General features: G+C 40.3%; 20 protein-coding genes and 2 non-coding genes across 34 annotated transcripts; 9 read left to right on the plus strand and 13 right to left on the minus strand.

The window, feature by feature from the left end:
* Positions 1–685: 685 nt before the first annotated feature.
* LOC102216469 (homeobox protein SIX6-like) lies at positions 686–4,558 on the minus strand. The gene is made up of 3 exons (XM_005816873.2): positions 3,973–4,558; positions 2,499–2,662; positions 686–2,362 (listed from the first exon to the last, which is right to left on the minus strand). The coding sequence occupies exons 1-3, from the start codon at positions 4,378–4,380 to the stop codon at positions 2,152–2,154; spliced, it is 783 nt and encodes a 260-aa protein (XP_005816930.1). The 5' UTR covers positions 4,381–4,558; the 3' UTR covers positions 686–2,151.
* A 12,227-nt stretch (positions 4,559–16,785) lies between these two features.
* On the minus strand, positions 16,786–20,237 carry b4gat1 (beta-1,4-glucuronyltransferase 1). The gene is made up of 2 exons (XM_005815455.2): positions 18,770–20,237; positions 16,786–17,541 (listed from the first exon to the last, which is right to left on the minus strand). The coding sequence occupies exons 1-2, from the start codon at positions 19,871–19,873 to the stop codon at positions 17,350–17,352; spliced, it is 1,296 nt and encodes a 431-aa protein (XP_005815512.1). The 5' UTR covers positions 19,874–20,237; the 3' UTR covers positions 16,786–17,349.
* Positions 20,238–20,400: 163 nt separating this feature from the next.
* Positions 20,401–20,482, plus strand: trnas-gcu. The gene has a single exon. It is a non-coding gene; the product is annotated as a tRNA-Ser (tRNA).
* A 1,263-nt stretch (positions 20,483–21,745) lies between these two features.
* On the minus strand, positions 21,746–24,295 carry pfdn2 (prefoldin subunit 2). The gene is made up of 4 exons (XM_014475097.2): positions 24,168–24,295; positions 23,108–23,196; positions 22,774–22,897; positions 21,746–22,590 (listed from the first exon to the last, which is right to left on the minus strand). Exons 1-4 carry the CDS (start codon positions 24,249–24,251, stop codon positions 22,399–22,401), a joined length of 489 nt encoding a protein of 162 aa, XP_014330583.1. The 5' UTR covers positions 24,252–24,295; the 3' UTR covers positions 21,746–22,398.
* Positions 24,296–25,828: 1,533 nt separating this feature from the next.
* nit1 (nitrilase 1) lies at positions 25,829–28,092 on the plus strand. 2 transcript variants are annotated; one of them, XM_023345893.1, is made up of 7 exons: positions 25,938–26,027; positions 26,228–26,294; positions 26,379–26,612; positions 26,794–26,897; positions 27,002–27,138; positions 27,323–27,448; positions 27,736–28,092. In XM_023345893.1, exons 3-7 carry the CDS (start codon positions 26,380–26,382, stop codon positions 28,006–28,008), a joined length of 873 nt encoding a protein of 290 aa, XP_023201661.1. In that variant the 5' UTR covers positions 25,938–26,027; positions 26,228–26,294; position 26,379; the 3' UTR covers positions 28,009–28,092. The 2 variants fall into 2 exon arrangements, with proteins under 2 accessions (XP_023201660.1, XP_023201661.1); XM_023345892.1 differs by lacking the exon at positions 26,228–26,294 and having other exon boundaries at positions 25,829–26,027.
* An 864-nt stretch (positions 28,093–28,956) lies between these two features.
* Positions 28,957–71,696, plus strand: clcn3 (chloride voltage-gated channel 3). 5 transcript variants are annotated; one of them, XM_023345863.1, is made up of 16 exons: positions 28,957–29,222; positions 36,821–37,002; positions 53,694–53,854; positions 54,833–54,932; positions 55,662–55,849; positions 56,230–56,352; positions 57,228–57,434; positions 57,761–57,841; positions 57,925–58,177; positions 58,859–59,151; positions 59,250–59,436; positions 60,293–60,691; positions 61,512–61,728; positions 63,131–63,206; positions 65,221–65,258; positions 68,871–68,951. In XM_023345863.1, exons 2-15 carry the CDS (start codon positions 36,840–36,842, stop codon positions 65,233–65,235), a joined length of 2,463 nt encoding a protein of 820 aa, XP_023201631.1. In that variant the 5' UTR covers positions 28,957–29,222; positions 36,821–36,839; the 3' UTR covers positions 65,236–65,258; positions 68,871–68,951. The 5 variants fall into 5 exon arrangements, with proteins under 5 accessions (XP_023201631.1, XP_023201628.1, XP_023201630.1 ...); XM_023345860.1 differs by lacking the exon at positions 65,221–65,258 and having other exon boundaries at positions 68,871–71,696; XM_023345862.1 differs by lacking the exons at positions 63,131–63,206; positions 65,221–65,258 and having other exon boundaries at positions 28,959–29,222; positions 68,871–69,047.
* Positions 71,697–76,445: 4,749 nt separating this feature from the next.
* Positions 76,446–86,554, minus strand: LOC102234030 (microfibril associated protein 3 like). Of its 2 annotated transcripts, none has more exons than XM_005807239.3 (3): positions 83,337–86,554; positions 81,475–81,886; positions 76,446–78,214 (listed from the first exon to the last, which is right to left on the minus strand). In XM_005807239.3, exons 2-3 carry the CDS (start codon positions 81,866–81,868, stop codon positions 77,304–77,306), a joined length of 1,305 nt encoding a protein of 434 aa, XP_005807296.1. In that variant the 5' UTR covers positions 81,869–81,886; positions 83,337–86,554; the 3' UTR covers positions 76,446–77,303. The 2 variants fall into 2 exon arrangements, with proteins under 2 accessions (XP_005807296.1, XP_023201633.1); XM_023345865.1 differs by having other exon boundaries at positions 83,274–86,554.
* Positions 86,555–86,638: 84 nt separating this feature from the next.
* On the minus strand, positions 86,639–95,700 carry aadat (aminoadipate aminotransferase). The gene is made up of 15 exons (XM_005807238.3): positions 95,608–95,700; positions 95,422–95,515; positions 95,004–95,075; positions 94,539–94,707; positions 94,278–94,410; positions 93,797–93,871; positions 92,708–92,917; positions 92,535–92,600; positions 92,346–92,428; positions 91,309–91,405; positions 90,368–90,429; positions 90,190–90,254; positions 89,232–89,338; positions 87,197–87,298; positions 86,639–87,109 (listed from the first exon to the last, which is right to left on the minus strand). Exons 3-15 carry the CDS (start codon positions 95,068–95,070, stop codon positions 87,068–87,070), a joined length of 1,278 nt encoding a protein of 425 aa, XP_005807295.1. The 5' UTR covers positions 95,071–95,075; positions 95,422–95,515; positions 95,608–95,700; the 3' UTR covers positions 86,639–87,067.
* A 325-nt stretch (positions 95,701–96,025) lies between these two features.
* Positions 96,026–99,752, plus strand: ino80b (INO80 complex subunit B). 2 transcript variants are annotated; one of them, XM_005807237.3, is made up of 5 exons: positions 96,026–96,114; positions 97,172–97,370; positions 97,458–97,600; positions 97,962–98,134; positions 98,629–99,752. In XM_005807237.3, exons 1-5 carry the CDS (start codon positions 96,075–96,077, stop codon positions 99,091–99,093), a joined length of 1,020 nt encoding a protein of 339 aa, XP_005807294.1. In that variant the 5' UTR covers positions 96,026–96,074; the 3' UTR covers positions 99,094–99,752. The 2 variants fall into 2 exon arrangements, with proteins under 2 accessions (XP_005807294.1, XP_023201634.1); XM_023345866.1 differs by having other exon boundaries at positions 97,998–98,134.
* Positions 99,753–99,839: 87 nt separating this feature from the next.
* On the minus strand, positions 99,840–121,369 carry intu (inturned planar cell polarity protein). Of its 2 annotated transcripts, XM_014471830.2 has the most exons (18): positions 120,160–120,218; positions 119,304–119,494; positions 117,811–118,409; positions 116,362–116,447; positions 112,332–112,547; positions 108,375–108,493; positions 106,812–106,901; positions 105,070–105,147; positions 104,775–104,955; positions 104,581–104,634; positions 104,244–104,306; positions 103,472–103,684; positions 103,278–103,370; positions 102,782–103,198; positions 101,539–101,633; positions 101,263–101,452; positions 100,310–100,452; positions 99,840–100,046 (listed from the first exon to the last, which is right to left on the minus strand). In XM_014471830.2, exons 2-18 carry the CDS (start codon positions 119,441–119,443, stop codon positions 99,935–99,937), a joined length of 2,889 nt encoding a protein of 962 aa, XP_014327316.1. In that variant the 5' UTR covers positions 119,444–119,494; positions 120,160–120,218; the 3' UTR covers positions 99,840–99,934. The 2 variants fall into 2 exon arrangements, with proteins under 2 accessions (XP_014327316.1, XP_023201627.1); XM_023345859.1 differs by lacking the exon at positions 119,304–119,494 and having other exon boundaries at positions 120,160–121,369.
* On the minus strand, positions 121,175–121,390 carry LOC111611264. The gene has a single exon (XR_002753965.1). It is a non-coding gene; the product is annotated as a small nucleolar RNA U3 (small nucleolar RNA).
* A 1,910-nt stretch (positions 121,391–123,300) lies between these two features.
* On the plus strand, positions 123,301–127,985 carry trmt10b (tRNA methyltransferase 10B). Of its 2 annotated transcripts, none has more exons than XM_014471823.2 (8): positions 123,301–123,756; positions 124,070–124,181; positions 124,266–124,399; positions 124,700–124,852; positions 124,947–125,025; positions 126,129–126,196; positions 126,336–126,459; positions 126,552–127,985. In XM_014471823.2, exons 1-8 carry the CDS (start codon positions 123,556–123,558, stop codon positions 126,680–126,682), a joined length of 1,002 nt encoding a protein of 333 aa, XP_014327309.2. In that variant the 5' UTR covers positions 123,301–123,555; the 3' UTR covers positions 126,683–127,985. The 2 variants fall into 2 exon arrangements, with proteins under 2 accessions (XP_014327309.2, XP_023201607.1); XM_023345839.1 differs by having other exon boundaries at positions 124,073–124,181.
* Positions 127,986–128,672: 687 nt separating this feature from the next.
* Positions 128,673–131,763, minus strand: LOC102233259 (permeability factor 2-like). Its single transcript, XM_005807236.2, has 3 exons — positions 131,629–131,763; positions 130,000–130,135; positions 128,673–129,101 (listed from the first exon to the last, which is right to left on the minus strand). The coding sequence occupies exons 1-3, from the start codon at positions 131,678–131,680 to the stop codon at positions 128,975–128,977; spliced, it is 315 nt and encodes a 104-aa protein (XP_005807293.1). The 5' UTR covers positions 131,681–131,763; the 3' UTR covers positions 128,673–128,974.
* A 3,529-nt stretch (positions 131,764–135,292) lies between these two features.
* Positions 135,293–139,561, minus strand: LOC111611059 (interleukin-8-like). Its single transcript, XM_023346679.1, has 5 exons — positions 139,339–139,561; positions 139,133–139,241; positions 138,952–139,041; positions 138,583–138,739; positions 135,293–135,385 (listed from the first exon to the last, which is right to left on the minus strand). Exons 1-5 carry the CDS (start codon positions 139,397–139,399, stop codon positions 135,293–135,295), a joined length of 510 nt encoding a protein of 169 aa, XP_023202447.1. The 5' UTR covers positions 139,400–139,561.
* A 3,341-nt stretch (positions 139,562–142,902) lies between these two features.
* LOC106699870 (growth-regulated protein homolog gamma-like) lies at positions 142,903–144,215 on the minus strand. Its single transcript, XM_023346669.1, has 4 exons — positions 143,911–144,215; positions 143,715–143,823; positions 143,549–143,629; positions 142,903–143,201 (listed from the first exon to the last, which is right to left on the minus strand). Exons 1-4 carry the CDS (start codon positions 143,972–143,974, stop codon positions 143,105–143,107), a joined length of 351 nt encoding a protein of 116 aa, XP_023202437.1. The 5' UTR covers positions 143,975–144,215; the 3' UTR covers positions 142,903–143,104.
* Positions 144,216–148,170: 3,955 nt separating this feature from the next.
* LOC111610822 (growth-regulated alpha protein-like) lies at positions 148,171–152,061 on the minus strand. The gene is made up of 4 exons (XM_023345782.1): positions 151,906–152,061; positions 151,476–151,584; positions 151,312–151,392; positions 148,171–148,609 (listed from the first exon to the last, which is right to left on the minus strand). The coding sequence occupies exons 1-4, from the start codon at positions 151,964–151,966 to the stop codon at positions 148,585–148,587; spliced, it is 276 nt and encodes a 91-aa protein (XP_023201550.1). The 5' UTR covers positions 151,967–152,061; the 3' UTR covers positions 148,171–148,584.
* Positions 152,062–152,983: 922 nt separating this feature from the next.
* LOC106699869 (growth-regulated protein homolog gamma-like) lies at positions 152,984–154,222 on the minus strand. Its single transcript, XM_014471821.2, has 4 exons — positions 154,060–154,222; positions 153,869–153,977; positions 153,714–153,794; positions 152,984–153,464 (listed from the first exon to the last, which is right to left on the minus strand). Exons 1-4 carry the CDS (start codon positions 154,121–154,123, stop codon positions 153,329–153,331), a joined length of 390 nt encoding a protein of 129 aa, XP_014327307.2. The 5' UTR covers positions 154,124–154,222; the 3' UTR covers positions 152,984–153,328.
* An 8,680-nt stretch (positions 154,223–162,902) lies between these two features.
* LOC102218630 (poly [ADP-ribose] polymerase 14-like) lies at positions 162,903–169,455 on the plus strand. 2 transcript variants are annotated; one of them, XM_023345853.1, is made up of 7 exons: positions 162,903–163,054; positions 163,454–163,494; positions 164,254–165,151; positions 165,232–165,822; positions 167,186–167,322; positions 167,559–167,739; positions 167,873–169,455. In XM_023345853.1, exons 3-7 carry the CDS (start codon positions 164,290–164,292, stop codon positions 168,151–168,153), a joined length of 2,052 nt encoding a protein of 683 aa, XP_023201621.1. In that variant the 5' UTR covers positions 162,903–163,054; positions 163,454–163,494; positions 164,254–164,289; the 3' UTR covers positions 168,154–169,455. The 2 variants fall into 2 exon arrangements, with proteins under 2 accessions (XP_023201621.1, XP_023201623.1); XM_023345855.1 differs by having other exon boundaries at positions 164,257–165,151.
* Positions 169,456–169,998: 543 nt separating this feature from the next.
* On the plus strand, positions 169,999–175,684 carry LOC111611013. Of its 2 annotated transcripts, XM_023346553.1 has the most exons (6): positions 169,999–170,278; positions 170,361–170,485; positions 171,986–173,474; positions 173,847–173,983; positions 174,356–174,536; positions 174,938–175,684. In XM_023346553.1, exons 1-6 carry the CDS (start codon positions 170,107–170,109, stop codon positions 175,225–175,227), a joined length of 2,394 nt encoding a protein of 797 aa, XP_023202321.1. In that variant the 5' UTR covers positions 169,999–170,106; the 3' UTR covers positions 175,228–175,684. The 2 variants fall into 2 exon arrangements, with proteins under 2 accessions (XP_023202321.1, XP_023202322.1); XM_023346554.1 differs by lacking the exon at positions 170,361–170,485 and having other exon boundaries at positions 170,189–170,278.
* A 149-nt stretch (positions 175,685–175,833) lies between these two features.
* On the plus strand, positions 175,834–185,643 carry LOC111611012 (poly [ADP-ribose] polymerase 14-like). Its single transcript, XM_023346552.1, has 14 exons — positions 175,834–176,089; positions 176,172–176,296; positions 177,715–179,232; positions 179,400–179,636; positions 179,968–180,192; positions 180,268–180,322; positions 180,412–180,558; positions 181,873–181,935; positions 182,027–182,203; positions 182,290–182,469; positions 182,577–183,188; positions 183,559–183,695; positions 184,227–184,407; positions 184,583–185,643. Exons 1-14 carry the CDS (start codon positions 175,918–175,920, stop codon positions 184,870–184,872), a joined length of 4,119 nt encoding a protein of 1,372 aa, XP_023202320.1. The 5' UTR covers positions 175,834–175,917; the 3' UTR covers positions 184,873–185,643.
* Positions 185,644–188,916: 3,273 nt separating this feature from the next.
* LOC102218382 (coagulation factor XIII A chain) lies at positions 188,917–201,098 on the minus strand. Its single transcript, XM_005807263.3, has 15 exons — positions 201,016–201,098; positions 197,116–197,330; positions 196,217–196,405; positions 195,230–195,478; positions 195,037–195,155; positions 194,851–194,958; positions 194,568–194,742; positions 193,977–194,115; positions 193,118–193,221; positions 192,655–192,743; positions 192,327–192,480; positions 191,614–191,889; positions 190,696–190,856; positions 190,189–190,325; positions 188,917–189,308 (listed from the first exon to the last, which is right to left on the minus strand). Exons 2-15 carry the CDS (start codon positions 197,300–197,302, stop codon positions 189,167–189,169), a joined length of 2,229 nt encoding a protein of 742 aa, XP_005807320.1. The 5' UTR covers positions 197,303–197,330; positions 201,016–201,098; the 3' UTR covers positions 188,917–189,166.
* Positions 201,099–206,914: 5,816 nt separating this feature from the next.
* On the plus strand, positions 206,915–215,445 carry LOC111611161 (trichohyalin-like). 2 transcript variants are annotated; one of them, XM_023346882.1, is made up of 3 exons: positions 206,915–207,111; positions 207,314–208,138; positions 209,968–215,445. In XM_023346882.1, the coding sequence occupies exons 1-3, from the start codon at positions 207,063–207,065 to the stop codon at positions 215,361–215,363; spliced, it is 6,270 nt and encodes a 2,089-aa protein (XP_023202650.1). In that variant the 5' UTR covers positions 206,915–207,062; the 3' UTR covers positions 215,364–215,445. The 2 variants fall into 2 exon arrangements, with proteins under 2 accessions (XP_023202650.1, XP_023202651.1); XM_023346883.1 differs by having other exon boundaries at positions 207,362–208,138.
* The last annotated feature ends 21,859 nt before the right edge of the window (positions 215,446–237,304 follow it).

The raw sequence follows: 237,304 nt of genomic DNA on the forward strand, positions 1-237,304 counted from the left end.
ATTATTTTACTTTTATTGAAACAATTCTTAGTTTGGTATAGTCATTTAAGATTAGCAAAACAATTGTGCATCCAAATGATTTTGAATTCTGATTCAATTTTAGTTCAGTTCAAAAATACTTTATTGATTCCAAAGAGAAATGAATGTTATTGAACAAATTTACCAATATTTAGTTGAAATAATACAAAACAAATTTCAGTCAGGCTAAATAAAAAAAATGTATGTCATGCTGTTAAAATTTTTTGTATTTATTATAGTTATGCTGTCAAAAACATAACCACAGATTTTATGGGTAAGGTTAAAACTTCAAAGAAAGGTTCTTATATAAAATGTTTTTATATAAAAAAAGCAATTTGTGATCATTTATATTAAAAAATTCCTAAAAATTTAGAGTTGTGACTTGAATTCACACAAAATATTTAAATACTTAGAATATTCTGGCTCAATACGATATTCTTTTGAAAAAAACGTATATATTTTATAATTATACATTTTCAGGTTGCATTGTTTTTAACTTCAACAAATTTTATTAAAATAAATTTTGCTAACACGTGTTTAGATCCATAATGATGTTACGTTATATTTTACGTTACGCTACGTTACACTTCCAACATACTGCTGGCAGCTTTTTACGTACAAAAACTCATGACCACGTTGGATAAAAATAGTTTTACTTATTCGCACAAAACATTTACAAAATACACATTTTCACTGAATTACAGAAACGTTGTGAGAAATGATAGTTGTAAGAAAGTTTTGTCAGACAGCAGGCCTGCGAGAGTGTTATTGAAGACACATTTGATTAGCTTTTACTGTTCTGAAATGCATTAGGCACATAGAGAAAAGAACCAGTGTGTGTAGCCCAAACTTTGAACTCGAAGCAGCTTGGAAACCTCTGACAGCATCTTCCATTGAGGGACAGCAGGAAAGGTGAACAGGTAAAATGGCTGTAGTTGAAATAGTTTGTGCTCTAACAGGCGTGTTGTAGTCACAGACAGTTTGCATAGACTCACAACCTGTGTTATAAGAATGCCCTTAGCTCCATTTAAGGCAGTGAAAAGAGTCGAATGACGATGTTTGCACTCACATTTTAACCAGTGCAGTAGAAGACAACAATGAGACACACATAAACATTAGTGTACCGCTGACAATGTATGGTTTTACACCACTTTAAATCTGTAAGGGCACATAAGTATTAATTCATTATTGTCCATGGTGACGTACAGCTAAAGCCTACACAAGGCATTGTTCTTATAGTTTTTTTCACAATTTCCACACAAATGCATGCAGATTCCCTTCAAACTATTACAAGATCATTTATATTTACAGATTTATTTGAAACAGTAAAAAAACCAACATGACAATACTAATATTCACATGAGCTAACGAACATTAGGATTAGCTCTAAAATCTGTACCCGAGACTTAATCACACTGTTCATCATCAGCCAGTAGTTGTTTATCATTCTACACAACAACAACCAAGCTTATGGGTTTCATTGGGCTCCAGGTTCAGTTTGCCCCTTTGCCAGCTTACATGTAAACAATCTATTTTAGAAGACATAATTTCAACCATTGCTTATCTGTTTATTCCACTTGGTAATAATCTATCAGATAAATAGGTATTCATTTTAAAAATGTAAAATTTACACCTTGTCCTGAATGCCATGTGGTCTTTTTGACTCTTACAAAAGCAGCTGAATTATCACCTCAAACCGTAATAAATGTGAACAAACGTCTGCTGGTAAATAATATCCACAGTGCCACATAACCTCATTTCCATATATTTGCCTCTAAGTAAATTGTAGTACATTTCTTTTAATCATTTAGTTGTGAAAGTGGGTTTAAAATGTCCCCGGAACCGGTATAAATGAATTCCATCGGCACGAAGCGTCCCGTGGCAGACGGCTTGTTTTCCTGCCAGAAAAAGACCAAAACTGAAAAAGTACAACATAGTAAAGGGGCGAAATGACCAGCGCCCTTCTCAGTGCTTTTCTTAAGTGCATAATTCCTTGTACAAAGTTTGTTCAGAGGCAGAAGTTCCCCCGCCGCTTTTCTTCTCTGTTTAAGCAGTTGTAGTATGTCCATCGCCTCACCGTCTATAATGTTCTGTTTTTGTACCCGTATAAAAAAAAAAAAAAAAATTGTCATCTCAAGACTCAAACTCGCCGTCGCTGCTGACGGAGATCTCTGGTGTAGACGCCCCCGTCCCTCTGCGCTCAGTCTCTGTGCTGCAGTCGCTTGCCTCTGGGCTGCCGAGGTGGCGAGGGGAAGTAGGCAGCAGGTGGGGGTGGGGGTGGCGCTCTTGCAGGGCGCCGTCAGTGGAGCCTTCCGACGGCAGGACGGACGGATCCTGTTGAAGTCTGAGGTGGGGGACAGAAATTAGTTAAAGTACCTCTCCTCAGTTTAAATGGAAGCACCCTCTTCCCCCCTCAAAATTTAGTATTTAGGAAATTACCACTCTAGTGTTCCTCTCTTTAAAATGATGTGGGAACCTGCCTGTTTTTTGCCGATGCGGCGCGGTCTCTTTGGCGGCGGTTCTTGAACCAGTTACCGACTTGTGTAGGCGTGAGACCCGTGGCCTGGGCCAAGTGGCGTTTCCTGGACGGGTTGGGGTAGGGATCTTGGAGATACCACTCTCTCAACAAGCTCCGAGTCCGTTCCTGGAGAAAAATGGGAGACATTTCATCTTCAATCCTTACTTTTTAGTCTCTAATAAAACTGGCTTGTCCCTCTTGGTTGATGCGGTCTTTGAACAGATTAGACTGGACTTATAAACAGATAAACACTGTTTACAGTTGACGTATACATGACCATGTATATCTACTAAATTGGATCATGCTAAGGGGCTTAATAAGAGGACAGACTGGTCATCCCCACGGAGGTTTGGAATTAAAGATTATACGATTATGAGCACTGGCCACAAGAGGGAGCTCATGCACACAAATATGGAGTCAAAGTTCATGCTCTCTTTCCTCTAACATGCTGGTGAAGCAATTTATTTTAATCTGATATTTTTTGTAATTAGCATAAAATATACCCAAAGGCTTTAGTAGTTTAAAAGAATATTTTAATTTTATATTATATCTAGAATTATTGAGAATATTTTAGGAAATGTGAAAAAGATTCTAGTGACAGAGAATGTTTTAAGAAGACGTTTGTACAGAAGAATACAAACGTGATCAAAATTGCAATCTGAAAAGTTGAATTCCTTTATGGAAGAAAGATGAATGAGATTTATTTAGTTTTTTCAACAAATTAAAATAAATTCCACTGTATAGTTTTTTTTATATGTCAAAGACAAGTTTAATGCACAAAAAGCAATGATAAAAGCTTGGCTTCTGAGTTCATCTGACATTATACAAAGTACTTTAAAATATGAAGATGTTAGATAAAGTAACTTTCGTTTTTCCGTCACACAAAATAACCGGAGCCATTGCTAGAATGTGAAACCGTTGCTAGTAAGTTAAACAAACAGTTAAAATGACCACAGAAACAACTAAAACATATTTTTTCTCTGTTTGTCAGTTTTGTTTTTATTTCTTGCAACATCTACAACATAGTTGCTATTTTACCGTTTTGATTCTGCTAAACTCTTGATATTTAGCAGTATTTCCAAGAAGGATTTCCAAGATCTCACAGTTGATGGTTGATTTGCAACTCCAGCTTAGGGAACCACTGAGATGGAGCATACTTATGCAACAGTACTTTAGACGTGCAGGCCGAAGGATGAGGGTGGCTCTGACCATCTTAAGAGCTCAAAGTCAAGCCTGTTTGATCTCAAAGTCAGAGAAAAAATTATCTGCACTGGTGTCCAAGAAAAACTTTGTTTTTAAAATATCCGCTTAATGTTTGTGCTCTCTACATGCCCATTGTTTTCTTCTAATTTTGTGGAGAGACAAGAGGTTGATGAGTTGAACATCTTTATCGTAAGTCTAAAATACAAGTTTACAATGTCAGTGTAAGTTTTTACCTTAAAGCAGTGCGTCTTTTGCTCGCCATCCCAAATGGTGCGGGGCAACGGAAACTTCTTCCTGATCCGATACTTCTCCACCGGACCCAGCGGCCGCCCTCTCAGCCTTTCCGCCTCTCTGTAGTGCGCATCCAGCCAGAGGTCTTGCAGCTTGGCATGCGACTCGCGGGTAAACCTGTGGCTCTGGAGGATCTGATAAAGCGCCTCGAAGTTCCCGGTGTGGAAGGCGACCAGCGCTCTCGCTCGCATCACAGACTCGTGCCGGTTGAGCGCCTCCCCCGCAGAGCCGGGCACGGCGGCAGGCAGCGACCAGAGGAACCGACCCAGGCGCTCGATGTCCCCGGTCTCCTCCAGGTTCTCGCACACCCGGGCGACCTGGTCGGGCGTGAACATCGGCAGTGGGAACATCTCACCTCGTCGCTTCGCGGTAGCTCAGCTGAGATGTGTTCACAACCCACATGGGATGGTATATCCGTGTGTGAAGCTCCTCGGACCTGTTGGAAAGGTTTCGCCACAACTTCAGCAGCCTCTCCTGGTATTTAGGTGCGAGTACTTCTGGGAAGACACTGTTGGCTCCACCATTACAGGCAAGAGTAGAGACAAATGAAGAAAGAGGACAAGCAGTTGCTCTTATTTATAGCCAGATACAATTAGCATCTCTGTGGTTGTTTTGAGAAGGATTATACATCCTGGCCATTAGCCTCTTAGTGGGGGGTAGTGTGTACAGAGGTGCCTGGCTGATCAGCTTGTTTGGCTTAGCCTGAGGATACACTGACTGCCAGGATGACTGCAGTGAGCAAACAAGTGAGGAAAGATTATTTAAAAGGTCTGATCTTTAGGAGATAAATGTCCATCTTAGGAACAGATGATGGAGGGAAGAAAATGTGTGAAGAAAGAGGGAAAAACTCTAAAAAGAACAAGAGGCAGAAAGTTTAGAGGCAGCTGATTTCTTAAAAAGTTGAGAACTTAAAAGAATCCTGTTAAATAATATTTTGCATAATTGACTAAGTATGTTTTCTTGACATTTGCCCAAGGGTAAATGTTGGGATATAAAGCCCCTCCTGCCAGCTAACACCCATGTAATTAAAGCAGACATGGGCTACAGATAGGCTATCCCCTGTGACCCCTCATCACACCAGTTCAAACTGGGAACGCCTCTGGACGTCCATACAGAGCAAGTCAGGACACCATGTTATTAATCTGCAAACTGGTTCAGTCCTTCTTATCTCAGTAGCTCATTAATCAGTCTAAGGACAATTTTCCCATTAATCAGACAACAGATCCTGTAAGCATCTGTTGGCTAATGCACAAACAGGCTACAGTTCATTTACCCAAAGTAGCCTAAAGGGAACCAAATGTGCTCCCAACAACATCAGTGTGGAGGTGACATTTATTTTGCAACAGGCAACCCTGAAGCCAGATATAGATTATTTCCAGAGTGATTAAGGCTTTGAGCAAAGGTTGCAGTCAGGTGAAGGTTTGTCTGGTTTAAAACGAAGTAAAAAAAAAGACCTGATGTAGAAATCTGTCGAGAATTCAGGTATTATGAGCATTGTTATTGTTTTGTAAATGCAGTTGATTGTGTTGATGACAAATTATAATCAGAGTTTCAAGTAGGAGGCATAGAAACCTAACGGGTTATTGTTCAAACAGTTGGGAATCAATTGATGCCTGTTGGATCCTAAGACTAGATTAAATTCACCAGTGGGGCAGTGGGTTAACAAAACGAAGGGGACAAGCTGTGTCGCGTGTGTGTGTGTGTGTGTGTTAGTAACACTGTTTGGCACAGAAGAGGAGAAATGAGCTCAGTGAAGATCATGCTGCCTTTTAATCTAACTCTTCCAAGTTTTAGACACTTTGCACCTCCACCGCCAAGCAGACTTGCTCTCGCCTAGACAAACATTTACCTTCATTAGAAGGAGTCCACCCCCCGCCGCCCCACCTCCCAATCTGTTTAACATTTTTAAGAGCAGACTGAATCAAAATCTGCTTAAGCACACTCAAGCCGTTAGAATAAGACGAATAATAAGATGGTTGATGAACAGATGATGTGTTTGTAGAAGTTTAGGGGGGCAAAGGGTGAGACAAAAAGCTTGATTCTACTTATTTTTAAAAAATTAGATAGCAAATATACACCACAAATAAACCTGTTTTGATTTTCAGCATTAATTATTTTTTCACAATGTGATCACACGTTGAATACTTCCAACCTGATTAAATCGTCGGTCTTTTGAGTACAGATAGCAAGTATCCCTCAGTTCTACTGTCTACAGCAGATAAACAATATTTGACAATCATTTTCTTTCTGAATATACAGAAATCCAGTTTAGTCTTAAAACAAGACCTCTCAGATTGTTCATAGAAAAAAAATAAAATCTCTTTGGCAAGCTGCTAATGAGAAAAAAACTTTGTTTTTTAACATAAACAACAACAAAACCAGCTAATTATACTTGCATGACTTGGATATATCCCTACTTGGCATAATATTCTCTTTCTTAAAAAAAAATAAAAGCACTCGATGATTTTGTCAGCAGACAAAGCAGGGGTCATGCACTGTGGTGTGCTACGCAGGAACTGGGGGTATTACCCTGCTGTATAAATCCACACCAAGCACAATTAACAAGCAATTGGGGAGGAGAAGTAATTAGTATTATCTGCTTATCATCGTTACCCCTATTTGAAGGAAAAGGGGTTACAAAACCCACAATGACACACACACACACACACACACACCCTCTTAATTCCCTCATGGCTAATGTGTAAGAGCTAATTACAAGCTCATTTACAACTCAATGGGAGCATCCTCTCAGACAGGTCTATCCCCCTGCATCATCCCCTCCCCTCGTCTCCACAATGCGGTTAGCTGTACCGCACAGGCCAAACCAGGAGGACTCAGAAAATGACTCCTAAGGTTAAAATGTGTGTTTCCAGAACAAAAGCCTGTTCCAACCAGGGTAGTGTTCTGTGTCCAGCATTGTCCCAATGTCTTTTGACTGTATTTACCAGAATAGCAATGCTCCACAGTAAGACAAGGCCCCTGATTTGGAGGTTTAGTTTTGCAAAGGGAGAGTCTTAATAAGCCCTTTGAATTTTAAACATTGTAATTCAGTCATATCAGGTTAAAATAGTTTGCCTAAAATTTACTGTAACCTAAAACTTTAATATATTTTAGTTAAATTACATTTCTTTATTACTGTCTCTGGCAAAAGAAAAAATATATCTTTAATTCAAAGTAATAATTTAGGGGTTTAAACAGTTTAACATTCTGTGACATAAACAACCACAAACCCAGCAGATCAATAACAAAATCAACTAATTTTCTGTTAATTTTTTGTGCCTAATGCCTCTTAGGGACACTTCTGTCTGGGTTTTGTTTATTGAATCTTTATGAATGTTTAAAACTCCGTCTGACTTTCAGGTGATTGTAATTTGGTTTCACAGTGTAAGCGCTGTGAATGATTGTGAGTTTATCAGGAGTTGTTGCTGGAGTTTATTGAAAGCATCCTGAGTGAAGGCTGGAAAACAGAGAGATTAACTCTTTCTTTTGGCATTAAGTACAGCTAGCCGAGAATATACTTTTCTCCATTTTATGTGCTCAAATAACAAAGAAACATCCCTATAAATGAGCATTTTACTCACTATGTGTACTACTGCATTAATAAGAAGAAAACTGGCTGGAATAACTAATGCAAGTTCTTCTTCCTGTGGACTTTAAAGTCTGATATCTTCTCTAACATTGAAGGAAAGAATCACTTTTCATAAATTCATTTGTTGAAGTCCATTGCAGTGTGATAAATAATTAAATATAATTCTTTACAGTAGTTTTTGTTTTTCTTCATTTTGAGTTCTGAAACAGAAGCCTTTGATATGTGCGTCAGAGCCGTGTTTGCGTCAGTGTTATAGTTCACCCTCCAGACGGTATCATGTTCACTGTTTGAAGGATCGGCTTAACCACAAGCTCACAGTTATCTGGCAAGCTCCAGTTTAAGCCTTTAAAAAATAGAACAGCAAATCACTGCCTGCGCAGGACTGGGTGTTTTCTGGTGTGTGGATCTGCTGCTTCCAAAGCTTACGAGTCTTTTTTTGTTCCTTATTGCAAAAACACAGAACAAGCAGGAAAAATACTCACCGAGTTTACTTTTAGTTTATAAAAACATTGGTGTTAATAAAGTGGAGAGTATTAAGGAAAATGTAGGTTTTTCACAATCCTCAGCATCATCGCAGTCATCAACATCAGTGTTGTTTTCAATTTCAGCCTGATTTCAGAAGAATAGGAATGTATAGAGAGAGGTGACATAATGATGCAGATGATTGCATCAACCTCTAACTCTCAGAAAAAAATTCATTTATTTCTGCTTGAATACACTGCAATGCAGGTTTTGTGTGATTTTAAAAAATCTTTAATGACAGCATGGATCTTGTCCAGGCACTGATTTATTGACAACTACCAGAAAACAAGAGCTTTTTTATTATTATTCATTTTTAAATCTATAACCTAAAGTGTTATGTGACAAAAACATATTTTTATCGACATCATTAAAGATTTATTGAAGTTCTTTTCAGATTTACAAGTGTCTGTATCCTAATGTAATGAAAAAATGAATGTTTTTTCATTCATTACCTTACATTTAAGCTACATTTTATTTTAAACAAGCAGACAATCTCAGAACTTCTACTAAATATTTATAAGCCGTATTTATAAAATATTGTCATTGCTACAGATATTTCTGTTGCACTGTTTATCAGGACAATTTGTTTAATATTCACATAGTCTGTCTTGCTTTATCATCTGACAGGTGTTACTGGAATTGTTAAGAGATCCACAGGGATTTAATCTGGGTCTTATTTTTGCCTAATACCATAATGCTCATTAATTCCTGCTTTGGTGTCTTACCTCCCCTGATCTCTGGATTTCCCAGTCCAGCTCCTCCAAACACTCCACTGAAACGTACACAGCCCTGAGGAGACGACCACTCAGCTGTTTGGTGCTTTTGTCTTTTAAAAGTTGTGTTGAAGGAGGACAGTGTGGCAGAGATGCGCTCCGATGGCTCACACACCATCAGCTATCAATGCTGAATTTCCATTTAAATTGTTGTCTAACATTATGAAAAAATTTAAAATGGGATTTTTGGATTTAGTCACAGTTGTATAGTTAGAAGCTTCTCGGTGATCCACTGATTTTAACTTTTCACAGCAAATTGTCCTAAGCGGTCCTCCTAATGTTTTAAAAATACACAGTGCTGTGAAAAAGTGCACATAAAGGTATTTACCTCCTACTTTTGCCTTTCTGTGACACTTAAAAGATCATTTCAGATCATCGATCTAATGTTAATATCAAACCTCAGGAAATATAAAAAGCAGTTTCCAAATTAATAAACATATATACAAAAAATGAAATAAATACCCCCAGTGGCCCTTGTGAACCGATGATTAATTAACTTTATCTGGAAAGAAGTTCACTGTCCCTATGCAAACTTGATTGCTACATAACCTGTACAACCAAGAAATCACTTAAACAAAACTTGTCTCACAACATAAAATAGGCTAAAAGCTCTCTATACTTCAATCTAAATGAATCAAGAACAAATGAGAACAGATGTAATTGACATGTATCAGTCTAGGAATAATAAGGAAACCATTTCTAAGACTTTGACTCTCTCCAGAGCAACAGCCACTGGAGAATCCTTCAGGAGTGGCCGGTCTCCAAATTTACTTGATTCACAGTTCATCCTGTTAAATTCATATTTCATAGTTCAGCAAGAACTATGAAATATTTTCATAGTTCTTGCTATGAACATATTTCATAGCAAGAAATATGCTATTTCTTGCATATTGCATGGTTTCCATGGTAGAGTCCAAGGCTAAAGCCACTGCTAACCAAAAACGTTGCAAAGGCCCGCCTCACATTTACCAAAACAAACCTTGATGATCCCCAAAACATTTGAGAATATTCAGTAAAAATTAGAGTCTCTGGAAGGTGTGTGTCTTCATATCTGTTGTACGACAAACAGCATGTAAGAAAAACAACATCAGTTAAACATGGTGGTGGTAGTGTGATGATCTGGGATCAGGAATATCGACGTCTTTCTGGGACTGTGAATGCTAAAGTTCAATTCTACAAAGTGTTCTGGACCTTAAGGTCATAAAAACCTTGGTTCTGATCCAAAGCTCACCAAGAAGTCCGTAAGATGAACATTTTTGGAGTGGCCAGTTGAAATCCAAGTATTAGATCCGATTATGATGCTGCGATGAGACCTTAAATAAGTCATTCATGCAGGAAAACCATCCAACACAGCTAATTAACACAATTCTTCAAATCAGAGTAGCTAAAATGAGTCCGTACTGATTTAAAGATTCATTGCTAGTTGTTTCTGCCAAGAGTTTAACAGAAACATTAAATGTAGAGGATAATTATTTTTTCACTTTGGAGTTTGTTGGGCTGAATAGCTTTAGTCCCTTAAATAAATTATCATTTAAAAGCACTTTAATTATCTGAAACATTCAACATAGAAAAGCTAAAACAGAAGAAGGTTTTAAGGGTTAAATAGTTTTTCAGGGCTCTGTATTCTTGTCTTTAGCTTTTGACAGCCAGTTTTCCTGAGCCCAAGTGAACATTTCACAAAAACCGACGCCATACGTGCATAAGGTTTACAAATTTAGTGAAAACAAATGCTATCACCCTCACTCGTGGCTTATATTGATTTTGATTCAAGTCGTATTGTGTGATCCTTTTGTGGCAGCTCAACCCAAGTTTAATCTGTCATACAAATCCGAGCTAATCTCCTGTCTAACAACGGCTGCAAAGGCCCGCGCGCTGAAATCGACAGAGCTGCTCCTGCCCAGTTACTTTAATGCAGAAAATTTTAAGTAACGTTACAGGTATAAAAATAAGAACAGAACATTTGTTTTGTTCTTTCTCCTGCAACGGCTGTAAAAAAGAAAGAAAACTGCGACTCCGTTAGAGAAATGTTAGACTTTCGTCCAGTTGTGTTTTGCAGACATGGTGACTCTAGCATCATGGCTGCTGTCGTCTGTTCCTGAAGAACTGTGATTACTGAGCTCCAGTGGAAGTTAAAGCTCAGTGTGTGAGAGCATACGGTTACTCTTCGCTTCAGCATGCGTCATTTGAACTTACACCTGTTGAAAGACATTGATACGGATGGAATCATGATGACTTTTATCGATCACTCTGTTTTCATTGTGTGTGTGTGTCTGTAGCTTTGTTTCCTGCTGGGTTCCTGGGACAGCAGGGGTGGGAGGTGTTAGTTTGGTGAGAGGGATTACCGATATCTGTTAGGCCTCCTTTTCTCTCCCTCAGTCAGTGTCATGTCTCATTACTTCTGTCCTCCAGGCCGGATAGTCTGGCTTTATCTGGGATACATTTAAAATGTCAGGTAACCTGGCGCTCCAAGAACTCCAGGTTTAGAGCAGAGTGATATGTCTGTACTGTGCCTGAGAGGCTTTTATTCAGTAAGCGCACATGTAAACTTGCCCCAAAGCTGGCACTGATGGCCGATAAGCCCTCATTTGTTTAAGTGAAATGGATCCCGCCATCTCTGGGAGGAGGGCAAGGCTAGCACGTATTTGGTCTCTTATTCTGATTATCTTGTGACTAAATAGTTACATTTTTAGGTTAACAAATATGCACCCATATGCGTCTGATTGTGCATTTGTGAATAGAAAAAGAGATAATGAAGGCAAAGCAGGAAACTGTGGGAAGCAGAGCAGGCCTCAAAAAAGGGAACAGTTATTTTTTCCAACAGTAAACTACAGAGTTTTAATAAAATAAACAAAGACATCGAAATGTTGTGGGAGAGGCACCAGAAAATATAGATTAGAAAGATATAAAAGGTTTCATGTTTTCATAATTAAGAGTTAATCCATTTTTGACATTTCTTGAGTGTTACCTGTTTTCTACGTCAAGAAAAAATGTTAAAAATGTTCTGCAAAAACAGCTGGATATTAACTTCTTATATATAAAAAACATATTTAGCAAGGTATAAGAATAAGCTGGAAATTTGAGCTCCACATTACTTTGGTATTAAAATTACCAAAATTACGGTTAATAAAACATGAGCATTTTGTGTTTGATACATTTTATATTAAAAATAAACGTTTAAGGTTTTTTCTTTGTCCTTTTTGAAAGGGGATCGGAGTCGAAGCAAAGCATCATCAGTCATCGGACACGTTGCCGTCTAAAGTTTTTAATTAAAAAAACTTTAATTTTTAGAAATTGCTTTGTCTCCATTGATTGAATTTATTTTCGTAATTCCATTTTGCACAATTCTATGGTCAATTTTAAATGCAGCTACTGATACTGGAAATTAGCTAATAGACTCTTCTTCCTCCAAAAGTTGTTTTTGTTTGTTCAACCTCCTAACACTTCAAGCGATGCATTCACAATCAGAGAGACTTTTCTTTGGTTTATGTTCAGCCAGCCACTGGGAAGGCCATTTCTCTGGTTCTCTTAGTGTTTCAAATAAAAATAACTCAGAAAAATTTGTTATTTTTATTTGAACTCATTTTTATGAGAACAAATTCTGACTTCACATTCTCAGATCTTCCTTTTTTTTTTCTTTAACTTTTACGATATTTGTGACATTTATTACAAATACACTGCTCAGTTGTGGCAACACAAAGACTCGGCTTGTTAACAAGCTGTTCACTTTGTAAGAAGAAGAAAAAAAAGCGTTTTTTGTGAACCAAGTAGCGTAACAACTGGTAAATCCTTCCAGTTAAGTGTCTGATGAACAGAAACCACAGACGTTAAGTGACATAGATGGCCTTTATTGTCTATTTTTGTAATAATGATGCCCCGGTGCAAAAACTTTCACCTCGTTTTGGCCCAAAGGTTCATAGAACAAATTCTTTCAATCAGTTTGGGTCACTGACTCTTTGTTTTCTCATCCGTCCAGTGAGCCACACAGAAAAGCCTGGGTCTCTACATTGCAAGTTGGCTGACCTCTCGCTCTCATCCTTCCCCTCCTTTTCTCTTAAAAAATAAATAAATAAAAAAGTACGCCCCCACCTCACCGCCTGCTCATCTCACCCTCCAGCTGGTTCCCTCCCCTCCCTCTGTCCAGAAGCTGCCAAGCTCCCCGAGCCTTAGTATGGCTAATCTAGGTGGTGGGAGGCCTCCCTCCTGCTAGCATACACAAGAGAGGGCAACCCTAATTGCTTATGTCACAAAGATCTCTGACCCAGATAAGCCTTCACTCCCCAAAGCTGCTGGGATAAACCCCACTTTACCTCACCAAACCTGCCTCTCCTGATCCACCGCCCCCTCCTAACATTTCTGCACCTTCTGCCACATTATTAGCCCCCCGAGCGGGGGCGGCGGGGACGAGACGAATGAACTACATTTACTCATAAAACCTGATCTCGTACATGGAAAAGATGAAAAAAGAAAACAAGTTACTGCTATACTTTTACACTTTCCAAGTAAAACGGCTTCTTGTATACTAGCTTCATTGAAATGTAAACTTAAGCTAGAGAACCGAAGGGAAATCTTCAGGCGCGTGAATACTCTCCCTTATTGTGTTGGGAATAGCATAGACTTCCCTTACAGACCGAGTAATAACCGATTTTAGAAGGCGAGGGTGAGATAAATTAATCAGAAGTTAAAACAACACAGGACTTTATAAGATTGACGATGATTAGATGTGCCCAGCAAAGCCGATCCAGAGCTGAGGCACAGCGTTGCGTGCTTGTGGCTCTCGTGCGCCCAGGCTCATTATCCAGCCCGGTAATGCAGGCTTAGCCACAAAACGCCACAGCGCCTCGGACGGTCGTCAAGTGCCGAATGTCACACGTGCTCTACTTTACCAGCAGATGGCCCCGTCGCCGCTGGAGCCGCGGCACTCCATCGGGTCTTATTTGGTCACTGGAGGAGTGGAAACTTCAACTGCGCCTCCAGAAATAATTCAGTCCCTATCAAAGCCGGCCTTTACTGAGAACTTACTGGACTCTGCTTTAAAACAGATCTTAATCACTAAGTAGGGCCTTTTAATTGGATGCTGGCCCTGCTTACCATGTAATCGTCCATCACCTGATGCAGAGATGCCTTTAAACTTCAGCTCTAAGTCTAGTTACAGCACAGCATCAATGAATAGCAGCACCAGTTATCCTTGGGTGCGGTAACACTGGAAAGATCTCGTTCTTGTGTAACCCGTGGTGCCGTTTGAGTCTAAAAGCTGCATTATGTTTCTCTGAGTTAAAGTATTCCTTATCCTCGCCTTAGGTTCTTGCCCTCCTATTTAAGTGATACTTCCAGAAACACCCTTGGCATTACTTGCCAATACAAATCCCTCTGGTGAAGTTAATTGATTGGATTTGTCCATTTCCAAGCGCTCGCAGGGCTTTCCGATGAGCGGACCTGTCACGACGAACTCTTCCTTGCGTAACAGCTAAAACGAGAATGAATCAAACTCGTAGGAGTCAAGTTAACAAACGTTGTCCAAGAGGGATTTAATAGCAAGTTCAACACAAATCAGGCATTTTATCTGATAAAGAAAAGCAAGGAGAAAAAAAATACAGCATCATTTTTTTAAATAAGTGAACAAATGAGAAAAATACCTAGATAATACATAACCACAGTAGATAATGATTTCATATAAATTTCCCCACCTGTAAATATCTGATAAATTAATTTTTAGAGATGAAAAAAAATCTAAGTCTAACGCAAATTCATGCTACAGTGTTCTTGCTTTGGGTTTTAAAAAAAGGTTCAAACAATTTTTATATTAGGAAAAGATCACAATAAATATACCAAACTGCACTACAAGAAAGACGGGGGGGGGGAAACAATCCCTTCAAAAATAAGTACTACAGAACATATTCAACATTATCAGTAATCAAACAGCACCTTTATTTATCCACACACTAAAAATAAAGGTGTGTTTAATACCGTAGATCATAGCAACACAATGATTAAGCCTGGTTTACACCTTGATAATGCATTATATTCACACACAATGCATTTTCAAGGGTTAAAGCGATAAATTAATAAATAAAACAAAGTAAAAAGTAAACATTTCGGTTTCTAATCCTTGGTGTCAGAATACAGCAGTTTTAAAGTTTTTGTACAATGTCAGTGTTGTGTATATTGTAAAGTTTTCAGTGCTTATTGTTAAAAGTCATTTCTATTTATAGTAGAGATTAAACTGTCACAAAGAGGTGTACACGGTCGAGGTGTGGAGTGAATCGTCATGCTTCAGAGCACCAAACTTGTGCGTATATTTACCGCTCTCACTAAATAAAACAGCTTACAGTGGAGATGCAATGACTACTGCCCTCTAGTGGCCAGAGAACAAGTTGATGGCTTGATCTGTTGATTTTTAATCAGGCTTGTGTGGATATCCTACATAGATATTAAAGCCATGTACAAGCATTTCAGAAATTCTTATTTAAATAGGAAATATAGCTTTTCTTTCCTTGTTTTGGCCCACAGCTTAGCCAAGACAAACCAAGTTAATAGTTTTCAGTTTCAGTCTATCAGTAAGGGGGACACCACTACCCTCACTAGCAGATTATATTAAAAAATATTAATAATAATAGCTTATTCAGTTTAGATGTAAGAATTTATTCTGTTTTTGCTCATTTGTCACATTTAAAAGTTTCAGAGTCTGAAACAAATTTTAATAATAAAGAAAAAACCTGCTTTGGATTGTAATCCTGCTACTTTATATTGTCAGACAATTTCTATTTAGTAAAACTGAACCAAAAAAGTTTCATAATCACAGTTAATTCTCAATTTAAAATTAGTGCAGCTTTATTTTCACCTAGTAGGCTTGAATGGCTAACAAAATCATTATTTAAAACAATATTTTGTATTTAATCAGGTTGTTGTTACCTGATATTAAACCTTAATAATCATTTAAGTGTGACAAAATTCAAAAGCAGATAAAAGCTGTAAGGGACAAATGTCTTTTTATAGCATTGCGTTGCCAAGCAACAGCCTGTAATGGCTATAAAAATATAAAAAGTTAAAAAAGAAGGAAGGACTACAAATTTCCCGTCGTACCGTCTCTACTGTTTAAAATGCCTTTAAGGAGATACTAAAGAAACATTTTTGAATAATTACTCTATTGTAATCATAGAGGAGCCACAGTGCCACTTCTCTAACTGTTGCAGTGCACTGCATGTCAGCTGGCTGAAATTAGGTTACGACATAATTCTGCTCCTTACAAAACAAAGTTGGCTTTTTCAAAACATTTTCGGTCATAAAAAAAGAGAACCCCCCCGCCTAGAAAGTCAAGATATAGAAACTGACTCTCATTACGAAAACACTTTTCTAAAACTAAACTAAGCAAGCTAAGAGCAGTGTGTCTGTCAAGAAGTTTTAATATTCTGAAGACATTATGCACAATAAAAACTAAAACCAAATTTAGCATGTGCTTATTGTATTTTTTTTTTTACTATGTTTAAGTCTATGTATGATTAAAAAATGAATAAATAAATGATACAAGTAACATTTTAAGGTAACACTTTATTTGATGGTTGTGAATAAGACTGTCATGACACCATCATAAACATAACACCTGTCATGAACATGAGTGAGTCTCCATGAATATTTATGACTGTTGTCATAAAGTGTCATTTGGTAAATTATGACACTTTTAATACAAAATTGACATTATTCAAAATGTCTTTGTTATGACAACTTGACATTAACAAAGAAATCATGACCTAAATTTGACCTAAAAGTATGACTGATTAAACTGTAGCTTTATGTTATTAAAGCTAAAGTTTAATCAGTCATACTTTTATAACAACTTTAGGTCAGATCATGATTTCTTGGTTCACAACCCGTCAAATAAAGTGTTACCCATTTTAAATATAAAAAACTGATATAAAGAGGGAATAGTTGTTGCTTTTCTGTTTTAGGGGAACGTAATGAGATCATGTTATGCTTCTTTTAATGTTGGTGTAAATACTGGGACTCTGTCACATTTTTATGACAGGTAATACTGCGAGAATTTCATGCATGGCTGTTGCTTTTTGTGTTTAAACTCTTTGGGCCAAGGCTTCTAAAGTAGATATTTGACTAGAAATGTCATTTCAATGTGATTTAAGGCCATTTTTTTCTACTTTTGTATCTGGATATCAACATAACGTATAAAGTAAGACCTCATATGTTTAGATTTTACCTAATAAAATTCAATCTGTAGTCGTGTTTGAACCAGAATGCAATAAACTGAAGGATTATTGACCCATTTTCTGAAATCCCATCATAAACCTTCTGTGCAGTCTATCTTTGAGATAGACTTTAAATATTATATAATATATGAAGTAAGAGAACCAGCTGAAACTCCTCCCCCATACATCTATGTTATAACTTTAAAAGTTGGCTTAGGTCAGTCATCTTTTTTCCCCCCCTCAGCATCGTCGGGTAGAGGATGGGTATTTGGTTTTCAGGCCCTCTTTGAAGCTGCGAAACAAAACCCGGTTCTGTTTGTTCTCCTCCTCTTTCTTAGCGTGGAACTCCCCCTGGATCTTGAAGCCGCGGTGCACGACGAAGGCCGAGCTCAGCACAGAGAACCTGAATCCAGCCACATGCAGCTCGCACGCCTGGACAACAAAACAGAAACATTACCACCAGAAGGCAGGTGTTGGTGTGTGTTTCTGTAAAATCTACAGGTGCGCCTTAAAAAAAATTAGACTATGATTCAAAACGTTTATTTATGTCAGTAATTCAGTTCAAAAAGTGAAACTCATGAATTAAACTTAGTTTCTAGTTTATACCTGTAATGTTCACTGCATTGCATAAACATGTCGCTCGGCCTCTGAGGAGGCACCATAGCAACCTGGGCCTGCTTATCATGATTAGCTCCATGCTACACTGCATTCATGTAGTAATTCATGCAAAAGGAGGCCAAAACAGGTGTTGAGCACATTTACTGCACAATACATGGACATGCCTTTCAGTCCGTCCACATTTTTATAAGAAACATCCTTTTTATTGGCTTTGTGTTGTATTTTTACTTTCTGAAAAAGTACATTTGGGGGTTTTGTTAGCTTTAAAGTAATCGAAACATACAGAAACACTCTAAATATGCCAGTAGTAATAACCGTACACGAGTTTCCCTTTTTTAATTTATCAAAATAAATTAGCATTTTTATTATACTCCAAAATAGTAAGATGAACCTAAGGGTTTAAACCTAGAGTATACAATTTTTATTTTAAAAAATATTGTTTGTTACACATTTGTTAAAACTTTCATGTCCCGACAGTAAAATGTGAAACAGATAATCTGTGAAAAAACAAACAAAAAATATTAATAAAATAAAAATAAAAATCCAGCTCCTCCACCAAATCCTCCATTCCCAGTCAGAAACCACCAACCGGAGCCAGGAGGAAGGTCTTAGTGCTGTCAATCAACCTCGTGTATGCTGCTCCATGGGCTCATGGTGGAGAAACAATTACCCATCTAGGAAAACTTTTCATCCGCCGTCATTGGTGGTTATGCTAACTAGGCTTAGCATTTATGGCAGGCTCTGCTAGCAGGGAGAAACTGTAGCATAGCAGAGAACAAAGGGTAGAGCATGAACAGCACTTACACCAGAGTTATTGACAGCGCTAAGACCCTCCTCCTGGCTCTGACTGGTTGTTTCTGACCAAGCTGTGTGTTTCAGTAGTAAGCACTGGAACCACTGGGAGAAGGCAGAGGAGCTTGATTTTTTTTTATACATTACCTGTCTTGTACTATTCTGTCACAACATAGTGACAGTTTTAACAAACTTATTAAAATCTTTTTGTTTTAAATTAAGGAACATTTTAAGTTAAGATTCTACCAACCTGGCTGATTCGATTGAAGCCATACTGCTTGAAGTTCTCGTCATATAAGGGGACAGTTCGAGGCCCGATGTAGAAGGGCTCCCAGGGGTCCACCCAGTTGAGTGTGTAAGCAACTTCCAGGGTGCCCGTCTCTCTAACATGGCTGTTGACCCACTGGGAGTAGTTGGTGGGAGCCTGACAGCGTGGGCACAACTCCTCATAAAACGGCCGGACTTCTCCCACCTGGTAAAGCTGTACCAACTCTGCCTTCGTCGAGGGAATCTTCCTGGCATGACGGATCTCAAAAGCAGGGAGGACAAACACCTCGTCGGCCGCCGGTGGCCGTCTCAGGATCATGGCGAGGAACTGCTGGTGGAGGTCAGCGCTCGGCATCATGTCGATGTCAATGACCAGGATGTAGGAGGACTCTGTGCCACCACGGGCAACGTTACGGAGAAGGTTGTTTGGGTAGGAGACGTTTCCGCTCATGGCGTAGTTTTGGTATTTATCCCTGTGGGTTTCCAGTCTGGAGAACACAGAAGCGCAGTCTTCCAGGCCAGCAAAGTGTTCCCGGTCCTGTTCAGGGAAACTGGCCGTCTCTCCTGACAGGCAGACCAAGTGGAAGTCCACAAGGGCTTGGATTTGAGGGCAGAAGAAGCTGAGTGCATAAACCAAAGCTGTGGCAAATTTAACGTCTTCCCCATGTGCAAATATCGCCACAGAGAGAGGATTCTTCCATCTTTCCAGCAGAGATTCCAGGTGGTGCAGGTTGTTGATGGTAGTATGAGTGGCCAGAATCAGGATGTCAGAGTTTGAGTGGGAACCTGGTTTCTGATTGGTAGTGAAATCACTCTTTATCAAGTTTTTGTATACTCTGTACTGGCCGCTGTTGTCAAAGATCCCACCACTGGACAGGGAGTACCTCAGCCGCTCCTTCCGCGTGTTTTTCTCGGGATGCGCATTCTTCTTGGCCGCGGAGCTTCCAAACAGCTCCGAGTAGCGGTAGCGCTGCTGCTTCCCGTGGAACCTGGACAGGAAGGACAGGTAAATGAGCTGCAGCAGCGCCACGATCAGAAGGGCACTCAGCACCACTCTGAACACGGAACATTTCTTGGAGAGATGCATTCCAGAGAAAGCTGGATCCGGCCAATCGCTGTTAACAAAGCAGGTCCGAAAACACAGGAGCTGGTTCCGTCCAGTCGCTCCAGCTAGCGTTGACTACATCCCAGCCGCAGAGCCAACACCACAGCCTGAAGGGGCTGTGTCGGGATGAACACTTGACCGGATGTTGTATTGCGTTAAAGGAGCACCAAACAGGACTTTAGTATGATTTAAAACAGCACAGAAAATCGGCGAAAAGCTGCCAAGCTGCGGTGATCCATTAAATCACAACACAGCACTGGTTGGCTGAGCGGCGGCTGCGACAGCGGCGCATGTCGATGTGTAACTGCCGTAAAGTCTGGAGGAAAGGCGCCGCTGGGTTTAGTGTTACAGTTAAGCAGTGCAGTCTGCGCTTTGACAAATAACGAAAGGGTTCTTAATGATAATATATATAGGTAATATAATCCTATAAAAATAACAATTACATTGTAAGTATTTCGTCATACACGGCATCGGTAAATTTTACTGCGTAAGTGAGACATAGGCATCCTGACGAGGTGGCCGAGTGGTTAAGGCGATGGACTGCTAATCCATTGTGCTCTGCACGCGTGGGTTCGAATCCCATCCTCGTCGAAATTTATGTTTTGTTTTATTTTCCTCGACCGTTCCGGACTCACTAAACATATGCAACAAAAACACATCAGATGTGACTACAATTAAAGACAGGGTGGCTAACTCTCTAAGTCTTTGGGGCGCCATGTCATTAAGTGTCAACTGTGGCTGTTACCTGGTTTTCCTTTTTGCTGCTTTCCTACGGGGGTCCTGAGGTGCAAACCACTTCAGCAAATTGAAAGCACAATTACAAATTACGAAAGCACTACAACATTAACGAAATGGAAAAGGTATGTCCCAGTGGGAGTAGACCTAAGAAATCGCTGATTGGACTACAGCTCATTTTAATTTTGAGCCGGAAGTTACTCTGGTGTGCTTCGTTTTAATGAGAATACGGTCACGTCGCCATGTATTGCCCAAACTGTGAAAAAGAGCTGGTTGAGCCAAACTTTTGTAGCAGTTGTGGCAAGAGGCTTTGGATCACCGAGAACATTCGTGTTTTTAAAAAAAAAACATGTTAAAGCCAGAATAACTTCCGGTTCAAAAGTAAAAACGAGCTGTAGTCCAATCAGCGATTTCTTAGGTCTCCCACTGGGACATACCTTTTCCGTTTCGTTAATGTTGTAGTGCTTTTGTAATTTGTAATTGTACTTTCGATTTGCTGAAGTGGTTTGCACCGCAGGGCCACCGTAGATTTCTTTGGAAAACCAACTAAATTTACTCTGCTAAGCTCCCATGAATAGTCTTAACAAATATAAGGTATTATTTAAAATTAGACATGTCAAGTTTGTAAAAGCTGAAGAAAGAAAACAAGGTTTCCTGATTGCTGTGGCTTCGTTCAAAGGAATAAATTGTTCTGCAACAATGCAAAAATGGTTTAGGAATAGTTCAGCATAGATATAGATGAGGTAGAAAAACTATCTGTAGCAATAGGTTTGCCAGGAACAATATGCCTGAAGTATTTAAAATTTAAAAATGGAAGTAATTTATAGTGTGACTTGTCAGAATAATTTTAAACCAACAAATCAGAAGATTTTTTTATTTCATGCACCAAATAAAATCTGTTGGCACTACTACATACACCTTGGTACCAGTATACATCAGGCTCTAGTAAGTAATTTTACATTTAAACCTTAAATGAGGCAGTAACTGAGTCTCTGGGGAAATCATGTCTCGTTACTTCTCAACAGACTGAAAAAGGCCTTAGTAATAGTAAAACCTACAGCTACACAAAGCCTCTCCAATAGATTTCGAAATAGTGAAACAGAAATAAAAATCGGAAGCCACATTAGACAGATTTGTTTTATTAATGATTCTGAAGCCACTTTGCTAGTTTCTGCTCAATACATGGCGTCAAATTGCCTGACGGGGGGGGGCGCTTCCTTCATTGCACAACTGACACTTTGTACAACTGAAAAACTACTGTAGACTCCCACACATTCAACTCTTCTCCATCTGTTTAAGGTAATAGTGCAAAAGTTGAAGTGTTGGAAATACCAACGTATACAAATATCAATGGCAAAAGACACTTAGATGTTCAAGGTATTTTGGGTTATTTTCAACTCCGCACTACAGAACTCTAACATTTAAGTGTTTTTCCTAATCCTAAAAAAGAAAATTATGTCAAACTGCCTGTAAGAAAATTAAAATAAAAAAGGGTATGCATTTAATTGGTAGTTGCTTAAGAAAGTATTTCGGGGGGTGAGATACATTTAAGACAAATATTACTAATAACCAAACATACGGACTTGGAATACAGTTGCTTGAATCGGATGTGAAAAACTAAGTGTATTACATTTTGTAGAAATTACAGTAAATCCCCCAGTCCAAACGTTTTCTGTGAAGAGTTCAGATTTTTTTTTTGTCAAGGTTTAAATTTTCTTTGTTTGGTGATGCAGTAATCAGAAGGCCCTTCCGTTACTGTCCATTCTCACAAGCTACGACACTAAAACTCCAGCTCCGCTTTTAGATCCGCCTCCCTCGCTGTTGCCGGACGGCGCCGCAGACTGGCCCTGGCCCTCTCCTTCGCCCTCTCCGACCAGACGGATGTTGTATCGTTCTCTGTACTCCGTTAGCTCCCGACCTTTCGCTTGCATCTGCGTGTTGATGGTCTCGATTACTTTAGAAATCTGAAAAGAGAAAAATTGAATTAGTCATTTACCATATCTAAAATTTTGAGTGACAGAAAAAAAAATAGTAAAATCCTCTTTGGGAATTTAAAGGAAACAAAAGTGTCCTTTTAACCATTAAATTACATTTTCTGTTCTGTATCCTTAAAACTATCAAGAATGTATTTATATAAACAAGATTACCTGTTCTTTGTTGTTTTCCAGTGCAGGTAGAACTTCTTTCACTGTTCTCTCCACCAACACTCCTCCTACCAGACGAAAGCATTTCCTCGAAGAGTCCACTTCCTTTAGAGTGTCAATTACTAAACTGAACAGAAAAGAAGGAAGTCAAACACGAGTTAAAACAATACCACTGAAATTAAGCTCTGAAAAAGGAACTATAACTAATATTCTGGGATTCTTCACAGAAAATCTTCATGCAAAAATCTATTACTGCCCAAGTCAACTGTTGCTATATAGACTATTATAACATGAGAAAGCAGAAAATGCTGCAGAGGAGGAGACCTCAGTGACAAACCTGTGCTCATTGATGTCCATCTCCAGCTCTGCCGCTTTAGACGCCATGTTGCGCTGTTCCTGGCGCATTCTCTGAAATGTTGCCACCACCTGTAAAACAGATAAATTCATCAGAACTAAACAAATAAATGAATAATCTTCTGTATTACATCACTTTTATTAGTCTAGCATTCACAGTTATAAGGAAATACATATTTTAGGAGTTGTTTTTATTATTTAACTACAGCTCTCCCAGTCAATTTAAAATCCTAGTCAAATGTTAACAGGTTAGTTTTTTTTAATAAGACAAAGAAAAAAAAAGTGTTTCGTTTTTCTTACTGGATTTAGCTGAAAATTATATTTGAGACTGCAATGTTGGATAAAAATTTGGATGTTATTGTAAAATGTCTTAAATATTTTCTGACTATATGCTTCATCTTATCTAGATGCATATTAGAGGCATAAAAAATAATTTAACAAATAATTTCATTGTGTGTGAAGAAGAGAGCAACAGAATTGAGCAATAGTTTCATAAAAAAAATTTTTTCCAATATCTGTTCACTTTTTATACATTTTTAAGGTTTTATTTTCAGTTTTCTGTGCTTTCGCCACTAACCCATTTTAGTTACATTTCAACCAAAATGAAAAAGTCCTGTAACACCAAGTTCTAAACTTTTATGACGACAGTGTCATCGCGCAGCATATTAATGATAACTGAAGCTCGTGAAAGATTGGAGACACTGCAAGAATCTCACATTTGGGTTTAAAAATAGACTTTCGCCTCGTCATACCAAACAGCACCGGCAGCTTAAAGTAATGTTAAAGTTTAAAGAAAAATAACCAGAACAATAAGCCCGAGGTGAATTGGTTTAAAAGATTGAATGCACCAACTTCTCTGAGAAAATCGCTATTGAGAGGTTTTATGAAGCAGACTGATGCTCAGATGATGGCGATAGAGAGGGAAGCTAACGCTAGCTTAAGCTAACTGGCCGTCCAATTGACGGCTTTTCCTCCGCCAGGCTCAGATGGGCAACAACAGTGTCTACACCGACAAAATGCAATCTGCGTGCAGGTGAGAGTACCTGTTCAGCCGACGGGCCGGACTGTTTTCCTCCGCCGCCACTGCTGCTGGTCTTGCTACCCGTGTTGCTACTGTTGGCTGCCATCTTGGAAGGGTGTTCCCGAGTAGGACCCCCAGCTAGATGTTCAAAGGGGGCTCATGAGGTTGCCTGTGCGCAAAATGCAGTTGAGAACAGAAAACTTTTAACGTTTGACACCCCCGGCCATTAAAGTAATGTAAGAATGTAATGCAATGTAATCTTAGCTGCTCCATGAAGATACAACTTTTTTTTATTACCATTTCAAATAAGACCATAAACAAACGTACGCTCTTATTAACTCGGAAAGCCTTGTATAATTTTACTACATTGATATTTACTAGTGATGTTACGTGATGTGCCGAGGCTTCGAGGCGTGTGTCGAGTAATGGAGGGGGCGTTTCCGTAAAGCGCGTATCGAGGCTTGCTTCATTTAGGGGAGGAGCCGAAAACGATGACGTCCGAAGCCTCGCTGCCTGGCTGTACCACGTGACTGCTTCGGGAAGTGGCTCAGATGTTGGCGCGGGGTTTGACAGCTTTAGAAACCCCACAGGATCCATTCAAAATGTGGGTTGTTGTAGGCGAGTTGCGGTCAGTTGAGAGAGTGGATAGAGTTTTGATAGTTTGGACAGCAGAGTTTGGATAGTGGTTATTTAGTTTGAGACAGTTAGTTTGGTGTTTGGAGAGTTTAAGAGAGAGAGAGAAAGAGATAGGAGATTTAGGAGCGCGAGGACAGGATAGGAGAAGGATGGAGCCGGCGAGAAAGAGGAGGATTTCCCCTATGTGGGAACATTTCGATTTGATAAGCCCTAACAAGGTAAGGTGAACTGAACATTTGCAGATGCATTAGGTTTGCTTATGAGGAACTGTATTTTTCACTGTTTCTTATTTTCTGTAAAGGTGAGGTGTTTATTGTGCTCCAAGGAGTTGGGGTACAATAATAACACCTCATCCATGTAGTGTCAAAAAAGAGAAATCGTTTGAAACCAAAAACTGTGGAGAAATTGTTGTTTCTTAATAAAAATGCATGAAATCATCCAAGTTACACAAGCATTAGCCTATTCACTACCCCCTCCCTATTTCACAAGCACTTTAACTGTCCTCTGCCTGATTAAGCCCAGGCCATTTTTCTAGAGTCACAGAAAAACTTTACTGTGCCAACTTTACTGTGATATGGCATGCCAACATGCCATATCACATGACACTACTATTTTGGGAATAATTACACACAGAGAATGCATTCAAACAATATTTTATTATACACATATGTGTATACATAATTTATGTAGACAAATTATTCCGTCCTACATCTTTTGTGAAGTCATTCCCAAGAGCCATAATAGACAAAAATTCAATGCATCGCACGTGTTAAGATACAGCTGGCTGTGATTATACACCTGGCCAGTAGGTGGTTTCGTGTGCACATGAAGCCTCAAGAAATGAACCCTTTCTCGAACCAGTTGGCTCAAGTGGTTCAATGCCTCATGAGGCTTCATCTCACCATCACTAATATTTACTCTTTGTATTTTAATCTGAGTTGCTATGATCTGCAAAGCCTTATTCGTTTCCTTCTGGAGTAGTCAATTTTTTTTTTTATAGTGGCAAAGAGTCCCCAGTAGATGGCGACAGAACGCACCGCGCTTGATGAATAGCAGAGAAGAAGATTAAACCACCTTTTCACAGCAGAGGACCGAGGTGAAAACTAAACGTTAATAAAACACCAAGATAATGTAAACAGCGGAGGTTAACCTGTGTGGGGTCAATGTTCAGGTGCAACTTAGGATCATCTGTGAAGTACGTGGCCTTTCTATCAGCTCTGGGACGCCATCACATCCTGCAAAACAGGTGTGTTTATTATTATCGTTAAGATGTGTACTCTCAACTCGTGAGTTTGACAAAAATTAGAACTTTTTTGTTATTTCCAAATAAAAGCACTGGTATGGAAATTTGAGCATTACGGCGGTTGTTTTAATGCTTCATTGATGTAAATTAAAACACAATTTACTTTTACAAGGGTATCCAATTTAAATGTTTCTGTTTCCCAGCTGTACTTGCCATGAAAGTGAAGCTGTACAGAGTTAAACAATAAGTGTGCAATAGAAAAAAAGCCCAGTAAGTTGCACAGTTAATCATCAGCCATTGTTGACTTGACATGTTTTCTGGCCCTCCTCCTTATAGTCGTTCCTTTTTGTGCAGGATGTCCACTTCGCCGAACCCAGTAGCTGCAGTCTGTCAAGTTACGGCAACCCCAGACAAGGAGTCCAACTTCTCTGCCTGTAAACAGCTGCTGGAGGAAGCCAGGCAGCGAGGGGCCTGCATGGTGTTCCTGCCAGAGGGATTTGACTACATTGGATCCAGCAGAGAGGAGACACTGTCAATGTCAGAGCCTCTGGGAGGGGACATAATCTCCCGATACACTCAACTTGCCAGGTGGGGCAACACAACTTCCAGTCTGTTGAGCAATTATGATATGGCGTTAAAATATGTTTATATGTTTGTCCACAGCAGCGAAGATATAAATATTTTCTCGCTACATATTAGGAGTATCTGAAATATATTAACCTTAATATTTTATTTTTATATAATTGTTATTTTAAACTCTTTGTTTCAGGAAGTTGGATGTGTGGCTGTCTCTAGGAGGATTTCATGAACGAGGACACGACTGGGAGAACGACAGACGTATTTATAACAGCCATGTTATCATTAATAACAAAGGTGCAGTGCATCTAATAACACAAACGCACACCTTACTCTGAGATCCAGACCAAGCCAGTCAATCGTGCAACATTTACACTTGTGAATTGTCATTAAATCAACAGGTGACGTCCTGTCAGTCTACAGAAAGTCCCATTTGTTTGATGTGGAGCTGCCGGAAAAAGGTGTGTCACTCAAAGAGAGTGCCTTCACCATACCCGGAGCCTCCCTGGTTCCTCCAGTCCAGACTCCAATTGGCAAGGTGGGCATTTTATTGAAACAGTAGCCATCTCATCGTAACCCTACAGAAGCACTATAAGTCCTTGCGTTAACAGGTTGGGTTTGTAAGCCAGAAACGATGAGAGTTTTCAGGATTGAATGAGACAAAGCGCTGACAGGTTATACTTTTAGTGTATCTTGGCATCGTTTTTGTTTGTGTGCCGTAGGTCGGACTCGGCGTCTGCTATGATTTGAGGTTCCCTGAGTTATCGCTTGCTTTGCAAAGACATGGTGCAGATATCCTTACGTATCCATCTGCTTTCACGGTAGTAACAGGAGCTGCTCACTGGGAGGTAGGATCAAAATGCAATGACTGCTTATCGGTAACAAGGCTTCCATCATACTGTTCCTCTCATTTGAAGTACTTTGATTAGACGCGAGAGGGATGAAATGGGAAACCTACTTTATTTGTTTTATATCATATTTTACCATTACATTTTAAATCTTTGTGTGAAAACCATGAAAATGTGATATTTTAAGCTGTAGGAATAACTTACCTGTCCATGCAAAAACCAATATCTAAACACAATTTCAGAGTAATAAGTAAAGTTTGACTGATCGTTCTGTGATGTGTTACTAGGTGTTACTCCGTGCCCGGGCAATAGAAACGCAGTGCTTTGTCCTGGCAGCTGCGCAGGTTGGCCGGCACCACGAAACGCGTTCGTCCTACGGCCACGCCTTGGCCGTCGACCCCTGGGGGGAAGTGGTGGGTGACTGTGGAGGGGAGAAGCCAGGCATGGTGCTGGTGGAGGTCAACCTGGACAAAGTCAATAGGACCAGGAAGAACATGCCTGTCCAACAGCACCGCAGGGACTCTGCTTTTTACCACAGTTTGAGTCAAACCTGTTTGTGATAAAAAATGGGAAGATAAAATTGTCTATTTCGGCAGGAGTGAATGTCAGAATTTCACTGATAAATAAATAAGAATAAAAGCTGTTCCACTTCCTACATTGTGTTGAAAAGTTAGGTTAAGTAATTGTTGTAAATTCATAGGAAATATTTGTATTTATATGATGATTTATAAACCTGATGTTATATGTTTGAATTTGGAGTCCCACTGTAATTATTTTAAATTTTTCTTGTATTTCTAGACTTTATTCTTTGACAAAGTGAATCAGATCACTGTTTCCAATCTGTAAATAATGTTACACATAATGATCACTAGATGGCACTTTTGGACAACAAGATCTAGTTCTAAAAAGGTAATGAGAGACTGAAACCAGGGAAAACAAGTCATCGTTCTTTTATCAAAGATTGCAAATGCAGTTTTTAATTCCAATTAAAAATGGTTGAATTTAACCACAAAAACCATATTTTCCACAGTGTTTTTTTTTTTAACAAAAACTATTTTACTTCTTTAAATGAAACAGTGTGGTTCACAACTTAATTCACAGACGCCATTATTATGTATTGAAAGTTTTGGTCCCAACTCTCAGCCTTGATGAACTCCGCAATTGATTCCTCGGAGAACCTTTAGTTATACAAACTGGTTTCTGTTTGTCAAATGATTACACAACCATACATAAAATCGTATGTTTTGGAAATACATTATGACTTTTTATCAGCCATCTTTTTGTTTGAAACTTTATGTGTTGATTTTTTTGCTTTGTAGACAAATCTTTTTGTCGTTGTTCTCTCCCTTGTGTAAGGTGCTCCACATCTTCATAGTTCCTCTTTGACTATAACACCAGTTTTCATTTCATTTCAACATGGCAGAGGTGTGTATGAGTAGCTATCTCGCTGCTCATCTTAGACCCGCCCTTCCTGAGACTGAAAACCTCAAAGGACCTTGTTTTCCTTCTTCCTGGGTGAATTATTGATCAGAAGTCCTCCTTCCAGCCGCCGCTGCTGGGATGATCGCTGGAATGGGAACAGGAAGTTAACGTCACGCACAGAGAAATGAGACTGACGAAAGAAAACACCACCATGATGATAATGATGTTGAGGGAGAGAATGTCAAGCCAGTTAGTTTAGAAAAGGAAAAAGAAGAGAAATCCTGCCTGCCTAGCTTAATCTGAGGAAAAAGATGAGTTGCCATGTCGGGGCTGGAACTGCGGCATCAGGAAGGTACGCTGTTTGTTGCTTGTTTTAGTCTGTCGCAGCTGTAGAGGTGAAGGTTCCCTGACTTGCCCTGAGGCTTTAACACCCAAGACCAGTCGTCCACCCTTCACCTTCAAGCTGCAAATGGTGTGAACTCTGATTTATTTCTTCCCCCCCCCCTGTTTGCAGCCGAACAGGTGTTCGGTAGTTAGCCAACTAGCCGTGGAGGCTACCTCCGTTAGCATGAGCTCCTGGTTGCAGTTGATGTGAAACTGAGTGGAAATTCACCAGCTTGGGTGAACGTCTGAACTCATGTTGAGGATATTGTCATGGAAGAGGGCCTTCGGCTGCAGACAGAGCCCACTTTTAAGCTCTGTTGCATGCGAATGGCTCCCTGTTGCTGTGTCTTTTTGTCCTGCTCATTTCCATCTGGGGAATACAGATGTAACAGATGCTAACGACACTTAGCGGCGGAGTGCTAAAGGGACTGAGTAACTGACCTCGGTGTTGCAGATACCGTTTTTTTTTTATAATTTACTCTGAAAAATCCGAAATGTACATTTACTATTTATACACGTCTCTCTCATATTACAGCTTAAGCTCGCTGTATCCTATGGAAACCCACAATTTAACCATTGGGGCTGGTTACCACGGTGGTGTTTTGGGTTGAATCCGATTAGTTTGAAATTCAGTCAGTTCCTAATCTCAAATTACATGAACTTTTAAGTGGGTGTCACTTTCCCCACACTTACTTGTATGTTCAATGACTGCTATGTAAATAAAACACTTCTCAAGTTGATTCGAGTGTTCAGTGATATTTAATTAGCAGTCCGTCACGCCCCTAGTTTCCCTTGGGGTATATGGAGGAGATGCAAGCTCATTTACTGGAGCTGCTCTTCAAAATGGGGAAAAATAAGTGAGAATCTTATTCAAGTAAGGCAGATGCGTGTTGATTGTTCATGAGTCAGGAAATAACTTTAAGAAAACAGTTGCTTCAGTCAATATATTAATTAAAAAATGCAACACTCTTGCTGTTACTAGCAAGACTTCACAAGCACACCACTTTATTTTATCACTACTCCGGGTGCACCGATTGTAGTTTTCTGGCCGATCACTGAGCCTGCCGATTCCGATTTTGACCAATACTTGTGGGTTTTTTTGTTTTTTTTTTGTTTTAACTATCAGTGTCAGGTGTTATAAAGTTAAATTATGCCTTTAAAACATGGAAGTATGCATGTGAAACAATAAGTTTGCACCCTTGTGTAACTCATGAGGGGGTGTTCTCAAACATAAATGAAAAGTGTAGAGGATTGCTGTCCAAACTAAATTAATTTTAAAAAAAAATCTGCCCCTTTAGTTTTCCATTTTTCACATTTTCAAAACAAACAAAACTTGCACAACAGGGTAGACTACAATAGGCTCAACTCTTTTGAGCCTCTTACCAAAGTGAAAGTGCACATCAGTATTTTGCTTTTCACAAAATCACAAGGCTTGCGTGGCTTGAGGTCAGTTGAGAACAGAATAACAAAGAAACTTAAAAACCACCAATAAGGTGTCTTGAGTTCTAGCTTTGTTTCGAATATTGATTGAGGAGAAGTTCCACGAGATCGCCAACACACCTTTAATCTGCTGCTCCACTGAAAACCAGCCCAGTGTAAACAGAGCCGTAGGTTTCCTTTAATGTAAAAAGAAAGTAACCGATTGCTCATGTATGTATCTGCCAATTAACGTTAACCCAAAATTAAGTCGATCAGAAGCGATCGATCGGTACACCCCCATGTATTATCCACACGCAGTGGTAAGATGAGTCTTTTCCCATCTGATCTTTTTAATTTACTGCCAGTGGGCCAAGAAAAGCAGTTTTGTTCTCCATTGCTTTGTTTTCTGATGTCGCTTGTGCGTCAGATTTACAAATGTACCACAAACACAACACAAAGGTTCCAGGCTTGGAACTTTATGTTACAAGAAATAATAATAAGAAAACAAGAAATGTAATTAATTGAGATAAAATTGATGTATTTATTTTAAATTAACAAGTTAAATTCCCGGTCTTGGCATGTTTTTAACTTGGTGTTTAGCTGAGTAAATGTGTTTCTTTCAAATATGGCGTAAATGAAAAGGAAGTGTGGGGGTGAAAACAATCTTGATCAGTTTGTATTCATTTTTAAAGAAAATCTGCGCTAGATGAAGGTAGTGTTTATAGGTGAAAAATTTGATTTTTCTAACTAAAACAACATTAAAAATGTAAATGACAAACAGCAGAACGTTAGAGGTCAAACAAGATCACATGACACGATTAAAATTACATAAATTACCAGCTGAAGTGGTGAAAAAGTGTGTTTGTATCTTCCGAATAGCTTTTATTTTTTTTTTACAAACTATATTTGTCTTGCTGTTTCTTTTTCTTTCTTTTTTTTCAAATTATTTCAACTTTTAAAAAGGTATTATTAAATCTGTTGTCTCTTAGCCATTTATCATTGAGATTAGGAGCAGTGATGAATGGTAAGCATGAACTGAGGTTAATGTTTATTTGCCGGTGTGTGTGTGTTTGACTTTTACGGTTGGCTGACGGTGTTGTGCTAAGTTTAACCTTTTCTACCCAGCAGTAACAGACGGGTCAAACCAAAGGTACCGCAGAGCTCCTCTTTTGATTTGCCTTTGCTATTGAGTTAATCTGCCCTCCTGATTCTGTTTGGTCTGCTGTCGGTGCTCTCCTTGTTTTTCTACAAACAAGGTTTTCTAATTCAGTTCCATCTGCCAGCTTCGATTTATTATTTGATTGTTCATAACCCTTCTCATGTGCTATTCTGTTTATCAGGAAGAAAATCTAATTAAATTAGACAAACCAAATGGTTGCGAGCCGTTTCTATTAGGTTGAGATTCAGTCTAGTCAAGTTTCTTTTCTCTTTTTTTTTTTAGGAATGTCTTTCTTTTAATAACATTTGTGACATATCTTTTCTGTGAAAGATCAATATAATACTGTATTTATAGAACAACTTAATACGGAAGCCATACAAAAAGTTATAATGGTAATCCTTGAAAATCCATAGCTGAAAAAAAAATCCACCTTCTCTGTGATCATTTGAAAAATTAATCTTTTTTCTGTGTGTGTGTGTGTGTGTGTGCGTGTGTGTGTGTGTGCGTGTGTGTGTGTGTGTGTGTGCGCAAGGTTTCCCCCAGAAAACTTGCTAAGCCCAGTGGTTGGGTGTTAGGGCAGTCATTCATCCAGCAGCCTGCTGGGTATTTGAGTAAAAAAAAAATTAAAAGTTGACAGGAAATTTGAAAATATCACTCAATAATTATGTGTTATTGAAAGATTGAAAAATTAATACCTGAACACCAGCTGTATAGTCTTAAAAAGACTTAAATATATAAGCAATGATTAGCCTGGTGGGGGCTCAAGTAAAGTCTGGTGGCCCGCCAGGCTTATAATACCCTGAGGGAAACCCTTTGTGTGTATTTGTCTTTTATAAATAAGTTACATCAGGTGTTCAAACTTGATAAAACTATTAAATTGTTGAATATTTTTTACTTTTTTTATTTGTAGAGACTTGGAAGTGAATATTTTTTAAAATCTTTTATAGATACTAATATGGTAGCAAAACCCATGGGTCAGTGATGGCATACAAAGGATTAAATTAAATTGTTAAAATCTTGGAAGGCTTGGAATGCGATTATATTACCCAGCCATAAAAAAAAAAAAAATCTGTAAAGAGAAAAAGAAACTATTTCTACTGCTGCTGAGCTATTGATTATAACACTACAATATGGCTATTTTCTTATTGTGCAGAATTTCATTATTTTTAGGGGGAGGAAAGTGCAGCAAACTTCTCTTAGCCAGCTTCCCAGCAGTGTGCAGCAACAGATGCTGGATCTTTCTTGTGTAGTAATGACAGAAGTGATGTTTACTACGAGTAAAAGCTCTTTTCTGCATGCGCTGGAGCTGATGTTGCTTATGTGCGCGTCGAAGTATCGACCCTGTGTGTGGAGGAGGCGTAAGGCTGTCGGTTGGAGTAAACGCTGAGTCACGTCTCGGCAACAATCGTCTGGGCAGCACCTCCATGGCGACCGGCTGGAGAGAGATAAGCTCGCTCACTGCTCAACTAGTCGTTCAGCGTTTGCTCCTTCGCTGCTGATTGTTGCGCCATTATCGACTGATTTATTTATTTGTTTCAAAAATGTTTCTCTCTTCTCACCCACGTTCCGAAATCCTGATTTGTGATCTATCCGCCCGAGTACTTCTTTCTACGTTATCAACGCGCTGAAGTCCTTCTTTTAGTTACAAAATATCAGGCGAAGCAGCAGCCAGAAGCTTGTATAACTTTAACCATGAAAGGTCAAGCGTTCATTAACAAACAAAGCAGCAATTTCATAATAAAGTTGTGTAGCTGAAAAGAAAATGTGCGCCTGTTTGTTTCCCACGGCTAATAATGTCGCACGAATCAACGCCCCTGGTGTGTTAAGTGTGTACCAGATTTAAATGTCAGCTCAATTGAGTTTCAGACAAAGAAGCTGTTTGTGCCGTGAGGCGGTCTGAGAAATGCAACCAATCACAACCATTAGCAAACCCACAAACACGTTATCAGTAGACAAACGGCACTGATCTTATTGTGAATTTGAGTAGAGTTTTCTATTTGGACAATAATTTTTATTAAATATTAGTCAAAGGTTTTGGAGTAGGAATGGTTTTTCACTGAGCTGCGATCAGTGTTGGTGTAGTTGGTGCCACACTTCGGAGCAGAAAAAATATTTACTTACTGGGTTTAAAATTAGCAGACAGAATGAGTTTTTCTCAACAGCAGCCTGACCTTTTCCCATTTAACGTGAGGTAATAAAACGGTGTCACATGGGCTAACCCAGAAGATCGGTGGCTTCAGGGTTGGCTCTCCGAAGGAGCTGACTTGAATTTCCTGGCCTCTCTGATTTGATAAAGCTCAGGCGGAGTTTCCGACTCATGGCGAATCGATTTGAATGTTGGCTCTGAAAAAGTTTTTCTTTCCCGTTTTTCTTGCGTTATTCAGGTGATTCCCACCAATTTGTTCGGGCAGGAAGACATTTTTTGCCACTACTTGGCTTAAAAGAGGATGAAAAAATATTTTTCAGGCTAGTTTGACCAATCATAGCCACTCAAAGGAAAATCAGGCGGTCCTGATCTCAGACACATTGATTATGACGGTTGCTGGTAATTTAGCCTCTTCACTGTTTTGTACTTTGCTAATTTATATGTTTTTATGCTGAAAGAAAATATGGTAATGGAGCCATCTTCCATAGAATATTTTGGGCATGTATGCATCAATTTGGAGATGTTTCATATATGCTTTGACAGTCGATGATTAGAAGTCATTACCTTATAGTATGTGGTAACCACATGGGTCATAAAGGCTTGATAATCTCTCCATTATATTAATAAGAGCTGCCTGGCCCGTAATTACGCTCATAATTACACATTTATGTAGATGAATGATTTAAAGAAGAAAAGGCATCTTAAAAGGGAGAAGGTTTTCAGAGGAACCTCTGAACTGGTTTAATTTAAAGACGGGAATATTAGCTGCTCGTCTTTGCAGAAGGTTTAAACAGTAGATATGTCTTGTATTGCGACATGTAAATGTAAAAAAATATGAATCCGAGCTGACTTAGGATGTCCTACATTTTCACAGACTTCCGTTTGCGATGGTCAGACCCACAGGAAACAGACACGTGATCTGAGAAAAGATCAGTTTGCTGTTTTAGCACTTTTTTCAGTTCTGGAGAAGTAAATTTCCCTAAGAAACCAAAACTATAAATGTGCACTTCTATATCTTCATCTGCCTTAAGCTTTGTCTTGATTTATTATTTTAAAGTCCAAAACACACACACACACACACACACACACACAAAAAAACATACTCTTGGATAATGAATGTGCTTACATTTGCCTGTTGAACTCTCTCTCCTTTTCCATTATTGCTCTGACTCCATGTGTCTCCAAGCTAAAATTTCCTTTAATATCTTCAGCTTATCTCTGGTTCTCAGGTGACATTGGACTGGAACTTCACTGCAGGCAGAGGATCGTTTTAGGTCACCTCGTCTGAGTCTTGTAGTTCCCAGCTTGTCCATAGGGTAGAGATGTTTGAAAGAAAATGGTGGTTCATTCTAGATTCAGGAGCAGCATTTTTATCCGTAATCAACTCTCCTAAACATCTGAGAAATTAATCTTATTAATACCTATATTTACCCAGGTGTGTAAGGTTGGTGTGTATTTTGATGTAGAAATTTAGCTGTTTATACATGAAGGTGAAATAATATCTCTAGGTCAACAAGGCAGAGGATGAGTGCTTAAAATGTAGAGGAAAGGTCAAATTCTTTGTCACATGTAGGAAAAGGCCTCACGCCTAGGTTAACCTTTTCTGCTACATTCGCTTCATCCTGGAAGAAACTAAAGGGAGCTTTAGCTAACTAGGGGTGCACCAGTTGGAGTTTTTTGGAAAATCACCAATATTTAAAAAGCCTGAGAATACCGTTTTAATGACTGACACTACAAGGTCACAATACGCCTTCAATATTCCAAACTTATTGTATTAAAATACATTTAAAAATACCCATTAAACAATACAAACTTGTTTCAGCTGCACATAAAGTGTTGCTCGTAAATATATATGAAAAGTTTAGCTCATTATTGCCCAAACTACTAAATTAACCAAACTAAAAAAAAACATTTCACCTTTTAAAAACAAACAAAACTTGCGAAACAAGCTATACTACAGATTATGAATTTTTGTTGTTTTTTTTAAAGGATTTTTTTGGCTTTACTGGAGAAGAAATGCGGTAAAGGTCAATGGGCCGAGACTTGAACCCATGACAGCCGCATAGAGGACTGAGGCCTCTGTACATGGGTTGCACGCTCACCAAAATTGCATTTCAAATAATAATTATTCAGGTTAGATAGGGATCACAGGCAAAAGTGGGAGGTAGTGCAAACTAACTACTTTGTATTGGGTGCTAAATGTTTGCAGCATTTCTGAAAATGCTGGCTTTTCAACCATATTAAAGAGGGGCATCTCTTTGATGACTGTTGTCCAAATGGAAATTAACACGCTCTTTTTAATTTATCGTGCAATGAATTGATTTATTCCTTATTGTGACAGACTTTCTGAATCCCGCTTTAGGCTTCTGCAAATCTCCTGACCAATCTGCTGGGTTCCTTGGTCTTCGTAATGCTGTTGGTTCACCAATGTTCACTAATAAACCTTTGAATTCTTCACAGAGCAGATAGATTTAGATACACTTGTTTTATTATTTTCCCAATTAGGAAAATTGTAAAGGTAATTAGTAGCACTGGATTTTATTCAGGGGTATCAGTTATTGGGGCTGAAATTAAAAGCGCATAACTCTTTTCAGATGTTTATTTGTAAGAAAATGTTGAAAGCCATATACATGGCCAAATCAATGAATACCCAGTATTTCGATGCAACTTTACAAAATGCGATAAGTTTTATTAGTACTTTTGTAAGTCACTCTACATACCTGTCGGTGTGTAGCAGCTTAGACCCACCCCACCTCCGTAGACTCTGCGATGTAGACTCCTCGCAGCGCAGCCTGTCTGTATCTTCACCACTCCCCTCCTCACTCCCTCCTGTATCATTCAGGGTAACGGCGTGTTGCTAAATGGAGTCGGAGCAGCTCTACCACAGAGGCTACTGCAGGAACAGCTACAACAGCATCGCCAGCGCCAGCAGTGACGAGGAGCTGCTGGATGGAGCCGGCATCATCATGGACTTCCACACCACCGAGGATGACAACCTGCTCGATGGGGACGCTGCCTCCCCAGGTAGGGAAGATATCCCCAAGCTCCTCCCCCAAAGTATTTGATAAATCTTTGTCTGGGAACGCTAAGCTTCCCCCTGTCACAATTCAACCTTGACGAATCATGTTTTGATCAAACTTTGAGCGATCAATTTTTGCCTTCTTGTGAGAGTGTAACCAAAATGGACGTCTTCAGTTCATTCTTCTGGTTGTGAATCGCCTCATTGCTGAAGTCGAGATGTTACACGACATCCGTATGTGTGTGTTCACCTGTCTTGTGTCTTTTTCATCCAGATCCTTAGAAAGCCTTCTGCCCATTCTTCCAAACTGCATCACAATCCTTCTGTCATTATCATGTAGAAACCCTTGCAAATGGTTGTACTTTCGTTGAGGTCAATCTTCAACTGGAGACGAGTCCAAGGCTGCCAATCCACAGTCCTTAGTGCTGGGTTTTGGTTGATTTTTACTCTGGAAGTTTAGCTTTGCCTTCTTTGCAACATTAGTCAAGTCTCGCTCTAGCTGATTAATGTTTGATAGGTGTGTCATCATTGACGGTGTGTTCCTCAATATGTGGGTGTGGATATGGTGAAGAATGGGAGTCCACAGGAGGTTTGGTCGATGTTCCGATGATGTTGTTTTGTGTGTGTAAGCTTGGATGACCAGTCTCTCCGGAATCTCTTGGTGTATTTCTTTGTTGATGGCTGTGATGTCCAGATGACACTGATGCGCTCTTCAACAAGTACCGGCATTGCTAATCCAATGATGTAAATCCATGGGCCAATCTATGAATGCAGTCATTTGCCAATCAAACCGCTTGATTAGCCAGTTTTTACCACTCCTAAGGTGGCCCCAGAAATGGGCAAGAAGTGTGCAGGATCTGAAAATGGAGACAAATCTGACTGGGGAAGAACTGGTTAAAGACACGTGGGTGAAGAAGGGGCTTTTGCTGTCCGCTAATATTTGGACCAGAAAAGTTGGTGGATAGAGTAACAATCTAAGATTTGTGATTGGTGAAATCTTGATATTTGGTAAATAGAAACAGGATGATAATAAAGCGGTTTTGGCATCTTTACCACCTTAGGTAGGGTCCATGTTAAACAGGACGTTATATAAAATACAGGGTCTTTTTTTTTTTTTGCATAAGAGGGTTTTATTAAAGTTTTTTTTTTTTTACTACGTCTTCACCCTATTGATATCCTACTTAAAGACTACACTGGTGAAACTTTGAAACAGTTTGTAAAATTTGAAAATAAAGTTGTTTTTTAAAATGTATTGTATTGACGACATTTTAACAAAGTCTTCAAGTCGTCCACATTTCAAATTAAATATGGCGTTGGCAAATCATGAACTGTTTTGTAGAACCGGTCATTGGTGTAAAGTAAGTAAAACAGGTTTGACCAGTTTAGGTAGCAGTACAATCTAAATCTGATTTGGTAATTGTAAATTCATTAGACTTGGAGGCTAGAGCAGATTAGAAGTAGCCCAGCGTCGTTAATAGCAGTAAAAAAAATCCCTTTAAGTCATGGGTAGAACAGATTGAGGGTTTTTTACGCTTCTTCTATGTCACATGCAAAGGATTCATAACCTTTTGTTAGATAAAACTATTGCTGAGTAATTTTAACACTTACTGTAAGACTTTTACCAACTTTTTCCCTTCATAAATTCCACATCACTAGTGTTCAAATAAGATCTGCTCCCCCCTCTCTCTCTCTCTCCATCTCCTGTTCAGATGAAGCAGTTCTATATCTGAATGTGAATCTGGACACGAAAGGATGATTCTAACGCATCTTATGTAATTATGCTTTATATAGGCGGAAACATGGCAACAGTGTAATTGTTTGTGTTGGCTTATACAACACCTTACAGTGACGACATTATTTAGGTAGGATGATCTATGTTAATGTCAGGATCTAATTGGAGTGTGAAAGAAGTCAATCATCTATTTTTGTGGAATTAAATATTTCAGTTCTTTTGTAGTTCTGTTTGTTTGGATCCGGATCTTCTGCTCTAACTTTAGCGCTTTAGAGTCCCAGTTTCGTGCAGTCTGCACGGTGACGTCACAACTAGTCTTACCTGTTTAAGTTGTTTTAATATTGCTTACATAAACTGAATTCCTAGTGCTGGACGTAAACCGGTTCATACCTCCGCCTGCCTTCACGTTTCTGAATTTTCTATTCATCTCCGTTTTATTTTTTGTTTTAGTCACGTGTTTGTATTCAACAACTCAATGACCCTGACAGACTTATTAGTTATTTCCACACGCAGGCTGGTGGATCCTGTTCCTCTTCCTTCCTGGAGTCTGCCTCCCTCACATTTCCTCACACATGAAGCTGATCAAGCAGAAAACACACTCGCTTTTTACAGCGCCACAGGAGCTCGATTTGGTGCGGCAAATACAAAAAGTGTGCTTTATATTTGAACATCTTTACAACTTAAATTGGCTTCTCTTTAAACTAAACACTTTTTTTTTTAAACAAGATTCCTAAAAAGTAAAAATCACAGTAACAAAATGAGCTAATGAATCCTGGTCCTAGAGAGTGAATATAAAAGTAGATTTCATCACCAGGATGTTTTATGGGGATTATACTTTGCTCTATGTAGTTGTTTAGTCATCTTTGTGAAACAGAGAAAAGACTAAAGCTCAGTCGTCTCCCCGCCCAGCCTTGAGGTCATGCCTTTTTCATTAATGTTAAGGTTGGCTACTTCTTGACGTCAGCTTCTAATACGTTGTAGTTCTAAAAATAAGTACAATGTATTTACTTACAATCTTACTTTATTTATGGAAACTGTATTGATCCTCAACTCACCGATCTGAACCTGTTGGCTTTTATGATCTGATTGTTCCACCATGACCCAAAAACTCATAAATCAAGCTATGCTCGTTACGTGAAACCAAAATGCAATCACAAAGTGTAGCTGTGAGCATTTGCTACTAAAATTAGTTGCCCAAACTAATATTGATGAAGAAAGTCCGTCTTACCTCACTAACTTGAACGATATTACTCCCAGTATGCCAGAAAACGGGTTTGGCAGGAATTTAATTTTGACATTCTCACCATCAATTTCACTTCTTTTTTTTTTTCTTTCTTTGTTTCAAGTCAAGCTTAGAGTCCAACACAGTGAAACTGTCTCCCTATGTTGCTTTGCTGTATTTGTTGGTTCTTCTAGATATGTTAGAAATAACCAGCAAATGAAGTTGAGTCATTGCATCTTAAGGCTAAAATACTTTAAACACCGGATGAGCAAGTTTGGGCCGACGCAAAACAATGCAGCAATAAATGACAGAGTTGCTCCTTTGTCTGTAGTGGCGTCAGAAAGCATGTCTTCTATGGTGAAGCTGGATGCCAACATTTTTGGCGCGTCATTCTGCAAGGTTGTACTCACAGCATGAAATACTTTTGTGTGGTTTTCATATTAATGTGTTTGCAAAATTTAAGCATTTTAAAATCTTAACATTAACACTAAGCAGTGTCAGTTTTGTCGAGTCATGTTATAGCATGGTGTTAAACTTTTTACATCTTTATTACATTATATTTAACATCTTTGCGTCACGTTTTGCATGTTGGCATCTTTGTGGAGAGTTTAAGATTGTGGTAGTCCGCACATTACCTTTTTGTAGCCTCCATTACCTTATGTTAATTTCTTAGTGCTGGATTCGGCCTTTTAATATTTTTGTATCACATTTTCTAGCATTTGACGACCTGTTTCAACATATCGTGTTGCATCGCGTTAACCTCTTAAATACATTAGTATTGTTCATCTTTTTAGCCTCTGATTGGAGTTACTGCAGCATTGTGTAAAGGCTTTAAACATTGTTGTGTTAAGGCTCTGAATATCACAGTTGGTTCACAAAGTATATCCACACTAAATAGTAAAAAAAATAAAATAACATCTTTCTTTAATGTGAACCTTCATGCTGCTAACATCGCTGAACTCCTTAAGGAATATTAATGTTGTTCAGGTCAATACGCATTATAAACGTAAAGACAGAAGCTTGACTTCTTTATTGATCTTTATAATTTTCTATACTGAAATATGCACTAATGTACGTTAATTAGTGGCCTGGGGTGGATCTACGTGTCGGGCTAGTCAGGATCTCAATGACAGATGAGTAACTTCATTCCTTTGAACCTGTTCGACAGCCAGCCGGTGCAAGCGTGTCTGTCAGTCTGGATTAAAGTGCTTCTTTTGCGTTAGTTTGCAGCCTATTCTCTACCGCCTCGTGGTATTCGCGAGGGGTGTGTTCACAGAAAACTTTGCGAAGTCCTCCTCAGGTCCAGTGCTGCCAGGCGCTCCGTCATCCATCACATGGAGTTCAGCACCGAAGGGCTTCGTTGGCTCAGCAAGAAGCAAGAGAACAAAAAAGAAGATCAAACGTTCTCTTCGAGCTGAAGCTGGTTTTATGGGAGACATTGTAGGTTTTATTTGATGATCTCACTAATATTCCTTGAGGAAGGAGAGGAAAAGCTGTGGCTGAAATCACCTGATTTAGCGGCCACCAACAATGCGGTACCTGAAGGTAAGAACCATGGAGGTCTAAAGCATGACAAGCCGATATTTATTGTCTAGTTTTACCTATTAGTAAGCTAAGATCACACTTTAAGTCTAGGGAATTGCAGAGGATTATTTTGTTTTATGTAGTAACGTGCTATTAAATTGAGTTGCCTCAACGCCTCTGAAATGTAGTGGTTGGGAACTACGTTGGATTTTAAATCTTTTCAAGCTTCTGCGTGGTAGGATAAGTTTACAACGTGTAGCAACAAACCAAATTTTAAAGAATCTAAGGCAGAAAACAGCAGACTCTAATAATAATAGTAATTTACATGCGGTTTTATTGTTGTCATTCTGACTTGGAGAACGCCTATAAAACCTTTTGTAGATCTCTTCTGTGGTTTCGTTAAGCGTTTATTTGACTGTAAGCAGTTTGCAGGTATTCCAAGTCAAATTGTTGCAACAGCACATTAATGTTTGTTTCATAATAGTTTGGTGCAGGTGAGAAAAGGACCACGCTAACTGTGTTTTGCGCCCCATTATCCCAAGGTTTTTGTTTGTTCATGATTATGCTGATGCCAAAGTGAAAATCTGCATTCAGCTCATTAGAGTCAAAAACTTATTATTTATAGTAAATAACTGTAAGACTGCACTGTCGGTTCAATTCAGGCTCCCATTTCATACCGGTGAAACCATTTATCAGTTGTAAAGCTATAAACAAACTTGTTTCATACCAATGTACAATAATGCCAAACGTCATATTAATTTCTTTCTATATGTTGTGTAGATATTCATAAAATTCACCAAATCCCATATTTAATTGCCTTTTATGTTCCATTGCATTTTTATTAGAACCATCTTGTTTAGCTGAGTCGACTCAGAAATGGATCATGATCCGTGATCACACCAAAGCACACTTTATTTTCTAAATGATTGGGACACCAATTCAAATGATGAAATTCAGGTGTTCCTAAGCCTTTCATGGCCTCAAGTGTATACAGCTCAGCACCGAGGCATGCAGGCTGCTACTGCAAACATCTGTCAAAGAGTGGGTCGCTCTCAGGGGCTCAGTGTGGTACCATGATCAGATGCCATCTGTGCAGCAAGGTTTGATGTGAAATGTCCTTGTGGTTAATGGCACGTCCACTGTGATGGAACACAGTGGACGTGCCATTAACCAGATTGCAACTTAATCAGAGGTCACCAGTTGTCTGTATAGTCCAGGGGTGCCCAAAGTCGGTCCTCGAGGGCCGGCGTCCTGGTTTAACGCACCTGTATCAAATTATGTCACGTTAGAAGGCATGACTGATTTGGATAAAGTCTCTTTAATCAATGTCTCCAGCCCTGAATCCAACAATGTCATTCAGCTGGATTTTTAAAATGTATTTTTTCTGAGAAAAGCTAAAACAAAAAAGGCAGAGCAGCCCATTTCCTCCAGCAAAAACTGAGGGGGATAAACATTATTCATCTTCAAAAAAAAAAAAAATCTGAGTCTGTTATTTAAAACCTGCAGCTTTAGGAGTCTATAAATGACCTATTTTAGTCATGAAGTATGTGCTAATCTTACAGGGATTCCTCTACATGTAACTGACCGTGGCACACCATGACACCAAACTAAAAGTAACCACAACTTCAGAATTATGTGTTTTTTATTAATATGTGATAAAACGATGTCAAATATGTGCATTTATACTAACCAAAATTACCATGAAACGTTAAAATTTACTGACTGCTGCCTGACCGGCTGCAAAAGAGGGAACTGTGCCCTGCGCTGTTCTCAGGAGTGAAGCAAAACTGAAGACAACAGTTCAAAGGGAGAGAAAAGGCTAACGTTAAGGTACCTAAGTTGAATGCATTTTTAGTTCAAGCTTGTGAAAACGACTAATCTTAACGTGTGTCGCATTCGAACAACAGTAACATAGTTAATGGATATAGTTTGACCTTCATGCCTAATGTCTCGAATACGTTTTGAACAGCATCTTGTAGCTTAATGTCAGGCAATTTTTTTTTGTTGACTCGTTTCTGGTTGCATTTTCAGATGAGCGTCTGAAAATATTTTCAGAATAGGATGAAGACGTAGAGGAGATGCTCAGGGTTCAGTATTGTGAGGCGGTTCTCTCAAGTGCTGATGAATATAGAAGTGATAGTAATCTGTACCGCGACGCTTGTAATATTTAAATATTCCTGACGCCTCATCCCACCCTCCAACTACCACCATGGTTTTTAAAAAATCCTGCCTTTAAATATTTTTATTTATTTATTTTGAACATGATAGAAGTTTAAAATCACACACATGAACAAAGACTGCAAAAGACACATATTTTTTTACCACAGTAATCTTGAAAAGGAGTAATAAGAAGTAAGAAACTTATGAACTCCTACCCCATAAACTCATACAATACTTTCCGATGGACCCTCATTAATAAATCAGATCTAAAAAATTAACATAGTTAAATTAATTTTCCATTTTATCTGGGTTTACATATGTCTAATGTACATCCATACCCACACACTCATATGCGTTAGCCTCACTTTACATACACACATTAGTGCTAACTCACACATATTCATATATCTTGTGAAAATGACCTCCTTATATTTCCTTTTAAATTAGTATTACATTTTTTAACTGCTCATTTGACTTCCTTTATAATTTTACACCATGAATTGGGACACAATTGGTGGTGTATTGATTTGAAATATAACTTGTTTAAGCACATTTTTTAACAAGAAGTAATGTCAAAATATATATCATTTTATATAAAAAGTAAGATCAAGATATTCTTATGTAATATGGTAAACTAGTTTTTGTTACCAATCTACTTTTTTCCTTTCACTCAGTACTTTATTTTTTTATTAGCAGGAGGTTAATTATTATTATTATTATTATTATTATTTTAATTTTCAGATCATTTAATGAGGATAAACTGTCATTTGGCTCAGCGCTGAGAATGAGCCGGTCCATTTTAAATGCCGTCAGCGTATCTAAACCCCCCTGTGACCCGACACCTTGGTCTCTCCCGTTCAGCCTCAGGACTCTCAGATCTCCCATAGCAACCAAAGCAGGCAGGGCTGACCGGCTCTGCGTGATCGGCTTTCTGCGCGTGTGTGTGTGTGTGAGGGAGGGAGATGACATCATCAGCCCTCACAGTCAGCTGCTGCAGTGGAGAGCGAGATAGAAAGAAAAGGGAGGGGAGGGAAGGACAGGACTGTGCGTCGTCACACACATTTCTCTCCCCTCTCTATCGCTCACACACACACATGCGCTCTCGGCGTCACACAGCCCTGCTTGTCTTTCCCTTGGTAAACATGGCAGCAGCAGCAGCGAGAGGAGTCCCAGTGAAGCCCAGCTCGGTTTTAGTCTAGCTTCTTTCTGAGTGTCGTTATGGAGGAGGAGGACGCGGCGGCCGACCCCTATCTGCCCTACGACGGGGGAGGGGACACCATTCCCCTGCAGGAGATCCCTAGAAGAGGTACGCCACGTCTTCTCCGATTCCCTCGTTTCCTCACGCCTCTGCCACAACAGAGGCCGACATCCTCCGCCTTCCTCTCAGGGAATGCGTGGATCCGTACGGGAGGCGGACGCAGGGCAGGATCAGCGGCCGCAAACGTTAGGGCGTAAAAACCGAACGTTGTTTTTATGAATACAGCTCCTGTCAACGTCCAGGACTCTGTTGATCATTGACCAGCGGTGTGTGTGTGTGTGTGTGTGCAAAAGATGACAAGTTAATGGAGGAGCTGATTTCGCATGAGAGCTTCAGCCTGCTAGCAGAACACCTTACAGACATTTATCTTCCCAACCGAAGGAAGGACATGTTGAACCTCAATATGTGGATTTAATGTTGGCATATGAAAACATGCAGTACGTAGGGAACACCTGTTGGCTGGTTTCTGTGTGTTACCGCGTGGAACTGGTTCTGCTGGATCAGGTTGTCGGTTTTTTAATTGGTGTTGTGACATTTTCAGTCCTGGAGCCTTATCTTGGTCTTCATACGTGGCCTTCAGGGAGATTTTGTTCCTGTGAGCACTGGTAGATTATCACAGTGAGCGAGCAAAGACAAAACACTCCTAGAGTTAAGGACACAATAACATATCTCTGTTTTATTTCTCTATTAACTTAGATAAATTGTCTATTTCCTACTGCCCTTTTTGTGAAATCACCAGAGACTACAGTGCAAGTAAATCAATTTCAGCACTGGTTTTGCCAAACAGAACTGTAGTAATTTAGTCATTCTGGGGTTGTTGGCCTCTAAGTTTTTGGCCTTTTCTTGATTTGTGGACAGTACATCATTAGTAAACACCAAATGTAGTTCCTCAAATTAATGCTCAGTAATATTTCTTGATTACAAAAAAACCCTCTCAGATCTGTTTCACCCCATCTCCATGTGGTAAATCCACAGGAAAAGACGGTTAAGGATGGATATGTACCAATCAATCGGCCAAAGATCAAAATCAGTGTTTCCTTTACCGTCTCCAATCAGTGAGCAGCAGGTCAAATACTCAAAATCTTATAACTTTTTTGTACCCAGTCACTAATTGCATCAAACTTGCTGGCTTAAATCATTTATCTTGTATTGATTTAAAAATCCCTGTATTGGTTAGGGATATTTGTTTAGACCATCAGTTTGGACTGAACCAGCTGGTGATTTATTTGCACTGATAAGAGGCAGGATGGCTTTCTGACTCCTGGTAGATTTCAGTTGGTTTCTTGGCTTTCCATGCCTTTTTCCCACCTCCCTTTCCGCTTGTGTTCAGTACTTTTCCCCGTCGTTTCACATTATTACACGTAACTTAATTTCTGAATTTATTTGATTTGGGGTTTTTTTTCTCTGCTGCTGCCAAAACCTGGTTGAAACTTTCATGTCAATTGCGCCTTTAGAAATATGGTTACCATGAAAAATTGTGATGTATTCAATACTTATTTTACCTGTTACAATCTGATTTGATAGGTTTGAAAGCAAACTGGTAATATCCGTCAGTCAGAAAAGACTGATTATTAAGTATCTGGTTAAAGATACAGTAGAATTTAGTACCTTTGAGGAGATGGAGGCAGAACCTCCAGCGACTGTCCCGGCCTCCTCTGTAGAGCCGGCGCCGGTCGGCAGCGGGGGCTCAGTCGGGTTGTCGGGGTCAGTCCGTGATCGCATGACGGCTGAGCAGGCCAGCTCTGCTTCAGTCCTGCTGATACAGAGCGTCTTAACCAGCTGCCTGCAAAACCTCCCTGAGCTGATTTACTCCACGGCGGTGGAGTAAACAAGACAAGGAGCAGCCTCCACAATTTAGCTACAGAAACGTTATGAGCGATTATTAGACGTTAGTGATCCAGTTAGCATTCAACATTCACTTAGTCATTTCGAGACGTGGCTTTGACAGTGGGCGAACCTCTGCGTTCACTGACGCGGCGTATTAGTCGTTAGGCAGAATCTGCAGCGTCACTCGGCTGCTGCTGCACACGGGGAAGAAACAGAAACCTTATTTTGTGTGTGTGAGTGTGCCTTTTGTCTGGATGTTTGCTGGAGCGTATAAAGCATACGACATGCAAATGCGGTCCCCTTCAATCTCTGTTTTCCATGTCGTCACCACTACTTTCCTCGTTCGGCCTTACTTTAGTCCAGCGTCATCAGGAGCAGCTTGTCTGATTTATCTCAACACTTCGATGGCTTTTCTTTGACTAGAAAAGGTCATTTTTGCTTTAAAATGGTTTTTCAAATCGTGAAAGTGTTGTTTGCTCACGGTCATTAAACGTTAGTTTGTCGTGCCAAATTGTTATATTGAATCACCAAACTGCTTGTATTTTTTGGTCATTTTTTATTGTTTAGATGGCTGTGATTTGCCATCGTGGTGCAGCCACAGTGAAGAAAAATATGGAGTTTTACACAGACATCATTTCAAGGCATCACAGTTACAATCTGATAATACAGAATCCAATGGAAATCAGTTCATTCTTGTCGTCTTTTTATTAAGTGATGCTCACATATTCCAGGATAAACAGAAATTTGTGAAGATCCAATAGAGTGGACATGAATATGAATTGTTATTGCAGCGGTTTCAACAGGATTGCTGACAAACACTGTAAGATGACTCCTGCTCAGTGCTATTTATTTTATTGTTTCTCATTGTTTTTACTTGTTGGAAATTTTACAAAACAGGTTGACCTTTTATTAAAATCATAAAATATTCTGCTTAATCCTTATTCATATGTAATTTGTGTAAATCAGTGACACCCATCAGATCATTTTAACAAGTAAAACAACAACATAATGTTATATGAACAAACTTGGGAATATTCTCCTTATATACATAAACATTTATAGACTTCTGGAATACAACACAGATTATAATTTAGTTCTGTTATTAAGTCTGAGAGCTAATGTTGGGCAAGAGATAAGTGTTTTTGTTCAGATTAATAACTTTAAATTGCACTCGGCTCCAGAATAAGAACTCGATAGTGTCTGTTTTTTTTTTTTTTAAACTTGTGATATTTTGAGTCATTCCTGTAAAAACACTCTCCTGTACGTTGAATCTGATGATTCAAAGGAAATCTGATCATCACTGCGTAGTAGCACTAGCTTATATCTGCTGATATAAGCCACTTTCTTGCTTGTTTTGAGTACAGAAGGTTTGTTTACAGGTACAGGTTCCTAGAGAAAAGTCTAAACTCCATATAATTTCACTGTTGTTAAATTATATGGTGCTAATTATATGATGCTAATTGTCTCCGCTCTCCTTTCCTCTCCCACACACAGGTGGGAGAGGAAAGGAGTCAACGACCAAGTCCTAAGAAATAATACTCTTCCTTATCTGGTCCCAGGTTTTACTCCCACACCTTCCTCAAGAAATATTTTATAGAAAATAACACACAATCCAATTTTATGCTCACATTTTAAAGTTAAAATTCAGAAAATCCTAATTTCACTCTTGGTTTTCTCCTCCTTTTTTTAAACAGAAATGCAGCTCAGGACACTTCCATGCATTTTCTCCCCAATAAATGTTCATTTCTGGTCTCAGGATACAAATCAGGGATGATATTGTAGCGGAAGAATTTCCTGCCACTAGTCGAGCAGGAAGGTGTGGGAGTAAAACCTGGGACCATGTCTTGGACACTCGGGTGAAGAGAGGTGCGGAGCTGTCCACTGACCACTACCTGGTGGTGAGTTGGCTCCGGTGGTGGGGGCGAAAGCCGGTCAGACCTGGCAGGCCCAAACGTGTTGTGAGGGTCTGCTGGGAACGTCTGGCGGAATCCCCTGTGAGACGGAGCTTTAACTCCCATCTCCGGCAAAACTTCGAACACGTCCCGGGGGAGGTGGGGGACATGGAGTCCGAGTGGACCGTGTTCCGTGCCTCCATCGTCGAGGCGGCCGATCGGAGCTGTGGCCGCAAGGTTGTCGGTGCCTGTCGCGGCGGCAACCCTCGAACCCGCTGGTGGACACCTTCGGTGAGGGATGCCGTCAGGCTGAAGAAGGAGTCCTATCGGGCCTTTTTGGCCTGTGGGACTCCGGAAGCAGCTGATGGGTACCGGCGGGCGAAGCGGCATGCGGCTCGGGCGGTTGCTGAGGCAAAAACTCGGGCGTGGGAGGAGTTTGGAGAGGCCATGGAGAAAGACTTCCATACGGCTTCGAGGCGATTCTGGTCCACCATCCGGCGTCTCAGGGGGGGGAAGCGGTGCAGCACCAACACTGTTTATAGTGGGGATGGTGTGCTGCTGACCTCTACTCGGGACGTTGTGGGCCGGTGGGCGGAGTACTTCGAAGACCTCCTCAATCCCACCAACATGCCTTCCACTGAGGAAGCGGAGCCTGGGGACTCTGGGTTGGGCTCTCCAATCTCTGGGGACGAGGTCACCGAGGTGGTTAAAAAGCTCCTCGGTGGCAGGGCCCCGGGGGTGGATGAGATCCGCCCGGAGTTCCTTAAGGCTCTGGATGTTGTGGGGTTGTGTTGGTTGACGCGACTCTGCAATGTCGCATGGACATCGGGGGCAGTTCCCCTGGATTGGCAGACTGGGGTGGTGGTCCCCCTGTTCAAAAAGGGGGACCGGAGGGTGTGCTCCAATTATAGAGGGGTCACACTCTTAAGCCTCCCTGGCAAGGTCTATTCAGGGGTCCTGGAGAGGAGGGTCCGTCGGATAGTCGAACCTCGGATCCAGGAAGAGCAGTGTGGTTTTCGTCCTGGTCGTGGAACACTGGACCAGCTCTACACCCTCGGCAGGGTCCTGGAGGGTGCATGGGAGTTCGCCCAACCAGTCTACATGTGTTTTGTGGACTTGGAGAAGGCGTTCGACCGTGTCCCTCGGGGAGCCCTGTGGGGGGTTCTCCGGGAGTATGGGGTACCGGGCCCTTTGATACGGGCTGTCAGGTCCCTGTATGACCGGTGTCAGAGTCTGGTCCGCATTGCCGGCAGTAAGTCGGGCTCGTTTCCGGTGAGAGTTGGACTCCGCCAGGGCTGCCCTTTGTCACCGATTCTGTTCATCACTTTCATGGACAGAATTTCTAGGCGCAGCCAAGGTGTTGAGGGGGTCCGATTTGGTGGCCTTAGGATCTCATCTCTGCTTTTCGCAGACGATGTGGTCCTTTTGGCTTCATCAGATCGTGATCTGCAGCTCTCGCTGGAGCGGTTCGCAGCCGAGTGTGAAGCGGCCGGGATGGGGATCAGTGCCTCCAAATCCGAGGCCATGGTCTTGAGCCGGAAAAGGGTAGAGTGCCTTCTCCGGGTCAGGGGGGGTGTCCTGCCCCAAGTGGAGGAGTTTAAGTATCTCGGGATCTTGTTCACGAATGGGGGAAGAAGGGAGCGGGAGATCGACAGGCGGATTGGCGCAGCGTCTGCTGTCAAGCGGGCGCTGTACCGGTCCGTCGTGGTGAAGAGAGAGCTGAGCCAAAAAGCGAAGCTCTCGATTTACCGGTCGATCTACGTTCCCACCCTCATCTATGGTCATGAGCTTTGGGTCATGACCGAAAGAACGAGATCGCGGATACAAGCGGCCGAAATGGGTTTTCTCCGTAGGGTGGCTGGGCTCTCCCTTAGAGATAGGGTGAGAAGCTCAGTCATCCGGGAGGGACTCAGAGTAGAGCCGCTGCTCCTTCACATCGAGAGGAGCCAGTTGAGGTGGCTCGGGCATCTGGTCAGGATGCCTCCTGGACGCCTCCCTGGTGAGGTGTTCCGGGCACGTCCCACCGGGAGGAGGCCCCGGGGAAGACCCAGGACACGCTGGAGGGACTATGTCTCTCGGCTGGCCTGGGAACGCCTCGGGATTCCCCCGGAGGAGCTAGAAGAAGTGGCTGGGGAGAGGGAAGTCTGGGCCTCCCTTCTGAAGCTGCTACCCCCGCGACCCGACCTCGGATAAGCGGAAGAAGATGGATGGATGGATGGATGGATAGTCGAGCATTGTTGGTGGTGTGTCGATATCAGCCTATTACCATGAATCATGTTGCTCTGATGCTGCTTTATGGCCACGTTTATGACTCTTGTTCAAATCGCTTATGTTTGTTTTTAAGTTTAGTGCGGATTGGGGGGGATTAATAGCTATGAACAAACATATCTCTGATGGTAATTACCCTGATAAAACTGCAGGAATGCCTAATAAAAGGAATATCCCTTCTACTTGTTCGCCCTTTCTCACAATACAGCCACAATGACTAATGTTTTTTTCTAACTGGGGTTTGATGAGATAAAGCAGCACAAAGTAGAGCGTAGCTGTGAAGCAAAAAATCAGAGATACATGGTTTACACACTTGAAAAAAATCCGTGGCATGTTTTCCAGTTCAGTCGCCCAATTCCAAGTCTCATTGGGTTTTGCTGCACATCTAGAGATTCGTTTTCTTAAGAAAGCGCTTCAAGCTCACTCAGATTTGGATGGAGACTGTCTCTGAACACAGCTGTGCAGCAGATTCTCAATAAGATTTAGGTCTGGACTTTGACTGGGCCACTCCAACACACAAATATGCTTTGATCTAAACTGTTCCACTGCAGTTTTTTCTATCAGCTTCTGTAGCAATGCTTAAGATTTGCGAAGTCGACTCATAGTTGTCCTGTAGAAAGATCTTCATGTTTGTTCACTGATGTTCTCCTATAACACTTTTAGGTATTCATAGCACAGCTGCCTTTATGCTCAGATTAAATCACACACAGCTCAACTCAGTTTGCTAATTGAGTGACTTCTAAGGGTAATTGATTGCATTGGATTTTATTTTGAGTGAAGACGTTTTATTTGTAAAAAGAAATCATTAATTATATTCCTGGACTGATTTGTGTTTGGTTCTGTTAAAACGTAATAAAATGTTGCATGAAAAAGAGACATTAAAACCACAGCAAGGTGCTGTAGCTGCACCTGTGGAAAATCCAACGTCTTCACAGCTATAAAATCAGATTTTTGCACCAACAAGGAGATTCTCAAAGATCCTCTAGCCTTTAGATGTCTCACTCATCTTGCCGTCCAGTGGGTTTTAATAAACGGAGCAAGAGAAGAAGAAGCACGGCCTTCAGACATTTGCCTGAACATGAACTATCTCTGAGGTATTCCAACGGAAAGGACGGTTTTAGTAAATAAAGAAGAAACCTTGCATCTGTGTTTGGCCTAAAATCAACACATTTCATTCTAATTTTACAGTCAGAGAATCTAAACATATTGCGGTGAGTCTAACAGTGTTTGTACTTTTATAAAAAATACTAATGGCTTTTTTTATTTCACTACATGGTGAAATAAATTATTTGAAGCTTATTTGAAGCGTTCTTGCTCAGCTCTAGCTTTAGTGCAAAGGATTCTGCGCTGAACTTTGAGTTTACGCGGCACACAGTGAGTTTTGTAGCAGCTGACAAACCCTCAGTAGCATCCTCTGCTTCCAACTGGCGGCTCAGCGCAGGACGTCGAAAAAATGCAACAACAACCTTCACTCATGTAGGACACACCTGTCTGAATAAACCAGTGATTTATCACAACGGGTCACATTAAGGATATAGAACAAGAATCTCATTAAAGACACAGCTGCAATAGAAGGTTTTGAATGAATCGGTTCATTTCAGATTTATTGGCTCTCGCACCTCAAAGATCATGTTACTCCGTGTTCTTTATAGTCTCCTGTAAATTAGGGTTTCTGTAGGTTTCACCAACAACTCAGATTTAAGGCTTTTAAAAGCAATTATGAATGACATTTAAGACCTGTATCACAACAGAAATGTACAAAAGAAAATCATGTTCTATATATTAGTAGTACCAAGCTTTTTTTTGTACATGATGAACCTAACCTTGGGTGGGTGAGTCAATGTCAACCAGCCAAAATGTAAATTGTAAATTTCTGGTACAAGTGCAAATTTACACTTGTACCAGATGGATGCAAAAGGCTTGCTAGCTAGCTAGCAAGGGTATGTTAACAGCTAGTTAGCGGTAGCCTGAACCGTCGTGAGTCACAGAACTCAGTGAAGATGTGTGCGGGTGACTCAGATATTTGCCTGATAGAAAAAATCTCACCAGAAAATGTAACTACATAGAATATATGAGATCAAATGGTCTCACCGTGTCAAAATTTAAGATATGGTTGACTTATTTAAAGCCGCCGTACTTTTCTTTTCCTTCATAAATTTAAGGCCTTAATTTTAGATGCATGGATTTAAGACCTTTTAAGAATGGGCAGACATCCTGTAAATAGCACTGTTAATCTCAACGTGATTGAGCCAGTAGGTGTGTGCGTTTGTTTAGTGCGGCCCGGCTGTGAGTTCTGTTTTTAAAAGTCACGGATCAGAACTTGGACACCCATATTTATGCGAATCAGGCTGATATCGCTGAAAGCAGGACAAACGAGTTGAATCCCTGCTACATGCCTCACTTTGTCTTTGTTGTCTCCCTTCAGTAAAACACACAACAGTGTCTTTGTGTGGCTCATGAATACTTGGTGTCTTCAGAACTAGGCGGTCTTACAGTCTCAAATGCCACAAGAAGGCTTTTCAGTCAGGATTTATGAAAGTTATGTCTGATTCTCTGTGACGTAAAGACATAAAACTGAAATAATTTAATTCTCTAGGGGTGGACATTTAATGTAGGGTTTTTATCGTTGACGCAATAAATTGCAATTGTTCATTAAAAGCCTTAAAACTCTGTGTTTTTTGTGTGTTTTTTTACGATTTTTTTCCACAGGTTTTTTTTCAATTAATGTGTTAATGTTTCCCACTGAACCGAACAGAAACTGTCATGTGGATTAGTACAAACTCTTACTGTTTGTTTGTTTTTTTGTTCTCCAGGCTCTAACTACGCCATGTCTAATGGCGGCGGGGCAGCCAGTAGTACCACCCATCTGTTGGACTTCCTGGAGGAGCCCATTCCAGGAGTGGGAACGTATGACGACTTCCACACCATCGACTGGGTTCGCGAGAAGTGCAAGGATCGCGAGAGACACAGGAAGGTGAGGACACCGAGAGGAACTTGTAAAAAAAAAAAAAAAAAGACGTTTTCATAATGACAGAAAATATTCAAGAAGATCCAACCAGTTCTGTACAAAGCGAAAAACATGAGAGATGTTTTATTTCCACTTTACAAAGCCTGGATCAAAATGAGGACATAAAATTGTGGGTTAAAATGTCAAAGGAAGTTACTTTTTAAACATTACCAAACTGTTAAAAAAAATGGAAATACAACATCGTAAAACATTTAAAATGTTTTGTGTAAAGGACAGGTGAGCTAAGACTGTGGCTTCATATTCAAAAAGATTTGATGCTGTAATTGCTGCCAAGGTTTGTTTGTTTGTTTGTTTTTGAGGGGCTTCTATCTTCAATAAATTTTGCAAACACTCCCAAACAAATTCCAAATGATCATAATGACATATTTGTCTGTAGAATAACAAAATGTGGAAAAAATGTAACGTACTGTATGTCATAATAAAAGTCTCAAATTCTACTAAAACTTGCAAACAAAAAAACAAACGCATTCGCTTCATTGTCTGGATTTTATGTGGGGATTTTTTTTGATATCTCTTTCATCCCAGTTTAAATCAACATATTTTACTCTAAACTCTCATGAACACACCGTTCTTCCCCCCTGCCTCTTTGTTTCAACACCTTGCTCAAATATTGACTCATTGTCTTGGCAATCTTTCCACGCATGTTTCAGTGCAGGACGTTTGGATGCTGATAAGACTTTAAATGATATTTGAATACTTTGTTTTTATGACCCGGTCGTGCCTGGCGTACAGGAAGTGCTGTAGTAAACCGCTTCATTAAATCAACAGTGGAAATCAGGCCAGAAAACCTGCAGCGGATTACAGAGCTGCTTCTAACCGGAGTCGTTTCCCAACCTTTGACCTACTTTCATATCAGTCTGGGTTTTTTTTGTTGTTTTTTATGCCTTTTAATTAGTTTCAATTTGCCTCATCGTGTCTGCACAGATCAACAGCAAGAAGAAAGAGTCGGCATGGGAGTTCACCAAGAGCCTGTACGACGCCTGGTCTGGGTGGCTGGTCGTGACGCTCACCGGCTTGGCATCAGGTAACAAACTCGCCCAACGAAGAAACGGACGGCCCGTATCTCCTGTGCTGGTGACTCTCACGTGCTCCGTCCGAGGCATCCTCTGCTGTTTCCCCTCCTTATCTCCTGATCTCACTTCTTACCAGCGCATCGTTCTGCAGAGCATCGCCAGACACAGTCCAGTCGTCACGGCTGTAAAAATCCAGCCACGTACTGTTTGCAAAAAATAGAGCGGGCAACCTTCCCGCCAGTCTTTGCTTTAAAATACAATCCAGCTGCTGAAAAAATAAAAATGTGTTGGCTTTATTTGTGTTTGTTTATTTTTAAATTTGGTGTTGGATAGCGTTTCATATAATCCCTTTCAAAAATATAAATTACATTTTGTCACTGCAGGTAGTTTATTCCTCAAGATCGAATTTTAAAGACTGTAGAATAACGTAATTTTAAAGTCGAAAGAAAGGATTAGTGGTAGTATTCATCTTACATGAGGCTTTAACAGTTAAAACTACGGAACAGTTTCAGAAAATCACTGACTCTAATGCAACGTCATGTTAAACCAAAGACTGTCTGCTGTAAACGTCAGGAGGATTTTGAGTCGCCGATCGTTTTTGTAGCTTGTGTCTGGATTAAAAACAGGCAAACTAACTTTCACATCATTCTTCTTTTTATTTTTTTCCCCCTCTTCCCGCTTTCTGTCTCCTCCCTGCCTCTGTCTTCTCTCCCTACTTCCTGTTTCTGTCCCTCCGTCAGGTGCTTTGGCTGGCCTGATTGACATTGCTGCTGATTGGATGAATGACCTGAAGGAAGGTGTTTGTCTGAGCGCCATGTGGTTCAACCACGAGCAGTGCTGCTGGACGTCCAATGAGACCACCTTCGCTGAGAGGGACAAATGTCCTCAGTGGAAGAGCTGGGCCGAACTAATATTGGGACAGGCCGAGGTAGACTGATAGACCAGTCTTCTTTTATACCTAAAATGTATAATTTATGTGTCTTAAAGGGCATATATTGTTTAAATATCGTTCCATTTTTACAAGTAGTGAATGGAAGCAGCTGAAAGTCTCATCATTTGCTTAGTTGAACTTTGCTATGATTACAAGCCTTTCAAAATGTGAAGATGCATTAAAACTTCATCACAATGGAGTTTTAAAATTGACTACCTGCTTTAGATTTTTGGGATATTTAACTATTAAAAAGCTTCTCATGTTGACACTGACTACCAGTCGGTTCATGATTTGAACCCAGCAGTGGAGATTATTTTTGTATATAATTGTGTGCATATGGTGAAAGAGTTTTCAGGTCATGACCCCTCTCTCTGCAGGGCCCCGGCTCTTACATCATGAACTACTTCATGTACATCTACTGGGCTCTGTCCTTCGCCTTCCTGGCCGTCTGTCTGGTCAAGGTTTTTGCTCCATATGCCTGCGGCTCAGGAATCCCAGAGGTGAGGAGAACAGTGTAAATCTCTTTACAAAAACACAGTTCAGACTTTCCCCTGCTGTATTTCAGTTACCTTTTTTTTTTTTTTTTAAGTTGAAGCAAGTTGGGGAGGTTTTTATGAGCACATCTCTTAGTGTTTCCCACATTAGGTTATTTTATGTGGGTGCTAATTCAGGGTCCTTAAAAAGTCATAAATTTGGTGTCTAAAATAAGGCCTTAACGCATTTTTTTTTAAAGTGAGTTGGCCTTAAATATCTAAATCACAAGTCTTAAGTTTGTCGTGGCAGAATCTTTTACTAGGTTTCTTTTTTTTCTTGAGGGATTTCTCTGTCAGGCAGAAGTTTGAGTCCCACACAAACGTCTGTTCTATTACTTGAGGTAGTTGCGGCTATCTGTAACTAGCTGCTAGTTTACCCTGGCTGGCTAGCTGGCTTTTGGTCGCATGTCATGGGTAACTGAAAATTTATCACCAGTTGGCTGGACGATGTTTGTGTTCGCCAACCCCATACAAGACTGGGTTCAAAAGAACTTTTAAGCTTGGAACCACGGGGCTCAAAGCTGTAGAGTGCTGTATGCAGTGTGAGAAGCACAAAGCAGCAAGGCCTCCCATCCATCCCTTATATTTATTGTCTTATGGGGTCTTAAATTTCATTGAAGATGGCATTAAAAAAGGTCTTAAAGTCTTAAATTTGACTTACTGAAACCTGCAGAAAACCCTGAAATAACACAGTTTTCTTTTACTAGTTCATGTTTGTTTTTCTTTTGAGTTTGTATTTTAAGTAAGTTTACCACAGTGGTAACAGAGAAATGTAAAACCAAAGTGTTTAGCATGGTAAAGATCAGCTTCACCTCTCCCACTCTGCTCTTCTCTGCACACAGATCAAGACAATCCTGAGTGGGTTCATCATCCGGGGCTACTTGGGTAAGTGGACCCTGATGATTAAGACCATCACTCTGGTGCTGGCGGTGGCGTCGGGGCTCAGCCTGGGGAAGGAGGGGCCCCTGGTCCACGTGGCCTGCTGCTGCGGGAACATCTTCTCCTACCTCTTCCCAAAGTACAGCAAGAACGAGGCCAAGAAGCGAGAGGTGAGGGAGCAGACGTTTGGTGTTTGAGCTGTTGGGTTTTAAGTCTAGTTTGTTTCTATTACACATTCCAGCAACAAGCTCAAAGTGGTTTACAACATAAACGTTATTAATTCAGCAACAAAACAGAAGATTTTGTCAGTCAAGTGCCATCATCAAGCAAACATACATCAAATATGTTGAGCAATGTTTCATTTACTGCTGATCAAAGACAACTCCAAAATGGTGGCTTCGGTTTTAAGGAACTCAGTGTTTCAGCATCTTTGCAGTTTTCTGGTAGTTTGTTCCAGATTTGTGGTGCGTGGAAACTTAGAGTTTAACTCTCTCAGGTTCTGTCGGCCGCATCGGCTGCTGGGGTCTCTGTAGCTTTTGGAGCACCGATTGGAGGAGTTCTGTTCAGCTTGGAAGAGGTAGGTCCGGTCTTCAGTGTCATTTTTTTTACTTTTGAATCACGTCAAACTTGATCCCTCCAAACTGGGCTCTCTTCCTGCAGGTGAGCTACTACTTCCCTCTGAAGACCCTTTGGCGCTCCTTCTTTGCCGCACTGGTGGCTGCCTTCGTGCTGCGCTCCATCAACCCCTTCGGTAACAGCCGCCTGGTGCTGTTCTACGTGGAGTACCACACTCCCTGGTACCTCTTTGAGCTCATCCCCTTCATCCTTCTGGGGGTGTTCGGAGGACTCTGGGGCGCCTTCTTTATCCGAGCCAACATCGCCTGGTGCCGGAGACGCAAGTCCACACGCTTTGGTAAGCATAGCTGGATTCTGAATACAAACACCAGTGTTTACATGATATCTATGCATCCTTCAATAGTCTTAAGGCCATTTTTTTAATTAAGGCCTTAAAATGCCTTAAAGTTGTTAAAGAACATGTAAATTGGCCCTAAATACATTAATCAGGGGTCTTATGTTTTGTCATAGCAGGACCATTTAATTTATTCTATGTTGGGTTTTTTTCACGTGGGACTTTTCTATCAGATAAACGTTTGAGTCAGATAAACGTTTGAGTCAACGTCTTTGCTCACTGTGTTCTGTGACTCAAAGCAGTTAAGGCTACTGCTAACAAGCTGCTAATGCTTGGTAGCTAGCAAGAAAACAAGCAAGCAAACCATTAGTGACTAGCATATGGCCCTTCTATTATGTGAGAAGAACAAAGCTGCTGCCACAACAAGCAGCTTGAAATTTCACGTTTTTGGTCCCCTGCATTTCTTTCGTACATCTCTGTTGAGTTATAGGTCTTACATTTTATTCATAGTGATCTTAATAGGTCTTAAATTTGAGTCGATGGAGCCTGCATAAACCCTGGTTTTTATTAATGGGTCACCTCAAACCAGTTTTTCTCTGAACCCAGAAGGTTTAGGTCAGACTTCAGGCTATGTGAAGAGTTTTTATATATTTTCTACTCTGACGCTGTTGTCTCTCTCTTTAGGGAAGTACCCTGTGTTGGAGGTGATCCTGGTGGCTGCCATCACAGCGGTGGTCGCTTTCCCTAACCCCTACACCCGTCAGAACACCAGTGAGCTGATCAAAGAGCTGTTCACCGACTGCGGCCCGCTGGAATCCTCCCAGCTGTGCCAGTACCGCAGCCAGATGAACGGCAGCACCGCTTACACGGACAACCCCAACCAGCCGGCGGAGCCGGGCCTCTACTCAGCCATGTGGCAGCTCTGCCTGGCGCTCATCTTTAAAATCATCATGACTATATTCACATTTGGACTGAAGGTGATCCGCTGCAGGATGTTTTCCCTGGAGGAGGTTGATGTTTTTCCTGCCTTATCTGTAACGCCACCTGAAAACCCTCACTGCGTCTCGTCCTTTAGGTACCGTCAGGCTTGTTCATCCCCAGCATGGCCATTGGAGCAATCGCAGGGCGAATTGTCGGCATCGCCATGGAGCAGCTGGCGTATTACCACCACGACTGGTTCCTGTTCAAAGAGTGGTGCGAGGTCGGAGCCGACTGCATCACTCCGGGCCTCTACGCCATGGTGGGGGCCGCAGCGTGTTTGGGTGGGTAACCCAAGAGTAATACGTTGTACGTCCGTGTATGCTGCCAGATTTAGACCGCCTTTTTTTTAAGTTAATGTTACTAAGGAAAGACTCCTGTAAGTTTTATGTATCAGAGATGGTTTAAGTTATCTAAGGCTACATTCACACAGCAGGTGAATGCCAATTGGACATTTTTGCCCATATGTGTCCCATATCCGACTCTGAAGTCTGAACGACCCAATTCCAATATTTTCAACCTCAAAGAAATCAGATATGTGCCACTTCCATAATTGGAACTAAATTGGATACATATCCAATTTTTTATAAAGTGTTTGCAGTAGGTACAGTCGTGTCCCATTTACTCTGACTTTTACGTCATTGATATGCATTATAATTTTGCGGCAGAAGGAGCCATACCAGACGTAAATAATGGCTGGGAAAAAAATCTGAATTATGAAATGATGAATGAAATGTGTTCCTATCATCATGAAATCACGGCTGGTTCTGACTTATATTGGCACCCGTTGCTGAATAAACTTTAAAGTCGCCCAGCATCCGTTATCATAACGCTGTGGGACGTGGCTTTGGGGTCGAAAACCGTTCACACAGAAATCTAAAAGCTGTCACACGAGTCAGTAGTATGAACAACGATGCAAACTCCACTCTTGTGCTGCTGTGCATAATTACATAGTGTTAAAAATATTAATAAAACTTGAACTTCTTTATGTTTGCCACATTATAAACTCAATCTAAAAGCAGCAAAATGAGAGTTTAAGTCCTAGTCATAAAGTTATATTCTCTTCGTATGTAAAGGTCGTATTCCGATTAGATTTGACTGTTCTTCCTGCGTTTTAAATGTGTGTCCTCTGTGCCGTAGGTGGCGTGACCCGTATGACTGTCTCACTGGTGGTCATCGTGTTCGAACTGACCGGCGGCCTGGAATACATCGTCCCCCTCATGGCCGCCGTCATGACCAGCAAATGGGTGGGCGACGCGTTCGGCCGCGAGGGAATCTACGAGGCTCATATCCGTCTGAACGGATACCCCTTCCTGGACGCCAAGGAGGAGTTCACGCACACCACGCTGGCCAGAGACGTGATGAGGCCCCGGAGCAGCGACCCGCCGCTGGCGGTGCTGACGCAGGACGACCTGACGGTCGAGGAGCTGCAGGGCATCATCAATGAAACCAGTTGTAATGGTTTCCCAGTCATCGTGTCCAAGGAGTCGCAGAGACTGGTGGGCTTTGCTCTGCGCAGGGACATCACTATTGCTATAGGTAAAACTGCAAAAGAAGATCATAAGTTAAAGAAAATGTTGTTAAAATATTAAAATAACAGGGTGTTTGTGCATCCTTAAAAAGTCTTAAATTGACATATATAAATTAACGCATCAAAATGTCCTAAATTCATTTTTTTAAAAATGTAAGTTGGTCTTAAATACCTTACATCCAGGTCTTGAATTTTGCTGCAGCAGGACTATTTAAGGATTTAATTTTTTTTGTCTCAAGACTTTTCTGTCAGGCAACAGATATCTTCATGACATTCTGTTCATGCTATCGCTAACTAGCTGCTAATATAGTCATACTAGCTAGCCAGCTTGGGTCTATCATGGTTTAAGTCCAAATTGCCAGTTGGCCGGACGACATTCGTCTTTGCCATCAGCTCACTTGCTGACCCATACGTTGCTATGTGCATTCTCTGCAAGAAACAAAAGAAAGCTTGGCACAGAAAATGGTTGGTGATGCTTCTGCTAGCATTGATCTAAGAGCAGCATTTGGTGCGACAAAAACACTGAAGTTGGAGGATTAGTGGATCTTAAACACAGTGGGTAGGCACCAGACTTGCCTATTGAAGATTTCTTTTTAACAAAGTTGAAATACTATTTGTTACCTTTGAGGGAAATACAGTTGAGAATATATACAAGTACTGAAATATGAGATTTTCTTTTATACTTTTCTGTCGTGGTCCAGGTCTTTAACTTAAATTCAAAAAGGTCTTTAAAAGTCTTAAATTTAACTAGACTTGCAGAAACCCTGAATAACCAAATTGGGACAAAACATGAAGCTCTAAATGTATACATTTTTTTCATCCCAACAGAAAACGCTCGCCGCAAGCAGGAGGGCATCATGTTGAACTCGAGGGTGTACTTCACCCAGCATGCACCCACCCTGCCAGCCGACAGCCCCCGGCCCCTCAAGCTGCGCTCCATCCTGGACATGAGCCCCTTCACCGTCACCGACCACACCCCGATGGAGATCGTGGTGGACATTTTCAGAAAGCTGGGGCTCAGGCAGTGTCTGGTCACTCACAACGGGTAAGTAGGACACCGCTGGCAAAGAGCAGTGGGGTGTCTCCCTGCCCCGCGCTCCCTCCCACTTCCTGGAGGATTGCTTAACCAGTCAGGGTTTGGCGCTGTGTACCATGAAGCACATGTACCCACTGCCTGGTGCTGCATGGCCTCTCAGGTTCTGCATGGCTCGGCATAACTGCTGTGCTGCACTCTCTTAATCCCCTCACTGAGCAGTAACAGGCAGAATCCTCGAGCTGCTGACTAAAAACTAACTACACAAACACAACAGGTGACGTTTTGGGACAAAAGAGTTGGTGAAACTTGTTGCTGTGTGACATGAATAAAAGAAACAAAAAAAACAACGTGGTCGAGATGTAAGAATGTTCTGGCTGTTCTTTCAACAACTGGATCCACCAGCGTTTTATTTATTATCGTCCACGCTTTTAAGGAGTTGGTTTTGCAGAGCGCTCTCTGCTGGTGGGAAGGAGAAGTTGTGCTTGATTATAGTTAATTTATCAGATGAGCTCTCAGGAACAGAGCAGCAGTGTTTTTTTTCTGTTCATATTTTTTTTATCATTTTATTTCAGTTTTCAATCACAAGTTGGTGATATTTTGTACTTTTATTGTCAATAAAACTTTAGAAAAAGACCAAAACAAACATGTCTTTCAATAGTTACAATGACAAAGTATCCATACCCTTTTGTGAAATTGTAATATCAAAGTTCAAAGGGTTTTAATTTGATAAATCAAAACAAAGTAGTGCGGTTAGGTCGGAGTTAATGTGTGGATTTTATGTTTTATGAATAAAAATGTAAAAAATGTATGAAATGCATTTTTGCTGAGCCTTGTTACGCTATTCATTTTAGGTAGATCAAAGAAGCAAAACTGAATTGCATGTAAATAGAAATGAATTGGCTCCATTTACCATTATCTCAAATTACAAGGAGGACTTTGGTTTGTTTATTTAATTCTTTTAAGAGGAAAAGATTCCAAAAAATCAAGATAGTTCAAAAGAAAATGGCATACTTGCTGTTTTACAGCAGGCTTCTGTTGTGAACTGGTTCAATAAATAGTAGAAATAACTCTTATTGTCCATTCATTGGTTTACATCAGTCTGCTGATTTTGGTCTTCTTATTGGTTTTATTGACAGAAAAATCTAAAATATCACCGTGATTCATCATGATTTATTTATACTTCATTATCACAAGTGAAAAGTCACTTTTTTGTGGTTCATTGTTTAAATTCAGTTGTGTAATTTTCAGTTTGCATTTTACTTTTAACCTCAGATTGTCCATTTTGTTTCTGTTATTTATTTGTTGTGTATGATTTGTGCTGCTGCCGTTTGTTCTCTTTGTGTCTCTGCTGTTTTCTTTTTGTTTATTTGTTGTTGTGGGCAGTGTACCGAGTAACAGGTGTGTGTTTCAGGAATGTGTTGGGCATCATCACAAAGAAGAATATATTAGAGCATCTGGAGGAGCTCAAGCAGCAGACGCAGCCCCTGGTGACTAGCCCCGCCCCTTTACCTCCCCCCCACACTGTCACACCTGTCTCTTGGGCCACGACTGTTAGAAGGAGATGCATGGAAAGTGCTGTGGAAAACTGTTGACAGTTCCCGACTTAACATTAACGTCTCTTTCCTCTTGATTTCACACACTCTGTTGTTGGTGGGTTGGTTTGTTGTGGATTTCAAGCTCATGAAGAAACATCTCCCAGTAGTGGGCCTCTGGCTTCCATCTTCATTGCTTGTAGCTGTTTCCGTTTTGGAGCCCATCAGGCGTTAAAGCCTCTGTGGAGTTTTGTTGGTCCTGTAATGGCGGACCTGAGTGGGAACTGTCGCCGTCATCACACAGGAGCCCCTTTCAGACATGAGCTCAGTAACTTCCTGTAGGTGTGCCGCCACCTATTCAGCCCCCTCTCACGTTTGTTCGAACCGCGCTGCGTACTTTGTCAGAAATTAAACAAACTTTTATGGCTGCAACGGATTATATTAGTAATTGATTATTCTGCCCATTTATTTTTTGTGATTTATCGATTAATCGTACAAGAAAAATTAGCACATTCGGCAGATTTTTCTTTTAACTACTTCAGCTTGTTTTATATAATATTAGAAATGCGTAAAAAATAAGAATCTTATGTTTTAAGTAAAAACATTCCAACATTTTAACTTAATTTTTTTATTAAATAGCAAAACCGCAATGGCAAAATTGTGTTGGCAGGATACAGATAAATTTGTAATGGAAGCACAGCTACTGTCTTCAGTATACTCTTTTTTTTTTTTTTTTTTTTTTTTACAATGTTTTTTGACAGTGCTAGGCTAATGTTAGCGTGTTTTCTCTCTGTGTTGATAATTTATCTTGCATCATATTTCTGTGCCGTTTCAGTCAGTTGTATGAGGAGAAACCTCTTGTGGTCTGCCTCATAAACTGATCAGTGCTTTGATTGTTTTAAAACTTAATGACTGCTGTTTCAGCTGCTCTCAGCGTCTTGTTGTAGCCAATCAGTCTCTCTCTTTCACTAGGGACACCAGGGTGAAAGATGAAAAGTGTTCTGGAAAAATCCAGACTTTTTACATGTTCAGCACATAATATAGTTTTGCGAGCTGCACACAACCTTGATTTTACAATATTTGAATCCTACTTAATATGCAATCATGAGCTTAGCTTTGACGAAGAGACAACAAATGTAGGTCTTGAATAGATTGTTCTGCTGAAATCAGAGATCTAGAACCTTAACATTGAACTTTTTAAAGATATTTGAGGTCTTAAATGAAGGCACTACCACAGAGGTTCGCATGTCTGAAAGGGGTTCTGTTCAGTCCCATAGTGCAGCTCATCCCATTAAACTGCATTTGCACCAGCTGTAGTTCTGCTTAGTGCTCTCTCAACCGCTTCATGCCAGCACCTCAACAAATCCTTCATCATTCTGCATTTTCACAGACATTCAGTCATTTCGTCCAAAATTATTCACACTAAAACTGAAGTGGATTTTTATTTGGCAAACTGGTTTTATCTGGCTGGTGCCAAACAAGTGACAAAAACCAGTAAAACGGGGGTAACGTGTTGTTCTTATAGAAAAAGAACATGTTAATGAAGAATATGTTCAAAATAACACATCTTTTGCAATCAATGACAGATTTTTGATTTAATTCTGCTTTGCTGTTGTCACCAGCCTTTGGAAGCCAAAATAAAGCCACCGGCAAACTAAACATTCACCTTGGATTTAAAAGTAAAAAACTCTGTGGGTGTGGATATTTTTGGGCCAAATTGCCGAAATCATTTAGAGCCTTTAGGATTCTGACCAATCAGAGACGACCCTCCTCTGTGTGTTTGCAGTCATGATGCCTGTTGTGTCTCACATCTTCTCATCGCAGCAGTAGTCACTCATTTCATTCTGAAGCTCACTCACCAAAAGATTTCTCTCTCCATTAACGGCTGCTTTTTTCCCCCTCTTTTTTTTGTTTGTTTCTGTTGTTATTTATGGTGTTGACTCCTCCGTTTTACCCCCGGCTCCCCCAGAGTGACGGCATCTGACCCGCGGCCCAAACGACGACTTGGCGAGTAGTTAGCCGCCCTGGGAAAGCGGACCACCGTTATTTTCCTTATCACTCTAAGTTAGAATTTTGTAATTCCAGGAGGAAATCAACCTGTAGAGATGTGATCCCACATTCCCTTCAGCTCGTAGTGCGTGTGGTGGAGTGGTGCCAGTAGCTGTAGCTTAGCTAGTCAGTGTGTGGTGACAACATGGGATAAAAACCGCTCCCAAGCTTTAACCTGCCAGTGTTTCCATTAGCCAGCAGAGTCCTGCCTTTTTTTCAACAGATTTGTAAAGTCAGAGCCCAAAAATAAAGCACAAGGTGTCCAATCTGTGCACTTAAAACTAGAGATGCACCGTGGCTAATGTCCGATTTTTATGCAGTGCAAGCTAGCTAATACCCAAGTGAACTTTTAGGAAAAAAAATAATACAGGAAGATTTAGAAACTGCATTCAGAATGTTTCCCCAGCTTCCCTCCAATTAGTGGCAGTTCCTTATATACATTCGGACACACTGTTGAAAAGAAATTGACTGTTTTAAAACTAAATTATTACAGTTAACATTATAAGGTGACATTAATATTCTATTAGCAATTAGCATTACAAAGAATGGCACTTTGTGTGTGTATTCCTTAGAGAATAGACTTTTTTCCTTAATCTTGGGATTAAGGAAAAAAGGAAAACTTAACATTTCCAAACGCAGTTGGAGTTTCAAGACTTAAAAGCATAAAACTTTGCTGTACTGTTTCCAGTCTTCCCATTATCTGCTTAAATGCTGGCTCTCTTTTCTCAGACTTGTCATAAAATAGTTCTTTTAAATGGCTTAATATCACGTATCCTATTACTGGACAATAAATCAATATATATTGCGTCTGCTAGAATTTTCCATCATTTCACTGAACTCCGATCCAGAACCGCACAGCATTCTGGGGGATGTAGGCAGATGAAAGGCTTTTTCTTCTCAACCTTTCACAGCCAGCTAAGCAAGGTTGGTTACCTAGCAACAACCTGCTGAGTAACCTGCGCAGCAGCAATTTAAGATTTCGCCCTCATGCCTCATAGTGGACAGTGAAAACTGTGGATGGAACAGGAAAGGTCGTGTCACCAGTTTGGCATCATTTCAGATATTTTAGACAAAAAATCCCCTGATCAATAATTATCAATATCAACTGATAGGAAACGCTTATATCGCAATACAATTTTCATCCGTATCGTTCAATAATTATCGATCGACTGATATGAAACACTTATGATACGTTTTTTAGCGTGCAGCCCTAGCTGATCCTAAAAATAGCTACCTCTGAATCCTTAGTAACAGCTTCCACACTGAAGAGTGTGGAACGGTGTGTTAACTAATCGGAAAAAGAACAGATCTTTTGAGTTTAACCAATCCGGGCCGATCAAGCTGAAAGGTGTCCGGTCGCCAGCTGAGTTCTCGGTGCATCTCTAGTTGAAATTGTGGCACACTGGATTCACACGAATAACAAACAGGTTAGCCTCCATTTGTTTACGTTTCCTCATTGGATTTAAATAGTACAACATGCCTCATGAGTGCTTCGCCCGAACTGTTGGGTGTATTAGCAGCCCTGGCTGTGGACGTGGCTCAGAGTCTTCCTCGTGTTAAATCCAGAACATTTCAACGAGGTAACAGAACATCAGGTTATTTCAACCATGGCTGGATACTGCTGGCGTTAGTGGAAACACTGTGTTCACCTCCCTTCACCTCACCTGGTGCTCTCTGACCATGACAGCAGCACTCGGTCTGATCCGTGTCAGGTGTTCAGTCAGTGTCTCTCTCTCTCTCTCTCTCTGTCCGTAGCACCCACACCAACCACAGGTCGTCCTTGCTCCTCTCACTCAGACCTGGGGTCACATTTTCACTTCTCCTCACCACCAATAAGCTCTACTTCCCTTCTAGGGTTTCAGACAAACTGTTCTCTGTAGCGTCGGCTCTGCAGCAGGCAGCTGGCTTCCTCTTCGCCTGACCTCAAATCAGAGCGCACGCTATAATCATTTCTGATGTTCAAGCTCACGACGGTTTTTAATCAGCTCGGCTGGGGCGCTCCAGTCAGCAGGAAATCTCTTCACTGCTAATGTAGCGGAGCGCTGCGTAGTAAACGTCTACAGATAAGAGGAGGAGGAGGGCAGTCATGTTGCAGGAGTCTGAATTGGTTACAGATCTGCTAAAAACGTTAATGAGTCGCACTAAAGTGATTGTTCCAGTTTATCCTAACTTTTATTTTCACGCCTTAACGGTCCTGTTGAAAATATCACGAATGGACATTTCGGAGAACCGAAACTTGGGGAAAATTTATGACGTCATGGTCTGTTTTGTTTTGAATTTGAACTGAAAAAGAAAAGACTGAAATAATGTAGTGTTTTCTTAAATCAACTTGGGAATGTTTCTGGCACCTTTGCTCTTCGGTCATGTTGGAAATAATAAAAAAAAAAAGAAATGTTAAGATGGTTTAAAAAATGTTTTTGAAGAATGATTAAATATGCTCTGAATCATTTTACTCCTTTACTTTTGCCACCTGCTGACCAGGCTCACGCTGGTGCAAATAAAACTCGTAAATTAAAACAGAATTAAGGGATGGGTCAAATTAAAAAAAAAAAAAAAAGAAATCTCATAGATGTTCATATATTATTGGAAATAAAGTGAATATCCACTAATGCTGCAAAATACCCCTTAAATAGATTACATTTTTTCTTGATTACAGGCAGAATCAAACCACCATTTTTTCTGATTGTTAGCGTCAGAAATGACCAGTTTCCCCGTAGCATGATGCTGCCACCACCATGTTTCACTTTGCTTTATTTGGATAAAGAAAATACACACATTTATTGTAACATTAACATTTTTTGAAAAATTCAAGAGGTGTAAATAATTTAGCGAGGTTCTGTCTGTTGTCCGTTTCTTCATCTTTTGCTGTCGAACTAAAATACATATTACGGCAATAATGGTGTCGCCTCTTGGTGAAGAGTTTTCCCCACTGAAAGGAGAAATCCATGTTGCTGTGCTGGGATTGTTTCCATTTTAGAAACGGGAGTCGATGTAAGTTTAAAGTGGTCATAAACTGGAACATTTCTTTACGCAGTCGTCCGTTAAGTAGTTTACATTAAAACGGAAACGCGTTTGGGATAAAGATTATCTTGATGTCTGATGCGGCTGAGTTTGGAAAGCTGACAAATTTTAATAAAACTTGTCCTGGCAGGGAGGTCAGGAGAAGCCTGGCCTTCCTGCCAGGCTTCTCCTGGCTTCCTGCTTGTCCGAGCTCTAACTTCCGTCCAGTACTTCCGGTCTCCTCTCCGTAGGTTCCAGATCTTCTGAAATGACTCCTCGGTCTGAAGCGGGTTCTGCTTCTGACCCGCTCTTTTCCTGCAGTTACTCACCCTCCTGCTGACCCTTATCTCCTCTGGGACTCGTGTTTTTGTTGGCACCGATTCTAATTTTATATCCAAACAAACTAACAGCGACTCGGCTAAACAACAAAAAAGTACAAAAAAGTAAAAATCCCGCTCCTGTAAAGGCCAACAAAAACACGATGCTTTCGTCGTAGATGCAGATTTGAAGCACTTCCTCGCATGTCTGTTAATCTGTTAATCCGTTCCCTCCCTCTGTCTCCCCCTGCAGGCGCCTTCTTGGTATTATCACAAAAAAAGATATCCTTCGTCACATGGCTCAAATGGCAAACCAAGATCCAGAGTCCATCATGTTCAACTGATCCGTTCCTTCCAGGACGGCTGGGGGGCAGGAGGATGTAGCGAGGAAGAGGAGGAGGAAGAGGAGGAGGAAGAGGTCTGCCTCCTGAACGGCTCCAATCTCTGACATCCGGACACTTTTTTTTTTTTGTGGTTTGTTTTATTTCCTTCAACGTTCAGCTTTGCAGGCCCCCGAGCCTCACTGAATGACTCGCTGTGGCCCCCCCAGAGACTTTCGGGCCACCAGGAGGAGAAAAGCGACAATTAAAACATTGATGTTGTCGTCTGGCTGCTGAGGACAGAAAACGGTCACGTGTTGACGGCACTTTTTACACACACACACACACACACTTTTTCTTTTGCACTCAGACATTCGAAACATGCATGCTGTCTCCAAACACGCGCGCTGCCCTGAAACGTTACACCTGTTTGCACTCTTGCTGCGCCTGCCCTCCTGTCCCGTGGGGGTCAAAAGGTCAGAATGAACCGCAGACGAGGGATGCGATGATGCGACCTCGATACTTCCTGCGCACTCACCTCCCCTCCATAAAAACACACACATACACACACCTCTGACCTGTCCGTCCTCCAGAAACAAGACAAAAAAAAAGAAATACGTTGTTTACCTGTGAAGTATGCGTGAGTCAGTGTGTCTGCAGCGCCTCCACATTCCAGCCAGGCCACTATGGGAACTGCACCCAGCTACATGAGTTGGCTTTAATATCCGTCTCCCTGTGTGCGTGGGTGGGTGTGTGTGTGAGCAAACCCAGGAAGAGATGCACTGAGATGGAGTCGGTACTTTATTTCAAGAACAAAAATTTTCCCGTCCAGAAGGAATGAAGAGAAGAAAGTGAAAAGTTGGGATGTTTTCATTTTTGAGCCACTAGTGTGCAAGTCTGTGTGTGTGAGTTCATTAATTATGAAGGCAGGTTCTGTGTGTGTGTGTGTGTGTCTGTGTGTGTGTGTCTGTGTGTAGTTGAAGTACAAAATGAAAACTGTCAGATGAAAACCATGCTACGTCAATATGAGGGGTTTGTTTCAAACGAACATTTAAAAACACCCGAGCTCATTGCAGCCAATCAGCTCGAAGCATCAGAATTGGTCTGTTTTGATTGGTTGAATTTGTTACAGTGAGAGTGACTCCATTTGAACTTCTCTCTTTAAAACGGGCCACAAACTTCAAATGCAGACGGGTCTCAACAGATTACAAAGTCTCTGAAAAGATTGATTTATTTATTTCAGTAATTCCAAAAAATGTAAACATGTATGTGACGGAGCCTTTACACACGGTGTGATTTCAGGCATTTACTGGAGTTAATCTTGATAATTTATACTACACACCAAAAAAAAAAAAAAAAAAAAATCAGATTTGGCGATAATTGTTACATTAAATCACATCAATAAAACATTTACTATGGAATTGCAGTAACACACAAAAGTATGTAAACTTTTGTGCACTCAAAACTTGGTTAGGGTTTTGAGAGACTTGCTTAATAATTGAAATATTTTCTTATCTGAAATGGAGCAAGACTTTTTCCTTCCGCTCAACTTTCCAGCAGTTGGATTCGGCCCTCTGTAAACATCCGGCTTCTTCAGTGAAAACATTTTGAGGCTTACCCTCAGTGACTGCAGGATCAACCCAGCAGCGTTCCCTATGTATGGACTAATATAATATTTAGTCTAAAATCAATCGTTTTATTGGACTTGCATGATATTCTGTCTGAGAAAGTTGCGTTTGGGTTTTGGTTATCTGTAAGCCAAAATGAAACAGTTAATAGAAGAAAAATGCTTGAAATCTACTACTGTGTATGTATTAAATTTGTATAAGAGCGAGTTCTTGCATTGCTGAAATAAATGTTTCCCACCTTGTAACCAGGCACATCTGAGCTGCTTTAGCTTTCAACTCGATCAAACCCTAGTTTTTTGTTTTTGCTTTGTTTAATTTTGGAAACATAACACGAATAATTAACAATTGTGTCGTTCTTCAAAACTAGGAGATCTAAATTGTGTAAAAACTACCAAATATACTTTTTCTGTTAAGTTTCGGCAAAACGGTAACTGATTTAAAGAGGAACAGTTCCCTAAAGTGTGATCTTACAGTTGAAAGTGGAGTAGCCAACCGACTGTCTTAAAACTGTCTAAACTGCAGCCTGACTTGCTGCCTTTGCTTTCAGCCCCTCTAAATCTGAACGGGTCTCTGCTGTCGCCCCCCGGCAGGCAGGCAGGCGTTCTTCGTGCTCCTCTGGTCTCGCCACGTCTCTGAAGTGCCTGATGGGAGATTGTCGGGCTTCGCTTCCTTTCGTTTCGTTCTTTGTCCTCGCACACCTGACATTTCAATTGGAAATTATGAAGGGAGGAGACTCGGACGAGAAAGCGGACAAGCAGTAGCACATTACCTGTAGTGTGTGTGTGTGTGTGTGTGTGTGTGTGTGTGTGTGTGTGTGAGGGGTGTGAGTGCGGACCTGTGTGCGTCTTTGCGTTGCGGTGACTGTCCTCCTGTGGTTCAGCGGGGAGCAGAGCATCATCTTTGTCAACCAGTGGTGTTGCCTAACATTGTATTTCATACTGAACCCGATGTTCTCCTTTATTTTATAATTTATGGGTAGTGTCGATACAGTTGTGAATTATTATTATAATAATTATTATTATTCGGAAGAATTTTATGTATGATTACATTGTTTGATTGTACATTAAGAACAGAGAATATGTAAAGAAGATAAAACTTGTTTTAAATTAAAAGGAGAAAATATTGAAGTTGCACAGATGAGTCTGTGTGTGATGCTGTCGGCTGAACTTTAACAAACTTCACTTCCTGTCATTCACGCTGAGGTTTAGCTGCAGCTTCAGTGAAGATTTCTGCAACAACTCAAGATAAATATATTTCAATCTTTCACAGTAAATATAGAAGTCTGAAATTATTTGATTAAGATTTCAGAGCTTAATACAGTGCTTTGTAGTACTCCTGGCCCTTAAAATCATTAAATAATACGTTTTGTTGGGATCTTATGACAGAGCAGCACATTGTCTAATACTTATGAAGTGTAATGAAAATGATACACATTCAATATTTTTACTTTTTGTTGGTCTGCTGCATGAAATGAGTTTTAAGGTGAAAACGTTTAGCTGTGAAAAGATTGGATTTATTTCCAATAAAGATCTCAATTTTCTAATATTTTTATCGTCTAAGTACAGAACCTTCACTTGGTTTAGTTCCATTCTCTAAATATTCCTTAATTCACAATTTCTGTTGCCATTTTGACTCAGTTTAATCATTTTTGTTTTAAAATCCATATAAATATTGATACTTCTCATCCAAAGCAATTATTCACTGATTGTGTTTAAAGACAGTCTGTATGAAAATGCATCTCTCAATTATTGTGTTGTAACTCGGATGTAGGATTGGTTTTTAGAGAAATAATTGTAAATGTTTTTTGGATGCATTTCTTCACTGGCAATGTTGGTATTTAGGACTAATCTACGTTTTCTCTTTGGGTCCACTGATGCCTTTCCTTTTAAATATTTTTTATTTGACAGTAATTCTACAGGAAGGGGCAGAAACATGCGGCAAGGATACCGAGAACAGAGGCATGCTGGGAAAGCCGCATGGGGTCTGTGGGCGCCCGCTGCCACGCGATGCCTCCCATTTCCTCTTTTTTGTTTCAAAAAGCATAAAGACAAACATTCCTGGTCCAACAGTGTAAACGGCAATATTTTAGATTCGGAAAACCTAAAATTCTCAAATAACGAAACCAAAAAACATGTCGGTTTCCATAGTTTTTCAAATTGTCCGTCTTTTTCTTTGTATCTCTTAGCAGCGTTTCTGTAGGTTTCATTAACTCAAATTTAAACTTACTACCACTAGGAATTAAATTGAAGACCTGCATCACGACAGAAACATTTTTGCATAGAATGAATTATTACCCAAAAACCCACCTCAAAATGTTTTATCGCAAAATTTGTTTGTTTTTTTGTTTTGTTGGGGGTTTTTTAGAAATTGAAATTAAGTGAATTTATTTTCTAAATTCACTTAATTTAGAAAAGAAATTAAGTCTCTCAATGGAGACACAGCTTCTGAGGCCCATTCCTACCAGACGATGTGACACTTCTTGCATAAAGACCCAAGTTTCACTTCAGGATGAAAAAGGAAGACAGATTAAAAACAAAATCTCTGCCGTTCGCAGTTAGAGAACTGCATCAACGAGAGGCATCTCCATAGTAACCATCATGCCTCATCTGTCTACCATCACAAACATAAACTTCTGTTACGCTCTGCTGGAATTTTAACTGGTTAAGTTTGGAAACAGGTTAGGGTTGCCAAACTTGAAGACTATTAATTCCACTTGTAAAATAGTAATTAAAATGGTATATCAGAATATTTGAAGAAAAAAAAAAATCACTAGAAAGAACTAGGAATAGAAGTGCGGAAGGAGATATTTAAGTTTCTTAAGTTTTTTGGTCTTGTTAATCAGAAGAAAAAAAACCATTCTCTCCTTTCTTCAGATTTAAAACGTCTGAACAAAGAATTAGACAAAGGGGAATATGCACAAAAAGAAATAGAGAAATAATGAATAGATTGTTCCACTTCACAGGGTAGGAAGGCTTCATTCAATCACAGGTTCGTTTTAGTGACATCTAGTGGCCACACAGGAGAAAGAAGAGCAACGTCTACCTCGTTGCTCTTCGTGACATCTTAATTATGTTGTGGGTTGACTATTTTGTCTTAAGAAAAATGTTCTGGGGAATGCCACCAGTGTTGTGATGGATCAGCACGCTTGTGCTGCGACTATGCAAATGTAATGGGGACTGAAACATTTCACTGATGACCATTCATCCTCTGTTTGGACCGGTTCCCTGTGACCACAACTGCTCCGCTCATCCACTGGATTACTTCAGGTGCCATAAAGTGATCCTACACACCCAAATAATCGAGGCGGTTTAGTGCGTCGCCTTCCAGAGTAGCGCTTCAAATGATGCGTTCACATCAGACGCGTTTTAAGCGTCAGGCGCGTCTGGTTTACGTTCAAACAGCTTCGTAGTCGACTTGGATGTTGAGGTCCATCATGTCGACCCATGAAAGCTCGGATGGAAAATCTGTCGTTGCTTCATGTCGACATTCTGGCAAATTCTTGCTTCTCTGGAAGGCGTGCAATATCTGGAATCGATATCTCGCTCGTTTCTGAAGAGTGATCTGTCGCGATAGGAAAGCGGGACAGGTCAGAAAAAAAAAACAGTCTGTGTGTGTTACATTCAAGAAAGAGGTTCCTTGGTCTCTTTGTGATGACATCACAGAGATGTCATCACTGTTGATGTCATACACTGGAGCTGAACGTTCTAATTTAATCTGCTGTTTGAAACTTGCCACATTTACAGATGTTTACATCTTTTTATGGAAATATATCTACTAAGATAAGATAGATAAATAATAAGCATACATACAACTAGGCTCAAAAATAGTCATACCTCTGGAAAATGTATTAATTCTCTCCATAAACCCTTTTCCAGGTCAAAACTGGGACTATAGCTCTATTACATTAAGTATAGGTTTTTATTTCCCATGTGTTTGCTACACATAAATAGAAGTCTAGTTCATTGTAGCTTAATTCTGTACACATAAAATTTCTTCGAACCAATAAAGTCTATTATGGAAATTTTTTTTTAGTTTTCAGAATTTGGGGGCCTTTTTATCGTAATTCAGTAATCAATTTGGATCAATGGACAGCAATACTTTATGTGTGCAGTCTAGAACTCCAACCTTCATATTGCCATCTCGGTTTCTCAGTTCATAACCAGCCATCTGGTGAGAGCTGCTGTTTGGATGCTAATGTGCTATGGCTAACTTATTACATTTAGGGAGTGGCCCCATACATCTGCAATTTACCATTAACATTTCTTACAGTGTTGAACAATTTGGCTATAAAACATCATGTAAATAAACTAAAACAGTCTCACAAAATTTTTTATTTGGTGATCAAATGTTCCTAAGGAACTAATAACATGTATTAACTTTCTAGTTTTCATATTGCTTGCAGATGTGTTGCCTATAGGGATATCAGAAGATTAGTTTAAATTAATTTCTACTTTATCTGATCTGACTTTGTAGCAGCTTTGACTTTGTGCAAATTGTCACCGTAACCCCCCAAAACAGGCATGTTTTTGTGGAGCAGGTGCTAAGTACTCCAGGGCCACGCAATTCAAAAATATTTTGGAGGGGGGAAAAAAATCAACTGGCATTGGTCAGTTCTTGTAAATATTAGATGTTTTGATTTAATTGACAAAACTTTCTAAAACTGTTTCTAACATTTTACAGATTGTACCTTAATTGGAGAAGCTGGTGGAGAGATTCACATATTTGCATTTCATATATCATGTTCGTTTTTGAGAAACTATTTTTTTATTCAATATATTAATTAATGACAATGTCCCAATATTAACTATTAACCCCGTTTTATAACTTCATGTGCCCACAAACGGCTTGAAACGAGCAGAAATTAAATGAGTTGTGATTCATTTAAATTAAATACTAATTCCTGATAAACACTAAAGTCTGTCCAAACAGAGCACCAATCATAGACAACCTGCAGATGTCTATGATTTTGGTTAACAGGTTTGGCGACAGAAGAGAGCCAGTGGCAAAGACGAACGTGGTCCAGCAAAAACGCCACAAATTTTCACTTACCCATAACAGACGCAAAAAGCTAGCTAGCTAGCAAAGTTCGCTGCTAACTAGCAAAGTTCGCTGCTAGTTAGCAAAGTTCGCTGCTAGCTAGCAAAGTTCGCTGCTAGTTAGCAAAGTTCGCTGCTAGCTAGCAAAGTTCGCTGCTAACTAGCAAAGTTCGCTGCTAGTTAGCAAAGTTCGCTGCTAACTAGCAAAGTTCGCTGCTAGCTAGCAAAGTTCGCTGCTAACTAGCAAAGTTCGCTGCTAGTTAGCAAAGTTCGCTGCTAGCTAGCAAAGTTCGCTGCTAGCTAGCAAAGTTCGCTGCTAGCTAGCAAAGTTCGCTGCTAGTTAGCAAAGTTCGCTGCTAGCTAGCAAAGTTCGACTCAAAAGTTTGCCAAACAAAAGTCCCACGAGAATATAAAAATAATCTACATGAAATGTACAAGATTACATAGCCCTGCCACCACCAAATTTAAGACCTGAAATTAACATAATAAAGGCCAATTTACTTTTTGCTCTACATTTAAGTCTTAGATACATGAATACTTTTTAAGGTTGCGTGGACACCTTGCTAATTTTCTGCAGAGTTGTAGGGAGGTTGGTACCATTAAAATGTTACTAATAATAGCAGTAATAAACTATTGGTACTATATAGTTGTAATTGACTGCTGGTACCTGTCTCCTGTAGCCAATGAGGAGGAAGCACACAGCATGTATGGATGACGATGTAGTCATTGCATGATTCAGGAAAGTGTAACTGTCTATTAATAATAAGAGCAGAAAAAATTTCTTAAAAACATACATTTTCAACCCGGTGGGTAGCACAAGCATCATTAATAAGAAAAGTCACCATTCACACAGCCTTGCTTTTTATTTTATCTTAAAGCACAGCACTCTTATTTTATTCCACTACAAAAGAAGAAGAAAAAAGAGGCATCTGTAGAGCACCGGTGAAAGCAGAACAGCGTGCAGCTCGTCTCGGCCACAGACTGGAGCTTCAGCCCAAGCGACGGAAGAAAACACAAGGAGTCCCAGAACAAGATGTCGGACATCTCAACTGTCCACTTTAACATGCAAGTTTACAGCAAAGCCTCTGCAGACGAAAGATAATGCTAAGATTAGACAGGGAGGTGGATTATAAACCAAAAACACTGAATGAGAGGAGAGTTTAAAGTCCAAACTGCCTAAACTAGACAGACTGGAGGAATCAAACCACAGCACAGTCAGGAATAATACTCTATAATTAAAATTATCTGAAAGAAAACAAACTCCACTCAGAGGTGTGTCTTTAATCAGGACTCCGTATATTCACAGGTCCACCTGGCCTTAAAGCATGTTCCAGTCAGGCTACCCTTTTAGCTTCATCAGTCCAGCATGCAGTTAAGCAGAGCGCCGTGGTAACGCCTGGAGGTGGGTGAGGAAAATTAAAAATTCGAACATTGTAAGAAACTACAAACTGAAGCAAATCCCCTGTCTCCTCTTTAAATAACAAGACAGCTCCTCATACAATCCTCTGCTTATTACATTATTAATATTACTACCTCCTTTCACGTACATTCAAGCATGAAAATCCAGAGTGAAGAGTGCTTAAAAAGCCTCTGATTGGATGAAATGTGTCAGGAACTTCAGAGATAGAGATGAATAAACAGGTGATTGTTTCATACAGTGTGAGATGCATAGCAGGATGTCAGCACGCCCCTCGTAGTCCAATCAAACATGGCTTTCGTAAAACACCTGGCAGGGGGGGGTCTCGCTGACTATCTGTTCGGCCGCTGCCTGGCTGCCGATCTCCTCTTCTTGCGCCACCTGTTGCTCCTCCAGAGGCAGAGGGGAGCACGGCGGGGACGGCGAGGGGCAGGGGGAGAGCGACGGCGACGGCGGCGACGCCTCGTACACGCAGCAGTCCCCGTTGTCGAGCGGAGGGTGCACGGATGCCTGGATGGCGATCTGCTGCGGCTGCTCGTGAACGGACGAGTTGTCCGAGTCGGCGGCCGGCGACTCGCTGCGCTCTCTGTCCCTCACCTGCAGGATGGTGAAGACGTCCCGCACGCCGATGGAGGGGATCCAGCCATGCGCGTCGCGCCGCCACTCGGGGGCGTGCCGGACGAAGGTGTGCCTCATCTCCTCCACCCCCACCACCTCCAGGATCTCCTCCATGAAGGTGCGGCAATTCATGATGAGCGGCGGCAGCGGGATGCTGCGGGCCAACTCCTCGATGTAGCGGGCGAACTCCATGGTCTTGAACTGGGTGACCTTGGCCAGCTCCAGCGTCTTGGCCGAGGTGATTATGGGGATCCGCTTGGCGATCTCGAAGGCCTTCTGCAGTTTCTCGGCGCCCTCGGTGCGGAAGAACTCGTTGATGGCCTTCTCTGTCTTCTTCAGGTGGCTGCTCATCATGCAGAGGCGTGTGACGTTCAGGATCATGATGATGGTGAAGGTGACCAGACACACCACCATGTAGTACACGCCCATGTCGCCGTTGGTGAAGACCACGCGCAGGGTCACCGTGCCATTGGCGGTGCCATGGACGTTGGTGGACATGCACGTATACTTGCCTCGGTCTGAGAACTCAATGCTGGTGATGTTGAGGACTCCGGTGTCCAGCAGCCACCACTTCCCTCCTGCAGACACACACACACACACACACACACACACACACGACCATGATGGCGTTTTTCTGGCATCATGTTTTTTTTTTTTTACATTTTTTCCAGTCGTGTTACAATTGTTCTCTGTTTTTCAAATACATCCTGACCTTAACAATTACTGAATTTCTCATTCAGTAATTTCTGAATGAGAGCACTGTCAAGATGAAACTTAAGAAACTTATCGAGTGTTTATATTTCAAAACAGAACCACTTAAAGTCCATTTTACATCCCAAACAGGACTCTGTTTGGACCGTTTCACTTTCCAATTCTGGTTTGGCCTCGTCATCTTTATTCTCGTATCAACTGGCTAAGCCTAAGGATGACCAACGGCGCCCTCTGCTGGATGGCAGATGAACTACAACACTAAAAGAGGTCTAAGAGGACGTTATTCATTATTGGAACTAATTTTAATCTAATAAACAATTAATTGACAATTGATCAAAAGTTAATTAACTGTTTGCATCCTCACTAGGTACATTTAAGGTCTGAGAGCAGCAGAGATGAGGAGAGGCCCGCCATGTTTCCAATATTTAAACACAGCAATACGTTTCATCCGGTAACACTGGGCACTATGCAATCCACATCAGACTATTCAGGGGAAACAGCGCTTTGCAAAAGCATTCACACCCATTATACTTTTTATACCTTTGTTGAAAATTACAACCGCAAACCTCAGACAAAGTAAACCAGATGTTTTAAATGATTTGTGATGTTCAAAACAGTTTCACAATAAAATGCAAACTTGCACACTGCACCTTTCCTATTTTTGTCAAAGGAAAAAAAAACTGAAACTACACATTTAATTACATAAAATTCAAATACAATATGTTGAAGTGCGTGTTTATACATGTGATCTTTCTCTCATTTGGAGGAAAGGCCTGCGCTTAATTACACGTGGTTTTGTGAATGTGCACGCAGCAACAAGCAGCCAGCTGCAGTCACTCCACCAGACCAGTTGCTCAAACGAGTATTTGAAAAGACTGAACCATATTGGGCCCGCAGAGCGCTGCCTGTTTGCTTTAGTTCTGGATTGCAGCACGTCAAATCAATGAGCTGCTCGTTTTCACTGATGAGCAGAATGTGAACTGTTGAGCCGCTGAGCAGTTCAAAGGAAGAGCTCCAGATCAGTGTTTTCTACTGCAGAGTTGATCAATACCGCTCTGTTAGATGTTAAAGCTACAACCAAACAGTAATGTAGAAAGAAGCTCCCTTAACCAAACAGAACCCACTGTTCATTTCTTAAGCTGGTTTTTTTGAAGGAGATTTTAGTTTAATCCAATAGCTGCGCAAAGCAAATCATCTACTGCTCGGCACAACCCAGTCTCCTTCCAACTTCCACTCCTTCAATTTCATGTCCGCCATCTTAATACTACTCTGGCTTTGAATGAAAGCCGACTTTGTGGACAGATTTCACCCCACATGATACATTTTTAAGATTCTGCATCAACAAGTCCTCGTTCTCTCGCAGAAGGCGTGGGAATAGAGTTGGAGAAATATCACAGAGGACTTCTTTAAGACCCGTCCACAAACATCCTGAGCAGACTTCTGTCCTCGGGAAGAGATGAATGAGTTTTCAGGAAAAGCAGCTGGACAACTCTGCTTTCCCACCCATCCGCCTTTTCAGACAAAAAAATAAAAAGCAGATTTCTAATTTTGTCCCGGCAGTCGACTCACATGAAACCACTGATGTTTTGCCAACTGCTTCTAGAATGATTGTAGGGGAAATAACGCACGATTGCAGGAACGACCCAAGCAGCACTAATCAAGAGAATCTAATCCAGAAACAATCTGGGATAAGCGCAGGGGAAGTGAAGCCTTTTTTTTTTTTGTTTTGGAGGAAGTTCTGAGAGTACAGCTGTGGGGGTTTTGAGTTAAAATATTAATAATAACAATGACTCAGCCTCCTACTTCATGCCTCTGATGGCAGGTTACAACAGGTTAGCGCAGGAAAGGCACCGACATAAAACACTCTTCCTCTGATGCTGAAAAAATAATCTCTCTCAAATAAAAGAAAATCCTTAATGAATGAATTAGGAACAGTTTCATCTGTTTCTGTCCAATAGAGATGCAAATGTGCCAAATGATGCAGGAAGTAAGAGTAAAATCCCTACTTTACATGAATTACTTCGTCCCAGTCAGCATATCTAGCGATGGCAGTCGCTAGGTTAGATATGCCGTCCCAGTCAGCATATCCAACCTATTTTCCCATAGGTGACCGAGCTACAGCATCTACGACCTCTGACCTTCTGAGTGTGTGTTGTTGTGTTTGGGCATAAATAAACAACCCTGATGCACTTGAAGCTGCCTGACAGGAAATTGATTATTTATTTATTTACCTCTAGACCTTCTAAAGAAAGTTTGCGTCTTCAAGCTGTAAATTTTAAAAAACAACTACACCGAAGTTTGCTCCAAATTTACCAACAGTAACACAGGAACGGTGTTTAAAATGTCTAACTTATATGTCAAAGAAAATACTGTAAATTCCTTTCAAATAGCTTTTAGATGTTCGTGCTTCCTCTAATCCCATGTTAAGAAGCTCACTGATGCTGAAAGCGCCCACTCTGGAAGAGTTTTAGCGAGGTTTCTTGACTGAAAAAGGTTGGATTTTTGAATTTCCGACCCACTGAAGGGCTGATTAAGCTGAAAAATCAACTAATCTCTTGGTGCAGCTCTAAATATAGCAACTTTCTATTAAAAACATAAGATTTAGGTTTCGGCCATAAGTCAACTTTAGCCATTAATTTAATTTTCTACTTTTGAAGACTTAGTTTGTGGAGGAAAATCTGGATTTTTTTAAACTAATGGGTTTAAATAGTTCACAGTGATGTTAGCCCACCCAAGAACTACTACTTTGTTTGACAAGCACGTTTTACAAATTCAGTTTACCTAACCTTTGAATTTATGTCAACTCACAAAAGGAATGACTGAAATAAAAGCCTGTTTTTAAGATATTTTCTGTCACTTGTAAGTTCTTCCTAAAGGGGGAAAAATTTGATTAAAATCGAAAATCGGTTTTAACTGACAGTATTCACCCAGCTTCTTGTAAACTGTAATGATCAACAAAGTCTTGAAATGTAAATATTGTATTTATTGCGTTTGATTGTAATTCCTGAACTCTTCCTCTTATTATGATATTGACTGCAGCATGTCTCAGACCATACAGTAGATTTAAAAAAAAAAAAAAAAAGCTGACCAAAGAACCAAGTTTTGTAGAGAGAGAAGTCTTCCTCACCACTAGTCTGCGTGTCCAGGCGCTCTCCGTGGGAGTTGAACCACTCGACGCTGGGGAACGGGTCTCCGGTGACGTTGCAATCAATCAGCGCAGAGCTCCCCTCCCTGGCAATTATCTGGCTCACTTTAGTGAACACAACTGGAACGAAGCCGCTGCCGTCTGTCACGTTGTTGTTCTCTGTACGGTTCCCATCCGTGTCCACCGATAACGCCCCGGCAGAGCGGGAGGCGATAAGACACGCCAGGACTACGAAGACGGATCCGCCGGTCCAGTGCATTTTTTTGGACTGTTGTGCGACACCCAAGGGGGGAAGATATCGTGTCATTCCTCCTGGGGCTCCATCCTGCCGGCTGGCTATCTCTTGATAGAGGAAGGCAGTTTGGTATCCAGCCATGTGATGTGAAACATCTCACTGTACAGAAAAAAGTATTTGGTAGATATTAAACAGAGAGCATAAAATAACATACGGTAAAACTGACTATGCGTTTTGCACATCTTCAAACAAACATGTTTCCACTTTAATTTAAGAAATTACTTAAGTCACTTCAAGACAAGCAACTCCTCATTACTGTCACCACAAAGGCAACATTAGTCACATTTTGTAAAACTATTCTGGTTTGTTCAACTGTTAGTCAAAAAGCCAAAAAAAAAAAAATAAATAAAAAAAAATTCAAAGGATCAAATTTAATCAAGCATATACTTGTCACTATTGTTCTCCATTCTTCTTGGCACAAAACAAATGTTGACCAAATACACATTCTGTATGTATAAAGCTAAACTGGTGATGTGGCCCATCAAATAACATCTACCAAATAAAAACTTACTAATGGTTCAGGAATTTAAAATTTTTGAATGTTACATTCAACTTTTCTTCCCCAGACTTATTCAAACTTGACACATCGAATAAAATTCTATGCTTTTCCAGACTAAGTAGGGATCCTGAATATGCATAAATACGTGTTGTTGAAAGTGAAAATAAGGTGCCATCTTAAGAGAAGTGGCATATAATCACTTTATTTACACATATGTTGTTTTTGCTGTTGAAATTACACAACTGCCAGAGGTTTTCTATTTCCTGTCCGTGTTCATGCATAGTTACGAGACGAGCTTTGCTTTAAACAGTCTCTGCCTTAATAAACCCCTGCTGTGCATCATTTTTTACCAACAAATTACAAAATTATTAACAGTAAAATCAGAAGCATAGCAAAACACAGTTCCATAAGCCCGAAACTAACTTAATATAGAAATAATATACGTGAAGTATACATCTGTAGTTGTAATATAGTTCCTAAGAAATACCAGAAACGTGGCGTCTTCCTGTTGTGTACCAGCATTAGCAATTGGCTTGCTTCGTATGAAAACAAAGCCACACGGCCACATAACGGAGCAGTGTGTGGGCGCCGTCTATTTTCCGGGTCGCTGTGTTCAAACACATTCGTCGCTATCTTTGTGTGAGTGAGGAAACAACCAGGTCAGAAAGCAAATGTGCACATCTGGTAGATATAACATAGCCTAAAGCATTTTTTTTTTTTAAAATTATCCAAATTCAGCGTTGCTACACAGAATAGCATCAGGGCGGTGGGATCCGGCTATGTGCTGGGCAGCAGTTATATATCATGGCAGAGTGTCGGAGCGAGCTGGTGGTAGCGGCAGCTCCTGTCCTCGGCGAAAAGGTGCAGTGTGTGTTTTTATATATACATCGCAGAGATGGTAGTCGCTGCTTAATCAAACGGGGATTTAAATACCAATATAGCGTCGTAACGTCACCCCGAACCGTCATCAGCAAACGGCCAACTCACCATCGACGGTCGCCGATAAAACAGCCGCAATTTCCGCACAGCCTTGTTTTATTTTAAACTTACATCATGGTCTGAGTGCCATTTGTGCCCCAGTGTTTGGTCGAGAGCCTCCCAGTAGATGGTACGAGAGGAGTTATTCCTGCTCCGGGTTCTCCATCCTCCTTCCTGCCGATGCCTGCTGCTGTGGAACCAGAGGGGGAGGGAGGGCGCAGAGCCCCGGCTGCCTGCTCGGGTTGCACTGGTGGGAACTGCTGTCGCTACCGGGTCCTAACATTTATAATCACACTTAAAACAGGATGAAAATCATAAAGTAGAAGAAAAATAAACCGAAATACAGATTGCCGCTACCTATTGCCCCAAATTCTTAGCCACCACTGCAGGATGGGAAAAACCTAAAAAATTTATCCTTACAACACTGTTTAGATCCACAACACAACGAATCACATCTTATCACAAATAAAAAAAACTCTCAATAACAATAAACTATCATAGGTAGACACATCACCTGCTAAAGCTGCCTTTGGTGATGGCTTCTTGAGCCAAAACAGGGCTAGCTGTTGGGCTTTTTACCCAGACATCATTCTCTCTGGTAACTAAATATCTGCACTAAAAGTACAGATGCTGCATTGTTTTGTTTTTTTTTTTTCTCCTAAAATTCCCTCAGTCAAACATGAAAGCTCATATGTAGATTTTAAAGGAAGAAATGCATTTTTTTTGGTAGCTTAGAATTACTTTCATCATTTTATGGACTAGAAAATGCAGCTGATTCATCAACTAACTGGTTTATTTGTGGAGATCACGGCTATTTTATAGAGGAAATACCCCGTGGGGTTCAACAGAGACCTATACTTGGATATTGAACATATATTGAACACTAAAAATAACCTTTTAGTATCAGATTTTAAAGGCACAGTAACCACCACATTGTCTAGTTTGAAGTAATATATACATTTGGTATCAATATTGCCTATAAAAACGGTCAAAATAGCAAATGTGTCAGTGGAAAGTGTTTTGGTTTCACCATCAGTGCCATGTCTAACAACATGATGGTTATCAATGCGATTTGTTTAACATAAACAAATTTTCTCCGTGTTATAACATGAGGAATTGTTTTTATGGGCACAGCCTGCTACTTCCATAAAGCAGCACCATTGAAGGGCAGATGAACAAATTTTCCAACAGTATATTTATTGGTTGTAGTGAGAAATAAACGTCAAGCTTTTTTGTAACTCGTTTGTTTTTAAGTATAATGTCAGGGTTTCCATCCAGGGCTTGTGGCCCGATCTTAGACTGGATGGATACATGCATGAATTAAGTGGAGTATGTGTATGGATTACCCAAGAAAATGTAGTACAAAGACAATAAACAGTATTGACACGAGGGCATTTAATCCTGTGGTGGAGCACTCACCCTGTTCTGCCTATGGCTGCATGTACATGACTTATTGCAACTGCAGCTGGCAAATGGACTGTGGTTAAAAGCCCTTCAAGCTGCATGATGAACAGGCTCTGAAAGTGGATCGCTGTGTGTCTGGGTAGTAGAAATGACAGCAGGGAAATAAGGCACATTTAAGTCAATATAATCCAGGCTGTTACCTTGTAGCCCAGACGTGGTAAGAGACAGCCTGGAAGCTGTGACAAGTCGAAAGACCAGCGTAGTATACCAAGGATCGAGTCGTAAGAGAGCGGTCAATAGCTAAGATAAAAATGCTCTGGTTATGAAGAGAAGCCAGTGTTAAAAACAGTTGTGTCTTTTCATGCATTTGGATCGAGTTTAGGGTTACTGAAGGTTGAATTTGTTCTTTCTCCTCTGCTCTGACCTTTTGTCGTCTCTACTTGGCTGTAAGATACCTGGAGGTACAATTACTCTGTCAGTCAGCAAACATCCACGCCATAAGAATCAAAGCTTTCCTTTGAATTTAACATAAACAAAAGTATTGTTGTCTTAAAGCTTCATACGACCTTTCCAGCAGACTTCCATCGATTTATACGACTGTACAGTAAATCAAGCAGAACCTTTCGGTTCAGGACAAAAGGAGGCTTATTTTGTCCACACTCCTGCAGGTGTTGCAACAAGCGTATTTTGTCTCTACCTCTCTGACCCCATTATCTTTCACAGATGAAAGCTCCTGCTGTACTCAAACACTTCAGAGAGCTCAGTCACGCTGTAACACAAGGAGCTACAGCTGAGCACAGCGGGGAGGAAGTCTGTACAGAGGGAAGGAGAGCAGGCAACAGAGGGACCCTGTTGTTCTCGGCAGGGGCCGTTATGTGATCGTCAGGAAAAGATGGATGAATACGAAAAGTGACTCGTTCATTAAGACTCTACTTCAAGTGGTGTCCACTGACACTGCTGCATTCAGAAAAGTCTGCCCCAGAATCGTAGACTACATCCACGAAACCTAATTAGCCACTGACTAGTGTTTCTACAGCTGCTGCCACGCCGTTTCCCGTCTTACATGTAGGCTGGTGTTCTGAAAACTGAATGTTACGTGACTCTAAAAGCGTAGCATTCGATTTGCCACATGCTGTAGCTATGCGTGCCCTGTTTGATGCACATCTGTTTTAGAACACAGCACATGCATTGGGATCAGGGGTGTGGAATTCACAGTGTTGTGCCGCATCAGGATTGGGCATAATCTACAAAAGTAGATCTTGCAGCCAGTTTCAGCTTCCCGTTGAGGTAAGTGAAACCCCATCAGTGCAGACAGTGTGTGCACAGTGTTACTTGAGGTTAACAAATATTATTACCGAGTCACATGTGCGCTATAAGACATGTCAGAGTCACTGCGCTCATGCTACGGCATTGTTGACATGTCTAAAAGTGGTGGTTGGTTGATCTGGTGATCATATTTTTAACCTCTGGGCTTACGGTGAACCATATTTTCTGTCGTTGCAGTGTGTCTGCACAAGCCATTGAAAGTCTAGTCAGATACGCTGTGGTGCGGCAGAGGCATTAAGAAGAAATAATTCTGTTTTGGAGAACGTCACGGTGTTTTGGTGTCCCAGTAGAGGTATGAATATAAAATTATTTAATGATCATTGTTATGGATGATGGCAGACCATGATCTTCGCTGCAAAAATATCCAAAACTACTAAGGAAAACACTGAATGTAACCTGGTGGCTGTGACATTTTTCAGATTGACGTTTTCTTAACGTAGAGGAAATCTGACATGTTCTAAGTAGCTGTTAGGATAAATCCAATGACTGATTCATCACAGTGAAGGTGAGATATCAACTACCATTGAGTTACAATCTCGTCATAAAAACCCTATTAAATAGTAATAATAATAAAAAGAAAAAGATTAACCCTCATAAATCATCCAAAACTGAGACAAACATTCAAGAAAGACACTGAGACTGATTTATATAGCAGCTTTCTCTTAAGATGTTCGTCCAACAGGACTAGTTGTAGTAGGATGGGTTTAATGAGTTTCTACTGTTCATGTCGGTTACATTCACCTGCTTCCACACGATGACCCAACACGCCACATGCTCAGCTCATGTGAACATGTGATGGATATATTATTCTACTTCTCACTAAAAACTTTGCAGTTCTGTTTGTCTCTGACAAAAAAAACCCCAAATGAACCAAAGAAGAGAGAAAGAAAATCTGCAGATATTAAAGACGTTGATAATTACCTGTATAAAGCTTATTCCCTGCCTTTCTTGCTAGTGAGGATTTTTTTAAATTTAACTTTGGCTAAAATCCAACGTGAGGTAATTATTACTTTCACAATTGCACCGAACAATAAAAAAAATCCAACATCTGCCCCGAAAGATGGAAGCTCTGGTCACAAACCCTCTTTGATGAGCAGAGAGAGTCTTCTGAAAGCCTGTGGACAGAAATGTGAGAGATGACGTTCAGGATTTTACCAGTATATATGTGTGTTTTTTTTTTTCCTCTTTCTTCGTCCGCGTACCTCATCAATCTGCTCTGGTGTGGAGAGGGAAAAGGCCGCTCTGACGTAGGGACACGGGTCGCTGCTGTTGATCATAAACACGCCTCCGGGAACCAGCAGCACCTTCAGGGACGTTTATGAGACGATCAGAACGGCCACAGAGAAAACATGACCCTGAAATCTCATGAATGCTTGTTAAAGCTTTAGGTTTCCTTCATCCCTTGTCTGGAATGGTCTGCCTTGTCACGACTCCAACAAATTACGCAAAAATGATGACGATGAGTTCTCAATAAAGATCATATATATCCAACACCATATTTCTAGTTTATTTTAACAATTATTTGCCCACCTCGACTTCAAAATTGTTTTTCAGACTTACATTCACGTTGCAGAGTTAAATATTTGCTTGTTTATCACTAATCCAACTGTCTTCACCGCATTCACCAAGAATATATTAGGTCGTATGTTTTTCTGATAACGTTCAGCCCCAGTTACCTAAGAAACAGCAGTCTGTGAACGTCAGCAACACGTGTTTCTCCATTAAAAGGATTTACAGAGGGAGCGCCACTAGGCTCAGTTTTAGTGCCTTTGTTTATAATATTGACCTCAATGAGCTACCATCTTTGTGTAAAAATCTTAGCACAGCACTGCATCCTGAAGATCCTGTGTTGTATATTTTACAGGGAAACTGCATCAGTGTGGGTGTCATAAAATTAGGGGAATACAAATTAAAGTTTTTTTTTGTTTTTTAACTTTCAGCCACGACTTTTTAGTCAAAACGCACACAATTTTTAAAGGCTTTGAGTGTTACACTGGATTCAGCTGAGAGAACGAAAGTGAGCGGAAAACTCTTGAGAAAGCTGAGAAAAAGATTTACATTAAAACTCTTATATGTTTTTTAGACGTTTTTGTCCTTTTTTCCAACATTATTTGTTAGAAAAGGCTGTAAATAAGCAGAGTACCCTTCAAACTGACTAATATTCTTATGAACAAACACCTGGCTTTTCTCACCCTAAAAAAACAAAAATATTAAACCCATCACAGCACTTGCAATCTGAAATTTAATTTACTGCTTTGACGGTAAAAACTGTCAGTGCTTTAACGAGACAGATAATTTTGTACTTCATTATATATTTAGGCAGGGGTCTGCCTCAAGATCCACAAATTGGACTCTTTGGAAAATTGCTTTTAATAATGTAATTAAAAGGAACGGTGTAACATGTGCACTGAATTTCCACAAAGAAGGACACAAAAAGTCCCAGTAATATGATTTTAAATCTGATTTTCTAGTAATTAGGTTGGAATATATGTGCTTTTTTTTTTCTTTTTAAAAAAAGAAAAACCATATCCATTGTCTTTTATGTTTATTTTTATTTCAAATTCTAAAAATCGGATTTTTAATTTTTTTTATTTTAAACTGACACAAAGTAGATATTTGTCTTAAAAAGTGATATTTTTTCTTTCTAAAAGTCATGTCACATTTGTGGCTCTAATCGAGTTTTATTTGTCTATCCTGAGAGCAAAACGGCTCTTTAGGTTATAAAAGCTGCAGGACGTTGTTCTAAAAACTCAGAGAGAAAAGCAGGAAGCTAGCGGCGACCTAATTAAATTTAAAATTTCAAGTATAAGGTTAATGTATTTATGGCGCATTGCTCCCGATTAAATAAACATACACCTAATTTAATTACCCAATTACTTGCAGACATTGTGAGGGCTTCATATAGTCAGGATAATGAGTTGAAGGACTCGCTGTGCAGAGACCTTGGAAAAGCCTGACTGCGCCCACTCACGGTTAAACGAAGCTGGTCGGCTGTTCGTCATGAGGGTTTTACACCCAGTGTGTGTGTGCGTGTGTGTGTGTGTGTGTGTGGGAGGAAACAATGTGCCGAGTGGCTGCCTCACATAAACCAACCTACTCTCCGCTGAGAGACAAAACCTACAGCTGCCCTCGTGAAGCTCAGTCTGACATAGACAAATACCTTCAAGGTGCCTGCAGTGTGCATGTTAGAGTGCAGCAGATTCCAATTAGGTGGAGTCAAATCAGGTGTGTGCTGACCTCTTTCTCCAACGCTTTCTCCATAATGAGCTGCTGGGTGTCAGCGACGCCCCTCAGCTTCATCCACAGGAACATGCCTGCTGACGGGGCGTGCCACTCGGCCGCGTCTGCAAACAAACAAGCAAACAAACAAACAAAAAAAAGAGAGTGTGTGGCCTTCCTGATTTAGTGGGCTTTTTTGTTTTACTGCAACAAATCTGTGCAATAAACTGTAACTGAAATCAGGTTGTTTATCTCCCTGTCGACAGAGATTTGTCAAGATTTCCTCACTCTTGGCGAAGCACGGTGTCGAAACAGGACGGCTGGTTGCACTGAACCATCTGGGACGCAATTTGTGCCAAAAGTTGGGGAAAAGGCAGAAACTTTGTAAAAAAAAAAGTACTCCACAAATATTTCCTTTATGGAAGAGCTGTGTTTGAAGGAGCTCCACGTGAGCCATGATGGGGACAGAAGGTGATCTGGTCGCTTGAGACCAAACCTAAATATTTTGCATACATTCAAAGCTTTGTGAGAGGACGAAATGTAAGAGTAAAACATCACCCTGAACTCACCATCCCTACCGTGAGACAAGACGCTGTTGGGATGCTGAGAGGTTCAGAGAGGAACATCATAGGCCTCCTTGTGTCATCGTTAAGCAGTAAATGTCATTTACATCCCATTTTATACCTTAAATCTTAGCATCAACATCCACAATGACTCTTTGAAGATGAGTTACATCGACACAACATTTAATTTCCCTTTGGGATAAACAGGAATTTGCTGGCAAAGCCAAATGATAATTTTGGGCTTAACTGTATTGCTTTTGTTTGTCAGCAAGGAGATTATTATTAAAGAACAAAACAGAACCTGCTAATCCACAATAAAGATATGTCCATGACTAATGATTATGTAAAATTATGCTTCAAACACTTAAGTCGACTCAATGCTGAGTGTTCTTTTCAAGGCAGAGTCCGCTAACCTTTGAGCCACTTGTCAGCGGAGTTTATCATAGCATCGCGCTGCGTCCTGTAGAACTCAATCACCCTGCAAGGGCAGAAGAAACCGCAGTGATTGTCTTATTATTAACTTTGTGCAGCATAACAGGATGTAGCTGTGTCCCAGACGGGTCGGACCGGTAATGCGGGAGAAGATGGTACCTGTCTATGTGCTGGAGGAAGCCATCTTGTCCCCAGCTGTGCAGCAACTGAGACACCATGAGCTGAGAATGGAGGAAAAACATCTGGCTCAAACGACGGGATTACCGCAATATGAACCGCGAGATCATTTGTCCTATTCCAAGACCGTAATTAGGATCAACGTAATTAGGATACAATCATATTGCAAGCCTTTCTTACAGGCTTGTTTCAGCTTATTGGTGTTTATGGGTTTGAGGTGAACAGGACCACTTACAGGCTAAAGCAAGGAAAACAGGTTTCCCCACATTGTTTTTCAGACAACTAAGAAACAAAATCAACATGCAACTTTTTCATTTATTGCTTGGAAATTTAATGTAATTATTTTTGTTGTTGTTGTAGTTGTCTTGTGTTTAACTGTGCAATTTTTGTAGCGGCCAGAACAGGCCAGTAATTTTTCAGGAGGATACGGTTAAAGGAAGAAAAAAGAAAATAAATATATATATGTATAAATAAATACATTCGTAAATATCCATTATAAATGTATTTATTGGGTTTTATAATGTATGCCTCTCTATGACCTTAACATGCTTCTCTGGAGGGGCCAGTGAGGTAGCCAACATTTTTTACAAAGGGACCATGGCACCGCTTGGCCCCCACTTAGGAGCGCCAGTGGTTGTTAAACATCTTAGCCAGGTCCCCCTTAAAAAATACGTTTTTTATCTTATTGGTTACAAAAATTATTTTTTAAAAGTTGGAGATGAATGTGCTCTAAAATATATTTCAATTCAGTGTGAAGAAGTTAACCCTCCACCTTTTTTATTTTGCTCTTTGAGGTTGAGAAAGTTGTTGCAATGTTGATGTTGACAATAAATCAGACCCTTCTCTCTTTGTGGGTTGATTTCAGAAGTGTTGTATTTTAAAAAACAAAAAAATAAAACAAGAACTTTTAAAGCTTCCCTCACTTGTGTGAAGGTGCTGGTGTGCATGGTGGAGGCCTGGATGTGCAGCACGATCCGGTCGACCAGCGGTTTGGGACCCGTGACGAAACCGATCCTCAGGCTGGAAACAAACAAAAAGGACAGAGAAAAAGCAATGAAACGCGGCGACATGACGCAGAGGTGGAGCTCTGCTTATGACTTGTAGTGAAAGATTAACTCTGTTAAATCTAACAAGCTTCTCAACCTGAATTCACTTGGCTTGCACAAATTGTGTTTCACCTGGGAGATTTCCAAAAGCTGAGGGTAACTGAATAGTGAAGACGTGACACTGTTTGTTCCGGACAATGGTTACTAAAAAGATTCAGAACATTTATAAAATCCTAAAACTGATAAGAGGGTCCTTGAATAGTGAAACAAAACAATGACAAAAATGACTTCCAGTGTGCTAAAGGGTTATTTCACTGTTTTGTGGCACTGGGACTCACTTAGATTCTTTCTTTTTTCAAATTGTATAACGCCTGGACTTGTTAAATGACCAATGGCGTTTTTACTAAGCTCAATACAGATTTTCTATATGTGAGCTTCAGTTTTTAAATTCCTAAAAATGATGGGTTTAGGGCTTTGTTTGACATTTTAGACCCACACGTTCAATTAAAATGTCTAGAAACCAAACAGATATACAAAATGGCCTTTTATTAATTTCTGAACATGCATTCATCAGTAGACCAGACACCACAACACTAATGTGTGAAACGCTATATAATCATGTAATTTTGCATATTTAAAATACAGGATGTTAAAATAGTATTACTCAATGTGAAAATCAGTGCATGTACTGAGCATTGTTAGAGCTTTGTCCTTTGAAAAATGTAAGACGTACATAAAAGTTTAGAAAATCAAACAGACTTTTCAGACTGTGTAGGAACTTTCCCTCCTAAAAATAAAAACAACAGTCTTGCAGGAAAATCTTGCAGGTAAGGTCCAGACTTTGTTCAGTCAAATCACAACCTGAATTTGTGATTCAGGTTGTGAAGAGATGCAACAAAGAATCAGATGCTCACCCTGATGACAGGATCTTAGAGAAGGAGTCGGTCCGGATGATCCTCCCGTCCACATCCATGGACAGAAAGGTGGGAGCCCACGGCTGCCGCAGGGAAGACACACGAGGCGAGTCGGCTTCATTCAGGGATTTGCGACTCATTTTCAGGCAAAAAAAAAAGAACAAAAACCACACGCACAAACAAGCTAACCTTTTCAAACTGAAGGAAGTAGTATGGGTCGTCCTCGATGATGAGCATGTCATAGAGCTGAGCCAGCTGTCACAAAACAGCAACAGAAGCATCACTGACTGCTTTCATAAATCTGAGAACAAGATCAAGATGACCGCCGACACACACCGGAGTCTTTGTGTCTGCGGACAAACCTTGTAGACGTCCCTCTTCCTCTCCGCTGTCATGGAGGCGCCGGTGGGGTTCCCTCCGTTTGGGATGGTGTAGAGGATTCTGGGAGCCGCGCTGCCGGGCTCGTGCACCTCTGATGGGTCCCAGCGAGACAGGACCTCCTTCAGGGCTTCCGGGATCATGCCGTGTTGATCGCTGGGAACGTTGATGATGTTACAGCCAAGAGGATGGAGCTACAGAGACAAAGGTCATAAGGTTGGAGTTGCTGTATGTTTCCCGACCCGATGAAGAACAAGGTTCTCTCTAGGCCTGTCACAACAACAAATTCTACTGGACGATAAATTGTCCCAGAAGTCACAGCGATAAACGATGCTATAATAATACTGTTGTTTTGAGACCGTTTTCATGGTGATGGCACAATAATGCAATGATACATTCTCAAAGATCAACAAACTTTAAATTCGAATGAAGATGTGACACTGGAAGACATTTTAGATATTAAAATTAAATAAGCAAAACAACAGAAACAACAAATAAAATGAATTATGACATCTGTAAACAAAATTGTCCTTCACAAAAAAATGGCTAGTTGAGACTGAAGACTTTCGTCAGTTTTAGGTAGAAAAAGAGAGAAAGGAGAAAAACGATAAATCGTGCAAATGGAAATTATTTAGATTGTTTGAACTTATCATGCCTTCCTTACAGCGACAGGATTAGACCCTGTTACCAAAATTGCATTTCAAAAAATAATAACCATTCAGTTTCGACAAGGAAAAAAACATAAGTGGCAGGCAGTGCAAACTGCCAGGACTTCAACAATATTAAATATTAATTTTGTTTGTTTTTAAGGATATTTTTGGCTCTAGGGGCCTTTATTTGATAGCAGGTTTTGAGAGGGGAGGGAAGACATGCAGCAAAGGTCAAAAGGGGCCGGGACTCAAATCCGACGGCTGCATCAAAAACTGAGTCCTCCATAGATGGGTCAGGCGCTTTACCACTGCGCCACCGCGGCACACAAGGACGATTGTTGCCAAATTGAAATTACTGCGCTCATTTTAATTTATTATGTGATCAATTAATTTATCGCTTAATGTGACAGGCTTAGGACTCACCGCTGCAAGCGTGCCAGAATATGTGGGTGCATCCAGGAGAACGTTGTCTCCGGGGTTAACCAGCATCTCAAATGTCTAAGAAAAGAAAAAACACAAGTAAGTCAAACATCAGATCAAAAACATTAAAATGTTTGACTTGGATGCTTTGTGCTGCCAAAGCAACAGAATTTCAGGTATTGTCAGAGCTTCTAAACATGTCGCACAACTAAAGACAAGCAAGCAAGCAGGAGACTAAACATAAACCTCAACGTCCCTGAAATATTTCATGTCAAAACTTTTTCACAATCAAATTTCCAGAGTTCTCAATTTGTAGGATGGATAGATGGAACATTTAGAAGACTGAATAAAGCAGAATAAATACTGGAAGTACTGTACAACAAAAATTTCCCAACATCTAGTCTATCTTCCCACATTTATCAACAGCAAGAAGACCAAAAACATCAAATTCCACTCTTTTCATGACTCTGGGATGCAACGTTACCTTGCAGAGTCCCTCCTGGCTTCCTGTGGTGACACACATGTCCATCTGCCCGTTCTCCTGGCTGTAGTCGATGGTTGGCGGGTTGTGTAGGTCCTTCTGCAGGTTCTTCATCCATGTCAGCAACTCGGGGATTCTAACACAGGTGGAAACGCAACTTTAGTCATCTGACTGCGCTGCTCAACAGAGAACGATGTAGGAGACTGAAGCTCAGTAAAACTCCATGTACGAGTGGAAAATGTGAGACGGAAGAGTGTGGTTCACCCGTTAGAGGCGGAGTACTGCAGGGCCCTCTTCATCGCGGTCTCGTCAAAGGTGACCGTCGGGCCGTTTTTGACCTGGATGGACGCCGATTGGAAGGGGAAGGTGTTGGGGTTTGGCGCGCCACCGGCCAGAGAGATGAGGGATGGAGGCGACCGCTGCTGCAGCTCAGCTTCATGAGGGAGACAAACAGAGAAGACACTGAAGCTTCAACTCGTACTGCAAGATCTTGGTACTGAAGCTGTGCTCTGGTAAGTATTCATTCGTCTGTCATACCACGTACGCATAATTTAGAACCAAATAACTTTTGATTGGTGATTGGATGTACGCAATCATGGAATGAATGAGTCGCCCTTGACCCAGCAGCACAGTCAGGTTTTAGTACATTAAAGCCTCCTCTAACATGGATCCTTCCCTGTGAGAGTAGCTGGTGTTTGGACAGGTGGTTGTGATGGAGAAGAAACTCACTCAGCAGCCTGATCGGGGAGGGTTTCCTGGCTCCACTGACTGCTGTCAGAAAGCGAGCGTAATTCATGACTCCTGTGAAATTACACAAGCATGAAAACATAAGGCACTTTTCCTCTGCAGATGAGAAGTTCAGATCCAGGTTCCACGATAAACGTAGAGAACAGTCTGCTTTGTTTTCGTGAGTTATTGCGTATTTTGCATTCTCAGTAGAACTGAAGAGCAGAGAGAAGAACTATATTTGACATGCTCTGTTTTCAGCATGAGTTCAACTGTGTACACTTGGAGGAAACCAGCTCGCATTGAAGGAACGTATCAAGGAAATAAATCGTGTTGGGTTAAAAACGAGAAACTTGGCTACACATTGGTAGATAGCATACGAAGTTGTTATTACAGCCACGCTCATCTACACATAACTGACCTTAGAGTGTCCCGGTGGATTCTGGTCAATGTATTTCTTCAACGTGCATACCTGCAGTGATCAGCGGCTGTGTGCCTGCGCTATATTATCCGGGCTGGAAAACAAACACCAACGACAGATTTATGACCCACACTTCCGCTTGAACAACTACAGCCTTATTCTGTAAAGATGGCTGTTAAGCCTCACCTGGTTGGAAACGACGTTGTGCTTCGGGCGTCGTGTCTGTCAGCTTTCCTTGTTTCGTCCATTAGGGGGCAGCAGCGTACCGTTTTCATTGACAGGAAACGGAAATGACCAGAAATACGTCCGTGTTGATAGCTTAGCCCATCTTAGCATAACGTTGCTAATCTGCTACAGTAGATGCTAATATATATATATTTTAGTTCAGAACATCCCTGTTAAACTATTTTTCCCCCGAAAATAGAGGAAAACAGTTTTCTTTAACTCGAGCAGCTGATTTGTGTGTCGCGTCAGAGCCTAATAATCCCAAACGACAACAAATGTGGTGCTGAACAGCCGCTGGTGTCGGTTAGGCTGAACAATGGTCGCAGGTATTCTGCCGCGGTAAGGAACCGAGTTTTAGAGAGTTCTACGTGCCACAGTGAAACCTGCGTTGACATGTAGAGCCGCAGACGTTGGTTTCCGTAGCTCCAATGGGAAAAAGGAAAGACATGATTCATCCCAGGTTTCTTGGTAAGTTGCGGATTATTTATTCATGAAAACGTAACTCAATCATATTGCGTTATATTGTGGTTGGCACGCCATCAAAGGAGAATCGGTCCCCGCGTGTTCTCATGAGATGGTAGATTAAAAACAAGAATAAAATAGAAAAATAAACAGCAGTTTTATTCGATTTATTTGTCAATATGATAGGTTTAATTGAAATCCAAAATAATAGAAATATAAAATGAGAGGCTTCCCGTTTTCTGATACCAACATCCAATCCTCAACTTGTGCTCCAGTGACGTCACTGACGCATATGGTAGGATGGACTGTTTTCAACATTCGCCACACGATAAATACATGCAATAAAAAGCTTCTGTTGTACATATTTTCAATCAAACATATCAACAATTTTGAAGGGATTTGAATATTATAGCCGCAGATTTAGGTGCCCGACTTTCTTATTTCTGTTTTATCACTATTTGTTTTTATTTTAAACCTGAGGGAAAAAAAATGAAACCAAAGTTCTTAGTTTAACGTAAATATTAAATCACCGCTTGTTGTTTGTTTTATTTGTTTCCTTATGTAAACATATAATTACAACAACATCTGTGACGATAACTAATTTTGCTGGACGATGAATTGTCCCAGAAGTCATTGCGATAACGGCTCATATTATTGTTTTGATATCGTTTTCACGTACTATAATGGCAAAAGGCGTCATAATGCAATTCTGAGAGATCAATAAACTTTAAATTATAGTGAACATTTAACACTGGAGCTGGAATACATTTAAAATATCCAAAATAAATAAACAAAACAACAAATAAAATGAAGTCTTTGTAAACAAAGAGTAGTTGAAACCAGTACACCAGACTGAAGACTTTTCTTGTCAAGTTTTTCTGTAGAGAGAGAGAAAAGAGAAAAATGACAATTCATACAAATGGAAATGATTGAGCTTGTTTAAATTTATCATGTGATTAATTAATTCACTGCTTATTGCGACAGGCCTATGATTCAATTCAGTAATATTACAAACGTTTCAATATGTTTTTTGGTCTTTGTGTCTGTTTCCTGTTCCCTGCAGGCGAAGGCAGCTCCAGTCTGCACAGCATCCACAAGCGGAAGCACAAAAAACACAAGAAGCACAAGAAGAAACACCACGGCTTTGTCGAGGCCCCGGAGCCCCAGCCCATCCCTGTCCCCATCCCGGTCCCCGTCCCTCGGCCGCCGTCTCAGTTCAGACTGAAGATCAAACTGGGGGGCCAGACTCTGGGCACCAAGAGGTTTGCTAGCTTCACGTCCCTACTGCTAACATCTCTGTTTATTCATCTGGATACACGATCACTTACTGGGATTGCGTCCCGTTCCAGTGTTCCCACCTTCACCGTCCATCCTGGCGTGGCTCGCCCTCCCTCACCGCTGATGATCCTCGATAACGACGTGGACGATGAAGACGAAGACGATGATGACGATGAGCCCTCCGTACCTTTGGAGCAGTACAGAGCCTGGTTGGGTAGGTTACATTAAACGCCTAATGCATGAATTAATGGGCCAAAGTCCATTTTGCTATTTTGAGGAAGAAACCATTAGCTGAGGAAATAAACAAGTTTTACATGTCAGAAAAGTTGCGATAATCAGTTTATAGGTATTTCTTTGGTTTATACTGTCAGTGACAGTATTAGTGTCCATCAATCCAAGTTAAACTGCCATACAATATGGCCTTACAATCAATGAAAAATGATCATCTAATTCCTGATCCACCGACCTTTTCGGTTGTTGCCTGAGGGAAGTAGCTTGCAAACACACTGATGTGTGACAGTTAGGTAGTAATGATGGCTGCCTTCTCTCTCTGAATCTTTTTCGTTGGATGTCAGATGAAGACAGTAACATGGCTGCGTCCCCTCTGCCAGACATGGACTCCGACTCCATGCTGGGCAGGCCCGTGGACGAGGAGGAGCGGTGGCTGGATGCTCTGGAGAAGGGCGAGCTCGATGACAACGGAGAGTTGAAGAAAGAGATTGACGAGTCCCTGCTCACCGCCAGACAGGTGAGGTGGAGAGCAGGGACGATGGAAAACAAAACGTGTTATTTATGTATATATATATGTGTTTTATTTTGCAGTTGGGGCCATTAAGGTTGGATGAAAGTGGGTGGAACAAATTACAACTTTCCTTTTAACATTCTCCCTTTAAATCGCGATAAGATACACTACTACGGTTTATTTGTGCATTTCAGCAACAAGACAGTTCAAAGTGCTTGACACCATAAAAACATTACAGCAAATAATCATAAAAAAATTGCATTTTAACAATATGCTATGATAATCTTATTACTTGTTATAACTTGTGCTAGAAGTAGCATGTCAATGTTAAATATGAGGGGTCCAAGGTTTAAACCTTGTGGTACCCCATGCGTATAGTTTGTGTTTTTAACATAAAAAGGTTGTAGAATTCTGGATATTTTTGTAAATCACCATAAACCCATCCTGATTCATGAAATCAGCCTTGTCTTTATGACCCATTTCTTGGCGTTCCTCTTCAGAAAGCCCTCCTGCACAAGCAGCAGAGCCAGCCTCTGCTGGAGCTGCCCATGGGTTACAAGGAGAAGGAGATGACGGCCGAGATGATGCAGAAACGGGAGGAGAGAGCCCGGAAGAGGCGTCTGCAGGCGGCCAAGAAGGCCGAGGAGAACAAGAACCAGACGATCGAGAGACTGACAAAAACCAGCAAGGCCAAGATCAAAAGCCTCAAAGAGAGGAAGTCCAAGCAGAACCAGTGTCCCATGGTTCGCTACAGCGACTCGGCGCGGGGAATCGCCATCTCCTTCCCCGCGGGCGTTCCCACGCCGGTGCCGGCTCCTCCTCCGCCTCCGCCGGCGGCTCCGGTGAACTGTGGCGTGGCTGGGTGCACCAACTTCAAAAAGTACTCTTGTTCTAAGACCGGGGTTCCTCTCTGCAGCCTGGAGTGCTACAGGAAGAACCTGCAGCTTGCGCAGAGCGCGGCTTGAGCCATTACGTTTGTTCTTCACATCGGACACCCTGATGTGAATGGTATATTTTTGAACTTGATGTCTTTTTGAGAAATGAATTCATTTTCAGTGTGGCGTGACTTCTCAACATGGTCTTTTTGTCTCTGTTACTGCGTTTGTTTGTTTTTTAAACCATCATACTTCAGTGCTGCAAATGTTTGTACCAAAATGTAACCAAATATTTATGATTTCTATCATCATGACTACAGAGAGGAGGAGGAGGGTTTTTTTCTCCAGGTTCTGCCAAATGTTGACGACATTTTGGTTATTGTTAAACATATTTTACACTCTGAATTATGTTTCAAAACTCAACGGAATCAAGTAAATTTATCTTGAAACAATCAAAGGTTGTGGCATTTTATTGTCAAATAGTGTTTTATTATGTAACAATTTCCCATACAAAACTGTACAAAACTTTAAATTAACAACACATGTTTACTGCTTTGTAAAAAAAAAAAAATCATCAGTCTAGCTTTACTGGATGGAGATTCATGCAGCAGCGTTTTTCTTTTTCACTGGTTTAGGGTTGTAAAGTTCACAGCACAAAACCGACAGGTCAGCTGGTCAAAGTGGAAAGGAGGTATTCGTTCGTCGGGAAGCTCACTGTGCGTTCACGGTGAGAAAAAAAAAAAAAAAAAGGCACTGCAACGATCCGACCTGAAGTTGAAACGGCCTCAGTCATGCTCCACTGCTTATCTGCAGAAAAAACATGTGGAAAGCAAAGACGGAAAGAAAGAAAAACAAACTCTACAGCACAGAAAAAGAGCAGCTGTTTGGTTTTTCTTGAGATTGTGCAGGAAGTCTTCATGTCGTCGACGCATCATAAACCCAAACCGAAGGACAGTCTGAAGGCCATCTCCACGGGAACCTCCGGCACCGAGTCGTGGAAGCAGACGTAGAACTCTTGAGGAACCGGCTCCAGCAGCATCCTCCTGGGAACCAGAACAAAGCAAAGATGTTTATCCTTAAAAGGCTCGGAACCGAGGACGAGCGTCCTGATTTAAAACCCCCGTCAAAGAGGAAGTGTCTGTGTTAGCAGCTCCGTTTGAAGTGAAAGTTTTGTTTGTTTTAAAGATCCTAGATTATGAGAAGACATGTTCATATTATTCAAGAGCTTTAAATATCTGTGAACCTCCTGCCTGTTTCTCACACACAGTAAAGGTTCGGTATTTTGTGTGTTTGGACCCAGACGTACCCTATTACCCAGTAAGTCATGGTGGGGGCGGGTTTCCTCTGGTCGGTCCAGTTCTCCGGCTTGCACTGAAACAGAACCCCGTGTTCTTTAACCGGGCCCAGACCCCAGCCGGACCTCTGAGAACGATCTGCTGCACGGCAACCCTGCACGACACGAAGCAACGCAGAGAGTCACGCGATGTCACCGAGCGGGCAGGAGACGCAAAGGATGCTGGGAAGAAAACGAGCTTCTCTATTTGATTGTAAGACACAAACATATGCAAAGTTTTCTCCTTCAAATGCAAAACAAACAAAACAGAGGCAAATATTTGCAGCGTTTCTCAAAATGCCGGCTTTTCAATTATATGAAACTCTTTAGCCATTGTTGTCCAACACTGCAAAAACAAAACATCTTACAAAGTATTTTTAGTCTAGTTTCTAGTGCAAATATCTTCGTACACAAAACTAACTTGTAACATTTCAACAACACAGGAGTTTTAAGTCAATAGCTTCTTAATTTTGAGGAAAAAGTATTTGTTCAATGGTCGGATTATTTCACTTATAACAAGACATTTGGCTCATGTTATAAGTGAATTAATCTGCCAATGGAACCAGTACTTTTTTTTTTGTCAACATTAAGGAATTATTCACTTAAAACAAGCTCTGATTTCTCTCTGAAAAGTTGCTTGTAAGTCAGTTTTGTCTCATTTCATGTATTTTAAGATATTTTCACTAGAAACTGGACTAAAAATACTTTTTTAAGAGTTTGTGTTTTTGCAGTGAGATGGAAAATATCGCGCTCATTTCAGTTTATCATGCGATTAAGTGATTTATCGCTCATTGCGACGGGCTTAGTATTTCACTGGCATTTAATGTGGCAACTGGATGCAAATTAAAGCAGAATTAGAAAGACATTTTTAAAAAATGTCAAAATCTTGATAGAAGCCCAACTGATTTGGGTACGCGTCCCCTCACCCTGGCCGGCAGACTCTGCTGGAAGGCGGCGCGTATGGAGAGGCAGCAGTGGTGGAAGTTGCGTATGAGCTGCGGGTGGATGGAGCCGCTGAGCTGAGCCACTTCTCTGTGAGTGGGAGCGATGAAGATCCCCTGCACCGTCTCCATCAGGACGTAGTGAAACAAGGTGTTCTCCGTACCCGAAGTCAGTCTGTCACAGATAACACAGTGATCTGTTTTGACACAAACGCGACCAAACACATAAAGTCACGCAGGAGGCGATTTGTTCTGCATTACTTTATGGTGTTGTACGTTTCCTCCGTCTCCCTGGCAGTCAGGGTTTTCTTCAGGGTCCCCAGGTAGAAAGGGTTTGGATGCTTCATCCTGGGCATCTGGACAGTAATGGGAATTAAAAAACCTCCCTGAATCCAAGGTTTGTTTTACAAAAATCGCCAGATTTGCTACCTGATCTTCCTTGAGATGGTTTGAGGATTCTAGAAATAAAACCTCACAGAAATAATTACTTTAAAAAAAATGACTTGTAGCAGAAACTCAGTCTGTTTTCTTTGTAATTTGCAAGATTACAAAGAAAGTCTCGCAAATTTTCTTTGTTTAAAAAACAGTAAATTAGGAGTGTCAAGACTTTTTGTCACATGGGCCAAATTTGTTAAGTCAAAAATACCAAGAAAGAAACAAAAAACAAAAATCAAGCACATAAAATATGTATTTTTTGTGTAGAAAGGGAATGTTATCAGTTGTAAATCCAAAACGTCAAAATAATTTTTTACATTGCAAACACGTACTTTTCAAATTCTTCTAGGCTTATTTGAAATCACACAAACAGGATTTAGGTCACTTTCTTTCAAAAGTGCCACATAGAGCCAATTTTAATAAATTGAGTAAAAGCTAAACTGGGCAGAGCAAAGCCGTCTATTCATGTAGACATTGTGTTCCGAGTCTCTCTTAACTTTAATTAGACGCCCGAGCCGGATGTAAACCTGGCGTCTTATAATTAAGACTTTACTGCTTCCTTTTTCAGGCCATAATTTGAGTCAGCAGATTCATCTTCTCCCCTTTTTAGCTTTTGTTTAACATCTTCCAGCTCCGTTTTGTGGCTTGTTGTAACCGCAGGGTGAGTCAAGTGCAAATCAATTGGGATGTGTGACTGATAGGAGCGGAGATGTTTGTGTTTAGGAGGCAGTGAGCTGCGCTTGTAACGATCTAATAAACTTCTGCCAATTACCTTCTTTATTTCCTCAACAGGCTGGACGATCTACTAAATGAACACAACTTTATATTGTGCATATGGTGCTTATTAATTGTGCTGCAGAAGCCTGAGTGTGACTCGTCCAATAAAGCGAATAATTCTGAGTGGGGCTCTGACTCTTAACTCCACGTTGCAGTAAAGCTTCCTGCTAATTTTCCTTCATATCATCACCTTCCTAACAAGATGGCCAATTCTTGCCAGAAGTGTTTTTTTTGTTTTTGCAATATTACCACCTTGAGTCATTTTTGGCCAAAAGTCAAAAAATGACTGTACCTTGAAGAGGCCTGCACTGCCTCCGCTCCCATCAGATCCCAGAGAGTCCCGCCTGCCACCGATCCATCTCCCTGAGTCCGGGGTGGAGTGAGGGCTGAGACCCGGAGCTGCTGACGAACCGGACCCGGCGTCCATCGGACCCTCGCTCCCGCTGTCCGACAAGCTCCTCTGTGGGCTGGACTTGCGGGACTTCTCGCCGAACAGGCTGCGCCCTCTGTGCCCGGACGGAGACCCCCGAATGGCCCCGGCCAGCTTGCTGAGGACGGGGGACGAGGACGCCAGGCTGTCGAGGCGGTCCCGGGTCGTGGCGGCAGGCAGGAACCAGTCGGCGCAGGAGAGGCAGGGAGCGGACGGGACGTTCAGCCGCTCCTCCATGGCCGCCTCCAACGCGTTCAGCTGCAGGAGGGTGGCTTTCACCTGACGACACAACAGGACTTCAAGCGTCTTCATTTCAATATGGAGCCGATTAGCAGATCAGCTGCGACAAAATCCCCACCTGATCCACATAAACACAATCGGGTCCTGGAGAACCCAGGGCCGGAGACGCACACCCGCCCGCCTCCAACAGGACGCACTGCATGAAGTGCCTCTGAGGTGCAGACAGACAGACAGACAGATGAGTGTAGCTTCGCAAAAGCGGTTTTTACCGTTTCAGAAACGAAAACACAGGTTAAAGGTTTCTCTCCTCACCAGCCCCACTATGAGGAGGAAGTGTCGTCCCTGAGGCTGGCTGAAGCCCGGCGCCGTCTCTCCGCTGGCTCTCTGCTGCGGGAACACTTCTCTCCAGATGACCAGCTGACCGACACGCTGCTCCGACGCCAGCGGCAGCAGGCAGAAGTGCTGGCAGTACAGACACACGTCCAGCAGGTTCTCCTTCGGGAGATGGTTGGCAATCAGGTAGGACTGAGGGCAGAGAGGCACAAAATGATGTAGTGGAAGGAAAAATCATACATGGCTTTAGAAAAATAAGTTAAAATCTGAAAAAGGGTGGCACACACACACACACACACATTCTTCCCCCTTTAACTTATATATACGCCTAAATAAAATCCAGAGTAATACCTTCAAACATAAATATTTAACTTAGATCAAAGCCTATTCAGTTAAACTTCACCCATAATTCCAGCTGAGTTTGATCTGAACGTGTAAAGCAGCGAAGAGACGGAATCACTCAACTGAAGCAAAAAGGCGAGTCTACAAAGACACTGACTCCAGGATGTTCAATAAGAACAGTCCACTTTGCAATCACCTCAAGTTTGTCCATCGCAAAAAAATTCATTAAAAAAAAAAAAGCTTGTGGTTGTCACTTGACAACATATTTTTAAAAATCCAAGCGGTGTGAATACATTCCCACTTTACAATTAGAGCTTCTTGTGTAAACAGTCTCTATTTTATTTGTCTGGAGCATCTGCAGGTTGCTGTCCAGACTGTAGTTTGTGCCCGTTTCCACTTTGACCCTTACCTTGTAGAACAAACAGGAGCCGAGTATAACATAGAGACGCCTCAGGCCAAAGAAGTCCTCTGACTGCAAAAAAATATATAAAAAACGTAAATAAATATGGAGAGGTCACTTGTAATGGAGAGTTTTGTAATTAGTTAATGCTGAAAAGGAATCAAATCTCATTAGGTAAAAAGAATCAGAGCATCAGTTGACATGAACATGCTTCCAGAAACAGGCTAACCTAACCAGGACACATTTCTAAGCTAGCATGTATTTGTTCCTGCAACACAAGTTTCACTCATGGACAAACAAAACAAAAATCAGTTTCTGTAATCTGGAATAATTCAACCAGTCTCACCATTTCTCCAAAGTCAGAGGACTCGAAATCAGAGAGAACTGTATCCACCTCCATCTGAGGAGAACACACCCCAACGATAAATCGCCAACACACACCACAATACAGCACTGATTGATTTTGTTTTAATTAAACACATGAACACAAGCTGCACGCCACAGCCGCACACGCGTGGCGTGAGAAGAAGCCAAACAAACCTTAATTTCAGGAGGCAAAGTGAGCCATCGGACCGCCGGCAGTCCGTCCAGAAAAAGGCTCCCAGAAACGTCGGGCGGCGGCGGGGAGCCTTTCCTCAGGCGCCACGGCTGGATGAGCTGCTGGAAGAACAAGCAGAAGAAATGGTCCAACCTGAGGGCGTGGTCCGCCTTGCAGAACGCGCTGCAGAGGACACATTGAGGATGTCAAAGAAAAAAAATCGTGAAAGATCACGCCCCAAAATCCGAGAGAGAAGAGGTAGAGAACGACGAGAGACCGAATCCTAGAGAGACCGACCTGTTCAAAGAGCCGTACATCACCTTCAGCGTCCGCACCACGTCGCCAACCACCGTCTGCAGGGACAGCAGGGGGACCCTGCGAGAAGACAGGGATGAAGTTAAAGACACACCGGGCTGAACTCCAGCTTCAGCACAATTAGTGCTAACTCAGTGTTAGCACTATGCAGAGAAAAGGAACGAGCAGCTGGAAGCAGAACGTTTGTCTTATTCTGGTCATTGACCATTTCTGGATGTTTGACTTCAGCGAGTTTGATCAACTTCACCATTTCTACATAATCCTACATGGTTTGGAAAATTCTGGAAAAGTATTAGATTTGCTCATTTTCCCGGTGTAGAAAACTAGGGGAACATTTTTGCTTCCATTCTTTATTTCTTGCTCTTTGAGACATTTTCTCTCACTGTCTGACAAAATCAGGCCAATTAATTGATTAATGTTGTTTATCAGTTAGGATTACCAAAATTTATTTATATTTACTAAATGTCAAAAATAATAAAAGGTTTACATACATTTATGTTTTTGGATGTCCTTCTATAAGCTTCTCACCATAGTTTACAGGAATGTTTCTGCTTCCACAGGTAACTGAGTCAGGTGACAGGTAACAAAGGCCTTCTTAGCTCTGTTCACATGTTTTCTAAGGGACAGGGATCAGGACTTTCTGACGGCCACGCCATAATGCTGTCTTTGTTGTCCCTAAACTACTTTGTAGCTGATCTGGTAAAGGGTCATTGTCCATCAGGAATTCCTATATGAGCGTCAGCTTTGACTTCCTGGCTGATGTCTTGAGGTGGCGTTTCAACGTTCGTTACTCATGATGTCTTATGGAGTCCAAACAACATGACGATGCCAGCCTGTCCCTTCACGCTGGGGATGGTGTCTTCAAGCATTCAAGCTTCCCTCAATCTCCTCCAAATGTAACAACAGCCATAACGGCCAAACTCTTCATGGTCTTCGTCATGGGGGGCATTTACAAACTGGAATTTGCCTTTTTAACTTTTTTGGGGGGGAGTAATAGCCTCTCTGTCGCTGGCTTTAAGCAACACCAGTCCAGCACTCGTTTCAGGGTTGGTCATGCGTTTGCACTAGAGTAAAACTGTTTAAACAGATGAGTTTGGAGTGGTGAAGGTCCATAATGCGACTCCTGACATATTGATTAACTTCTTTTGATTATTCCATGATGTCACACCAGGAGTGTTTGAGGCGTAAAATACGCCCGCAGAAGGGATTTCCATTGACTCCAAGGTTGTAAATTTGAAAAAAAAAAAAAACGTACTAAAAATCAGATTTATGGCAAATGGAAGATATTTTTGTAATTATTACTGACATTAAACATGAAATATTTAACCTGATTGGAAGCCAGACAGTAAGGGGGGAAAAAAAAGTTATTTCAGCTGTAGGCTCTCATGCATGAATGATCTTCTCCGGGGGAAAAGCCCTGACGACTAACTTGACATACTATTGGCGATGGCTCCTTCCTTTAAGCAGGCATCCATCTTCAAAACAAAGAAGGTGTAGAGAAGCACATGTTTAAAACACATCTGAAGAAAGCAGATGGGTTTTTCCGGTTGCTCTCCTAAATCTTGTCTTCAACAAAAATATATTTCTTTAAATGATTCAGGCACCAGCGTTTGCTTCCGACTTCTTTTCTCTGTAATGACAACCGTGGCCAGTGTGATAGTAGCCTCTTGGGTTTGTGTGTGCGTGTCGCATGGGTGTGTTTGTGTGATGCCGCCCGCCTCTACCTCTCAGCAGGAAGACCGACGACCAGCAGGTTATTGTGCTCCTTCCAGTAGCCAACGTGAACCAGATGTTTCCCGAGCAACAGAGACGAACTGAGCGAGGGAACAGGAGAATGGAAAGACGACGAGAAAAAAGATAACGCTAAAGGTCAACGACTGAACTCAGCAGGTCAAAGCATGCAAATAAGGTTTAATAAATAAAATTATCTGTCATTTTTTCCTCAACAACTGGCAGGAAGAAAAATGAATTATCATTTGCCATTAGAGACAAACGATCAAGAAATATTTCAAAGGTCTGTAGAGATTACATGCACTCATTATTGCCACAGCTCTCACTAATTTGGGTCTTTAACACATTTTGAAGTTTTTTTCTCCCACAGGGAGTTAGATTTATACAACAAACAGCTCCATGTAACATGTGGTTTCCTCTGATCCAAACATCGTTGGCCTCAGATATATTCATACATCTCCTCTAACTTTTGAATAACTCCTTTGGCAGGTTGCACCTCTTTCACAAGCTTTGGGTAGCCAACTTGTAGCTTTTTCCATTGGTCTTTTGGTAAAGCTGGACGTTAGTTTTCTGGCGCTGACCTAACTTTTAGGTATACTTTATAGATTTTCAATGGATTTCAGGTCTATTTAAAAAACAAAATCTCCTGGATCTTAAGATTAGCGTACTTTATTTGTCCTGAAGCAGGTTTGAGATCATTTTCCTGTGAGAAAAACACATTTAAGACCAAGTTTCAACTTTAGGAACAAAACTGCTGCCTTCGGATAAAATGAAAGAGGTTGAGATGAATAAGAAGCAAAAGAATTGCCAAAACTAAAACCTGCTCTAACCTACAAACTGCTGAGACATGGTTTTTACTGACCATATCACAATAGATTAAGTGGATGTCAATAAAAAAAAAAAGAAAGGTATTACTTGTACACCTTTAAGAGTCACTAAAATCAGGAGTGGGCCAAATATCTTTCCTGGAGGATTGTTTTCCTCCAGAAAACAAAGATTGTGATAATTGACCACAGTGAGGAGAAAAGCTCTACGATTGGTCGAGCTGAGGGTGTCAAATCAATGAAAATGTTACCGGCTGACATCACCAAAGTGGATGCAATAATGACTACATCTAAGCTCTTCTGCTCTAAGCGTTTCGATGTTGAAACTTGGACACAGTTGGGTTCTCTAGCAAGTCGGTGACTCCAAACAGACATCGAAACTGACGTTAGAAAGGAAAACAGCAAACGTTAAGTTTCTGGAATAGCTTTTGCAAAACCCCAAACTCAACATTAAATTTATGGACTATGTCTGAAAGACCAGTTGATGCTAAGATGTCAAAAAAAAAAAGAGTGGTCAAATGTCCTCCCACAACCCGTGGTATAATCTGCCTAGGCTCTAGAGGACATTGCTGGAGAAAGACACCGCAACCCTCAAGCAGATATAAAAGACGTTTAGAAGTTTTAAATAGTAAGAGAATTAAAGGTTATGTAATGACAGAATATCTAGACCATCTCTGCTTTGCTGGAGCGTAAACTGATTGTAACATCTCCCAGGCAAGTCGCTGTCCCAACCTGATGATGTGGCCTCCTGTGACGTTCTCCAGCATGTCACACAGAGTAAGGAAGATGCCTCTCACTCCTTTCAGCTGGCTGGATGCTTCAGACACTGGGTACTGGTACAGGATTTCTTCCTAAACAGATAAAGTCACTTAGTTCAGAAATCAGGGTTTCTGCAGATTTCGCAGACTCAAATTTAAGACTTTTTAAGACCACTGAGAATGAAATTTAATGCCTTAATACCGAAATGCATTGTACAGGTTGCCAACAGAAGTGAGCCAGTGACGAAGACGAACAAGCAAACTGGTGATAAATTTGCTAGATAGAAGGGGTATATTAGCAGCTAGTTAGCGGTAGCCCAACCGCCTTGAGTCACAAAAGGCAATGAAGATGTCTGTGCATGACTCAAATTGTAGCCTGATATAAAGTCCTGTAAGGAAAATAAACTACATAGCATATATGACATGAATTAGTCCTGCCGTGGCTAAATTTAAGGCCTGTGATTAATGTATTTAACACCAACTTATATTTTTTGAATGAATTCAAGTCATTTTAAGGCTTTAATTCTAGATACATAAATACAAGACTTTTTAAGTATGCGTGGACACCCTGGAAATACACTGTGTAAAATATGGCCTGCATCTTGAAAATGACATATCAGGCTCAGAGAGACATCGCTGGTTAGCCAAACAGCACAAAACAAAGGGTTCATAAAAATGTGCGGTATCTAGTCTTGGAAGATCAGCAACCAAAACATCTGCTGGGTGTAGAAGAATAGATGGATGTTTATGCTACCTCAATAACGCTTGGCTGGGTTAAATCTAACCAATGCTTCTCTATGGAATGACGACAATGTGACTTTTAGGGAGGGAGAAACACAAATATTTGTATTTATTCACTATCAGAAGCTGGTTAGCACAGTTCAATAACTAATAGGCCTGTCACAATAAACAATAAATCAATTAATCGTATGATAAACTAAAAGAAACTCAATAGTTCTCATTTGATTGATTTATCATTTTCATCTTTCCTCTCTCTTTTTACCATAAACTGAGTGATAAAAGTCTTCAGTCTGGTGCTTTCGTCTCAACTTTCTTTTTTTGAAAGACAATTTTGTTTACACAAACTTCATAATTCATTGTATTTGTTGTTTCTGTTGTTTTCTTTATTTATTTTGGATATTTCAAATGTCTTCCAGTTCCAATGTTCCTTAGAATATAACGTTGATTGATCTTCGAGGAAGTGTCCTTGCATTTTTAAGCCATTATTACTACTACATTACTTGAAAATGGCCTCAAAACATCAATATTATTGTTTATCGCATTAAGTTCTGGGACAATTTATCATCCAGCAAAATTTGTTATTGTGACAGGCCTATTTACTAACACTGACGAGAGTGCAATGAGACAAAATGTACTAATCGGAGCATTGCTGGTGTATTAGCAGTCCTTCCAGTAGTGGGAATTTAAGGACTGAATGGTGGGAGTGGGAACTGAAAACTCCTAAATGAACTACAGCCATGGCAACCGGAGCAAAAGACCCACAAAAGATACCGACCATTAGGCCGCGAAAGCGCGCGTGAAAAGTGTGAGAGCTCATATCAACAACTCTATGCAGATCCGAAACTCTAACCTGCAGCAGCTGCTGAACATCTCACGTTCCACCACCCTAAAATTATGAGACTAAAGAATCAAAGCCACGGTTTAGAGGGTGTGTCATTTAGAAAATCAGCCGCTCGCTGATGTGGCTCTGGACAAGCCGTATTCCTCTGCGCCGCTGTAGTTTAGGTCCAGATAAATGCAAAAAAAATAAATAAATCTGACACGCAGATACACAGAGAAGGAGCAAGGGAACAGCAAAGCACGATTGCTGAGCTGAACACATGAAATTAGGCTGTCAGTCAGAAGTGCTTCTCACAGCAGCAGTGCACAACAGGGAAGCTGTGTCCACACATATAACCTGAATGGACCTACAAACTTGGTTCTGATTAAAATTTTTTTTAAAAAAGCGAGGGTTTTGGAGGAATGGCTCGTTGTTGTTACGCTCTGATCCAAAACAGATTTGATTAAGACTCCACAGAGTGCAGCTGACAGCGTTTAAATCGTAGGTCATTTGCTGTAAGAAGCCGAACTAATCACGGAGCTTTCTGACGTTTCTTTTCCTTTGTCCTGGAAGTCGTCCACAGCAGTAGTTTCCAGAAAACGTCCGGAGGGATTCACTTTTAATGCTGTGATTTCCTTCTCAACTTTTCTTCTTTGCACTCAATTACCCGGATCCGCTTTCAGGGAACCAACATAATTAAAATGGTCTGAGCAATGTCCTAGTGGCAGTTTGTAAGGGTTGCTAAGAGCCAAAGTAATGATTTAGTCTCCACAAGAATTTGCTTTCCAAAGGGATGGAAAAGTGTTTAGACATCCACGGTTAGAGCAGAAGCAGCCGTTTGTTCTGTGAATAAGGTTTGATTTGTAGTCGTCTCACATAATAAACCGGCCCAAGCTGTTTTTGTCCACTCTCAGCACCCATTGCATGCTTGGCTTCAATCTTCTTAGTGTCTCCTCTAAAGGCTTGTGGCTTCCAATCAACAATTTCCAAGACTGCGGAAACACTGGAGTTTTATGTTTAATTCAACAGCGCTAGCATAACCCTAATTTAATGTTGGCCCTGTTCAATGATTTTATTTTCCTGGTTATTGTCCAGTTCTGATAGGGTGAAACTGGTCAAAGTCCTTCCACCGGCTCCCTGGAGCTCAGAGAATAGACTTCTGTTAGTTTATAAATCAATGAATGCCTTGACACCAAAATACGTTGTAGTTGTCATTGCATCAACCCTCCAGATCACTGGTCTCCTCTGCATCCCCAGAACCAGTACCAGAACCAAACACGGAGAAGCAGCGTTCAGCTTTTATGCTCCACTAATCTGGGAGAAACTTCCAGAAAACTGCAAAGCTGCCAAAACACTGAATTCCTTTAAATCAAGGCTAAAAACCCACCTGTTTAGAGTTACCCTGGATTCATAATCAATAAAACAATGATTAGCATATTTGTCATATATTTGCTTCATGATTTTCACATAACTGGTTACTGTGAAGCACTTTGAACTGCCTTGTTGCCAAGCCTGTAATAAATTAACCGCATGATAAATTAAAATGAGCTTGATCATTTCCATTCTCATGATTAGTATTTTTTTGAAAGGAAATTTTGTTAACAAAGAAATCATCATTTCATTTATGGCTTCAGATGTGGGTAGTTTTTATTTAGGTCTTATCTATTTGTTTTTGGTTGTTGTGTTTTATTTTGGAAATTTAAAATATCTTCCCGTTACAAAGTTAAGAATTCTTTACTACATTACAAGTTATTGGTCTTTTAGAGGGAAAACTTGCATTATTATATTTCTTGAACCAGGCCTCAATCGTTCATCGTAATCATTACTGAGACAATTTATTGTCCAGCAAAATTAGTTTTTGTAACAGGCCTACTTGTTGCTAAAAATGATCCTGACGACGGATGAATAATGAAGAAGCCTAACTGATCGATGGGACATTTAGACAACAGAATAAGTAATAAAGACTGGATATAAAATTATCCTTCAGTCTTTGATGTTCTCACGCCATACTTATTCAAATATGGAAAAAACCTCAACAAAACCCCAAACTTTTTCAGGCTGTGAACAAATTCTCTGCATTAAGATCAGAAAAGCAGGAGCCAAGACTCAGATCACACTCATTTTAGGTTTAATAGCTATATAAGGCATTTTATTTCCCACTTATTCCGAGACAAAGTCTACTTTCCTACTTGGAAACCTCATATATACTTTATTAAACCAGCACTACATGTCCAATAAAACGTCCAGATGTTTCATTGGCTCAAATAGTGACTAAAAACAACTCCGTAAACTCCAGAATGAACAGTTTCCGGTGATTCTAATCAGGAAATAAACATCTAGTGGTTTGCTACAGGTTGCGTAGAGACCGACCTCTTCCTGCAGAGATGTAGAGTCCAGTTTGAGCGACAGGTACATGACGATGTGCGGGATGTGTCCGATGGCCATCTGGAGCTCCGCCGTGTCCTCCCCCCACAACAAGCGCACCAGTTGGCTGACTGGTGGAGAGGCCTTCGTCTTCTGGACTGGAGAGGAGTCACTGGGAGCAGCGCTGTCTGCTGGAGCCGCCGTCTCCAACGTCAGCGTCACCTGGCGGGCGGGCAGGAAGCAGATGTAGAGTCAGGTGAAGGAGAAGAGCGATGTCTGAAAGATGCTCTGGTCATAGACCAACGCAAAGTAGATAGGGAGATGTGTTACATCTAAATGCACGCCACACTTTTCAGATTTTATTCTCTGCAAATAACGTTGACACCCGTGAGTCAATTTCCCTGCCACTTCACGATTACAAAATAAAATTTTAAAAAATGACAGGAAATGAAACATAAATAAATTTTGAATGTAGAAAACAAAAATAAAATAAAATGTTACAGTAAGTTAAAAAAATTATACTAAATAAATACAGAGAAATTATAATTATTAAATTAAAAATACATATAAAAAATCATTAAATAAAAAAAGAAACTAATAATAAGATTGGAAACAAAATGGAATATTTAATAATAATTATCTTGTTAAATTAATGCTGTTGAAAATGATGTATTAACTTATATTACACTGTATTATTAAGTTGAGAATGTTCTTTTTATTTTTTATTTCTTAGATGCAATAGTTGGTGCATAAATTACTTCATCAAGCCATTTATTTATTTATGTTTATTGCCTAATAAGTCAGAATCCATCCTCCTATTTATCACATACAAACTCAACGATGTGCCTATGAATCTGAAAGTACAAAAAAAAAAAAAAAAAAGATGTATGAACAAGCCCAGAAGTATAAAGACTTCGGTACTGAGATGATCACTGAGCAAATGGGAACAGGATGGCAGCTGAGAGAAGAAAAACACTCTTTCTTCTAGGAAGCAGGAAGAAGTCTGTGTGTTTCTGAGCATCTCTGATAAAATAAAAACCACGCTTCTGCCAAGCCATGAGTGAGTATAGAGTCAGCTTTGGACGTCTCCTAATTGGAAACAGACTGGAGTCGTTTCAACAAACACACGTAGCGGGGACGTCAAAACACTCTGAGGAATAATAAAGGGTCTGGGCTTGCTGCGTTCCTATTGGTTAATGTTTTTCTTCATTGTTTTTAAAATGCAGAATCGTAGCATATCATCAAAACAGACCTACTAAAAATGTGGGGGTTTTTTTGTCTTAAAGGAACAGAGTTCGTTTCTTGCTATTTTTTACGTTTCCTTTGAGAATTGCTTTATCACAGCGTTCCTACACATTTTCATGTCTGGATTACAGTAACCTTTTTAAGACCATTATAAATGAAATTCAGGACGTGTATCACAACAGAGACGCACAAAACAAAAATGCATATTTTATAGCAGTACAGCCAAACGTTTTTGAACAAAACGAATGCAGCATCGAATGGGTTCGCAACAGAAGACGAACATCGTCCAGCAAACTTTCCAAAGACAGATGCAAAACGCTAGCTAGCAAGGTTAGGTAAGGTAATTTTATTACACATTTTCAGCAACAAGGCAATTCAAAGTGCTTTACGTGATTTAGAAAGAAATACAAACAAAATAACAAACCAAAGCTAGCTAGCAGGGGTATGTTAGCAGCTAGCTAGCTAGAAGTAGCCTCGAATCAAAACGTGATGAAGATGTTTGTGTTTGACTCAAACTTTTGTCTGGCAGAAAAGTCCCACGAGAAAAATAGACTACATAGCATATATGACATAAATTTAAGACCTGAGATTAACGTATTTAAGGCTAACTTGCATTTTTCTAATGAATTTAATACATTTTATGGCCTTAATTTAAGATACATGAATGTAAGACTTTTTAAGGACGGCTAGATCTTTGGGTCCCAAACAATGGGATAGCGAATAAAGGCTGGAAAACCAAATATTTTCCTAACTTCATTTTCTTTATCCATGCTTTTCCAAACCTCAAAAATACAGACAAAAAATTCCAGGCTATCCCGTGAAATATAAGAACCCTATCAGGTTTAATATGAGCATTGTTTGGGTCGGCAGGAATAATATAATAGCTGTAAAGCCGTAAAGCCATCTACAGTAGGTCTGTATGTTACTCTGTCTTCCAGCTCTGCCCAAATATGACGCTAAAAAAAAGATCAAATTACCGTGCCAGAAAGGTAAAAGCTATATTTTTCTAATCCAACGGTCTGTGCAGAGCCTGTCAGCTCTAACCACAGGCCGCCGGCCCCTCCAGCAGGCCCCTACATCAAGGCTCCCAGCTATTTTAGCCCCTTTTACTGGAATACTGTCATTACGGAGCCAGAGGCCAATCCTGATTCATCGTGTGATGAACCTTTCCACTTATTACTCCGTCTCATTGCCCCGTCGTAGTGGCGAAGTCTGAACACAACCAGCAGGATTTAACTTGACCTTTGTTTTTAATTATTTCAGTAAATGATGCAAGTGAATGTGACCCGAACGCATTAAATGTAGACATGAGTAAAACAGTTCAGACCTCAGAGTCGGGAAAACGGAGAGAAAAAAGCCTGAATGGGCAAACTGCAGCACTTTCCTTCATGAATTATACGGCTGTGGTCAGGCATGAGTGTGCTTTCATTGAAATTCCAGCCTGTTGATGTCAGTCATTTACCAACCATCCATTGATGGGACACACACACACACACACACCGGAGACACTGCAGTTAGGGTTAGAAAATGGCATGGCGGACCTGACTGTAATGCTAATACGCATCCCATAATAAGCCCTGTCTGCTCCATGTGGGCCTGCGGCCACACAGAAAAACCACCCAACATCAAACTCACGCTTATATGAACAAAATAAACCCGTCTGTCAGCAACACGGTTCTATTTCAAGTCCGAAGCGAATTTCTGTGCCCAGAAAACCTTGCTATTTTTCCATAGCCTTCCCCTGCATGTAATTTGGTTTCCGACTACATCTTCTAATCAGCTGAGCCACAGCAGCTTCCTGTGGCGCCAAAATTGTCACACGGCGATCCGGCTGAGCCAACGTGTTTCGGCTTCGGCTCATGGCGCGCTCTGTCATTTGCAAATTCCTGCTTTTTGATGGGTTTTTTTTGTGCTTTTTTAAAAGTTTTTTTGGGAAGTTAAAAATGAGGAGTTTTGTGTTTTGTTTTTTTGGGTACAGTCAAAGGACTTTTTTTCTTTCTTTTGTTTTAAGTTCTGGGGGGTTTCTATGTCCGCCCACTCTGCTCTCTGCTTTATGTGCATATTTGTAACATTTTGAAGTCCTGAAGCAGGAAAAAAACCTATCAGACTATTAGCAGGTAAAAGGGTTTCGGAAAAACAGGTCATTAAAATATTAACTCGTTAAAGCTTGGAAGACGGAACAATAACAACAATAAATCAGGTTTAAAACAATAGTAATCGGATTCTGCCTAAATTTGTCACAAGAACAAATTTTGCTGGATGATAAATTACTCCTGAAATTATTGTGATAAACGATATTATTGCCATTTTGAGACTATTTTCAACTAATATAATAATAATAACGACATGTTATTGCAAAAAAACCCTTTCATTTCGAGGGAAAATGTAACACTTGAACTGGAAAACAATTTAAATGTCCAAAATAAACAAACAAAACAATAATAATTTAAATGGATTATGAAGTCTTGGTAAGCAAAATTTTGTTTACAACAAAATTTTGTTTACAACAAAATAATACTTATTCAGTTTAGACATGGAAAACAGGCAAAAGTGGCAGGTGGTGCAAACTGACTGCTTCGCACCGGGTGTCAAATATTTACAGCGTTTGTAAAAATTCCAGCTTTATTCAGCGGCATTAAAGGAGAGCTTCTCTGTAACGACTGTCGTCCGAACGGAAATTGTCACGCTCACTTTAATATATTATGCGATTAATTGATTAATTGATTTATTGCTTATTGCGGCAGGTTAAATCCTGCCTGAACTCCAGAGTGTTTAGGAACGGGAGCCTGACCTGCGTCGGTCCTGGGATGCAGGACAGAACCCTCTCGATGTTCTCATAGCTCACGTCAACATCGTCCACTGCCAGGAGGACGTCACCTGAACAGAGAAAAAAATAACAATTTAATCTGCTAAGATGAGACAACTTTACTACATACAGTAGCCCTGATATGAACGCCACATGTTAGCTGACCCCACAAAGTAGATTCGTTCAAAAGATACCTGAAAGTACTTATTATTCGTTGGTTTTAGAAATGCAGAAAACCGATGGCATTTGACGTCTGTTTTCTTTTTGCCAGCAGGAATCCAATAACAGGCGGTTAAACAACTTCACATGCTTGTGATTAAAGATCACTGCTTTTAGCTGCTCTAATGGCTCAAACATGTTGCAGCAAGGAACAAAAAGTGACTGATTAGAGCAGATTCCTCATATAAAGCTGTGGAAAAACAGTCCAGTGATCATTTCTGCACACATCGTACACAAAAGAATGGATTTACAGCGTCTGCAAAGTATGCATACTCTTTGAAGGTTTTCCACATTTTTTTGTATTAAAACTACAAAACAAATCAAAGATGTGGAACTCGGCTGATGAGCTAAACTTCAATAAACTTCCATGGTTATTTCATCCCTGGTATGTATGCATAACTGCTGCTCGGTTAGAATAATTAGAGATGTTGTTAAGTCAGATTTTGTTGAAAAAGATGAATAGAGCTTTTCTTAGAAAACAGTTTGAGTTCCTTGGATTAAAGGATAGCTGTGTTAGTTTTCATTAATAACTAATTCAGTAAAATTGATAAAAAATATATCTGAGCGTCAGAAACGGTGTGCTTGCTTCGGTGACATCTTCTTAAATAATTCACACTATTTTCTGTGTACCTCAAGGCTTTACATTGGGTCCTCTGAGTTTTAGTTTCAATATCTATGGACCTGATGTTAATTTTCAGATGTATGCATGTGACACTGTGGTATATTTAAATACAAAACAAAACGATGCAACTCAAAGCCACATCTTGATGTTGATGTTAGAATGAGAAGATGGTTCTCATGGAGATGTAAACAGTGACTTAAGCCATGTGTTTTGGTGGCCGGGATAAAAAGGTTGCTAATCAAACATATTCAAAATTACATTGAATTTGAGTTTTGTTTGACACATAACTCATTGGCTTTGCTGATAGACACAAAATGTTATGATTCTGTCTTAAAGTAGACCACCACGGTTAAAAGAATCCACATGGACAAGCTTTAAAAATGAAACTATGATCTTTTTGATAAAAATTAGATTTTCATGCTGGACTTTTAACCCCATTGTAGTACATACTGTATGTCCACAAACTGGGATGTAATTAGATAACTTGCTATGATGCCTAAAACCATTTAGGATGAAAACGGGAACAGAAATATGATGCTAGGCTATGCTAGCCTGACGCCTTATACAGGTAACTTTATGAATGAGGGTCTTACCGATCAGAATTTGACCACATTTTATAGCTGGACTGTTTGGTATTAATCCGTGAACGGTCAGTCTGCCGTCCTGTAGGACGGCTCCTCTGTCTTTCTGACCTCCAGTCCAGGCAGGACGATGCACCAGGCCCAGCAGAGCTTCCAGCAGTCCTCCTCTTTCACACAGAGGCGTCGGCGAACTCGCCAACCGCTTGGGGTTCAGGTAGACACACACTTCCTTCAGCCGCCGCCGCTGAACGGTCACGCCCTGCTGCTGCCCCGGCTGCGTCTTCAGGATGGAAGCTGGAGGCGAGGAAGTCGCTTTGCCTCTGCTGCCGTCTTTGCCTCCTTTGCGCTGAGACGGACGGCGTTTCCTCCCCAGAATCCTGGCTAGCTTTTTGAGAGCGGGCTCGCCTTTCCTCCGCGAGCCGCGCCGCTGCGTGCTGGCCTGCTCCGTGATGACCTCTGCCTCCTTTTCACTGAAGCGGACGTGGTTAGTGGATAAGCACTGGCTCGCGGCGACCCGCGCCAACGCGGCCTCCTCCTCGCCCTCGCTTAGCTCCAGGTAGAACAGTTCCCCGTTCTTCTGGATGTCATCCAGCCATTCTGGCTCCAGGTCACTGAAACCAAAACAGAGCGTTTAGGAGACAGGATGAACCAAACCAAACCCCTGGCGGAACCACCGCTTTTGCCTTCTAAACTTACAAAGTGAAACTTTTTAAACACAAATGAGCAAGTAAAATAAAATTTTTAAAATTTTCTTAAGATGGTGTTTGATTTATTGCGATTGTCTGGAGCCTTTTTTGTTACTTATTTATACGGTTGCTTTATAGATTCATTCAAGTTTCCATGTCATTTTCTCTTTAAACTCTTTAAATGTTCTCTAATAAAAAAAAAAGAACAAAACATGTGGAGCCTCACAGAACAACTGGATCTACTTTAGTATAAGACGACTTCTGAGGGCAAGCAGCTGCGCTAAACTTTATTTAAGGTGATCAGAGTAAAAGGGAATACAAATCCTTGCTACGCTAATAATGCACTATTCTGCGTTGGCATTAATGCCAACGCAGAATATAGTTGGTATTTATGAGTTCGTGTTTGCAAAGTCACAAAATAATAGTAGGAATACTTTCACAGCCACAGGAAATTATAAAAGGCTGTATTAATGTGCATGGTTTGCAATATTTAATACGAGAGCTACAAGTATTTTCTTCATTTATTCTGGCTTGCACAAGTAAAACGAAATTAAAAGCAAATTTATAGGAACATATTTAAAGTGGATTTAAAAAGCTCTACGTATTTAGATAAAAAAAAAGAATCTACATCCAGCCTATGTTGTTATAGATTAAGTGGGAACATGCTGTACGAGGGCTTTCTGGAATAAACAAGGGCGTCCAAACCAGAAAACATCTTATTATCTTTCTTGACTTTTATAGCACATATAGCAGCCTGAAACCGGAGCTGGAACTATTTTTTTTTGTCTCTAACCCCAGACTGAAACAAATCATCCTTACTAGTTGTAGTCGGAGCTGCTGAAACTCGATGATGTGGATTCAGTGTCCCCATCTTCTTCTGCTTTCTGAGTTGTCGAAAGTGCATTTTCAGAACAAAGTCCGGGGCTCACGGACGCCATCGTGTTGTAAAACCATCTCATTCAAGCGTAAAGTCCCGAACTGGAGCAAAAGTTAATTTCAGTACTTTATTTCTGGGGAATAAGAAAAAAAAAAAAAAAATGCTGTCGCCATGTTTGATTCAGCGCTGGCGACTGTGTACGGAGTGTCACGTGACACAAGAGCGTACGTTCTGATTGGTGGATGTCACCGTTGCCCTTAACAACACACAAGCGTCGTCTTGGTAGCGGATTTGCAGACTGTTATGCCATTAAAAAAAATGACGATATTCCAGCGCCCATTTACGGGTGTTAACCTGTTCAGTCTTTGTTTAATCCACATAAACCTCCATTATGTAAAATAGAAAGACTGGTTTATATTAGTTATTTTCGTACCAACTAGCTTGAGAGAAGTTAGGTTAACTTTGCTAACTTGTCAAGTTGTATTTTAACCTGAAATGAGAGATTCGCGACATTAACGCGGATTCCAACTCAGACAATTAAAAAGGTGTACGCCATAAACAGCTTATAAAATGTCAATATACAACACACGACCAAAAGTGAATATCCAGCTTCTACTCGTTGATTTATTAGCTCAGATACCTTCAGGTTTTTTTTTTTTTTTTTGCTTTATTTTTAATCCACTTTGGCATTCGGCGCAAGCCTGGCAAAGTTCCCCGGCTCGCAAACAGAAGCAGACGATCGGCGAAAACGCTACCAAAACATAAAGTCATGAAATTTCCGAACAAGCTCCGACTGACCTGTAAAGAAGAACGCTGCGGATGGAGTCGAAGTCCTCCAAATTATTTGAGAACAAATTTCCATCTATGAGGTTAAACATCCTCTGGGTTTCATGTTTTGAAACGATGTTCTCAGTGAACAATAAGGAAAAGGCAAATGTAATTCCCTGTAAATAAACCTGATCCAGTCACTTCTTTCCTTTAAAATAAGGACTTTTGACCATCAACGCCACGGCAACATTAAGCTTGAGCTGCCTGACGGATGGATCCTCCCTCCAGCTTCCTACGTCAATCACTTTCTTTCTTTTTTTCCTTTGGCTTTTTCAAACCTTGAGTGTTTCTCCAGCTGAATGTAACCCAGCTATCTGCTTGGCGTTTTGAGAAAACTCTGGGCTACGACAGAAAGCTTAAGACTGTAATCACAACACAACTTAATATATGATGCATTAATCTCTTAACTCACATATTGTTTTCTTTGTTCATCCCAATGAGAAGAGTGGTGCTGTTTGGTTATTGACAGATCCTGACAGTGTCCTAGCTTTCCAATGACGTCAAACACATGGAGATGAAAACAGAAGGTGTTCTGTACTAAGTGTTACCATTTGTGTTTTAGAAGCATAATTAAAGAAAAATAGACCTGAGTTGCTTAAACAGAGACAAAAAAAAATCCTTTTCTGCGCCATTAAATGCAAAAATAATTACCAAATTTCTATCGATTGCACTTTTTAATTGTATTTAATTAATTGAATCATTTTTAATTGAATGAAAATAGCTGTTGACCTGAAAGCAGAGCACCGTTCATTACCAAGAACAGTTCCGACTAACTGGAGCGATTCCTACCGCTAACTGTTCAAAGGAATCAAATCGCGACTGAACGACACATCAACAACGAGTTCTTTTCTTTACACCGGTACCTGCAGCTTTTCTTTCAAGTGACCCGGTTTTAAGCCAGTTTTCCACCGTTTCGTCGCGGACCGCACTTTGAAAGCGACATTTTGTTAGAATTACTTGTTCATCCCATTTAACCATCAGCACAACCACTCTGATCATACTTCCGCCCTCGCTGTTTCCAAGGAAACAGTGAACGGTCATCAAAAGTGAAGAGCCCATGAACTCAATCATCACTCTTCACCCGCTTCGCGCTCAAGCAGAAGTATCACCAACTCATCATCGTGGTTAGCGAGACCATACAAATTAGAATCACATTTCTCAAGTCAAGAACTATAGAAATGATCCCTGAAAGTATAGTCTTAACTCCTCTCTGCTCCTCCCCACGCTTTAGTACTCACGTCCTGCCCTTCTCAGTGACGGTGCACACAACACGTTTAGCGCTCTACGTGCCATTAAAGTACAATATAGCAATATCAACTTCTAAATAGTTAAATATACATAATTGTAATTGTAATATTAAAATTTTTTACGTATCCTGCAGCACGTTGTAATGAGCGTTTAATAATATATATTTCACATCTCAATTTCCAAACATTTTGTTACATATAACACACAACATTACTCAGAAATGACTGCTGTTTTAAAATTAAAACCCATACAAACATAAAAAAGACGTCTAAACTCTACTGTATTACCCACAATGCACTGTGGTTTTGTATTCAGGCTGCGTCGATGCCACGTGCTAACAGGGACACAATCGCCACATTTACGACCGAGGTATAAAAATAATGTTAAAATCATTCGCTTGGATGAAAAGCTACAGTGGCCACTGACAAACTGGCGAGCGGTAGAAAGATTGTACAATAAAACATAAATTTAAGACTGAAACTCACGAGTGCGTCGATTTTAGTTACCGACTAAAAATGATGACAAGAGAAATAGTTCCTACCAGCACAAGAGTGACAGATCAGATTTAAAATCATATTTTGAACTGTATTAATTGTCTAAAATGATATTCCGAATTTCCGAATTCAATCTATAAATTGTGTCCTTTGCAATTTACTCCACAAAGAGGTACGTTTGCCAATTCTGGTTGGGAGCAGAAAACAATTTAACCTTTTTTGGGCTTACTCTTGCTAATTTGACGTCATACATCAGGCTTGAATAAAAGGAAACATGTATCTAGCCTTAGCCCGCCATAAAACGTACAGATTGTAAAATGCCTGTTCAGGTTTGGGTGTGTAGTCAATTTAATCTATCTCCAAATTCGAAAGTGATGTAAAACGCTGTATATAACAATTTAATAATTACTATTAATGATAATTTCAAACCTGAACAGGGTTAGCAATGCTAAAATGCTATAGCCGCTACGTCCAATTTAAAATTTCCTTTCAAGTTAGGTTTCCTGCTTTTAGCAGCTAGTTGAGCAATATTAACGTTTTATAAAATAATTCATATAATTTAATTTAAATGTAAACGTATACTCACAAAATAATGTTTCCATGCAGATTCGCACTTTACAAGGAGGGCAGAACTGTACTGAGAAAAGTTACGTTCACGGACCTTCGAAATTTTGTGTGTCATTTTGGCAAGTTGTTCAACGGCTATTCTTTGGAAACGATTTAGCAAATTATATTGCTAAATCGAGGCTGTAGTTAACTAAATACCAAAAATATTAATATAGCATCAATATGGAGAAATATTTCTGCCATAATCCAAGACCACGCATTTTCAGTCTGAAAGCAGGATTTCATGTGTGCTCTTGGTTTATGGCAGAAAAATTCCTCCATACAGCAACATTTAATTAATAGACAGAGCTAGAGTTTTACAATGTCAAACATCAATCAGCCTGTCTTAAAAATATAACTATGCATGAAAATTATTCAATTAAATTTTAATAGTTAATTATCATTTTCAACAACTCTGTGAATAAGTTTCGCCAATTAAAGTTAAACACTGGTTTGACTGAAACAAATATTGCATTTAATTTTACCCCACTGATTTTATTTTATATTATTTTATTGTTATTTTATTTTATTTTAGCACTCATTGCCCCCTTCTGGTGAATCAGCGCAAATGAAACGTTCCTGTTCAAAGGGACACAACTATATTTGTATTTCTTTCTAACTTCACTACTTTGTACATAAAAAACACAGGTCATATAAGTTAATAAAGTAATTGGTACTTTATTCTTATTTTATCGACACTCTTCGTTTCTGTTTACTGTGACGTCACTCACCGGAAATCTCATGTGCTCGTAACCAGGAAGTAAGTCCCCTGAAAACAGGCATGGTGTCCCATGCAGTTCTAGTCTTTGCTTTCGCTGCTAACATTTGTTGTTGTGTCAACGTGTTACAGTTTGGGGTTTGACATAAGTGCAAAATATTAACAATAGCAACGATCTCTTGTAATAAACTCCCGTTATGTGTGACGATAACAACACAAGTCAGACTTTCACTGCAAACTCAGACACTCGTCTTGATCATCTACTCCAACCCCAACGTGATATTTGCTGGGAAACAACAGATGTTTGGAGATTTCCCGATAAAAATAAGGTATTCTTTTCTGCCAGAGATGTCTCTGGGGCTGGGTGAGAAGCAACATGTTTCGTCAGAAACGTGTGAGACGGATCCGGATGGGGTTTCGGAGCTCATGGATCTGCTGCGCATGGATCTGGATCCTGATGGAGAGCAAAGAAAAGCTGAGGGAGGCGAAGCACCGTGTTCTGTAAGTAGCACAGATGAAGAGCATCGTTTAAAAATCCGCAAGTTGACATTTAGGTGAGGTTGTCTTTAAAATTCAGTCAGTTCTTCTTTGATTAGTTTATTGAAAGCTAGATTTTTTTTTATTTGGTTAGAGCCCAATTTCTGTTAATTACTGTGTCTTAAAAATTGAATATCTCCGTAGAGTGCCATGTAAAAACTCTTGACGTCTTTAATGTCTTTGGGATTTTATGAGATAAACTGACACAAAACAGCCAATGATTGTGAAGTGAAGTGTTTCTGGCTTATTTTTATGTTGTTTTTTTCTATTTTATGAGCAGAAGAACGTACTGCGGAAGCAGCGACATTGGGAGAGGCAGCTGGCTGCGAAGAAGAGCAAACGCAAAGAAGAGAAACAGAAGAGGAGGTTGAACCGCGCGCAGGCATCAGGTGAAGACCGAGGAGAATCGACAAACGCTGAGGATCATAACCCGATTCGTCGACTTCTTATGATCCTTTGTTCTGTTCATAAAGGTGGTGACAAGGAAGCAGCGCAGTTCACCAAGCGAGTCATGAAGGCGATCACCAACGAGCGTCTAGCAGAGGCTCGCTCCACCGGTCAGAAACTTTGCGTGGACCTCAGCATGACAGACTGCATGTCTGACAAGGTGATGATCTTCTGTCCGGAGTCAAATCCTGCAGAAGCAGAGTCGATTGCATTAACTGTTGTGAAAAAGTTTACTTTTAGGAGTATAAATATTAAATGATTGATAATTAGATCTGTTACTCAGTACTTGAGTAGACTTTTTACCAAATACTATTTTACTCTTACTTTAGTCATTTCTTTCTAACGTTTTACTTTTACTTGAGTGAAAGTACGTTGAAGTAGCGCTACTCTTACCTGTGCTTTGCCGTCCTCCGTGTCGAAGTGAACGACAGAAAGAAAAACGGACTTCCTTCTCGCTCAGGAGATAAGCCGGCTGGCGGGCCAGTTGAGGCGGCTGTACGGGTCCAACAAGAAGGCGACTCGGCCGTTTCATCTGTTCCTGACGGAGCTGAGAGAGGACAGCCGACTCTACCGGGAGTGTGTTCGAATGAACGACGGCTTCCTCGGCTACGCGGTGATTCGATCGGTCTCCGATTATCCTCTTATCAAAAAGAGTCGGAAAAGTCGCCTCGATCTCACTCACTTTTTCTTATGTCTGTTTAATGTAGATGGAAATAACAGAGGAAAGCTGTTTGGACCTGTTCCCTTCAGAATCTGTCGTTTATCTCACCCCAGATGCCCAAGAAGGTCTGGTCATTTTTATTTGTTTCTTTAATTCAATTAAAAAAGTGAAACTCATATATTACGTATATTCATTACATGCGGATAACATAAGAGTTCAATTGTCAAATGTCTATTGATTTAGCTAATTAGGACTTATCCCAGTTGTTTGTGCTATGTTCTCTACCACTTTTTTCTTCCACTTAACTTTCCATTAGTGTGCTTGACACACCCAGCTTCTTCCACTGACTCTTGGGTCTCACCCTCCTTGTGAATTATGTCATATAGCTATGTAGATCATAACATGGTCATCATAACACACCATCGTTGCAAAGATAAAAAATGATCAGTCTTTACATTAGCTGTAAACTATAATCATCAAAATGAAGACAATTGAACAGATTATACCCCTCTATGAAAGAATAATGAATCTATATAAAATGTGAGCTCCATATTTGAATTGAATTACTAAAATAAATTAACTTTTCAATTATATTCAAAACTGTGATTGCACCAGTATTGCTATTCTTCCATGTAAACATTACTAACTTTTTTTGAAGTTCAAGTCCTTGGACTTGTAGATTTTGTAAAGCATATTTTGCCCACTAGAGGGAGCAATTAGCCTGATTGTTTCTCGCCTTTTGAAGACCTAAAGGGTCACAATTAAATATATAAACACGTTGTTAAATAGCTATTTAGACACATGTGATATTTTAGATACAATTGGAAATGAATCTAATAAATCAAAAATCAATCCTAATTACTTAAATGTTTCCATTATTTATTACATTTTCAAATGACTAAATGGGAAAATGACTATTTAAAATTTTTGTTTGTTGCATTCTTAAAGAAAATACGATCATTTAAGTATTTATTCGTCATTTTATCATCAAAATTTCTTGTGTTTCAATACAAGATTGATTAACTTAATGTCACACTCCATATGGCTGGGATTCGAACCCAGAACCTTCTCGCTGCAACGCAACAGCGTATATTTCTAGCAATTTTATTTAAACTGTCTCACATACAAATGCTAAGTAAAAATAAATAAAATGTCAGTGTAATGATAGCGACATTAAATGTTGGAAGAAATACTGCTAATGCCCACGATGTTTTGTCATTGATCACAGCTTTGCAGACTGTGGACGCTGACAAAGTGTACGTCCTCGGTGGTCTGGTGGACGAAAGCATCCAGAAGGTAAAATCAGCAGATTTAAAAATAGAAACCAGCTCAGAGTTTGATGCTTTCATGAGCCCAGCGCCTTCACCGTTCGCTCTGTCTGACAAATAAATAAATAACCGAGTTAGTTGTCTGCTTCGTGGGCTCTCTGCTGCAGAAGCTGAGCCTTTCCAGAGCCGCGGAGCTGAGCGTCCGCACCGCCAGGCTCCCTGTGGACGAGTACATGGCGAAGAAAAACAACGCAAAGAACTTCCACTCCAAGATCCTCGCCGTTAATCAAGGCAAGCCGCAGCGTCCGTCTGTGAGAGATTTTTTAAAATTTTGCTTTTAAAACTCCTTTCTTTATTTTGAAAATTGTCTCCTTTGTCCACAGTGTTCGACATCTTGTTAATGTTCTCGGAGACCGGCAGCTGGACGCAGGCGCTGCAGACGTGGTTTCCTGCAGGAAAGGGTTACGTCATCTCACCGGAAAACTCAACATGTTTTCCTGTTCAGGAGCAATGAACGAATTAATGCGTTATTAGGGTTTTTTTATGGACAATAAGCTGCAAAGACTCCTAATATTGCCTGGTACACTATGGTGTATTTATGTTTTATGCTACGTGGCAAAAAACGATTAAATCTGAAGCTTTGGAGACAAAACATGCAGAAAATCTGATTACAAACATAAAGTTGTTTGTTGTCGTACTAAAGTGTTCAGTCAATATTACAAGTAGGAAAAAAGATCAATTGAAGCACTTTATTTTGTTCACATGCTTTTAAAAATGATTCATTTATCCACCCATCTTCTATTCCGCTTTATCCGCTTTAGCCGTGGGATTATTTATTACTACTGCCAAAATTTACAATGACCTCTTTGTGCCCTGCGAAATGTTTCTGTTGGCATTGCCTCTCCCTGCACTTTGATTGTTTTTCTTGGAAAAATGTCAAATGAATTCTCAGTGTTATTCTGAGAGAGAGAGAGAAAAAAAAGAGTCTGATGGAAATGAGTCAAATGCCCAAACATGCTACCACAAAAAAAACAAAACAAAAAAAACAACATTTCATGCTTTGTTTTCTGCCTGTGAAAAGATAAACCGTGGAAAATGAGCGTGTGGGACAAGTGGGGGAAAGAAAATGTCAGAAACAATCCATGACGCCTTACCTGCAAGACAAGCTCAGGTCAGCTGAGAAACACGAATGCATCTCTGAGCAGCAGAGAAACTTCCTCAAATTCAGTTTTGTTTGTCTAAATGTCGGCTTAGAGCTTAAAGCGTCTCAAGTTTTTCTCTCCCAAGTGATGGTGAAGAAAAAGCAGGAGACCCTGAAAGCATCTTTTACAGATTTTATAATAGAAAAGAGACAATCAGGAATAACACAGTTTTGTTTCTGGTACAGAAGGTAAGAACATAAGCATACTTGCTAATTTATTTATTTATTTTTGACTTTCTTTGAATGAAAAAATAGTTACATTTTCAGTTTATTTGAAGCTTTCTGGGCGATTGGCAGGGGAGTCAGTTACATCCAGTATGAGTTTGATGCGTTAAATTCACATCATTTGTCAAAAATAAAACTGCTTTGAAGCAGAAACAAGTCTTGCTACTTTCCACTGACATTGTTTACATGAGCAACGCCAAATTCTCAGCACCGCCTTTTTCTCTTTCTCTTTCTTTATCTGCTGTTCTGTCGCAACGAGCGTATTCCTAGGAACACGACCGGTTCCAGAAAGTCCCCACCGTCTGTCCACTTGTTACCGGAGCATAGTGGGAGGGACGCGGGTCATGAAATATGTCATAAAATGCAAAGCCGCCAAGCAATAAATTATGTTTTTTAGCAACCTTTCTGATTATGGTCCAAGAGTGGGAGAGTTACGAGATAAAATAACTGTGGCTGAGTTTCACTCAGTCAGAAAGAAAATACTTTTCCGCTGACATTCAGTTTCTAAGTCAGAGGTTTTTCATTATCTTTTATTATAAAAATCCAACATGGCTGCCTCAAGCTAAGATGTGCGATTGTTGCACAGATTTTCTTAAATTGATTTTAAAAAACTCAAAAGTCTCACGTAAAGTAAACATGTTTAAGGGGCTCCTTAAACTAATTTGAGGATCTGAAACACAAGTTTGTGTATTATTGTTTATTAGCTTATTACTATAGAGCTACTGTAATTTTCAGTCATGATATGAAGGAAGTATATGTCTAAGAAAGACAAAAATATTTCCCTGCGATAATAATGAAAACCCCCTACACCCAGGCTGTGTTCGAGCAAGTAAACGTTGAGTTAAAGTTCAAAGCATTCAAATGTGAGACCTTCAGCTCAGATTTGGATAAAAATGATTCTTAAATGTTCAGTGATGTTATGGTTTTATCATCCAGTTCAATCAAGCCTATGAAACCCAACCTGAGCGCTAGAGCCGATGACTGGAGCTCGAGAAATACGCCTAATAAACCTCCTGCTCCACGTTTTAACGATGTGCTAAACGGCGACATGATTTACAAAGAACGGCGCAACACTTAATACAGGAAGCAACACTTTATTAAAGCCTCACATCAAAAAAATCAATTCACAGCACAATTTCTCTCACCTAAGCTGCACTGATTTATTGCTACTGGGTGAGAGTCTCATGTTACAAAGCTACATATTTGCTACATACGGCGTTTGTGTACAAAACGTTATTTAAAAAAGTGGAATACGGAAACATCTTAAGAGTTAAAATTATATGTAAAACAGTGGAGATAAGAAAACGATGTAATGAAACAGGAATGTAGTATCATGGCTCAGGTATCAGATGAATCGCTTTGAGGTGTGCAGAATAATCCTCATGCCGTCTTCTTGGGAGCGGCTTTCTGCTTCTGGGTCTGTCTCTCCAGGACAAACTGGACCAGCTTCTTCACCCAGGCGGACTGAGGGTTGAGACACACCTTCTCCCCGCTCACCAGTCCGGCTCTGACCAACAGAATAAGAGCAGAGTTATTCTAAGGTCAAATTCATGAATGAGGCAAATCTAAAAAAACAAAACAACAAAAAAACTCCTAATGAGTGGAGTGGCTGGAAAACACCTACGTGTGGAGAGATTTACATCCACCTTATCTGCTCCACCATGCATCCAGTAGCTCTCAGTAAGCATTTGATCCATGCTGATTGTTTTATCTGATGATAACTAACATCTCCAGGACTGTGTGGATTTTACGAGTGACTCAGCAGATGTCTCACATTTACGGTGTTTTCATAAAACATGAATTCCTTTCAACTGTTTGTGCATATCTTTATCAGGGGAGCCAATTGGCATTAAGCTTTACCGTCAAATAATCATGTTAATGTCTCTTAATGTTGACCAAAAATACCATTTGAGTGGCATATTTACAGGCAAATAGTTAATAGACATGCAAACATAAGTAGAATGATCTTTTTGAGATCAATGGCTCTACTTTGTATTTTACTATGTTGTTTTTATTTTTTAATTTTGAACCAGTATGGAAGCTGAGAACAGCAATACTCTTATATTGTTCTTATCATGATAATAATAATAATAATAATAATAATAATTAATTAATAATATGCCTTCACTTGGTAGAATCTGCCTGAATCAGATTTTTAAAAAAAGAAACATAACTGTGTTTTAAATAGAATATGTGCCTAACTGTATTTAAAACAAATCAAGTTGGATTTGTTTGTTTGCATATAAAGACAAAGACTCTTTATATGCAAATCTAAACTTATATAATGTTCGTAAGATGAATTTAAAAATGATTTGTAACAACGATCTAGTTTAAATTAAATCTATCTGAGCTGCAGCACTGACACGTAAAACCAAGCATTTTTTTTAAATTCCCAATTCACTCACATGACTTCTGTTTCGGCGCAGTTGGGCCCCTCGGGGACCAGCTTGATGCTCTTCAGGTTCTCTGCAGGGATGATCCTGGACTCGACCTGCAGGCACCTGCAGTGCGGGTTGAGGTCCCTGTTTATGGGCGGCATTCCTGTCAGAAAACAGAAAACAGAGTTTTGGTAAAACACGCAGGCCTGCTGAGTCTTATTTTCATTCGTGTTCAACTAACTACGGGTCCTGGGAGAGGTCATAAATCTCAACATCTTGTGATACCTTGCAGAACTAAATAAAAAAAAAAAAATTGGCTAAAGAATAATTGATACCTCTGAATTTTTTCCCCCACATTTTGACATGTTATAAATACAAACTGTCAGGTGTTTTATTATTTATGTTACTCCTAAAATAAAAGAGTAACACAAAAGCTGAAATAATGAAATGATGCATGGTTTGGATTTTTTTTTTTTTACATAAATAATAGAAAACATGATGTATTCAGTTCCTTGAGCTTACAGTTACAGTCTCTCTACCAGCTTTTCACATCTACAGACATTTTTGCCTTTTTGTTGCAAAGTATCTCAGGCTCAGTCAGATTGGATGGAAAGTGACAATTTTCAAGACTCGCTACAGCTTCTGCTTTGGATTTGCTTCTGTACTTTGACTGGGCCATTTTCATATATGAATACCCTTTGATCTAGACCAGAACATCTTCCTCTACATGTTTTCTTTTTTCCACAAATGGAGCTCTCCTTACTCCTCTTCCACAAACACCTAATCTACAGAGATGTTTCTGGTTGTAAAATGACAAAATGTGGAGATTTAGACGCTGAGAGTTTGTTTTTCCTTCTGCTGCACATCTAGCAGGACCTAAATAAACTCCCAATTCATAAATCAAATCTTGACAACTCCCGCTTTTACCAGCATGTTTCATCACACCCAGCTGCTTGTGAAATTAAACCGCCCTGCTTCCTCTTTTGGTCCTTCCGCTGCCTTCCTGATGTTTTATAACTCGGACATTAAAATGTACAATGCAAGAAACACAGTTCCACGTTCCCCATAAACGCAGGCGAGTTTTCCTCAGCAGTTTCACACACACACTCATGACGGGATGTGACTCAGAAGCACAAAGGTCATGTTTGCACGAAGGTGATCTGAAGGTTGGAATGGAGTTTTATTTGAAATTGTCTTTTTAATCGCAAAGACTTTATGTGAATTTTTTTTGTGCATAATTATTTTAAGCGCATAAAATTCTTAATTTAGTGTTTTTAAACTCATTTGTGCAGAATATACATTTCACAACCCAACAAACTAGAACTAAAATCGTCCTCTGCCACCTTCACTTAAAGAAAAAGGTTACATATGGACAATGATTTTAAACCATTAATAATGGCATAAGTCATTTTTTGCCAACAAAAAAAGTTAAAAGGTGACATAAGGTTTCCGATTCCTTGTTAAACTCCCAAATATTTATAGCAAAAGCGTCAGAGTGTTTCCATCTTGGATCCTAAAAAGCACAATATTTATGGAGGTAAATACCTCTTCTAGTAGACGTTCATCTTACAATAACAAAACACGTCCAGCTGCTCGCTTCCCCCTGAAAAATCGTCCCGTTTCTGGACGTTACGTCAGCGTTTCCGCGTCTCTTACCGTCAGCGAGCACCAGCAGGGCCGCCAGCACAATCATGATGCAGAGCTTCATCTTGTTCCACCAGCTGCTTGTTGAGATCTTTGCCAAAGAACAGAACCAAGGAAAACACTTGTCTACTGAAACCCTGCCTTGGTACTCAATATTTATACACACGGGGGGTCATGTGCTCATCTCCAAATTCAAACAATACCCAGAGTGGTGCATATGTGCGGTTTCACTTTGGTGTGTTCACATGTGCAGCAGCAGGCAGTCATGGGACGGTGGGTTCAGGGAACGACCAAAGGGCCCCGCTGAGGTTAGGACACGACTCGCCTCTGTCCCGCAGCCACAGAAATGAGTCAGACAGATTTAGCGTGTCGTTGTGTGCGAACCCACAGCAGCTTCTTTTCCTCTTATCTGCTTGTTGTGGGTCTGCAGACGAATCCAGTCGACCGCCGACGTCTGTTTCCAGAAGGCGGCGTGATCATCAGATCCAGTTTTGTAAACAGTTTTTGTTTATCTGACAAATGAATGAAACTGAGGCGTGGTTGTTGGTATGTGTTTCTTCTCTGGGGGTTTCTTCCAGTATTGCACAAATAGTGCAGGAAACTAAGTGACCTTATGGCTAGTGTTAGTTTCTTTTTGTTGTTGCTGAATGATTTTGTTTCTTTTTTTTATTGCATCGCTTCTTTCTTCAAGGAATTTTAACTAAAGTAATTGACTTAAAATGAGCACTATTCTGTTTTTCCGAAGCACTTTTCAGCACCTGAATGAAGTTTCAGGCATCTTCAATCAAACTGAACTTTTACCGTCTTAAATTCAGTTAAAAATGTCTCACTCATTTACTGGTATTTTATTAACCTTTAAGTTAGGACAGCTTGATCTGAAGCAGAGGTAGACTTAGAATTTTATCGCAATATTTTGTGGTACTACTGTGATAACTATAATATTATTTTAAAAACTATTTATTACTTATTAGCTCAGCAAATACAAATATTGGTTTTAAAACACATTCATGCCTGAATTAGGTTCCTTCAGGACTCAATTTAGTTGATAAAATGTGACTGATGCCACTAAACTGTCCATATTTAATAATATTTCAGAGTTTACTGGTGTTTATTGGTGCTCTTGCAAAACAAAACACAGACCATACTGTCAGTTTTCTTTATATTTAACACCAATAACTGACAAACTAACTAACTTAAACTTATTATGACAACAAATCAAAATTCTTATTTCTGATGAGAATTTTTTTCACGATAAATTATAGACCATACGATAAACGCCCACCCCTAATTAGGCATCATAATCTAAAAGAGAAGATAAGAATGACAACGAGCGAAGATAAAGTGAAATGCAAAAAGTTCTTCAGATTTTATAGGATTAGATTAAGAGATCTGAGCTTTTTATTATTATTCAGGTGCAACATTTGTGAAAATGCTGCACTGTAAGGTGAAATAGACTGATATGTAATGGTAAAGTACGTGGATGAAAAATGCTTTGCTTGCAGGTACGAAACATAAATAGGAAGGAAAGAAATGACGATGCATTGATAAACAATTATATATAAATCAACAAAGGGGTGAACTGACCCAAAGTCTCTGCTAGACATTACAGACCAGCAGTAGATTATATTAAATAACTTTTAGGTTGTCCAAGTGCCCCCCCCTTATGTGGGCAGAAATTACTATTTCATTCCATAGAAGATCTAAAATTAAAAAATCCAAACTTAAAGAGAGAGAAATAGTAAAGAAATTGATTGCTGAGCCTTGTGTAACTCTCTACTTGACTGTCCTCACAGAAAAGGCTCCATGGTTTGTCTCCTACAAGCAAAGCTCTATAATCATCTGTGAAAATAAATCTCAAAGGCCACCAAGGAGTCGGCATCCGCCAACATAGCAGTGGAGCTGTGGCTTTTATTTCAGTCTGTGGTGCTTTAGCTTTAACTTTAGCATTACTGTGACGATGGAGTGACAGGCTGGTTTTAGGACGACTAAACTGGTGAACTGTCTGCAGCTGTGCTTCAAATGAAATACAGTTTCTGGAAATGTTTGGAAAAATATCACAAATCAGATTATTATTACGCAGTTTCGGCTGATAAGATGAACAACTCTCAGGTTCTCTGATTTTTTTTCATTCTTTTTAAAGACTTTTAGATGCTGTTCATCTGCTGGAGATGAGTTTTTCGGCATGCGACATGTTGTCATCCACTTGTTTATTATCATGTTTTTTAAAAATCTTTTATTATCACTTACAGACATGCTGCCATGGTCAGGTTTGAGAACTGGACTGAACCCCCCGAGTTGAGCTGCACAATATTGGAAACAAAACTGACATTTAAATTTTTCTATCCTTGCGGGATATATTGAGATATATTACTACATGAAAACAAAACAGAGAAATTTTCACCGGAAAATTCCTCCTGCACTCCCGTCATCCTGTTGACAGTCACCCTGCACTCATCTTACATCATTTTGAGAATGTTACATATCGTTGCATATTATTGTAGCGTTGATAAATATTGCGATGAAAATACCAGTTACATATACGCCTATATTTTTTCTTTCCTCCCTCTCTCATGTGTGCTTCCATCACTCCGTGACCTCTAGCATTTTGGGCAACAAAGTTAAGAAGCCAGCGTAAACTCTTAACTTTGGGACTCCGTCCAACTGGCTAAGTGAAAAAGTTTTTAACTCTTGGAATATATTAGCCAGCAGTTATTGGACTCCAAATGTTTTAATATTGTGCCCACTGATATTGCGACGGTGATTGTGCAGCCATACCCTAAATATACAACCCCAGTGTGAAGCATGGTGGCGGCAGCATCATGCTGTGCTCTTCATCTGAAAACCTGTGGAACTATGGGGGAAGTTTGAGTATAACATGTCTGCAATCATCATATATATATATATATATATATATATATATATATAAATAGAAGACACAGACATAGTTTTACTTTTATTTATTTAAAGAAATTGACAATTTATCATCTCTTATTGACATTTAGTCAATATTTCTGATCCTAGTTCTCATTACTGATGAAGAATTTAGGCGTTACACATTTAACTGATGCCCTACACAGACATTTTTATTATGAGGAGGATCCTGCCGAAGCAGACAGACAGAGGGATAAATCGTCAGACAGGGAAACCGCGTCCAGCCTCAGCGGTAAAGGCTGTTGTGATCGCCGCGGTTTCACCTAAGCAGCGTCGCTCCCTCATGATTACGCACGTGTCCTTCAGCAGGACCAAAAGGAGGAACCAAAGTGGCTAAAAAAATTAAATAAATAAAAAAGATAATAATAATAATAAAAAAACCTCCTCAACACCACATGACTGCAAGGAAAGAATGACTCAGCAAAATTACTCACCACCTACTGAGAAACAAAATAAGATTTGAATGTCCACTGGCTCAGATTGGTCATAAATCTGTGTAGAAACACAAGAATAATCGACAAACTGAACTAAACTGAACCGAAGTTAAACGTGGACGATGAAATCAAAGAAGCTGTCGGAGATTAAACGTAAGTCATCTCCTTTGGAAAAACTGAATCTTGAGTTAAAGATGTTGACACTTTCGGGCCTCAGGTCTCTGTGACGTCAGTCGGGATCTGGCAGCTGTTGGCAGGTGGAAGAGCCGGTTCTTCTGTGGTGGCAAAATCCGAGTGTTTCCATCCACTGCTCAGGTGAGGCTCTGATACTCCGACAGAGCCAAACCTACCTCCATGCTTTCATCACTTTCCACTTGATTGATTGCAATACTCCGTGGGCTTGTCTAAATTAAACGGTTCAGTTCGGAGAAACTCAGACGTGACAAGTCTTTACTGGTTTCCCCATTTTTAAAGGGGCAGGCAGCAGCGGCGTTTCCGTTGACTTCATAAAGGCGCAAATATGAATACAAATAATAATAAACTACTCAATAAAAATACGGTGATTTAGAAAAAAAACACAAAAGTTTTTGATGAAACGTATTTGCGCTAGCATGTATCAAAATTAGTATAATTTGCAAAACTGCAGTGGAATGGGTTTTTTGTGCCACACGTGTCACGTGATCAACAACCGGATGTTACCACCGGCGGAAAAGACAAAGAAGACGACAGGAAGTAGTAGAAGGATGATGAAACGCAGCATGTCTTTTATCGCCTGAACAAACGTATTCGCATGTGATTTTAATTGCGTTTCTTATTTAATGGAAACACCGCGATTGAGAATTTGCAGAACATTTGTAACGGAAACGCAGCTATTGTCGGCAGCGACGCCACCCTGGTGGAGAGACAAAACCAAGTTGGTGAGAATGAAGCATGAAGTGGAAACAATATGTTTACCGATAATTAAGGACATTGACAAAACAATTGTTGAAAATGTGTTAATTGGCCTTTTGTTGTGGCTACACCAAACCTTTGCACTCAGCTTAAGTATTTTAAATCTCTAAAAACAGATTCTAATAGAGAGGCTCACATTTTCTCTAACATGTAACATTTACTAATTTCTCAGTTCATGTGAATTCAGATAAGTGTGCTTAATAGCTCAGCGATGTTGCAATGATAATGTGAGCGAGCTTTCACGGTATATCATTAGCAAACTGCTGCAGGGTGATAATTATAGTTATTCTGCTTGGCCTGTTTTTCTTTTTTCTTGTTTTAACCCACATGTCACAAAAACAGCTTTCTCTGCTCTATATTGTGTACAAGTTTCAATCACACTCTAATATTTTGTGCTTAGGTTGCTGATTCTTTTAAATGTTCAGTCTACTGCTCTGGTTTTAAATATTTCGACTTCCTTTAGTACAACGGTCCGGAAGACGTCTCAGATGAAGGGCCAGTTTGGGGAATACAAGACGATACTTTACTGCAGGAGTTTTCAAACTTTTCATGTCAAAGCAACCCAGGACGTCCAAAAACAAAATTTTTCAAATGTACAACGTGTAGTTTTTAAAAAATTATGATTATTTACTATATTTTGTAATTTTTTCTTCATGTTAAATTTCAAGTACAGAGTAATAAACAGGAATGTGTCTTTTTCTGAAAAATAAAATAAAGCAGGTTGTTCCATCAGGCTCCAATTATTCACAAAATAGATTTAAAAACAAAAAGGAAAGACAGATAACCAGCCCATATTTTAGCGTTTGATGCACCTCTGCAACAAAACCTAAAATATGTCACAAAAGGATCTCAGAAATATATTTTCTAGACTGGCTTTGAATTGAACAATTCATTTTTTTCGACAAACATTTTTTTTTAGGTTCGTGTGTTCAGATTTAGAAGTCTCTGTTCATTTCTTACTCTTCACTACAACACCAACACCAACGTATCCATTCTCAGTTTTCTCTGCTTTGCTTTTCTACTCTTTCGCTTTGCTCTCCTCTGTCGTCTCCAAGCAATGTTTTTTATGTTCGTCTGCAGAAAACCGGACAAATCCGACATCACATGGAGCCGGATGGGAACGATTTGCCGTTTTCGAAACTTCTGCTGTATTGAAGACGATTTGGAACGCCACCTATTCCCAGAGACACGGTGGCGTCTGTGAGAGCCGGTAGCTTTAGCTCTCTGCCAGCTTTCTTCTCACATTATTTTTTTATTTTCTTGATTTATTCTAGGCACTGTTTGCCAAATAAATGTGTGTCGTTTTGGGTGCGTGTTCAACGCTGCAGTTAAGGCAGCACTTGGTCTTTTTTTAAAATTTGCTGCATTTCATCCAATGGTGTTTTATATACTGTCCACTGCGTCTACGTGCTCGTCCGGCGGGAGGAGAGATTTGTGCGGTCACCGACTTGACTGCAAGTCAGTTGAGTTTCATTTGGCAGAAAACCTTTTAGACAAGTGTAATTTTCAGCCACGGTCGACTGCAACTTGCAGCTAACCGAAGTGTACGTGTTACACTGTGAAACTGTGTACATGATTTGAGTGAACTGACTACATGTTTCTGTAGACAAACCGCATCTGGTGCCCGCAGGGCGGCGTTTGTTATGAATCAGTTGTAACGGCAGAATGAGTCAAAGTGCAGATCTCCTGGGATGTGTGATTGGCAGGAGCAGTTTCATTAACTTCTCCACCTGTCTTTCTTTCTTTCTCTCCTCTCCACAGGTTGCAAGCTCCTCTTTTCAAAATAGAATAAATCTTCTGGGCTTCACTACAGTTTAGAGAAAATGAGCTTTTATAAAATGGGTTGGAACTGGATCTGACATTTGTTGTCATTTAGCAACTCAGTTCCGAGGAACTGAACTGAGTTGCATTATAATGCGATCCAACCATTCACTTCCAGTTGGTATTGCACAGTAAAGTAATGCTTCTTAAAGATAGCTGATACGAACATACATACAATAAAAGGTCATTTTTTTGTGATATTTGAGGAAAATGATTTCATGTTAAGCGTTCAGATTCAGATTGTGATGTTTTGACCCATCTCTGTTCATGTACTCTGGGGTTTGCTCTTGTCTCTGCAGGTGAGTTTGCAATATTAAGGCTTTGGATTAATGCAGCCTCAAACTCAAGACAAGCCGCCAAGAAGACAATTTTTGTGTTTCTATCAACTGTTGTTTATTATAAAATATGTTTCCATTCGTGGCATCATAGAGAAGTGAGTTTGAATAGATAAAAAAAACATACATATTTAAATACCTCAAATTATACAAATAAATGTTGACAATCATCAACCATAGTTCACAAATTACATCCATGAATTTAAATTATCGACTAATTAAATTATATCACATTAAAATACATCACACAAAGGAATTGACAGATTTGAAAGTCAAGTTGTGCTAAAACGTTATGACAACTAAAACTTGTCTTTTCACTGTTTCAGGTCTTTGCTGAGTTGATAATCTCAATGTGGTGCATTTAAAACAAATTACAGAGATGTTGATATTTCTGCTACTGATGTTGCTGCTGTTGATGTTGCTGCTGTTGATGTTGCTGTTGCTGATGTTGCTGCTACTGGTGTTGATGTTGCTGTTGCTGATGTTGCTGCTACTGGTGTTGATGTTGCTGTTGCTGATGTTGCTGCTACTGGTGTTGCTGCTGCTGTTGCTGATGTTGTTGCTGCTGATGTTATGATTGCTGCAGTAGTTGTGGTTGCTGCAGTAGTTGCTTTTGTGTTGACGCTGCTCGTCTGCTTAGCCTTTGCCTGCCTGTGAAGGAAACAGATCAGAGTCAATCACTTTGAATTCATTCAAGTGTTTTTACAAAATATTAAACTGATTTAACAGATCAGAGATTTTACATTTAGTTAAAAGTGCTGTTTGTCTCAGATATGTCTGTTTGTGCACACTGATGTTTATGCCTGTCTAATGTTCAGAGCATCATAGAGACGCTACATTTATATAAAAACAATCCCACTTACATTTCTTTTGCTTCCAGGATTCTGATGATGTCTTGAGCCTGACGTCCCGCTGGGTCAAGACAGAGCTGGGTTTTATCTTTCAGGATGACACTGCAAGAGATGGAAAAAACATTTAAATAAAACAAATTCAATCAACGCTCAGAGGTCATTCTAATCACTATTTGCTCTTGAAGATACTTACATCACTTCCTGTAGGCTGCAGGATGGACCAGGTTTATACACTTTCGCATCAGCGATGAGACGGGTCCTTACTGCAGAAATCGTTTTTATACACTTACACCTCATAATACCTGGGGAACAAATGACAGCATAAATTAAGATGTGGTTTTAATTAGGAATATTTTTAATCACAGGTTTCATGACTGCAGAATATTTTTGCACACTTACTGGCTGAGGAGCAGATGGTGATGCAGGCCAGAAGAACGATGCACCGGATCCCAGAGTTCATCCTTACTTCAGGTTGTGAAGATCAGTCGTTTCTCCTGCAGTGATTTTCTCCTCTTTGACGTGAAGCGCTCTTCACTCCTGAGTCTGTCTGACTGTGCAGCATCATCAGCTTCTCCTTTTATACGCTCACACGGAGGTGAAAACCTGCCAGGTGAGTCTTCTTAGGAACTGAACCCAAAAAAACTTTCACTGCCCCCGTGTCGTTTTCCTCTGAATCTGGAGGAGCAGACTTCCGACACGTCACAAAACAATCCGGTCGTGTTGAAACTCGGCCGCCTCCGAGGCATTTTCTCTGTGGGTGTTGAAAGCCAACAGAGCCTCATCTGCGGGTTAGAGAAGACAGATAACTCTCTAAACCTTCATAGTGGTGGTCGGAAATATGTTTATTGGCACTGATTCAGTTGTAAAGAACATTAATCAGCGGTTTCCTGTTCTGCAATATGAACCCTAAACTTGCAAACACAGATATAATGGAAAGGTTTAGACTGAAGTATATTCAAATGTTAGAATGGCCCAATCAAAGCCCAGGTCTGAATTGAAATGGATGTTAATTGAGGCTCTTTGAAAAGAAGAACTGAAGAAACTTTCAGTCCCCAGATTTGCGAAGCTGGTAGAATCAAACCCCAAAAGACATTCAGTTGTAGTTACAGCAAATGTTTCCACTCTAAAACCATTTTCCAGTTTCTTTTCAGTTTACAGTTTAAAGTTAGTTTGTGTTGTTTTGTCACACAAATCCCAAATCGTAGGAACATCTAGAGGTCAAGAAAAGCAGTCTCAGCTTCAATCTTTGTGTTCCATTCTAGTTCATTGTCACTACAGAAGCGATGGTGTGTTATACATCCCTACATCTTCTGATGAGTAAATAGTTCTTCTTTTTTTGACATTTTGACTGCAGCAGTTCACACACACAATGCTGCCACCTCTTGGCTCACTATCCCTCTGAATGCTGCACAATCTCAGCTCTTCGTGGTTCGGTTGCAAATCACAGTTTCCTGATCCACCTTCAGAATTCATCAGAGAACTAGATGAAAACCGAGACGCTGTCAGATTTTCTTGCTGTCCTGATCTGACCTTTTTCCCTACTTCTTCGCCTACGAGACTCTGGCACGCTGCCACCAGATGAATCATTATTCTCCTCAACATTAACAGAGCCTGAGACCTGGAATCCAGATGACGGCAACGCTTTCCGAGAGTGGAGATGTGCTGCAACCTGTCACAGCTGGAAAACAGCCAAGTAATCAATCACTTTATGACTGTTATTGTAATAGAAGTAAATACAAAAACAGATTTCATGGTCGCTTTATTCAACCTCACGTGTGTCATTCTTTTCTAAAAGTGTGGCAGCGATGATGCGGCAAGAGCAGAGATTTATTTATTTATTTATTTTTACAGCAAGAGCAGCGAGAGAACCGATGAAGATCCATGAGGGATTCCAAAATATCATAATCAGGTACTAAGTAGTAGACACCCAGGTACTAGTGTGTGTGTGTGTGTGTGTGGGGTGTGTGTGTGTGTGTTTTGGAAAGGAAGAGGATTCACACCATTATTCTAAAACAGACCACCCACTGGCTTCATTACCTTGCTATGCGCTCCAACTGTTGAACAACCAATGGTGTTGCAGTTGGACCAAGGGTCAAACATGAACATTTGGGAAATATATCCAGTTTGACATTAGTCAAAATTTGACACATTTTCTAGTAATTTCACTGCAGAGGCCCGATAATGACGTTCTGAACGTCGAACCCTTCAGAGGAACTGGTTTGAGGTTCAGTTCACACAGAACTGTGAGAACTGAGCCTCATGTCCTTTTGTAAACATTAAACACCCCCTGCACTATAGCTGCTGCGGTTCTGTCGTTTTCCTCAGACAGGCAGGAGGTATTTCTCCAAATCATTCACAAACATCTCCATTTGACCCGGTAAGTCATAAGTCATATCAGCCTGAAACGAAGATACGTGACCTTTAACCTGAAGCTGAACATGTTCCTCCTGAGTGTGAGGGGAAACGGCTTCATGTCATTCACTCTGTTGAATGACAGAGTGAATGAAACTGTTAAAACTGTTACCTACCATCAAAATGACTTTCCTCGATCTGTTCCTCTTAGTTATTGTCTTCTTTCCCTAAACAGTTTTTCAATCAGACACCTGACTAAATACAAAAATACTGTTTTCAAGTAATGTTTTTATTCATTTAAAACGCTGTCCAAAACAATCTAGACCTCGACATGGACAGAATTATTAAAATCACACACGTTTGACAATTTTTAGAAACACGAATGGCTTGATTAAGATAAAGCTGAAGCAATCAAACAGCTCTGGAAAAAATTAAGAGACGACTTAAAATGATTTTATGTGATTTTATCTGTGATTTGACTCTTTATAGATTTATGTTTGAGTAAAATGAACTTTGCTCTTTTATTCTATGAACTACTGACAACGTGTCTCTGAAATTCCAAGCAGAAATGTAGTTTTTATTTGCAGAAAATGAGAAATGGTCAAAATAACAAAAAAGATGCAAATAAAACAAGTTCATGTTCATTTAGAAATAACAATACTAATGTTTTAACTCAGGAAGAGTTCAGAAATCAATATTTGGTGGAATAATCACAATGTTTTCAATTTGGTTCAGTGCAGTGGGCTCTTCATTCTTTTCCAGAGCTGTATTTAAGTCCAGACTTTGACTAGACCACTCCGAAGCCTTTCATTTGGTTGTTTTTGAGTTACACAGAGGTAGCTCTGAATCATGGTACGGTCAAGACGCTTATTTGATCAAGACTTACTGGTATATCACAAAAGCTAATGGACCCAGAAAAGGCATCAGAACAATGAGCGTGTAGGTTTTTAAATAAAGTCTTCAGAAAACAACAGATAATTTATCTGAATCCATAATTATCTTGACAAACATACAGAACAGATACAAAAATAGCTTGTTAAAAACAAAAGTGGGTCCAGATCGACTGGCGGCGCCATGAGGGCACGAACTGGTGCAGGTTGAACTGACTTTGTTTATCAGTGTGGAAACTTAACGCTTCTCTGAGTGAAGAGAACAAAGCTGCAGATTCTACTGAGGAACGGAGCCACACCATAAAGGTAATAATGGGGTAATTAAGGTTGCTTCTCCAGGCGCGAGGATAATTAAAACATTTTGGGCTTGTTTAGCAGCACAGGAGTGGAGGCGAGTGGAAAGCGAAAGTATCGACTGTGGAATATTTGGATGTGAGAAGTTGTAGCTGAGTCACAGCAGGACCAGACATTACAGCTTTGAGCGATTCTCTTTTGGCGTGCAATAATAAACGGAGCAATTTCCTCCACTGTCTGTTTTAATAGATACCAGATTAGCCAGTAATGTTTCTGTACAGAGCAACAAAAAGACACAAGTGTTGTGTTTAAACATAGGTATTTATTTAAGTTAAGCAACTTTGTAAATATATATATATATATATATATATATATATATATATATATATATATATATATATATATATATATATATATATATCCTTCAAAAATAAAGTACATATCAAACAAAGTATAAATTCACAGATTTTTGTGAAAGTCTCATTTTGCTGATTAGCCAGTAATTCAGTCCTAACAGAGACTCTCTAATCTGGGGTTAAATAAAATGAATATTTTACTTTTAGCTTCTGGTGCAAACTATGTTTCATACAATAAAACAAACAAAAACATAATAAATATCAGCTCAAGCGTCACTGATTTGTGACAGATGAAGTTGCTGCTGTTGCTGGTTGTGTTGTAGCTGCAGTTGTTGTTGTTGTTGTTGTTGTTGAGAGTTTCTTGTTGTTCCTGTTAAGAAAAACAAACCAAATGTAAACATTTTGAAACCACCACTGTTAATGCATCTAAAAAAAAAACTCTCTGAATTTGTTTTACTTATTTAAAACTCTACAATGTAATACATTCAGCGCTGAGGTCAGAGCCTAAAATGATGAAATTGTCAATTATCTTCTCCAAGAGAATATTTAGGAACTGATTGTTTATGCCTTTGTTGTTGGTAGAAATAACTAAATTCTTTAGATTTGATGACTTGATTCCCGTTGACTGAATCACTTCAGCTGCCACTAAACGTCAATTTGATCTTTTATGTAAAATTTAAGTGAAAGATGTTTTAAAAGAATTACTTTTTCACTTACATTTCTTTTTCTAGCAGGAGTTTTTTGGTGAAATCTGTCTCCGGGTTGAGACAGAACTTTTTATCATCATTCCGGGTAACTCTGCAATGACAGGACAATAAACCAGTCTTTAGTTTTCAGTACCGTTTCTGATCATCTTGACATTTTTTTTTCTGCAGGGACTTACATCACTTGGCGTTTCTTACAAGCCGGACTGGGTTCATGCACCTTCACGTCTTTGATTAATTCACGCCTCATTGCAGGGATCGTGTTTATACACTGGCATTTCATAATAACTGGGGAGAAATTATTACAGCGTAAGTAAAGAAGGCGGTTTATACACAATGAAACAACAAAAGAAAATCTTTCGACAGCACACTTACTTCTCGCTGAGGAGCAGAGGAAGATGCAGGCCAGAAGAACGACGAGCTGCACAGCAGACTTCATGTTTGTCTCAGATAATAAAAACGAGTGAAGCTGATCTCTCCTCTCCAGACTGAAGGATTTCTCCTCTCTGTGAGTTTTGCTGTCTGACTCTGGAACGCCATGAGCTTCACCTTTTATACACTCGCAGTTGCAAAAATATGTCTTCCAAGGAACTTTAAAAAAACAAACCAACACTTTTTCTTGCTCGTCCGCCCCCTCTAATTTATCTGTCCGGTTTCTTCTGAAACAGGAAGAGCTCCCTTTTCCTTTTATGGACTTTCTGCGCTGAGAGGAATCCCTGCTTCATAGTGAAACAAGCTGAGTGATGTCAGACTGCCCCCGGCATTTATGCTGCTGCAGAAACGCTGTGGAGCAGGAACCGATGTTTAATTAAGTCTGACAAGTCAGTAACTCCTCACTGATATGGATTCATTTAGAGTTTTACAGTCTGTCAGATATCATGCATAGTTATTGTATTCCACATTACTTATGTTTTTTTTTAAAAGCTATGATTGTCTATTCAGTTTCCTCCAACAACTGAAATCATAATTTGTATATTTTTTTCCTGACCTTTCTCTGTAAACCCAATAATTTGAAGCATCACTTCACTGCTTTGGACTCCAAATGAATGTATTTTGCTGGTCCCGATGGCTCAGGTGAGTTTTTTTAACTGGACAGATAAAACCTCTGATATTAAAAATAAAATACTGAAATATTCATCCTTCTCCACTAATCGCCATTTTATTATTATTTGGTTTGCTGAAGTTCATTTGCTTTTTGTTTACGTAGAAAGTTCTCCTAAACAGTGATGGTTTTCTTAACTGTTTTCCTGGAAAGGTTCACTGGGGTAATTTCTGTCATTACCTTTGAAATATTTTACATTTCTCACCCACCAGGCTGGTGCCTCTGAGTCTGTCTCTGTCTTTAAAGCTCCTGCCTCCTGCAGATGGACTTCCATTTCGAATGTGCGCAAAACGTTGTGAATATTCCGCCGATGACGAAAAAATAGTATAGTTTTTACAATTGTGGTGTTTCAAGTAAATAAGAAACACAATCAAAATCACAGGTGACTACGCTCGTTCACGCGGTGAACCATTAGTAAACAAGCCGCACCATGATTCTCCAACGACTTCCTGTCGTCTTCTTCTTCGTGGTTTCCGTCAGTGTCAACACCAACTTGTTGATCGCTTGACTCGTGTGATGCAAAAAAAGTGTCTCCGTTGCAGTTTTGCGAGACAAATTTAAAAAACAACACCTCATCCTAGAATCAAAACTTTTTTATCTAAACTGGTGTGTTTCCAATAAGTAAATTTAGTCTCTAAATAAATTTCTAAACGCCCAGTCGACTGAGGCAGTCATTATTTATTTCCGTTTAAAGGAAGTCATTCCTCTCCACTGTCTCCACATGCTTGCTGAGGACGAGGAATTAGGAAGGCAATGAGTCGGTGAAATCATTTCAGTTTCTTTAGATCGATGATTTTAATTAACAGGCACCGAATGGCTGAATTTCTCTAAATGTATTAGGACTTGTGCTATGTTGGGCTATGCAGGTAAATAAATATGAATCTGACCACATGGCTGTGTTTCAATGGGAGCAGCTGTGGATTTGAACTGAATAAGATTCTCTACACTGTAATTGTTCATATAAATTGTGTTGGAAGGTGAATTGAAATGACATTTGTTGATAAATGGGGTAATGTAGATTATTTGTGTGTGAATTGTGTCATATGTCAAAGCGTGTTCAGTGGTTTTTTATTAATCTGAAATAGTAAAGAGGAAGACAGGAACAGATTTTAAAAAAAGATCTGTTTCTGCCACTTCCTTCTTAGACTTTTTTTAAAAAAATATATTGTTTATTTCCTTTTAACTCTTCTTCCAGTTTCTTTTTAAAGTCTATTTGTCTGTGAACACAACAGTCTGACCTGAGTCACATAAAATAAGTCAACATTTTACTATAATTGTTGTTTTTTTGTGGGGTTTTTTTCTTGGGATTCGCTTGCAGGTTCATCTGTGGGCTTAAGGTAAGTAGTTTTTTTGTTTTCATAGTTCCAGCTCAACGTTCTGCACTGACTCAACAATATCAACGACTGAGATAAGACTCTCCCGTTGAGATAAAACGACCTAAAGTGAAATCCATCAGCTCTGAGTGGGAGTGTGTCGAAATGCAGCTGGGAAGCATCCAAGTCCTCATGTGAAGCACGTTGGACCTGCTGACAGGTTCACAGAGAGAAGGCCAGAATGTTGGTCTCTTTTCTCTAATGATGGTGAACATAAAACACCAAACTCTTTAAAAAGGAAAATAAAACTCAGTATAAAATCGCTTGGCATGACAGAGGGAATCTAACCAGAAATACGCATTCGGCTATCCGTATGTTTGGTTCATTGTTGAGTGAGTGAGTTTGAGAGCAGCGAAGGAAGCTGCTGTCGTTTGACAATTTCAATTAATTTAGAAGCCAATTTAAAAAATCATTACCTTATCCAGAGCAATTAAAAGTGCTTTATGTGTGTAAACACGGAGGATTAAAGGACGGACTCAGTAGTGGGATGAACATACTGAACCAGGTGTTTTATGTCTCCCTTCATCTTCATCTCTTCTCCGTTTACTCCTCTCGCCTCCCTTCTCAGTAGCCACCAAGCAACTTAAGTTCATATTTACTTGAATTTAAGTCAAGTAAATATATGTAGATCCATGCCACGTTTTTCAGATTTAAATGATTATTTTTTTAAAACTGCGTTTCATTGATTGTTATCAGTACTCGGATGCTTCCCAGCTGCGTTGCGACACACTCCCCCCCCCACACAGGTGAGTTTTCCGCCACGTTATGTTGTGACGACGGAGGAAGATTCTTATCTCAGGCCGTGATGTTGGTGAGACTGAGGTGGACGTTGTGCTGGAAGCCTGCCAGCATTCCTGCTTTCCCATGTGAAACGTGAACCCACGGATGAAACCGGAAACCGTTTCTAAGAGTTTGGAAACGGCATAATCTGGTGATTAGATGAAGCTGCAGTTTCTTTTCTGTACCACGTCTTGACATTATTTGATTTGATTGTTTTGTGCTGTGATTTTTGACTCATTTTGCATGTTTAATAATCAGCCAGCTAAAGCTGTTCTCTTATCGTCTCACTCCTGTCTCAATAATCAGTTTTATAGTTTAACATAATTATTAAAAACAAAAATAAACGGCGTATTTTATTGTTTTATTGCTCTGAAAAGCGCTGTATACCTGTTAGCTTGTCAGCTGCAGATTAAAGAAGCGTTATCTTAATAATAGGTACGACTCATATTTCCAAACAGCCAAATTAGTGTTTTCTGAAAGTGTGAGAAATCTCCCACGCTCCCATAAAACCTCCTGGGTTGGGCAACAGCGTCTGATTTATCAGGGCCTCAATCAGCGACTTTAATGTCGGTTATCTGTATTTGAAAGTAATTATCCCTTTATTACATCTTTTCGCTCCCAGGATCACAGCTTGCAACAAATGTAATGGTCAGCTCTTTTAGTTCTCATTTTGTGTTGACTTCTTTGGAAAGAAGAAACTGTGATTCCTCAAAATAAAAAAAGAAGAGTCGTTGATTAAAAAGGTCTTAAATGGCATTCTTGCACTTGATTCCATATAACGTGAAGCTCGGAAGAAAAAACGTGTTTAACTCTGTTATGCAGGCATGAAGCCCAGAAAAGGGATTTTCTTTACTCCATTGCTTTTGCTGCTTTCAGCATTTCAGCTTCTTTAAGATGACTTGAGGACTTTTGGTCTTCCTTTCCTCCCGACTATGATTGAATCAGATGGTTGAGTCTCTAATATAACAACTCTCTCCTACATTAACAAACAGGATTGCATTTTTCTAACTCGTATGTGTATTTACGTTACTCAGTCTAAATACTTTAAGATGGAAATAACTATATATTTTTTTAAGTAAACGTTTGAAATTCAGTCCTAAGCTCACAAACGACTTTGTGACCTCAAATTTGTCACCGCGCGTTTAGCAAAGAATACTGTAAAAAAGAAACAACAAAACACATCAGATTAAGTTGTAGGTTAAACTTTCCATATTTCAAACAGCATCTCATTCATTTTATGGAGGAAGTGGGACAGTCAGGTATTTAAAAATAATACAGCCCCACCACCAAGACGACATATTACAGCTTAATATGTTGTTAATACAACTGAATTACATACATAATAATGGCTGTTTCATAAGAATCAAAATCACAGCGAAACATAGAGGATGACTGTCTTTATTATGATTTCAGGCTTAAAAACAAAAATATGAGGTTAAATCTTGACAGACACAAGTTTCACATTTATGTTTAATTGTGCAGAAAAAGCAAAAGGTTTTAATTTTTTTTTTGTTAATTTGATCATATTAGACAACAAGTATTGATTGTGAAGGTTAATATACAGTAATACATCTCTTCCTTCAAATCTCTAAAGCTCAGAACATCAGAAATTTAAGACCAGCACTTTTCACAGGATTCCAACTAAGCAAACTGAAGGCTGTTACTCTTTGACATTTTGGCACAAACAAGGAACTGAGCAATCCAGCCGTTGTGAAATAATCTCCGCTGATGATGACACTCTGGTGCAGTTCCTGGCAGAGTTGTGGGAACCTGAGCTCATCCGGGGTGGGAGCCTCATGTCCTGGTTGCCAGTGGGATCCTGTGAAGCAAGCAGGAGGGGACGGTGAGATAAAGAGTCATTTCTGAGTGAAAATAATGTGATAACTCAGTAGAAAAAAACAACAAAAAATCAACTGATTTTTGTTAAGATTCCAAGTTTAATTCTCTCTGACAATGATTTTTCTTGTCCATCTGTACTCTATCCTGTTCAAAGAGTTTGAAAAGCAAACATGAGTGAAGTCTCCCTCCTCCATCTTGTTCAAATCGGACAAAATTGGTGTCAAACGTTTGTGCTCCGTTTGCGCAGTAACAACGTTCATCCGTGTCATTGTCATTTTAAATATAGTAATAAAGAAGTTTCCAGATGTAACCAGAGGTCATCAGCAACATCTTCAGAGCACGAGCAGCACAAACAAAAACTTTCGCTGCACAACAGAACAATCCAGCGATCCAGAGAGAAAACAAATATGGAAATCCTGCGCGCTGCATTTCTGCAATACTGTTTTGAACTTCAGGAGCAGCTCAGCCAATATAAGTTTCTCAATATGATATTTGGACTCCGGCCATCGGTTGAGACATCGTGGGCCTGTGATCGTCGACTCGTTTACGCACAAACCTTTTCCAGTTGCTGATAGATTGGTGGCTCAGGACATTAAAGATACCAGGAACTATTCATCGATGCGACATGGAATGTGATAAATGTGCAGTATTTGAGCTGCAATTAGATCATTTTAATGTGCAACATCAAAAGCTAGGCTTTTGTACATGGAAGATTCATGTATTTTATAAATGCATGATGTTTGTCTCCTATGCGTCTGTTTCATGCCATATTCATTATGCTTTCATAAACTTTTAGTTGGAGAATCAGGTACGATTTCAGTACAATCAATACCTGCAGTGGTAGCGTTAGCAACACTGCATGGCTTATTTTTCACCATGACGCCCAGAAACGTTGTGAAGTCTAGAAGAAAACGAGGTAAAATGTTTCCTGCAGTTGGTTCGGATCGAGGTCGGTCTGTATTCACACCTGAAGCGAAATGCACCGGAGTTTGATTGGAAGTGGACCGAGATCACCTGAGAAAGCGGGTCAGAGAAAGAAGATGAAGAATGGTTTGGGAATCAAACCTCATCAGAGCCTGAATCAGTATCTTTAAAGTAATTCATTGATATTTGAAAATAACTGTTCACATAATTTCTCTCCCGAAAGCACAGCTTATTTAAAGGTCATCTCCTTTAGTTCTCTTTTCGTCTGGACTTCTTCAGAAAGCAGAACTGTGGTTCCTTAAAAAAAATGTGAGTCTTAAAAACAGAGTTCTCTGTGATTCTTGCACTTGATCCCAGACAGCGAGAAGCTCATTTTAACAGGAATAAAAACATGTTTTATCCATGTATGAAGGGGAGAAAAGGGATTCTCCAGAACCTCTGGCGCTCTTTTCTGTCCTATTAAGATGTTGTTTACCTCAACCCAGAGCTGCTCAGGTGAAGCTCTGTTCAAAATGCCTGATTTAAAAACCAAAGTGAGCTCGGTGGGCAGTTCCCTATTAGTGATCATCTGGTTAGGACGATCAATAATCATCAATTTAGTTTTATTCCTCCACTCCTCTGCTCATCACCTTTAGGACAATTTAGAGACCAAATAACCCAACGGTCCTGTTTCTGGGCTGCAGGAAGAAGCCAGAGTGAGAACCAACACCATGCACGGCAAGAACATGCAAACTCCATGCAGACAGCGCCGTGCGGTCACATGTGTAACTTTGCATATACCCTGTGCAATTCAACAGGAAAAGATTGATTTTTGAGAAAACGTTAAAGTTGCATGTTTAGTGGCATGGACAGAGAATAACCTGTCATCTGATGGCTGGGATTTTAAAGTTAACTGTGAATGGTCACGCCATCATTAAGATCCTAAGAGCAGAACAGTTCAGTGTGTGATCCCCCAGTTTTGTAGCCGTGGAACAGAAACTAGTCTGTCAGCGCGAGCAGCTAGTCGTTTTATCATCTGAGATGTCCGTGAAAAGCATCCAGAATCTCTCCAGCTTTAATCAGCCTGGATGTGTATTATTCTGAACGGTGCTTCAGGACCTTTCATGATTATCTCTTGTAAATCTGTGCTCTTCAGTCTGGTTTCTCTGTTTTTCTATTTCAATACCCACTGGGTTTGTAGAAGTGTAAACAAGTGTTAAGATGAACTGACCCAATAAAGTCAAATCAATGACTCTGTGTGTTGGCAAGCCAATGAGACAGAGTAGAAGCTGTAAGTTGTCACTTTTTGCTGCTTTGAGCTTGAACAGCAGCCATTAATGTAACGCAAAATACAACTAATATAACTAAGATGACATGTTTAATGCAATTGATTTAATTACAACACAATCACATTAAAGAAAGGTTAACTTTCTTTAATATGATTTCAGTCTTAAAAGTAAAAGAATGGGAGCAAAATGTGACAGATGCATGAAATTTAACAGTGCATAAAGAGGAATGGGTTTCAACATATTGTTTGTTCATTGGATTATACTAAATGAACATGAATAAGTCTGCCAACTACCTTTGGCCAATTCTATGATATTAAATCATTTTTGTCACAAATGAGGAATTGGACGATCCTGGTAGAGTTGGCAGTGGGTTCTTGTGAAGAAAGTCAAGGGGACAATTAGAAAAAGCTGCTGCAGCTGCGAGTTGACTTTGTAATTTCATGTTAAGCTTGAATGAAAAACATGTTAAAATAATTACTTTTCCACTTACACTGCTTTGTCTCGCAAGAGTCTTTTCGTGAAATCTGACTCCGGGTCAAGACAGAACTGCCTATTATTCTTCATGACGGCTCTGCAATAAAAGAATGATAAATAGTCAGAGCTCTTCAGTTTCGTTTTTGATCGTTTTGACAAATTGTTTCTGCAGATACCTACACCACTTCGAACTTGTGGCAGGCAGGACGAGGTTCGTACACAATTACATCAGCGATGAGAATGCGCCTTACTGTTGGTATTGTTCTTATGCAACGGCAGCGCATAAAACCTGGCAATACAGTGTAAGAAAGGCCATTTATTGTCTAAATTGACTATCTGACTAAATACCAAAAAATATTTAGTCATAGTTACACTGCAAAAACCAACCGTCTCTAATTTATGGTAAAATATCGGCAGCTGTGTGTTGCCAGAATTTTACCTTATAAATACAGACTTTCATAAGGTAAAATTCTGGCAACCACAGCTGCCAATATTTTACAATAAATTGTTTTTTTTTGGTTTTTTTTACAGTGTAATGTTTTTTAATATATATATATATAGATATATTATTAATTATTGAATTTAGAAAATCTTTGCACAGTACACTTACTCTGTGAGGTGCAAATGGCGATGCAGGCCAGAAGAAGGATGCCCTGGACTGCAGCCTTCATGTTTGTCTCAGACGGAACAAAAATAAAGTTTTTTGCAGTGATTCTCTCCTCGTCGGTGTGGAAGCGATCTGACTGCTGCACAAAAAGGGATTCTGCTCTCTTCTGAACCAGTTGGAGCATCCCACTTCCTTTTATGGACTTCCTGCGCTGAAGAGGAAAACTCCTTCACAGTGAAGAACGGCGAAGCCTTTTGGTTTGACTGTCATCACTGATGAAGCACAAAAGAAAGTGATGAAAGTGCTGTTTATTTAAAACAGATGACAAACATTCGATAAATAAAAAGACGTGGAATCTGAAATGGTTTAGATTCATTGAGTTGCTCTTCTTTGTGCTAACCGTCACCCCCCATTTATAAATATTTAAAATGAACTGCATTTCATTATTTTGTCAAACTTAAACAAGTGGAATGCACAGAACTGGAGATTTGGTGGGACTTTTTTCAATAAGGATATTCAATGCTTGAACATATAAATTATTGAACAATATATCAGTCAAATGCCCAAATAGCAGAGTTTATCTACAAGTCCTCTCTGCTTTGTATCGGTGTCACTTTTTTAAAGTTGCTCAGCTTTACAGTGAAGAACGGTGAAGCTTTTTGGTACAGCCATCACTGATGAGACAAAACGAGGTTTTGTACCAACAAAACACGGTGTGTTTGCCGCTTTGCAGCTGAAAATTTAGGTTTTTCTATCACCTGCTCATAGTTTACTGTAAATAAATGAGGTTATGTGATTCCAAGGTGGTTATTTGTTTTGATCAGGACCCTTGAGTTTCTCGTGCATCAATAAGAGGCATCAAAACTTTAACATAAAGTCTTCAGAAAACAACATAAAGCTAAATAAAGATGACATTTGTTCCGTTGGCATCATTAATCTTTATAAACATAAAATTGGGCTGAGATACAGTGGCAATGCCAATGTTGGTATAAAGTGGAGAACAGACTCAGATTTACTATGAAGTCCTTTGCTGTAACCAATAGAAAGTATAAAGTAAAAGCAGAATGCAGCGGTGTTTATTTGCGTTTGTATTTATTGTAATGTAACCATCAACAGCATGTGGTTTTTATGTACAGTGCAATAAGAGATAAAAATACACACACGTATTTGAATTAAACAAAATTATGAAAAAAAAAAAACGTCTTCCCAAAGGGAATAAAGCAAAGCTTTTCTTGGACACGGCATTAACTTTCACTGATTAAACATTAAAGTACAAACTGACAGATATTTTGGAAGGTCACAGTTTGCTGATTAACAAGCCTGTCGTTGCCTGAAATAAATATTTTAGTTTTAGCTGCTGGTGCAAATGTTTGTAGACTTGAATAAAATCAAACCAACGCAAACAGACGGAATAGCAGCTTCAGTGTCACTGCCGTCTGACAGAAGTGGATGTTGCTGCTGATTTTGTAGTGGCTGCAGTTGTTGTTGTTGTTGTTTTCGTTGTTGTTGTTTTTGTTGTTGTTGTTTTTGCTGAGTGTTTCTCTGTAGATGCTGTCCTCTGCCTGTAAAGAAGATAAAGCACTGGTGAATATTTTTAAACCATCACTGTTTATGTTTCTTTAAAAATGGTCTGAATTAGGTTTTTACTCTAGAAAGGAAATTCTGCAGCAGCAAAAAAATAAATAAATCATGTGATTCCTGTTTACTGATGCTTTACAGTTACTGCAGCTGCCACTAAATACCAATATAAACTTTTATGTAAAAGTTGAAAAAAAAACAAACATTTTCAAAGGACTACTTTTTCCACTTACGGGAAAAACTCCCTCAGGAGTCTTTTGGTGAAATCTGACTCTGGATCAAGACAGAGCTGATTGTTGTCTTTCACGATGGCCCTGCAATAACGGAATAATAAATTAGTTCTCAGCCTTCAGTGTCGTTTCGACAATTTTTTTCCTCAGGTACTTACATCACTTCTTGCTTGCTGCAAATCGGATTCGGTTCATACACCTTTACATCAACGATGAGACGGCGCCTCACTGCTGGGACCGTCCTTATACAACGGCATTTCGTAATAGCTGGGGAGAAATTATTGCAGCGTAAGATAGGAAGATCGTTCATACCCAATAAAACAAAAACATCTTTATACAGCACACTTACGATTTCCCGACGTGCAGAGGAAGACGCAGGCCAGAAGAACGATGAGATGGACAGCAAACTTCATGTTTGTCTCAGATAATAAAAATGAGTGACGCTGATCTCTCCTCTCCAGACTGAAGGATTTCTCCGCTCTGTAAGTTTTGCTGTCTGACTCTGGAACGCCATGAGCTTCACCTTTTATACACTCACAGTTGCAAAAATATGTCTTCCAAGGAACTTAGAAAAAAAACCTACTTTCTGCTTTTTCACTTTCGCTACTTTGTAATCCATCTGAATTCTTCTGTAGTATGAGGAAACCACCACTTCCTTTAATTTGCTTCCGATGCTGAAGGGAATGACTCCTTCACTGTGAACTCAGGGAAGGAGTCACTGAGTAAACCGGCACGCTTGAGGAATGCCGGTATGGGAAACTCCGGCCTGTGTGCAGCCGGACTTGCTGTTGCTAAACGTCTGATAAGTCAGTAAATCCTCACAGTGGAGCTTTAAAACGTTTTATTGTTGTATTTTACAGTCTTTCAGAAATCAGGGACATGCGTGACATGGTTACAGAAAATCTTCAAGAAGGTTTGTCATCATTCTTTGGTGTAACAGGCAATCTGGATTTTGGCGACAAAAAAGAGGTATTTTAGAAAATTACTGTACTTAACTTTCCGGGTGTTTTATTACCACTGCCTGATTTAAGTTTTGGCACCAACCCCCTAATTAGTCATCCACTTCATACCATTTTTTAGGTAAACTAGTGAGAATCAGGTCACCAGTTCATCAACGAGGCTCAGGAGGAAACTAGAAAATGTACATTCCTGCCAAAATGTAAGAGTGAATGCTGAATGCTTTAGTTGAAGATGCCACAATGTTTGAAATCAACTGCTGAAGACTTGCAGAAAGGCAAGAACTAGGCAGACGCACCAGAACAAATTATAATCCTGCAAAGTGCCTAAATGGGATTATTATAACAGAAAAACTGTTGAAGAGGAGTAAAAGCTTTTGAAAAATAGAAAAATTCCACCTAAACAGTATTAGAAATTGCTGGAGAACAGCGGTTCCTAACCTAAACCACAGGGTCACTGCAGTTTATAAGGTAGAATTATATAAAAGGCTAAAAGTAGCTAAAATACTAATGGTTGCATCTAGGCTTCCACTTGCATGTAGAGTTACAGCAATATATTCTATGCAATGTAAAAAAACTAATGAAAAACCTAAAATTTTAAAAAGACAGAAACGTTCCCCTATTCCCTCTGATAAAAACGGTGAGTGAATGAAATCCAAACCTTTTATGGTTCGTAAGATATCAACATTTGTTTGGAGGCATCGTTTACACGGTGACTACAAAAAACATGCCACATGCAGCACTAAAAAACTACATCAAAAGGTCAAATTACTCCCAGGTGTTAAACAACATAAAAGCTGTTAAACTGTCCAACTTCAAAATGGCCGCTGCCTTGTGTCCTCCATCAGGCCTGAAACTGGATGATTGATTGCCATTGATAGGCAGGAACTAAAACATCCACTGTAAAACACGACAGACATTTTATATTGTAATTCTCAATTCTGCCACAGGATGGCGCGGTTTCCCCCATGGGGTGAAAAATTCATAAAAAACTGAATATTACAAAAAGTATGAAGGTTATGAATACCAAGAGAAATAGTCGGCATTAGGAGAGCAAGCTGGATAGTATAAAAGTTGAATGGTGAAAATAGCGCAAAGTATGCAGAAGAAGAAGTGAAGCGAAATTTACACAGCAACCAGAAAAGTGGGACTCAATAGTGTGAATGAATGCCTGCAGCATTAATGAATGCCTGCAGCATTAATGAATGCCTGCAGCATTAATGAATGCCTGCAGCTTTCATTAATGCCTGCAGCATTCATTAATGCCTACAGCTTTAATGAATGCCTGCAGCTTTAATGAATGCCTACAGCTTTAATGAATGCCTGCAGCTTTAATGAATGCCTGCAGCTTTAATGAATGCCTGCAGCATTAATGAATGCCTGCAGCTTTCATTCACACTATTAATAAAAATGTGTAGGGGGGTAAAGTGGAGGGACCAATGGTTCCCTGGCCCAACCTGTTCTGGCGAAGCTGCGCAGGTCACTTCCAGTTCAGACTTGTGGGAAAAATGTATTTAATGCCCACAGATTATTTTTTTTTCATAAGCTCACTGTGTGCTGTTATTACCCCTAGCAACAGTTGCCATGCTGCTGACAATGATGTCATCAGCATGACTTCAAATGATGTCTGTGTCATGAGGCCCTTCTAATGATGCCTCTGTGATGTCATAAAGTCCATGACATCACAAACTAATCAGTTAATTCTCCGGTCAGTCAACACAAAATTCATTTGGACATTTTGGACAGCGCAATAAAGACGAGTGATGAAAGCTCCCAGAGTGACGTAGTAAAGGACATAGATTTTGTCTTTTTTGACGAGATGGAAAGAAAACTCTGCTGAGACATTTTTCAACTTCTCTGTGGCAATGATGATGATCTAGTTAGAGAACTGCTGTTTAAAATGATCAAAAGTGAAAACCCAATAGTTTTTACAAGCTCACACAGAGTTTCAGAAGAACCCTGGCAGGTTCTAGGAAATTAATCTTCAGAAAGATTTTCTCAGAAAGGCATGGAAGTGGATTCAACATGCTGTCTGCTGTGGAGACGATTCAGACGTTGTTCAGACTCAAGAAGCCTCTAAAAGTGGACCAGACGTGGAGCCAGCCTCCGAGTCAGGACTGGGATCTGAGTCGGGACTGGGATCTGAGTCGGGACTGGGATCTGAGTCAGGACTGGGATCTGAGTCAGGACTGGGATCTGAGTCAGGACTGGGATCTGAGTCAGGACCGACCTCCGAGTCAGGACCGACCTCCGAGTCAGGACCGACCTCCGAGTCAGGACTGGGATCTGAGTCAGGGCCGACCTCCGAGTCAGGACCGACCTCCGAGTCAGGACTGGGATCTGAATCAGGGCTGACCTCCGAGTCAGGGCCGACCTCCGAGTCGGGACCGGGATCTGAGTCGGGACCAGGATCTGAGTTGGGCCCTGCTTCTGAATCGGGACAGGGATCTGAGTCAGGACTGGGATCTGAGTCAGGACTTGCCTCCGAGTCAAGACTTGCCTCAGAGTAGGGACCGGTCCCCGAGCCGGGACCTGCCTCCGAGTCAGGACCGGTCCCTGAGTCAGGACTTGCCTCCGAGTCAAGACCTGCCTCCGAGTCAAGACCTGCCTCCGAATTAGGTCTAGCCTCCGAGTCGGACTCATCCTCCGAGTCAGACTCATCCTCTGAGTTGGGACCGGCCTCCGAGTCCCTCTGAGTTTATTGTAAGAAACGGTACCTTAAGTCACTGTTGTCTTTCTCCTTTAGAACCAGTCCCTCCGTTCCCCCATGAATCCCAACACTATAAAGACTTTCCTATCTTAACTCCTGTTTGATGAAAAGTATATTTTCTTCTGACCATTCTCTACAAACCCAAGACATAATGGCACGTGAAAATCTTAGTAGAACGATTATTTGTGAAACACTCTGACCAGCCTGTCTGCCACCGACAGCTATGCTACGTCCAAAGTCACTTTAATCACTTTTTGTTAATAATCTGACCCTCTGAACTTCACCTGATGCCACTTGGCTTCATGTCGCGGATTCACTTCTTAGTGAATAAGGTTTTGAACCAGTGTACCTAATGATCTGGCAGACTCATAAATGTAGTCTGTTTTTAGTGAAAGGGTTAATGTGTGGTTTGGGTCCTGCAGCCGGATACTTCTCGGAAATCCCTCTAATTGGGTTTCGGGGAATAACATGGAGAGAGACAGGAATTTTCTAACAACTATATAACAGCTTCGTCCAGCGGCTTTCTGTGGGTGAGAGATACGGCCATCTGTCACAGCTGAGAGAGATGTTCATACTTAGACGATGTTTTATTTGTTTATAATGCAAGAGACCAGATGTCTGGTCTGGGCGAGAATGTCGGTCTTTATCTCGTGATGGGGTGAATGTAAAATATTAAATTTCTTTTTAAACAGTGGACTTTGGTAGCACAACAGGGGCTGGGACTTTATATGAAGTGCACACCTACAGCTCTAGAAAAAATTAAGAGACCACTTAAAAAGATCAGTTTCTCTGATTTTACTTTTTGGTGGTTTATGTTTGAGTAAAATGAATATTATTCTTTTATTCTATAAACTGCTGACAACGTGTCTCCGAAATTCCAAACAAAAATTTCGTATTTATTTACAGAAAATGAGAAATGGTCAAAGTAACAAAAAAGATGCAGTGCTGTCAGAGCTCAAATAATGCAAACTGAACAAGTTAATATTCATTTAGAAACAACAACACTAATGTTTTAACTTGGGAAGAGTTCAGAAATTAACAGAAAGACTCACGAGGCACCTTTCTTTCAGCAACACGTTTGTCCAACAACTTATGATTTTCTGCAAATAAAAATAAATATATGTAACTATAATTTGGCCATTTAGATATTTTTTAATCTGGAAATTCGGCATTTTGTCAATCCAGAGGTTAGATTAAGATCAAATTTATCATCCCTACCTTATAGGAAAATGATGTTTAAGGGGTATGGATTAAGTGAGAATGGATGTCAGCAAACAGAGTGTTTCCATATTTCATGTTAAATTAAATCCTGAGATCTTCACAGAGCATCTTCTTTTTGTTCAAGTAGACACATTTGTTCTGTTTAAAATGCCCAAATCACTATTCCTTGCGATGGCTAGTACGCCTATGTTCCTAATTAAAATTGTAAGAATTTTATTTTTTAATTATTTCCGATTCAAAATAAGGGCTTGCATCACTTCCCTCTCAAAATCCCAGCTTAAGCATTTCGCAAAGTAAGCACCTATAGTTCCCTTTTCTGACAATTTCTTCAGAATGAGGAGACTGTGATTCCTCAAAACTGACTGTGACATGACCTAGTTTTAACCATTTCATGATGTTACTATTTTGCTTCATGTTCTTCACCCCGTTTCAAAGTCAGTTCATCAGACTTGTTGTTTGGTGCAGAATCAAATAAATCCCCAATATATTTCGGTGACCTCTAAGGATCACGGTTGTGACCTTTCGCGTGCGAAAGGTCACAACGTAGGTCCTGTGATCGTAGGTCCTGTGATCAGTATGACTTAAAGAAATGCTTCTCAGTTGAAAATGAAATTTTACAACAAACGACGAATTTCTTTGTTACTGAATTGCACAATGCACTATGAGTAACTGGGTTTTCTCTGTCTTATGATGCCTCCTTTGACCAGGTTACTGTGGTAAACACATCGTAAAACATGAGGTCTCTATCACAGGAGAACAATACGAACTGACTGAGTGCTTAGGCTGCACTAAATGCTAAATTAAGCAGCTAACAGCTTCAAGCAACTGGCCAGATGTTTTATTGCTTGATAGGTATTTCTCAAACCTTCATAAAAAGACAACCACAGACAACGTTTTAGTTTTCAATCAAGTCTTTTGCAAAAGGAGAAAGCATGGCAAACCATTTCTCCAAGGAGTTTACCATGCGTTCTGACTCTCTGCATTAGAACAAGTCATTTAATACAAAAACGGAAAGTGGAGGTAATAAATCAAGGGGTGCCTATTCTAAACAAGGCAGAAAGAGAACACAGTAACTAACTCACTATGATCCCTAGATTAGAAATCAGCTGCAGCTTCAAGGTCTGCAGAAAAAGCTAGTTTTGTCTTTCACACGGTTTAACAGAATCTTCCTCTCTGGGGTGTGAATACTAAACCTGTGAATGAAAAACAAACTAGTAAAACTACTAATGTAAGAATGATAACAATACATAATTACTCTAACACTGCTGTTTACAGTTTATTGTAGTTATGAGTTAAACTCTTCTGTGTGCCAACACTGAGCTCTGTGAAGTTACGACGTTTGGTCTCCTTTACTTCTCTTATATTCCATTTGTTAGGCGACATAATTAAGCTTACAGCAGACATTATGTTGGTGATTTTACATTATTAAACTGTTGCTAATGGCCCACTGTGTGACGGATCTAAATATTGATCCCATTGTGGGTAAGGGTGATCTGCAGGACCAACACAAAAAGTCATTTTGTAGGAGATTTAAAACGTTGTAAAACACCAGCTACACACTGACATTACTGCACATCTGAGGTGCAATAGCACTATAATATATTTTAAAAGTGCAAATAAAATAATAAAAAACAACAATACTAACAATATATAGAAAGATTTATAACAATTTTTGTTCTTTGCACTGATTTCTGCGTATTTTTGTACAGTTAGCTTCTTTTTGTCAATACTAGTTGTTGCTGTACACTTGGTATTTCTACACTGAAGGACAAATGTATGTCTATTCTATTCTATTCTATATACTTTAATACCTGTAAAAAGAGTATTAAAATATCTATTGGTATAGACCTTTATGCAGCAAATTAACAAATTCAGGTTTTCAGTCAGTGTTAATTACAAGTTGCATTTTCATGCTGAGCTGCAAGTGACCACACAACCCAGGACTTTAATACGCTGCATTGCAGGATTCGTCCTTTTCTTTATTCAAGCTGTAAAACCTGCTGACTGAAATGTAGGAAACATCTTTTGAATCCACAGACATAATATTTTTACTTTTATTTTCACTTTTCTTTTTCCCTCTCTCTGGTGTCTGTGTGCATCACATTCTTTCATGGATGACAGCATTTTCCTGGGAATCTGCTGAGGCTCCTACTGTTGGGAAGCTGGGGTTTTGGTTTCTGTGGGGCTGTTTTTCCTTTCTCTCATCTAGATGGAATCAGAAGGCTGTGTTGTCTGGAGGTCGATCTCAGGTGTTCAGTCGTCACACCTGCAACCTATCTGTCACCAGCCAGTGTTTAAGAGAAGCCAGTCCTTCGACGCCTGAGTGTTGCCGTTCACGGTACTCTGTGCCCCTCAGTGTGTTTCCTCTCTGAGTGTTTTACTCAAGCCTCCCTTGTGATCTCCTTGCAGGCTCTCAGTGGCTGTTACCTTTTGTGCCTCCTGAGTTTTATTGCTTCACCACCAAGATTCTCCATAAAGAAACCTCTGGTTCAAAGATCCCTACAACTGGTGACAAATCTCCTCAATCACTCATTCACCTTCAGCACAACTTATTCACCTCTCATCTACTCCGTCCTCAGATCTCCGGCCGTTCCATACCCCGGGCAAAGAAGACACGTTTAAACTCTTTGTACAATAAACTTTAACTGATTTTCTCTGTATCCTGAAGTGTATTCTGCATGTGGGTCAAACGTTTAGCCTCAATCATGACGAATGCTTCCTTTTATGAACTTTCGAAAAAAAGGAAGGAGTCTCTTAGTGCACTGATTTGGAAAAACAGGTAGACTACCTTTGAGAGTCCTTATCTATTTTCTTCTCTGTTTATTTTCTTTATCTGTGGGTGAAAATGTTTGTCTTGGCAGGCTTCATTATTTTTCATCTTTTTTGGCTTAAGGAAAACCTTCAAGATTAGATTTAATACTAGTACATTTGATTTTTGGTATTGGCTTTTAGAACTAAAAGGGGGACAAAAATATAGTTTTAAACTACAATTTTCCAAGATGAAGGCCCAATTACCCTTATGGTGTGTGAACGATCTGATATGGCGTCTGCCACTGGATTTAATATTGTTAATGTATTCTCAGTAATAGCTTTAGAACGTTTGACCATCTTACTTTCAAATAATTTGGTATACATTCCCTTACTAACACAGGCAATCTGTCAATTTGATCAGAAGAAATATATATATATAAAAAACTTGGCCCTCACACTTGTTTAATGTGACCAAAATCATTCGTGCAGAAACAGAACTTGACGTCACAATAATATTGGGAAACTGTTCTGATCAGAATATTATATAGATACTGGATATAACCCATGTGAAGTACCATCAGAAAATGTAATAAGTTTACAAATCCTAAGCGTGTCATCATGTGCCTGACTTTGAGAGTTCATCAGTTTGAGGAGTTTGTTTTCCATCTCCACCATTTATTGTTTCGAATGCCTAAAATCAACATATGAATCCCCAACACTTTTCCAGAACTCCCTTCCAACCTCAAATGCAAATATGACCATAAGTTTCTAAATCATATAGCTAGTAAATACAGCCAAGCCCATATTGTAAAGATATGTAAAATATATATAAATCTTGATATATGATATATAAAAATATGCTTTAACTTTAGTTGGATAATTTTGCTGTTTAAAATCTTAGAAGAAAGCAGATTTTAATTTTTGAACATTGAATAAGGACCATTTACTGTGAAGATGCTGTAAACTTCACCTTTCCGCGGTTTTTAATCTCAGTGTGACATCTAGTGGTTTGCTGTGGTATCACAACATGCCGGTTTGACACAAGATATTAAAACATAATGTTAGTTATTTGGTTTTATTGTGTTTTAAATAATGCTGAGTGACAATACATTAAATCAAATGGAGCAAATTTTGACACGTCATTAAAATAAATGTGATATCATATTTAAATATATTTTGCTTCCAAAAAACTAATTAGTTTTCTAAAAAACACATTTTTTAATACAGTTTCTAAACAATAATTCTCAGACTTTTTGATAGTCTCTACTAGTATTAAAGCACTTGTACCATGTTGTTTTAAGAAAGCCTCTTTTTCACAACCACTTACAAAGAATAGAAGATAAATTTGATGATTCAAAATCAGATTTTGGCATAAAAAAATGGCTCAGCGTACTCTACAGCCTATTTATTTCATATTGTCATTTGCACAACAAAACACAAACAGAAATGTTGCCATAAAAGGAAAACTATTTGCATGTCTGGGAGTGTCACTGCAACACACAGACCTGTCAGTAAATGAAACTGAAACTCAAAGTTGACTCATGAGATCAGCTGTGGAAATGGTGACAGGTTTATTAAAAGTCTTGTTAGAAGTTAAAAAGTTTGATAAATATCAGCAAATAATTTCTCTAGAATCAGGGGAGACTTAAATCCTGTGCAGGACAGCAGAGAGTCTGGGGGAGGAAGTGAAAAACCAGCAACACTCGGTAAGTTGTATTTAGAAAAAAAGCTAACTCTGTCATCAGTACTCATAACAGAGTTAGCCGTCAGCTAGCAGCAGGCTAACTTCATGCTAGCTCAGTGCTGGGCTACACCGTTAGCTAAAGCTAACCTGTCCAACATGCTAACTATTCCTGACATGCTAACTATTCCTGACAGAAAGCAGTGACACAGTTTATCTGAGACTTTTATGTTTTAAAAACATTAGTTGTGGGAGAATAAAGGAGAGGAGATAATCAAATTTAGTGAATTGTATCACATAATCCAAAGTGAACCTGTTCTTCTTCTTCTGATTTATTTTTTGTTGTGTGCCCCGTCCATCCCACAAAAAAGTATTTGCCAAGGAAATGTCACAGTTTTAATCTACTTGAAATGTTTTCTTCCAGATCTTTTAACTACAGAAAGTCACTCTAATATTCAGCAAAAGGTGAGATTTTTTTTTTCCTAGAAATGATAAACTATGCTTCACTCCCCCCCTGATTTTGATAAATTGAAACCTTATTCCAAAGTTTATTAAACAAAATTTACCTGAAATAAATTATGCTATCGTGATATCGGTTAAAATGTCCTTTTCACTGCATAGAAATATCAGATACTTATATAGAGCTTGATTGGAGTTCACCTGATGTCAGTTCAGTTGATTGAACATAATTTGGAGACTCAGTTGAGCATGGCTCTTCAAATCCCAGCCTGGAGGGCCAATGTCCTGTTTTCATCACACCTGAATACAGTCTTTAGCATCACTTTGGAGAACTTGACTGCATATTGAGGAAGTAATTCAGCCATTTGATTCATGTGTGTTTCTTGTGAATGGGAATAATATTAACGTTTTGGAGTGGACCATGGTCGTCTTAATGTGAATCTGAAAAGGATTCTGTGCAGGAAGCTAAAGGTCAGGGTAATGAAAGTTTTGAAATGAATATTTTTCACCACAGATATTTCTATATCTTATTTAAAAAATAAAAAAAAGTAAAAAAACCCCAACAATTTTCCAATAGTGTAATAATAATTGTTTTCAATCTTTTCAATTCTTTTTTGAGAGATTCCTATTTCATCTCGTCTTAGACGACTTGGATAAAGAAAAGTAATTTTGATTCTAAACCAAAATTACTGGTTTATGAATAATTTTGGACCTACCTGTTAATGAAGCAGATAATAATTTTTTGGTCTTTCGTTTTATTTCTAGAAGGACCCCTGTCACAGGGAGGATCGGTTCAGAGTGATGAATGATTTCGCCAAAGGTCAGCGTCTGTCTTACCCAGGAAATACAAATATAGTCATCTTGAAAGGACCTGGCAACACAAGACCTACTAACCCCCATGGACAAAACACAAGTGATTTAGAGAGGAGAATAAATCTTCCTCAAGATGTAATAACCTTTATTAAATCCAGTAATGCCGTTCGTAAGTACCAGACACTCTTCCAGCAGCGGTTCAGGAATCCCGTGTTCATAGAGGTCGGGTCAGACTTGGTCTTGTTTTGTAAGTGCCCTCATGACCTGGATGAGGCTCAGGCACAATTGGTGGGGGATCTGAGTGTGGAGATTGAGAAGCTCCAAGGCGCTGCCGCTGTTCCTCCAGATACAGACAGAATCAAAGAAACCCTCATGAAAGCCAAGACGGACCTAAACCGTGATGAGCTCAGGGTGGACTTCAGCTTCATCCCTGGGCAAGGTGCAACCACGGTGGCCAAAGTACGCCTGGTGGGCTACACTGAATATGTGAAGAATCTCAGAGGTGTTCTTCAGGATTACCTGTTGAATCAGGTTTTTACAACAGAAGTGCTGAACCTGCAACATCCTGAAATGGTTGACTGCTTTGGCAAAATCCTAGAACTGATTAGCATTAAGCAAACACAAGTTACTTTGAAACAATCCCTTCTTCCCAAGCCCTGTGTAGCTATCTCTGGCCCCCGTTGCCACGTGCAGGAGGCCCATAAGGCTCTTAGGTCCGGATTAGCCAGTCTGACATTGGAAAAGTTGGTTTTAGATGGTCCGGGAGCTGTGCGTTACTTCCAGGCAGAAGGTAAAACGAGCAAAGAACTGGTTGAGAGCTCCTGTAAAGTTCTGATCCAGGAACATCAAGGTAAGCACAATGAACAGGAGTACTATGAGTCTTCTTCTAGTTACATCTGTCTAACCATTTATATTGGATTTAATTTGCAGTATCAGCACCAAGACAATTTATTTTTTCAACCACAAGTCTTCGTCATATTACAAAAACCAGTCAGCAATCCTCTTTCCTGTTTGTGGGCCTTCAAAGAAAAAATGTTGATGATGCCCTAACAAAGATAAAGAATCTGTACCAAGACCACAGCGCCACAAAAACTTTCACCAATCAGGATCTGGCAGACCTCACAGAGGAAGACATGAAAAAGTTGATGAACCTAGTAAAGACTCAGGACTTGTATGTACAGGAGGACCCCTTAAGCCAGGGAGGCTTGACGGTGAGCGGGTTGAAAGCTGGTGTCAACCAGGTGGACCAGATGCTCCAAACACTCATTCCTCTTAAGAAAGAAATGAGAGCCAAAGAGGAGGAAAATCTGTACCCTCGCATAGCTTGGTGTATCCTGGGACAAAGCGGTACCTGGGAGAGGCTCCCCAAAACAGGCAATTATAATCTGGAAAAGCGTAACACCACAAAAAGCATAGTGGACGCATACAGGGTTACCTGGAGTGTGAATCTACTGAAGATGGAGGCCAGAAGAGATTTAACTGGACAGACGGCCAAGTTGAAACGACTTGAGAATTTGCCAGGTAAGGGAAACAAATGCTTTTATTTGAGTGTTGGCTTCATGAAGGTTTCAGTGGATCCCATCAGAATTATTTCCAAACTTTGAAAGAGGCAACTAGAGCAATATTTGCCTTTTACTTTGCAGACTGACTCTGCTACCTCAAAGACAAAGTGAGACTGCCATGAATCATTTTGGGAATGCTAAAAAAAAATATGTCTACTGAGCTTCAGCCAAGCCATACCATATATACCACAACATACCACCTGGTTTAGAACAATATAAACATTCCCCAAATGTTGCAGCAATGGCCCAGTGTACAAAAGTCAAACATATCAAACTCTAAATACAAATATTCACTTAGATACAAAAGTTAATCTAAACAAAGAAAATACAAATCCCCCTCACCAGCAGGAACTAGTGGTGCAGTCCAATCAGCATTTAAGTCTATTGAGCCCTGCCCCCATCTTTTGTCTGGCAACTCCATGGCAGGTAAGTACGGGCAAAAGAACCAAAAAGAACTAATCTTTTGCAAACAATTTGCAGTTACCAACTTAAGAGTGAGCCCTAAATGTGTATGTAACATGATTATGGCTCCTCATGTTATCTACATGCTTGTTCGGCCTTTTAGATCACTCTCTATGTGGCTGTCATGTTGATATATGTTCTTAGAAACAAACAAATAAAAAAACATACCCTTACAATGAAAATGCATTCTAAAAGATAGTTAACTGGGCTGGAGATCTACAGATCTTATCTTTTATTCAGTGGCATTTCTATGAAGTCACATGTGAACAGCAGAGAGGGATTGCCAGTAAGTGATGACGTGTTTTGCAAGGAAGTAATTTATTAACCAACTCTTGACTTCCTGTAAGAAGCTCAAACAATAATTTTGTTGGTTCGTCTGTCAAATACACAAACATGTAGAAATAACTTGATGAAGTTTTAAACCATATATACACATAAAAATTTTTTTTAGAAATTAACTCATAGACCGTTTTTCATTGTAGATATTTTGGCACAACGTGTACAAAGTTGAATGCAACCCTCATTGTCAACCTTTATAAGTCTTTCATTTCAACTAAAAATGGAAATATTTGATCTCATCACTGGAGTTATGCAATTACAAGTATTGCTTTTGAAAAGAAAATGCCTCCTAAAATTACATTTTCAAAGTTTTTTTGACTTTGCTATGATAAAAAAAAGTAAGCATTAAACTATTCTATGGTACCTGAACCATAGAAATGATGTTCCAGTTAGAGGCCAAATGTTTATTTATTTCACCAAATAGGTCAGGTGTTATAATCTAACAACTGCATTTATGAAGTTTCCAGAATATCTTTGTGTGTTTCTAACATCTTCTAATGTCAACTGTGACACTTTGCTAGACTTTACATTTCCGCTGTACTGGGACAAAATGTCTAGTACTGAATGTTTGGAAGAAGTGCTGCTGGATCCTTCATCTGCAGAGTATCGAACCGTCCAGCAGGCATTCAACAAAACTGCCCAAAACACCATTGTGAAGGTAGGGGAGCTCTTTTCTTTTTAGTTAGCTTTTTGTTTATGTCTCAGTGAATGTGTACCACATCACTAACTCTTAGACAAAGGCCTCCTCATTTTATCCATTCATAACAATCACATGGTGGATACTTCTTATTAGGTCCAATAAACAGTAATCAAACCTAAGCAATGATTTTTGAACTAATCATATAAAAAAAAATCTGTTTTATTGATCCATTATCTCTTGTTCCTTCCTGTCAGATTGAACGCTTGCAGAACGTTCACCTGCGGCGCACGTATGAAATGCAGAAGAAACACATCTCTGAAAAGAACAAAAATGAAGGTGGAGTAGTTGAAAGACTTCTGTACCACGGGACAAGCCAGGAAAACCTCAACTCCATCAAAACCAAAGGGTTCAACAGGAGCTTTTCTGGAAGAAATGGTACTGTCTACTAACTAGTTCTTCTGCAGATGAATTGTTTGTGGAGATGTAGGACGTGTAAAGAACTTGCAATAACGTACCTGGGTACTTTCCTCCACCATGAAAGGTAATTATTTAATTTTGTCTTTCACAGCTACTTTATATGGTCAAGGCACCTACTTTGCTGTAAATGCCAGCTACTCAGTGGGCTACTCCAAACCTGCAGCAGACGGTACTCAAACCATGTTCGTGGCCCGAGTCCTGACAGGCCTTTTCACTCTGGGCCGTAACGACATGAGGATGCCTCCGCCTCGCAACAGCCAGCAACCCGATGACCGCTACGACAGCTTGGTGGATAATATCAACAACCCCACCATGTTTGTTGTGTTCCACGATAACCAAGCCTACCCAGACTACCTCATCACCTTTCGTTAAGCACATGTTTAAAAAAAACAGCCTGTTGATTTTTTTGCACATGTACCAATTCATACGTTTGGGGTTTCTGTTGTTCCTAACCTAATGTTTTGTGCCAACAATGTTTCTGTTCATACACGCCTCGGAGACTTAATTCACAGTCTTTGACAGCTGGAGATTTAAAGTCGTTCGCCGCAGGACTGAAGGCATCGCCCAGATTAGAGACTCATCCTCCTGAGAGCTGCAGCTGCATTTTTAACTGAGATTAAAGGCCTTATCTCACAAACACTAATACCTGAAGAAAAGGTTCTGTACCATAGGTAACCAGTTAGCGTCCCCTGGTTTGGAAGAAAAATTAGCAAATATATGACGATGTGAGGAAGGAATTCAGTCTACCTAGCAACATTATGGCTTTCTGTTATAAGATAGCATTGAGGAAAATTGCAGCCGGGATGCCACAGGGATCTTTTTCAGAGACAGTGAAGAGCTAGCGCTGTTGTCTAGACATATGAGGCAATGTATGAGCCGCTAAAACCATTAAGCTGAGTCGGCAGCTGAATTAGCAGTTTTCTCCTGGCGATTAACATGCTGTGATTTGTTGTTACGGTGGTAATTATGTGAGATGAGATGGTTTAGAGGAGACATTTATTTTTTAATATTTTGAAACTTCATTACAATTGATAATTGATGTTGGCTACTATAGTCAAACTGTGTTTTGTCTACTAGAGAGATGTTGGAAAAGCACAGAGTTTTTCTGTTAAATCAGCTCAGTGTCATCTGAGTCCTTTGTCTGTTCCTGTAATGTTAAATCAGAGGACAACAGGATTGTTTACATGTGCAATGCTTACAGCATGTTTGAAAATGTAACATATTCAGAACACCTGGGTGCTGGAGTTCTGTAATATCACCTTGGCGTTCTCTAAGTCCGTACAAGAAACTTATAAAGTACCTAAAAACAAACCCTTAGCCAGCTTGGTTGAATTAGGGGTGGAAAACATGTGAGAACGTGGTCAGTACTGCCAGAGTCCTGGCAGCAGCAGACTGTAAAAGCCTCAACATGTAAGGAGTTTTTGCTCTCAGATGTTTAAACTGCATTGCAATAATTCAGACATGGCAAAAGTATAAACAGTTTTTCTACTATAAGGGCACAAAATTGGGCAAAACTTAGAGAAGCCTCAATTTGACCTGCTCTGCAAGTGATCCACAACAGTTACACTTTTCCTTTGGTATACTGACATTAACACAAGTGATGGGCTAACCCATTTTTCTAAGCTTGTTGAAATTCAGGTCATGCAATCATTTATTGACAAAATAAAAAAAATGCCAGAAATCTTTTTAGTCTATTCTTTCAGGGTTTGGTTTAATAGTTCACACATAATCTGCTTGTTTTAAACGGGATAAGATAACAGTGAAAGATGTGGTTTCCTTCCAGGATGGGACGGTACTGTAATATGATTCCAGCTTCAATTCTTCAATTGAAAGAATTGAAAGCTGGTACTTCCCATTTCAAGTTTGCTCTCCTCCAGAAATCCTGGCAGCAGCAAACTTTACCCAAGAGAAACACTCAGTGCTTGAATCAGAGATCCCTGCTTGCCACCACACGTTATAATTACATATCTGGTATGTGTGAGGCAGCTGGAGTATAAGTTTTGTGTGAATATACTTCCACACAATGAATTACGCAATCATAAGTTATTTCAGAACCACATGAAATGTTGGACGCTGTAGTTAAATGAAAATCATGGAACCATGATCAGTGGGTTTTACTGTCTTATTTACCTTTTCCTTTGCCAGTGTTCAACAACGAAACCAGAAAACACCTTCAAGTTTTCCATTTTTCACAAGGTGACTGGGTGTGTCAAAGGTATCAAGAGGAGCTGAAATATGAGAAAGTGAAACTAGTTCTTCAGTGAATGCTTTTTACTCAGAATAGGGACAAGCACAGAAAGTCCTCTCTCAGGTTAGAAGTCAAACATGGCTGAATATCCACATCCGCTGTATTTTGAGGCCAGACATTTAACAGTCAGAGAGAAGGAAAAGGTCAGGAGACACTTTCAGAAAAGAAGAGACTCCGGGGGAGGCGACTGTGGTGTGATTGAAAAGGTGGAAGACAACATCTATAAAATCTGCTTCAAGGAAGAAGAAGGTACGCACTGATATTTGGCTTAAATAAGAGCATGCATGCAGATTTAAAACAGACATTATTTATATTGTCTTTAATCTTGCAGACCAGGAAAGGGTTTTAAAAAGGAAAACTCATATGATTAGTCTTCCTGGGGAAGATCTACACCTGACCGTAATTCACAGCAGTTCACCACAGACTCAGGACCAGCCATCGACAAGCCAATCACAAGTGAGCTCTAGTTTATTGCAAATAAAATAAAAATAAACAATCAGGGTGAAAGCTGAACGGGGCATAGTATTGTTGACTAAACATGCCAGTTTTAACCTGATGGTGCACACTTTATTTGAAATGCCATTAAATGTTATTACACTGTCAAATGCTATAATAACAGAGTCATTACTAATCTCACGTAAAGTGGAACAAGTAGCAGCAGTTATATAGATGTCATTTATATAGATCTATAGATATATTAGGATGCTAATGAAGACATGCTATGGGTGAGGAGGATGCTAATGAATATTCATAAAGACTTTATGTTTATGTCAACAGCCTTATGCACACCCCTTCAAATAAAGTGTTATCCATGTTTGTCTGTATTTTCCTTTTAGTTTTATTTTAAACTGATTAGACCAGTTTGTCTTATGTTTCTAACGTTGGTGGATTTTAGTCACACAAATGGAAAGTAAATATTCAATAATTATGGTGTTGAGAAGTAACTTGTACAATCTTTATTTTTGTTAGAGATAATGACAAAACAATGTACCTTGCAAAATTTATTCATACATCTTATTTTGTCACATTACAAACATGAACAATATTTGTGGTATTTTTTTGTGATTGACCTAAAGTTGTATTTGTTAAGTGTAATAAAAATTATGATATTTCAGATTATTGTAAAACAAATTTCTAACTGGTGTGAAACATGTGGCCACCAAGTGGTGCCATCAAATTTAGATGGATGGAAACTGAAAACAGCCACTTAGTTAAACTAGGAATAGAAAAAGGTAATAATCACGGGGGAAGCCAGATGTAGTTCACAATTATAAGAAATTCATTAAAACTGCAGTGGAACAAATCTAAAAGCCAAGTCACCAAGTCTGTTCTTTTAGTCGGCCTCCGGCGCTCGATTCTCCAGTGACCGCCCAGTCGGCGTTCCTCAGGGCCTTGTACTCCAGCGATCCCCAACGTTTGGTCCTGTGCCCTTGTTACCAGACTTGGTCACCTGGTCGACTACGCACCTTCCAGTTCTGTACGATCCACCGGAGCTGGCTCCATGTTTCCTGGATCAGATGCACGTTATGGCCCTGATTTGAGTACTCTTAGTCAGGCTGTTCTGCCGATAGACTTGTTTCCGGTCGCAATAGCCGGTTTTACGTCCTGTTGGTACGACCAGGTCCTGGATGGGAGGCTCCAAAACAAAGAAACCACTACAAACACCCGTGAAGTCACACTTACTTGTTGGAATTCCCTCCACCAATTTGTGTAAGACACGACACAGTCACACCCAAAAGTAATGAATGGTGGGGATGAGAAGGGAAATTATCATTTTTCTTGTACTGTTCTGCTTTGTGCTGGTTTATCACGTTAAAATCCCAGTAAATACATTATAGTTTTTGGAAATAAAATGTGGAAAGGTTTCCTGAGACACTGTGTTTTGTAATAAATCTGTCTGTGTTCACTTTTCCATTACGTAACAAATTAATTAATTTTGCTGTTTTGGTCTTTCAGACGACTACTAAAGTCAGCACAAAAGGACTTGAGAAGATTTTCAGGACAGACATCTTTCTCTTGTTCTACATGAGAGACAACCCTAAAGCTAACAAAATACTGCAGAAGCAGTTGTCTGCAATCGGCTGCACAATACAGCTAGACTTGGAGGAAGAAGAGGCAGTGGTGAGGGGGAACATAGAGAAAGGTCCCGGAGGAGCTTTTGATGGCGGAGCAGAAAACTGGGAGCTACAAGTGGATCGGACCTTCAAGAGAATCATCGAGACCTACACCTGCCATCATGTCGTTGAGCCCAAACAAATCAAGAAGGTTCTACAGGATCCCTTCTTTGCGTCTGATGATGTGAAAGTGTACCCAGAGAGTGGCTATGCTGTGGTTGTGGGGGAATCAGATGTAGTGAAGGAGAAGATTGCGGTTCTGGAGAAAAGCATACCAATTCGCATAGAGGAGCCGGTTGTGGAGAAGAGGTTCAAACTGATTGAGGAGGAATTCAACCGAGAGATGAGAGCAAATTGTTCAGAGGTTAAAATCAGCAGAGCCGCTAACATCATAATCTTAGAAGGTCCTGAAGATAAGGTGCAGTCTGGTGCAGCCAAACTTAATGAACTGATTAAGACGATAAAAGAGAAGAGGGTCAGTCTTTCCAATGATTTATTAGACTTCATGGCAACTAGCAGCGTCATCTCCAAGTACCAAACACTGTTTCAGCAAAGTCTCAGGAGTCCAGTGTCCCTGGAGGTGGGATCAGGACTGGTTCTGTCCAGTTTGTCTTCAGATGCTCTGAGGGAAGCTGAGACGGCGGTGCTGAGAGATCTCAATGAGTCCAGTGTGACTCTTCAGGGTGCTGCAGCTGCGGCTCCAGATCTAAACAGACTCAAGGAAAGTCTAGACAAAGCCAAGAATGAGGAAAACCGTGGCGAGCTCAGAGTGAACAATAGCTTACTTCCTGGTTCCAGTGGTACTCTGTCAACCAAAGTAAAGCTGGTGGGCTACACTGAACACGTGAACAAGCTTAAAGAGCTTCTTTATGATTACCAGGCAAATCAGGTTTCAACTCCAGAGGTTATCAGTCTGCAGTGTCCTGAACTTGTCGACTGCTTTGATAAAATCTTAGAAATAATTGGCATGAAGCAGACCGAGGGTGTGTACCTGAAAAAGGACCATTTTGGAAACTTGATAGTAAGCAGTATGAAAGACGGGGTCAACAGGACAATTGTGAAGGTCAATTCAAAATTGCATGGCACCCTCACCAGAGAGATGAGAGGGAGGGAGGAGGACGATTTGTTTGCACGTGTGATGTGGTGCATCCTGAGGAGAAACGGAAACTGGGAAAGAGTCCCCAAAACGGCCAATTACAACCTGGAAATGAGGGATGTTGCAGGAGGAATTATGGATGCACACGGAGTCCTGTGGCAAGTGGATCTTCGAAACCTAGCAGTCATATCTGCAGGACACAAAACAAATCTCAAACGACTTGAGAACCTGGAAGGTGAAAAAAGCAGATTTTAAAAGTATTTATGAAGTATGTCAGAAGCTACTTTTACTCAGCATTTTGCAAAATGCCTGTTATTGCTGGGTTGTGTGTGTCAGTTAACTAATTTGCTAGAATTAGTCCTCTTTCTTTAAAAAAGAAGAAGTTTCCACCTTTTATACGAAACAGTGACTAATACGGCTTTTACACTAAAATATCACACTACTGTATACTGCTGTTAATATAACTTTTTCTTATTCCTCTCATTCAGTGTGGATAAATCTAATTTGTAACCATATAAACAATCCTACTAGATATTCTTATTTTAAAAGACGGGTTCACTAAATAGAAGAAAAACCCTCCAAATTTCTGATCTAATATACTTTCCAGACTTTATTTTTCCTTTGGAATGGGACAGCATGGCGTACGGCGAGGACATGAAGAGGGTACAGCTGCAGCCTTGTACACCAGAGTACAGGAGAGTGAAGCAGGGATTCAAACGAACTGCTAACTACACGATAATCAAGGTTGGTCGTTTCCATTAGGAATCAACTTACAATTTTTAAAAATGGACTTTGCTGCTGCTTACCTCAGAAGTTCCCTTAATATTTTTTTCTCCTAGTTTTTGTTTTAACATTGAACCAGATTTTTGCATAATACATAGGAAAGATTTAAAACCATATCAGTTTATGACCTGTTGATATTCATCTTTTTAAAAACAACAGTCAGAAATGTCAAACATTTTAGTGATTTTGGCTTATCAGCCTCCGTTAACTTTTTCGTCAAGATATCTGTCACTTTGTATTAACGTGTTTTTGAAATATTGTTTTAGAGGTACCAACAGCTGCCAACAATTGAGGAAATGGTGCTTTAACAGTTTTTCTCGGTTCTCCTGTCAGATTGAGCGCGTCCAGAACATTCATCTACGCCGTGCTTACGAGGCACAGAAGAAAAAAATATTTGAAAAGAACAAACAGGATGGAGGAGCAAATGAAAAGTTTCTATACCATGGGACAACAGAGGTCAACTGTGACTCCATCATGAAAACTGGCTTCAACAGGCGCTTCTGTGGGCTAAACGGTAAAACTGTCTGATATAGTCTAAACCAGGGGTGGGCAACTCCAGGCCTCGAGGGCCGGTCTCCTGCAACTTTTAGATGTATCTCTACTTCAACACACCTGAGTCAAATAATGAGGTCATTAGCAGGACTCTGGAGAACTTGACTGCACTTAGGAGGTGAGTCAGCTGTTGGATCCAAGAGTGTTTCAAGGGAGACATCTAAGAGTAGCAGGACACCGGCCCTCGAGGACCAGGATTGCCCACCCCTGGAACCATGATTTATATCTTACAGCTTTTGTAAATTAAATTGGTGACGTCTTTCTTAAAAGTAGCTAAAAAATTAGTAAATAAAAGGGAGAACCAGTTCAGCAAGTATCTCTTTGTTATAGTTGCTAAAATCTTTATTTCTGTCGGTCTCATAGCAACATTATACGGTGAGGGAACCTACTTTGCTGTAGACGCCAGCTACTCCACAAACCCCACCTACTCCAAACCTGCTGCTGATGGTTCTCAGCTGATGTTTGTGGCCAGAGTCTTGACGGGCGTCTACACTCTGGGCCAAAGCGGCATGAAGGTTCCTCCACCTCTCGACGACCAGGAGCCTCACATACGATACGACAGCGTGGTGGATAAAATGGACAGACCCAACATGTTTGTCGTGTTCCACGATGACCAAGCTTATCCGGATTACCTCATTACCTTCAAGCAATGACCCTGAAAACGTCTCATGGTCCTGCCAAAGTTGGAGTGAAGTAATGGTTTCTGGGTAACATTAGGTTAAAAACATAAGGAATACAGAGTTTTATTGAATTGTGCTAAAACCTCAAATGTGTTGATACTTTAGCTAAACTTTTTTTTAACCTTTGAAAGCTGTCTTTATTATTATTTTATCAGATTTTCTGAAGGTCCTATGATGATTTCCTTTTAACTCCTTTGGCTCTTAAAATTAGAGGCGGAACCAGTTCACACACATATCAACAAATAACAAAAGTGTTAAAAGTTTTATTATGCTTACCTATCTGGTATGTGTGATGCAGCTTGAGTATGACTTGTGTGTGAATATGTTTCTTCTACACAGTGAATGTAGGGATATTACAAAGTTGCACAAGTTATGTCATAACCACATGAAATGTTAGATGCTGTGTTTGCACATTAATAAATATAATCATGGAGCCATGATCAGTGGGTTTTACTGTCTTTTATTTACCTTTTGATTTGCCAGTGTTCAACAGGGACATCAGGAAATACCCTCAGGTTTTACAGTTTCCGGACTGCGACTGGGTGTGTCAAAAGTATGTAGGGGAGGTGAAAGATAAGAAAGTGAAACTAGTTCTTCAGTGAACGCTGTTTACTCAGAATAGGGACAAGCACAGAAAGTCCTCTCTCAGGTTAGAAGTCAAAAATGGCTGAATATCCATATCCGCTGTATTTTGAGGCCAGACATTTAACAGACAGAGAGAAGGAAAAGGTCAGGAGACACTTTCTGAAAAGAAGAGACTCCGGGGGAGGCGACTGTGGTGTGATTGAAAAGGTGGGAGACAACATCTATAAAGTCTGCTTCAAGGAACAAGAAGGTACGCACTGATATTTGGCTGAAATAAGGGCATGCATGCAGATTTAAAACAGACATTATTAATATTGTCTTTAATCTTACAGACCAGGAAAGGGTTTTAAATAGGAAATCTCATATGATTAGTCTTCCTTGGGGAGATCTACACCTGACCGTGACTCGGAGCAGTTCACCACAGACCCAGGATCAGCCATCGACCAGCCAATCACAAGTGAGCTCTAATTTATTGCAAATATGTGTATATATATCTTATATAAGCAGGATAAAACCTCAACAGGGATTAGAGTTGTTGACTAAACACACCAGTTATATCCGTGAAGTGGATATTTGTCTGGATTTTTCTTTTACTTTCTTTTTCAACTGGTCAGACCAGTTTCCCTTATGTTACTAACTTTGGTGGATTTAAATCATAAAACTGGGAAGTAAGTATCCCAGAACTACAGTGTTCAGTAGTAACTTGTACAATCTTTATTTTTGTAAGAGATATATTTCAATACTTCACAAACACAATACAAAGTACCTTGCAAAATGTATCCATACAACTTACTTTGTCACATTATAAACATGAACTTTAATTTATATTTTTGGGATTTTATGTGATTGACTAATTCAAAGTCATATTTGTTAAGTGTAATGAAAATTACATATGATTTTTCAGATTCTTACAAAGCAAATCTCTGACAAGTGTGGCTCATGTTTATTCAGCCTCCTTGGGTCAGTCATTTGTAGAACCATGTTTTGCTGCCACGGTTTCTGGGTCCATGTTGCTGAAATGTTTTGTCCACTTTTCTTTTTTTTTTTTAAAATGGCTGACGCTCAGCTAGACCTGACGGGCAGCGTGTGTAAAGGGCAATTCTGAAGTGTTGCCACAGATTCTCCATTGGATTTAAATCTGGAAAATGACTGGACTGTTCATAAATACAGTATACGTGTTTTTCTGAAGCAGGTCCAATCCAATTGAGCTACTAGATGCATCCTTGCATCTACACAGCTGAATCAACATACTGTGTTTTGCTTGTAGGCAAAAAAGCTCAGTTTTGATGTCTAATGACCAGAGCGCCCTTTTCCTCATGTTTGATGAATCCTCAACATGATTTGTGGAAAACTGGAAATGAGCTACTTTTCCATATAGATTTGTGGAGTACATAAATGATGTTCTGTCTGCAGTCATGGACAGTCATGTTGTTTTGGGTTGCAGTTTTGCTACAGTCTTTCAATTCTTTCAGTTTCAATTCTTTCAAAGATAATGGATCTATTAGATAGAGCAGATCTATTAGAGATGTTCCAGTCTTGGCGTATTGCTTTATAACCTAACTCTGAGTTAAACCTGTCCAGAACTTTCTCACTGACCCCATCTTCCATGATCCCTGGTCTTCATGATGTTTGTTCTCTGATGTTCAGAGAACAGAGAACAAATGTTTGTCTTCAGGTTTGTCTGAAGATTTCAGACACTTTTCTTGTTCTACTTTGTGTTGATCTATTACATAAAATCCCAATAAATACATTATTGTTTTTGGAAATAAAATGTGGTAGGTTTCCCAAGACGCAATGTTTTTCTAATGAATTTTGTCTGTGTTCACTTTTACGTTACGTAACAAATTCATTAATTTTGCTGTTTTGGTCTTTCAGACGACTACTAAAGCCAGCACAAAAGGACTTGAGAAGATTTTCAGGACAGACATCTTTCTCTTGTTCTACATGAGAGACAACCCTAAAGCTTACAAAATACTGCAGAAGCAGTTGTCTGCAATCGGCTGCACAATAGAGCTAGACTTTGAGGAAGAAGAGGCAGTGGTGAGGGGGAACATAGAGAAAGGGCCTGGAGGAGCTTTTGATGGTGGAGCAGAAAACTGGGAGCTACAAGTGGATCAGACCTTCATCAATCTCATCGAGACCTACACCTGCCATCATGTCGTTGAGCCCAAACAAATCAAGAAGGTTCTACAGGATCCCTTCTTTGCGTCTGATGATGTGAAAGTGTACTCAGAGAGTGGCTATGCTGTGGTTGTGGGGGAATCAAATGTAGTGAAGGAGAAGATTGCGGTTCTGGAGAAAAGCATACCAATTCGCAAAGAGGAGCCGGTTGTGGAGAAGAGGTTCAAACTGATTGAAGAGGAATTCAACCGAGAGATGAGAGCAAATTGTCCAGAGGTTAAAATCAGCAGAGCCGCTAACATCATAATCTTAGAAGGTCCTGAAGATAAGGTGCAGTCTGGTGCAGCCAAACTTAATGAACTGATTAAGACGATAAAAGAGAAGAGGGTCAGTCTTTCCAATGATTTATTAGACTTCATGGCGACTAGCAGCGTCATCTCCAAGTACCAAACACGGTTTCAGCAAAGTCTCAGGAGTCCAGTGTCCCTGGAGGTGGGATCAGAACTGGTTCTGTCCAGTTTGTCTGCGGATGCTCTGAGGGAAGCTGAGATGGCGGTGCTGAGAGATCTCAATGAGTCCAGTGTGACTCTTCAGGGTGCTGCAGCTGTGGCTCCAGATCTAGACAGACTCAAGGAAAGTCTAGACAAAGCCAAGAATGAGCAAAACTGTGGCGAGCTCAGAGTGAACGTTAGCTTCCTTCCTGGTTCCAGTGGTACTCCGTCAACCAAAGTAAAGATGGTGGGCTACACTGAACACGTGAACAAGCTTAAAGAGCTTCTTTATGATTATCAGGCAAATCAGGTTTCAACTCAAGAAGTTATCAGCTTGCAGTGTCCTGAACTTGTTGACTGCTTTGATAAAATCTTAGAAATACTTGGCATGAAGCAGACTGATGTGACAATCAAAGCCTCCCCTTTTCCAAATCCTTGTGTTCTTTTGTCTGGTCCTCGTTTACGGGTTCAGGAGACCAAACAAGCCCTTGGGTCAACTATGGCCAGCATGACAATGGACAAACTGGTTCTGGATGGTCCTGGGGCGCTGCAGTACTTCCAAGGAGCTGGTAAAGACAGCAAGGAGCTGGTTGAAAGATCCTGTCAGGTGATTATTAGGGAACAACAAGTTGTTAGCTCACCAGTTGTGGCAACCAAACAGCGAAGCCTCAGCAGCATCACACCCAGACCATCAACTCCCAGGACTCGCTTCAGCACTGCTGGAGACAGTTCAGTCAAAATCAACCTAGAAATCAAGATTGGCAGCTTAGAGAAAGAGCAGGTTTGACCATTTTACTTTATTTTTTTTCTCACATTTGGCACAATGTGAGAAAGAATGTCTCACATCCATCTCACGTTGTCTGACATCCTGGTATTACTGCCAATATCTGGCCCGATATTGTCAGCATGTCAGTTTTCTATTAATGCTATTTCTAAACGTTTCCACAGGTGAACGTTTTGGTCGTCCCCACACACAGCAGGCAGCTGTCTTCAACAAACATTGGCAAGTCATTGCTTGGGAAAGGCGGAGATATAGTCAAATCAAAGTTTGACTTATTGGCCGCAAATTCTTCCCTCAATCCTGGTGATGTTCTGGAGGTCGGTGCCAGCGCCTCTCTGGGTTGCTCAAAGATATTCTGCATGGAGTGCCTGGCTTGGGACGGAGTTGGAGGAAGAGGAGTGCAGGTGAGAAATCAAAACCCCAAAAATCAAGATCTATTTATGGAGAGAAACATACACGGTTTCAAGTGGCTGAAATTAGCATCCTTCATAAGATGACTTGTCTCAACAAAGACAGAATGGGTCGCTCTATGGGACGGGATGAGCTTGGACTCATTGTTTGAATGTGAAGTTTTTGGTATCTAATCAGGATAACTACTACGTGCCATTCTTCAGAACATTTCAAGACTGATAGCAGAGGGACACCCCTAGAACAGGACGGACCATATATCCCGCCTGGCCTGTGGATTGATGGATTCTTATTAACACAGGGAAATATTTTATTCCTGTCTTTCAGGCTCTTTCTAGGGGGCTAAGAAGATGTTTGGACCTCTGTGCAGAGAAGGGCTTCAGTTCAGTGGCCATTCCTGTTATCGGGCCTGGACTACTCCTAAAATACCCCCTGAGTGAAGCCGTTCAAGTTCTGAAGGAAAGCATTCGCCAATTTGCATTGTCTGACCGATGCGGAAATCTCACCACCATCCACATCGTCATTAAACCAGGCTATCCAGACTCCGAGGAGGTACCTCTTCAAAGCAAAGTATGGCATTTAAATAAATGCTACATAACATTTACTGTTGATTTTAATTATTTCCAGAGCTACCATGAAGTATACAAACATCTCAGCTCAATCATGAACCAGAGAGGCAGAGGTAAACCAGACTTTATTGGCAGTTCATAATTTTTGTAGCATATAAACATTTTATTGGCATCAAACTTCAAGATGGCTTCGTTCTCGTAGCTCTCTTCGGATCCCTCACCAGTGACCTCGATGACATCAACATCACTGTAGGAGGCGGGATCAAACTGCAGTTGGTGTTCGGCGACATCACTAACGAGACTACAGACGGTGTGGTGAACACCACCAACTTTGTGAACTTCTACAATGGTAGGGGATCAAATGCAGGAGGAGAGCATTTGAAGGTCAAAGTCCCAGGAAGGAAGCACACTGGAGCTGTAAAGCTGTTGGTTGACACACACTGAAGCATATTACAGAGCAGAAAAGAGGATGAATGAACACGCAGGCACTTAAAAATCACAGCAGCAACAACAGATAGTTGACAAACAGAATAAGAAGAGGTCACATGATTCGGCTTCACAATATTTACTCATAAAACACGTTTTCCTGGATTTTGGTTGGTTTTCAGGAAGCAGGTTATAAAATATTCAGTTTATGATGTTTGATTAAACAAAAATAACTCATGCAATTTGTTGGAGTAATTTCCATACAGTATAAAAAAACAGAACAGATATGAAACATTCCCTAGGAGACAAATTGGCTTATATCCATCCATCCATTTTCTAACACCCTTGTCTCTAGTGGGGTCAGGAGGTGCTGGTTCCTATCTCCAGCTAACGTTCCGGGCGAGAGGCGGGGTCACCCTAGACAGGTCAACAGTCTGTCGAAGGGCAACACAGAGACAGACAGGACAAACAACCATGCACCCACACACCTAGGGAGAATTTAGAGACCAATTAACCTGATAGTCATGTGTTTGGGCTGTGGGAGAAAGCCGGAGTACCCGGAGAGAACCCACCATGCACAGGGAGAACATGCAAACTCCGTGCAGAAAGACCCCAGGCCGGGAATCGAACCCAGGACCTTCTTGCTGCAAGGCAACAGTTCTACCAACTGCGCCACTGTGCAGTCAAATTGACTTATAGTCAGAGCAAAATTTCTCACAAAAGATGACATCAATACGTACCTAAATGAGTAAAGCACCAGGAACACAATAATAATAATAAAAAATACAACCAACACTCTTTAAAACATAATAAAAAGTTTTTGGTTTACCATCTAGACTCAATAATTATCAGTGGTTAGTTAAAAAAAAGTTTTTATAAGCTTTAAGCCACAATGGTTAACAAATCAGATTATGTTATCTGCATGAGTATGCATTGGACTTTGTGGTGTTTTATTGTTATTGGCAATATAATAACTGATTAAAAAGCTGAAGGTGATTTTGATTAGGCAACATCAGAAAACCTGCAGACATTTAAATATAGCTACTCTTAAAAATGGATTTTAAATGTTCTGTACTTAAATGGTCCTTTATCAAGTCGAATACCTTATTAAAAATGTGACTCTACAAAAACATCTCATCTTTATCAAAAGATTGTTACTCTTTATGAAACAAGTCTTGGCCCTGCTTTCGCATCAGCAAAGAAAACATGTTAAAGTGTAAATAATTATTTGTTACAGAGGGAGTCTGCAAAGACATTTTAACCGTAGCTGGACCAGAGGTGGAAGCTCAGCTGAAAACAGGTAAGAGAGGAGAATTGGCCATGTGTTTTAAAGCGACACACGGTTCAGATAGCTGGTTTTTGTGGTGATCTTCTGTGCTTTGTGTGTTCAGCAAATGTGAGTCGAGGAAAGGCTTTTGTGACACTGCCTGGACAGTTCCCCTGTAAAGCCATCTTACATGTATGTGGAGAGAAAGACGCAAGCCTTATTGAAACACTTGTGCCCAGCATCGTTAACTACTGTGAAAGCCAGGGATTCAGCTCTGTAGCGATTCCTGCCATCTGTGCAGGTAAGTATACTGTGTTTTTTTTAGAGAATACATAATAAATGTTGCACTTTGTGGTTGAACTCTGTGTGGACAATCTCTTTCTGCAGGAGCCGGTGGGTTGGACCCTGCAGTCGTTGCAGGTGCAATCCTGAGAGGAATCAAAACTGCCACATCATCCGGTCCTTTTTACAGCCTCACCTCCATCCGCCTTGTCCTGATTAAAATCAACGTCTTCTTAGCTTTTCAAGAAGAAGCAACACAGATGTTCCCCACTTCTGGAAGGAAAGGTAACAGAACATTTTTTTTTACAAATAGCTTTCTTCCAGTGCGTCTCTTATGATGTTTTAAATATTATGTTTGGACTTTTCACAAATATCCTGGACCTGTTTTCCAGCACCACCATTTCAGGTGCCTCAGGTACAACAACAGGCACCTTTATCTCTGATTGCCGACCTCAGCATATATGATACCATTCCTGCAAGTGAGAAATCTACATTCCTGTTCCTGGGTCTTACCAGAAACGATGTTAATGAGGCCATGGAAAAACTGAAGAATCTTTATAAGCAGCAGTGTACTGAACACACCTTCCCAAAAGAGCAGCTAGACAGTCTCTACGCAGACGATATGTTAGATCTGCAGCAGATGGTGAGGATGGAGGGTCTGTACATGAAGAAGGACCCCTCTGGAAGCTTGATAGTGAACGGTATGAAAGACGGGGTCAACAGGGCAATTGTCAAGTTCAATTCAAGCCTGCACGGCAACCTGAGGAGAGAGGTGAGAGGGAAGGAGGAGGACGATTTGTTCGCACGTGTGATGTGGTGCATCCTGGGAAAAAATGGAAACTGGGACAGAGTCCCCAAAACAGCCAATTACAACCTGGAAAAGAAGGATGTTGGTGGAGGAATTACGGATGCATACGGAGTCTTGTGGCAAGTGGATCTGAAAAACTTAACGGTTTCAGCTAAAGGACGCAAAACAAATCTCAAACGACTAGAGAATCTGGAAGGTGAGAAAAGCAGATTTTAAAAGTATTTCAGAAGCTGCTTTTACTCAGCATTTTGCAAAATGCCTGTTATTGCTGGTTGTGTCAGCTAGCTAATTTGCTGTTATTACCTTCCTCACTTTTGTTAAAGCCCTTGTCCTCTTTCTTTAAATATATATATATATATATATTCACTTATTACACTCAATAGTGACTACTACAGCATTTACAGTCAAATATCATATTACTAGATTTTGTATTAATATAACTTTTGTTTATTACTCTCATTCAGTGTGAAAGCTGTGGATAAATCTTAGTTGTAAACAATCCTACTGGATATTCTTATTTCATTAGACGGGTTCACTATAATGTTCTGGTGTAATATATTTTCCAGACTTTATTTTTCCTTTGGAATGGGACAGCATGGCGCCCGGTGAGGTGATGAAGAGGGTGGTGCTGGAGTCTTCTTCACCAGAATACAAGAAAGTGAAGGAGGGATTCAAACGAACTGCTACCCAAACTGTAATGAAGGTTGGTGGTTTCCATTAGGAATCAATTTACTATTTTTAAAAATTTACTTTGTTGCTGCTTATCTCAGAAGTGATTTAGAGTTTTACAAATATATGTAGGAAGTTTTTGACAGCTGGCCTTAATATATTTTTTCTCCTTGTTAGGGTTAGGGCTTGATTTCTAGGCATGATTCCCTACTCCTTAAATTTGCTTAAAAGCACGCCTCTATGATTAAAAATGTAATTTGTCCCATTTCAGGAAAGATTAGTATTTTATTTTGTGTTTGACAGTTTTGTAGCTAAATAGAAACTCAGGAAATTGAGTTTGCATTCTTATTAAATAGAGATTTCAACCCTTCTCAGTTTATGACCTGTTGATATTCATCTTTTTGAAAACAAAGGTCAGAAATTTCAGAGATTTTAATGATTTTAACTCATCAGCTTCCATTAGGTTTTTTGTCAAGATATCTAGCATTTTTTCTATAGAGGTGCCAACAGCTGCCAACAATTGAGGAAATGGTGCTTTAACAGTTTTTCTTGGTTCTCCTGTCAGATTGAGCGCGCGCAGAACATTCATCTACGCCGTGCTTACGAGGCACAGAAGAAAAAAATATTTGAAAAGAACAAACAGGATGGAGGAGCAAATGAAAAGTTTCTATACCATGGGACAACGGAGGACAACTGTGACTCCATCATGAAAACTGGCTTCAACAGGCGCTTCTGTGGGCTAAACGGTAAAACCATCTGATATAGTCTAAACCACGATTTATATCTTACAGCTTTTGTAAATTAAATTGGTGACGTCTTTCTTAAAAGTAGCTAAAAAATTAGTAAATAAAAGGGAGAACCAGTTCAGCAAGTATCTCTTTGTTATAGTTGCTAAAATCTTTATTTTTGTCCGTCTCATAGCAACAAGTTACGGTGAGGGAACCTACTTTGCTGTAAAAGCCAGCTACTCCAGCCACCCCACCTACTCCAGACCTGCTGCTGATGGTTCTCAGCTGATGTTTGTGGCCAGAGTCTTGACGGGCGTCTACACTCTGGGCCAAAGCGGCATGAAGGTTCCTCCACCTCTCGACGACCAGGAGCCTCACATACGATACGACAGCGTGGTGGATAAAATGGACAGACCCAACATGTTTGTCGTGTTCCACGATGACCAAGCTTATCCGGATTACCTCATCACCTTCAAGCAATGACCCTGAAAACGTCTCATGGTCCTGTCAAAGTTGGAGTGAAGTAATGGTTTCTGGGTAACATTAGGTTAAAAATATTTCCTGGATTACTGGGAAACCTCAAATTTGTTGATCCTTTAACAACATTTTATTGTAACCTTATTTATTATTTTATCAGATTTTTGAGAGTCCTATGATGTTTTTTGTTTGATTTCTTTATCTCTTAAAACTAGAGGCCGGTCCAGTCCACACACATATCAACAAATAATAAACCTGTTAAAAGGGTCTTTTGAAACTTAGTGACGTCTTCCTGTCAGAAAGACACAATTTATTGAAACCTTTTTGACCTAATCTGTAAAGAAATTGCAAATAAAACAATCTTCAATATATCTTGAATAAATCTTAAATAGCTTCAACTGGTTTATTCCCCAGGAAGCTGAAAACCTGACATAAAAATTGTCAATAAAGATCTTGTGTCTGATCTTTGCTACACATTTTACCATTTCTGAAACATATAAGTATTGCAAATCTATTTTAAATAGCTTAGGCGCCTCAGAAAAAGAAGAGAAAAAAAACAGACTCTACAGAAGCAAAATTAAATAAGAGTGATTTAGAGGTTTTGCATAGTACTGTAAATATAAATGAGCAAACATAAAACAAAAAACAATATAAATATATATACCGTATTTTTTGGGCTATAAACCACTACTTTTTTCTCATGCTTTGAACCATGCGGCCCGACGAGGCTTTTCTGTGGATTTTTCTTCAACCGCCAGAGGGCTCTGTAGCAGGAAGTGAATCATTGGAAGTCAAAATTGGAAATCAAAGAAGAAAGTACTGATTTTCATTTAGAACAAGCTAATGCTAACAGCAGGAATGACGGAGAGATGTTTTCAAACTCAAACCCCCTCATCATAGAAACAACACGAAGAAGTTTATATGATGCAGATTTTAAGTTGAGGAGTGTTGATCTGTGTTCAACACTCAGGAGGGAAATAGAGCCGCTGCACGTAAACTCGGTGTGAACGAAACGGCGTTGGAGACGCAGGACTGCGACCTTAATAGATCCAGCAGATTTATTAGGACTCAGCCGTCTGCTGTCCTCTGCTCGGTCCTTGTGAAAAACCGAGATACCAGCGGCTTATATATGTACGTTTCCAGTTAAAAAGACAAACAAACAAAAAAACTTAGTAGATGCGGCTTATAGTAACGTGCGCTCTATAGTCCGGAAAATACGGTACATATAACAATAACTGTTTACATGAATGAATCTAAAAAGTGCCACTGATTTTTAACTACATGATTGAGGTTTACACTACCTTGTTCTGTTGAGTGAGGATTTCCCCAACAAAGCAAGTTTTTCTAATGCACTTTAAGGCTGTACAGTAACATGTTTGTAAAAACTTTTTTTTTCTTCTGAATTTAAGTCCCATAAAAGTTGTTGTTTCATGGATCAACTTGATCTTTTCCTCTTGCATATTTAATCTGACCGTCTTGATTTAGTCCAAAAAATGCATTTTTTCCTCTGAATAAAAGTTTTCAAAACAGAACACGTGTTGGTGACTTTATAGGCTTTTTTCTCTGTTTTTATGAGAGCTATTCTCAACTACGTTGGACTGTCTGATGAGGGACAAAAACAGACCATTTTCATTTCTAATTCTGAATGTTAAATTGCTTTAAATCGGCAAAACTGTGTGTTATGCAAGCATATCTTTAAAAAGTTAGAAAATGAAAAAGGGAGCACTTTCTTGTGATTTTAGAAACAGAATGTCATGTTACATTACAGTTATTTTAAACGTTCAAATAGACTCATTCAGACTCAAAGTTTTGAAGTATTTCAAGCCTTTGTTGCTTGTTATTTTTGACAGACTGCTAAAAATAAAGAATATTTGGTGTGTCAGAAAATTGTCTTGGAATGTTATATAAGATTAGTAAAAAAAATAATGCATATTTTGAACAGAAACTTCTGGAAAATGTTCAGCTCCATGCACTTGGATTTTGCATGAACTGCTACATCAATGTGACGAGGCATGGAGGCGATCAGCCCGCCGCTCTGCAGTCAAGGAAGCCCAGGTTGCTTTAATTGCAGTTTTCAGGTGATCTGCATTGTTTGGTCTGCTGTCTCTGATTTTCCTTTCTACATTTAATGCTCAACAGATTCAGAGCTCAGAGCGTTTGCTGACCAATCAAGCACAGTAACACCATGATCACTGCACCGACTTCTGGTTCCTCTGGCAGTGTGAGCAGCTGCTAAGTCTTGAAGTGACTGTTTTGTTCCCGTCTGGTCAGTTGCTCCTTTGCTTACAGGAAGTTTTTGCTGTATTTACATTTTTGGGGGGTTAAGGTTTATAATTTCACCAGCTTCTTCTTTCAGATGGTTCTAGTCACATTACTTACTTTTTTCTAATAAAATCCACTAATTTGCTACATCTTGTCTTTTGCCGTTTCATTCATCCTGGAACATCAGTCATTGTTACATCTCACCGTCTCCTAGAGACCATCTAGGGACGTAACGTTGGCATTAAGACTCTCCTCCAGTGAAAAGTGGCTGAATCCGGTGTTTCACAACTTGCTAATTAAAGGGCTGGAGCTTCACTCCACACTGATCAGTTTTTAACTGTACTGTGAAAGCCTTGTGGAGAGTAAGATGAAGACACTAACAGTATAAGTTACTTTTTAGGGAGAATGGTTTGCCTTAGATTTTTATTGATCCTCAAAACACAGGAATCCCTTCATGTAAAATGTTGACTTTTAAAAAGTGGAATTTGTGCACTAAATAGGATTATTGTACTGTTAGGTTATGAAACTTAAGATTGTTTTTATTACCAGGAAGACCCGTTATAAAATGGAAAACTCGCTGCAGGGTTAATGATTGAGCTTTATGGGTTAATTGACATCTTGGCTTCCCCACTCTGTCTCTGACTGACACACAGTCTAATGCGGTAAAAATAACCAACACCAAATGTTGCTATTTTATTTATTAATTCCAAGACAAAGGAAAAACAGAAGTAGCTGTTAACAGTGAATATAAATGGAGTTTAACCTGCATAGAGACACACAGACGTAAGAATGGGAGTCCTTAAATGTAAACTAAAACAGTAAAAAGTTTGATAAAATACAGTAACTAAAAGCCCTTTATCAGTTTTCTATGGCATATATTCGATATTTGTAAGATTTTTAGCCACACAAATAGAAATAAACTGGAAGCTCTTACATTGCAAAGAGATTATATAACACGTGCTTAAGTATTTCAGAATATAACGTACTGGGCTTGTTGCATGGTGTAATAGACAACTGTGGCTGAAACTCCCTTCCTGTTAACACATGCAATGAAAGTTCAGTCACTTTTTTTTCTTTACTTTTCAACGTTAGTCTCCCCTATGGTGGCCAAATTACATTACTCAAAAATGGGACTTGAAGCAAAAATTATGGTCAAGATTTGTACTGACCAAAGATATTACGTTGTTGATCAATCTTTATTATGCTACAGGGAAAAATCTGAGTTTTTTAAATCTATTTTTGTCTGTACTTTCATGCATCAGACTAATATTTCAATATCCTCAAACTACCACCTCTATTGATATAGATAATAAAGCTATTCTTATGGAAGTCTCTATACTTTACTCTATACTTTATGTACTTTACTGTGCAGAAGTCTTCAGACAACCCCTTCAGTCATGTTTTAACAGATTATAATCATGTAACTAGGCCTGTCTCAATAAACAAGAAACCAATTAATCGCATGATAAATTAAAAGTAACTCAATAATTTTGCTTGATTGATCATTTTTTCTCCTTTTTCTCTCTTTTTACCAAAAACTGAATGATAAAAGTCTTCAGTCTGGTGTTTTGGTCTCAACTATCCCTTTGTTTGAAAGATAATTTTGTTTACAGAGACTTCATATTTTATTTTCTTTGTTATTTCTGTTGTTTTCTTTATTCATTTTGGATATTTAAAATTTCTTCCAGTTCCAATGTTTAAATGTTCATTAGAATTTAAATTTCATTGATCTTTGAGAATGCGTTCTTGCATTTTTATGCCATTATTACTATTATACTACTTAAAAATGTTCTTAAAACAACAATGTTATTGTTTTACACAATAAGTTCTAGGACAATTTATCGTCCAGCAAAATTTGTTATTGAAACAGGCCTACATGTAACGATAATAAGCCCACTCCAATACCTCCCCATGCTTTCTGAAACTTTTCTCCAATTTCAGCATTTTTAACGAAGTCTAAAGAAATCGAGGTTGTTTTAAAGCTTGTGCACAGGGCTGGAAGCTGGAGCTGGGTATCAGTGAATCTTCTGTTTTCTCTTTAGGTTTCAATGGTGATGGATGCCTGGCCGGAGACCTGTCTGAGGCCAGAACAGTCCAGAGTAGCCATCACTCTGGTCTTGCCAGCCCTCTGTGGAGCAAACATCTCAGTCCAGGTCAGAGAGGAGCCACCGGGGAGCAGACTGTGAACAGCAGAGTCTGAATTACAAACTGGACAGACCGGACTGCTTTAAAAAGACTGAGACGCATAAATCATTAGCTTATCAATTTATCTCGTATCAATTTAGTAGCCAGACAAAGTTATTTATAGGACAACAGAATATTATAAGTAGAAAAACTATTCAACATCTATTGTAAGGTTCTGTTGTATAAACGTTGTGGCTCATTTAGTTTGATAGGTGTTACTATGAAGCCCAGATTTCTCCTTGGTGAATTGTTGTACAGTACGTTTAGCCAGAGCGTGTAGTCTGTAATTGCACTGGATTTGTGATGGTCTTCTAAATTGGAAAGAGATGACCATGCAGCAAAGGCTGCTGAAGACCGATGATGATGCACTGCAAAAACACAACATCTTACCAAATAAGTTTAGTCTAGTTTCTAGTACAAAAATCTTTGTACACTTGACCCCTAAGAAACTTTTCAACAAGATATAGTGACTTGTTTTAAGTCAACATAATTCCTTAATCTTGATGAAAATGTACTTGTCCCATTAGCAGATTATTTGACTTAGAAGAAGACATTTGGCCCATGTTGTAAGTGAAATAATCTGCCAATGGAACCAGTACTTTTTGTCAATATTAAGGAAATACTAACTTAAAACAAGATTGCTACATCTTGCTGAAAAGTTACTTGACAGTTAGTTTTGTCTTATTTTAAATCTAGTAAGATATTTGCACTAGAAACTAGACTAAAAATACTTGGTACGACGTCGTGTTTTTACAGTGTTCATCAGTGACACAGACCCAAATGCAAACACAATGCCAGCAGTTAATAAAGTGAGAAACTGAAGATATAGATGGAGTTTATTTCTAGGAGAACTCATCTGTTTCCTCTCGGTCTGACCTGTAGTATCTGGATTTGAGCTCCATGACTCCGGGTCCTTCCATTCGGAGGTGGACGTTCTCAAGGTTGAAGGAGAAGGGGTTGGTAAACTGCACGCTGGCCATCATCTCTTCATTCACTCTGCCGCCGCCAGTCACCTGAAGTGCAAAAAGAAAACACACAGGAACCTCAGAAGGTAAACACGAAGGAGGAAACTGTTCTGGGCCGATGGTAGAGATGGTGGTAAGAGTTGGCCTGACCCTGGAGCCGGTGGTTGGCCGCTCCATCTCTCTCCGTTATTGCGTGCTTGAGCAAAGCATTTTACTCACCTTGCACCCTGCTGATGGTGCTGTTACTCACTTCTGTCAGACTGCCAGGGCAGCTGTGGCTATAATCTGAACCACCAGCAGATTGTGAATGTGTGCGTGAATGTAGCTCTTTAGTGTCCTCTAGACTTGAGAAAGTGCTATGCAAGTGCAGGCCATTATGAAGGACTCACGCTGGATCAGCCAAAGGAAAAGTTTGTACCTCAACAGTGAGTTTGGGAGTGTGCAGGGTGACCACTTTCATGGCGGTCACGATACGGCCGGTTTCTTTGATCTTCCCAGTGACTATGAAGTTAAGGTTGGCCTGTTCCACCAGGTGAGCAAGATAGTTCCTCGACTCAATCGTCATCAACTCCTTCACACCTGCAACAGTCAGACGTTTCTGTAATGATTACCCTTTAGGTAATGGCTTCTCTTGTGTTTTAAATCACTTTTTTACAGGTCTTTTTCAGACCTTATTATGTTCTACTTTGGTACATTTGGGATCCCCCTTACTATTTTTGCTGCAAACATTTGATACTATTTATAAATGCTATTAATTTTCTTATGAACTCCATTTAATATATGCAGTCAAAAATTACTCTTGTGTTGTTATTTCACCCATTGTAATTCAACTTTTGGGGTTCAGTGAGCAAAACCTAACTGGATTAACACAGATCCAATTATGTGTTAATTGCACAATCAACACACCTAAATATATTAAATATTTACTTCCATTAGACAATATTTGATAGCTGTTCCTTCATAGAAGTAACCAGCAGCCACTGGGTATCTGGTTACAGGTTGTACAGTTCGTTAGGGTCTGGAAGAGCTGACTTGATTCCTCCAAACATATTTATGTCTGCAAAAGGAATGTGGCCAAGATACAACTTTAACTTTTAAGAGGGCATTTACCAAAATAATAGTTAGGTTGCATGTAGAAATATGACCCTGTATGTATACTTTTGAAGCTGTATAGCAGAAAATCATGTCCTTTTCCCTCTCTTTTTGACATGCCAACCTGCATGCACCTCGTCCTTATTTTTTGTGCTGCATTGCATCATCTATAGAAAGAAGAAGACGTATTTTTGTCTTCTTTGTCACTCTTGAGTCTCCTCTCCTTTCGTTTCTCTCTACTCACTCTTTTGGGCCGGAATGGTCACAGTGGGGGTCTTGAACAGGAACTCATTGCTGGAGACTCCGGTGTAATACACCACACTCCCGCTGACGTAGGCCTGCACCGTGCGCTTCTGCAAGCTCTGGTTGACAAACTCCACGTTGAACTCAAAGTCATTGCCGACACTGATCTCCAGGGTGGGCAGGACCACGTTCACATCCGCCTCAGGGGGGCTGGACTTCTCCTGCTTGCAGCCGAACTCCTCTGCCTTTTCCAGGACAGTCCGCTCCTCTGGGCTTCCTGCGTTTAATTGAGGTATTTCAGCACGTATGCAATTTTTTCTTTTGTCATATTAAAGCATTTGATTTTATCATTAAAGGGAAAAGGCAAAAGAAAAAAAAGCCAAAGCTAATCCTTTTCATGGATTTCATTTAGGACCTCACATCTGACAAACAAATCTGACTTAGATATGAACTGAAAAAAGGAATCCGTCAACGGAGATGAAGCTTTTACCGTCGTTGCTTTACTTTTCCTGTTTACTTTGAGTCATTATGCGTTACGGTAAATTTATTAGTTCATGCACTCTTGCGTTTTAGCTGTGACGGCTGGTTAATTTAAAACTATCCTCACATTTGCCAGGAGTGAGGTCTGTGTGTTAAATCAGAAGCAGCAGCAGGGAGAAGCGGGTTCTGCTGCTTCGTTTAGCAGCAACGCTTGTGTTCGATGTGGTCACTGACCTTCAGGAAACTTGTATTGATCGGTGATGTCTCGACGACCATTGCTTCCCACAGCTTTGGTCAAAACCATGCGACCCACGTGACTTTTGTTCACTCTGACCGGCTCCATGGTCCCGTCATTCTTCCGTGAGTAAAACACGACGTCGCTGTTGACCTGCAAGGAAACAGGACAGGAAAACAAATAACGGCCGAACCGGGTCCGACCTCTGCTGATCCGGCTGCTGGTCACAAAGTATGACAGGAGACAGATGATGGAAATACTTCCCTTGTAATTTCACAGAAAGTTCAAGTACTTCTCAAAGGCCATATTAGTGCTGAATGAACTAACCTCAGCAAACACAAAGGGAGCATCAAATGGGAAGCAAATGTGTCCGTGTTTTATGGCCAGGACAGACGCAGGTCCACATCTGTACATCCCTTCAAGCAGCAGGAAAGACAACAATTGGTACGTTCACTTCACTTTCATATAGGGACAAAACATGCTTTTGTTGTATCACAAAGTACTGCACCTTCCACACTTACAGTCTCTGTGTAAAAAACCTGAAATGATTGAATCCTTTATTGCAGTTTCATAAGAAAAACTAAGAAGGGGGCATCCATTGTTGGGGAGGTAAAAATAATAGATATCTGAGGGTGCTGTGGTGGCGCAGGTGTTAAGCACAACCCACCTCGACACAGCTGTCACAGGTTCGACTCCCGGCACTCTGACATCCGGTTGATTCAAAGTTATATTTTCAAGGCCAATAAATGCGGAAGGGGCTGTACGTCAGTTTCATATCGGGATCGTTTACCGTCGCTGGTTTCCTGTGGCGTTGCGTCCACAACCTGCCAGCCTCCAAAACCTGGAGGGAGGTCCGGTCTGGACATGTAGCACTCGTTCCAGCAGTGATAGTTCCTGAGAAACACCAACATGTTCAGAGTCACAGAAAGTGTGGAAAGGTCTCACAGTCTAACTTTGGAGCTTTCTTCCACAGTCGTGTCTGTCGTCGCTGGTTTTCTCTACATGAGTAACCACAGAGTGAAAAGTTCAGCTCAAATATGTCCCATCTTCAAGAACGGGACTCTGGAAACCAAAGCATTTGAGATGAATATGAAGGCCTAATTATTAACCTTGTAACACTGAGCCATTCTCAATCTTTGGTAGCAATATTATTTGATGTCTCAAGTGACCTTAGTAGCCCTTTGGTATCAATTATTGACAATAAATTAACTTTGACATGTTGTTCCAGCACATGGATCTTTTCTTCCAGCAGAAGATTCTTAGTAAGGAAAGCAGAAGAGAATAATTCATAAGTTAAACACTTAAGCAGGAAAATGGAGGCATAAAATAGAATATGCTGGATTACAAATTTCTTCTGTTTTGGATTTCTTTTCATATTTAAGTGTCTAAAATCACCAAACACGTGTTAATATCAAACATAACGTGAGTAAATACAAAGGGCAGTTTTGAAATTATTTGTATTACTTAGAAAAAAACAAAACATAGTCACACACAGACCTGAGTGCTGCCAGACTTGTGTGTGACTCAAGAAATGACATAAACAGGCCCTGAATGACAACACAAAGTAGGCTAACAGATCCTGAAAAGCAACACATCATGCCTCAATTTAAAGAAATGTAAAAACGGATGTGAAAGGGAGCGTTTGGTACCAGATGGAGTCCTTGGTGCGGCTTCGATCGATTCTGCCGTTGTCGTCCAGAATTATGTCCAACTTCAGGTTTCCGTCGTTGTCGTGAGCAGAGTAGTAGTTGGTGACCACTCTGGACGGGATGCCCAGACAGCGCAGGACTGAAACACAGAAACGTGACCGAATCTTAACAAATATCAACGTCATCCATTGTACAGAAGGTGCCAAAGTTTGGTGTAAATGCCCATAAATTTCTAAAATGTATTTTGCTTGAGATGAATTCTGCATTCGTTGGAAAAATCTTTTACCAGCTTGTTGCTGTTGCTTGAGTAGTTCTTGTTTGAAAATGAGCTCATAATTTTGACTCCAATGAAATCACAATTACTTTTTTTAAAATGTCGAAGCAAAATTATATTCTTTATAATTTATGTAACCAACACAAACTGCATTTCTCTCAGTGTTCAGCTGCAGTTTCTGATGTTTTCATATATGACACAGTGATGACTTTGGTACTAATACTATGGTATCCATTCTTGTGGAGATCTAATGGAATAAAAAAACAAAAACTTTGGGTTGGCCAACCCAACGTGAGATCTTTAAACCAAGATCTCACAGGAATTGAAGACAGCAGCGTAGACCCAGCACTGAGCGTAGCACACGGGCATCTTGCTGCCGGAGTAGCTGAGCAGGATGTCGGTGCTGCCGGTCCAGGAAGTGGGCGCCACTCCGTAGGTGTAGTCGCCGCTCCAGTTCCCCACCAGCACGCCGTCATCATCACGTGAGTTCAACTACGAGAGAAAACTACCTGATTTTTAACATTTCAGCAACACATTTGGGCTTATGTCAAATTTTTGAATTTCGCAACTGGAGACTTTTTTTTTTAAAGAGCTCCTCACCATGGCAGAGGCCTTTCTGGTCACCTTTATGGGGTCTCCTCTGTTGGTGATTGGCATTTCAGACCGATCCATGATGTACAGACAGGCATCTAGAACTCCATAGTTGAACTATGAGGTAAAGAAAAAAATTAAACCATTGAAACAATCAATGGTCTCTCAGGTAAGAGAGAATACATCCTCTCTTACCTGTCCATAGTTCCAGTTTCTCTCGGACACGTCGTCATAAGCGCCGTGATAAATGACCCCCAACTCGTTCATCACGCACTCCTGCCTCTCTGCCTCATCATCCAGAAACACAGCATCATCTACAAGAGAAAAACAAAAAGTCTTAAGAGAATAAAATCAAAATCACACCTGCAACGTTTCGATCTAAACAAACCTGCTGCCCAAGGATTGAAGAGGACGTATAAATCTCTGCTGTTGTCCCGCTTCGTCCTACGAATGCCAAACGGAGTCTGCACTGCAACGTACATGTGATATTTTCCCACAATGCAGTTGGCTGCTGGCGTGATGCCCATGGTGACCACGTTGTCGTTGGTCTGTATGACGCGACCCCCCCAGGAGCTCTGACGGGTCTTGGTGGGAAACACAGGAAGGTAGGTCCCCTTGCTGTACTGAGGGTCGGCGCCTGAGATAAAGCAAGAAGCATCAGCAAGTTGTTGTGGCATTCACACCCACAACTGCTGGTGTGATTACCAAACCAATTTAAAAGGTATTCAGATGAATTCATCTTCCATTGTTCAAACAAAACCTCAAACTAAGAATCGTTTAGTCAGTGGGGAATACAAGGTTGAAATACATGGAGGGAGCGCTTGTTGAACAAGCTTGTCCTCTAGATCAACCAGAAAGTATTTGGCCCACTTTTCTCCTCTTTTCTCTTTAGCTTACCCAAAGGGTTTTTAATACTTTCAAGATTCATTGTAGTTATTTACACTTTTGATGGTGGGACAGAAAGGCCTAATTCCTCCCTCACACACACACCATTTGGTGTATAATTGTTGCTATGGAGACTTAGCGACCCCAAGTTACCACTCTTTGCAGTAGTTCTCCAATGGTTAAACTTGTAGAGTATTTTAAAACCTCTTATTATCCTCTTCCCTGTGTTTGATGGTAAGATAGACTCAGGTACTTATCTAGTCTTGCTAGTATAAATTCGAGTTCATCTCTTTGATTGTAGATGTGGCTAAATTGAGGTCATAGCTATTTTTTTTTGCTTGCTACATTTAGTCTTGAGGGAACTGTATTCCATCTCACTGAATCAGAAGTTTTTTTTGGGTTTTTTTTTTTGCCATGAATTTTTGACCACTTTCACTCAGTCTCTGAAAAATCCATCCAGCAACGAGACGTCTAGTTGGAAATGTCTCACCAATGACAAACTCCACGGCAAACTTGTCCTCATTAGGTTTGTAAGCACGACTGAAGGTGATCTTGATCTGGAACTCTTGACCTCGGCGGACGATGAGATTGTCGCAGTGGTACAGGTTGGTGCGGTGGTCGGTCTTGTTGGTTTCGTCTCGCCTCCTCATCATGTCCACATCCCAGATGTCCAGGAAGTCTGGACGGACAGAAACACGCAGAGCAGAAAGCAAGCAGCCTTAAAATGTGGAGTGAAGATACCGAGGAGCAATGAGAAAGAGAAGAAAATTATGTAGCAAGGCAATTCTTTGCTGTACAATTGACTTGTTGGTGCAGTTCTCCAAGGGAACGAAAAACTTAAATAAAAATATTGATTCAGAAACTGAATCAGATTAAATCTGCTTAAATATTTCCAATGTTACTCTTCTACAAACGTTTCTCTAAAGTGCTTTTGGCACATTCTCCAGTAAACATGCATTTAGGTCCAATCAGCCCTCAAAACCTACACATTCAAGTGGCCCAGCAGTTTTTCTGTTAAATGTTCTCTCGTCACTGTGAGGTTCCACCCAAATGTTCACATGTGCTTGTTTGCAGGCAGTCAGATAAAATTCCAGTAAGTGTTTCATAAACTTCCGTCACATCTGGAACCCACAGCAGGAAGTCTGCTCATTTTATCCAGTCTGCGCGTCATTCACCCATCAATCATGTCCAGAATCAAATAAACAACTTGTCACTGCAAGACAAAGAAACACATATTGTCCTCTAAAGCAAATGACTTTCATCAATAAAATGTCTTGAGAAGGCAGTCGTCTTCTTCCTGAATCAAACCTTCCTCTCTCAGACATTTTAAGTCGAGCATGTGTTCATGTGAGTACCTGGCGTCTGTTGCCAATAGTTACGGCCCCTCACCTGTCAGAGGAGGGTATCCTCTCGGACCCGGTGCTACAAAGTATTCTAATTCTGGGATGTCGGCTGTCTCAAAGTTGTCGTAATCCGTGGGGCCTGACGCTCGGCCCCGGTGGCCCACCTTGGGAGGACGTCCGGCGGGAGGAGCGGGGGCAGTGGAAGGGGTCGGGGCGTCGCCCTGGTCAGACATTTTGACGGTTTCTTGAAGCGCTGTACTCCTGAGAGAGGGGAGGAGTGGATAAAGACCAGAATTAGCCACACTGAGTCCACTCTGCTGACAGCATGTTATATGACTTATAATTTGGTCGCTGCAATTAAATTTTAAAGCCCTCTTATTGGGTAAGAGAGTACAAGCAAGAGCAGCGCTTAGCTTTAGTGTTGAAGCAAGCGGCGCAATAATTGCTCTTTCCAGAGGTTTTGATTTACATGTGGTCACCGTGTGTGTTTGCGGTTCTGCTGGAGCGGAGTTTACAGCCACTGCTTCTCCTGTGAGCTGCAGGAAAACACTGCTAGCGTTTAGCAAGAAGCATTCTGTGTTTTTATGTGTGTGGCTGAAGCAGAGTACACACACACTGCTGCTGAGCGTTCATTCAGGATTAAACGGGTATAATCAGAAAAACTGTAAGCTTCAAGAAACAACTTACAGACTATCTTTTTTATTTTCATTTCACTTGTAGTGATATGAGAATATATTTTAGGTATTTTAGAAATGTTTGTGTCCTTTCCATTTCTTCCCAATAAAGTATGTAAACCATTAAAAGCTGTCATTGCTATGCATCAGTGTTGGAGGCATATTTAGCAACGCTCTATGCAACACTGCTGCCATTATTATCTGCATAAGTGTTTACAACAAGACCAGTATCAGAACTTATTCAACTCAACTCAAAGGAATTTTAAAATGCTACTTTTCTCACTTCCTGCAGCAGCTTGTTGCACCAGAGTGGAACTATTGTTTTGTCCACGAGATTTGTTTTTGACTGAGCGGCAGAAAGCAGTGCATAATTGTGAAATAAAAGAGCACATCACTTTCAAAATGTTAAAAAAAATAAAGACATTTCAGCTGCGTGTCATTGCATCACTCTTGACAGCAGACGAGTCTCTTTGCAAGCCAGAAGTCTCTTTATGGAGCAATTTGTTGTCCTGTGTGGCAACCCCACAATATTTGGTTCTGCTAATTAAAATTAGGCTTTTATTCATAACGATTCATGAAGGTGTAACAAACTGAAAGCGTTTGTCTGTTATCCGCTCTGCCAGAGCATCCCACAGAGTCCATATCTGTGGTTCTGGTGTGTTTTTTTTTTTTTCTTATTCTTCTTTTTTTTTTATAAAACAGAGCTCTCGCTGCGTTAAATGGTGACGGACGTCGTCCCAAACCCCTCTCCGTGTCACACCCGCATTATGTAACAGCTGCTCCGGCTCTCAGCCAGGTGTTTTGCCCCAGCAGCTGGAAGCTGAGAGCGCTGCCCCTGCATGAGATGAAAACAGCTTTTATTTATTTGATGGGTTTCTCCAAACTTGGAACACACTCCTGTCATCATCAACGCTGCAGCTCCACGCGCTCCCGGCCTCCTCTGCCAGCTGGAAGCATGTGTAGCCCCTGTGGGCGGAGGCCATTTTAGCCGTTTTTCATATTGCTCTTGTTGAATAGCGCTGAGTACACAGTTGCTCTTTGTTTACCCCGTTTTAGTGTGTAAACAGAACGGGTTATGGTTGAGCATGTCCGTATTTTCAATCACCATAATGGTCATTTTGGGGATTTTGGTTTAACCTGAAATCACAAAACTTTGTTTCTGTGAACTGTAATGGCCACTCAGTGGAAATACTGGATAGGAGTACAAATTGATGGGCAAATTTATCAAACTGTTTGAACACAATAAATGAGTGCAAATCAGAGTTTGCATATCCGTTCAATTAAACTGTGCAAAGGAGAAAATCTGCTTTGGAAGCCATGAAGATCCTGAGATCATCCTGAGAATGACTAAAGCAGGGCTTGGCTAAAGATTCTTTGTTTGACACCGTTTTACTGTTTCCTCACAGTCGTTTGTCTTCAGGTTACAGTGGGAGTTCAGTAGAAGAAAGTCAGGACAAAGCAGGAGAGACGTGGGAAGAAAGCATAAAAATGAGTTCACTGTTGTGGTTTGCATCAGGGAAAGCAAGAGAAGAGTAGGCGTGTGGGAAGTCCGCAACTCTCCAGGTCTACATGTGTTTTTGTTTTATCTCTAACACTGAAAATCATTTGAAATACCCAGGTGGTAGTAAAGACAACCCCCCAAGTCACTGTTGTCCTTTGAGGGTTTGGTTTTGCTTTCCTGGATTTGTTTTTTTTTTCCTGATCCCTTTTTGTCTTTTGTGTTTTCATCTGTCATTAAGTTTGTCTGCCTCGCTCTACTTCTGTCAGATCTCCTTGTTAAATTATTTCATTTCTCCTTGATGTCTTTTATATTGTCTCTCACTTTTTCTTCCAAGTTATTCTCATATTTCCATTTTGGTTTTCCAGTTGTTCCTCCGTGTTGCCACTAGTTTTCTTTAGTATTGCAACAAACAAGACAGATGTGTGTGTGTGTGTGTTTTTATTTGCATGTAAATGGTGGTTCATAAAAAGCAGAGATAAAGGAAATAGCATACACAAACGATGTGCAGAAGGTTGACCAAACAGCGACTTTGTGAATCGATCCCTCTGATTTTTGCACATTTTCTTCTCAAAAAATGTAACTTTTAAGTTCACTTCTATTGGTACTGTGATAACTTAATCTGGCGCTAATGAGTTTATTTGTCAAGCTGCTTTCTTTCTTCAAATAAAAAATATTTTCAGAAGTGTCACCTAAATATAAGATAAGTAGGATTTTATATCCATCTGATATTATTGAGTGATTTCAGTCAGATTTAGTTTTCTATCTTTGGCAGCTTTCTAGAATCTCCGATGATTTTATTTAGAGTCTACTATAAAAATAACCTTTTAGCATAATTTTGTTTTTCAGCTGCGTTCATAAAGTTGAGATGTTTAGAGAAAAAAAAAAACAATGAAAGCTTGTTATTTCCAACCCAAACCAAAATCTGCCCCGACTGTGATGCTGATCTGAAGCATTTAGGATTGTGGCAAAATAGTTTTCATTTTTGGCATTTAATGGATTACATCAAATTATGTGAACAGATTCCCTTTTATCTTTAATAAATTCCACAGTTGCTAAAGTCAAACAAGGACAGCATAGTGTTAGACAGGACGGAAATATTTTAAACTGTTTTACCATCAGCTGCTGATAAAGTGTCGACACGCTCTCTTGAACAACGTTTCCATACAAATTCATTTTTAAGCTTCAATTTAGGCTGAGCGAAAACACACATTCCTGCAAGGAATATTTGTGTTTGATTTCTGTCTCTTTTTTTAAACCGTCAGATTTTTATCCATTGATCTTCACTAAAATTGTTCATAAAACAATTTTGATGAAGAAGAGTTATTTGTGCCAACTTGAATAGATTTATTGGGTGAAGTTTTTCATCATAAAACTCATCCTCGCAGAGAAGAGACAGAAAAAAAAAGAGAGAAAGAAACGCAGTTCCTTCACCGAGGAGCATCTGCCCTGAATTAAACATTAAACACATACTGAGTTTCCTAATTCAAGATGAGGAATGTCTGATTTTATTGCTGTAATAAGATGCCATTCTTTGGATATTGCTGCTGTCTCCTGAAATTCATTTTGTATTTCATTTTCAGAGGCAGAATTTCCTGGAATAGTTTTTGTTTGGCGTTAATATGACTCACACAGAAACACTAAAAATCTCATCCTGCTCCTGTAGAGCTGTTTAAGCCACGTTCAGTATGAGTAATTTAATTTGCATCCTCTCGTGAGGCAGCAGTGAATTATGAAACCACCAAACTTGCAGCAAAGTAAAGTCTCTACTTACCAGTCAGGCTTTAAGAAAGTCTGATGCACCTCGGCTGGAGTTGCAGAAGCTGCTGAAGGGTGGAGCTGATCTGCTGCTGCTCCATCCAGGACTCTTCTGCTTCTGCTTATAAACCCAACAAGAGCCAAGGAAGAGGTCCAAGTGTGTGTTTTGCGCGTGCTTGTGTGTGAAGTTGTCCACTGTTTGCGGCAGGATGTGGGTGGTGCCGTCTCTGGATAAACCCCCCACCGCCAGCCTCAGACCGAGAAACTCACTCAGATAAAGTTTGTTACTTCAACTTATTTTGGGACTCTGCTGTCTTTCCTTGATGTGGTTTTCTGTACCAGTAAGACTGGGCTGTTTGTGGAATAAAACACATACTGATTACAGCAGTCGGCGCGTTATGCTGGGACGGAACGATAAGCAGAAGCTGGTGACCGGGGACGAAATCTGGAAAATTTCCCCTCATAAATTACATGAATGCAACAAACTGTTTTATGCGCAAAATACACAATAAAGTTAAGAAATGAATCCAAATTCTGCCCAACTGCACAAGAATAATAATATTGAAGAATATAGTCCTGATATTTGCTCAATCCAGTTGAACATGATTGGAATTGTTTCCCATTTCTGGGTCACATTTGGAAAAAATATTTCCAAAACTCTCGATTTACAAGTCGATATACATTCCTACCCTCATCAATGGTCAAAGGATTTGGATAGTGACAGAAAAGAATGAGATTGTGGATACAGGTGTGATCTACTGCTGTGATATACGGAGCCAGAGCTGTACGAGAATGGTTTAGGTTGAAGTATCATCGAGCTGAGGATCTGGGGACTTGAAAAGAGATCTCCTCATTTAATCTGACTGACCTCGACCTTTTTTTTGCAAACGAGGCCTGTGGCTGTAATTGCGACGAAATGTTGGTTCTACAAAACATTGATTCGCTGGAGTCTAAATGCACGACAACGTTTTCTCCTTCCATTTCACAGAACCGAGCTGCTTTGTATTGGTCGTTCACAAAAACTACATAAAAGTTTTTGATTATGACTTGAATTTTTTATTTTTTTGAAGAAGTCCAAGTGGTACAAATAATTCCTGAGTGATTGCCCAAGCTGTCCTCCTCTTGACTTCCTGAATGTGCTGCTTGAAACTTCCGTATAACTCAAGTGTTTGTATGAATAAATGACCCGTGAAGCAGAGTGACATGAATACCCACAGTGTTCACGCAACCCGAAGACCCCAGTCGCAGAGTTCATATAAACATTGTTTTGTCGTGTCCTTTATCGTTTTGAAAAGTTTTAAATTTGGGCATCTCTGCTGGGATGCAGGTGGTTTGAGGCTGCAGACCCTGAAGTTTAGCATCTAATTTTGGGCTAAGAGGCTAAAAAAGGACGTTGTGTGATATGTGTCACATATTTGTTCAGTGCCTCTGAGTGAGTACACTTTGAAGCCTTGCTTAATTTGGGGGTCATGATTCCCAGTCACAGGTGCTCTTCGAGTTTGACGGTGGTGTTGGTTTATGGTGTGTTCCTGTTTATTTTATGCTTATGCTTTTTCACCTTTGCAGATTCCCACAGAAACCTCTCTGTTGCCCCTTTGAGGTTCGCGCTTTCCCGTCTTGCTCTGGCGTTCCTCACTTTAACGTCTTGAGGGTTTTTGTTGTCTCAGTAAAGACAAAGTTGTGCAACAGACTTGCATTATTTGTTTGCGAATGGCGAGAGAACTATTTTTTCATCAAATCCAAACTGGATTACTGTCCGCAAGCCGAACAGTAAGACCAGTCCTGCTGGTCTGCGAAGGCAGCACAGGAGAAAACCTAAAGTTAAAATTTACTTTTCTACTTTGAAAACTTCAGATTTTTCTAGTAAACAGACAAATGATATGGTTTCAGAAAGGCTGATACAGAAGCAAAAGCATTGCACCTCTTATTCTGCCTTCTAAGTTAGATTTTATCATCTACGCCAAGCAAAAACTAACAAAACCCCAACGATGCATTCACTGTCCATCTCACTGAGTCGGTCGAATGTGCTTTAAACAAAGTATTTTAAAAGGTTTTATATTAGAAATAATCTTCAATATTAATAATACATCTCAAGTTTTAAAATGAAACGTAGGCGTAATGTTGAGTTTATTTGAAAAGCAGGAAGTAAACAAGCAGGGCTAAATCAGTTTGTGCAAAAACATTTAAAATGAAAAACGTCTGGCTGCCAAATGACACTGCAGAACATCTTAAAAAGAAAATTATCACGTTATCTGGAAATTACAGAAAGCAAATAACTTTTGCTAATGGCCACTTCCAAGAGCAGAATGGGGTTTTTTTGTCTTGTGCTTTTTTCTCACTTAATTTATATTATTACTAACACTGCTCTTCTCATATTAAAGTTGAATGTTTCCTCTTATTTCTGAATGGTCCTAAATTAGTTTAGTTCTAAGTTATTATTGAGCTTTTCTGCATTCAGTCTGGGCGTTCAGCTGTTTCTTCCTCAACTTTGGCAGTGAATCAGTGTTCAAGGCTAGTAAAGAAATGAATCCAAGCACAAAAAATAAAAAATAAATTTAAAAAATCCCAACTACTCTTTAATTTGCTTCAAGTATGACAAAGAATTTCCATCAGGAGCACACACACAAAAAAATGAAATGCAATTTCATTTACCACTGAGGCAGACGGGTTTTATAAAGAAAAGAACTGTTTACTGAACTTCATCTGTGAACCGACAAAAACACCTTCCTACCCTCCACTTAAATTAATCAAAAAAACACACACTGCACTGTACGTTTTTCATTGCCACCGTCGACACTCATTCTGCCAGCCGACAATAACTTCAGGGGTAAACTAATCACAAGCTCTAACGTTAATCTGTGTGATAAACCAGATAAATGTGAGCTGCTAGAGGTTGGCGCTCTTATTTTCTTCATAATGTGAACTCGTTCAGTGAAAACCCTCAGAGCGCCTTGTGAAACTATTCATATCCTTTGAACTTTTCATGCGTCTTGTTGCATAACGACCTCAAACTTTTGAATTGTTTGGGGGAGTTTTCTGTAACGGAATAACACGCAGTAGTACATAACTCCAAAGTGGAAGAAAAAAATTATAGATGAACATGATCTTTGACTGTATGTTGCAAATAAAAAGTGTGGAATATTTGTATTCAGCCACACCGAATACAAATATTCGGTGTGGCTGAATATTGACTATTCAAAGTATTGAATAGTCAATTCAGTACTTAACTCTGCTCTTCTCATTAAAGGGAAGAGCAGAGTGAACAATGAACAATTTGAGTTCATTGCAGAACTCAGATTGTTCTGCAATGGTCGCTGCAAAATAACTACATCAGAACGAATGAGGTGAATCTAAGAGAATCATTTTACCGCAGACTTTCAATTTGATTCGTTGTGGACTTTGACTGGACCCTCCCATAACATGAAGATGTTTTATTCTGCTGCAGAATTGAGTCTTTTACAGCCTCTGATTAGCATTCCTAAAATATTCTTTCGCATTTGGAGTCATTCATCCTCCCATCAACTCTGATTAGCTTCCATGTCCCTGTCAAAAAACAAACAAGCAAACAAACAAAACAAAACCCTATTTTAAACAGTTGCATGTATTCCAAAAAATTCGAAGTTGTTTGTTGATTATCGCGTTGCGCCAACCTTTTGGTTGTACTAAGTCGACTCTGTAAAGATTAAAAACATTAATTAAAATTTTACAGTTGTGATTGTAACGTGACAAAAGCAAAAAAATACAATAAAATCTGCGGTATAAATACTTTTGCAAAGCACTGTGTCTGTCATTATGCTGCTCCCCTATAAAGAAAAAGACTCAATTAATGCTTACAAGAACATGCGTGCTCAAACAATAAATTTAACATTCAACCTGTTATTTTAAAAAAAAACACAACTCCAAGGAGCAGGTCTGGATAGATTAATGCCACCAAAGCTATAAAAGAGTCGATTCAGTACTTTCCATAAACAGAGCTTGTTTCTATCATCTCTAAGTGCTGCTGGAGGAAAGGATGAATCATGAAGAAAATGATCTCATGTGTGTGTTTTCATGGTTTGGGGTGAACAGGATCACGTTGTTGGAAAACATGTTGTACCATGCCGGTACCCAAAGACGCCCCCACAGCGATGTGACAGGAGGCAGATCGTAGAGCGGGGGTGATGAAGGATTACTGGCTCCTCACACAATAAGGCAACTATAAGAAAATAAACGTCTCATTGTAAGGGCTCTAATCCGGCATGAAGGGTTTTTTTTAATTTTTTTCACAACTGCTGCTCTGCTGAGCGAAACTTTTATAGGGCCAAGCTTTGCGAGGAAAATAAATGGGGGCTTAATACATAATTTGAAAAGTCTTTCCATGTTGAATGTGACAAAATGGAAACTGAAAACCAAAACAAATCTCTTAGAGAAAAACCCAAAAGTGGTTTCATAAGTATACTCTCCCTTAAGCTAATACTTTGTTGTGCCGTACTTTGGCTGAGCATTTATTTGATTTGCAGAAAGGTCACAAAGAATTGGAAGAATTTTATTGCACAGGGAAAAAACCATTTCAGCTCAAGAAATTTCAAACTACGGCAGTGAAGACGGTAATCAATGATTAGAAAAGAATATGGGACTTTTCCCCCAAAACTGAAGAGAAAGACATGACTGAAGTCAGTGGGGGAAGGACTTCAGGTGTGAAATAGTTGTCCCATTATGTCCTATTCTTCAGGTGTGCTTTGGAAAGCTAAAGATGAAAAGGGATTTCGTGTTTCTGCATCACAGAAAGTCCAAGTAAACATCCAAATCCACCACAACAATAATTTTATACATATGGTGTCCAACAAGGAGTTGACGTTCTGCATGCTTTATATACTTCCTTGGTGTAACACGTCTTAATTGGTAGAATGCTGAGGAGTTTCTTCAGTCATTTGAATCCGTTGCATTCGAAGGAGGAAGTCTAGACAGAGTCCAGAACTTAATTTCACCTTAAGGAAAATACGGAGCTGAGATGTCTGCAAAATCTGCTAGATTTGAAGTCAGAGAACGAAAATATTACCAAATGACAATTTGGAAAGCTGACAGACTCCAAATAAAGTTGAAACTAAATCAAAGTTTAAGCATAAGACTGTGAATATTTATACAAACCAGAGGCGAAAACGAGAGGCGGGGTAAACCGTGGGCAGGTCACCAACCCATCACAGGGTAGATTTTATTTCCGTTTGTTAAAAATATCCTAAACATATACCATGTTTTTATATTATTTTTGACATTCTTTTATTAAATTCATATTGGTAATGCTGATCCCTAGACTAAAAATTTACTCTGAAACTCATTTCTGACGTAAAAAAGAGGAAGTGATCTTCGGCTGAGTATTTTGTCAATATCAGACAACATGAAATGAGGAACGCCCCGTGTGTTTTGATAAAGCAGATAAGAGATGCACTTTACTGATTGAAATGGGCTTTTATCTATAAAACTTAGTGTGAAGCTATCCTTTATTGTCTCGGTTTTTTATGCTGGCATGACTCTTTTCTGTGTGTAAGGGATTCTTGAACCACAGAGAGTTTTTGTACTGCCTCTCCGTCTTGTAGGCACAGGAAACAGAAGTTCCACATGTTCACCACAGAGCAGCTTCTGACTTCAAGTTGCAGAGCAGCTCTGAGGAAAAAAAATGCATTTCTGTGCCTACCTGCAGAATAACACCATTCTTTGGTGCATGCACAATTGCATCCATGAATGCACCCGTTCTACAGCTATTAACCCAACTGCGCATTTTGCAAGCTTTTGTACGAGTGTTTCTAAAAAGCTCGCGCTGCCACCTCCACCTCCTGACTTCCTGTCGTGTTGAAACAGAGCATGTTAGAAAACCACAAGCTGAGGTCATGTGACTCAGTAAGACTACTACGATACGAGTTCAGTTTGTGAATCTCAAATCCTCTTTTCAGCTCAGTCAGTCGTCGGTTTGTGTCCGTTTTGTGTCGCAATGACTTTAGAGAAGCTCTTCCTGTAAAAGTACACACAGGAGCCTAAAAAAGAAAAAAAAAGGGGAAGAGGAACAAGAGGAGGAAGGTGGACAGAGAGATGGACTCGACAGATGAGAACTGCAGTGCAGCCGCAGAGGCAAACGGAGGTGAGTTTACAGTGGATCCTGATGCAGGACATTGATATGAAGCTTGTACAAAGCTGCCAGTTTAAGGGTTTCAACTCTTGAAATTGGTTCAGTGATGTAGACGATGGATTCAATGATGAAAATCTAAATTCAGTGTGGTTTGTGGTGGTAATCTAGATTGATGTCTGACTTTTGCCACATTTCTTTGTTCTGTGTCACTCAGCTTATCCGGTACGATGCACTGAGGAAGTACTTCTCCCTTTCTTCACAGATGAGAGTTTGCCGGCTGCCATGAACGTCCAACGCCCTCCGGTCTCCCCAGGCACCCCGCCCGCCCTCCAAGAACTCAGAGTGGTCCTGCTGGGCAGAAAGGGAGCCGGCAAGAGTGCCGCAGGGAACACCCTGCTGGGAGGAGTGGGCGGCTTCGAGAGCGGGAAGCCCACGGAGGAGTGCGTGAAAAGGCGAGCGGATGTCGTTGGCAGGAAAGTCACAGTGGTGGACACACCTGGCTGGGAGTGGTACTACCCACTCAACAGTACCCCCAACTGGGTGAGGAGGGAGACTCTGAGGAGTGTGACCCTGTGCCCTCCTGGACCTCATGCCGTGCTCCTGGTAGTTCGCTCCTGCGCTTCCATCACAGACAGCTACATCCAGGAGATAGAGGAGCACCTGGAGCCGCTGGGAAGGGAGGTGTGGGAGCACACCTTGGTGCTTTTCACCAGGGGAGACGAACTGGGTCTGACCACCATGGAGCAGCGCATCCAGACCAGTGGTTCTGGACTCCAAAGACTCCTCCAGAAGTGCAGCAGCAGGTACCACATCGTGAACAACTACAGCAAAGGAGACGGGACGCAAGTGAAGGAACTGATAAGGAAGCTGGAGGTGATGGTGGACAGAAAGAAGGGAGGAAGGAGTCATCTGGAGCTGGATAACGGAGTCCTGCTGGGGCTGGAGGCGGATGGGAAGAGGAGAGCCAGGGAGAGGAGGAAGAAGCAGAGGCAGATGGAGGCGCAGATGCAGAGAGGGACCATCAAAGCCGCTCTCATGAGTAAGTCCTTCAGATTGTTTAATGCTGAAGAATAAGAGTTTATTACAAAATAAACTCTAGACAAAACTCTAATGGCCTCCATGTTGGAATGGCCACCATATATTCACCTTTTCTATAAATTAGACTTCAATGATGTGTTAAAACTTTGGTCTTCAGGACTAAAAAGATTGTATCTTGAGAATAGTTGTGTCATCTGTCATTTTTCTATAGCAGTTTCATTTGAAAATCACATCAGTGGTCTGTCAGTTTGGAGTTGCCCATGTCCATGACTGTGGACATGGGCAACTTTAGGTTAAATGTTAATTTCTTGACTTTGGAATTCAACATACTTGAACGCATGTTCTCTTGTTTTTCCAATTTTGAGAAGTGTCAACTACATGTGAAGTATTACTCACAGAACTAAAAGATAAAGGGTTTAAATACTTTAAAAACAGAAGCTATATGTACAAAAAAATGCCTTAGTTTTATTTATATTTAAGCACTTGTACAGATTTTTGTCAAAAACATTTTTTTGAACATGTTGGTGTTTGTGTATGTCCCTCACTAAATAAATTAAAAATGTTTTTTTCAGAGTGAGATCAGGGGCAGTTGTAACCTAAGCGTTGCCCTGTCCTCACAAACCCAGTCAATACTGTTGTGACTAAAATTATTACTGCTTATCGCTCAACTTGTCAGAAAGATGCTTCTTAGTTGAGTCCAAGTTTTGTGTTTTATAAAAGATTGAATTAGATGGGCTACTAGCAGAAATCACAAACTAGTGGTGATTCATGTAAAGCTAAAATAGCCTTTTAAGCTAGCCATTAGCCAGATACGTACACAACAAGGGGAGCTAACACCACCAGAGGGCGCTGTTCCTCACTCACCGGAGATTCCATCAAGTAGAAGAACGCATGTTTGTGGCTGCAGCTAGCATGATTATTTTTGCTCATGAGACCATCCCATCCTGTGTTATATCGCTGGTGTTAAAACCAGCTGTGTGAGTGCAATAAGTTTAACAATATCTCCGGTAGCAGCGTATCTAATCACAATACTTAGAAACCTGCTGAAAACCACTGTCCAAAATTCTCATGTGGGAAGCTAACTGAAGGTCTAGTTTACAAGCTAGATGTTTTAAATTATTATGAATGTGAGAAACTCCGGCCATCCTGGAACTGAGCAGAAAACCATGGATGAAAATGAGTGAATACACATGCAGCTTTGTAGTTTAGTTTTCAACTTGAGAGGGATTCAGAGTAACCTTTCAGAAGCAGACTTGTCACCAGAGTCTTTTTAAATAAAAGTATAAATGTGCCCGAGGTGAGGTAAGCATGAATTACGTGAGTAAATGCTACTAAACCGGTGGAAAAAATGGGGGGGGAGTGGAAACAGTGGGAAGGAGGGATGTCTCATATTAACCACCAAGACCCAAGAGAACAACTAGTTATGGATTCCCTGCAATTACACAGGGAATTCATTCAGAGGATTAGCCTCTGACTGTGACAAACATCATTTGTCACTTGGCTAATGAGAGATTCATCCACTACCATCATCTTTTCTGCTAAGACATTGGATATCAGGAGAGAGGATCATTGTTGAATGAGTTTTTTGTGAAAGATGGAAAGTATTTCCATCCTGGTAACAACCTGAACCTTGTTCTACGCTTTGCTTTCTGGATATAATGAGACATGATTGCCAGCTGGAGGCGTGGAAATTTTACCCAATCGCTCATTTTTGACTGTGGTGTGTGTTTGGATTTTCCTGCCAAACGAGGTGGACAGCAAAGTATGACATGGTGACAAAATGTCAAGCACAAACCACAGAGTAAAGTCTGTTTATATTTTTCTCCCTAGGTGATGGACCCCAGGGTTCGGAACTGGATGCACACCAGTCCTTCTCCAAGGCTCCTCGGCGGCTGCCCGAGGTCAGACTGGTTCTACTGGGAGAGCGCGAGACTGGGAAGAGCTGTGCCGGGAACGCCATCCTTGGGAAAACAGGCTTCTTCGAAGCAGGAGCGGTGACGGAGGAGTGTGTCCGCCAGCAGGCGGAGGTGGCCAGGGTGATGGTGACCGTGGTGGACACGCCGGGCTGGGAGGCAGGAGTGGCCGGTGCCACGCCGGAGCGGGTCAAACGGGAGATCATGTGCAGCGTGGCCCTGTGCCCTCCGGGGCCTCACGCCCTGCTGCTGACTCTGAGGGTGGACACTCTGGTGAGGGCGGGACACGTCAGGGAGCACCTGGAGCTTCTCGGAGAGGGTGTGTGGAGACACACAATCCTGCTGTTCACCCACGGCGACCAGCTCCGCGAGGGCGTGGACATCAAGCAGCACGTCCAGAGCGGAGGCAGGGACCTGCAGTGGCTGCTGGAGAAATGCAGGGGTCGGTACCACGTGATCGGCAGCGGAGACGGAGGAGGACGAGGCAGCGGGGGGTCCGCAAAGGTGACGGAGCTCCTGGAGAAAGTGGAGAAGATGGCGACAATGAACAGATGCGAAGCTTTTTCCTGCGTGGTGCAGGAAGTTAGGGATTTGAGCCTCCAGAGGAACGAAAAGTTCAACCAGCGGATGAAGGAGATCGTGGACAAGATGGTTCGTCAGGAGGCTGAGTTGAAGAACTTGAGGGACAGGGAGGTGAAGAGCATCAGGTGGTTCTTTGACAGGAAGAAGAAGGTGAAGTCGCCGGGAAAGGCCGATGTTCAAAGAGAAGAGGAGGGTGACGAGGACAAACGGGTTGGTGAAATAAGAAACGACTTTGGCGACCTGGAGGAGCGGATGAGATGGCTGACGGAGGACAGAGAGAGGGAAATTCAGGATCTGAGCCTTGAAAACGAGAGGATCCGAGTCGCACTAAACCAACGTCAACAAGAGAAACACGAAGCGGAGCTGAACCTGGAGCTCAAAGAGAGGGAGATCGAGGAACTGAAGGAAAGAACTGACGAGCAGCAGCTGAAGCTCCTCGATCTCGAACGCACCTGCGTTGAGTCCGAACACGAGAGGAAGCGAAGGGAGGATGAAATCAGAGCAGAGAGACAGGAATGGAGGAAAAAACTTGACGAGAAGGAGGAAACTGTGGCGGTGCTTACAAAGGAGAGAGAAGAGTGGATTGAACGGTTTGAAGCTTTACAAGTAAAAATGGAGCAGATTGAAACACACTATACTGATTCTCTAAGAAAAGAAGGAGAGAAAATCAGGGAGATGGCAGAGAGGGAGGAAAAACTGGTGAAAGAGATGGAAAATCAAGACAAGCAGCTGGAAGGACTAAGAGGGAAAGCTGCAGAGGAAAAGCAGATGATGCTTGAAAACTTTAACATGTTGGAAAGAAGCATGGAGGAGCTGAAACTACAACACCAAAAAGAAACGGAGGAGAAAGAAAGTCAGATAAAGGATATAAAACTGCGGCATGAAGAAGAGATGACCAGAAAAGCTACTGAGAGCAAAAGAATCATAGAGACAATGAGAGTTCAGCAGAAGCAAGAAGTTCATAAGACACTAAAAGAAAAAACAAATGACATTGAGCTACTCAAGCAACTGCACGAGGAGGAAATTAAAAACATGAAGCAAGAACAAGACAAACAAGTAGCACAGTTAAATGACAAGTTTGCAAAAGAGAAAAGTGAACTTTTGGAGACAAAAACGAGAGAGTTAGCAGAACTAAAACAAGCACATCTTACTCAGATGGAAGCAAAAGGGCAAGAAGGTGAGAAAAACAAAGAGATGATTCAGCTACAGCACAAAAAAGACCTGGAATTACACGTTCAAGAGAAAAACACAGAGCTGGAGGCCTTGAAGCTGAAACACCAAGAGGAAATGGCTACAAAAATAAATGAGATGGTTAAACTCATGGAGGAAAGAGAAGTTGACCGCAAGAAGGAAGTCGTTGAGATAGTCAAAGAGAAGGAAGAGGAAGTCAAAAGGGTTAGACAGGAATACACAGAAATACTAAGCAAGCTGGAGGGAGAGAGACAGAGAGAAAGAGAGGAGCTGAAGCAGCAAATAGATGAAGAAGAGCAGGAAAAACAGAGATGGATAAAAGAGTTAAAAGAAAAGTTTGCTGCCCAAACAGAAGAAACTAGGCGAGAACAGGCAAGCATGTCGCAAGATCTGCAGCACAGTCAAAGAGAAACCGAAGACGTCAAATGTGAGCTGATAAAGCAAGTTGAAGGCAGGGCAGCAGAGAAAGAAAGGCACAAGAAAGAGTTTCTGCAAAAGGAGAGAGAGGTTGAGGAAATGAAAGAGAAATTTAAAGAATTGAGAGAGACAATCCAACAGAAAGAAGAAAGAGAGAAGGAGCTTTTCAGTGAAATTGAAATCAGAGAAACGGACAAAGAAAGATGCAAGAAAGAGTCGGAGCAACAGATAGAGGAAATGAAGGAGAAGCTCAACGAAACCAAAGAAAAGATGCAGCAAGCAGACGAAAGGCTGAAAGTCCTTTCAAACGATATGAAAGCAATGGAGCAACAACTGAAAAAGAAAGAGGACGAAACTGAGGAGATGAAATTAACTGTTAAGGAAATGAAGGAAGAAATCAGAGAAAAGGAAGAGAAAGAACTCGTTTACCTGGAGCGTAAAAAAGACTCGGAGCAGAAACTGGAGAGAACAGAACAAAAAGCTGACAAGATGAAGGAGCAAATAAAAGAGCTCGAGCAACACTTGCAGCAGGCAATGGAGCAAAGAGAGAAAGACGGCTTGAGCAAGAAGAAGATGCAGCAAACTCTGGAACAAAACGGCAGAGTGATAGAAAAGTTGCAACAGCACATAAAGGACATCGACGAGATTCTGCAGAGAAAGGACAAGGAACGGGGCGAAATCATCCTGAACCAGAAGAAGGAGGCCGAGCAACGCCTGCAGGACACAGAGCGAAGGATGGAGGAGATGAGGCAAGAGCTTCTGGAAGACATGGAGAGCAAACTGAAAGAGAAGGAGGTGGAGAACGAAAGCATCAAACAGCAGGCTGACTCCAGGGAGGCAAGATGGAGGGAAGAGCTGAAGAAGACGGAGGAGAGAGGGGCGAACGAGATAAACAAGCTGCTGGAGATTATCGAGAAGAAGACGAAAGAAATAACACAAGCAGAAAGACGTCTCGCAGAGAAAGAGGGAGAGGTCGACGAGCTGAAAAGACTGTGCTCAAACCACTGCAAAGACATTGACGAGTTGAGAGAGAGCAATGAAAAGTATACACTTCGTGTAGCCGAGATGCAGCAACGCCATGCAGAGGAAGAGAAGAAAATTGAGGCACAAATGATGGAAAAGCTGCAGGAGAAAGAAGAAGAGCTCAAACGTCTGCTGCAAAAGGACAAAGACAACGAGAAGGAGCTCGTCCAGCTGAGGCTGACCATCGAGCAGACCAAATCAGAGCTGAAGGAGCTAACCGAGAGAATGGAGAAGGAGATGACGAGCATGATTCGGGAGTACGAGAAAGAGGTCAAAGAAAAAACGGAGAACATAGAGGCCGTCGCGAAGGAGAAGGAGAGTCACGAGCAAAGCGTTCGGGTCGTCACAGAGAAATACGAGGAGAGCCAAAAGAGAGTGGAGGAGCTGCAAGAGCACAACGAAAAGATGAGAAAAGAGACAGAAAATCTCAGCATCAAGTGTGAGGAGATGAGGAAGAAGAGTGAGGAAGAGGTTAGGGAGCATCTAGTAACATGTGAGGCGAAAGTAAAGAGCATAGAAGCTGCCCTTATGGAGAGAGATTCAGAGGTGAAAGCATTACAAGAAGCCAACGATAAACTTCAAGGAGAGGTGGAAGTTATTAAAGCAAGGGAAGACAGGAGCAAGATTCAGATAAATGAGCTGATGGAGAAACAAAAAGAGCAGGCAAAGAAGTATGACGAAGAATGTCTAAACAGAGAGAAATTAGCCGAGGATAGAGAGCGAGCTGTGAGGAGCGAGGAAGAAGAGTTGAGCAAAAGAAGAGACGACCTCAGTGCAAAACAGGAGGAACTTGTTGAAATGGAGATCAAGTTGAAAAATCAAGAATCTGAGCTTCAAAAACTCCAAGCTAAGCTAGAGATAAGAAAAAAAGAAGCAGAGGAAATGGATAATCAAATGACAGAGTTGAACTTAAGGAAGCAGGTTATCAAGAAGAAGGAAAGTGAGCTGGACACTTTGCTTGGAGCGCTGGAAGGCAAACAGAGAGAACTGAGCTCTCACGGTCAAGACCTCCAGAAGAAGGTCAGAGGTCTGAAGGATCAAGGGAAGGAGCTGAAGGACAGAGAGTGCTACCTAAAGAATGAGGAGCAGGAGCTGCTCAACTGGAAGTCAGAACTGCTGGTGCAAAACGAGTATGTCAACTGCACAACGCAGGAGCTGGACGAGATTCGCCGGGATATGGCTTTGCTGAAGGAGGAGCTCCGCACCAGGGAGACAAAGCTAAAGGAGTCGCTCAAAGACATGAACAAATGGGAGCTGAATCTCAGAAAACGAGAGGAAGCGTTGGTCAGGGGGGAGCAAAGGTCCGATGACAGCATTGACGAAACGGGTTCTTTCCATCTATTGGCTGAAGATAACTTGCCTTTGATGGACCAAGAAGTCAAGGATGGGAGGGCAAAGGGAAGAGGGAAAGAGTCAGCCGTAGAAGATACTACTAGCCCCACAGAGACAAATAAATGTCACTTTGAAACACTTTTAGAAACAAAACAAACTGAAGAAAACAAGAATATCAGCATTTTAAGGTCCCTACCGAACCACAAAGACCCGGGGTGTGACTTGAGAGTGATGGTCCTGGGAGAGACGTGGTCTTCTCGCTCCCCAACCGGAGTCACCATCTTAGGCGGAGAGGCGTCTAAGTTCAGCGAATCCGGCTTCAGGCCCTGGAGAGGTCAGATAGCCGGGAGGCGCCTGGCGGTTGCAGAACCGCTGGGTCTGAAGTGGCGAGATGGACCTGATGCGACCGATTCGGCGCAACGGAAGAGCATCCTAGAAAGTGTCTCCTGGTGCCGCCCGGGCGCTCATGTCGTCCTCCTGCTCGTGCCCGCCTTCCTGACCTGCACGCGGAAGTACAGGTGGGCCGTGGAGGAGCACGTGGGTTTGCTCGGGGAGGACGTCTGGAGGCGTACGTTGGTGCTTTTCACCTGGGGGGAGATTCTGGGAGAGAGCGTGGATCAGCACATCCTGAGGAACGGGGAACTGATGGGGCTCATAGAGAGGTGTGGGGGCAGATACCATGTGCTGACGAGCAAACAGAACAACTCAAAGATCAAGGCTTTATTTGAAAAAATGGAAGATATAGCAGATTTAACTTTAGAAATGTGAGGACTGAGTAATAATTATTTTTTTCACGTGTATAATATGTAAATATGTTTGAATAAAACTACCTAAAAGTGAAACAATCTAATTTCTGCCACACAAATCTTTATTTAATATGTTATTCTGTTTCTTCTTACCTCAAATAAATTAAATGGGTCACGAATTAAAAATATTTAAGGATATAAATGAGGAGTTGAATTGACTGTCAGGTCAAAAATTTTAAGAAATCATAAATCCTGAAGTGCTAGAGGTGAAAAAAACAATCACTTTAGTAAAATACAAAAAAAATCTGCACTTAACTGTACTTTATTAACACCCTGTTTCCTGAATGTTTCGTAAAGACTCATCATTCATTCACTTACTAAAAAAATAAATGCTGTAGGCTTGATTTATCAGAAAAGCCTCATCTAATCTCAACCGTAATCGTCTCATTTCCTCCACTAGATGGAGCCCTTGAGTCGGTGTAGACTTCCCTCCCTAGTAAATGTATCAGTGTTGAAAGCCACAAATGGTGAGAAACATGATGGTAAAAGTATAATGAAGCCCCGTCAAACACGTTTCAACTGTGTTTCACGGGTTTCTGTGTAATGGTTACTTTTAAAAGGAAAGAGCACACAAAGCCTGACTATAGCAGGCCCCTGTGCTTCATCTTTACTTGAGGCATTTCAGGAGAACCGTCTTGCAATTATAACCCCGGGGAGCCGGCCGCACACTGAGAGGACCCCTGCTTTGACAAGTAAATTATGACTCTTGATGAGAGCATCGCGCCTCTTTCAAAATGCAATTTCTGACAGTCGGGAAAATGCAGGGGGATACATACAACAACTTCCATCATCATCTGCAGAGCCACATACAACATCCAAAAAACACTCGTGTGCAATCATCACGACTAATAATTATGGAGTGTGAGTGCTGGTCTGAATCCAACATGGCAACAGTCTTTTTTCATGTTTTTTTTTTCTACCTATAATCTGTCCATTCAGTGTGAGCTGCCTTTAGACGCAAGATGAGAGGGTGTTGTGTCAAGATAGATCGGTCTCTTCTTTGATCATCTCTGCAGGATGGGCCTTCTTCTTTGTCAACTAGCATCTGGGATGAATTAAGGGGAAAAAAGTTGTCAAATTGCAGTTGATGCAGACATAATTTTCATGCACTTAGCATAATGTTTTCATGCCCCAGGCAGAAAATCAGTCTTAGTATCCCATAAGCAATATTCTTTATTTATTTTATTGTTTTACAGCCTTAGATTCATCATCCTTTATATGGTTTAAAATATCACAGGAAGTGAGTTACATGTTATAGCAAATGTCCAGTTTGTGCCTCACCTTTCAACCAATGACCGCACCTGCCCCTCCCACCACCCAGTAACTTTAAGTCTGGACGATGGATGGATTTGTAATGGCTTTTATTTGTACATGTGTGTTGATCAAGTTTTATTGCTCTTCTACTGTTACTCTCCCCTCTTCATAAACAAACCCCAGTTGAAGTTAATGCTCCTGTCAAACCAGCTGCGTTCAGTACCATCAGAAGTGTCCAAAATGTGATTATGTATCAAAAATTATTCACATTTGGCCCAGAATGTAGATGGACCAGTTCCTCAACTTTGGAATATGCTGGGGGAAAAAAAACAAGCTTGGTCTGAAAATAGCTGTAACATTTAGCAAATGCTACCTAGATTTTGGCAACAGTCTACGGGGAAAAATTGAGACAACTTCCAGTGAAAATGGACCACAAGCAGATGTGAAAGAAACAAGGCAAGATGAACAGCAGTAGCGTCTTACAACATATTTAAAAGTGTTTATAATAGCCGCCGATGAAGATTTGTGTTCACAGAATATGTAGCCTGTTAGCTTGTCTAAGCTAACTACAACAAAATAAACTACAAAACTTGTTCCTCAAGTCTCAAAATCAACACAGTAGCAATTATAAAGCTAACAAAACAAAATGTCATATTTTGGTTTTTCACATAAAAGTCATACTTCAAAAACTGTTAAAAGAGGTCACATGTAGGGTTAGCATAGCAACATGCTTCACTGAGTGCAGCTAGCTAGTCTTTATTAAAATGAAAGTGTTTAGGTTGAATGAATTCTGCAAGTTATCTGTGAGAGAAGTTAAACAAGTTAAATATTCAAAAGGAAAATAAAGTTTGAACATTGTGTGAAGTTTTATAGTTCTGATGTTGAAACAATGTGTAGCTTTTAAACCGCTACATTAAAGCAACATATATGGAGCCTAAATCTAAAACATGCAGTTTCTTTGGAGCAAGTTCTTTCAGTGTTTTTGGTTTCTCATCAAAATCACACTGAAGTAATGTGTGTTTTCAGGGAAAACTTTTGCTTTTCACTAAAAAAAACGTACTTCCACAATGTTAAACATTTAGATTTAGTGCTATGCTGTGAGGTCCTGACAGGTGAAAAATTGGATGTGTGAATGAAGAATAAACGAGAGGGTAAAATTTTACAGATTTGTTTTTTAGAGACCTCCAAACCATTAAACCCTTTTGTCGTTCCATTTCACACCATTTAGAAGAAAAATGTCCCGTCTTTCCGAACTTTTCCGGCTCCACACTGAGATTCCCACACTGAACGTCGCCGGCTGATGAAACCACTTTTGAACGCTCATTTTGGTTTTAGCTGGCACTAGTTCAGATTAAAGCAGCACTGTAACCCTAATTTCTCTTTATTTGCTGCCTTTTAAGGTCTTGATTGAGGCTTTTGGGAAAATATGGATGGGACCACATTTACATGCAACACAATAGGCAGCGATGCACAGTCAATCACGTCCGCAAGCGCTGGAAACCAAATTACCGGGGCCGTTTTAAAACAGAAGTTAATGGTTGGGCTGATTTCTATTAAGGTCTGTGCACTCTCATTTGAATAATGGTCTTCCCTGCAATGTTGTTTTTTTTTTCCTTCCTTTTCTGTTCCGCACTTGACCCAGGAAGGAAATGAATGTGTTTCGGTTTAAACAGCTCAATTAATATTCAAGTGGTTTTAATACTCCAGGTTTAATATGACTTCACCGTAATTAGCATTGCAGCCTGGAGCCAATTAATGACAAATCATATTCTGTGACTGCAGATTGATTTGATAAAATGCCACCACGAGCACAACATTTAAAAAAAAAACAACAAAAAAACCCCCATTTATTCTGAATGGGGCTCAAAGTTGATCAGTGTGAACTAGAAAGCATTTTTTTAATACGGCTTTTCATCTCTAACTCCTAAACAACTTAATAACATTCTGTAGATTTAGCCAAATAGAAAAACGAATCAATAAATTAGCTAAAACAATTCTCACTAGAGAGAATTTGGTTTCTTTGGAACAGATTTTAACGTATCACCTTTTCTCTCTGAGCTGAGGCGAATCTTCCAGGTAGGTGAAAATATAGTTATTTGCATGATTGCAAAGGTCAGTCAAAGCCTCTAGAGGGCAAGGATTCATATTGAAATTGATGGACCATGAGCAGGTGCAGACATGCACCTTGTCGCCCTCAGTTCCCACCCTGGCCACTTAATGGAGGGGGGTTAGATTTACAAAAGTTAGGCATTCACTGTTCCTGGTAGATCGTGAAACACACCCAATATTTATTTGCAAGGTCCTGAGCTGTATTTGAGAATGCTGCATAGATTTTAAGAAGACTTAGCAAAAAATAAAGCCAAGGAAGAAATGTGCTAGGAGAACCAGACCAGAAGATCTTTAGATCTGTAACATGTTTACCCCAGGCGAACATGGTCAGAAGAATTCAAAGGTTTTAAAAATAAGATTGCTGCCATCGCCACTGTTTGATGGAATCGTCCATCATGGCTCGCGAACGTTCTCATGGTCAAACAGTGACTTAAAACTCAAATGAAACTTGAAAACTTTAGAGTCCTGGCTAGCTCATCGTCAAGCATAATGCTTAGCAACAACAGATGAACAGCTGGAATCTTCTGGCTCTTTTGATGTCATCAACATCAATGTATATAAAGCTGATTTAGCTGTTTCAGTGCTTCAATATATGTTTAAACAAATTGTATTGTTTAAACATGATATGTTTAAACAATACATGATACCATGCAGTGGAAATCCATTCTCCATCACTTTTTAATGCAAATCTGATGTGTTTTTTTTAATCCCAGAAATGCAAAACGTTCCTGCGGTGCATCTCTTCGCAAAGTCTCAAAATATTACATTCTTATATATTCTTTTTTTTACAACATTTTACAAAAAATAACGGCTGTCGTTTTATTCACTAGGTCCTTCCGTTTATCTTTCCCCCTCTGTGTATATTTTCGTCTCCACCCGGTCCCCTCCTTCTCCGCCTCCTCTTCAGAGCGGAGGAGGGAGAGATGAAGCGAGGAAGAGGAGCGAAGCCGCAGATGATGAATCCCCCTCTGGACTGCATCGTTTCCGGCTGAGCGCGTCCAGTGGGCCAGAGCCAGGTCCTGCAAACTAGCTAATGAGACACAGCCCCCCGGGGGGTCGCGTGCCCTCCCATTGGCCGAGGAGCTGGCAGGAGCGCAGATGATAGGCCGATTGACTGCTGTCAGAGCGAGTTGGACGTCACGCTCGGGGTTTTCATATCAAGTGTGGCACGCAGTAAAGAAGCTAAATGAGCAGAGAGAACTAGGTTCTTTAACGTGTGTGAGATTTTTCACCCAACGGGTTTGGAAACAAAACCAAAAGAGGTGAAAATGATTGTTTTAGCTTTGTTGTTTTCATGCGTCGATTGATTTTGCATGTTTGGGAGACGATCTGAATATGTAACGTTTGTAAGATTATTAATTTAACACGTTTCTTGATGGCTCTGAATTAAGTCATGGTCGACCTTTGATCTTTGGGTTCCCTCCTAAGGGAGAGTGAGTCACAATACGCCCACAGATACATGGTTTTCAGGATTTAATGTTTTTGACCTTAAACACATCACAATACCTCAGTAAGACAGGCTGACATCCATCACCTCTCTGTAAGAATACACCAGCAGTATAGATTTTATTTATTCAGAAAGACATCATGGCTACATGGTATTTATCTTACTACAGAAATAAAACATTGCATCTTTTTTTACTGCATGAAAAATGCCAAGCTCTCCACAAAATACGGTGAGTTGCAGGTCAAACCCTACGTGTAATTAGGGGAAAGAGGTGAGGTATTTTTGAAATTGCCGATAATTGGAAAAGTTGAACTACTTTTTTTTCGTGGTGTTTTTCAGAAGAACGGGACCGAGGAAGGGTTGTGGGGGGAGGGAGGAGTAACACAAGTTCAAAACCTTTGAAATGTACTTAAGCGGAGGATGTGAAAAGGTCCAACCCTCTGCTTTTTCACCCCGGCTTTGACATTTAGCTTCTCCGTCTCAGCGGCGTTCTTGGAGCTGTCAGTTGGGTTCAGCTGAGGGTCAGGACGGGAGGAGAGGGAAAGACGAGCATTTCAGGTCCTAAGTGGGCGTTCACCGATCAGCCCGTGGTGGCAGATGCCCGACGGCTAAATGGCAGCAGGAGGAGGAGGAAGAAGAGGACGAAGAGGGAGTAGAGAGCTGCTGCCAAGACGGAGAGGGGAAAATCCAATCTATGACTTACAGCTGACAATTCAGAAAGTATTGTATAAACCATGAAGGATTACAAGAACGACTCACAGCTACACTGTTCTTTAATAACGTGCTTTTTTTATGGATGTCTTTGAACTTTTAAATAGTAATTTTGCATCTTTAAGTAGATATTACACACTGGACATTGCATATCTAAGTCATTTCTATAATCTTTATGGACTTCTCTGAGATCTGAGGGATACATTTATCATCATTGGCGAGCCAGAAAAACGCAGGGTGACAACTTGTTGCACGTCGGTTTTAGACACATCTTCATTATCGCAGACGGAGCGTTTGCACATAGCAGAGAGATCGAATTTTTCAGAACGAGCCTCCATGAAGTTATAATCAATTGTTTTGTTAAACGTTGATGTCACATCGTATTGGGTTTCTGGAAAACTGAAAAAAAATCCTCAGATTTTGTTGACACTTTTTTCTTCTTCCTAACATAGATGAAGCTCCGGGGTCCGACTCTGACAAACTAAAATATCCTCCACACACGCCCCTAAGAGTTGAATCTGTTCCCACTCCTGTGTCAGCTCCTCTTCTTGTCTCTCTTCCCCTTTTGTTTCCAATTTGATCAATTTGCATCACTTCCCTCCGGCCTGTTTACTTCAGCCCGTTAATCGACCTGCGGACTCTCTCTGCGCTCACGAGTCGGGTCATGGAGACAGTGTGAGCTGCTGCATTCATCTAATTAATCAAAGCGGGATTATATTATAACAGATGTGATACTGTGAGAATGCCCGGCAGCGAGAGGGTGGGGGGGGGTCAAAAGTTCACAGAGGATGCGCGCCCTCTAGCGGCCAGCTTGCATTTCTGCCCCGCGCGTTGGATGTATAAACGCCACACTACGCATCATGACTGTGTACGTCCCGAGGCAACAATAATTTTAGTAATATTTGTATCTGTTTGAAATGTTTACGCCTTGCGATCCTTTTCCCGTCTCATCCTTTCATGCCAAACACACACATCCACCGAAGGGAGTTCTTCACCTCTGCTGCGTTACATTATATAAGACTGAGGGGAAAAAACAGGATTTGCGTGACAGACGAGCGGAGGAATTACATGACTAAAACACACACACACACACAGAGAGAGAAAACACTCTCCTCCTGTTTGACATCTCAACTGTGGCAACTGAGCTACGTTTATTTGTTTTACCTCATTTGAGCTCTTGATGGAAGGAAAATGTCATGTTTTGGAGGAAAAAAGCTCCTCGTTCACAAAGGCCGCGCTTGTTGGGAAACATCAGTAAACACCTGCACACATCCCGCCGTTCACTCAGACCTCTGTAAATATTCAATGTGCTCCAGCTGATAAAATTCGGTGACCCCCGCATGGCGCATATTTTCATATAAAAACCCTTTCCAGAGAGTCGTCTAGCACCATGTAACACCTTAAAAACGGCTCCCTCTCACCTTTCCTCTGGGACTGAATGCAGGGGGCATTTATTCCATTTTGGTTTTTATCTCCGTTACCCTTATGAAAGTTTCATAAGTCATCCGTCACAGCTCTGGATGGAGGTGAGGAGCAGATAAAAGATTAATTGTCTATGCATAATGAAGTCATCCTGGGGAAAAAAAACTTAATGTTTTTCCACCTCTTGGCGTGTCGGCGTGTCGGTGACCTTCATGCTGCAAGAGAATAAATGCGAGCTAAAATAACCTAAATAGCAGAAGGAGCCGGTGGGAAAATATTCCAAACTGCAAATCAAACCGAGGAGAAAAAAAAAAAACAGAGAGAAGAGACTGGCCAGTGGTTCAAAAAGTGATCATGAAAGTTTAACTGTCTTTTTTTTTTGTTTGAGAGATTGGGGGACTGATATGGAGCTGAAGGAGGAGCTGATGATGTCAGTGATAAATGGGGAAACGGCTGGTAGACCAACTGCTACAAGCTCAGACGGGTTTGGGTCCAAAGCTTCCTCTCCTCTGTCTTCTCCCGAGATGCACATCTCGGTTCAAAACAACCACTCAGAGCCGGGGGGAGGGTCTAAGCGCTGTCAATCATACGCTCCTTCTTCCTCTGCTACGCTACAGCTTCTCCCCGACAGCAGTCTCTCTCATGAATGCTAATGCTAGTTAGCATAGCCTCCGCTGACGGCAGGTAGATGGTTTTCCTGTGTTTGAGCAGCGAATACAAGAGGTTGATTGACAGCAATCAACCTGGCTCTGATTGGTTGCTTTTGACCGGGAGCGGTGTACTTCTTCAGACGTCAATAGTAGCACTGGGAGAAGAACAGATTATCTGTTTCATAGCATAGTGTCAGGACATAATGACACTTTTAACACACATGTAAAAAACTAATTTTAAAAGAAGAATAATAATAAAAGTTATCTACTGCAGCTTTAATATAAATGGTGTCTATTTTGTCTTGGAAAACTGACAGTGAGGTATTGCACTTATTTACCGTGAAGGAGTTGGAGATTATCTCTGAGGTCAAGAAGTTTGTTTACTGTTAGATGAGTCAGAGTGTGTTAGGTTTGTGTTGTAGGTATTGCTATTTTTTGACACTGAATTTAGTTTTCCTTTTCTTCAATAAATCAGTCTGCAAAAATGATTTAGACAGAAAAGGATGCTTCCTTTCTCACAACATTTAAAAAACCAAAATCTCTCCATCCGTATAAACTGAAACGTGGACGTACTGCTCTCACCTGATGGAAACAAAGGTTCAGTGAATCGACTCTGGACAGGGAAAATCAGCGTCTTGTTGTTTTTGCCGCAGTAATGACAGGCACAACAGAAACGCCACGGGGCTTCCTTCTGAATCCAGACACACTCGGGGAGATTGTCGGGGTGTGAACCCTGGGGCCAAAGGAGTCGCAATTGTTCTGGTTTTAAAAGCGCGCGACCAAACCGAGAAAAACAGACGTAAACAAATAACGTCAAGTATTGCAACAGGATCGCAGAGTCAGAGAAATAGAAAGCAGCCTAAATGACAGGCTTGACGCTGCAAAGGACCGGTCCTTCTTTGTAAATTAGCTAAAACAGAACCAAGAAGGACCAGCCTTAGACTTTAATGCTGAATTCAACACCCCCAGAGTAAAACATGGTGGTGGCAGCGTGTGTGTCCCAATCCTAAATGAAAACCTGTCAGAAGCTGCTAAAGATCTCGGAGCGGGAAAAGTCCTAAAATATATTTTAACGATTAAATGATTTGGTCTAAAGCAGATTCATGTTGTAGAGAGGTCTAGTCAAAGTCAAGACCCTTGATATTCATGTTACCAACCATAAAGAGTTGTCTGCACAGTTTCATATTTCTGTTGAAAGTCATGGTTCTAGTAGCAACAAATTATTAATAATCAACTGTTTAGTCCAACAGCTTGGGCCTAAAGCCCTCTGAAGATTGTTTTTCAGCCTCACTGGAAGGCTCTCCTTGATATTTGATCAACACAAAGTGAAACGACTGCCCTGCGAAGAACAGCTAGTCAGTGACTTGTGTTGGATTGCCATGGAAGCTGCCATGCTGTAGCCTCTGGATAACCATGAAAGAGTCGGCCCTCGGAGTTAGCATTACTATGATTCACATTGTGCCCAAAGTAACTAATGCGTACATGTGGCCAAGTCTGTCGAATTGGATCGCCGTTTCTTTTCTCGTGTACGTGTTAGTGAGTCACAAGTCGCAGTTTGCCCATGTTATTTTCATTATACACTCGCTCACTGTGTTAATTCAAGTTGTCAGCGGAGATCAAGATTTAAAGGCATTGCAGTTTTATGCAAAAGAGGATATTATGTGGACCGTGCATGTGCAGCTGCAAAGCCCTAAAGCTTGTGAGCAAAGTAAATCTGCGAGCGTACGGGCCCGCGTCATAAAAAATGCATTCGGCGGCATATGGTGTGCCAAGCTGCGTTAGAGCCAATCCAGCTGCAGCCCGTACACTCACACTGTAAATCCATATCCATTACTGCCGGGTTTTTTTCATATCTGCAGAGTTCAACAGTTCAAACTCCGTCACACTGGAGAAACCCCTCGACATCTGCTCCTGTTGCCATCGCAACTGCCGCCTCTGCTGCTGCTGCTGATGATGCTGCGGCCGTGGCGGCGGCGGCGGCGGCTGTCTGACAGAGCAGAAGAGAAGGAGAAAAAGGAGGTAGATAGGAGTAAGGGGAGCATTTCTCCTGCTGCAGGTGCAATCTGATGCTCTGTGAAGCTAACTAAAGTGCAGAGAAGCCCACTTTTCCAGAGCGCTGCCGGTTGTGCTCATCAATCCTCTCACACACCCGGACTTTTACAGGTGTTTTTCCAACACATCGGAACACATCTTATCCTCGACGCTCCTGAGGGAAAGAAGAGTCTGTGGCCGTCGTCTGTGTCACAGAACCACAGCGACACGTTCAGACTGCTCACAATAGCAAACGCTTCACAAATATTTTTATGGTTTGTTCTTATTTGAACAAAATGTTCAACTTTTCTATTCAAGGGGCCTCATAGCTGTCAGCAGGATAATATTTTATTTTGTTCAAGAAATATTAAGCAAGTTAGAATTTACATTTTGGTTTATTGCATCTAGACAATCGGTGTAGGTGACGGCGAATGGCTTTTGACTTTTCATGCCACTACACACACACACACACACCATGCATACCAACCGTCCCAAACTACACACCGTCTACTGCAGGGGCATCAAACTCGTTTTCATTTGGGGCCAAATCAATATTATGAGTGCTCTTAAAGGGGCGGTTGTGCCAGAATGTATTGATAAAAACCTGTTCAAAAACTATTAAAATATCAATACATTTTAAAAATTAAATCATATTGTTGAACATCTTTTCAGTCCCTCCAGGATTTTGTGATACTTTTTGAGATTTTTTTTGGAATAAAAATCAAATTGTTTGTGGTACTAATTTAGAAATATTTGCGATATTTACTCCTGTTTGGTAAATGCGACTTTTTATTACTCGCTGTATATATCACAGACTATAATCTGACATCAATTAAGGCTGAGGCAACTGTTTAGTACAGGTAAGAACGTTTTTGACAATTCTTGCGAAAAAATATGCAATAAACTCCCAATTATGTGTTAGCGCAAAAAAGTGTGGGAATTTGTTGATTTTTGTGTGAATTTCCATGATAATTCTCAAGAAACTGGAGGCAGTAAACAGATAAAAACTGCATTGATTTGATTGATAACATAATATTTAAGCACAATTAATGTTTAGTCAAGAATCTAGGGTCACATAAAAAGCTATTGCGGGCTGGATTTGGTCCACAGGCCTCGAGTTTGCCACATGTGGTCTACTGTGTCTTTCTGTTTGGATTAAATAGCAGCTAGCTAAAACGATGATAAAGGTGTAGCATTGCAAACAAATGGTCGGTGGTCAACTTCCTATTTGTCTGGGGAAAAGAACATTTGATATGAGTGCAACTTAATGTTTTTGTCATTATGTGTGAATGTGGACCCACATGGAAACGAGGCAGGAAGAGAGAAAAAGAGAGAGAGAGGGAGAAATAAAAGAGATAGAACGTAGCAGAAAGTAAACCAGTTACAGCTATTAGCTTGCTAACGTTTCAACATTAGCACTTTTACACGTTAGCTCACAAAATCAATATTTATGAAAGTTGAGGTATAGTTTAGAAGTATAGTGATTGTACCTGTACTGTAATGTAGGAAGTTTGTACTCTAGACCAGCAAAAATAAACAATAACAATAACCAGAGTCTGAGTTAGCCTAGCTTGCTAAGGCTAGCATCCACAGATAATTCTTATATTCTTGTTAATAATGACCAAGCACATTTCCCCCTCAACTTAACAGTTAAATGACCATCTGTTAATGATTAATGACGATCATCAAGTCACAATTATTTACATAAATTAAAGAAAAACAAGGTTATTGTCAATTAATTTAAAAGCCAGGTGTCATTTTGAAAGTTGTGATGTCATCCACTCATTTTTTATTATGAAAAAAGTGATGCAATAATGAGTACAATTACCAGTAGATTTTCTCAAACTGGTTAATATCAGGGTTAAAAAGTAAGATGATGTTAATTATATGTTGTTTTTTAAATCACAAATAACAAAGCTGCTGTCCATCGTTCCAGAAGACGCTCGCTTAATGTTGGAAAAGCAAAACAACACATTCATGTTTGTTTTGTAAAAGAAGATTAAAAAAAAAAACCCACATTCGAATATGTTTATTCTGCAACAATCCATCAGAAACTTTTAACAGTTCATTTTTAAATTCACAAATTTCCATCTGCCTGAGAGACCACTGAGAGGATGCACATGTTGGATTTAGAAAGGCTGCGAACGCTCAGGCCCATTTATTTATTAATCACTTAAAAAGAGAAAAAAATGAATAAGAAATAAGGCCCAGTTGTAGCATATAAAGTGTTTCATGCAGCCCCTTTGTAGCATATCTGTGCACGCAGAAGGAAGAAGTAGTCAAACAGTGGGCCTTTAGCATGAACTGGTAAGCGAGGTTATTCCATCAATTTTAAATGTTTGGGCGATTTGACTTTATTTCAGCAACTTTAGAAAATAGCATCTTCAAAAAAACATGTGAATATACTGAGCAACCAGTGTGATCTTAATGCTTCCTATAAATATTTCAAAACAATGTAAAATGCTTTAAATAAATACCTGTTGGGTTTTTTTCTCATAAGAAATGCGCTTATAAAAATAACAGTGATCAACTTTATTTTGCTCCATGCTGCACACAAACCGATTAAACCCTCTAAAATATTTGCATATCTCCACAGGAGGGGAAATAAATAGAACTATTTCACAAATTGACACCTAAATTGGCCATTTAGAGTTTAGCGTGTTCACAAAGTGAGCTCAGATTTGAAATTAATTCCCTCAAAATGTGTTTTCAAATTGCCAACAGGGTTAAAGTGGGACTTGTTAGCAAAAATATTTCTCCCATCATTAAGTTAATTTAATTTCATGTTAAATCGCACGCTCCGGAGTTGGAAATAATAACAATAATAACTGTGATAATTAAAAAAAAAAAAAGAAGAAGAAGAAGAAAAAAGACACCAATTAGCGCGCTCATTTGTGCGTCTGACTGGGTGATGAATAATTCATGAAATTAGAGAATGGAGGGATCAGCTTTCCCACTGAGGGGGGGATCAGTATAAAGACAGGAGACGTGCCTTTTCTTAGGAAACATGCTCAGACTGCTGCTGCTGCTGCCTGGATACAGCTGCACAAGCCAGGTAATTCTCATTCAGGTACTAATAATTTTATTTTCTTAAAATTACACAGTTTTTTTATCATTTTAATAAGGAACATGTTTAAATTCCTGTTTTAGACATGTATTTTTACCAAAATTTTCCAAATATTTTTACTTACATTTATAGTTACAAGGACTACATAGCAATGCATTTAATTTCAAACGTATCTGTCAGCAGAAAAGGAAAAAAAAACAACAACATTGCATTGATGTCATTCATTTACAAATTCTACCCTTCATTTAAGCTGCTTGTTTATTTAAATGTACATTTCTGTCCACATAATAATTTGCTGTTGTTGTTGCTGCTCTTCTTGATTTGAATCTGTAATAATCCAGCCATTCATTCAGCACTGTTATCGTGCAGGAAATCATGTCATCCCTGAAACCAGCGGAGCCCAGGACCCGGAGGCCGGAGCGAGGCCCGGTCCCTCCGTGCGGTGCTTTCACAGTTCAGAGGCATCTCGACCTAAATGCGATGTGACAGGAGAACCTTTACTGAAACAAACGGGAATATAGTATCAGGGAAGGCTGACCGAGCTGTGAACCGGAGCCTTAACACAGAGCAAATTAACATCAGCAGAAATAGCTCTCTCTCTTTCCCTCTCTCTCTCTCTCTGTGTCTTTTTTTTTTTTTTTAGATCGCTTGTATGAGTCGGACAGAAAACACACCCAAAGCTCATCCCATTATCTGAGTGTGCGATTGTCTAATTAAACAAGCTGATGTGAGGGACCTTATTTTGGCCCCGGCTCTGTCCGTGAACTCTGACCGATGAACTGGACCGTTTCCCGAGGTGCTGCTGCTGGTTCGATGTCCTGCAGGCGAATGTTTCTGGGCCTCAGCTTTCAGACCCGCTATCGTCCATCAGAGATCTGCTCCGTAATGTGGAGCCCAGGATTGAGAATGCGGTTTGATTGGGAGGCCACTAAGGGGCTTTTCCCCCCATTTCCCCTGAGTCTGAGCACGTTCAGGTTTGTGCGAGGTCAGCATCATGGATGGAGAGCTGTCAGGACAGAACTTCTGTTTCTGACTGACTGACAGCGGTGGGCTGAGAAGGAGCTGAAGCTGCATGAGACCACTTTAACGGGTTATGAGTCACATTAGTCAGCACGAGAACCAGCAGGGGAAGAACCAAGTCAAGAGGAGTGCAAATCAAGCCTTGCACAAGAGTGCAAAATAAGTGCAAACAGCACAAAAACACACTCCTCCCACCCACACTCCTTTTAACTTCTTGGTCTTTTGTCACATTCTAATTATTATTTTTTTAGTTCTCTTGCACAGTTCAGGGTTTAATCGTTGTTGTCATTTTTTCCTCCTCATTAGATCCTCTGGACGGAGGCGGAGAGCTGCTGACACAGAGAAGACCAGAGACCAATATGGCGACACTGTGGGAGAAAAAAAAAAGTCTCCAAAACAAGATCATTAAATTCTGTTTTATGTTGCGCGTTTTTTTTTTTTTTTTTAGCAGTTTCAGTTCTTCGTCCTCTTTAAACAGTCAGTTCAAAGACACAAAATCCATATTTTTCTCAATAAATGAGAAGCTGTTGTTTTAAAAACAATCAATCAAGGATTTATCAGGCACTAACAGGAATGCAAATGCTTTACAGATACAGAAAAAAAAACCCTATTGCTGTTCTACTGTAAGCCACTAAAATTCCTCCTATGAAATAAAATAAATATAATTAATTAATTTAATATACAGATGCACAGAATTAACAGAGTTGATCTTGAAACTCAATAAAAACAAAAATACCTTCCAAAAAAATGAAGAACCAAAATAAGAACTCAGACCAAATATTTTCAATATTTTCAACGGTTGATGAAAGATGTGAGATGCAACACGGTTACACAGAAGAAGAAGAAGAAGCTGATTATTTTGCTGGAGCTAAAGAAATAAAGGTTAACTGGAAGAAAACCCACTACAGGCTGCAAAAGACTTGAAACAGGAAGGAAGTTCAACCTTAAACGGCCTAGTAGAAGTCCAGAACTAAATCCAAATGAGATTCTGTAGCAAGACATAGGATTTGCTGCTTACAGACTTTCCTTGTAACTTTAGAGAGCTGGAGTTGTTTTATACAAAAAGGACAGAATAGGCAAAAAAAAAAAAAGTCCAGATGTATAAAGCTGATAGAGACAAACCACAGGTGAAGTAAGTATTGACTTATGGAATCTAAATTAAAAATAAGGTTACGTTGCAAAACTTTCATTCCCTAACAAAAATATTCACCACTCTGTTAGTCTGGCACATAACATATATTCTAGTTGTAACTTCAAACTTCACAAATTGTAAAATGTTTCTAGAGGTATGAATATTTTTGATAATCACGCCACATAAACACGTGCAGATCAATTCTGGCAATTCTAAAGCGACTACAGCAGACATTTACACAGCATTAAGGTGTTTTTTATTATTATCTTGGTAATTAGAGTAGAGTCCTGAAACAGAACACAGACACTTTACATAAACCTTGAACTGTTTCATAACCTGATAAATGTAACTCAGTGGCCCATTGAAGGACAGTGAAGCTGTCAGACTAACTTTGACGTTAAATATATGTAACAACTTTGATCACTGATGACACATTAAATGATTCCTTAGTGCGCCGTTCATATACCCATTGTAAAGGAACACCTGGTGCACTTCAGGTAAGCCTAAAAGGAGTCAGTCACTCGTTTAAAGTGAGCTGCACTTTGGCATGTCCCTGGGTTTTATCAGCCACATGTCGCACTTTACATGTCCAAAGGTTAACTCGCCTGCTCCACCCACATCAAGCCGTCGGACGTCCATCCAGTCACATCAAGGAGGAGACCATCAACGCTTTCCCAGCCGGCGTCCAGGATACAGGCAGCACAGACACTGTCTGCTAAAGCAAGGCTTTCCTTTCTTAAACAGAACAGAACAGAACAGAACAGAATAAAACAGAATAGAACAGAACAGAATAGAATAAAACAGAATAGAATAGAATAAAACAGAATAGAATAGAATAAAACAGAATAGAATGGAATCCACCTTATTTCAAGCCCCCATGAGGCTTTGCGTGATTTATGGGCACGACTTCCGCCGCAATCAGGAACCGCCATTTCTTTACATGTTAGCAACTCGCTAATATGTAGCGAGCCTAAAAGCCTAAAAGCTCTGGCTTTCGTCAGAGCTTCTAGGCTATGAAATATGTGGGATAGTGTTCGTTGGACTGAACAATTTGTTCAGTGGTAATTAAAGTATTTCCTATTACAGCTGTTGTTGTTTTTTCATCCCAACAACTGTCAGAGAAGTTTGCCTTCTTAAAAAAGGCTCCAAATAAATTGAAACACAGTCAAATGCAGCTGATAAAATCAAGCTATTGTAGTTTTTGTGTTTTGTTTTTTTTATTACAATAAGGGCAGACACAAATACTAATCTGATAACGTGTACAATAAAGATTTTGCCATAGAAAATAGAAAAGCGTACCCGAAATACACAAGAGAGGGGGAAAAGACAGGTAGATGTGACAGATAGCGAGTCGCCTTGCCTCCCTTCTTCATTGCTTCACAGCCCATTAGGTCAGAGCAGATCAGGAAGAGCAGCTTTTAGGCTGGAGGTGTAACGCTGGACAGGGTGCAGCTGGGGAAAGAGCCGGTGGAGGTTTTTAAAAGCCGGGCTGGATGTGTGGGAGAGGTGAGATGTCATCTTCCTCAACTGCCAGGGAGCAGCTTCATAGTGAGATGAACATGAGCTGCTAAAGAGCGAAGGACCTGCAGGGCAGCAGGCGTAGAGCAGGGAAGATGTTGTGGATATTGTAGAAAATAACATATTAACAATGGGGAGAGTTCTTCTAACGTAAAACAAAGCTCATTATAATTTATCTGTGCACAAAAAAAAACAGTTCAACCAGAATTAGCATCTCAGTCATTGTGACTTAGAATCCATGAATAAATGGTTATTGGTAAAATCAACAGCAACAAAAAAAATATATGGTTTTTTTTAAGGACATGAACCTGCAGGGAGTTACGCTTGGGGACAAACTGGTCTTACAAATGGACAATGACTCAAATCGTACAACTGGATTAGTTATAAAAGCGTTTTAAAAACTACAAAAAAGCATTAGAAAATTTGTAAGCAGAACTGAAAAAGTTTTTTCCTATTTAATGTGTCAGGGGCAGATTCTTTGGGTTGTAAGTGACTCATTTACAGCCTTTAGTCTAAACAGCTTCCAAATAAACATCTGTTCAGGAGAATAAAAGCTTCAGTGAGCTTTAGATCTCCAGTTTGTTTCAAAGACGGTTTTGCCTCAAAAAATTTACTTTCCTTCAGAACATATATATACAGTACAGACCAAAAGTTTGGACACACCTTCCAATTCAATGGGTTTTCTTTATTTTCATGACTATTTATAAGGCAAGAAATCCCACTTATTAACCTGACAGGGCAACACCTATGAAGTGAAAACCATTTCAGGTGACGACCTCTTGAAGCTCATCAAGAAAATGCAGAATGTGTGCAAAGCAGTAATCACAGCAAAAGGTTGCTACTTTGAAGAAACTAGAATATAAGGGGTATTTTCAGTTGTTTTACACTTTTTTGTTTAGTGCAAATTTCCACATGTGTTATTCATAGTTTTGATGCCTTCAGTGTGAATCTACGATGTCAATAGTCATGAAAATAAAGGAAACTCATTGAATTAACTCTCTCCAAACTTTTGGTCTGTACTGTATATATATATATATATATATATATATATATATATATATATATATATATATATATATATATATATATATATATATATATATATATATATATATATATATATATATATATATATATATATATATATATATGTATATAGTACATATACTGTATATATATGACACAATACATTTTCCTCTGCTCAAGGAGAATTCTGCACTGCTTTATTTCATGGTCATTCTGTGACCTTGTCGTGTGTTGTGTCAAACTTGATTTGCTGTGCACGTATCGATCTTGGCCTCCCTGGAGGAGTTCCCTACAGTTGCCATACAGGTCACACAGGACCGCACCTCTGAGTCTCTCTGGCGGGGGTCGGTAGCTTTCAAATCTCTGACCCTCCCGGTGTTTGAAGTAGGAGGAAGAAAACAAAAATGAAGAGACGGGACGGGGGTGGGGGGGGAAGACAAATAAAAGGTTTGACTTTTTTTGTGTGTGTGTACTTTTCAGAAAACGGGACTCCTTCCAGTTCTGCTCTCCCGTCCGTGGTGTCATCTAATGTGTGAAGACATCTGAGAATCAGAGCAGCCAGATTCTGGCCGGGGTGTGATTCATCCCCCAGTTCCTCATGCCTGGACCTCCTTTTACACTTGGATCACAATCGCTAAATCGACCCCAGGTCAAGCATGTGGAGACACCCTCACCTTCCTCTAACAGGAATCAATGAGCACGCTCCTGGCCCGGCTTTTCGGGTTACAGGTACCACCTAAAGGGCATCTGAAAACGCGCACAGGCCCCACGCCTCACTGCACTCACTCCACACATTTTCAGATTACATTAAATTTGCTCATATAGCACCTATGGAAGGATACTTGCTCAGTCACACAGGCTGCCAGAGACGCGCAGCACGTCTGACGGTAGAGTATCTGAACCATAAGCGCTGATGCTGCATGAAACAGCTGATGGCGATACGGCGCTTATACCACGGCGTCGATGGGGGAAACACGTGGAGCTGTGTGTGTGGGTTAAAAAAACACATTTGGCCCTGTCACGGATACACAGACTCATGAACAGGAGCTGTGAGCGCGCCGCACAGTAAGCACAGTGGTCTCCAGCGCACCAGATGTGGCTGGAAAAACGCAGAAAGAGCCCAAATGTGCCAGACGACATCACAATCTGCTGCGCGGCACCACGCCGACTAAGGGACCTCCGGTAAAGGGAGGACGGACAGGAAGAATGACACACCTCCATGTGGGCACTGCAGGGGGATGCCAGGAAAAGTGAGGATCACACACACAAATATGTGCGCACACACACGCACGTACACTAATTTCTTTTAGTGTTTCGAGAAACAGAGGTCATCCTTTTTTATTTTTCTGAAAGCCACTTTCGTGTAGCACCCCTTACAGAGGCAGCATTATCAATCAATCAATCAATCAAATTTTATTTGTATAGCACATTTCAGCAGCAAGGCATTTCAAAGTGCTTTACATCATAACAAACACAGAATCACAATGCAATATAGAATCAATCATTAAGTCAAGTTCCATCAATAATTGATTACATTTCAAATACAATTCTAAACAGGTGGGTTTTCAGTTGAGATTTAAAAGAAGTCAGTGTTTCAGCTGTTTTACAGTTTTCTGGAAGTTTGTTCCAAATTTGTGGTGCATAGATGCTGAAAGCTGCTTCTCCTCGTTTGGTTCTGGTTCTGGGGATGCAGAGCAGACCAGAACCGGAAGACCTGAGAGGTCTGGAAGGTTGATACAATAAAAGCAGATCTTTAATGTATTGTGGTGCTAAGCCGTTCAGTGATTTATAAACTAACAGCAGTATTTTAAAGTCTATTCTTTGAGCTACAGGGAGCCAGTGGAGGGACTTTAAAACTGGTGTTATGTGCTCTATCTTCCTGGTTTTAGTGAGAACGCGAGCAGCAGCATTCTGGATCAGCTGCAGCTGTTTGATTGATTTGTTGGACAGACCTGTGAAGACGCTGTTGCAATAATCAATACGACTGAAGATGAACGCATGGATGAGTTTCTCTAGATCTGGCTGAGACATTAGTCCTTTAATCCTGGAAATGTTCTTCAGGTGATAGAAGGCCGACTTTGTGACTGTCTTTATGTGGCTCTGGAGGTTCAGGTCAGAGTCCATCACTACTCCCAGGTTTCGGGCTGATCGCTGGTTTTCAGTTGTAATAACTGAAGCTGTGTATTGACTCTAGATCTATAACTCTAGATCGTTCCTCTTTAGGTCCAAAAATAATAACTTCAGTTTTGTTTCTGTTCAGCTGGAGAAAGTTTTGGCACATCCACACATTTATCTGTTCTAAGCATCTGTTCAGTGATTGGATGGGCTCTGAGTCACCTGGTGACATCGTAATGTAGAGCTGTGTATCATCTGCATAGTTATGGTAGCTAATATTATTTCCTGTTATAACCTGAGCTAGTGGGAGCATATAAATATTGAATAAAAGGGGTCCTAGGATTGAACCTTGGGGTACCCCACATGTGACCTTTGACCTCTTTGATGAAAAGTTTTCAATTGAAACAAAGAAATCCCTGTTCTTTATGTAGGATTCAAACCAGTTAAGCACTGGACCGGAGAGTCCGACCCAACTCTCCAGTCGATTCAGTAATATGTCATGGTCAACAGTGTCAAAAGCTGCACTGAGATCCAACAGAACCAGCACTGTGGTTCTGCCACAGTCCGTATTTATATGGATGTCATTGAACACTTTTACCAGGGCGGTCTCTGTGCTGTGGTGAGCACGAAAACCAGACTGGAAGGAGTCAAAGAGGTTGGTTATAGTTAGGAAGCTAGTTAATTGTTTACACACAGCTTTTTCAATAACTTTGCTGATGAATGGGAGGTCAAAGGTCGGCCTGTAATTCTGCATTAGTGATTTGTCCAGATTGTTCTTTTTTTATAAGTGGTTTGATTACTGCTGTTTTCAGAGCCTGGGGGAAAACGCCTGATGAGAGCGATGAGTTTACTATTTGGATCAGATCAGCAGCAATAACAGGCAGGACTTTCTTAAAGAAATTTGTGGGTAAAACATCCAGACAGCAGGAACTGGAGCTTATTTGACTTATAATTTCCTGTAGGGTTTTATAATTAAGTAGTTGAAATTGGGTCATTTTTCCTGTATTTGTTTTGTTTGGGCACAGCATTGGTACTGACTTTATAGTGGATGTACAGATTAATCCTCTGATTTTTTGAATTTTCTCTGAAAAGAAGCTGGAAAACTGGTTGCAGGCAGCAATACATTGGAATTCAGGCGGTAACGTCACAGGAGGGTTTGTGATTCTGTCAACTGTTGCAAATAAAGCTCGAGCGTTGTTAATGTTTTTGTTTATGACATCTGCAAAGAAAGCCTCTCTTGCATGTTTTAGTGTTAAATGATAGTTACGTAGTCTTTCTTTATAGATGTCACAATGAACGTGGAGTTGAGTTTTACGCCATTTTCGTTCTGCCCTGCGGCAGAGTTGTCTTGCAGATCTAACTGTTTGTGCATTTCTCCATGGAGATTTCTTCCTACCAGACACAACCTTCATTTTAATTGGGGCAATGGAATCGATAATATCTGAGACTTTAGACTGAAAATTATGTGTTTTCCAGCTACGTAGTGCCATTTTATAGCACAATCACGTAACTATGTTACCTTCAGTTATATAAATGCTGCATACATTTAATATGACTTTAAAAGAAATTTGAATTTGTAATTTAAAGCCTCAAAATTGGGCGTCTGCCTCTTTAAAAACTCCTGCTTTTTCTGAAATTCCGCTTTCAGGAAGTCCTCACAACATCGCTCCTTCATTAACCCTTTAACAACGTTTTTACCAGCATAAGCGGCTCGTACAATGAGCTCAGCAGATGCACAGTTCCATCAGGCGTTTGCCAATTGCTGCTGGCTAGTCTGAAGGATCCGAGTGGGAGAGTTGCGGGAACGGTTGCTGTGTGAGGCGGAAACTCAGAAGCTTAGCAGCTCTGAGGAGGAGCTGCGTCTTGAAGGCGGGGCTAGGTCCAACCAGGCGTTTTCCACAGCTGACTGGTTGCCACGGGAGACTAAAGGATTCATCAAACATGCATGAAAGAATCGAAGCGAGACTCCACACGTTTTGGTGAGGGAACAACATTATAACATGATACAAAGCTCAAAAAAGTACATTTTACATAATACTGCCCCTTTACATTTTTGTCACGTCATCACAATACAACCACAAACCTCTTCGTGTTTCATCAGGATTTATTTGACAGCCCGACATGAAGTAGGGAATAAGGAAAATGAAATATGGGTTTTTCAAAAATCTTTAACAAACAACCTTTTTAAATTTGTCGCATGACTTTGCATTCATCCTCTCCGAGTCAATACAAAACGAAGTAAAGGGGAGTAAAAGAAATGATGACCTCTGAAATTCCTGGGTCATTTCCCTGTTGCTGCACAGAATACAATACTTTGTCTGAAATCCCAACGTAACACATTGAATTTTGAGACTGTTATGTGACAAAATATGAAAAACTGAATCAGTGCTTCAATTGATAA

Source organism: Xiphophorus maculatus, chromosome 14 (assembly GCF_002775205.1).
Source record: "Xiphophorus maculatus strain JP 163 A chromosome 14, X_maculatus-5.0-male, whole genome shotgun sequence".
NCBI lineage: Eukaryota > Metazoa > Chordata > Actinopteri > Cyprinodontiformes > Poeciliidae > Xiphophorus > Xiphophorus maculatus.

Coding starts and splice junctions, on each gene's coding strand:
- LOC102216469 (XM_005816873.2), bottom strand. CDS start 4,380: ATGTTCCCACTGCCGATGTTCACGCCCGACCAGGTCGCCCGGGTGTGC. Junction 2,663..3,972: donor AAAAGACGCACTGCTTTAAG/GTAAAAACTTAC, acceptor ATTTTTCTCCAG/GAACGGACTCGGAGCTTGTT. Junction 2,363..2,498: donor GCCGCATCGGCAAAAAACAG/GCAGGTTCCCAC, acceptor CCCCCACCTCAG/ACTTCAACAGGATCCGTCCG.
- LOC106699869 (XM_014471821.2), bottom strand. CDS start 154,123: ATGAAGTTTGCTGTCCATCTCATCGTTCTTCTGGCCTGCGTCTTCCTC. Junction 153,978..154,059: donor CCTCTGCACGTCGGGAAATC/GTAAGTGTGCTG, acceptor ATTTCTCCCCAG/CTATTACGAAATGCCGTTGT. Junction 153,465..153,713: donor CTCCTGAGGGAGTTTTTCCC/GTAAGTGGAAAA, acceptor TCTTCTTTACAG/GCAGAGGACAGCATCTACAG.
- LOC106699870 (XM_023346669.1), bottom strand. CDS start 143,974: ATGAAGTCTGCTGTGCAGCTCGTCGTTCTTCTGGCCTGCATCTTCCTC. Junction 143,824..143,910: donor CCTCTGCTCCTCAGCGAGAA/GTAAGTGTGCTG, acceptor ATTTCTCCCCAG/TTATTATGAAATGCCAGTGT. Junction 143,202..143,548: donor CTCCTGCTAGAAAAAGAAAT/GTAAGTGAAAAA, acceptor TTTTCTTAACAG/GAACAACAAGAAACTCTCAA.
- b4gat1 (XM_005815455.2), bottom strand. CDS start 19,873: ATGCATCTCTCCAAGAAATGTTCCGTGTTCAGAGTGGTGCTGAGTGCC. Junction 17,542..18,769: donor GCTTCAATCGAATCAGCCAG/GTTGGTAGAATC, acceptor TTTGTTGTCCAG/GCGTGCGAGCTGCATGTGGC.
- LOC111611059 (XM_023346679.1), bottom strand. CDS start 139,399: ATGAACTCTGGGATCCGGTGCATCGTTCTTCTGGCCTGCATCACCATC. Junction 139,042..139,132: donor TGCAGCCTACAGGAAGTGAT/GTAAGTATCTTC, acceptor CATCTCTTGCAG/TGTCATCCTGAAAGATAAAA. Junction 138,740..138,951: donor ATCCTGGAAGCAAAAGAAAT/GTAAGTGGGATT, acceptor TTTCCTTCACAG/GCAGGCAAAGGCTAAGCAGA.
- aadat (XM_005807238.3), bottom strand. CDS start 95,070: ATGAATTACGCTCGCTTTCTGACAGCAGTCAGTGGAGCCAGGAAACCC. Junction 91,406..92,345: donor TCTAAGATCCTGTCATCAGG/GTGAGCATCTGA, acceptor GTTTGTTTCCAG/CCTGAGGATCGGTTTCGTCA. Junction 90,430..91,308: donor ACACCAGCACCTTCACACAA/GTGAGGGAAGCT, acceptor CTCCATTCTCAG/CTCATGGTGTCTCAGTTGCT.
- trmt10b (XM_014471823.2), top strand. CDS start 123,556: ATGTTTGGAGATTTCCCGATAAAAATAAGGTATTCTTTTCTGCCAGAG. Junction 124,400..124,699: donor CAGACTGCATGTCTGACAAG/GTGATGATCTTC, acceptor CTTCTCGCTCAG/GAGATAAGCCGGCTGGCGGG. Junction 126,197..126,335: donor TGGACGAAAGCATCCAGAAG/GTAAAATCAGCA, acceptor TCTCTGCTGCAG/AAGCTGAGCCTTTCCAGAGC.
- nit1 (XM_023345892.1), top strand. CDS start 25,945: ATGTTCAGGTGCAACTTAGGATCATCTGTGAAGTACGTGGCCTTTCTA. Junction 26,028..26,378: donor CATCACATCCTGCAAAACAG/GTGTGTTTATTA, acceptor CTTTTTGTGCAG/GATGTCCACTTCGCCGAACC. Junction 27,449..27,735: donor CAGGAGCTGCTCACTGGGAG/GTAGGATCAAAA, acceptor ATGTGTTACTAG/GTGTTACTCCGTGCCCGGGC.
- LOC102234030 (XM_005807239.3), bottom strand. CDS start 81,868: ATGGCTGGATACCAAACTGCCTTCCTCTATCAAGAGATAGCCAGCCGG. Junction 78,215..81,474: donor CCTGGACACGCAGACTAGTG/GTGAGGAAGACT, acceptor GTGTGTCTGCAG/GAGGGAAGTGGTGGCTGCTG.
- intu (XM_014471830.2), bottom strand. CDS start 119,443: ATGAGATGGTTTTACAACACGATGGCGTCCGTGAGCCCCGGACTTTGT. Junction 108,494..112,331: donor CTACATCTCTGCAGGAAGAG/GTCGGTCTCTAC, acceptor TTATCTGTTTAG/GAAGAAATCCTGTACCAGTA. Junction 103,199..103,277: donor ATTGTGTTTATGTGGATCAG/GTGGGGATTTTG, acceptor TTGTGTCGTCAG/GTGAAAGCCACCCTCCTGCA.
- LOC111611161 (XM_023346882.1), top strand. CDS start 207,063: ATGGACTCGACAGATGAGAACTGCAGTGCAGCCGCAGAGGCAAACGGA. Junction 207,112..207,313: donor AGCCGCAGAGGCAAACGGAG/GTGAGTTTACAG, acceptor TGTGTCACTCAG/CTTATCCGGTACGATGCACT. Junction 208,139..209,967: donor CATCAAAGCCGCTCTCATGA/GTAAGTCCTTCA, acceptor TTTTCTCCCTAG/GTGATGGACCCCAGGGTTCG.
- LOC111611013 (XM_023346553.1), top strand. CDS start 170,107: ATGGCTGAATATCCACATCCGCTGTATTTTGAGGCCAGACATTTAACA. Junction 173,475..173,846: donor ACGACTTGAGAACCTGGAAG/GTGAAAAAAGCA, acceptor TATACTTTCCAG/ACTTTATTTTTCCTTTGGAA. Junction 173,984..174,355: donor CTAACTACACGATAATCAAG/GTTGGTCGTTTC, acceptor TTCTCCTGTCAG/ATTGAGCGCGTCCAGAACAT.
- ino80b (XM_005807237.3), top strand. CDS start 96,075: ATGGGAAAAAGGAAAGACATGATTCATCCCAGGTTTCTTG. Junction 96,115..97,171: donor GATTCATCCCAGGTTTCTTG/GTAAGTTGCGGA, acceptor TGTTCCCTGCAG/GCGAAGGCAGCTCCAGTCTG. Junction 97,371..97,457: donor CAGACTCTGGGCACCAAGAG/GTTTGCTAGCTT, acceptor GTCCCGTTCCAG/TGTTCCCACCTTCACCGTCC.
- LOC111611012 (XM_023346552.1), top strand. CDS start 175,918: ATGGCTGAATATCCATATCCGCTGTATTTTGAGGCCAGACATTTAACA. Junction 180,193..180,267: donor GCTATCCAGACTCCGAGGAG/GTACCTCTTCAA, acceptor AATTATTTCCAG/AGCTACCATGAAGTATACAA. Junction 181,936..182,026: donor GGAAGCTCAGCTGAAAACAG/GTAAGAGAGGAG, acceptor TTGTGTGTTCAG/CAAATGTGAGTCGAGGAAAG.
- LOC102233259 (XM_005807236.2), bottom strand. CDS start 131,680: ATGAAGCTCTGCATCATGATTGTGCTGGCGGCCCTGCTGGTGCTCGCT. Junction 130,136..131,628: donor CCTGCTGGTGCTCGCTGACG/GTAAGAGACGCG, acceptor GTTTTCTGACAG/GAATGCCGCCCATAAACAGG. Junction 129,102..129,999: donor TGCGCCGAAACAGAAGTCAT/GTGAGTGAATTG, acceptor TCTGTTGGTCAG/AGCCGGACTGGTGAGCGGGG.
- LOC111610822 (XM_023345782.1), bottom strand. CDS start 151,966: ATGAAGGCTGCAGTCCAGGGCATCCTTCTTCTGGCCTGCATCGCCATT. Junction 151,585..151,905: donor CGCCATTTGCACCTCACAGA/GTAAGTGTACTG, acceptor CTGTATTGCCAG/GTTTTATGCGCTGCCGTTGC. Junction 151,393..151,475: donor TGCCACAAGTTCGAAGTGGT/GTAGGTATCTGC, acceptor CTTTTATTGCAG/AGCCGTCATGAAGAATAATA.
- LOC102218630 (XM_023345853.1), top strand. CDS start 164,290: ATGAATGATTTCGCCAAAGGTCAGCGTCTGTCTTACCCAGGAAATACA. Junction 167,323..167,558: donor CCCAAAACACCATTGTGAAG/GTAGGGGAGCTC, acceptor CCTTCCTGTCAG/ATTGAACGCTTGCAGAACGT. Junction 167,740..167,872: donor GAGCTTTTCTGGAAGAAATG/GTACTGTCTACT, acceptor TGTCTTTCACAG/CTACTTTATATGGTCAAGGC.
- clcn3 (XM_023345860.1), top strand. CDS start 36,840: ATGGAGTCGGAGCAGCTCTACCACAGAGGCTACTGCAGGAACAGCTAC. Junction 37,003..53,693: donor TGGGGACGCTGCCTCCCCAG/GTAGGGAAGATA, acceptor TTTGTTCTCCAG/GCTCTAACTACGCCATGTCT. Junction 61,729..63,130: donor TGTCTGGTCACTCACAACGG/GTAAGTAGGACA, acceptor TGTGTGTTTCAG/GAATGTGTTGGGCATCATCA.
- pfdn2 (XM_014475097.2), bottom strand. CDS start 24,251: ATGGCAGCCAACAGTAGCAACACGGGTAGCAAGACCAGCAGCAGTGGC. Junction 23,197..24,167: donor CCGGCCCGTCGGCTGAACAG/GTACTCTCACCT, acceptor TCTGTTTTACAG/GTGGTGGCAACATTTCAGAG. Junction 22,591..22,773: donor TGGAAAACAACAAAGAACAG/GTAATCTTGTTT, acceptor TTCTCTTTTCAG/ATTTCTAAAGTAATCGAGAC.
- LOC102218382 (XM_005807263.3), bottom strand. CDS start 197,302: ATGTCTGACCAGGGCGACGCCCCGACCCCTTCCACTGCCCCCGCTCCT. Junction 196,406..197,115: donor AGGATACCCTCCTCTGACAG/GTGAGGGGCCGT, acceptor CTGTCCGTCCAG/ACTTCCTGGACATCTGGGAT. Junction 192,481..192,654: donor CTCCCTTTGTGTTTGCTGAG/GTTAGTTCATTC, acceptor GTTTCCTTGCAG/GTCAACAGCGACGTCGTGTT.